At 38.0% G+C, this 205,267-nt stretch overlaps 1 protein-coding gene and 1 pseudogene across 2 annotated transcripts; both read left to right on the plus strand.

Annotated features, from left to right (window-relative positions):
- Positions 1–27,633: 27,633 nt before the first annotated feature.
- Positions 27,634–197,354, plus strand: NOX4 (NADPH oxidase 4). Its single transcript, XM_080640037.1, has 18 exons — positions 27,634–27,721; positions 28,357–28,452; positions 54,759–54,869; positions 57,030–57,114; positions 60,578–60,675; positions 64,249–64,276; positions 71,630–71,702; positions 76,320–76,400; positions 95,149–95,365; positions 98,003–98,167; positions 98,567–98,629; positions 109,731–109,791; positions 151,125–151,206; positions 173,328–173,447; positions 175,302–175,410; positions 181,973–182,041; positions 183,588–183,688; positions 193,864–197,354. The coding sequence occupies exons 1-18, from the start codon at positions 27,665–27,667 to the stop codon at positions 193,982–193,984; spliced, it is 1,737 nt and encodes a 578-aa protein (XP_080496163.1). The 5' UTR covers positions 27,634–27,664; the 3' UTR covers positions 193,985–197,354.
- Positions 183,783–192,914, plus strand: LOC308257742 (glutaredoxin-3-like; annotated as a pseudogene). Its single transcript has 3 exons — positions 183,783–183,867; positions 189,652–190,666; positions 192,894–192,914. The product of its transcript is annotated as a glutaredoxin-3-like (transcript).
- Positions 197,355–205,267: the final 7,913 nt, after the last annotated feature.

The following is a 205,267-nucleotide window of genomic DNA, read 5'->3' on the forward strand; positions in this document are numbered from 1 at the left end:
AATATTTATTTATTGAATGAATGAATGCAATATACTGTAATACTATGTAAGGACTATGAGATATTCTTTACAATCTGATCATTTTAAAAATTAATTCCAATGCTTATTTTTTTCAGTAAAGTTTTATTTTATTACTAGTGGCCCGGTGCACGAAATTCGTGCACTGGGAGCGGGATGTCCCTCAGGCTGGCCTACACCCTCTCCAATCTGGGACCCCTCAGGGGATGTCCGACTGCCTGTGGGATCGGGCCTAAACTGGCAGTCGGACATCCCTATCGCAATCCGGGACTGCTGGCTCCTAACCGCTCATCTGCCTGCCTTCCTGATCACCCCTAACCACTCTGCCTGTCGGCCTGCTCACCCCAATTGACCCCCTTGCCGGCCTGCTTGTCCCAACTGCCTCCCTGCCTGCCTGCTCACCCCCAACTGCCCCCCCCACCAGCCTGATCACCCCCAACTGTCCTCCCCTCCTAGCCTGATCGCCCCTAACAAACTGTGCCTCGGCCCCGCCACCATGGCTTTATCCAGAAGGATGTCCAGAGGGAAGGTATCCCAGTCTAATTAGCATATTACCCTTTTATTAGTATAGATTTTTAAAATAATTATTTATTGTTGAAAGTATTACATATGTCCCCCCTTCTCCCCATTGACCCCCCCACCCGCACCTCTGCCTTCAGCACCCTGTTGTCTGTGTCCATGGGTTATGCATATATGCATACAAGGTCTTGGGTTGATTACCTCCTACCCACCCACCCTCCCCTGCCTTCTTTCAGTAAAGTTTTAGATCATGAACACAGATGTATCTTTAAGTGGAAAATTATTTGAATAACAAATTAGGAAGTTATAAAAAGTAGAATATATCTTAGATGTCTTCTTGTTGAGTCTTCTTGTCTTCTTACTTAGTCAGTGAGAGCACTGAAGTCCTGCAGTTTAATGAAATACTTCATGTCACACAATTCATTAAGGACCGATCTTCTCATTTCCTTTTCCATTGCTCTCTCTATTATACCATACAACTTTTCACTTAGTATTGGATTATCCAATTTGGCAAAAATGCAGAGCAGATTTTAGATTTTTTTCTTAGTGGAGGGGGAGGTGCTACTCCAGTTTCAGAAGTTGGACAAATTCAATGTTATTTATTTACTAGAGGCCCGGTGCATGAAATTTGTGCACAGGGCGGGGGGTGTCCCTCAGCCCAGCCTGCACCCTCTCCAATCTGGGACCCCTCGAGGGATGTCCGACTGCCCGTTTAGTCCTCTCACAATCCACAACTGCTGGCTCCCAACTGCTCGCCTGCCTGCCTTCCTGATTGCCCCTAACTGCTTCTGCCTGCCAGCCTGATCACCCCCTAACCACTCCCCTGCCAGCCTGATTAATGCCTAACTGCTCCCCTGCCAGCCTGTTTGCCCCTAACTGCCCTCCCCTGCAGGCCTGGTCCCCCCCAACTGCTCTCCCCTGCAGGCCTGGGTCCCCCACAACTACCCTCCCCTGCAGGCCCAGTTGCCCCCAACTTCCCTCCTCTGCCAGCCTGGTCACCCCTAACTGCCCTCCCCTGCAGGCTTGATCGCCCCCAACTGCCCTCCCTTGCAGACCTGGTCCCTCCCCTGCTGGCCATCTTGTGGTGGTCATCTTGTGTCCACATGGGGGCAGGATCTTTGACCACATGGGGCAGCCATCTTGTGTGTTGGAGTGATAGTCAATTTGCATATTACTCTTTTATTAGATAGGTTAGAGGCCTGGTGCACGAGTGGGGACCAGCTGGTTTGCCCTGAAGGGTGTCCCAGATCAGGGTGGGGATTCCTTTGGGATGTTGGGTGGACTGGGCGAGGGGCCTGTGGTGGTTTGCAGGCTGGCCACGCCCCCCGGCAACCCAAGCAGAGGCCCTGGTATCTGGGATTTATTTATCTTCTATAATTGAAACTTTGTAGCCTTGAATGGTGGCTAGGGCAGGCCAGGGTGGGCAGAAAGCTTGGCTTCCTCCATTGCCAGGGAAACCCAAGCCTCCTGCTCACTCCGTGGCTGCTGCCATTTTTGTTGGGATTTATTTATCTTCTATAATTGAAACTTTGTAGCCTTGAGTGGAGTCCATTGCCAGCCAGGGTGTGCGGGAAGCTTGGCTTCCTCCATAGCCGGGGAAACCTAAGCCTCCTGCTCGCTCTGTGGCCGCAGCCATCTTGGTTGGGTTAATTTGCATACTCACTCCTGATTGGCTGGTGGGCATGGTTTGTGGATGTAGCAGAGGTATGATCAATTTGCATATTACTCTTTTATTAGATAGGATGCCCTTAGATACTAAAGAAAGTGGACTACAAACCCAAAGGGAGGCCATTGCTTTTTACTTTGTTTTAGGAATGAACAAAGTTTAAATCCTGGAGTAGAATTTTCACAAATTAAGCATTTTCTGGATCCAAGCCAGTGTTTTTCAAGTAATATGCATAAGAAGCATGTAAGCTAGGTGTATATTATTACTAAGATGTACAAACGACCCTTTTTCAGAAAAATAATGTATTGATATCAATACTTTGAGTTTTCAGAAAGTTCTTGTTTGTTTGTTTGTTTTTTCATTTTCTCTGACTTTTACATTGGTGCCTGATATTATGTATCAATACTATACTGAAGTAGTATAAAGTGGCATCTGATTCAGTACAAGTCATATGGTTTGCTAGTAAGTAAAATAAAATCTTTCATGTTGTTTTGCAAGAAGCACTGTGACTTTGGAGGACTCTCCCATGTGCCCAGTTTTGAGAACCATTGATCTGGAGCAGTAGTAGTTTCAGTCTATGACCCTCATTGTCAGGCAGAACAGGATTCCAGGGATATGGAAGAATATTTTGTAGACTTTATATTTTTGCCTAGGGTGAATCTGTCTATCTTTAGTGTAGACAACTAGAAGCTATATCCTGGCACATTTTTATACCTCTAAACAGCAAACATAAGTTTCTTTGCCCTGCATGACTTTTGAGGAACTTTATTTTCCTTCTTCCTAATAAGTAGCTCAAGTTGTCAGTCTTGTGTAAAATCTAGAGTCTAGAGAGTAGACCATGTGGGTGTCTCCTAGGGCAGTGGTCGGCTAACTGCGGCTCGTGAGCCACATGCGGCTCGCAAGCCGCGGTTTGCCGCTCTCTTGACTAATGAGTTTGCCGACCACTGTCCTAGGTTAAGTCCAAGGGCAAGGTTGGCCATCTCTTTCCTGGCTGAAGGCCCAACAGGTGCAGTGCACAGTGGCCTCTTCATGCCTTCTGATTAAATCAACATCTACTTTCTTCATTAGAGCCACAGGCTTTGGGGAAGAATGTAGGAAGACGTCTTTATTTACCCCTCTGTGGGTTCTAATTTTCTTAATTATTAAAGGTTGTGCACATTTCTACTACCAACCACCCCTAGGTTATGTCTTTGACTTTTGAGGCCTAGCAGTGTCTGGCATAAAGGAGATGGGAAGTTTGAGGCGACATTGTACATCTTTACACAGAGTGACATCAGAGATGTTTAGTTGGTTAAAATTGGGAGCCACGGACACACCCATGGTGTCGTTCTCTCTCCAACTTCTGAATGACTGAGTCTAAAACGGTTCACTTTTTGTCCCAGTGGTTTCTTTTGCTGTGCTTTGAAAGCTGACTCCTACTGCTACCTTGTTTATTTAGCTATGTTTTAAATCCAGTAACAAAGTTTTTGAGGCCATGATGGTTCCTTCAGGTAGTTTTGCACATTTTTTCCCCTGAATCATTATGTATTCGTTTTACAATTGTTCTTCATTTCTCTGATTTGTAACTTCTCCATGGCCTCCACTTTCATCTCCACTTAGTGCAAGTTGGGTTTCCTAGATAGGCAGACCAGCCCTAGACAGAAGGGTTTGACTGCTTTGTAATTCCAGAGAATTGCTGCCCCTAACAGCCGTGGGCAAACTACGGCCCGCGGGCCGGATCCGGCTGTTCTATCCGGTTCTCTTGCTCTCCCCTCCGCTCCTTTACTTTGAATTTATATTAGTTCACACAAACACTCCATCCATGCTTTTGTTCCGGCCCTCCGGTCCAGTTTAAGAACCCATTGTGGCCCTCGAGTCAAAAAGTTTGCCCACCCCTGCCCTAGAAGCACCATTACAAATGGCAGTAGGGGCTGGGCAAGGCAGGCAGCCCAAACAGGCCCCTGACAGTTTATGACATTGCCCTTTTGTTTCTATGAAATAAAATCTCATTCCAGGATGACACTGTTTTCAATTAATTGTGCTGGTTAATGTCTAAGAGACACAATCAGTTATATTAGTAATCAAGATATATTGTGTCTTTTGTGCTTCCATTATCTTTCGGGCATGTAATTCTGTTGGAAAAAAAATGTAATTAGGTTTGCTCAGAATGATTTATTCTTTACAAATATATTCTGCTTATTGTTTCTGATTCTATTATTTATTTTTCTGTGGAAAAGAATTATGGCATTCGTCATTTCAAAAAATAAAAGCAGTATAAGAGACATATTTTTATAAAGTCCTGAATGACGTCATGATCTGAATTTGTATCCGAATTACACTTTTTGAATAATAATTTAAAAAGACATTAATTTTGCTCTGTGTTGGTTCTTCCTGTCTGGGAGTCTGTGTATATAATGGAAACCTTATGCAGTCATACAACCATGGGTTTAAATAACTCTATTACTTTGTTGCTTTGACAAGTGGCTTAATGTTTTATAGGCTCAGTTTTTCATTCTGTAAAATGGGGTGAATAATAGATACCTTTAAGAATGGTGTGAGCATCATATAATACAGCATCTATAACAGGCCTTCCAGTGTGCCTGGTAAATTGTTGCTATTAGTTTTCTTCTCTCCTGCCCTTTTTTCTGTGACTTTAGCCTCATAAAGCTTCCCAAAGAAACGCCCTTATTTGGGCAATCTCTGATCAAGTCTGAGAATATGGGAATCTATGACATGTCATTTGTTACATGATTATGTTTTATTTCAGCAGCTAGAATCTGGCCCAGTCCTGGGCACGTTACAAACATTACAGTGGGTTTGTTTTGGTTTTTTTTTTTGTGTGTGTGTGTTTTGTAACTCTTGTTATTTTCTCAACATGAATAATTTTAGATAATCTAAAGAAAATATGGTTCAGAAAAAATGGTGCTAATGCTTAAAGTTACCACCAAGTGTATTGGCAAGCTCTGAGCAAAGAGTACACGTGTGCCCTGGCTGTCTGCCCACAGGCCAGCCAGAGAGCAGCACTCTTCAGAGAGCTGGCACTCACAGGACACATCACATCCTTAGTTCAACATACCAACTGTTGGCCTTGGGCAAGACACTTTGGAGCCTCAGTTTGTTCTTCTACATGATAAAGCTTTGGAGTTGAGTGGTTTATATAACTGCATCTTATTAAGGTTCTGTCCTAGCCGGTTTGGCTCGGTGGATAGAGTGTTGGCCTCTGGACTGAAGGGTCCCAGGTTCGGTTCTGGTCAAGGGCACATGTCCAGGTTGCAAGCTCGATCCCCAGTAGGGGGCATACAGGAGGCAGCCAAACAATGATTCCCTCTCATTATTGATGTTTCTATCTCTCTTTCCCTCTCCCTTCCTTTCTGAAATCAATAAAAACATATTTTTTAAAAAAGATTCTTTGATCTAAGGGTATCCTGGGTATCAGGGGAAGGTTAATTTGTATACCAACAGTTACTGCATTATACCATTCTTAAAAGCATGTTTATTTGATCTTCCTGATTGTATGTATTCTAAATGAATGAGTGCTTAGCAGAAAAATAAATCTTCCTCTATATAAACTGACAGACACAAGGTTTAAATTGGTTTAACTGAGAAAGAATGCTTAACTATTTGGATTTTATTTCCAATTTGTTTAGATTCTTTGACCTTTGAATTAAACTGACTTTTCTAAGAAATCCTTTTTGTTTTTAAAGTCCCATTACTGACATTTTGGGGGGAAAATAATTTCCTCTAGAAGTTTACTTCTCTTGAACTCAACTATGAATTAGGTAGTATTTACCGTGTGCAAAATACTAAGCTGGGCACTGCAGAAAATAGAGAAGGGTAAATGAAAGTAAATCCATTAAAGCAGAATATTACATAAGAGACATTTTAAAGTGAGATAATCCTAACTATTTAGGGTACTGATGGTAGCATGGGATAGTTTAAGGATGAATTTTAATGGAAGGTCATTTATATACCTTCATACACACACACACACACTTTTAATTTAAGACTTAAAAGATGAGTTACAGATAGCAAAGAGTTACTGAGGAAAGAAAGAAGGAATTTCTATTCTTAGCCTGGAGAAAAGAGATTTGCTTTGAAAGCAAGGTGGGGCTTGAAGGAAAGGTGATATGTGATATAGCTACTTTGATGTGTTTGAGCTGTTGCCACGTCAAAGAAGAATTAATCATAATCTCTATTGCTTTAGAGTTCAGAGGTAAGAAATGAAATTAAGATGGTAATTAAAGTCAGGACATTTTGACACAATATCAGGAAGATCTTTCTAATATCTGGAACTGTCCAAAAACCAATTGTCCTTAAAATGCAGCAAATTCTCTGAAATTGGAGGTGCTTAAATAAAGGTTGTATGACCAGTGCTTAAAGTAATAAGTCTGTTTCTGCATTAGTTCAAAATGTAGAATTCTTTTAACAAGTATCAGGAAACCTAATTTATGCTTGGACTTAGACTAGGGATTAAATATATTTTTTCACTTATTCAACAATTACGTAATGAATACCTAGTATACACCAAATTATTATTTAGATACTAAGTGAACAGAGGTGTTTAAATTAGTCCTGGTCCCTATCCTTAAGCTTAAATCTAGGAAGTATCAGTCTAGGTAGCAGCAAGACATCGTATTAAATACTAGAGGCCCGGTGCACAAAATTTGTGCATGGGTGCAGTCCCTAGTTCTGGCTGGCGATCAAAGTGCGAGCATCTGGCATGGAAGGGCAGGTCCCAGCTGACCTCTGGGCCCTGGGCAGCACCTGGGCCCTGGGGCCCCCGTGCACTCCCCTCCTCCTGAGTCATGGTACCCGAGTCCCCATGTGGAGATGAGGTGAGCGCAGCCAGACACGGCGGCCTGGGGTGCAGCGTTAGCCTCTGGGCCGCCCAGCAGCACCGCATGGAAGCCAGGCGGGCAGCACGCTCTCTCCCAGCCAGCCTTGCAGACCAGCTCCTCGGTGAACACATGGGGAGCCCAACCGGCCCCTGCAGTCCTGACAGCTGTAGCCTGGCTCACCTGGAAGAGGTTGCGTGGGTGCAGGGTGGGTTCCTTGTGGGCGCCCGGCATCTGAGTACAGGAGCTTCCCCAGCATGGGAGCCCTGGTGTCCCAGGGGAGGGTACCAGGGGGAGTTAGAGCAAGCTCAGCTGACACCTTGCACACCTCTGTCCCTGTCACCCCCACCCACAGGATGCCTGCCATGTTCCACGTTGCCCCCTGGTGGTCAGCACACGTCATAGCGAGCGGTTGAACTTCCGGTCTCCTGGTCAAAGTCCCAGTTGAACTATACCCAAGGGGACAATTTGCATATTAGGCTTTTATTATATAGGATTCCTCATTTGAGCCCAGCCGGCATGGCTCAGTGGTTGACCAGAGACTTATGAGCCAGGAGGTCACAGTTCGATTCCCAGTTGGGGCACATGCCTGGGTTGCAGGCTCGATCCCCAGTGTGGGTTGTGCAGGAGGCAGCCAATCAATGATTCTCATTGTTGATGTTTCTCTCTCTCTCTCTCTCTCTCTCTCTCTTCCTCTCTGAAATGAATAAAAATGTATTTGAGAAAATATTCCTCATTTGAAAACTGTTCTGAGACATCTTTGTGTTCCTTAAGGTGGCTTACAGTACTGAGCTTTCCTTGAATGAAAGAAATAATTTATGAATAAACACTAGATTTAAATACTTCTTACATGCTTGCTCTTTTGTTTAAAACTTGTCTTTATGCCTCCTCCTTTTACTTTGGTGACTAGTACTTACCCTATAAGACTCAGCTCAGGTGTCACCTCCTTTAGAAAGTATTCCCCTAGACAACTGATTTTTTTTTCTTTAATATATTTTTATTGATTTCAGAGAAGAAGGGAGAGGGAGAGAAATAGAAACATAACGATGAGAGAGAATCATTGATTGGCTGCTTCCTGCACTCCTACCTACTGGGGATCAAACCTGCAACTTGGGCATGTGCCCTGACCAGGAATCGAACCATGACCTCCTGGTTCATAGGTTGATGCTCAACCACTGAGCCATGCCAGCTAGGCCCCTGGACAACTGTTGATGCTCCTCATAGTTGCATGTTTCCTCCTTGGCCACTGCTGACCCAAGATGAATAGTTATTCTGTGCAGCATGCTTTGACATTTGTTCAAAATAAACTCTAAATTTTTGTTAGTCTTTTATTTGAGAATAGGAGAAGCTGAGGCAAGCGTAGAGACAGATTACCCTTCTCATATCCAGTGACATCCTTCTTGCTTTCATTTCCAGTAACCCCTACATTGGCCACAAATTAGGCATTTAAACTATTCAAAATTGCTCCAATTAAAAAAGCTCCAATTTTGTAATTCTAGGACCACAACCTCCACTGTTTTGGAGATCAGCTTTTGAATTATTTACATTAATAATAATTTTGCCATACAGAATTCTATAGCATCCAGTTACTATCTCAGCTATTTTCTCTTTATCCAGCAGCATCCTCTTCTTCCCCTCTTAGATATCTGCATACATTATGTAATCCACGGTTTCTAGCACCTTTTTCATCTCTATGCCCCCTTGCATCTGGGCCCAGCAAAGCATCACTCTTAAGTAAATACAACTCTCTCTCTGGGTTTCTGGCTGCATGATCCTAAAATTTACTTTAAAAAAAACCCTGCACAACAAAGCAGAGAGCTTGCTCTATGATTTATGACTGCCCGTTTTAAGTATCTCAGTAGGGCCTGGCAGTATTTCTATATTTCTCTAATTAGCTATCTTTTCTAATTTCTAAAACTACTATTTTAAGTTTTCTCCATTTTTTGTTAAACTTTTGATCTCTTGCCTCGCTTCCAGCAATTTCATCAGGTGAACCTTTTTCTATTTTGTGGAAAAAAGTGGAAGCCCTCATAATGGGACAGTTTCAACTTCCTGTTTCCAAATGTATAAATCTTCCTGCATCCCCAACATCTTTTTCTCCTTCCATTCTATTAGAGGATATGTCCTTCCTCCAATTTAACTCTTCCTATGTTATGGATCTCATTCTCTTCTACGTTTTTAGGCAAATTTCCCATCAGCTAGTCCATTTATATCTTACAATTTTTGGTATTATTTACCTTTCTATTGGATCCTTAATAGCAACATTTAAACACATTCTCCCATAATTACAAAAAATGTATCCCTGGATTTTCTCACTCTTGTCAGATACTATCCAATTATATTCACCCCTTTATAGTGAAACATCTTTAAAAAATACCCACTTTGATTTCTTATTTCTTATTAATTTCTCACTCCATTCACTTCTGATTTCTATCACTCAGTGAAAACTACTTCTGCTAAGCTCTCCAATAACCCCGGTGTCAGTTATACCAGCAGATCCTTGCAGGCCTCACTTTATTTGACTTTTCAGTTGCTTTCCATGTGCTCGATCATATACCCTCTTACCTTGGCTTCTTGACAATAAGTGCTTCTGTCCCATCTCTACTCCCACTGACCTCTGCTACTTCTCTGACTACTTCTCAGTTTCCTTGTTTTTCCTTCCTCTTTTGTGTGCCATATGCTGAATATCCCAGTGCTTTGTCCTGGGCCTTTTCCTCTTCCCTTTCCCTCCTTTCTCTTCTCTCTTTTCTTTTTATAGTTTCTACCTTGACAACTTAATCTGCTCCTGTCTTTTTAATTCAATATGCATGTTAACAACTCCTAACATTACAATATATATGAGATAATATATATTATAAATCCCAAATATCTCTATTAAAATTTAGACCTCTGTATCCAAATGCTAGTCAACATTTTCCTAAATTGAAATAATCACATTCCCGCCTTCTCCAAAGTGATCACTCCTCCAGTATAACCCAGCTTAGTATGTGTTATCTACATCTATGCCCCAGAATATGGAATGACCTTTGAAACCTCACACCTCTTCAACACCAGTATCCAATGAATCACAGTTTTGGTTGATCCTAGCTTCTAAATATATATATATATATATATATATATATATATATATATATATATATATATATATAAACTTATTTCTATTTTAACTAAAAGAACCCTATTAAAATCACTGTCATTTCTCACCTATCTGCTACAATACTCTGATCTGGGCTCCTTTATATCCACAATTGCTAACAACAATATTCCTCCATAATAGAGTAATGTTTTCAAAGCAAAACTGATGACATTGTATCCTTACTTAAAATGCTTATATCTCTTCCTGTATATCTTTGTACAGAGTCCAAATTCATACTACGTTTGTCTTTAAGGCTTCAGATGAACTGACCTTGCCTACCTCTCCAGTCTCATTTTGTGCCACTGACTCCCTCACTCTGTGTGCAACAGCAACGCTGGCTTGGTTTCAACAACTTCGTTGGGCCAAGGACCCCATTCCACCACAGGGAATTTGCTCATGCTCCCTCCTCTCTCTGGGACTTCCCCTCTGCTCCCACTCCTCTTTGCCTGGCTATTGTTATTCAGGTTTCAGCTTAAATATTTCTGAATCAGAGAAGATTCCCTAGCACTCTAGAGTAGAATAGGTTTGTTTATTTTAGATCTTAGTATCATTGTCTGCCTTTCTTGGTAGCACTTCCCATAAATGCAATTAAATTATTTAGTATTATAATTATTAATATAGTCTCTGTCTGTCCACTTGGCTGTAATCTCCAGAAGGATAGGGATTTTTGTCCATCTTGGTCCTTTATCATTAACTTTGATCTATCATGGTGCCTAACACAAAATATATTGCTCAATTAATATATGTTGGATGATTTTTTAGTGTTATAGAATGGATTGAAAAAAATTTATGGAGTCACAAAACTCTACAACCAGAAAACACCTTTGTAGTTATCGAACCCATCCTGCTAATGCTATAAATCAAGAATTTGAAGCTCAAAAAGGTTAAATTACTTGTCTAAAGTAAAAAATATATAAATTTAGTGCAGGGTCAGAATGCAGTGGTATCTTCTAACTCCATCTTCATTGCTCTGACCAATATATCACACTGCCTTCCTAACAGCATTTTCAGTTTTACCATCTGATTTTTCACTTATTGAGTAAAACAATAGCACATCCAATACTAATGAGCTCAAAGGAAGAAATGCATTGTGATAATAAACAGGAAAATGAGTGGCAGCTTTTCCTTCCATTGTGTTGAATATTGTGGCCCAATTATGCTATCCCCCTGTTCTTCCCACACATTCTTTATTTATATTCTGTTAGCAACCATATCAATGAATATTGCCACTCAATAATTATCAAAAGTAAAATTGCATATTTTCCTTGTTTAGATTAAGTTTGTGTGGAAGAGGTTGAGGATTTATTTCTGTGTGACCTCATAATATTTTGTAATACTGCACTGCAGTATGGAATTTGCCACTGAAAATTTGGCTGTGGGACAACCAGAAAACATAAAAAGAAAGTTTTAAATCTTTTATTAGAAAGCACATCTCCATTCTTACAGACACTTAATCTACTGTTGTTCTAAATTTTCTGTTAAAATAAACAATTAGAATTTTTTAGGACAAATAGGGATCAAGGGCATTTTTTCATTGAGATAGGATAGAAATGATGAGTAGTAATTCAATTCAAATCTTGATGAGAAAGCACAAGCCTAGACCCTAGGGAAACAAGTATAATTAACTAGGGGCCTGGTGCATGAAATTCGTGCACTGGGGAGGGGTTCCTCAGCCCAGCCTGCCCCCTCTCACATACTGGGAGCCCTCAGGGGATGTCCTATTGATGGCTTAGGCCTGCTCCCTGTTGGAGCAGTCTGGCCTCCCTTTTCAGGGGAAGGCGCCAGCCCTATCACCCCGCTGCTGCAGCCACTGCCAGTCACCACAGCCACCAAGGTATTTTCATCAACATGGACTCCAGTCCCTTCACCATGAAAAAATGACAACTTTCTTTAGGTATTTTCAAGAGGTGCCTTTCATAAGATATGACATTTTTTTATTTTTCTTTTTATCCTCACCTGAGGATATGTTTCCATTGATTTTTTTCCCCTTCCCTCCAACTCCAGGCTCGGCCTCTGCCCAAGCCTACAGCCTCCACCCCAGACTGTAGGCTTGGGAAGCAGGCACTCCCGCCCCCCCTCCCCCTACCCCTCCGATCCCAGGCTCTGCCTCTTCCCAAGCCTACAGCCTCCGCAACAGGCTGTAGACTTGGGAAGCGGGTATCCTCGTCCCCCAAGCCTAAATGGCCGGCTGGGAGTGACCTGGGTGCTGAGGAGGTTCCCGGGACCCAGGTATGTAGGCAAATTAACCACCATCTTTATTGGGTCAATTTGCATACTCACTCTGATTGTCTGTGGGCATAGCGGAGGTACAGTCAATTTACATGTTTCTCTATTATTAGGAAAGATAGGTAATTCAGGCAGAATTAATGTTCATTTAAAAAACTATTTGAATCATACAGCCATTCTTACTTTGCTATTATTATTATGTGAATTATTTGACTAATTTAGGAAATATGCATTGATTATCATGTCAGGCAATAGGATAAATATTCAGAATATGAAGATTAAGATATAGTCACCAACTTATCAATAACTTAAGATGTAATGAAAACTTTTTGGCGAATGTTAATATGGCTGTTTTTCTCAATATCAAAAATATTCCTCCATTATCAATTCACATTTTTGTAATCTAATTATAACTTAGGGTATAGCCTAAGATACTGAAACACAAAAACACTAAAAATATAGTGAATCCATCAAGGTGGTAGATATTTGTTCTCTCTCATGTAGAAATCCATCCTATCTTGGCTAGCAGGGGTTTGCTCCAGATTATTCAGGGACCCAGTTACTTCTATTATGCTCCACTATCCTAGAGTGTGGTCCTAATTCTCCTGCAAAAAGACAGTTCAATGGCCCATCTTTGTTCTAGTTCTGAGAAAGAGGAAAGGGAGAGAAAATGAAATGTAAGCATTTTTTTTCTATTTAATGGATGTAACTAAAAGATTGAACATACCACATCTACTAACAACTATTTGTCTAGAAATTTGTCACCTCTCTCCTACCTTAAATGTAGGCTAGGAAATGTAATATCTTTCTGAATAATTCTATGCTTAATTAAAATTCTGGGGCTTCTATTATTAAGTGAATGAGGAGAATGAATATACATGGACAATTAGCAGTCTCTATCACAGTTTTGCCTTCTAGCCACCTAGGTATCTGTTTACCCTTATCTTTTCTCACAAATATACTCAAACCTTCTATAAGAGAGCCCACCTAAAATCCTATTTAGTAATTCTCTCCTATGCAACTGAAAATGCAGGACCAGTTTGTAATATAGTCTTCTCTATCAGATCTGGAAGTGGCAACCCATCAATTAAACACAAGTTATAGGTCTTCCCCAACTCTAATATACAATGGTAGAGTAAGAAAAGGATCACTGAATATAAAACACCCCAGTTGTGATATCTTGAAAAAGACACAACATCACCTAAGAATAAATATGATGAAATATTATTCAGCCATAAAAAGGAAAAGGATGCTGACTTTATACTATATAAACCTTGAGGACATGCTAAATGAAATAAGCCAGATACAAGAGGATAAATATTATATAATTTTGCTTATATGAGATCTCTAGAATACTCAAACTCATAGAGAAAGAAAATAGAATGAGGGTTCCAGGGGCCGGGGAGAGGAGGAAATGGGGAATTATTGTTTAACTAGTGGCCTGGTGCATGAAATTTGTGCACAGGGGTGTGTGTCCCTCAGCCCAGCCTGCACCCTCTCCAATCTGGGACCCCTTGGGGGATGTCCGACTGCCGGTTTAGGCCTGATCCTGTTGGACATCCCTCTCACAATCTGGGACAGCTGGCTCCTAACCACTCATCTGCCTGCCTGCCTGATTGCCCCTAACAACTCTGCCTGCCAGCCTGCTTGCCCCCCAGCTGGCTACCCCTGCTGGCCTGCTTGCCCCCAACTGGCCCCCCCCGCCAGCCTAATCACCCCCAACTGCCCTCCCCTCCTGGCCTGATCACCCCTAACCACCTCTGCCTCAGCCCTGCCACCATGGCTTTGTCTGGAAGGACATCCGGAAGGTCTTCCGGAAGGTCTCCTGGTCTAATTAGCATATTACCCTTTTATTAGTTTAGATAGGTACAGAATATCAGTTTGGGAAGATGAAAAAGTTTTGGATAGATGTAGTAAGGTTGCAAAACAATGTTAATATACTTAATGCCACTGAACTGCACAATTAAAAAATGGTGAAAATGATAGATTTCAAGTTACGTATATTTGACCACAATGATTTTTAAATAAAAAAAGAAAGAAACATCCTTTCATGAATGTAAAGCTCAAAGTAGATTTGGGTTCATAGCACATGTTAAATTCTCCTGGGTGGGAGCTATGAAAGCTTCCTGCTGGTGGAGTAAGTTCCTTGGTTAATTCATCTGCCTAGCTCTCACTTACCTCCCTTGTTCATGTTTCCCTGTGGCTTTGGTTTTGTGTATTTGGAAGATTTCCCCTGTCTACCTTCCACATCAGAAGGGGCAAGAAAGAGTACATTATGCTTGGGGAACTTTAAGGAACTGAGTATTATGTTAGAAATTTAATAATCATAGGCTCTTGTACACCAGATTTGTGACTTCTTTGGTAATAAAATTCCTTCAAAACCTTAGCAGCCATTTTTTCTGTTAGCTTCTATTCAGGTCCATGTAGATAGCTACACTCAAAGACCTTTTTTGGACAAATTTCCTTAAAGCCTGTAGACCAGGGGTAGGGAACATCTGGCCTGAGGGCCATATAAGGCTGTAGAGATCATTTGTTCTAGCTGTGCCAAGGCATTAGGGGTGAGTTAATTAAATGTTTGAGCAAACATAGCAGGCTAGTTTTTAAGTTGATAATTTTGTATGGCCCTAGAATCTATACTAATAAAAGGGTAATATGCTAATTAGACCAGACATCTTCCAGACATCCTTCTGGAGAAAGCCACGGTGGGGGAGGGGGGGCAAGGTGGAGGCAGTTAGGGGCAATCAGGCCAGCAGGAGAGGGCAGTTAGGGGCCATCAGGCAGGCAGGGGAGGGCAGTTAGGGGCGATCAGCGCAGCAGGGGAGCAGTTAGGGGGTGATCAGGCTGGCAGGTAGAGGCGGTTAGGGGCAATCAGGCAGGCAGGGGAGCAATTAGGAGCAAAGGCTGGCAGGCAGAGGCAGTTAGGGGCAATCAGGCAGGCAGGCAGGTGAGCGGTTAAGAGCCAGCTGTCCCAAATTGTGAGAGGGATGTCCCAGATTGAAGAGGGTGCAGGCCAGGCTGAGGACCGCCCCCCTCTGTGCATGAATTTTGTGCACCGGGCCTCTAGTCTATAATAATCAAAGGGTAATATGTTAATTAGACTGGATGTCCTTCTGGGTGAAGCCAGCGCCAGAGGGAAGCCCTGGTCCTGGGTGCCAGAGGGAAGCCAGTGCCAGCAGCTGGGGGAAGGAAGGCCTACCCTTGCATGAATATTCGTGCATCGGGCCTCTAGTGATATTATGAATACCCAATTGGCCCTTGGCAGATAAAAGGTTCCCCACCTGCTAAAGACTGTCATATTTATTTTATTATCTTCTTACTCAGCTCATCTCTTTCCCTTACCTTAATATCAGCTAATTTAATACCATGTAAAACTAAAGTCTTGGGAACTTGGTTGAAAAAGCTAATACTCTTTTTTTTTTAATTTAAATTCTTTATTGTTCAAAGTATTATATATGTTTTCTTTTCCCCCCATTGACCTCTCCTCAGCTGCTCCCACCCCCCAAAACCCAATAATCTTATACTGATTTTTGCTTCTAGCCTGGCTCTGATGACAAACTTATGTCTCACTCTTTAGAAAATCTAAGAAGTCAACTTTCCAACCCTCTAATAGCATTTTAATCCATTAAATTTCATTTCAGAGGCAACAAAACTCTACATTAATAAAGCTATGTTCTCTTCCATCTCTTTTTGCAAGAGGGTCACTTCTTGTCTAACTTTATCTCATGTCTCTTATAGCACTTTGATAAAAATTCCAAGTGCAGTCAACATACAAAAAACTGACATGCTTTCTTTAGCCTATTCTCCTAGAGCTACCTCTTGGTAGTAATGTGGTCTGTTTCCAAGTTACCATATATTTTTTAGCCCCATGACAGGGGATATTGACCACTTTCTAGCCTGAGTTTGTCCTCTCTACCTGCTTCACAACTCACTATACTAAAGCCTCATAATTTGATCTTTATGATGACTGTATCCCACTCACAGGAGCCAATCCTATCTAATAAAGAGGGAATATGCTAATTGACCATCACACCCTCACAAAGATGGCAGCGCCCACAGCCAATAAAGAGGGAATATGCTAATTGACTGCCACGCCCTCAAAGATGGCAGCACCCACAGCCACAAGATGGCAGCACCCAGTCCCCTCAGCCCCGCCAAGGTGGCAGGTGCACAGCACAGCTGGGCCCACCCCAAGGCGGGTCCAGCTGCTCCATGTGCCTGCCTCCAGAATCCCCCAGTCCCCTCAGCCTCCTAGCCACCCAGGCACAGGCAAGCCTCCAATGGCAGCTGCCCAGCTGCCCAGGGCCACCCGAGGCTCAGGTAACCAGGGCCAGCTGAGGCTTGTGCTGCTGGCAGTGGCAGCAGCAGAGGTGTGATGGGGGTGTCACCTTCCCCTGATCGCCAGGTTGCCTCCTGCCCCTGAGGGCTCCCAGACTGTGAGAGGGGGCAGGCCGGGCTGAGGGACCCCCCACCTCCAGTGCATGAATTTTCATGCACCAGGCCTCTAGTTTCTATAATAATACAGTACAAGCGAAGCATCTGTAACCTGAATTATAGTGCCTCAAATAAAGCAGAATTTTTATTTCTTTCTTGCACAAGTCAAGAAGTGAGCCATAGAGGGGTAGCTATGATTTACCCACAAAATCATCCATTTTCTTAAGATCTTATTTCTTCCTTATCACTCAAAGTATTGCCCTTGCTTTCATGTTGGAAGCATATTTCTAAACTGTGGGAAAGGGAGGGGAAAAAAGAATGTGGAATGCAAGCAACTTCCTTTGTAATAGAATAGGGATGTACACATCCTTTCTGCTCACATCCTGTTTGTAGCAACATGGTCAATGCCTACTCCTGGCTGCAAGAGGAGCTAGGATGTGTAATCACTAGCAGGGCAGCTATGATCCAGCTGAAATTCAGGGTGATTTATTACTAAAATGAACAAGAGAATAGTAAGAGATTTGCACAGTCTGCCACTCCAAAGAAATTGCATTGATGTGGAGACATTTGTATAGCAAATAATTACATCATTGTGTAATAATTCAACATATGTAAATTTGAACTAAGGATTGTAAAAGATCAGAGGGAAAAAATCAGAGGAGACATAGTGCTGCCTTCTAATTCAAAAAATGCTCCATAAAAATTTTTAAAATATATTTTTCTTGATTTCAGAGAGGAAGAGAGAGGGAGAGAGAGAGATAGAAACATCAATGATGAGAGAGAATCATTGATGGGTTGCCTCCTGCATGCCCCACACTGGTGATCAAGCCTGCAACCCAAGCATGTGCCCTGACCAGGAATTGAACTGTGATCTCCTGGGAATCGAACTGTGACCTCCTGGTTCCTAGGTCGATGCTCAACCACTGAGCCATGCTGGCTGGGCCAGAAAAATAAATTTGATGGAACTTGGAGAAAAGGCAAAGAGTAATTAGGATGCAAATTTTTCTCTTAACCCAAAGATTCAATTGTAAAACACAAATATGTAACTCTAAGATATAAGATCATTCCATTTGTTAACATTTGATACCTTGCTACATTTTTCCAAAATATTGATTATTTCTCATCATAGGCTATATACATAACTGTAAATGTACATATAAATATTTTAGTTGCTGTGTCATATAAGAGTGAGTCAATATGGGAGAATGAGAATAAAACCAAAAAAATACTTTGAAATGTCCAGTCCCAAATTCTTGGAGACTAGGGAAAAAAGATTTTCTGAAGGTTAACTTGCACAGAAAATTGTTGAGGAGAAGGTAGACAAGACAATAGTCAACTTTGTTCCTTTCTTCTTATGTTCCTGAATTTGTTTTCCATCAAACTTAACTTAAAACCTTTGCTACACTCTGAACAATTAGAACAAGATTTGGTGAGTGCTGAGTTTTTCATTTTGAAAATAACCTGAGCTGTCATTTCATGCTAGACTTTTATTTATTCATTCATCCATTCATTCATTTGTTAATTAACTATATTTTGAGCACTAACTGTGTGCTAGGTCTTAGGTAATGAAGAAAGGTTTCCTGTCTTCAGTGTGCTCACAGCCTTGTTGGAGAAACAACTTAGAAAATACATCAAAAATGCAGCCTGGTAACTGCTCTGATAGAGGGCTGCACAGTGGACAGATGCTCACATGCGAGAGGTTCCTGACCCAGCTGGGAACAACTACGTGGGCCTCTACTGTAAAAGGAAATAATACTTGTCTTGAATTTGGGGACTAAGTGAGTATCACTAGGTAGGATGTGCCTGGAAGCGAGAATAGCATGCACACATGGATGAAGATGTGAGAAAACAGGATCTATTTGGGGAAGAAAAATAATTAGGGTACAGAATGCCATGTCAGTGTAGAAGAGGGAATATTAGTGTTTAAATATTATTGGAGCAGAAGTTGGGAAACCTATTTTCCTCCTGGCTTTCATTTAAAAAAAATATTTTTATTGATTTTAGTGGGGAAGGGAGAGGGATAGAGAGATAGAAACATCAATGATGAGAATCATTGATCAGCTGCCTCCTGCACGCTCCCTTCTAGGGATTGAACCCACAGCCCAGGCATGTGCCCTTGGCTGGAATTGAATCTTGGACCCTTCAGTCCGCAGGCCAATGCTCTATCCACTGAGCCAAACCGGCTGGGGCGGCTTTCATTTCTTTAATTCAAAATAATTACTGAGCTCTTACTCAGGTTCTAAGCCCTATACCTGTCTCTGAAGAAATAAAAATAAGCAAATTCAGACATGTACTTTACCTTGGGGTGTTCCCATTTTATAACAGAGATTGACAATCAAATAGGCTCATGAATGAATATATAAATACAAGCTACCAGGCTGTGCAAAGGCCTAGTGGTATAGTGAGGAGTTGGGGGAGGAGGGATGGGAGGAGAGAGGTTGATGAAAAAGGGCTGAGAAAAGGGCTCCAGCTTCCATTCTAATCAGTTAAGTGAAAATTGTAATGCTCTCCAAAGCCTGTTTTATTCCGATGTTTTTATGATTCTAAACTTTATATCATTTAACATGAATTTTAATAGTTAAAACAATATTTTTTATGCTCAGAAAGTGAAGTGAGATTAAAGAAGAAGTTCAATCTTATTTCCTCAATATTTTAAAGCTGTCTGAGGCCCTGACTGGTTTGGCTCAGTGGATAGAGCGTTGGCCTGTGGACTGAAGGGTCCCGGGTTCGATTCCAGTCAAGGGCATGTACCTTGGTTGTGGGCACATCCCCAGTAGGGGGTGTGCAGGAGGCAGCTGATAGATGTTTCTCTCTCATTGATGTTTCTAACTCTCTGTCCCTCTCCCTTCCTCTCTGTAAAAAATCAATAAAAATATATTTTAAAAAAAAAGCTATCTGAGGATGCAACTAGAAACATGGGTGCAGGTGTTAAGAACATACTATTTTTAAAAAATATATGTTTATTGATTTCAGAGAGGAAGGGAGAGGGAGATAGAAATATCAGTGATGAGAGAGAATCATTGATCGGCTGCCTCCTATACACCCCACACTGGGGATTGACCCTGCAACCTGGGCATGTGCCCTGACTGGGAATTGAAATGTGTGACCTCCTGGTTCATAGCTAGACACTCAACCACTGAGGCACACTGGCTGGGCAGGAACACACTTCCAGAATACTTCTAGTTCAAATTTTAAGAACAATACAATTACACAAACATCCTAGAATTATTCTGTTAATGAAAATGCCTTACAGTAAAAAGAACAAATAGTATCATGAACAATAGACAAGATAGTCTTTGAGGATGTGCGCTGCCTTGACAGTACAAAGGCCCGCTGGTACATCCCTACACACTTCAGATGACTGGAGAGAGTTGAAAATTACAGCTCCATGTGAGGTCTAAAGGATTACAGCTGCGAACACATGGCAGCCCTAGTTCAGAAATGACAACATGGGGAGAGGAGGGAGCAGGGGTACTGGCTTCTGGGCATTGCTGCTTAATGCCTTGGTGACTTGGCAAGTTAGTTATTCTCTCTGTCCCCAGTTTCCTCGTGTCTCGTGTGTAAAAGTTGGGTAAGGATAAGAATGACTCTTTTAGAAGGCCATAGAAGAGATTTGAGGATTGAATAATAAAAAGTTTATATTTTTATTGTATGTACGTTATATAATATAGAGAGAGAGAAAGAAAAAGGGGGGAGAGAGAGAGAGCGAGAAAGAGATGAATTCCTATGGAAGCCAAAGGTGGTCAGTGTTTATAATTTTTTTGTAAAAATGAATTTTCTTTAATAAACATGCCATGTATGGCATTTTTCGTTTTCATTTAAAAATTTTTCCTTACTTGCAGAAAAATTTGGGTAGGATAGTCTATGTTGGGTTTCATTTATTTTTTTTTTTTTTTGAAATTTTATTGGTCTATTAAATCCAGAAGTTTGGAAAAGTGTTCTATGCAAGACAATTCTAAACAAAAGTTCATCATAGTCAGTTTTATTCAAGAAACTTTTATCCAGAGTCTTTATTCTGGCATTCTTAAATTGTCTTCACTTTTGTAAGCATTATTTTCCAACAAAGTATCTGATACTTGAGGGCATAAGAGCCTTTCCAGCTGCTTCAGTATTTCTCAAGGAGCTGACCTAACTGTGTGAGTACATGGCAGACATTCCTGAATGATTTTGTATAGAACTGACAATGAGTCACTATCTGGAACTTGCCTTTGGGCCATTTCTCACTGTTCCCCTGGAGGACCAGCCCCCTTTCCAGTCAAAGGTCTCAGGGCCTTGCTGCAGTTTTCTTTTCTCTCACTCTCCCTTTTTAAAATCCTCACCAGAGGATATGTTCTTTATTAACTTTAGAGAAACAGGAAGAGAGAGAGACATGGATGTGAGAGAGAAACATCTGGTTGCCTCTTGTATGCACCCCGACCGGGAGGGAACTGCAGCCTTTTTGGTGGTGTACTGCATGATGCTGCAACCACTGAGCCACCTGGCCAGGCTTCCTTTTCGCTTTAATGCAGCTGCTAGTTCCTAGACCGCTAGGATTCTCGGTATACTCCACTGGTTTGCTGGATACTGGGACAAAGTCTTCCTATTTTCCTCCTTTCTGTTTGTAAGAAAAACATACAGATTCATTTTTTAGTTTAATACTAACCACTTCTGATAATCAGATGTCAGATAATGAAGATAATAAACTCCAGTCAAGTCACAAAGCTTAAGAAATCTTACTGAGTCTTAACAGGCATGGTTCTGTTACAGACAGTTAGACAGACATGAGCAGAGCAAGGACGATAGGCTAGGTTCAGAACTCAGGCTTTCTGCCCTGGATGCCTAGCAAGGGGCAAAACTGGGAAAACAAGAATTTTCCTGCCAGGGTAACCAACCCTTCCCTAGCAATAACACTGGTCATGCAGTTTGGACCCCCCTGACCTTTTCCTCCCTAAAGAAAACATCTAGACTTTAGTTGTATTTCAGCTCCAGGCCCAGAAAAGCAGCAAAACCAGACAAGTGACACCATAGCTGCCTCAGGACCAGATGCATTGACTAATGACCCCCTGCCCTGGTGCTGACCAATCAGTGGAGACCAGGACCCTGACAGAGCACACCTGGAAAGCTGATGAATATTCTATTAATACCCTTCCCTGAGACCTCCCCTAAGATTTCAACTTGCAAGAGAGAGAAATATGCTCAGAATGAAGGACCCAGTGTGTACTCTTTCCGGGGGAGCATGCCAATGCGTTCCCTTTCTCCCTTCTTTCCTCTAAGGGGCCCCATAAGACTTGAGACCAGCGGAGCAATGGGCAGTAGCAGCTCATCCCAGGCTAAACTCTAAACCTCTCTCCAAGGGCCCCTTTTCTTTGACTTCTCAGTGAGCCAGAGCAGCCCAGCCTAGGCTCTCCTCTTACTTCTTCTGGGCACCTTCCTTGTTTCACGGTCCTAAGTATTTTTTATTGTGGCCAATCAATTCTTACTTTGCCATACTTTGTCTCTTGATTGAAACCTCTCCTTCAAGAAGACAAGAACGGAGATCTCACTGTCTCACTGGTAACAGTCTATACTTTTTGACTTCTTAACAGAAACGCTAACTAGGAGTCCTAACTCTTACTTCTTTTCTTTTTATTGAAGTACAGCTGATGTACAATATCATATTAGTTTCAGGTGTACAACATAGTGATTCTACATACTTATACCTTACGATGCAATCACCATGATATGTCTAGTAACCATCTGTCATCAGACCAAGTTATTATGATGTTACTGACTCTATTCCCTTTGCTACATATTCCTTCCCCTGACTTGTTCATTTTATAACTGGAAGTTTGTATCTCTTGTTCCCCTTCATTTTTTCCACCCATCCTGCTACCTCCTCTGGCAACCATTAGTTTGTTCTCTGTATCTATGAGTCTGTTTCTGTTTCACTTTTTAAGATTCCACATGTGTGAAATCACACAATATTTGTCTCTCTCTGTCTGACTTGGCCTAATATCCTCAAGATCCATCTATGTTGTCGCAAATGGCAAGATTACATTATTTTTTATTTTCTAAAAACTCCTACTCTAAGGCTGGCATGTCTAATCATGGAAAGAAAGTTAACGTCAGTTAAGTCAATTTAGAGGCTGTAGTAGGCTGCATAAATGACCACTCAAATATATCAGTTCCTATTCCCAGGAACCTGTAAATGCTAGTTTATAAGGAAAAGTGTTTTTTGTAGGTGTGATTAAGATAAGGATCTTGACCTGGGGAGATTATCTTGGATCATCTGGGTGGACCCTAATGCAATCAATCACAAGTGTCCTTATAAGAAAGAGGCAGCTGGTGGTTTGATGTACATACAGACAGAAGAAAAGAAGGCAATTCGACCACTGAGGTGATGTAGCCACAAGCCAAGGTATGCCAGCAGCCCCAGGATCGGGAAGAGGCAAGGCACAGATTCTCCCTTAGACTCTCAGGAGGGAGTGTGGCCCTGTCCACCTTGATTTTGAGCCAGAGGTCTGATTTCAGGCTTCTGGCCTCCAGAACAGTGAGAGAATGCATTTTTGTTGTTTTAAGTCACTCGATGATAATTAGTTACAGCAGCTGCAGGAAACTAGTATAGGTTCCCACTTGTCTCAAATGCTTATCCTGTGACTTGTACTGTAGGTGACACCATATCAATGGGTCTTTTTCTGCTAGTTAAGAATTATCAAGCTAAGAAGAAACTTTTCTTACATTACTGGGAAGTTACACTTAAACTAGAGTGTGAGAGGCACAGAAAGAGGGCAATATACTTTACTATTCATTCATTTAATAAACATTCTGTAAATTCTTGCTATGTATCAATCATTGTCCTAGATCCTGGATTAAAACTGAATAAGGCAGGATCCTTGTCCTTGAGGAGATCAGTTGATGAGGGGAAGTAGACGCACGTGTATGTACAATTACATTATTATGTGAAAAATGCAGTAATGATGGTAAAAACGAGGGAGGGTCCTTATGACTTTAAACCTAAGGTCTAGAAATCATCTCTCTCTCTCTCTCTCTCTCTCTCTCATCCCTAAGAGGGAGTGTGCCCCCCAAAATGTATATACACTTTGAATAATTATAAAGACACTGTTAAAATACATTTCATTTTCAAAGAGTAATAGAATCTATAGACATTGTATGTATACATTTTTGGGGGACACCTATGCCCCTTAGAGACCTAGCCTTTCCCTGGATAATCAGCAATTAACCCCCCCCCCCCCCCACACACACACACACTCCATCCCCAGCAGAAGACAACAGCTGGTACCTAGACTAATGGTCATTTAGTCCAGATCACTGGCAGGCTAAAGATAACATCTTGGCCTAAGTTATGTTTCAACTACTGGGCCCTAATGTGGAATGATGGCCTGGCTACTTTCTCAGGAAGTGGGGCAGAGGGACCCAGAAAAGACCTCAGAATTGTCTCCAAGACCTGAAGAGATGATTATTACACTTTTATGTCACCTCTGACTCATCAGCTCCCATCACGACCCTGAAACCCTTGTGATTTTGCCCTATATAATCTGGGAGTTTGGGCTTTGGTGTGTTAGCCTCCTGCTCTCCTGAGTAGCACCATTCCTAATAAAATAGCCAATATTTCTCCACTGCATTTCTTCATGTTCGGTGTGTGGCTCTGCTGGCTCCAGGCAGAGGAACTCCTTCTGTTCTGTAGTAATCATGTGTGTAGTGTCTTTTGGACACACTGAAGAATGCAGAGAGCACAGGGAGGTTCTGTGTGAGATGGAGGAGAGGTGGGTTAGAAAAAGCTTCATGAGAAAGAGATGTTTCTGAGCTGACAAATGAAGCATAGTAATAAAAGCAGACAAATATTGATCATTTTTTTCCTCGTGGATTTCATGCGTTGAAGGACACTGTCTACCAAAAACAGAAAGCTTCTGTGTTTATTAAGCAATAAGCAATAGATTAAGAATATCTCTCACTGCCAGACAGAGTTGATCAGCAGCATAGGATGGTTACTATTCTCTTACCATTATTTCAACCAAGAGAAAGGTATTTGTCATTTGATTTTTTTTTTCCTACGAAGTCTTTTCTGGACAAAAGTGTGATATTTTTTATTGCATTTAGAATACTGGTATAGCTGCAGAACACTCTCCTCATTGTGTTCATGTACAGGCCTTCCCATCTTGGGAAAGACAGCATTAACTACTTGCACTATACCAGTGGTCGGCAAACTCATTAGTCAACAGAGCCAAATATCAACAGTACAACAATTGAAATTTCTTTTGAGAGCCAAATTTTTTAAACTTAAACTTCTTCTAACGCCACCTCTTCAAAATAGACTCGCCCAGGCCATGGTATTTTGTGGAAGAGCCACACTCAAGGGGCCAAAGAACCGCATGTGGCTCGCGAGCCGCAGTTTGCCGACCACGGCACTATACCATCTGGCCTACAGAACATTATATTGAAAAGAAACTCAATAATGAGAGTGCCTATATAACAAGGCAATAGCTCTGCCTCCTGGGGATACCTTCCAGTAATGTTTCCTTGTAAGGCAACAGAAACAGTCGGATCCTGCACCCCTCTTACAGACCTCCTATAAAATAATAGTGATACGTATAACAAATCAACATTGGTTTAGCATTCTGTCATTTGACAAAAGGGTTTCACAAAAGTGTCTGTTTGGGGTTGTTTGAGATATAAGCAAATACTGTTTTATCATTTCAGGCAAGTGTGTTTCTCTATTTTTTTCATCTTTATTGCAATATTATTATTCTAGTGAACATAATATTTTTCCAGCTTTATTGAGATTATTGACATGCAACATTGTGCTGACTCGATACACATATTTTGTGAAATGATTGCCATCCTAGCTTTAGTTAACACTTCCATCATCTCATATTGTTACCATTGCTTTTTTGTGATGAGAACATGTAGGATCTACTGTACTCTCTTCACAGTTTTCAAGTATATAATACAGTTAACTATAATCACCGTGCTCTACATTAGATTTCCTGAAATTCTTCATTTTATAACTGGAAGTTTATACCCTTTGACCAACATCTCCCCCTTTTCCCTACCTCCTCAAGAAAGTTCTTTAATCTCTTTTAGCTTCAGTTTCCTTATCTTTAAAGCTGTACCACTGACATCCACATGGCTATTGTGAGAATTAAGTGAGATTTTGTATATGAAGTAACAAGGACAGGGCCTGATACTTTGTATACAGTAAGAACTAGGTTCCTTTTATTTCCTTTATCCTGGAAGTAGGTGACATTTTAAAATTGTCTTTTATTCTATTCTTCAATTGCTTCACTCCTCTCAACTCATGACAAGAACCAACCCATTTTGTAGACCCTACCACCTTCTATCTATTGAAATTATGGCCCTGAATGGTTATTCAGGGGTATAATTTGAGGAGCACCAGTGTGTCCCAGAATTTCCTCCAGTGGTGATACCCCTTGGGTTCTCTGTGTGTTGTTTTTCTGGCCCTTGAGGTGTCACATGCTTAATAAGAGCAGAATGCTATTTACAAATAATATACTTTCTTACTTCAGGAAGATTTGAAGCAGTTTTCAGGATTTAATTATGTATGACAAAAGAAAGCCATATATCAAAAAGAGAGGACAGACTATTAGAAAGAGAACTTGGTAAAATGTAACTAGGATTTGATATGGATCATTCGAGTTTTGAATTAAATCAGTCATTAATTACTTCATGGAATTAAATGAGATAAGCACATTGCATTTGGCAAAGGAAGTAGGATTTTGTGAAATTTTAGTTTCAATTTTTTATTATGCATGTTATAAAATGTATTTTGTTTTAAAAAAGAAAAAAGCTTGAAAGCCATGGGATTAAGCTACGAATGGTTTACTCATTCCACCACTTGTTACTTGACCATGTTGGGAAGTTCCCGATATAACAAACATTTATTGAACACTTATTTTTCACCAGGTACTCTTCTATATGAATGCTTTTTTCCTCTTCCCTAACACTGATATTCCCTAACACTGATATGCAGTGTAAAACAGATACCCTGTGTCAATCCACACTCTTCTCACCCCTCACCTGGCGGCCATCTGATACAAGTTTGAGAGGATTCCTGTTACTAAAGTAACTAAATTCCTAAGTAGAGTAAATCTGAGCTTCCCTAAAGCCCCTGAGAATCACATCCGCTTTAACCATCCATCCTCTGATCTTTATTTTATTCAGAATTTTCTTAAAAGCTTTGCATCAGTGTGGGTTGGAGTAGGGATAGGGGACAGAGATGAGTGGAGAGAGGCTTTAGGTATGAGTTGTTGAGCGTGGGCGGGAGAAGGGGGACGCTAGTACACAAAAGACTTTTTCCGTCCTTAATGTCGTTACCAAGGCTCTTTGAGTTGAACTTTTTTGGAAAACGACCTGTCAAAAAGAAGTAGGTGTGTGTGTAGGAGAAGGCAGGCCAGGTCCCCACGTTAAGTAGGAGTATCTTTCTCCGCATCTTGTGTTTCAGAACTGGGCAGGCTGGGCTGCGGGCCGCCTCCCAGCTCCCAGCCTGGACATCCTGAGCAGCAGCAGCCACAACAACGGGCTCGCCCCAGACAAAGGGGCCGGGCGGCGGGCCGCCTCGCGCAGCTGGGGCCGCGCGCTCGGAGTGGGGCCGGGGCCGGGGCCGGGGCCGGGCCGTCGAGTGGCCCGCGCAGACCCGCTGCGTCTGGAGCCGGAGCCGAGGCGCCCGGAAGACCCGGCTCGGGGCGCAGACCCCGCCCGGGCTGGCTCCGCGCCGGCCTCGCGCTTCCACTCGGTCTTTGACCACCGCCCTCCGCCTCCAGCCCGGCCCGCCCCCGCCCGCGCTCCTGTACCCACCGCCCCGGCCGCCTCCGCTCCTTCCCGGGCCGGCGGGCAGCGAGCTCGGCGCAGCGGGGCGGCATGGCTGTGTCCTGGAGGAGCTGGCTGGACAACGAAGGGGTTAAACACCTCTGCCTGGTAGGATGGCGGGCAGGCTGTCCCCGCGTTTGGTCTCTCGTGGAGAGATTTTGATTCATTCTTCGAGCGTGCGCGGGTGGGAGGCTGGAAGTGGAAGTTTTGCCTCGAATTCGAACATTCTCAACTCAGAAAACTTTCCGCGGTTACTACCTGGAGATCATAAAGATGCCACCCTTTCTCCAAAAGCCAGAGACCTTTCCTATACCCGGAGGGGAGAGCGGCTGTGGAGGAAGGGAGAAGGGATCACTTTAATGAACTCAGCTTTTTGTTAACCCTTTAAACATCGTCCCTTCTTTGCTCTCTGCACAAAATGCTCTGCTCCATGGTGTATTTTAACAATACACATCGCTGGGGACCTGGTGATATCACTCATTTCTGAGTTCCGTTTTTGTACTGCAAGGGATGTCTGCAGATCATTCAGGAGACCTGTTGACAGCCCAAATGCTTCCTCTTAGGTACAGGGGCTGAGTGAGGTCAGATGTGTTTTTCTTGGAGAGGTTTTCAGATTGCTTTCCGCAGTTACTAATTGAGGTTCCATTGAAAGTATTGTGTCCAAGGAATGTCCTTAAGATTTCCATCCATCAGGTTATGTTTATGTTTACTTTTTGTTTTCTCTCTCCTTTTGTATGATGTAGCTGATCTGGCTGGCCCTGAACGTCCTGCTTTTCTGGAAAACCTTCCTGCAGTACAACCAAGGGCCAGAGTACCACTACCTCCACCAGATGTTGGGGGTAAGTGGGAGTTGGGTGGCCCAGTACAATGCATTCAATGGAGGCAGACATTGATGCAGTCCTTGAGCGGTTCTTCCATTCATTAAAGAAACATGGGTTGTTCACTGTGAAATATTTGTTAATCTCTCAAGTGGGTCAAGTTTTCTTGATTTATCATTTATACTTGTCTGGATTAAAATGACTGGCTCTTTTAAGTACCAAAGATAATATCTGCTAGAGGGAAGTGGATGAAACTGTCAGATGAGGCTAATAGTCCCTAAGAAAAGTTGCTTCTGCTTGTCAGCTAGCTGCAAAGTGCCCTGAAAGATATGGTTGGCCAGAAGGACCAACCGATGACAGGCTTTTACTTTTCACTAATCAAGACTTCAGCCTGCCCATAAGCTCATGCAGAGGATTTCTGTAGTGTTTCCATTCTAAGTCTCACAAAGTATGTGTCTGAGGCAGTATTCATTGACATTGAGAAGCGGGTAATTCTTAGTATTTGTTTGAAGTCTCTGCTTTCCATTGCAAAACTATTTATTCAGCAGTTTATTTAAACCGATGATAAACCAGGCACTTTATAAATATTTAGTTTAAGCCAGGAAACTATTCTCCCCATTTTACACATGGAGAAATATAGGCTAAGGAAACAGAATGGCTTGCTCAAGTCCCTCAGATTTCAATGCACTGCTGTCTGGCCTTTTGCTTCTTTCTCATACTACACAGATTTTCTAAACCACTTCACTGGCCCATCTCAGATACTTATGCCACTGGTTAGTATTATTATTCTTTATTAGGGCTGCCCAATAGAAATATAGCATGAGTCATAAGTAACTTAAAATTTCCTAGTAGGACATTTAAAAAGTAAGAAGTCAGTGGCATTAACTTTAAGAATATATTTTATTTTTAATAATATATCCAAAGTAGTATAATAAATTGAAGTACTCAACATGTGATCAATATTTAAAAAAAATTATTAATGAAATATTTTATATTATTTTTGTTTGTTAATTCTTTGAAATATAGCTTTACACATATGCCCATCACAGTTCAGTCACTAAATTTTCATCAGAAATAATGACCGATGTTTAGAAATCAGAAACTTTTACAGATGATATAGTGGATTCCCATATTCAAGTTGTTCCAAACATATTTAAAGCTTTTCCAATAATACAAATGATTATCAGCTTTTCAATTTTAATTTATGTTAATAACATTTATAATATTAAAAATTTAGTTCCTTGGTGGCTCTATACATATTTTACATACTCAACAGCCAACTATGGCTAGTGGCCACCATTTTGGACAGCACAGTATAGACTGTGGGGAAGATATTCCCACCCTCATGGCCATAGGCACTTATTCTGCTTGAAAGCAAGCACCAACCCACCAATCAGTTCAATAAAAAGACATCAGAATATAGGTAGTCCTCTTGCTCCCCCTCTTCAAAATAGGAGCTGATATTGGAGGGTAAGTTGTGGGCTTTAATTATTGGTATCCTAATATATAAAAACCCAGGGTAAATAATGTCCAAAATGACCAAAGGCTCAACTGACTGGGAGTCAGTCCTGCAGTCAGTGCTGGGTTGCTGTGGCGACCCAGCACTGACTGCTACAGCAGCAGGCACAGTGACCCAGCACTGACTGCCAAGGGGGCTGCGGAACAGGCCCGGAGAGAGGCCTGGAGAGAGAAGCAGGGTCTGATCCGTAGCCTCCATGGCAGCTGTTGATCAGCTCTTGCCTCTCTCTCTCTTTCTCCGGGCCTGGCCAGCAGCTGTGCCTGTCTTTCTCTCTGGGCCTCAGTGGGGGCTGCTGATCAGCCCTTCCTCTCTGATCAGGCCTGGAGATAGGCCTGGAGACGCTGACTGGCATAGAAACCGACCAGTCAGAACCAGATCTGGGTGAAGCATGAGGAGCCAATGGCTGCCAGGAGGCGGAGCTTTTGACGCTGACTGGCATAGAAACCGACCAATCAGAACCTAATCTGGGTGAACTGTGAAGGCAGAGCCTAAGGTGGAGGCTGAGGAGGAGTTTTAAGGGCAACAGCTGTTTGGTGTAAGGTGTAAGAAAGCGGTTCAATTTTTTAATTGCCCCCCCCCCCATTTAAGCAATCCTATCCTATATAATCTATCTATACTAATAAAAGGATAATATGCTAATTAGACCGGGTCGACCAGCCATCTTCCGGATGTCCAACTTCCTTCTGGACAAAGCCATGGTGGTGGGGGCTGAGGCAGAGAGGGCCATTGGGGGTGAGATCAGGCCAGCAGGCGAGGCCCTTAGGGGTGAGATCAGGCCAGCAGGAGAGGGCAGTTGTGGGGGAGATGAGGCTAGCAGGGGAGGGCAGTTAGAGGTGATCAGGCTGGCAGGGGAGAGCAGTTAGGGGCAAGATCAGGCCAGCAGGGGCGGGCAGTTGGGGGCAACCAGGGCGGCAGGGGAGGGCAGTTGGGGGTGAGATCAAGGCAGCAGAGGAGGGCAGTTGGGGGTGATCAGGCAGGCAGAGGCATTTGGGGCCAAGATCAGGCCAGCAGGAGAGGGCAGTTAGGGGTGATCAGGCAGGCAGGCAGGCAGAAGCAGTTAGGGGCAATCAGACAGGCAGGCAGAGAGGTTAGGGGAGATCAGGCAGGCAGGCAGGTGAGCGGTTAGGACCCAGTGGTCCCAGATTGCTAGAGGGATGTTCGACTGCCGGTTTAGGCCCGATCTCACAGGGAGAGATCGGGCCTAAACCGGCAGTCGGAAATCCCTCAAGAGGTCCTCGATTGGAGAGGGTGCAGGCTGGGCTGAGGGAACCACCCTGCCCCGTGCACAAATTTTGTGCACTGGACCACTAGTGTAACTATAAAAACATCTCTGACTTTTCCCTAATCTGGTGATGGGAACCTTTGAAGAATGAAGGTAAAGGTATTTAATTTTCAGAACTGAGTTATCCATTTTTATTACTAGTAGGCTAAGAGACTGTTCTCACCAAAATTAAAGAGTAAGAATTGACAAGGAGTCCAGCTGGTGTGGCTCAGTGTTTGATTGTCGACCTATGAACTGAGAGGTCACTCTTTGATTCCCGGTCAGGGCACATGCCCGGGTTGCAGGCTCAATCCCTAGTGAAGGGTGTGCAGGAGGCAGCTGATCAATGATTCTCTATCATCATTGATGTTTCTATCTCTCCCTCTCCCTTCATCCCTAAAATCAATACAAATATAGTTAAAAAAAAAAAAAAAAAAGAACTGACTGGGAAAAGAAGATCTTAAATGATGGAAGATAAAATGATATTGGAATTAATATGTCTTTGTAGAAGTTTTATCATGATTGTTTTCCCAGACTGATTTGACCCTGTCCTGGAGGCAACATGGTCACGGCTGGTTTATGCCTGAGTTAATGTGCTAATCAGACTGTGTACTTCCTAGAAGATGTTTAATTATGACATGCTGTGAATATTGGAATCTTAGAATTATCTAAGAGGGAAAAACAGTCCTTTGAGGAAAGCCAAAACAACATTCAAACAAATGAACAAACCAAACAGTAACTTCCTCCATCTTCCTGTAGCAACTATTTTAAAAATTCCATTTATTGGGGTAATATTACTTTTTAAATAAAGGACTCCATTGATAACCAAGATTAAATCTGTTTTTGAGATTTATTTATTTTCAAGTATTGGAAAATGTAGTTGCTCATACTTTAATGGAAGAACTAATGTGTTGTGACCAACTCTAAAAAATTAGTTTCTTAAATTTTTTGAACTATCAAAGCAATTTAACTGAGAATACTACCTATAGAAACCTTCACATTTATATTCACATATTTGAGTTGTATTTCTGACATTTTAACAATGAAAAGATATCATTTAATTGATATAAATATTTTAATTTGAGAAGAGAATGAGTTTTATGATACCAGATTCAATGTGTCTTGGTTTTATATATTTCCCCAAAAACTAACATATGTGTTTGGACTATTCACTTTTAATCTAGTTATTCTTATAATGCCATAATGAGAACGTAATTTTTTTTTTGCTTTGTCTTGAAATTATTATTTTAGATCTTCTACATGGTTATGAAGATATTTTTTTCTTTTTTAAAGCTCTAATTGAGATACCTATGTTAATTAGAAGAATGTCTTGAGCATTTAGTGTTTTGTTTTGTTTTTCTGATTTCACAATGATGATCTTTCTCTGGTCAATCATTATCCTTTAAGTGACTTAGAAACATTAACTAATTTACCCTCTCAAGAGACCTAGAAGTTATATCATAATTAACATATTTCAGAGACAGAAATCTGATGTCATGTAAGTTTCTTAAGGTCAGAGAATGGAGTCTATGGACCATTGGACCTAGTATTTTAAGTCAGTATTGTTTTCACTGCTGGCCTAGGCAGCTTTAATTCTGCTGAGAAAGAATATATGCCTTCTATCAATTTCAGAAAAGGCTTGATCATTAACTTTCCCCCCTTTATTGCACAGAATACTGTGGTTTTAATTTGGGATATTTTTAACTAATTGTATTTTTTATTTCCTTTTATTTTTCAATATTCTGTTGTTTGAAAACAATTTACTTCTTATTTATTGACAGGTGAAATAGTTTATATTACTTTGATACCATCATTATATTCTTAATCTGTTTAAAATAGAGACTCATAGTCTTTTAGTTTTAGAAGAGAGCTTTAATATCTTAGATTTCTTCCTCATTTTCCCAAATAGAAAAATGAGGTTGATGTGATTTACTCACTATCAGCCACTGAATTAGTGGGTTTGTTACCATTCTGATCTGTTCATCCTGTCAGTCCAATATTCAGTCTCTTACAATGAATAACTCTATAAACCTATGCAAGAACCTATTAAACTCTATACTTAATAGACCTCTAGCTTTTCATCTTATGTGAAATGATATTTAAAGATGTTTAGTAATTTAAGAAGTTAAGGAAAAGTACTGATTTATCCCTAACATAACATATTTTCAGTATTCCAGTTGTTTCAGACTCGTCTCAGACAAATTGTTAAGGAAATATGAGATATTTTTATTTAAATAATTCCTGAATCTACAGTATTTTAGCACTTAAAGTTTAACCTCTTTGTTTTATACAGCTAAGTGGCCACTATATATCCTCTTTTATCAACACCATCCAAAACAGCATAGAATTGGGTGTTGGAATTAAGTTCAGAGATTTTCAAATGTACCTTCTTCATTTCATTATTAATAATATCAATAATAGATTACATTCATTGAGAACTAAGCATCAGGCATTAATCTAAAAGTTTTGTGTTGATTAATTTATTTAATCTTTCACCCATCCTATGGAGTAGATATTTTAAATTTTGCAGCTAAGAAACTGAATTAGAAAAGTTCTGTGACTTGGTAGTCAGTCACAGAAGTAGGATTCTAGCCCAAACATCCTGGTGCTTAACCACTGTGCTCTCAGCTTCTTTGCAACAATAGCCTAAGCCATGTGGAATTACCATTTGATAGAACAAAAATAATCAAGTATCAGCCATTTCAAATGGTTCAACCTAATTACAAGTATTACAATTTATTAATCACATTCTATGTGCCACAATTCTTTGTTGTCTTTTTATCATCTAACATTTTAGTTTTTAAGGAATCTCTATGCTTTTTTCCATAGTGACTGCACCAATTTGTGTTGCCACCAACAATGCACAAGAGTTCTCTGTTTTTATTCTTAGGCTTGAGACAGACTTGCACAGTTAGTAGGTATCCTGATACCTATTGCATTAATTTGCTGGTGCTTCCATAACTACTAGAAGTACTACAGTCTGGGTGGCTCAAATAACAGAAATTTATTTCCTCACAGTTCTGGAGGCTGTATATTATATGTTTTCCCTTGGGGAACACCTAGTCTAAGGGAGAGGAGCCTGCTGACTTTCAGAATGTTATAGGGACCTTGGGGAAATGTAATAGGGACCTTGGGGATAGTTCTAGTTAATTTCTCATTTGACAGATCAACTTGGAATAGTTAAATGTCTTCTTTATTGACTCACTGGAAAGTTCAATGTGGTTGGTAGGTCTTCTATCTCTAGTCAGTGTTTCTAGTTCATCACACTAAGCATTTCATTGATCATAAAATTGATTTTTAAAGTGCCCAGGTAATTCTGGGGAAGAAAATCAAACAACTCTAATTCCTTTCTGACAAGATCATGGGCTTTGGAACTACATGGGAGTTTGAATCTTGGCTCAGGCATTTATCTTCCTTTATGATTGTGACAAATTATTTCTCTGAGCCTAAGTTTAAATCGTCTATAAAGAAAGTCAGGCTTAAACCTTCCTTTTACGTTAGTGCAGGTGAAATGTTTAGCACTTGGTGCATATGCACTTAGCAAAAGATAGCTATTATTGTAAATACTAAGTAATGTGATTTAGTTTTAATGCTAATAATACTATTAATAGTACTAAATCATAATATTATAAAGTATTTATGTTTATAAGTAAAATATTAAAAGAATTTATAGAAATGTAAAGATGGAAGGAACTTACTGAGCATTTAGCAGATGGTAGGATTGGGAAACATTCTTTCTTGGTTACCTCTGGCTGCCTCCCTGACCCTGATATTAGCTATCTGCTGAAATTTGTAACTGGCACACATTTTATGGCAACTTGCTTACGATTGCTGGATGGAATTTCAATTTGAGGTAGAATACATTTCATTCAAAGGAACATTTATTAATCTTCATAAAATCTTGGAGTCTTCAATATATAAACAAGTGAAATAATGCCTATTTCACAAGGTTATAGTGAAACCTAAAGAAAATTAAAATAAATAATAATAATAGTTAGAGTCGACATTCATTAAAATGTTCTCATGGGCCAGACATGGTGTGAAATTTTTTATACATTCAGTGTCAGCGCCTTATCTAATCTACAAGGTAGGTTCTATTACATAAGAGGAAGCTAAAACATGGAAATTATAAATAACTTTCTCATGGATTACAATTCCTAGCATAAAGCGCATTATTTAATAAGAGTCCCCTAAATGCTGCTTTTCTTTTTTCTTCTCTCGTCTCTCATCTTGTATAGCCGTATACAACAATTCACTTAACATGTCTATAGCCAGTGAAATGTGATGAAACTAACCCCCTTATCTCAGAGTGCTGTGCTGAGGGTTAGAGGACTTAATGGATATAGACCTACTTTGAAGAACTGAAAGCATCACAGATGTTTTTTTTAAAAAAATGGTTGTTATCACATACTTTTCTGTTTTCTGTTCATTCTGCCCAGATTTTAAGGCTCCAGCCATGGTACCATTACAGAGCTCATCTAGGAGTCATAAAAGACAGTTTGGACAAAGGAATGAGATTTCATATTCATGACAGAAAAGTGTTACATGACTCTTAACATCCAATATGCTTTACACTTACAGTGATTACTACTTATGTGGGATCCGGAAGGCCTGTGACGTATTGTAATGAATAATTTTGCAAAGGCATGAACTAAGAGTGAGGCCTTAGTAGAAAGGTAAATTACTTAGGTGGCAGTGAGCTTACTTCACCTCTTAGTTTCCATGTCTTAATGTAACTTTGTAATGTGATAAGGTCAAACCATGTAATGAAAAGTAGTTTCTGTTGCATTCTAATAATGGGACTAAAAAAAAGTAGATAGAGTAAGAAAAAGATGGACATTTCATGATCACTAGAATTTGTTCACATTTTTAGAAATGGGAAAGTTGAATTTGACAATGACTCTTATCTATGGATAAATAAATACATTTTCTACAGGGGGGAAAATGCATACTTTTAAGGGTTTCATGGATTTGGAAATTATTAAAGGTCTGTGGACACATCAAGAATATTAGCGGTCTGATGTAGCTTGAGACAAGAAGAGATGAGGAATGTACACAAAGTGAAAGCATTTTATATATCAGATTTTTTAAAGTGGGTGCATTAACACCGTTTAATTAATGAAATGATCTATGGTGAAAGCCTTTCTGACTATATTCCTTTTTCTTATGGTAGGATTTTCAAACAGTTGATTTAAAAAATTGTAAGTAGTTGTTGTGTTTAATGTAATCTGGAAAGCTCAGGTCCATTGGAGGATCTGAAGTGGCAGTGATCCAAACAAGCTTCTTTTCCCCCATGCTATAATTTTGATTTTCCTTTTTAACTTCCTGTCCCCCTAAATACACTCTCTTTTACATGCCTTCCAGTTAGCATCTTATGCTGAGTGAACCCCCATCCCCTATGGTTTTCAAGGTTCGTGAGGGTATCCTAAAAGGAGACTGTTGTGGAACAAGAGAATAAGAACCACCTATTGAGAATACCGATGAGATAGGATGATGAGTGCTTTTACCTCCCACTGATTTTCCTTGGCCAAGTTACTTTAGATAAGTTACTTTGGGTCTCTGAGTTGTTTTATTTTATTTTATTTTATTTTATTTTATTTTATTTTATTTTATTTTATTTTATTTTATTTTATTTTATTTTATTTTATTTTAATAAATCTTTATTGTTCAGATTATTACAGGTGTTCCTCCTTTTTTCACCCATAGCTCCCCTCCACCTGATTCCCCACCCCACCCCATGCCCTTACCCCCCGCCACTGTCTTCATCCATAGGTGTAAGCTTTTTGTCCAATCTCTTCCCGCACCCCTCACACCCCCTCCCCGCTGAGAATTGTCAGTCCACTCCCTTTCTATGTCCCTGATTCTATTATATTCACCAGTCCATTCTGTTCTTCAGATTTTTTATTCACTTGATTTTTAGATTCACTTGTTGGTAGGTATGTATTTGATGTCACTTTGTTGTTCATAATTTTTATTTTTACCTTTTTCTTCTTCTTCCTCTTCTTAAAGAACACCCTTCATCATTTTATGTAATCCTGGTTTGGTGGTGATGAACTCCTTTAGCTTTTTCTTGTCTGTGAAGCTCTTTATCTGACCTTCAACTCTGAATGATAGCTTTGCTGGGTAGAGTAATCTTGGTTGTAGGTTCTTGCTGTTCATCACTTTGAATATTTCTTGCCACTCCCTTCTGGCCTGCATAGTTTCTGCCGAGAAATCAGCTGACAGTCGTATGGGTGCTCCCTTGTAGGTAACTAACCATTTTTCTCTTGCTGCTTTCAAGATTCTCTCTTTGTCTTTTGCCCTTGGCATTTTAATTATGATGTGTCTTGGTGTGGTCCTCTTTGGATTCCTCTTGTATGGGGTTCTGTGTGCTTCCTGAACTTGTAAGTCTATTTCTTTCACCAGGTGGGGAAAGTTTTCTGTCATTATTTCTTCTAATAGGTTTTCAATATTTTGCTCTCTCTCTTCTTCTGGCACCCCAAAAATTCAGATGTTGGTACGCTTAAAGTTGTCCCAGAGGCTCCTTACACTGTCTTCATATTTTTGGATTTTTTTGTTTTTGTTTTTCTGGTTGGGTGTTTTTTGTTTCCTCATATTTCAGATCTTTGGTTTGATTCTTGGGGTACGTTGATCTGCAGTTGAGTTTCTGTATATTCTTTATTTCAGACAGTGTATGCTTAATTTCTGACTGGTCCTTTTCCATTTTTTTGGCATTCTCATTAAGATCCTTAAAGGTCTCACTAAGTTCCTCAGCTGTTTTTAGAAGATTCTTGAGTAACCTTATAAATGTGGTTCTGAACTCTATGTCGTCCATTAGTTTGCTTTCCTCCATTTCTCTCATTCGTGACATGTTTCTTTGTCTCCGCATTTTGCTGCTTCCTTGTGTTGATGGAGTGGCTTTGTGTGGTAGGTGACCTATAGGGGCCAGTAGCTCAGCCTCCCCAATCACCTGAGGTGGACGCCTTTGGTACACCCCTTTGTGGGCTAAGTGCAAAGTCTTGGTGTAGTTAAGCCTTGATTGCTGTTGGTACACTGGGAGGAATTGACCTCCAGGCCAATTGGCTGTGAGGACCCGCTGTGTCTATAATGGAAGAACTGCTGTGCTGGAGACACGCTTATGGTGCAGGACTTGTTTCAGTGGGGCTTTGGTGCTCACTGAGTCTGCCTCTTGAGTGTGTCACTTATGGATGTGAGGAGTTGAAATCTGGTGTCTCACACTGACCACTAGGTACACTGGCTTCTGGATCTCCAATGGGGTGCAGGTCAGCTACTCTCTGAGGCCACCCAGCAGGCGCTACAGCGAGAACTACAGTTTTCTCCTCTTTGCTTGGGGTTTGGAGGTTTTGGAGCTGTCTGACCCGGGCTGCAAGTTTGCTAGGTTAAGCTGCGATAGAGCAGACCATTCATATGCTAAAGCCGCTGCTTGGAGCTTGGGTGGGTTTGTAGGTTGTGCGGGGCGGGGTCTCAGGGCATCACTAGGCTAGGGCGTGGCAAACAGCGATGGCTGCCAGAAGTTGGCTCTGCATCCCGCTCCCCAGCACAGTAAACAATTATTCCTGTGCGCAGCCCTGCAAGCAAGCCACCCTCACTTTCCGACCCCACAGCAGACAGTCCAGCTTCTCCCCGTAGGAGTTTGGGTCCCCTGCATCTCCCCAGAAACTGGAGTTCAGAGTAATCGGGAGCTTATCTCCCTTCGGGTTGAAAACAGCAGCGCTCCCGATTCGCACGTCTCCGTACCTCAGCTTTTCCGTGCTTGTGCACCCCTCAATGCTATTTACTCTTTCCTTCTAATTGTAGAACTTCCACTCAGCCAGCTTTCCCGTGGTTCTGGGTGATAGACGTTCTGTCTTTTAGTTGTAGTTTTGAAATTGTTGTGTGAGGCAGCAGTTTAGGTGTTTACCCACGCCGCCATCTTGGATCCTCCTGGGTCTCTGAGTTTTGTTCATTCTCTTGGTTTGAAAAGCGTGGGCCCAAAGCACATTTATAAAACCAACAAAAGTGAAGACACATTTTTCTTTTTCCTTTTTTTTTTTCCATAGCTCAGAATATCTAAATGGAAAACCAAGCAAATATCATCAGTGATCTATATTAATGGATTTCAATTGGAACACAATAGCTCATATTAAACCACAGGAATGTAGAACTTCGGTATAAAAGTTTTACTTGACAAATGGCATTTGCTATTTGGCATTGTTGGAATGACATTTGTTACCTACATGGAATTTTTCTGGGGGTTGGGCTTTGGCTTGTTCTTTGTGGAACCCATCATTGAACTTTTCAACTATTTTGATCTTGTACATTTTAAAAATGTAAAACAGCGAGAGAATGACTCAAATGAAAATCTTGGAAGAGTTTAGTTTCCTGGATCATAATGGGTCTACAAGACTTCCTTAGTTTTGATTTGCCTGAAGAAAACATGTCTTAGATTGTACTGGTTTTAAAGCTTGAGTGTGTCATGCTTAAAGAAGAAAATGATTTTTTTAACCCACAGATTACAGATTTATAAAATTTAAATTGTTAAAAGTTTTGAATAACATTCATTCTATTTCTAGTTAAAACCCAGTGTCTACTATTGCTTTTTCCTAAGCATGAAGCAACTATTAGCTTAAATTTCAAATATAGTAATACCTGTGAAAATTCAATGGCAACATTATAATGTAGTGAAAAGAACATGGACTTTGTACACAAATTGACTTAAGTTGAAATATCGACCTTAACTCTTAGCAACTATGCCTTTAAGTAGCTATTGAAAACTTCAAAGCCTTAGTTTTCTCAATTTTAAATTAAGAATTATATTATTAAATTGAACTATGTGAAAATTCCAATATTGAAACATTTTGATTTACAAAAATGGCCATTATAGTTTCACCTAATTTCTCTCTGTAGGATTTTTTTTTTTTTAAAGGATGGGACTTACTTAGCATAATACAATCTCTAGGTCCATTCATGTTGTCACAAATGGTAATATTTCATTTTTATTTATGACCGAGTAATTTTCAATTGCATGTATGTAGCACCACTTTTTTTATCCACTTGTCAACTGATAGGCTTTTGGGTAACTTCTATATCTTGGCTATTGTGAATCTCTGCAATAAGCAAAGGGATGCATATATTCTTTTGAATTAGTTTTTGGATTTCTTGGGATATATACCCAAAGTGGAATCACTGGGTCATAAGGCAGTTCTATTTTTAACTTTTTGAATAACCTCTATACTGTTTTCCATAGTGGCTACACCAGCTATATATGAAGGTTTCCTATTCTCTACATCCTCCTCAACACTTGTTTGTGGATATATTGATGATAGTCATTTTCATAGGTGCTACAGGGTTAATATCCAAAATTAATAAATAACTCATACAGTTCAATAACAAATTAACAAACAGTCCAATTTAAAAATGGCCAAAGGGCCCTAGCTGGTTTGGCTCAGTGGATAGAACGTCGGCCTCCGGACTGAAGGGTCCCAGGTTCGATTCCCAAGGACACATGCCCAGGTTGCATGCTTGATCCCCAGTAGGCAGCATGCAAGAGGCAGCTGATCAGTGGTTCTCTCTCATCATTGATGTTTCTATCTCTCCTCCCTTCCTCTCTGAAATTAATAAAAAATATATTTAAAAAATAAAAATGGGCAAAGGACCTGAATAGACTCTTTTCCAAAGACATACAGATGACCAATGGACATATGAAGAGATGCTCATGGTCAATAATCACCAGAGAAATGAAAATTAAAGCAACAATGAGATATCACCTCACACCTGTAAGAATGGCTGTCATCAATAGTTTCCTTCTTTCTAATATAAAGTTGTAGTAAACAAATTTATGATGATGCAAGACTCATTTCTTTCAGGGAACATTGTTGAAGTTAAGACTGTTTTTATGTTGAAATCTATTTGTTAATGTTTGCTAATCACTAAAGGTTTCCAGTAACTAAGTTTATTTCTAATTTTGGAAAATTTCAAAAGATATTTTACCAATAACACTATGATTTTTTTCTAATTATAATTTCAAGAATATTTAAGCTCACAATTAATTGCTTTTCATTTTGCATTGGTTTTTAAATTTTAGCTCTGAATTTCTTGGCCTTTTAAAAAATTTCTGTCAAGCAAACCAACGATTTAGGTACACATGAGAAGACTAATTTCATAGGACACTAGAGGCCCGTTGTGCACTTTGGGAGAGGGGGGTGTCCCTCAGCTCAGCCTAAGCTCTTTCGCAGTCTGGGAGCTCTCAGGGTTAGGCCTAAGCTGCAGTCGGACATCCTTAGCGCTGCCATGGAGGCGGGCCACTGCACTTGCCAGCCATCAGCCTGGCTTGTGGCTGAATGGTGCTCCCCCTGTGGGAGCGTATTGACCACCAGGGGGCAGTTCCTGCGTTGAGTGTATGCCCCCCAGGTGGTTAGTGTGCATCATAGCGACCAGTCGTTCCGCCATTTGGTCGATTTGCGTATTACCCTTTTATTATATAGGATTAGCAGTGAATCCTCTGTAAAAACAAAAGATTTAAAAATACCTAGGTTTTTGATGTTAGGTACAGAGGATTTAAACATATAACCTCAATTCATAACACATTATCTTCATGGGTCTGTTCAAGGCTCCTGTTTACTTTTTTCTTCATTCATTCATTCATTCATTCATTATTTCATTATTTATCACACTCCAGGCTCCAATTCCTTTCGCCCTAAATTAGCAACCTTCCTAATAATGTGCTGACATGTATTCTTTTATTGGTGTTTTATGCACGTTTCTTTTAATCCAAAAAAAAGATATTGTGCGTAGAACTCATTTTGTTTCTTGCTTCTTTTCACCCAGTATTATGTTTTCAAAGTCTATAGATGTGTCTGTGTGTTTCTTTTGTCCTTTGCTTCTTATAGCCGCCTCATATTCTATGGTTTGTATCTGCTACAATTTCTTATCTATTCTTCAAGGAACTGAACATTTAAATGATCTCAAATTTCCTGCTACTTCAAATAGTGTCATGATAAGAAATATACTCATAGTGTAAGTATTATAAGGTAGTTCACTGGTTTTATAATGTATGGTTAATAAAATTATAGAGCTTTCAAGTATACAGGTCTATGATACATCATCTGTATATTGCATTATGTGTCAAACCTCCCAAAGTCAAACCTCCTTATGTTACCATATTTTGACAACTTTTATACTTTAACTTCCCCCACCTTCCCTTTTCCTCTGGTAACCACTATACTGTTCTGTGTCTATGAGTTTTTGTTTTCCTGTATTATTTGTTCATTTGTTGCTTTCAGTTTTATATTCCACATGAGTAAAATTATATGGTTCTTGACTTTTTCTGTCTGACTTATTTCACTTAGCATGATATTCTCAATATCCATCCAAGTTGTTGCAAATGGCAATATTTCATCCTTCTTTATGACTGAGTAGTATTCCATTGTATATATGTACCACATTTTCTTTATTCAATCAGCTATCGAAGGACACTCTGAGTGTTTCAATGTGTTGGCCACTGTGAATAATGCTGCAATAAACATAGTGATATATATATACACTGAGTGGCCAGATTATTACGATCTCTGAACGCATAATAATCTGGCCACTCAGTGTATATCCTATATAATAAAAGGCTAATATGCAAATTGTCCCCTCGAGCACGCATTCGACCAGCAGGCAGGCCTGCCAATCGCCCATGTCCCCTCCCACTGGCCAGGCTGGCTGACCCCACCCATGCATGAATTCATGCACTGGGCCTCTAATATATATATTAGAAATTCATGCATGGGAGGGGGTGTTCCTCAGCCCAGCCTGCACCCTCTCCAATCTGGGACCCCTGGCTCCCAACTGCTCACCTGCCTGCCTTCCTGATTGCCCCTAACCACTTCTGCCTACTAGCCTGATCACCCCCTAACCACTCCCCTGCCAGCCTGATTGATGCCTAACTGCTCCCCTGCCAGCCTGATTGCCCCTAACTGCCCTCCCCTGCGGGCCTGGTCACCCCTAACTGCCCTCCCCTGCGGGCCTGGTCCCTCCCAACTGCCCTCCCCTGATGGCCATCTTGTGGCACCCATCTTGTGTCCACATGGGGGCAGCCATCTTGTGTGTTGGAGAGATGGTCAATTTGCATATTACTCTTTTATTATATAGGATATTATATAGGATATATACACACACACTGGCCAGATTATTATGTGTTCAGAGATCATAATCTAGCCACTCAGTGTATATCCTTATGAATAAATGTTTTCAAATTTTTGGGTGAATAACCAGAAGAGGGGTTGCTGGGTCATATGGTAAATCTGTTCTTAATTTTTTGATGAACCTCTATCCTGTTTTCCATATTGGCTGTACCAGTTTACATTCCCACCAGCAGTGAAAAGGTTTCCTTTTTCTCCACAACCTCTCCAACATTTATTTGTCCTGTTGATAATAGCCATTCTAACAGGCATGAGGTATCTCATCGTAATTTTGATTGCATTTCCCTAACAGCTAGTGAAGTTTATCATCATTTCATATATCTTTTGGCTGTCTGTATGTCTTCTTGGGATAAGTATTTGTTCAGGTATTCTGCCCATTTTTTTTGTTGTTGGATTTTTTATATGTTTGATGTTCAGTTGTTTGAGTTCTTCATATATTTTGGATATTAACACCTTATCAGTGGTTTTGTTGGCACATTTATTCCATTTAGTTGGTTGCGTTTTTGTTTTGTTGATGATTTCTTTTGCTGTGCAGAAGCTTTTTAGCTTGATATGGTTCTATTCGTTTATTTTGCTTTTAATTCTCTTTATGGTCGAATTTATAAGATCCTCTCTCAGACCAAGATCCATAGTTTAGTACCTATGTTCTATTCTATGTAATTTATTGTTTCAGGTCTTATATTTAGGTCTTTGATTCATTTTGAGTTGATTTTTGTGTATGGTGATAAGTAGTCTAGTTTCATTCTTTTGCATGTGGCTTTCCACTGTTTCCCAGCACCATTTATTGAAGAACCTTTCTTTTCTCCATTGTATGTTTTTGGCTCCTGTGTCAAAAATTATTTGCCCATATACATGTGCATTTATTTCTGGGCTCTCAATTCTATTTCATTGGTCTGTGCGTCTGTTTTTCTGCCAATATCATGCATTTGGATTATTGTGTCTGTAGTAAAATTTGAAGTCAGGGAATGTGATATCTTTAGCTTTTTGTTTTTCCTCCCTTAGGGTTGCTTTGGCTATTCAGGGTCTTTTGTGGTTCTATACAAATCTTTAAAAAATACCATGAACATTTTTATAGGGATTGCATTAAACTTATATATTGCTTTGGGTAATATGGCCATTATTTTTATTATGATGATTTCAAAGTATACTAACCCATTGATTTTATTTATTGTGTATCTTTATTATTTGTCCAGTTAGTTCTTTTTTTTTTTTTTTAAATATATATTTTACTGATATTTTACAGAGAGGAAGGGAGGGGGATAGAGAGCTAGAAACATCGATGAGAGAGAAACATCGATCAGCTGCCTCCTGCACACCTCCCACTGGGGATGTGCCCGCAACCAAGGTACATGCCCTTGACCGGAATCGAACCCGGGACCCTTCAGTCCGCAGGCCGACGCTCTATCCACTGAGCCAAACCGGTTTCGGCTCCAGTTAGTTCTTTATGCTTAATTGACAAAATATATTATACTTTAAAAAACATGCTTTTGAATACTGAATATTGATGATACAGTAGAAAAAGTTAGAAAATTTCCTTTACTTCTAAGAAGTAACCATTTGTATCTATATAATCTATATCATTGTCTACATCTATATCTATGTCTGCATTTTTGGTACATACATATACATGCATATTGTTAATTCAGTAATATCTCACACATATTATTATTAATTTTTCTTATACAAGCTTAACTTATTTTTAATAGCTACATAGTAGCCCATAATACGTACCATAATTTGTTTCACATCTTTCTACTATTGGCCATTTTAGTCCTATTCTTTTTGGTTTTGTATTATAGATCATACTGTAGTGAGTATCCTTGTAGAAATTTACATGAACATTTTAATAAGTAGGTCTGTATGTTATTTTATTTTTAAAAGAAAGGCCATGGTGTGATACTTTGGCTTTATTCAATGTTAGTTATTTTTAAGAAAAAAATTAATTTGATTTACAATTCCTCTATTATACTAATACTAGATTCCCAGTGCACAAAATTTCATGCACTTGGGGTGGGAGTGGGGGTCCCTCAGCCTGGCCTGTGCCTCTTGCAGTCTGGGACCCCTTGGGGGATGTTCGCCTCCTGGCTTAAGCCAGCACTCAGATATCCCTCTTGCAGTCCCGGGGACCCCTTGCTCCTTATTGCCCACCTGCATCGGAGGCGGGTGAGGCTCCTGCCACTGCCGCTGTGCTCACCAGCTGTGAGCCAGGCTTCTGCCTGTGGGAGCGCACTGACCACCAGGGGATAGCTCCTGCATTGAGCCTCTGCCCCCTGGTGGTCAGTGCATGTCATAGCAACCGGTCATTCTGCTATTCAGTTGATTTGCATATTAGGGTTTTATTATATAAGATATCATCTTACACTTGATTTACTGTTTTGTTTTATCAGGAGTGGAACTAATGTGAACCACTGCATGCTGACCAAGTAAACTCTGAAGAGTTTGTCAGAAGAGTCTAATGCTTAAATTCAGTTCCCCTCCCCCTTCTTATCTGTAGTTTTGCTTTCCACAATTTCAGTTAACCATGGTCAACTGAGGTCTAAAACTATCAAATGGAGAATTCCAGAAGTAAACATTCATAAGGCTTAAATGGTGCATTCTCCTGAGAAGCATGATAAAATCTCTGTTCTCTGTCTTGCTTGGTATGTGAATCATCCCTTTGTCCAGAGAATGCACACAGTATACGCTCCCTGCCCGTCAGGCATTTAGTAGCTCTCTAGTCTAGGTTATCAGATCAACTGTTGTGTTATTGCAGTGCTTGTCGTCACACAACCCTATTTAACAGTGCTCCATTCTCATAATTTTTATTACAGTATATTGTTACAGTCATTCTGTTTTATTATTAGTTATTGTTGTTAAGCTCTTACCATACCTACTTTATAAGTTAAACTTTATCATAGGTATGTACATACAGTTGTCTTTTGGTATCTGCGGGGATTTAGTTCAGGACCACTGAGGATACCAAAATCTGCAGATGCTCAAGTTCCTTGGTTAACCCTTCATGTCTGTGGATGCAAAACTCACAGGTACAGAGGGCCAACTCTATGGAGAAAAACATGGTATACATAAGGTTTGGTACTGTCTGCAGACTTAGGCATACAAAGAGGGTCTTGGAATGTATCTCCTATAGATAACGGGGGACTACTGTATGTGTGCATCATGAAGTTTAGGTAAATTGTCTGTACCTAATGATCCATTCACTCATTTGGAATGAATTAAAGTTTATTATGTCATAAAGGGACATTCATGAACTTTTGGAAATACCCCAAGAGCTGAATTGGTAGTTTATTTGGGGATTTAAAAAAAAAAGAAATACTCCAGTTGTTATTAACTGCTTTCCGGTTGTTCATTACATGTTATTCATTACTGGTTTTATATGAAATCTTATCAAAATAGCTAGGTAATCCACTTTTGAAATAGGCATTCATTGAAATGTCATTTTTTAATTCTTAAGTGCAATCTTGTTCTCATGGAATGTCCATTATATTCTAAATTATTCAAATGGGCGTTGCTTAGTTTCATAGAGTAAATCCCATTCTCCAGAATGGTGGGAGGTAGGGAAGTGGAAGCAGAGTTGCTATCCTGGGCAATATGGTATGATGGGGAGAGCAGGTCTTGAGTTCTGATCCTAGATATGAGCTAGATAGGTCTCTAGATAGTCATCACTTTTTAGTGCTGATTCTTTTTTTCCCTTAGTTTTCATAGGCTCATTCATTCATTCATTCATTCGCCTATCATATGTTTTTGAATACCTACCAGCTACTAGAACTTACTTTGAATTCTTTAGATACATTTGAGTGGAATAAAACTCAGCTTTCATAGCTACAACTATAACATCACCCTCTAGAGCTGAGGATGGAAACAGTACTGGAAAGAGTGATGTGCAGGAAGCCATGCCAGAAGAGCAATTCAATTCTGGAACTAGGTTTGGTTTGTGGATGACCAGGGACTAGGGTGATGATAATAGCTTCAATTGATTTGTTACTATATGCCAGGCATGCACTAAGTACCATATAAGCTCATCCTATATAATAAAAGCCCAATATGCAAATCAGTCGAACTGTGGAATGACTGGTCACTATGATGTGCAGACGCTCAATGCAGGAGTTGCCCCTAGCCTGCAGGCCCCGGCCAGTGAGTGGGTGGCACCAGGCCAGCCAAGGTGGATGCCAGCGGGGCCCCCCAATCACCCTGCAGAGGGAGACAACCGGTGGCAGCAGTGGAGGTTGGGGCTAGCGAGTGGGTGGCATCAGGCCAGCCAAGGTGGGTGCCAGTAAGGGCCCCTGATCACCCGGCCAGTCACCCCACAGATCAGCCCTGATCGCTGGCCAGGTCTAGGGACCCTACTTGTGCATGAATTTCATGCACTGGGCTTCTAGTTTAATATAAAAACACTTTGGTGTGGATGCAGTGTCATTTTTTTTTTATAGATGAGGAAAAAAACGGGCAAGAAAATCACCTAAGGCCACATAGCTAGTAAAGGTGAGTCAAACTCAAATTTGTCTGATGTCTAAGTATAAACAGTGATTGCTAAGCCTGGTTGTACCTCTGAAGGGCTCTGCTCCAGATCTCAGGAATCAGAATTTCAGGAAGTACAGCAGAGGTATGTTTATCTTTACACAGTCCATCAAGTGATTTCATTGTACAGTCAGATTAGGGAAATCTTGGGTAAAGATTTGCCTAAAATGATAGGGAAAGGTGTTTGTTGGTTAAAAGTATAAGCAACTGAATGAATAAGAAAGTGTTGGGGTTTGGAAAGAACCCCAAACAAGGTGTCTGCATTCACATCTCTGCTCGAGGGAGTGAAGTGCATTAGGGAAATGATGGAGAGTATGCAGGGAGGCCTGGGTTCCAGCCCTTGCTTCTTTATAAACTAGGGATGTAAGAGGAGGCAAAAAGAAGGTTGAACTGATGACTTGTAAGTCCTCATGAAAGAGCCACAGTTCTGTGATTATAAAATAGGTAAGAATTAGGTATTGTGTAGGCTTCACTTGGATTGAATAAAGATATTTTATTGGGGAGAAAAGAGTCTAAAAAATTGACCTTAATGAGTACAAACTTACATAATTTTAGACAAACATGAAATACCAAATCAGAATATAAAAAATATTTTATAAACAAACCTCTATGGTACTTTTTATCCTTATTTTTTCCCTGGAAGTGATTAATTGTTGACTTACCAAGAGATAGCTAGAAAAATGACTAATTATTAAAGTTTACTATTAATACTCCTCTGGCCTTTCAAATCCCTTTAAATAATAGTTATATATAGGTATTTGCATGTAGAATGTAATATTATATTTTCCCCAATTGTTGAGAAAATGCCCAGTTGAAAGAAAAATGTTCACTTAAAAGTTAATTTACCAGAAAAGGTACTTTGCAACTTCTCTCTAGAGTAAACTATCTCAGTAGGATTTTGTTACATTTTAATAGTTTTGTCAAGAACTTGGATGAGAATGTAGAAAATGTGATTGTAAAATTTTCAGCTAAGGCAAATTAATAAGGAAATACATCAGAATATAGGATTCATAACAAATCCTCCTATATAATAAAAGGGTAATATGCAAATCAACCAAATGGCAGAATGACCAGTCACTATAATGTGCACTGACCGCCAGGGGGCAGACGCTCAATGCAGGAGCTACCCGCCCCCCCCCCCCCCGCCCCCCGGTGGTCAGTGCACTTCCACAGGGAGAGCGCTGCTCAGTCAGAAGCCAGGCTCACGACTGGCAAGTGCGGCGGTGGTGGCAGGAGCCTCTCCGGTCTCCGCAGCAGCACTATGATGTCCGACTACTGACTTAGGCCATCTCCCCATGGGCCTAAACTGGCAGTCGGACATCCCCTGAGGGCTTCCGGACTGCAAGAGGGCACAGGCCAGACTGAGGGACCTCCCCACCACAGTGCACAAATGTTGTGGACCGGACCTCTAGTCTATAACAATAAAAGGGTAATATGCTAATTAGACCACACATCCTTCTGGATGTCATTCCAGATGTCCTTCCTGGATAAAGCCAGGGCCAGAGTGCAACCTGGGTCCTGGGTGCCTGCCAGAGCCGGAGGGAAGCCGCCTGGGTCCCGGGTGCCTGCCGGTAGCTGGAGGAGGGAAGCCCGGGTCCTGGGTGCCGGAGGGAAGCCGGCGCTGGCAGCCTAGGGAGGGAAGGGGCTGGGGGGTTAGTGAGGGATGACCAAACGACTGAACAAGCTGGCTGCATGGGGTGACCAGGCCAGCAGGGGCATTAGTGAGGGACGACCAAACAACTGAACAGCAGGCTGTGTGGGGTGACCAGGCCGGCAGGGGGGCCGTGAGGGGTGGCCAGACCAGCAGGGGGAGCAGTTGGGGGTGACCAGGCCATCAGGGGGGACAGTAAGAGGCAACCAGGCTGGTGGGGGGGACTGTGAGGAGCTATCAGGCTGGCGGGGGGGGGGGCAGTTAGGGACAACAAGGCAGGCAGGCAGGTGAGCGATTAGGAGCCAGCGATCCAGGATTGTGAGAGGAATGTCCGACTGGATCCCCAGGATAGGGCCTCAACCAGCAGTCGGACATCCCCCAAGTGGTCCTGGATTGGAGAGGGTGCAGGCTGGGCTGAGGGGGACCCCCCACTCCCTGCATGAATTTCATGCACCAGGCCTCTATTATAATAAAATGGGTTAAAGCTAATAAGTTTTTGCATTTATGTGTGCTCTCTCACACCTCCATTTTTTTCCTATAGGATAGAGGGGGTTATTGCTTAGTAATATTTCATGCGAGAAAATCTATATGTTGCAAACTCAAGATGAGCCATTATGTGACATAGTTACCCCAGACTGAATAAGCAGACCATGTCCTTAGTGAGGGAAATCATTTTCAGTGCTGCTGTGTCCATTTAGTCTGTATAGAGCATGTGGTGATAAGGGAGTCTTAAAATTGTATCAAGAACTTTATAAGCACCCAATTTGTTTAGCATAAAGAAAACAAAATTGGGCTAGGAAATCATTCCACTTTTCTCTTCAATGTTTGAATGTTTGACTTGGGAATATCTAGAGCAGCTGTGGGCAAACTACGGCCCGCGGGCCGGATCCGGCCCGTTCAGCTGTTCTATCCGGCCCGCGGAGCCGAAAGAGCGGAGCGTTCTCTTGCTCTCCCCTCCACTCCTTTACTTTGAATTTATATTAGTTCACACAAACACTCCATCCATGCTTTTGTTCCGGCCCTCCGGTCCAGTTTAAGAACCCATTGTGGCCCTCGAGTCAAAAAGTTTGCCCACCCCTGATCTAGAGTAACCTAGTGAGTGGAAGTTACAGAGACAGATTTTGTCTAAGTGTAGGAAAACAGAATAGAAGATTTGATGGTGGGATAAGCTGCTGTCTCTGGGAAAATGCAACCTTCAGTCAGGGTTGTGGGTAGACACTGGGTGGATAGTGGGATGTGGGTTAGGCTGTTGTGTGTGTGTGTGTGTGTGTGTGTGTGTGTGTTTCTCCAACTTTATAAGTATATTTTAGTGAATTTGTTAGAAAAAATAAATTTAGTAAAATATTTAGTCAAAACTGAACACCCCCCCTTTTTTTAATATCAGACTTAGATATAATTGCCATAAAATGTAGTCCTTGTCTCAAACAAGGACTTGTGTGGTGATTACACAAGGTACTATAATTGCCAAAATTACCTACTTCCAGTTGGTTCTCCACACTTCATTCAGAGCAATCATTACCAAATACTAGTCTCTTCATACCACCTCCCTGCTTAAGGAACAGTCACTCTGCATTCATTTTAGGATAAAGCTGCCCATTCTTAACATGGCCCACAAATCCAGCAAGGTCTACCGCTGCCCGCTTCTCCAGTTTTATGTTGTATCACCCTCCCTTTCCAGTTCAACCATGTCGGCCTTCTAGTAATTTCTCAAGTGCACACTGTGCTCCCATTTGCCACATATCAATTGTCATGCTGTTGTTTTTTCTGCATGGATGGCCTTCTTATTCCTAGATGACGCCTGCTGTCACCCTCCAGGCCTCTCGGTTCATTTTTAACTTAAGCAATGAAGTGTTCCTAACCTTCCTACTGAGATCTCATGTCCCGTCACACATGCTCATACTCTGTATTTGTCATTCACAACATTGACCACTGTTACAATTTACATTTGATTATGTAACTATTTGATTCAATATCTGCTTTTCCTGCTAAAATGTAAGCATCCAAAGGCATTTTCTGTTCTTAGTTCACTGTTGAACCCCTGGTGCCTTGCAATATGTGCAAATCACACTAAATGTGTTGAGCGAGTAATGTAAGCGGAACACTTCCTATAAAGTACTGAAGAGAACATTTAGAGAAAGAATGGGATATGGTGACCATAAGGCGATAAATTCATTTTATATAGTGCTTGCATTTTTAAAGACTTTTTTCACAAAAGTCCTAAGAGCTAAGTATATTACATTATATTAACTTTACAGATAAAGACATTTTATCTTTGTCAACTTTACAGACTAGGGTAGTTAACCAGATCAAGACTCATAGTTTTTAAGTGGCAGATTTAAGATAAGAAACCATGAGTTTGAGATTTTTAGGAAAATAACCAGCCACTTGATATACCCAGGTATTATATTCATCACTTGCTTCAAATGGCATAGTGTCTTACAACGTTTTTTAATAGGACTGTCTTAGTTTGGGCTGCTATAACCAAATACATAGACTGAGTAGCTTACACAACAAACATTAATTTTTCACGGTCTGGAGGCTGGGGAGTTCAAGATCAAGGTACCAGCAGATTCACTGTCGGGTGAGGGATCTTTTCTTGGCTTACAGACAGCCATCTTCTTGCTGTGTCTTCCCATGGAGAAGAGTGGGGAGAGCTCTGGTCTCTTCCTCCTCTTTAAGAGCACTAATCATAACATGGGTTCTACCTTCATGATCTTATCTAACCCTAACTACTTCGCAAAGGGCTCTACCTCCAAATGCCATTGCATTAGGTTTCCACGTGTGAATTTTGGGACACAAACATTCCGTCTATAGCAAGAACTAAACTATGTTTTATTAATATCTATCTAAATTATAATTATAGTTTTAAAAATTACATACGGTATTCTTCATTATATTTTAGAGACCTTTACAGGTAGGATTTTAAATGTGAAAGTAACACTGCCATCTAGTGACAACTAACCTGAATGAAATTTGAAAACTAGACTAGCTGGTTAAGGTCCAAAGGAATGGTGAAGCAAGTTATTCCCACGGAGTGGGAAGGGCACATAACTTAGGCCAGTGGTCAGCAAACCGCGGCTCACGAGCCACATGCGGCTCTTTGGCCCCCTGAGTGTGGCTCTTCCACAAAATACCGTGGCCTTGGCGAGTCTATTTTGAAGAAGTGGCATTAGAAGAAGTTTAAGTTTAAAAAATTTGGCTCTCAAAAGAAACTATAATCGTTGTACTGTTGATATTTGGCTCTGTTGACTAATGAGTTTGCCGACCACTGACTTAGGCAGTCATTTCTTTTCAGAAACCATTTGAGGCAGCTTATTCTTAAGGAGGTCATGAATGAATAATAAACATAGCAGATGCCCTGGTTTGTAGAATGTTACCCAGGTAGTAAGCCGATGATTGTGCCACTTGACTTTGATCTGTCTCCATTTTCATCACTTTTGCCACAGCTTCTGAATGAGGGAATTTGTACTCTGATAACCTAACAAAATGTTTTCATCTTAGTTTAAAGAGCTAAGCACATTCAAGAACAAACATAGATGAGGAAATGAGTCCTTGGTAAAATTTCTGGTTAGATCTTGCAGCATCTAAAGGAAGAAGTGGAATGCCAAAATAAACTTCATCTATCCCAAGGGAACACTTAGAGCCACTTTGAATTAAATTGCTGAGTGATTTAATGTAAACAACATAATAAAACACTCCAGACACACAAAAATAGTTAGAAAATAAAGTATAAGAATTTTCTTTAATGCATTGAACCACAAAGGAAATTTGGATAACTTATTTGTATCTCTTAAGTCCTAAATTTAATATGGTAGATTTTCAGCTGATGTATTTTAAATGAATTATTGTCCCGATACATTAATATTGCCAGCAAAAATATTATCTAAAATCCCTTGAGTCAAAATTTTTTTATTTACAGAAGCCAGATCAAAAGATATAAAAATCATTCTATTTCTCTGGAGGCCTACATAACAAAAACCCATCACTTTCAAAAGATAATTATATTTCTGATTAAGGTGAGAAAATTATATTTAACATTTTTAAAGATAGTCTGTAGAGGATTATTCTATTTGTCCAGTTACTGGTACCTATAATGAACAGTCTCCCTAAGGTGTTCTGACTTATGGTGTAGAAATAGCCTAACTGGAAATATTAAATTTTTTATATAAGTCAATGAAAATTATTGGTTTTCTGACACTACTTATTACCTGGTTTCCCCTTCAGGAATAATATTTCATATACTGACAATAAAGAATGTATAATAGACTTGCTATTTTGCCAAGAGTTAAGTTGGAAATCTTAGGGCACAAACCATTTTAAGATAAGACAAGCATCTGAGTTGCACTTATTTCTTAGCCAATATCCTTAAAATAATAATTTTATGTTTATTTCTGGACAAGTGTACAGATATGACCTCGTCTCTTGTTTTCATGTGATAAACTATTCATATGAAGAATGTGGGTAGTACCAGACAATAGCAGATGACAGTCTAGCAAGAATTGGATTAAAATTAGTTGCCAAAAAGTATTGCATCAATACCGAAGCAGGGACAGATTTTTTTTTTTAGAAAAGTGTGTTGTGCAATGTGGTTTTGATTAGCTTTGCATGAGACACAGCTGATCTAGGACCTCTCCTAATTTGGGGTCAGGGTCAAACTCTAGAGTTGTGCTGACGATGAAACCTGAAAGATGGGTAGTTAGAAAGATGAAGAGCTTACAGGCAGGTGGTGGTGTAGAAGGGGGCTGTGTGGAGGCTCAGAGTATTCTAGAGAGAGAATGTCAACTGCAATTGGAAAAAAAACCTTAAATATATAGAGAAAACATAAACACAAAGCTTGGTTTGAAGTTCTTGATATCTAATCGACGAACAAAGGATTCAACACTGCAGCAGTGTGGAAGTGAAGAATATACGGAGGCTCTCTAGGGCTCTTGATATCAGAACAGCATGGTGAGGCAGAACAAGAAATTGACTTCGTGCTGGAAGAATGTACTCAGGCCAGAAAAACAATAGTAGAAATGAGAGGACTAGCTTTTATGGCAGTGCAGAGCAGAAGAAACCAGTTTTTCTTGGGGTTTTGGTGATGGGAAAGTGGGAGGTTATTCAACACTCTTGGTATTTACCACAATCCTTAAAGGTAGCAGGGTGAGGTCTGCAGCATGTTTGCAGTTTACCCGTGCCTTTTTTGGCTGTGTTTTGACCCTGGCTTTATTTGTTCAGCTAGGATTGTGTCTAAGCAGAGCCTCCGCATCTGTTCTTAACCTCAACTGCAGCCTCATCCTGTTGCCCATGTGCCGGACACTCCTGGCTTACCTTCGAGGATCCCAGAAGGTAAGAAACATAGAATTCTAGTCACAGATTGCAGCATAGAAATCCAGTGCAACAGCTGCAGGTTAGTCCTGCTTAGTTTTCCTGGTCTGATTTTCTGCTAGAGCCATTGCTTAAGACCATGTCACCTGCCAAGATGATTAGTGAACTATTCCAGAAAACAGCACTAAAGGCAGAGGGTCATCGAAAAAGTTATTAATAGTGGCATCAAGTGCTATGCTAAGCACTTCACATATATAACTGTGAAGTCTCACATTGATTCTGTAATCAGACATTGCAGATGCAGAAGCTGAGGAATAGAGGGTTTAAGTAACTTGAAGATCATGAGACTAATGATAGGCAGAGCTAAGATCAGTCCTCGTTCTGAGCTCTTTGCACAGTACTCTGCCTCACCGCGATCCTGTTTTTCATTTAGTTTAGTCCCCACGAGCACACTCAAGCCCTGTGGCTTTTGAGCAATGCATAGAGTGAGTATTATTGTTGGTGGCAATTTATCTCTTAAAATACATACCTGTCTTGAGCCACGTAATGGCTTAGAAATGTCTTGATTAAATAGTGGTGTCATGTGTGGATATTTAGTGCTGTAAAATGAAGGATTTAAGAGAACAGACAAGCACTTTGAAATTCTTTTTGTCAATTATCCGTGTGTGTGTGTGTGTGTGTGTGTGTGTGTGTGTGTGTGGTGTATGTTGTACTGTGGTTATTCCTTTTCTTCTCTAAGATGGTAAGACACTGCTGCATAGATACTGATATTTTAAAAGGAGTTGTTAATGTGAGGTCACTTTGCTGTCCTGTGAACTTTATATGACTGGATTTACTCCAGTAAAACTTCTCAACCTTTCCATGTGATTACATTTGGAAACTCTACTTTTAATGTGGCAATTTGTGGAAATAACTCTTGGTTGCCTACCATTGTAAAATGCTGGGTTGTGATCTCTGTGGCTGGCTTTTGGCTTGGCATGAAGAAAAAGGAGATAAATGGCAGGAGAAGACAAGTGCCCATCTAAGTCTCTCAGTATTTAATGTCTTAAAGAATTGTCCCTGAGTGTGAAACATAGTTATTCAAAAATGCTTGACATTTTATTTTTCTTAAGATCAAACATGCATTTAAAACCATAAATGAAACTGTTTTCTTTAAAAAATAACCTTTATTTATTTTTTTAAATACATTTTATTGATTTTTTACAGAGAGGAAGGGAGAGGGATAGAGAATTAGAAACATCAATGAGAGAGAAATATCGATTAGCTGCCTCCTGCACACTCCCTACTGGGTATGTGCCCGCAACCAAGGTACATGCCCTTGACTGGAATCGAACCTGGGATGCTTGAGTCCACAGGTCGACACTCTATCCACTGAGCTAAACCAGCTAGGGCTAATCTTTCTTTATTTTTACTACAAAAGTAAATCATATATATAGTGAAATTCAAAAATTCCAGAAATATCCGAAGTAATCAGTGAAGGTTTCCCCTAGCATTTCTCTGCCAGGACAACTGCTGATTACAATTTGGGGTAAATACCTACGGATAAGTTAACATAGAATGCTACTAATTTTAAACAATATAGGATTTTATGTTTTACTAGAGGCCCGTTGCAGGAAGATTCCTGCAATAGGGCTTCCTGCGGCAGTCTGCTTCCCTCCCTTCTCCCCTGCCCTGCCTGCTTCCCTCCCTTCTCCCCACCCCGCCTGCTTCCCTCTCTTCTCTGCAGCCCCACTTGCTTGCTTCTTCGCAGCTTCGCTCCCTTCTGCAATGCTTGGCTTCCTTCTACGCTGTCTTCAGTCTTCGCTCTACTCCTGGATATGCAAATCAACCACCATCTTGGTCTGGTTAATTTGCATACTCACTCATGATTGGCTGGTGGGCGTGGCTTGTGGGTGTGATGGTTACTTTGCATATTACTCTTTTATTAGATAGGATAACTCTTACCTAACAATAAATCTTGCACATTTCTTCATATCAATAATAAGTCTTCTCACATTCTGTTTAATGGTTAGAGTGTTCCCTTGATTAGATATATCATAATTTGTCTCACTGATTTTTAACTTGATAGGCTTCTGTCATGTTTCTAAAACATTGATATTATAAAAATGCTGTAGTGAAAAGCTTTGTACACATACATTATTTACTGCATCATTTTTACAATAGTAAATGGTTGTCATTTAGGTTCCAAGCAGGAGAACCAGAAGATTGTTGGATAAAAGCAGAACATTCCATATCATCTGTGGTGTTACTATCTGTATTTTCTCAGGTGAGGAAACCAAAAGCTGTTAAATATTATGTTATAATCATATTTTATAAATGGTATTTTTATTATTCTATAAATTATTTACTGTCACAAACTCATAATTTTCTTATACAGCTTAATTTTCTCTTCCATGTTTTTAAAGAGGGTTGTCTATTGGTGCTACAAAAAATATGTGTGTCTTATGCTAAGTTTGACCTCCAAGCTGGTAATGATTGTTTCCTAGAGGTAAATAATTTAATTTAAAAAAGATTGAAAGAAGCAAACTAAAAGTTTTTTAGCTCTAAAAGTAATGATATGATAGGAGTGTAACTGCATCACAATTGGATTGCAAAATGTAAATTCACTGAATATGATACCACCCAAAATTATATTTGATAAATATTTCTTTGAAAATGATACTTACTTAGAGGAGCATATTTCAAAAATTTGTGGAAATTCATCCTGCTCAATTCTAAGTTAAAATATAAAGTGAGAAACTTTTGTTTTTTAAGAATCATTTTAAAATAAATTTTTATCCTGAGTATTTATATAATACTTTAAAATACTTTGGAGCAGAAAGTAATAAATATATGATTAAGTGCATAGACTCTGGAGATGTATTATGTAGGGTTTATCCCCAGCTGCCCTTCTGCCTGGAGAACATGCATATGAAGTTCTTAGGGTAGAATTTGTAATGATAGTTTACAATCTGAGGGGTAATTATCTCAGTGGCATAGCCCCTGACATTTTCATCTGGTTATTATTTGTAGAATAGATCTATTTTGGTGCTAGGGACCTTTGGTCTGGATAGTTATGTAAGGCAATTTTGAACCAGGAGTGTTTGGATACAGCTATTACCAAGATATATTAGACGTTAAGCTTTTTAATAATTACCAAGCATTTCTTCACTTTCTCATTCCTGAACATCTATCTTCCCATTGGTAGTTGCCCCCTTTGGAGGTGAGACATGGAGAGAAGCTCCGGGATGGGATTAGAACTCCAATATAGCCAAGTCTAGGGATGGAGTACGCATCAGGAAGAGATGAGGACCAAGGGTGTGATAAGGATTAGGGATGGATTAGTGCTAGGGAGGGGGATCATGAAACACTGGCACATTCATAGCTTCATTTGTTCTCAACTGTACTTGCATTCAAATATTTTGGTTCAGTTGCAGAATAGCCACGACTGAGGTGGTGTAGAGTATTGCCATGAATGAGCATGTTTCCCAGGGGGTCTGCATTCTGCCCCTGGCTAGTGGTCTGATCTTAGCTAAATTACCTTTCTAATCTTAGTTTTCTTATTTGTAAAACAGGGATGATTCCACTTATCTCACTGTTTTATTGTTAAAACTAGAAGCCTGATGCACGAAGATTTGTGCTAGAATGGGCTTTCCTTTCCCTGGCTGCCAGCACCGCCTTTCCACTTCGACCCAGCCCCTTTCCGCTCAGGCCCTGGAGCCACCTCTTTCCTCTCTGGCCCCGCCTTCCCTCGCTGCCCAGAGGCCCTGAGAGACTGGAGGTGGGACAGAACGCCCCCGTCACTCGGCGCCTGTGTATGCAAATTAACTTCCATCTTTGTTGGGTTAATGTGCATATCACTCCTGATTGGCTGGTGGTGTAGTGGAGGTACAGTCAATTTACATGTTTGTCTATTATTAGGTAAGATACATGGAAAATCTATACAAAGTGCCTGGCATAGCTTTCTCCCTGCTGACTAAAATTAGAAGCTTTGAATTCTTTTGACCTAAAAGGCCTTATAAAGAAGGTGAATGTATCTCATACAACTACCACCTAGAACTTTTATTTAGGAGAATTCAGAAAGAATGGCTATTCCTCAAAGGAAGCCTTTATGCTTTTGACCATTAAATATGTAGTTAACATATAAATCTTTAATTTTAAATAAAGGGAATTTTTTTACTATTAATTTCTGAAGTACTGAAGCAATAGGAGATAGTTTTGCTTAAATAATGTTTTATACTTGTGCCAAAGTTGAGTCTCACTTAAATGTTCTTTGTTTTATTTATTTGAAACTTTGCCATTGCTTGTTAATTAATCCACTTTAGTTCCCTGGTCACCTTTTTGTTGCTGTTGTTAATCCTCACTCGAGGATATTTTTCCATTGATTTTCAGAGAGAGTGGGTCCCAGATTGTTGAGGGTGCAGGCTGGGCTGAGGGACACCCCCCACCCCCGTGCATGAATTTCGTGTACCAGACCTCTAGTATCCTATCTAATAAAAGAGTAATATGCAAATTAACCATCACTTCGTTACACCCACAAGCCACGCCCATCAGCCAACCAGGAGTGAGTATGCAAATTAACCCAACCAAGATGGCTGCAGCCATGGAGAGAGCAGGAGGGAGGCTTGGGTTTCCCCAGCAATGGAGGAAGCCAAGCTTTCCGCACACCCTGGCCGACCCAGGCCTCCGCTTAAGGCTACAAAGTTTCAATTATAGAAGATAAATAAATCCCAACAGAAATGGCTACTGCCATGGAGCAAGCAGAAGGCTTGGCTCCGCTCCAGGCTACAAAGTTTCAATTATAGAAGATAAATAAATCCCAGATACCAGGGCATCTGCTTGGGTTGCTGGGGGGCGTGGCTGGCCTACAAACCACCACAGGCCCCTCATCCAGGCCGCCCCACGCCCCAAGGGGACCCCCACCCTGATCCGGGACATTCTTCAGGGCAAACCAGCCCACCCATGTACCAGGCCTCTATCCTATGTAATAAAAGAGTAATATGCAAATTGATCATCACTCCAACACACAAGATGGCTGCACCCATGTGTTCAAAGATCCTGCCCCCATGTGGACACAAGATGACCATCACAAGATGGTCAGCAGGGGAGGGAAGTTGGGAGGGACCAGGCCTGCAAGGAAGGGCTGTTGGGGGTGATCAAGCCTGCAGGGGAGGGCAGTTAGGGGTGACCAGGCTGGAAGAGGAGGGAAGTTGGGGGCAAACAGGCTGGCAGGGGAGCAATTAGACATCAATCAGGCTGGAAGGGGAGTGGTTAGGGGGTGATCAGGCTGGCAGGCAGAAGCAGTTATGGGCAATCAGGAAGGCAGGCAGGCAAGCAGTTGGGAGCCAGCAGTCCTGGATTGTGAGAGGGATGTCCGACTGCCCGTTTAGGCCCGATCCCGGTGGGGGGGTCCCAGATTGGAGAGGGTACAGGCTGGGCTGAGGGACCCCCCTCCCCCGTGCACGAATTTCGTTCACTGGGCCTCTAGTATATATATAATCTTGACTTACAAACGTTCTTTTATTTTAGCCTTTGAAAATTCAGTTTCTTTACTTGATTTTTAATACTGAAACTGTCTGTAATTAAGATTGCTTGTGTCTTTAAAACTCCCCTTTTAAATTTAAAATTTTATTGCTCATGAAGCTGTCAAAGTTTGATCCTGTATTTACTTAGAGGGAAGAGCTGACTCCTCGTCATAGAACATACCTGAAAATTAACCCCACTGACGTGTGCCTGGTCCAATTCTATAGGTGTGCACGTGGCTGCCCACCTGGTGAATGTCCTCAGTTTCTCAGAGAACTACCGTGAGGATTTCCTTGAACTGAATGTAGCAAGATACCGAGACGAGGTGGGTGGTGTCTGTCTCCTCATTTTTCTTCCACTCGTCATGAGATGACTAATGAGGGTATGCCATTTTCACAGAAAATTTGTACCTTACTGCTTCTTTTGAGTGCTCTTAAATGCAGTTGTGCTCTTGAGTTTTATTCCTTTTCCATTGGAAATATAGGTAATTACTGTTTCACAGTCTCTTCTGCTGGAAATGGGAGTTGGGCGAGTGTCTGCTTTTTATGATGTGCAGTGTTCAAATGGTTGCCACTCAAGCCTGCCTTCTGCCTCCCAACAGCTTTTGTCTAATTCCTGTCAGGCAGTGGAGACTGTCCACAGTGCCATTCCAGGATAACAATCCTTAACTCAGAAACTATGCTTGGGGAAAACAGGGCAGAAAAACAGGTTGATCATTTGAAGGTCCTGGATAATCAGGACATTATTGAGTTTTAATGATTCATTCATTTGTTTTGTTTTTTAATCCTCGAAACAGGTGACCTTGAGCTGAATTCTGTAGCAGGCAATACCTGTCTTAGGGGTGCCTTTCTCCATGTGCAGCTGCCCATGAAATGAAATGATGTGTGGGAGGGGCCAGGCCAGAGCCTGATGAGCAGCATATGCACAGCCCTGGTTGGATCTCTGTTGCTCAGTACTTTCATCCTGTCCTCGGGCTGCCTTTGTTTCATGCCAAGACGGCATTAAAATCCCACTGCTCCGTTTTCCATTTGACAGAACTCTACCTGTTCTGCTAAGTCTGGTAGTGACTTAATGAGTTATTCTCCTCTCACTCTGTTTTCTCTTCCACATATCACCAGTTTTAGCTAGATTAATACGGCTCATATGTTTGTCCTCCCTCGCAAAACAAAACAAAAAAATAGCAAACATAGAAACAAATCTCAAAACCCAAATCGCAAGCAGCCTTTGATAAATCCTTTGACTATAATAGTGTTTTTGAAGCCACCAGTATAATTTAATTGATCTGGTTTGGGGTCAGGCATTGTTATTTTTTCAAAATATATTTTTTATTGATTTTCAGAGAGGAATAGAGAGGGAGAGAGAGAGAGATAGAAACATTGATTGGCTGCCTCCTGCACACCCCCTACTGGGGATTGAGCCTGGGCATGTACCTTGATCTCCTGGTTCATAGGTCGACACTCAACCACTAAGCCACACCGGCCAGACAGGCATTGTTATTTTTAAAGAGCTCACTGGGTGATTGTAATGTGCAAGAACCACTGAAAAGTCCAGCTTTATAGCAGGACAATGGAAGCTCTTCCATGTAATGATTTCAGTTCAGAGCCACCACTTCCCCATTTACCACTGCATCCATCCATCCCTCTATCCTCTGCAATTTCCTCTTTTAACTTTGCCTTCTTTGCTTCTCTCTTTTGTTTTATAATTCATATGTCTTTAATAACTATACTGCTTATATTATTTTTAAAATGTAATATAATTTTGTTTAATATTTCAATACCTATAGTCATTAAAATTATTTTTTATTTTAAAAGGGATATATGCTCAGTGTAAAATACTTTAAAACTCCCAAGCACATGAAAAGTAAAAGCTTTTCCTCCCAAAATAGCCACAATTAATAATTTTATGTTTTCTCTTAAGATATTTTAAATGGTATTTTATGATCCAGATTTCTCAGCAATTTACTTGTTTCCATAAATATATGTAATGTGGCTTGCTATATCAGAAATATATCTTATTCCATTCTTATTAACAGGCTATTATATCTTTTTAGCCTTTTCCTTATTCACAGTTGTTTAGGTTGATTTCTAGTTTTTCTTATGCCCCACTTGCCAATAAATTATTATTTTTTTTGGTACATTACTGCTAGGCATTTTCATAGAAGTAGCATTTGGTTTCAAAGGCATACTCATTTTTAATTTTTAATGGACATTGCCAAATTTCCTTTGAAAAAGGCTTCACCAGTTGACACACTTCTACCAAGTTTATCATAATGCTTATTTCTATACCTCACTTTTAAAAAAACATTTTGCCAAACTGATGGATGAAAAAAGGTAACTAATATTTTAAATTTATATTTCCCCTTTCTTTAGTTCCTTCCATTGTCCCTTTTTATCTCCCTTTCCTCTTTTTTTAAAATAAATATTTTTGAGTACCTTGTAGATAAAGGCAATGTGTGCTAGATAAAGATGAAAAATACACACACATACGTTGCATGAATATACAGATATATTCTTCTATGAATTGTCTTTGAAAAGGATGGGTTTGTGCCCTTCACCTATTGTTCTTGCTTTGTGCTTCCACTCTGCCTCCTCCAGGTCTTCAGTGACCCATACTTGAACTTGAGATGGTGGCAAATTCTTGGCCTAGTTGAATCTGCCTCATCTTGTCATCTGTGAAACCATCTCTTACTCTCACATTCCATCTATCTTCTGTGGCCATATTAATTATTCCATCTTCTGAGTTTCCATAGCTATTTATCCCACTTCATTCAGCTCATCTTCTATTTTTAGCAGTTGTTTAAACATTGGGTTGCTCTATGTTACCTTTTAGCCAGGTGACCTAAGCCGGATGAGGAGCTATTCCTAAGCCAGTGGTCTGTACTCAGTGCCCCTGAAATTGTATCATACAAAGCCTTCCTACTTTGTATATACATGGCCTGATCCCAGACTCAGTGGAAGCATAGGATGAAATTCACAAGTTGAGCAGTATCAAGCACCATTAGGCTGAAAAAAAATAAATCCACAAATTTATTGGGGATTAATCTAAGTTTCCCAGAAGATAGAAAAGCAGTTGACTAAGATTCATTACACCATGAGATAAGTAGTTTAAATAAAACACAATATTAATGTTTTATATTTCTGAGTAACGGGAACCTTTTTATCCTCACTACCTTTCACGATGTTTGAAACATAAATTCTCAATTAGTAGTCTTTGCACTGAATTTACAGTGTACAACCCTTCTTGGATGTTTTATCACTTTTGAGTCCCACTGTCTTGACACATTGTAGGGGTAGTTTGGTAATCGTGGTATTAATGTTTCCACATTAGAGCCCAAAATATTGAGTTTCAATTTGGTCAAAGAGTGGACTTCAGACCACAGCCCCTGGCTTTTTTTTTTAAATATATTTTATTGATTTTTTACAGAGAGGAAGGGAGAGGGATACTGAGTTAGAAACATTGATGAGAGAGAAACATCGATTCAGCTGCCTCCTGCACACTTCCCACTGGGGATGTGCCTGCAACCAAGGTACATGCTCTTGACCGGAATCAAACCTGGGACCCTTCAGTCCACAGGTCGACGCTCTATCCACTGAGCCAAACCAGCCAGGGCAGCCCCTGGCTTTTAATTAGCCATCAAGATGAAAGCTTAAGCCTTCTCATTCCTCATCCTCTCATTTCTCAACTCAGAGATGGATAGACTTCTCTGAGTTGAATTTGTACTTGTTATAATCTCCTTTAGCATCATGAAACAATTACAAAACTTGAGTCTTATTTCCATTGGAAGAATAGTATTTTAAATACTTAATACATGGATATTATACCCAGCCCAATTCCTTGTAGAATTTGATATTACCAATGTTTTACCTTTCAGTCAAATATTTTCCCCCCTTTTTCTCAGGATCCTAGAAAACTTCTCTTCACAAGTGGTAAGTTGTTATTCATTGCTCTTTCTTAAAATTCAGGAAAATTTTTGAAAATAAGCATCATCAAATTGTATGGCAGTTAGATATATGTTAAAATATAACATATAGACGTTTGCATATCAGAACAAATATTAGGAGGAGTTCAAGCATAAAGTTGCAATGACAACAGAGGGACAAGGCAAATAGTTGGGCTTAGAATGAAGAGTAAGAGTAAGCAAATGCATTTGCTTTTCATATGTTCTCCCAATGAAAGCAATATAATGCCATATGCTTATTGAGGACCTGCTTTGTGCACACTGCTGTGGCAAGTACTGTTGGAGATAATACATGTGGAATAGGTTCCTGGCCTCAAGTTGCTGGAAAGGAACACCAAGCACTCTGAGCATCATTGTAGTTCTGATAATTCAGTAATTTAGTAGGATATTTTATAATTTTAAAACCCAAAAAACAGAGGAGAAACAGTCATTAAAATCAGTTATTTTTCTTATAATGTGTCCCCTTTTTAATTTGTAATTTACTTTTTCTTCTCAAGCATATTGCCCATGAAATCTCCGTCTAGACTGTTAATTTGTTACTCAAATCACATATGAATATCCAAAAATTTTGCTGTGATGTTAGTAAAATTCATACCAAAATTCTTCTCTTTTCAACCTTACAGTTATACCAATGAAAAGAGAAAACTGTATTTTGGAGGATTTTTAGCACATATTTCAGGGATTAGGACTTGTGGGTAATTGAGATAGTGTATCGTAAAGGCTTGGCTATAACACCCTACTAAGGATCAGAGTTGTGTATGGAACTGAGGCATTGCCCTATCAAATGCATTGGTTTTCTTTTCAATAATTTTATGATGAAAAAGAACAAGTAATCAGGTGCTTCCCCATCCGTGTCACAATTATATGGATGGTTAGATTTATAAAATACTAGAGGCCTGGTGCAGGAGTTTGTGCATGGGTGGAGTCTGGCCCACCCTCCCCGATGGGAGCCCCTCAGGCTGCGGCGGGGGGGAGGGAGAGGGATCACAGGTGGTTGGTGGCTGGCCCTGCCCCTGATTGGGGTGTTGGGGCCGACCGGGGGCAAGGCCAGCTGGGGGCGGGGAGGGGGCGGCGATCAGGACCCAGATCAGGCTGGTTGGCTGCTGCAGTGTGAGTCATAGCCACCAGTCGTTCTGGTCATTCTGGTCGTTCCACCATTCTGGTCACTGGTCTTTTATATATATAGATATTTTGTCTCTGGCTTATGATATTTGCCCCTTGCAAAGTATTTCACCTTTTTCTTTTTAGGAATGCAATTTAGTTTTGTTTACAACTTTGCTCATTGAAACATGGTGGGTTTTTTTGTGTGTTTTGTTTTTAATTTCTTTATTGATTAAGGTATTACATATGTGTCCTTATTCCCCCATTACCCCCCACCTCCCCATTCATGCCCTTATCCCCCTTTTGTCTGTGTTCATTGATTAGGCTTACATGCATGCATATAAGTCCTTTGGTTGATCTCTCCTCCTTACCCCCACCGTCCCCTACCTTCCCTGAGGTTTGACGTTCTGATTGATGTTTCTCTGTCTCTGGATCTGTTTTTGTTTATTTAAGTCCAAAGAATTGGATGAGAAATGGAGGGGAGAAAAAGCAGAAAAATAAAACCTTACGTATGAATCAATGTATTTTGGGGTTCATATGGAATAATGTAAAAGAAATAAATAAAAACTTTGTTTTGATATTCTGTAGCACACAGCATACTTGAAGCCTTAGAACATTTGAAATGTTTTAAAAAGTTTAGTTTACAAAGATATAAAAAATGTTCTTATATGATAAAGATGTTACATTAAGACACTTAGTATAATTAATATGTCTATATAAACAGGTGATCTTTCTACCTATGCATGAAACCCCATCACCTCTGCTCTTTCCCAGAGATTTTCATGAGTGATTGGATTAAGTAGAGATGATACTTAAAAACACAAATTTCCTAGCTCCATCCTAGAGAGTCTGTTGGGCTGGGACCTGGCAATGTGCTTTATTAATCTTCCTGTTGACCTTGGGAGCTTCCTATTGACCTGATGGAGCATCTCGACAGAACTCTTGAGCATAACTTCTCACTGTTACCTATATTTGCCTACTCTCTTAGCTTACTGTCTTTTTATTACCTGGTCAACTCCTACTCAACCTTTAAGTCTCGCTGCCTTGCACAAATTCCTCCTGAATTCCACTAGGCAGAGCTGGCCTCTTCTTGGTCTGGGTTTCTAAAGATACATAGTAAAAATACTATGTAGTCAAATAATTTATTTCCTTACATATGACTGTCTTTTCTACTTGAACATGAGCTTTTCCAGGGTGGGACAGTGCTGTCCCAAGGGCATGCAAGGACCCAAGTGAATATTTTTGTGGAGTTTCTGTCAGTGCAAACCACATGCATCACCCAAAATCAGCATGTTAGCATCATTTGGTGTCTCAGTCCACATCATTTAATGAAAGCAAGCCATCCACTTCCCAGGGGTTCAGCTTGGAATGAGGGTGGGACCCCCCTAAGCATGAGTCTAGAGCTCCTTGGGCATCTGATTGACCCCACTGAATAGTAACAGGTGAGAGAACAAGGCAGAATCTAAGGATAGTAATGGGATGACATTGCTTTCTACAAATAGGCTTAATCTAGCTTTGTTTTACTAATATATCTCTGTCTAAAACTGTTTTATAGCTATCTTTGAATTTTGTCAGGCATAGCGCCTAGAAAAAAATTAATTCCTGATAAAGAACTGCATACATGCTTTCAGCTGTTCTAGTGATAAAGATTTTTTTATTGATTGACATGTTTCTTGGATTTTAATTTGTTTAATGTTACATAGTCTTTTCTCTCTCCGTCTTTAAAATTTTTCAATGTAACCTAGGTCTGAGAAATTAAGATTATCTTATAGAAAATAAAGCCAGTGCGAGTGACACAAAATATGGTATAGAGTCACTAAATTAAAAAAAATGTTTAAAATATTCTAATTAAGAATTTAAGAAATAAAATAAATTTAAAAGATTAGATTACTCAAACATTCACTTAAAAATACTTACTGCCTATCACCAAATTTGGTAAATGCACAATATCTAATTTCTATTAGAAAAACGCTCATAAACAAATACAATTATGGTTCCAGTTGGAAAGAACAGGATAATAAATACAAGATGGTATATTGCTGACCACATCTGGGTATGAATGAAAATGATCTCTTAGTTTCTTCTAGAAATGGCAGTATAGTGAAATAATTCATTTAAAGGCTACAAATTAATGGATCTAATATGCATAGATAAAAAGCATTAAGAATAAACATTCATGAATGTCTTTTACCAAGGAAACAGTATAGGTTTTGCTTCATAAGGTGAAGGACTCAAAGAGTTCACAGTGTACTTCCACTTTGGCAAGTAACTTTGCCCAGTGAAGTTAGACTAACCCAATAATTTCCAACCTGTGCTTCCTGACTGTTGGACTATGTGTAGGAATAGAGGCTAATATTCTCAGCTTTAGCTAAGCTGTCATTTCAGGCTAGGTTAGGGTAACCTTTGATGTACCTCTAAAACACATAATGCTTAGCTCTCTTTTAGCACATAATGCCCTAGTTGCAATTACCTGTGTGTCTCGTCTCCCAGACTAGAATGCGATCTCTTGTAGAGCAGGATTCATTTTTTCTCTGGTACACTATAGATGCCCAGAAAATATTCATTGAAAGAATAAAAGCCACTTGTTTAACTCTACTATTTGATGCATAGGCCTTCTCTACAATATCCTAGATAATTTTTTGGCCAAACTCTATTTGTTTAATTCCAGTGACCAAAAAAATCATAATTTCTTAAGATATCACCCCACCCCTTCTTTTGGATCACTCTAATTACAATATTTTTTCATTGCTAGCTATAAGTAAGTTTTTCTTCTTCATTGACCTGAAGTCTATTACTTTGTAAATTATAAACTCTAGTCTTTTTATACTTCCGGGAGATAGAAAAAAAGATGAATTTTTTGCATAAAAAAGGTAACTTCGTAAGTCTGAGAGAACATTAAAAAACATTGAATTGATTCTCCCTAGTTTACAGATGAGATTCAGTGAGATCACAGTTTGGCCTAAGGGACAGTAACAGGGTCGTGATGCCAGAATATACATACCATCGTTCAAGTTGTCTGGGGTTTCTAGTTCATCTTTAAATGACTGAGTTCAACTGTTTTACCCTCTCTAAGTCTTTTGAATATATTTTTCATCTTCTGTTGTAAAAGGAGTTCTCTAGTCAAATGTTTGAGGAAATATCTGTTCAAATTTAAACTGGTTTCTTGACTTGAGCACTTCTCAGAAACTTTAATACACTAATGTGCCCTGTGACTTCTCAAGGAATGGTTTTAAAATCCTAAGTAATATATATTAATATCCCAAAGAATTAATGTTCCAATAATACCCTTTGGAAATTATGCCTCTATTTTAAACACACTCAGTTTTTTTCAGGTGTCCTCTTCATGAAGGGGTTTGCAAACATTCCATAATTAATCTTGACATGTTTAGAACCACATAGGAAATCTTGTATGTAGACACAGCAGACATTAATGAATCTCTGGAATAATAAAAATAATAATATCACTGGAAAGGCCTTCAGCCACAAATTTCACATTATGGAGCCACCTGGGATTCTATCATTTATTTATTCATTTGATCAAATAAGGATCTATTTTAATTATTTGTAGCTAGAAAGAACCCCTCTTTTTTCTTAAAATTTATTGAGTTATAATAGAAGTACATTTAATTATACATATGTAAATTATGCTACTATATAGGTTTTGACATATGTTTACACTTGTAAAACCATGACCAAAATTAAGGGAACAAACATATATATTCTAAAAAGTTTTTGTACCCCTTTATAATGCATCCTACCCTCTATCCATCCTAACAACTAATCTGCTTTCTATCACTAAAGAATGGTTTGAATTTTCTCAAATTCTATCTAATAAAGAGGTGATATGCAAATTGACCATCACTCCAACACAGAAGATGGTCGCCCCCATGTGGTCAAAGATGGCCGCCCCCATGTGGACACAAGATAGCCGCCACAACATGGCCAGCAGGGCAGGGCAATTGTGGGCTATCAGGCCAGCAAGGGAAGGCAGTTGGGGGGGACCAGGCCTGCAGGGGAGGGCAGTTGGGGGGGACCAGGCCTGCAGGGGAGGGCAGTTGGGGGGGGGACCAGGCCTGCAGGGGAGGGCAGTTGAGGGCGACTGGGCTGGCAGGGGAGGGCAGTTGTGGACCATCAGGCCAGCAGGCGAGGGCAGTTGGGAGGGACCAGGCCTGCAGGGGAGGGCAGTTGGGGGGGAACCAGGCTGGCAGGGGAGGGCAGTTTGGGGCAATTGGGCTGGCAGGGGAGCAGTTAGGCATCAATCAGGCTGATAGGGGAGTTGTTAGGGGGTGATCAGGCTGGCAGGCAGAAGCGGTTAGGGGCAATCAGGCAGGCAGGCAGGCAAGCAGTTGGGAGCCAGCTGTCCTGGATTGTGAGAGGGATCCCAGATTGTAGAGGGTGCAGGCTGGGCTGAGGGATACACCCCTCCGTGCACAAATTTTGTGCACCGGGACTCTAGTGTCATATAAAAGGAATCACAGAGCTTATATTCTTTGGGTTTCCTTTTAGGTGGATCTGGCTTTTTTCACTCAGCATAATAGTTTCGTGATTCATCTGTGTTGTTGCATATATATCAACAATTCATGGTTGTTGTTTTTGTGTGTGTATTTTACTACTGATTACTTTTCCAGGTACAGCTAATAATACCAAAATTGTTTATCCATTCATCTGTTGATGAAGATTTGAGTTGTTTACAGACATTAACTATTCAAAATAAAATGCCTATGAACATTTTTAAACACGTCTTTTGTGGATATATGTTTGTTTCTCTTGGGTAAATATCTTCGGAGTGGGAAGACTGGGCCATTTTGTAAGCATGCTGTTCTTTTTAAGTAGTATTTTTCTGAACTATTAGGTTTTTAGTGTAAACTAGTGTGGTTATCTTACCCCTAAGAAGTAAGTCCTCACCTGGGGTGATGGGAAGGTTGATGGGAAAAGGAGTACCCTGGGAAAGAAGTGGAGAGAAGAGATGGTTTGGATTAGGCACATCATCAGGGAAAGGCAAGTATGGTTTGGCTTCCAACTTTGTATATTGGGAAGAGTGGAGGAAAGAGTACTAAAGTACTAAGTATCCAAAGACTAAATCCCTAATTCCTCTTGTGGCCCTTTACATACAGAAATTTATTTCTACTGAGATTTCTAAATTTTTCAAAGATTCTAACCCTCTGGAATCCTAATACAGTAATGTACTGTATTGCTTTTATTTTGTACCCAGCTTCTCTGCTTCTGCTACAGTCCATGATAGCCTTTCTGTTAGATAGGTGGTTCCTTGGCAAAACAGAGAAGTGGGGAGATGTCTATATTTTTGGAGACAGGATTGTTTCATTAGCTTTTCTATGAGGATTTAAGATGAAATCTCTCAGCTAGGACAGTTAGAAGTTACTGTTGCTTATATGATTTTAAGAGTAAATAAAGGTAATTTATAGACAGGATTATTTTATTTGGTAGTAAAAAGATAACATGGAATGAGAATATTTTGGTTTTAGCTCTTTTTGATATAGAATATTGAGCTATTCATTTTAGACATACTATATGAGCTAACACTGGATTTGTAGTAATCTATCATGTCAATATTAATTTTAAAAACTAACATCTTTGCACATTTAAAAAATGTTATGTCATGTCAGAAGGGCAGATTTCAGCATGTTTTCCTACTAGAAGAAATATTTCTGCATGTGTTCTGAGAACACCAGCACTGTCATTCTTTTTCTTGAATTCCAATATTTTTTGTTTTATACTTGAAGTTGTGGTTTATAGGAATCTTTAGGTTTTCTTTATTTTTTAAAATTCATTCTAGATAAGAAGCCTAAAAGAAATTATTTGAAACTGAAATGGAAGGAGCTCCTAGTTACATAAAAGAGGGGAGGAGACAGTAGGAGTTTAGTGCCATGGTAGGGATAACCAAACCAGTAAGGGTGTTGAATATCAATCATGTACCATGTATTAATTACTAATAGTTAATATAGTATGTACCTGTAGAATTTTTGAAAATACAAAAACAAACCCTCTATTAAAGGTACAAAGGATTATTTTGTCTTAAGTTCCTTGAAATTGTGCTAATTTTAAAAAGTGCTCTTTTAAGAGAAGACATACAAGAAGGTATCTGATTTGAATCAGGCTTCCCAGAGAGCAGCATAATACTTTGCATGTTAAGGCAATGATTTTTGTACTTTTTTTTCTCAGTATGACTTATGTTAATATGTACTTATGTACATTTTTATAGTTCCTGGCCTGACAGGCGTCTTTATGGTATTGGTGCTGTTCCTGATGATTACAGCTTCTACATATGCTATCCGGTGAGTGTCAGAGCCACGACCTCAATATTTATGGGTCAGATTATTTCATTTTCTTCAGATTATCTTAATTTTCATGTGTAGAAAAACTCTTGATTAACCAGAATGCTTAGCCAGTGTAGTATTCCGATGAATAGACTATTGTGGGTAACTAAGAGTGATGTAAAGACATTTCTATATACATCATTTCCTGTTTTGGAAAAAAGAATCTCTGTTTTGGTCAAATAGTCTAGGTTGGTAAGGAATTGTGTATGGAGACTTTTTTTAAACTGAGGAAATCTAAGTTCTTCAGGGGAGTTCTCCTGGAGAATCATGTGTCTATGAGACATGGAATTAAATTCAACATGTATGCACAGGAACATATAACTGAACATTGGTTTACAACTCATTTCCTGCTATGAGTTTGTTTTGCTGTAATTTAATGTAATATTCCAAACAAAGCTTTGGAGAAATAGTTAGTTGACATCTGCTAAAATAATCAGAAATATCTCTATTCACAGTATTTTTCTAGTTATGAGATTTTGAGCAATTGCAGACACACATTTTTATGAACACTTTCACATGTTCTTTCTGGTGGATACATCTGTTTTACACAATATTTTACAGTATCTTATGTTACTGGTGAAACTTCTTGCTTAAGAAAGCAAAAAGAAGAAACAATATATAATCTTCAAAAATAGTCATTCTAATTGTTTTTCTTAATATGCATTTTTTTAATTTTTTTACAGAGAGGAAGGGAGAGGGATAGAGAGTTAGAAACATCAATGAGAGAGAAACATTGATCAGCTGCCTCCTGCACACCTCCTACTGGGGATGTGCCACAACCAAGGTACATGCCCTTGACCAGAATCGAACCTGGGACCTTTCAGTCCTCAGGCCGACACTCTATCCACTGAGCCAAATTGGTTAGGGTTCATTCTAATCGTTGAGGTGTGAAATATAATGGAAACACACACACACACACACACACACACACACACACACACACACACACACTTTGAAAGTAATTGTCCCCCACACCATGCTCAAATGAGTCTGTCTTTGTACTTCTGAACACATCTATGCTCACAAAAAAACCCCTCAAAATCTCACAAGTGAACTCACCAATCAGATTAACACTATAAACTTCCTGGTGTTGTGTCTGTATACTTCATTCTTCCTGCTTTTGCTCACGCATGCCCCATGTCATACATCTACCAAAATCACTCTTTTTCTGTCCCTTTCACACTCCTGATCTCTGTCTTTTCAAGTCTGCATTTTGCCAAAATTGGACCATTTTATTATATGTGCTATTTTAAACCTGCTTTTTTCTTAAATCTTGTTATGAACATTTTTCTCTTTACCAATGGCACAGCATATTACCATGTAGATATACATTACTCTCCCAGCCCTCTATCATTGTATGTTTCAGGTTGATTCCATTTTTTTCAGTATTTCATTTGTGAGACAAACACACTCTCCATAGGTCTTTGCATACTTTTTAATTATGTCCTATGGAAAAATTCTTAGATGGAGAATGGCTGAGTCAAATGGTAAGCCCATTTCTATGACTTTTTATAAGAATTAAAAATCACCTTACAGAAAGGCAAATCTCTAACAATAGTGCAGCAGGGTGCCAATTTTGTGGGAAAGATTTAATTTTAGTTAGGTCAATAATTCAAAAACTTACTTTTTCAGGTTTAGGAGTTCTTGAAGAAAAATTAGGGTATCTAACATATTTACTTATAAGATTAAAGTATGCAAATGTTCTATATCTAGAAAAAGAATCCTCAATTGAGAGATAGTGTTTTGTAGAAAGGAATATAAAGATCAGCTTCTGTTCTCAACTAAACCTTTACATAAATAATTTGGTGACTGTGTCTTAATTGTTAATGTTTTCATTTGTTTAAAAGAGATTATAAAACTATGCTTTTCTTCAAGCTTCTTTGTGAGAATTAAGAAATTCTTAAATGGATCATGGAGATAATCTTTTACCTTTTCTCTTTACTTGTAAGGAAATAAAACATTAGAGAAATCAGGTGAATAAATATGACTTCACTATTTGACTTCTGGCATTGAATGTAGTCTAATAATTCACCAAATGGTTCAATATGGGTCAATTATTAATATAAGTAATATATTCTTCTAACGAAGAACAATAATACAAACATATTTTCTCATCTCAATAGACTTAGAAATGGCAGTTGTTAAATCTGAACTCTCATCAGAGTTAACTAAAAGTCAATTTCCTTTTTAGAATTAAAAATGATAAAGGCCAGAACTGAGTTCATACTTACAGTGAAATATGAGATACATTCCTATGAAAATTATGAAACAGCCAAAGTGATGTTTTTAATTTCTTTAAAGGATGGCATTATGATAAGAAGTCAAACATTTAGAATTATTAAATTAAACATTTAGAATTATTAAATTCTAAATTAAACATTTAGAATTATTAGAAAGAATGCAACAACAAATTATCATTACTTCCAGAAAGGTAGGTATAATTGCATAGCCAGAAAACTCAAGAGAATTATGGAAAATTTTATTTATATCAACTAAAAGAGTTGAAATGGGTAAATGATTACAAAAAAAAATATTTAAAAATAGCTCTTATATAATAGCTATTATCAGTTTGAAAATTTAGTAAAATAAAAAGATAGCACTGATAATTTTAACATAAACATAAAATATCTACAAATAAGTTTATGAAGAAACTAAGTGAAAGTTATATAGAAAAAACACAACCTCACTGAGAGAAATCAGTAGAGATTTGAATAGACTATATAATGCAAAGATGCAGTTCTTCCTCAATTATTATTTATAATTTTGTTCCAATTCCAGTCAAAATCCAAGATAGGTTATGCTGTTCGCTTATTGAATTTAACAAAGTGATCCTAAAGTTCATCTGAGGGAATATCTAAGCACATGTTCCAAAAGAGGAAGAAAAGGGGGTATGTAGCTTACTAAACATTAAAATGATAAAGCTTCCATAACTGAAAGCTTATAGAACTTGCAAAAATAACCAAGACATTGAACCAATGATAGAGATGATAGAAAGCCTTGTTAAGACACTTTGTTGTGTATAAGCACCTACTAAATAATAAAGGTGCCATCACAAACTTATGATGAAAATAAAGAGTAAGTGTGTAAGTGTGGGGGTAAGGGAGAGAGATCAACCAAAGGACTTATATGCATGCATATAAGCCTAATCAATGGACACAGACAACAGGGGGGTGGGGTCATGAATGGGAGGTGGGGGGTAATGGGGAATAAGGACACATATGTAATACCTTAATCAATAAAGAAATTAAAAAAAAGAGTAAGTGAATGAAATTCAACATAATTTAGTTAGCCATTAAAAAATCACAACATTAAAATTTTAGAAGAAACTTTAAGTCTCTATCGGATCTCATAATGGACAAGAATAATATTGAAAATATCTGACTTTCTAAAAATAGGTAAACTAAAACAACATACGTTATAAAAATTGAAATGTAAACATGTTATTTGACAAATTATTACAGTTACATGGAACTATTACAGTCTTAAATTTTGAATAGTGTACTCATAACAATTAAGGAAAATTCACTATAGAAATGGATAATTATTATGAATCAATAAGTAATAGAAGAATTAAAAGTGTGTAACACACAAATGAAATAATACCCAATTCCACTTACACAAAATAATGAAAACTTATAAAGTGGAACATGGGTTTGAGGAAAAAGGCACTCCGTAAGTTGGATTTGTAATGGATAAACATGTTTTCAGAGAGCAATGGGCAATGTGAGTCAAAAACATTGCATATGTGTACCCTTTGATCTAGCGATTCCACTCATAGGAGTTTAAATTATAAAAGATTTAGATATGTGCAAAAGGCATATGTGACAAGGTTGTTAGTGACCTTGTTTGTGATAGCAGAAACCGAGTTAAGTAAATGTGAATCAATGGGCCATTGCTTAAGTCAAGGGTTCTAAAAGGAGGATTGTATCAGAATCCTCTCAGAAGTTTTTACAAATATCTGCCCTCCACCTCTAAGATTCTAATATAGTAATATCTACCCGGACATATGAAATAAAATAACTGTTAGTTTTTTTTACTTGTCTCAAACATTCTATGGATTGTGTTTATCATACTCCTTTATTGTCAGGCTCCTTGTTTTCCTGCAGGACAGTAGCACCAAGGTTATACATTGTCCAGGAAAAGAATATAAAACTTTAATGAGCATTTACTTAATTTCTCTCAATTTGAATTTTCTTTAAACTACTCTCTAAATATTTATTGTAATAGGAACATTAGTTGTTTTAGAAGTCATTTGAAAATTGAGAATATTTATAGAAAGGACAGCAAATAGACATAGGAGCTGAGTATAACTGCTCCTTGGTCTTACATCATATCTTTAAAGTAAACCTTATTTAAAATTTTCATGTCTTTATTTCAAATACGAAAATATGATAGTGTTATGTACAATTTTTGCCAGTTGTCTTTGCATGGTATGTAAATCCTTTGACATAATAGATAAATCTCAGATGAACTCATATTTGAACTTTCAATTGTGACATGTTTGAAACGCACACTCTTTTCAGTGAGATGGAATATGAAGTGGCATTGAAACTAAGTTATTTGTTTTTTTTTCAGAGTTTCTAACTATGACATCTTCTGGTACACTCATAATCTCTTCTTTGTCTTCTACATGCTGCTGATGTTGCATGTGTCAGGGTAAGTTACAAAAATATTTTTTTAAAACCATGTGTGTCTAAAAATGGGGTAATGAAAGATACATTTGCAGGAATTTTCATTGGGAGTGGTAAATTATTTGGTTACTTAGAATTGAGGGTAGTGTCAAGAATGGAAGAAATACCTTTATTTTTAGCATAGCATGTTTAATGAAACTAGTATAAAACTATATTAAAATTGAGAAACAGAGTTACGTTTCACTTGATGTTATAATTTTTAAAGCCCCTATAGCTATATCCTGATAACTTTTTTAAGAAAATAAGAAGTAAAGAGTTTCCAGAAAATATTTTAGTATTAGGATTTCCATAAATTCCCTATGTCTCACTGCTGTGGAATTTGTAATGATGGAGTTACCAGTTTTTAGTTTTAAAAGGCCTAGAGGCAATAATAGTTGCAGTGAGCCAAAGATTTACAATGACCAAAGACAAGGATGTGTCAAAACACTAGAAAATCATGCAGGGAAAAAGGAAAGTATCCTAAGCTTGTGACAAAGAATATAACCCAACTATTCTGAAAAGTATGTGGACACAAGCAGTGTTCTCAAAAGTGTGGTGCTTGAAATAATCCACTAGGTCAGAGGAAGAAAATGATATGTTTTTACGTATGTATACATCTGCATGGTCACCAGAATGAACCTTGGTTTTGTCTCAACACTCACACCAATATGACACAGTAGGCCATTGTCTGGTGACAGATTCATTTCATGTAGCAGAAGAATGTGTGGCAGGAAACACAGAATGTCAACAGGATAATGCCAGGTGCCTTTTCAGTGGGAAGTCTCTGTTATTGTTCATAAACCATTTTCCATCTCCTCTCCCTTATCCCCAATGTAGTAACTCTGTTTTAAGATGACAAGACCATATGGATAGACATGGACTACTTTGCCTTAGATAAGGCTCACATTCCGCAGGAACCAGTATCTTGGTAACAGCCCAGGTCTCCTTAAGGGATGCCTTCAGTTGCTAGAACACACTGCACATACGAAGCTGAGGTTGTGAGTCCTAAAATGATTTTATAATTCACTCACAGTCCTTCTGGTCCAGATGCATCCCACCAATAATAAATAGTGTTGCCTGGTACACATCTGGCATTCCCCATTTATCTTAATCTCAGATGTTCCCAGGGGAAGTGTTGGAGAATGGTTCAGACCTGCTGTTAATTCTTTCTTCAGAATGTTTTATAGTGTACTTTGTCAATATAGGTCATATACATAAATTGTATATTATTTTCAGGGCACATGTTCAAATCCCCCCCACACTTCCTCCTCCCTGATTTTGCAGACCACTGGTTTAGAAAGCAGTATTATATGGATCTCTGCCTCATAGGTCCTGGTTTGATTTGTTCTGTACCATAGATCTAGACCATATAATTACAGAGCATCAGAAACATAGCCACACATTGTAATCCTGACTTCCAGATAGCCATTTCTGCCACACAGGAATGGCCAATGGGAGCTTTTTTTCTTTGTAGGGATAACATTCTGTGGAGAATTTGTATAAAAGGAAAGCTCAGGGTAGAGAAAATCTGCTTTATTTTCTGTTCTTTAAGTGGTCTGTTTGCCTGCCCAGAGCTATTATCATAAAATGGACTATGAGCAAGCAGATGCTACTAATGAATAATAATTGAAAACAATTACATAGTGCTTACTATATGCCAAGTATAAATTTAAAATGATTTAGATGCTTTATCTCATTAAAGGACCATGATTTTTTATGGGTAAATAATAATGCAAACCCCCCTTTACAGGTGGGAAAACTGAAGTTTAGAGAGAGTAACTTGTGGAAGTTTACTCAATGATGGATTCTGGTTTCAAATCCTGACATTCTGACCGAATAACTTATGTGTTTTTTTTTTTGTTTTTTTTTCTCTTCACTATTAGGAAAGCTCAATACTTCTGAGAATTTGGTCTTAGATTTTTTAAAAAAGGGTTAATATCTTGATTTATCTGAGATTGTGATCTCTCACACACACAGAGAGAGATCTATAACAGATTAAGAAAAATGCAATTATTTGTTATTATAATTTATGCATTCTTTGGCCTTTATGTTATACTAAGTTAAAACTCTGAAAAAAAAAAAAAACAACTGTTTCCTTGCAGTTCAAAACAGAGTCACTTTTTAAAGGTTCAGAAGTTCTAATAATAATAATAATAAAAGATAGATACAGAGGCAGTAAAGCACCCAACAGACTGTCAAATTACAGCAGGAAGGCTGGAGAGTGTTGGGGAGGGAGGGAAATAGATCAACCAAAGGACTTGTATGCATGCATATAAGCACACCAATGGACACAAGACACTGGGGGGGTGGGATGAGGGCATGCGACAGGGATAGGGGAGGCTGAGGGAAGGTCAATGGGGAAAAAAAAGGAGATATATGTACTAATATATGTAATACTTTAAACAATAAAAAATATTAAAAAAATAAAGGTTCAGAAGTTCAAACAGACTTAAGTTTAAATAGACTATATTGAGTGTTCTTTCTCCATTGTTTTGAAAATTAAAGAAGGCATAGTTAAATTTTGATTTTATTTTTTTGCAGAACAAGGGTCATGAACAGAAAGTGACTTTATACAAAGAAATAATGAAAGGACTCTATAGACTGAATTAAATGTAATCATACCAACTGAAGTAATAGTTTTTTACATATTATGGGTACAAATGAAAAAATTATCCTAATACTAAAATAAGTGCTATGCAATAAAAACACAATACTATGAGCATTCTAGAGTGAAGATTTTTAAATGAAGTTTAATTTTAAAGTATAATTGACTAATAAAATTATATTATTTACAGTATACAATCTTTAAAGATAAATAAATAAAATATACAGTTTTATGATATACATATGTGTTCTGAAATTATTACCACAAGCAAATGAATTAACACATTCATCACATTACATAGTTTTTTTTATCTTGTGTGTGTGTGTGGTTTTTTTTTTCCTGGTGAGAATGCTTAATATCTGCTCTATTAGAAAACTTCAAGTATACAATATAGTGTTATTAACTATAGTCACCATGCTGTACATTAGATCCTCAGAATTTGTTTTTATTACTAAGAGTTTATAGCCTATAGAGCTTAATTTGAATAAAATCTTCTAGTGCATGATAAACTATTGGTAAGTTGTGCAGCTTTCTCAAAATGGACATTTCTCAAAATGTTTTTTTCATTGCTAAAGGCTCTGTCTGTAAGTAAATATCTTGAAGTTATTAACCTCTGTGCCAATTTTGAGGATTTACACATATCTTTACCAATGAAATGCCGTGATAACTTCATTCTTTAGCTTTTGGTTACATAAGTAAAGTTCAGTTATTTAAAACAGGTTACTTGGATTTATATTGAGATTCCTGTTAAACAGTATAATTTAAATTTGAACAGGAAATCACTGTTTGCTGATCATTTACTCCTTTTTTTATCAATATACTCAGTACTATCCTATCTAATAAAGAGTAATATGCAAATTAACCATCACTCCGCTACACCCACAAGCCACACCCACCAGCCAATCAGGAGCAAATATGCAAATTAACCCAACCAAGATGGCTGCAGCCACGGAGAGAGCAGGAAGGTTGGGTTTCTCCAGCAATGGAGGAAGCCAAGCTTTCCGCACACGCTGGCAGGCCAAGGCCTCCACTCAAGGGTACAAAGTTTCAATTATAGAAGATAAATAAATCCCAACAAAGATGGAGACAGCCACGGAGCTGGAGAGAGCAGGAGGCTTGAGTTGCCCCTGGTGATGGAGGAAGCCAAGCTTCCCCAGCCCTGACCTGCCTTGGTCTCCGCTTAAGGCTACAAAGTTTCAATTATAGAAGATAAATAAATCCCAGATCCTAGGGCCTCCACTTGGGTGGCTGGGAGGCATGGCCGGCCTGCAAACCACCACAGGCCCCTCGCCTAGGCCACCCCATGCCCCAAGGGATCCCTCACCCTGATCTGGGACACCCTTCAGGGCAAACCAGCTGACCCCCACTCGTGCACCAGGCCTCTATCCTATCTAATAAAAGAGTAATATGCAAATTGACCATCACTCCAACATACAAGATGGCTGCCCCTATGTGGTCAAAGATCCTGCCCCCATGTGGACACAAGATGGCCTCCACAAGATGGCCAGCAGGGGAGGGCAGTTGGGAGGGACCAGGCCTATACGGAAGGGCAGTTGGGGGCAATCAAGCCTGCAAGGGAGGGCAGTTAGGAGTGACTAGGCTGGCAGAGGAGGGAAGTTGGGGGCGACCAGGCCTGCAGGGAAGGGCAGTTGGGGGTGACCAGGCCTGCAGGGGAGGGCAGTTAGGGGCAATCAGGCTGGCAGGGGAGTGGTTAGGGGGTGATCAGGCAGAAGTGGTTAGGGGTAATCAGGAAGGCAGGCAGGCGCACATTTGGAAGCCAGCAGTCCTGGATTGTGAGAGAGATGTCCGACTGCCCGTTAGGATCGGGCCTAAACGGGCAGTCGGACATCTATATTGGAGAGGGTACAGGCTGGGCTGAGGGACATATCCCCCCCCCCCCCCATGCTTGAATTTTGTTCACCAGGCCTCTGGTAATAATATAGAATAACAATTTAATGTGTGATCTTTAGCCTCCCAGCATGGTAATTAGTTTGAAATTTAAATCAATCAGTTGAAATAGCTAAAGATAACTTTACACTAAATATTTTACATCTGTAAACATTTTATTTTCAAGAATTCTATAATTTAGGGCAGTGGTCGGCAAACTCATTAGTCAACAGAGCCAAATATCAACAGTACAATGATTGAAATTGAAATTTCTTTTGAGAGCCAAATTTTTTAAACTTAAACTTCTAATGCCACTTCTTCAAAATAGACTCGCCCAGGCCGTGGTATTTTGTGGAAGAGCCACACTCAAGGGACCGCATGTGGCTCGTGAGCCGCAGTTTGCCAACCACGGATATAGGGCATTGAAGGATAAATGTGGGTTAGAAATTTTAGAAAATTTTACACTTTAAGGATGAAGCGATTAGAAATTGTTTGCTGATTTCCCTACCTAAGCAGCAATTGCTTCATATGATTTTCTAAGGTCACTTTTATTTTCAGAGAATCTCAAATTTTGAAGGAAGCTTGAAGGATATCTTGACCAAGACTCTATGAATCTCCCCTACAATATGTCTAAGCAAATATTCTGAAGAGCCCATTCTGTCTTTGGGAAGCTGTAATTTCCACAAAGTTCTTTATCTTTTGAACCATAATTTAATTTCTAGATAGATTAAAAAAAATAATCTATGACTCTAGAGGCTATGGAAACTGAATCACTCTCCTCTAAATTCTGTCCATTTGTTTCTTGCATGATGATATTTCAATCTCATTATTATTATAAAGGTGTTCCTTTGAATGTATTAATAGTAAAATTTATTAAGCCTTTATCATGTATCTTACTAATGTTTATCTCATTAAATCCTCCCAACAACCCTGGTAAAATCTGCTGCTGTTGCTGCTATTGTTATTCCTGTGAGAGACCAGGGACAGTGAGAGGTGAAGTAACTTGCTAAAACTCATGGCAATTAGGAAGAGCGTGGGTTTTACCCAGGTATCCGATTTCTAAGCCCACCTTTCTAAGCCACTACATTATTCTGGCTGCAGTTTGCCACGGCTTCCCTGTATTGCTTTTAAATATATATTTTATTGATTTCAGAGATAGGAAGGGGGAAGGAGAAAGAGATAGAAACATCAATGATAAGAGAGAATGATCATTCAGCTACCTACTGCATGTGCCCCACTCGGTATGGAGCCCACAACCCAGGCATGTGTCCTGACTGGGAATCTAAGCATGACCTCCTGGTTCATGGGTTTACACTCAAACACTGAGCCACACTAGCCAGGCCCCTGTATTACTTTTAAAGCTGGGAACAAAACTGAATGCAGGCTCTTTTGGTATGTCATCTGATGTTTGCAAAGTGGAAGTCTTACCTTCTTTGTTCCAAATATTGCAATCAGTAATATTTAAGATCCTTGTTCCATGATTATTTGCGCCCTCGAGTTCACCTAGTTTGCATTGCTGTTACTTATGTTTTAGATTTTTTCTTCATTATTTATAAACCAATCAATTGCATGGCACTCTAAAGAAAACACATTTTATATGCACTAAACTCAGATGTTACTTTTCAATGTTCAAATGGGTCTTTTAAAAATACACTAATTTTCCTTTTCAAAAGATTAGAATAGCATGGCCATTAAACAACACCGTACTGAATAGCTGCACAACCTTGACAGATAATGTTTTCTTTTTCTTATCTAATAGACAGGCTCAATAAAATCACCTACATCATAGGGTTATCTCAGATTTACATGAATGTAAATGAAGAAATGTAGGCAGAATACACACATACTCAATAAATACTAGTAGGAAAATAATTATACTTGTACCAATGCTAATAGCTGTATAAGGGAATAAACTCCACAGTTAACTGTTTGAAAAATTAGTTTATTTTAATTCTTGAAAAAGACATAGTAATTTTTTACATTTTTATTGAATTATTTTGGGTGACATTGGTTAATAAAACCATGCAGGTTTCAAGTGTACAATTCTATAACACATCATCTGCATACTGCATCATGCACTCATCCCCGAAGTCAAGTCTCTTTCCAACACCATTTATCACCCCTTTGCCCACTTTCACCTTTTACTACCCCCTTTCCCTCTGGCAATCACCATACTTTTGTCTGTGTCAGTTTTGTTTATTTTTTCTTAATCCCTTCCATCATTTTCATCCAACCTCCCAGCCCCCTCTCCTCTGACAACTGTCAGTCTGTTCACTGTATCTATGAGTCTGTTTTTATTTTGTTTGTTAATTTTGTTGAGTAGATTCCACATATAAGTGAAATGATATGGCATTGTCTTTCTGAGACTGGCTTATTTTACTTAGCATAATACTCTCCAGGTCCATCCATGCTGTATGTAGCAAAAGGTAATATTTCCTTCCTTTTTACACATGAGTAGTATTCCATTGTGTAAGTGCACTACAGCTTTTTTATCTGCTCATCTACCGATGGGCATTTGGGCTGCTTCCAAATCTTGGCTGTTGTTAAGTGAAATAAGCCAGTCAGAGAAAGACAAATACCTTATGATTTCACTTATAAGTGGAATCTAAAAATCAAAGTATACTAACAACTGAAATAGAAATAGACTCATAGATGCAGACAACAGCTTGACAGCTGTTAGAGGGGAGGGAGGTTGTGGTGCTGGCTGAGAAAAGGTGAAGCAATTAAGCAAAAACCAACAACTTATGGACACAGACAATGGTATGATAATTACCAGAAGGAAAGGAGGAGGCAGATGAGGGCGTGGGGGGATAAATGGTGATGGAAGGAGACTTGATTTGGGGTGGTGAACACACAATACAATAAACAGATGATGTATTATAGCATTGTATACCTGAAACCTACATAATTTTATCAACCAATGCCATCCCAATAAATTCAATAAAAAGAGAAAAAGAAGAATATTCTTGAAAGAAAAATAATTTGTATAATATTGTTAGGTCTCAAAATTCAGTTGATTTTAACAATAAATGTTTATCTTGGGATTTGCAAGACAGCTTCCTCCTGAGGAATTTTTTTCTTCTAATTTTTAATACATCTTTCTAAGAGGTTGCTATTTGTTTGCTATATTATAAAGACATTTCAATTCATAAGACATCTGGGGGGAGAGGAACCAAACTGTTTCCTCTTTCCAGACATGAATGTAATTGAATATTTCTTTCTTCATTTTCATTTGAAAAATCTCATCAGGAGGAGTTATATACTGCTATTCTCACATACTGATAAAGAGGATATTGGAGGGAAAAGCAGTTATGAATGTCACAGAGCCTCAGCCTAGAGAGCCTAACCCTATTCCTTTCAAAGTCATGTGAAGGGAATGCACTGTAAATGAGATTTGGCACTCTAACCTCGAAATCTTACTGTAATCAACATGCCCACTGGCTTTAGATCTCGAGTGTTTTGTGGGTAGTAACTGTATTTCATTTTTGTATTTACACAGGGAGAAATTATAATGTGATAATTCTGAAAAAGACAAAAGGAAGGCCCTTCTCAAATGTATGAATGGCAGTGAGAGCCAATTAATAGCGTAAATAATTTCTTGTGCCAGATCTGCTGGGCTTCTCATAAATGATTACCTGGACTATTCCTTTAAACAGAACTCTGCCGTTTGGGACTACTTGCTGGCAAGAGTTTGTTTTAGAGCATGATTTATATTCTACTTGAATCACTTTGTCTAGGGGAATTTTAAAGGAATGGTTTTCTATATGCATGTTTCTAAAAAACATGTTCCTTAAGCCAGGGGAACACAGTGGGCAGCCTTTGTCAACATTCATGAACCAGAGGCACTGTCAGCTTCATAGGAGTTGAGCCTCAGGAGTTAACCAGGGTTAGACAAATATTTATGACGATAGGTTCATTGTAGGCTCTGCATGGCTCCTAGGAGGAGGAAATTAAGAATATAGTATTGTAGGGCAGAGGTGTTCATCCAATGTAAGTAAGTGTTAACAGTTGCTGATTCCCAAGTATTTTCTCTTTTAGAAGCCATTTGCATTATGGGCTCTTTTCACCCACATGGACATGGCAGGAGAGGCTTGGGTGAGCTTTCTACTGGGAAGAGGCACTTGCTCTTCCTTATAGCATCAAATGGGAACTTGGTGAAGCCCAGGGTTGCATGTTAAGCAAATTCTATTCTAGTCCTGCGGGAGAAATTTTTCCCTATATTTTCTATTCAGTTTTCTTTTCCTTGCCTCCTGATTTGAAGTGACTACATGATTAGTGTTCAAAGCCAACACTTCTGAGAATGAAATGGGATACTGTTAATTAAGCTGTGGATGTGGATAAACCTGTACCTATGGTTATTCTAGCTATTCCTAGGCATAGAGGAAACTCTTAGGGAGGCTGGTGGGCTGCTTTTAAGGTAGGCCTAGAGCCAGAAACACAAAAGGAGACATTGCCCTGACTGGTTTGGCTCAGTGGATAGAGCGTTAGCCTGTGGACTGAAGGTCCAAGGTTCGATATCAGTCAAGGGCATGTACCTTGGTTGTGGGCACATCCCCAGTAGGGGGTGTGCAGGAGGCAGCTGATCGATGTTTCTCATCTCATCAATGTTTCTAACTCTCTATCCTTCTCCCTTCCTTTCTGTAAAAAAAATCAATAAAATATGTTAAAAAAATAAAATAAAATACTTAAAAAAAAAAAGAAAATAAAGGAGACATTACCTCAAATATTCTACATGAGTATTTGAGAATCCAGAGCCTTAAAATAATAGACACAGTAGATTTGCCTAGTTTTGTCCTGCTTTAGAGATTGTAATTGGAGGGCAGTTAGGGGTGACTAAGCCTGCAGGGGGGGGGGCAGTTGGGGGGGGGGCAGGCCAGCAGGGGAGGGCAGTTAGGGGTGACCAGGCTGGCAGAGGAGAGCAGTTGGGGGTGACCAGGCCTGTAGGGGAGGGCAAGTAGGGGCAAGCAGGCCTGCAGGAGAGGGCAATTGGGAGCGACCAGGCCTGCAAGTGAGGGCAGTTGGGGGGGACCAGGCCTGCAGGGGAGGGCTGTTGGGAGGGACAAGGCCTGTAGGGGAGGGCAGTTGGGGGGCACCAGGCCTGCTGTGGAGGGCAGTTAGGGGCAATCAGGCTGGCAAGCGAGGGCATTTAGGGGTGACCAGGCCAGCAGGGGAGGGCAGTTGGGGGCGACCAGGCCTTCAGGGGAGGACAGTTAGGGGCAATTGGGCTGGCAGGGAAGCAGTTAGGCATCAATCAGGCTGGCAGGGGAGTGGTGAGGGGGTGATCAGGCTGGCAGGCAGAAGCAGTTAGAGGCAATCAGGCAGGCAGGCAGGTGAGCGGTTGGGAGCCAGCAGTCCTGGATTGTGAGAGGGATGCCCAACTGCCCGTTTAGGCTCGATCCTCTTGGGTTCGGGCCTAAATGGGCAGTCGGGCACCCCTCAAAGGGTCCCAGATTGGAGACAATGTATGCTGGGCTGAGGGACACCCCCCCCCATGCACGAATTTCGTGCACTGGGCCTCTAGTATTATCTATAATAATAATAAAAGCACAATATGCTAATTAGACCGGACATCCTTCTGGACGACCTTCCAGACAAAGCCAGAGCTGCAAGGGAAGCCTGGGTCCCAGGTCCTAGAGGGAAGCCAGTGCTGGCAGCTGGGGGAAAGAAGGCCTACTCTTACAAGAATTTTGTGCATCAGGCCTCTAGTATGCTTTATAAAAGCTTAGGTAAAAGGGAGAAAGTCAGGTTATAGCTGATGCTGCAGTTGAGTAGTGGAAAATTCCAGTGTTCTCTTCTGCCTATCCTCATCATGTATCTATGAGTTCCAGTGTGGAAGAGAAAACACAACAGCGTGATGTATCCTAGATGAACTAAAGTGTTTTTGAGGGTAGGGATGATTTTGCCTGTCTTTATCAGTTGAATCCCTTTCACAAGTCATCACTCACTCAGTATTTGCTGACATGGAATTCTGTTAATTGGATCTTAGCTAGGAAAGTGTTGTCCTTTTATGCCCTTCCAATTTTCTCCAATTCTTATTGCAGATAGTCATAAAAAATAATCTGTGTGTTTTTTAAGTGTAACTTGGATTTCCATTTTGGGACTGTCACTTATATTTAGTGTTATCTAGGTAATAAGTAATTACGGCAACTAGTATATCAACTCCAATGCTAGAGGAATTAGCTATTAAGTCTTGACTATTTTGGTTGTATTCAGACTGGCACATTTTTGTTGGGGATTTTTCTGTACTTCTGTAGTTAAAAATTATTTGAATCACAGAAGGAAAAAATTAATTTCTCTTTGCTTTCTTTCACATTTTGGTTTTTGAAATTTTCACTTAAATATATAGATTGAATAAAATTCCTGAGGAATTGTCTTTCTTATATGAAATCCAAATCCCCTCCCATAATAGTACTTACGTATTTCCCATATGTTAATACATATAGTGTTCTAAAACTATGACCTTTTAGACAAGTGTGTATTTCCCACTTATAATTTCCCACTCATGGGATTAATTTTTATTTTTATGTTAAAAAGTGGTTTATTTTTGCTGATATTTTATTCTGAAAGCTAGGTGTGGGTGGAAATTAAGGTTACATGGTATTTTCTTCCTTACAAATACCATATGTATAGATAGATATACTATACAGAGTATTTCCATGTCCATAAATTCATTTATGCTATAAGCTACATATTTTAATGAATTTTAATCTTCTAAACCGTGAATTTACTTTATTCCCACTTTAGGATAGAAATAGTGAGCTTCAGACCAAATATTTTTTACATAAATTTGACCTCAGTTTTTCTCTTGGGACATTATTTTTAATAATAAGTGGTTCCAGCTGGAAGTACAGGATGAGGAAGTTGGGGAGGAAGGAGAAGGAACAAGGGCTACATTTATTTTAAGAAATGTTTTTAGCCGAAACCGGTTTGGCTCAGTGGATAGAGCGTCGGCCTGCGGACTGAAGGGTCCCGGGTTCGATTCCGGTCAAGGGCATGTACCTTGGTTGCGGGCACATCCCCAGTGGGAGGTGTGCAGGAGGCAGCTGATCGATGTTTCTCTCTCATCGATGTTTCTAGCTCTCTATCCCTCTCCCTTCCTCTCTGTAAAATATCAATAAAATATATTAAAAAAAAAAAAGAAATGTTTTTAGTACATTAGTTCTATCTCTCACTGCCATTTTAGTAAAGCCTGAAAGCAGAGGGAATGCTAAGAAATATTGGATCCTTACCTATTTTTTTCTTTCCAAGAGATCAAAATCTTTATTTTTCTATACTAATGAAGCAGAGAGTAACAAGTACCCTCTCTCTTTTTCAGCTGAGGAAACTTAGTAAAATGACCAATTTTAATTCAGACATTTCGGGAAAGTTCATGTTTTTGTCCTATGCTCTTATACTCCAAGGTTTAATTTTGCTAGCTGCCTATTATCTGTGGCAGACTACTTAATTTGCGGGGTTCAGTGCAAAATGAAAATGTGGGGCCTCTTGATAAAAAATTATTAAGCATTTCAACATAGTGACAACAGAGTATTGAACCAATCACGGGACCTTTCTAAGAGCTGGGTCTCCTGAGACTGCACAGGCCACACCCAGGATGCTGGCCCTGTCTTTGTTGCCCCGTCTTGTATCTTGGGTAGTGCCATCAGTAAGATCTAGATACAATGCATGTTCAACTCAGGCTGCAGGATGTAAACACACTCAGGTGTCAGTAGCAAGAGCCCAGGAAAGAAGGTAGCAGCAAGAGCCAGTGGGGATAGGAGTAAAAGCTTTGGTTTGAGGGGAACCCAAATGATTAGGGTTTCCTTGAGGCACTTTAGGTCCCCAGTTTAGGAAAGCTCTCTACTGCTGTAAAGGTTGCCAGTTGGTTCCCAGTCAGTACACATACCTAGAATTCTGATCGATCCCCAGTCCAGGCATCTGCTGATGTTAGAATTGGCCTAGGGTCAGGGCAGGGTTAAGATCTCAGATTGGACTTGGCAATATTGGAGGGTGAAGAGGAATGATGCATGTTGCAGACTGAATTTTTTAAAAAAAATACATGTATTTATTGATTTCAGAGAGGGAGAGAGAGAATCATTGCTTGGCTGCCTCCTGCAGGCCCCATACTGGGGATCGAGCCAGCAACCCCAGGCATGTGTCCTGACCGGAAACTCAACCATGACCTCCTGGTTCCTAGGTTGATGTTCAACCACTGAGCCACACCAATCGAGCTACAGACTGAATTAATGCTATATCCTACAAAGGTGAATGAACATACATGTTCCATTTTACTAAATACCATATGCAAAATCTAAACATGTTTAAAGTTAGAATATGAGTTCAAACTCACTTCTGTGTTTGATATAGCCAGATGACTTGCCAGGCAGAGTGACTCAGTTGGTTGAGTGTTGTCTTGTGCAGCAAAAGGTTGCCTGTTGATTCCCAGTCAGGGCACATACCTGGGTTGCTGGTTCAATCCCCAGACCAAGTACATACGAAGGCAACCTGTCTATGTTTCCCTCTCACATCGATGTATCAGTGTTTCTCTCTCTGCCTTTCTCTGTCTCTTTCTCTCTCTAAGTGTACTAATTAAAACAAACAACAACAACAAAAGCACACAAAAAAGATAACTCCTCAATCATGTGTTTCAACAACAACCATCACAAAATGTTGTCTATACATTCACTAATTCATTCAATGAATATTCATTGAACCATTTCTATAGATTACAGGCACAGTTATAGCACCAGAAAAATAGCAGGGTCACAGGACAAATTCTTGATCTGAAGTCGTGTACATTCCAGTGGAGTACAGAATCCAGTGAATTCCATTAGGTTTTGAAATAAGGAATATGAGTGCATTTTCTTAAGCTCTTTTTTTGTACTTGAAGCAAAGTTAAAAGAACTTTGAGAAACAAGTTATCTTTTTCTGTAAATACTAGAAACATTTTGACTAATAGAAACCAGGTTAAAAATTAGGTTCCTCATGGGACAAGTATTTTTTCTTCACTTTATAAAAGCACCACAAACAAAAGTAGCATGAATGACACTGCATTTATTAGAAATTTATACATGCAATTAAAGTAGGAATGATTTTGCGATTCTCCTTTCAGCAGGGTTGGTATTTTGTAATATTCAACTTTTGCCACAACATATTTTTTATGAGTTATATTCTGTAACCACTAGGGTTTATTCTGAGTACTACATTTTTTATTATTTTTATCACAGCCATGATAGTATAACTATAACATATCTTCAAAAAAGGGGAAAAAGAAGAAAAACCTATTTTTGAAACTTTGTTGAGTGTTGAAAGCATATCTTGAAACTCTTATGTGCAAAAACAATAGCATCCACAAACTTGTATTTGGTACACGACAAAATCTTTGATTTCTCCTAATAGAACACTACAAATTCCAAAGAGACTTCGAAGTCTCTCCTTTGGAACATAGTACACTATAACTAAAAATAAGTAATAAGCATTCCTGTTCTCACATGCTCTGTGAGCCTCCTTTTCCTGCCCCCAACTGTATCACTGCCTTTACTTGGCAAGATTTTCTGTTTACCATTCACTAACGTCCTTTTTCCTTCCTGTTTTCTGCTTTCAAATTATATATCATTTAATTATGACAGATACAATACACTATGCAAGAATGTTTCCTATATTTTAACTATTAGATATATTTGTTATATTTAAACAAATTACATGGTTATTTCTGTTCACTAGAAGCGCATTGAAGGTTTCTCATGTGCAAGAAACTTGCTGGAAGGCTCACAATGTTTGGCAGTGAGTATGGACATAGGGGGTTTATATAAATGAATAAGATGTGATGCCTTCTTCTAATTTGGGAATAAACCACCTGCTTTGTTCATCTTGCTCCCTCATATTGCAATGTGATTCTCCTGTTCTCTAAACATTGGAACCTCTACATCCTTCATTACGTCCTCCAATGAAGCCCTTTCCAGAATGTCATAATCAAAGTTTATTATCTCATTTACCCTTAAGAGGTCACTATATCTCTATATGGCATTACTCATTTTGCTTTTTTGTTATTGTTGCTGTCATGTCTGATTATACCCATTATTGCTGTGGCTATTCAATTTAAATTAATTAAAATGAAATAATATGAAACATTCAGTTTTTTGCCTGCAATAGCCACATTTCAGTTGCTCAATATCCACATGTAACTCATGGTTTCCATATTGGACAGCACAGATTTAGACTCTTTTCACCATCACAGAAAGTTCTGTTGGAAATCAGTATGTTAAATCGTAAGCTTCTTGAAGGTAGGGGCCATATCATTTAAATTAATAAGGTTCAAAACAATAAAATAATACATGTAAAATATGAATATCTCTGTGTTGATGTGGGGCAAGAAGAAAGATCAGGATTGTTTGGCATGTAGACACAGAGCTACATGATACTTAAAACTCTGTTGTATTTGGGAAGATAACATTAAACTCAAAAGGAAGACAAGTGTTATATCTGCTTGAATTATGTAGGTACCAGTGGTTCAAAACAATCATAAAAACCACACATATTCAATTTTAACAAATGTGGTTACAATGAAGTAAATGAATTAAAGAGATATTTTATTTTTATCTACCAATCCAAGTATCCAGAATATCTAGTTTATATTCCTATTCAAATTTCTTCAGAATAAAATTATTGAAATATAATTTTAAAGAAGTAGTATATTCTTTAAAATGTATCCTCTAAGAATTCTAAGAAATTCTGGATTATTACCAAAAAGAGAAATAAGCACTTCTATTTTTTACTAGTACCATGAAAAAGTAAGTTATTGTGTTTAATGAAACCTGAAAAATAACATAAAAATATTGGTTTGATGGTCATGTATTTCCATAAATTTTTGTTCAGTGCATACATTGCTCTTTAATGTCAGAATCTTACCTAATAAAAGAGAAACATGCAAATTAACCATCACTCCGCTAGGCCCACAGCCAGAGTGAATATGCAAATTAACCCAACAAAGATGGAGGTTAATTTGCATATGTAGGCGCAGAGCGGTGTGAAGCCTGCTATGAGGGGAAGGGGGGCGGTGGAGGGAGCTACTGGAGTGGTGCTCTGGGGCAGCTGGAAGTGAAGCCAGGGGCCTATTCTTGCACGAATATCATGCAAAGGGCCTCTAGTATTGTCCATAATCAGGATGGGAATTCTCCAGGAAGCAGGCCTGTTGCAGGCGCATGGCCTTGGGCTCTGACTTGGCCACTGACTGACAGTGTGGTCTTGGGCAGATCACTTAAGAGCTCCAAAAGTTTTCCCTCATTCAAAGATGGGGCCACTGATCTTTACCAAACACATTAGTTGTGAAATTTATGAAAATAGGCATTGAAGTATCAAGCACCTCTTTGACATGCCCAATGCCTGTCCTTTCAATACTGAGCTCAAAATTTGCCAGTGTCCTTCCTTGTGAACCCGTCTGTATCTCTTCCACCTAATTTAGCCAAATTACCTGCGATTCCATACTTGATTTTTTTTTTCATTACATTTTGTTTGTTGTCATTGTCTGTCTATAGACCTTTTCTCTTTTACATGTTAGTTTGTTGGCAACAATTACAAACTGAGACAAAGAAAAGAACACTTTAATGGGATTTTATGACAGAGGTAGCCTATGCCATTTACCTCAAGAGTAGCTTAAAATAGCATAAGTCCCTCAGAATTAAAAGGGATTCTAGAATATTATGGGCCACTTTGTACACCAAGAACAGCAACATTGCTTATTTGACTGAGCTGGCCTGAAGAGTTGTACTGCATAGTGACATTTATCATTCTAAGAACCATTAGCTCACGGGGTCATATTCACCTGAACAACACTGTTATGACTTTGGAGAAGGAATAAATAACATTCCTTTGCCTGGTGTTAATTAGCCCCTTTCCAACACACACACACACACACACACACACACACACACACACACACAAGGAATACCCCTTCCAACTCACACACACACACGCACACACACACACATACACATATGCACATACACATACCATACACACACACACACACACACACACACACACTCTATCTGACCTTATTTCCAGGGTTTTGTTCATTTGAACTCATTCCTTTGATTATTACTTCTTTAACCAATTTGCTTTGCATGATATAGACTTTTAGAGTTAGGGACATGAGGTTTCTGAATCCCATGTTTTGACTACTACTTACTTAATCTCTTACCTAAATCTCTCATCTGTGTAATAAGAAAAAAATATTTAACGTTATGATAATTTTGTTTTGAAATTTAAGTGAGAAATAGATGTTTAAAAAATTCCTGACATGCTTTCTTAATAAATATTAATATTTCCCTACGTTACCTTTTAAAGAGGGAAGTTGTTAGGATCTAATGAGAGAAGAACATAGAATTTGAGTGAGACCTGGGTTCAAATCTTGGTTTTGCCACTTATCAGTTGTGTGTCCCTGGGGTATATTTTTATCTATTAAAATAGTATCTTAATTTGTAAAGTGGGAATAATAATTCCTACTTCATGCAGTGGTTGTGAGGATAATGCAAACTGTATATAACTGCTCTGTATTAGTCCTGGTGTCTCCCATACATTAATAAGATATTACTAAAACACTCTATTCCAATTATTATCTGTGGTCTAACTTACGTTTAGCTACTTCCAACATATCTTCCATTAGATTATAAGTTCCTGGAGGATTAGGGGCCAGATTTGACTCTTTTTTGAACTTTATAGAACCACCTAGACTAGTACCAATGTTTGTTCAACTTCTGGCTCGTAGAATAAATGCCTGAGATTTTTGGCCTGCCCATTCGTCAGCCCCCACCCTCAGGATGGCCAATAGGAGCAACAGGTTTTAACAAATCATTACTTGTAATGGAAGCTGAGTCAAATTAATGGGCTTTCCAAGCATAATGACATAACAATTACATGATCTGACTAGAACTCTATGAAGGATTATGTGCTTGGCTCACATTTATGTATTATCCATTAATTTATTCTGTACCTAGACCCTGTCTACTGCCTTACTTTAAAAAATATGTGTGAGGCCTATTCATGTTTATTATGAAATACAGCCCACTACTTAGATGCTCCTGATATGTACCATGCTCTTTAATGGTGACTAGTTATAAGGAAGAACATAAACGAAAAAGAGGAGAGAAAGAGAATTAAACATAAGCAAAAGGGTAAAAAGGAGACTGATCAGATCAAATAGGTGGTGCCTTCCACTGTGACTGTCTCGGCTATTGCTTTTCTAGCTTTTATATGTGGAGCTACTTAGTATCATTATTCATGATATAGCTTTTGTGGTTTTACAATAGTATCTTCATAAAATCATTATAACTATAATGTACTAAAATATACGTTATTAATGTACTGAAATTAATTACTTAGGAGCATGAAGGGTAATTTTAAAACATACCCTTGCCAACTAGGAAACATAATTTTAGAAATACAAATTTCAATGTCTTTGAAATAAAATGGCAACACACTGAAAGATTTCCAATGCTTTTCAAAATTGTATTTTTGTGCAAAAAAATGATATTCTGTACAATCTATCATTTGATGCACTACCCCCATGACATAGATCTTACTTTATTCCTTATTGATAAGAAATGCAGAAAACAAAAAGTTGAATGTCATGTCTTAGAGTGTCACAAAATGTGGAGCAATCTGAATAGGATTTTAGGATTTTGGCCTCTCTGATTTCTTATTTTGAGCTTTTTATGTGATCTTGTTTATGGAGAAATAAAAAACAAACAATTTATGGTCTGATTACTATGTATTAATTGTTTTCAGACCATAAGAGATGCAAGCTTCCAGTTTTCTGTCATGTTTATTTAACATTTCTCTGTAAACCAGTAAGGCCTGTTTTATTCAATCTTAGCCAAACCAAATATGATTCCTGTGTTTTTTCATTTGTGTTTGAAGATATAGCAAAATACCCATCATTATAGTGTTTATTGAAGTGAAACTTGTGATTATATGAATGCCTAATGGATTTGGAAAAAAGGCTGGCAAATTAAAAAATGCTTAGAAAGATCAAATGTGTTTGTCCCTTCCATTTATTTGTGGCATTTTGGGTGTGGGAGGGGGAGTGGAGCTAAATTTTCTCTATTGCTCTTAAGTAAGATATATGAGAAACACTTTTTGGATAGATACTATGTAAAGTTAACAAGAAGAAGAGTTTATTTTCTTATACTGTGTTTCCTGATTTCAGTTGTTGTTGGTGGTTTTTTTTTATCTTTCTGTTTTAATTTTTTTCTTAATTTAATTTTAGAGGGTTGTTGAAGTATCAAACCAATATAGATACCCACCCTCCAGGCTGCATTGATCTCAATGGAACCCGCTACCGGAATACTCACTTACCTGAAAATCTCTCAGGACATTTTCATGAATCTTTTCCTGGAGGGTTTTCAAAACCAGATGAGGTTACCTGGAACACATCTGTGAAGATTTGTCAGGAAGAGCCCAGATTTCAAGCTAACTTTCCACAGGTCAGATTAATTTTATGTGTTTGATGGTCTTTGCAAAGCAGGTATTTCCATAGCAATTGGTCAAACATGTTTTTGAAGGTACATAAAGCAATTATTCTTACAGAACATTGTAGAAGGTTTCAATAGCAAGTTACTGCATTACATTATAGGCAGCTGACAGTTCAAGGAGAAAGACCTATGGCATTATGGAATATAACCGACCATATGATCTCTGCATACTATGGCACTGGTATTTGCCACAAGAAAGATAACAAAGATATGCTCCCCATCCACTGGGAAAAATAGGTTGAATATTAAAAACAATAGTGAAAGAACTAATACTAATAATATTTATCATAGTGTAGTAGACTGTTATGGTACAATATTATGTACAATATTATAAATAATAAATTAAAATAATTTATTGAATGCTTAATATTATCTGCTAGGCAGTGTGCTAAAATGCACAGAATATATAATATTTTTCAATAGTCACAATAACTATTACTATAATCCTCAACTACTATCGTCCTCAATTTTCTGATGAGGAAATTGCTGCTTGCATATATAAAATACCTTGAGCAAACTCTACAAACGAACCTGCGGCAGAAATAGAGTGCAAAACTAGGTCTTTGAGTAAAATGCTTGCTCTTGGAATACTTTCCCAAGGGCCATAATGTTCCCTCGAGGCTGTGGGAGCTGCCCAGGTGGGAATTATGCCCTGTAATCTTTGTCTGTACCAAGTGGAAGTAGGGGAAATAGTGATGTCGAGTGTCTGTTTTAAGAAGAAGAAAGTAAATTAGAAAATAAAGGCAGTCAAATACAATGTGACAGACCCTAGACTTCAGGTGGTAAGAGTATACAGATATTGTATTATAAAGTTGCACACCTGAAATTTATATAATGTTATAAACCAGTGTTACCCCCAATAAATTCAATTTAAAAAGAAAAAAGAAGAAAGAGGAGTCAAAAAGTAGAGTGATTTGTTGATGGCTTTGGAATGTGTGTTAGTCTTGTGTTTATTATTAATCCTCTCGATTTCTATTAAGCTTTACGATTTCCCAAACTTTTTTGCAGTATGTTAGGAAGGACAGGTATTGTGACTCTCATTTTACTTACGTGCAACTTGATGCTCAAAGGGTAACTGTCCCAAAGTTGTGAAACCGCTGCTGCATTGCAGAACTTGTCCTGTGATGCTTACACATGGTGCCAAACTAAATGTCAGGAAAAGGCATGATCTGTCTGCAGGGGGGAGGAAGGTCCAGGGTAACTGTGTAAGAAGGTTTTAAAAAGTGACCATTAAGGTAAGTTTGGGTTAGGAGTCTGCAAGTGCTGAGGGAAGTATAGTGTGCAGTTGTAGGAGAAAGCTTGGCTACACAGCCTTCTGGACTTCCCAGAGCATGCAGTTATCCTGGGACCAGGGCAATATCTCCAGCACACATGCAAAATTGTTACACTTCCCAGATTCTAAATATAATCTTAGATGTTCATGTTAGATTTATTACGTGAAAGTAAGTTGTAAACAACATGCCTCGTCTATACCATATTTAAAAATATGTTCACATATTTTAATTTTGTATATGTGTATTATGCATATACATCATGCATTAAAATATCTAGGGTTGTGTTTTTTTTAACAAACATTGAACTGGTACATACTTTTTTCTAAAATCATCTTCAAATTTATTTGAGCTTTAACTTCCTTCTTTAAAAATGTTTTTTACTGATTTTTAGAGAGAGAGAAAGGGAGAGGGATAGAGGGATAGAAACGCCCCTCACTGGGAATCAAGCCCACAACCAGGGCATGTGCCCTGACTGTTATTTGAACAGGTGTCCTCTTATCTCATGGGTCAACATTCAACCACTGAGCCACTCTGGCCAGGCTTAACTTCCCTTTCAGCTCTCCTTAGAGAAAAGTATTATCTAAATACATTATATATGAGTTGCGTATATAGAAGGATATATGAAACAATGTATGATTTACTGTTAATGGTAGTTAGACCCTGAGCCATGGTTTGAGGGTAGTCTTGATTTTACTATACCTTTTATTTTATACTTTACTCTAATTTGAATAACTTGCTATAAGAATCTGTTATTTGTTTATACTTTATTTAAAACTAGAGGCCTGGTGCACAAAATTTGTGCACGGGAGGGGGTGGTCCCTCGGTTGGCCTGCACCCTCTCGCAACCTGGGACCCCTTGGGGGATGTCCGACTGCCAGTTTAGGCCCAGTCCCACAGGGATCAGGATCAGGCCTAAACTGGCAGTCAGACATCCCTCTCACAATCCGGGACCGCTGGCTCCTAACCGCTCGCCTGCCTGCCTCCCTTATTGCCCCTAACTGCCTCTGCCTGCCTGCCTGATTGCCTCTAACCACTCTGCCTGCCTGCCTGATTGCCCCAACTGCTTGCTTGCCTGCCTGATCACCCCTAACCACCTCTGCCTCGGCCCCCACTGCTGAAGCTTCGTCCAGAAGGACATCCGGAATGACGTCTAGAAGGTCATTCAGCTGTCCGGTCTAATTAGCATGTTACGCTTTTATTACTATAGATGACAGATTACAGTATTTTTACTGTAGTGTGTGAAACAATTAGACAAGATATAAAGATTCTTACAATGCAAGTATTTTTTAAAGTGCATTTCAAAAATTCTCTGTAGACTTGGCTTTGGATTTCTGGACCTTTGTGCCTGTATTGTGCTGAAAGGCTTTACAGGTGCATCCGGAGTAATAAACCAGTCACCATCATCTCTGTCATCAGTCACCCCTCAGATGTCATGGAAATTCGAATGGTCAAAGAAAATTTTAAAGCAAGACCTGGCCAGGTGAGTCATTGTTCAGCAACTTTTAAAGTACCTTTTATTCTTTTTTATTGTTATTCTTAGGATATTTTTTCCATTGACTTTTTTAGAGAGAGTGGAAGGGTGGGGAATGAGATAAAGAGAGAGAAACATTGATTTGAGAGAGACACATAAATTGGTTGCCTCCCGCACGTGCCTTGACCAGGACTGGGGATCAAACCTGCAACCCAGGTATATGCACTTGACTGGGAATCAAACTCAAGACCCTTCAGTTTAAGGGCCAACACTCTAATCACTGAGTGAACCAGCCAGGGCATAAAATACCTTTTATTCTTATGTAATTTTTGAAAATTAGCATTCAAGTGCCATATTAGAAAATTAAAACTTCTCTCTTGGTCATTTAAAAATTTTGTTGCTTTTCAGTATATCACTCTACATTGCCCCAGTGTGTCTGCATTAGAAAACCATCCATTTACCCTCACAATGGTAAGAAACTTGTTTTTTAATTTTTTTAGAATGAAATGCATATCTTACATTTTTATACTCCACCTCATTCTAAAAGTCATTCAAGGCTGTCACAAGATCCTTGTTTAAGTAAGCCATCTTTTTGCAAAAAATATGATTATCTGTACAGAAACTTTGTAACTATTTATTAATTATTATTTTATGCTATTTTAAAATTCAGAGTAATATCTATAAAATTTATTAAATCTTTTTTATTCAAAATGCATATTTTTTTTATAATTGCACTTTTTCTTTTGTGGATTATGTACCAAAATATAATCTGTGCATGATTTTCTTTAAAGAGTCTGAATTTCTTTAAAGAGATTGAGTTGAGGTAGAAGCATAAGAAAACCCAGGCAGTGTTTAGACAAGAAAAAGTCCAGTGTAATTAATACCCATCCTGTATATGGGGGAGAAAAAGGAAAATAAGGTTTAAAAAAAGTAAAATGGAATAATAATGGAGGGGGCTAGCTAAATAATAGAATCACCAAATATTTTAGCACATTGTTTAACATTATTTTATGCATTCTAAAAATGTCATAAGCCATTATAATAAAGTAAATAATTCACAAGTAAATAAGATAAAATAGGAACTTTTCCTCATTTTTCCCTTTTCCAATTATTTTCTTTAGAGTTTAACATATATTCTTCTAGACATTTTACTCTATAATTTGGCATATATAGGTGTTTGGCATATATGATGAATCATTTGTTTTATAATTTTCACTCAACAATAAATTATGGGAAACTTTTCATGTTACTTTTTATATGCCTCACTCTTGTTAATGACTACATAATATTTTATAAGTTATTTAATATTCCCATTGATTATAGGGATTAAGATTTTATTCCATTTCTAACTAAGGTAACAGAACAGGGACCGCATGTTTAAGTGTGTGCTTAAGATACGCAAATAAAATTGAACAAATTATAGGGTGGGGAGACAGATAAATAACTGGTTTGACACCAGTGCTGAGATGTAAGGTTGGGTTTACTAGGATGGAAACTGCTATAAATTTGATATGCCTCTGAGAATAGTACTTGTGGAGAGAGCAAGGTCAGAAAAATCTATATTTAGAGGATAAAAGAAACAGAAAGGGAGTGTCAAATGGTTAGAGAAAAAAGAGAAGTTATTTGAGTAAATAATTGCAATTCTTTAAAGGAAAATATTTCGTCATTGCTTCAAATTTTGCATTCTATTTATATGTAATACATTTATTTATTAATGATTAAGGGAAAAGCATGGTGGTTACCAGAGGGAAGGGAGGTGGGGGGATAGTAAAGGGTAAAAGTGGTCAAATATATGGTGATATAAGAAGATTTGACTTTGGGCAGTGGGCACACAATACAATATACAGACGATGTATCATAGAAATGTACACTTGAAACCTATATAATTTTATTGACCAGTTTAATTTGAGAAAAAGAATATGTGGTTTGGCATCTAGTGAAATAACTAACAACATTCTATTATATCAAGAAATATTTAAGTTCAGGAGGGAGTTGGATGAAGGCAAAGAGATTGGATGCTTAGAATTCTATATTCATGAGTTTTTATCTGACCATATGTGCACCTCCTCTATATAGGTCTAGGAAATGGTTTGTAACCTTCCCAGATTTGGGGAAATTAATAGCTGGCTCACTTATACTATCCCCCAAGGAGTGAATCTTGCTGCTGTCTAGAAAGGAATTTGAGTAGAAAAAACATTTTTAAGCTAAATTTTACATTATGCTGTTTTGTTAATTTACTATTGGTGACTTTAAACAGATAGCAACCAGATATTTCTCCAGCAAATTGGATTTATTCAGGAACCACAAAGAACTGCAATTTGGGACATGTGGTCTAATGGTGAACCACATGCATGTTCAAAGAACAAAAGAGATAAACTTTCTTTTACAGAGGAAAAGGGAGTTCAGAAGGGTTGTAAACAAAAAGTCTATTGAAGGAGACTGGGAGTTTGAAGTGTAGTGGCTTTTCATTGGCTGAGTTGTAGCAGTCTTTCATTGGCTGAGTGGTTGCTGGGCAAGGAGAAGATCCTACTTCTTCCTGTTGGACATGGAAAGTATGTCTCTTCCTTTTTGGGGTAATTGGCTGTAAGTGGTGAGTGAGTGCTCCTCCTATGGGCCCTCATAACTCCAATTTAAGCGAGGTTTCTGTTTATTAATCACACTATGTTTTCCTGCCAATTCCCTTCCTTTTGTCCAATTAGTTCTATTTGGAACTTCCATGTAAAATGCTTCTTAAACATTTTCACTAGAAAGGGTTCCTTTGAAATAAACAAAGCAAAAAAGTAATTTCCTATGTGCTGATTCCCACTAAAAAGTGTGTACATACCCCATCTTTGTCAAAGATAATAGTCCCTACTAATTAAATGCTCAAGAAGTTCCTTCATAAACTTTGAAAATATTATATTGTTTAATTCTTGCTATATTTCTATGACATGTGTACTACAAACTATATTTTATGTAGAAAACAATGTGACTACAAGAGATTAAATAAAGTCACACTGCTAGTTGGTGGCACAGGTGAGATACACAGACCTGCCTGGCTGAAAGGCATGTTGTCAGCTATTCTACAGTCTCTCTTGCCTCACCACTCATTGATGTTCAGAGCATTCATATTTCTAAAACTCTTATTGGTTGGGGATACACTTGTTGTTGGTGTCAAACAACAAAAAATAATTACCATTTAGGAGAGAACTGTACTAAAACTACCAAGAGGCATTTTCAAGAGAGATATGCAATGGAAAGTTTTGGATTTTCTGTAGTACTAAGCTCTTCAAATACTGTGGAGAGTTAACAGTCAAATAAGTTTCCCTACTAGAAAACTGTGACAGTAGAAGGAAAAAATCAAATCTATAAAATATGAAATGATCACAAACTCTGTAGTTTGAACTTCAACTCATTTTTAAAATGGAGATTAAACCTTTAAAACTGGAAGTATGAGAAATAAGTACAAACGATAAGGCACAGAAGCACAAAAGTAATTTTCACAATTTCAGTCATGGTAAAGCTAAGTTTTGAGTACTGATTTAATTAGATACCCAAAGGTTGGAGTTTTAATTACTTAAGGTGCTTCAGCATTTTTACACTTGACATTTATTTTCCTACACAAAGACATGATAATTTGGTGGGTTTTCCTAGGACGTTGTGATTGTTTTCTGCTATTGCACCTACAAATCTCCTAGGGCAGAACCAGCAGGCACATGTTTGGTGACAAGACTGAGGGAGAGCGGAGGTAATCCTATACTATTAGAACATGGATTTTGGAATCCTAGACACTCTGGGTTGGAGGGATGGATCTCCCGCTTATTAGTACTATATCCTTGGAAGAGATAATTAACATATTTACCTTTGGTGTGCTTCTTTATAAAGTGTGGGTAATAATAGTGACTTCTCTATGGAGTTACTGTGGATTGGAATTTAAAAAGATATAATAAGTGCTAATCATGGAGCTTGGCATATAGTAAGTTCTCAGTAAGTTAGAAATTGTTATCCACTGTCTCGTCCACATTTTACCTTTCATAATTTGGTGACACCTCTCCATTTTTGTTACCACTCCCCATGTCACCTTTGCTATTATGCTTTTTATTTTTATTTATGGTTATGGTTGTTGTTTTAGATAATGAGCGTAGAACCAAGACAGGATTAAATTGAATTTTTTGCCTCATTCTGCAGCATGAACTAACTGACCAAGCTCTGGCCACAGTCTGGTTTAGAAGCAGTTATTTCAGGGACAGATGATTTATTTTCCTCCTGTGGTTTACTAGCAGTTAGGATGAAGGATGGACCTTTATTGGCTGAAAACCTGGGTAGAATTTTACGTGTTGTTCTTCAACTATGTATTGGATCTCTAAGTGTTTTTCAGCTCTGCTCTGTAATTGCCAAGTTTGGATTTTCTACCAAAACAAATATTCTATTAAAGTATGCTCTCATCTAATTTAGATGTAGGAATCAGATATGATTTTTAAAAGCTCAAACTTAAAACATGAAAACTACTGCTTACTACAAATTGTAGCTTCTCTTAGTATTTAACTGAGACAGACATTTATTATGCTTATTGATATTTTTCATAGATTCTCAAAGAAATAATGCACAATCTACTTTTTTATGGTGGTAATAGATTAAAGCTTATATAAATATATCTATATCCATTCCTTATTATTTTAATTCAGAAGTACACATGATTTTCCTGACAGCTGTATTCTAAATTGTGTGACTCATGACTCTTAAGCTTGGATAACCTAATTTCACATATTTTTCCATGAGTCAGAGGCAAGTTTAGCTGTTAGTTTGTTATTGTCTGTCCTCTAACATAGCATGCCTTCACTTGCAATCATTGTTCTGCTTTTTGTTTTTAATCCCTCAACCAGTCACTTTGGGAATAGTCTTTCCAGTTTTCAATGAAAACCAGACAAGAATGGCCATGCATGGCTTAAAGATTGAAAATATTTATTTCATTTCATGGATTTAAATATAAGCAGGAAAGCTGCTTTAGTGGTTTGGATCTTGTGTCTTGCTTTCATCTATCTAATTCTTAAAATTGCTTTCCTCTAGGGCTTTACAAATCTTTTGCTTAGACAGCTTAGAAACTCAACTAGGATAGATGACAGATTAGCAAGGCAATAAAGTGTCTTAACTATAGACCATGCACAGTGGTGGAAGTTGCCACAGAAGGTCACTAATGTTCATGAAATATAACGGGACATCTGAATTCTCTGAAAGTTAAACATCATCTAATTGCTCAAGTCTGGCTCTTTTCCAGGGAAAAAGAATATATTTCTTCACTGCATAATGAGAGCCTGCATGATAAATATGAACTTTAATCAGTCGGTGTATTCAGAGCAAACCTGCTGTTTAGTAAACTTGATTTATTCAATTGGTATTTTTGGATGTTTCCTTTAAACGAGGTATCAAAGAGAAAATGACAGATAAAAGCCCTTTCTTGACTCACATCTCCTTCCAGCCTCTCCCCCATTTTTCAGTTCTTCAGTTCCTTTTCTCTCATTCTCTCTTAAGTTCACCAATGGCTGCCCACTGCACTCTACTAAAACATTTCCAAGGTCAGCAAGACCATGTTATTGCTAAATCTAATGGTCATTTCCCAGTTCTCAATGGGTTTGACTTCTCAGGAGCACTTGGCACAGCTGATCACTTGCTTTGTTAACATGTGTTGTTCATTTTGCTTCCAGGACATCCATTCACCTGGTTTTTCTCCTAATTTTTCTGACTCTTTTTAAATTTTTTTTTTGCTGTTCCTTGTCATTCCCATGACCTCTAAATATTAGAATACTCCAGTGTCCATTCCCTGAAACTTTTTTCTCTCTAGATAAACTCACTTCTCTGGTGATCCTATTCAAACTTATTAATGCATCTGTGTGTTATCATCTCCCAAATTTATATTTCCAGCTCAGCTTCAACTCTAAAATTCAAGGTCATATATCCAATTGTCTACCCAAAACTTACACTTGGATTTCTAAGGAAAATCGTAAGTTAGCATGTCTAAAATTGAATTCTTAATCTAACCTTTCCAAATCCATCCCACCCATACTCTTCCAACCCTCTTCAGTTAGTGCCAAGTTGTTCAGGCTGAAAATCTGGACGTAAACTTAACTTGTATCCTTTTAAAAAACACACACACAAAAAAAAACTACAGTCAACAATCTGTCCACAAATTTTCTTGCCTCTACCTTTAAAATATGTCCATAATTTTCATACACCCAATCCACTGCCATCTGCATAGCCTCCTAGTGGGTCTCCCTCTTCCTGCCCTTACTAACCTATCAGGAAATCTTAAGAAACAGCCAGAATGATTATTTTAAGATGCAGATCAGATCATGTCATTTATCTGTTTAAAAACCTGGTAGTTTACACCCTGAGTTATACTTGATATATCTTGGGTTGCATCTGTGTGTGTGTGTGTGTGTGTGTGTGTGTGTGTGTGTGTGTGTGAATGGAGGAGGGGATGTCAGAGGTCAGTGTGGCTGGAAATACACTAAGAAAAAGGAAGGGTGGTAGGAAATCATGTCAGAGAATTCCTGAGGAGTCAGATTAGATGGGGTTTATAGGACATGGACAGGGTTTTGCTTTTACTTTGTGGAGGGAGCCATTGGAGGGTTTTGAGCAGAGGAATGACATGTCTAGCTTAATATTTCACAGGATCAGTCTGGCTGCTATGTTAATAATTAAATGAAGTGAAGCAGGAAGACCAGTTAGGAGACTGTTGCAGTCATCCAGTTGAGGTATGATGATGGCTTGGCCCAGAGTGGAGCTGGTGAGAAGTGTCAGATTCTTAACATATTATAAAGTTAGAGTTAATAGGATTTCTTGATAGACTGGGTATGGAATGTGAAGGAAATAGAAGACTCAAGCTTATGGTCAAGGTTTTTGGTCTTAGCAACTAGAGCTGTGTTAACTGAGATAGGGAAGGCTGTGCAGAGAGCAGATTATGAGGAGAATATCTAGAGCTCAGTTTTGGACAGGTAAATTTGAGATGGCACTTAGTGTGCCTTTAAAAAATATTTGCTGAGCTAATGAATGGCAGGCATTTTGGCTCTACTTTCCACTGTACTAGTTATTCCTGCATCTAGAGCCCTTTTTGTCTTACCTCTGATTATCTTTGGGTTTGTGGAGGGGTAATTGCCTGGCTTGTGCTTGCAGTGAGGTGAATCTGCGGGTTCAGTTATTCCATATACAGACATGAACAGTTCTTTTTTTAAATCATGAGCCCACACCCAGCCTCTCTCTGAGACGTAAGATCTCTCATTATCATGTGGGAAAGATGGGCTTGCTTCTCAAAGTAGATCTCCTTTTTGAAGGTAGACTAGTTAAGTGAGGAAATGAAGGGTCAGGGTCATGTTTTAATTGATCCATGTTGGTTTTGGTAGATTATTAGAGTGGATCAGGAGAAACATGGAATATAATGTTGGAAAGAAATTGGAACAGATGTGGTTGGCCATATAGGAAGGAAAATAATTGGGTGTTTATCCATAGGGGGAACACAAAAGGTTAACCAATAGGAGATTGCTATGATCAGACCCTTTCTTTGGTAAGATTATTTGAAAGGACTTGAAAATTGATTGAATGCTGGCAGGAAGAGAAATACCTGATATTACTCTGGGATTTGAGGCTCTGCTTTGATAAGGATTTATAGGTTCTATGGCCCGACAGAAGAGAAGGAGAAGGAGAATATAACTTGGGAAGTAAAACAACAGCAATTTGAGATATATTACATTTAGAGTGAATTTCTGGTGGAAATGTTTAGCAGGAATAGAAAATGTGAAACTAGATCTTTGGAAGAAAGAGCTAACAATAAAGTCCTCACAACAATGATTAAAGAACATTATGTTCTGTGATCATTTCCTCTGGTTTAATAAATTTAAAAACAAACACATTGTGGCTTTTAAATTTCTTTTCCATGTTGAGTAAATCCTTGTGCAGTGACATCATTTTTACATTCAGTTCCCAAATGTAAGATAATTACATAATATCTGTTTATATTTTTGTGGAACTGTTATAAAATCTTTTGAGCACATTAAAATCTCAACACCATATTGAGCAAATAATTTGAAGGAAAAGCTTTTTTCCCCCTCCAAGATAGCATAGTACACATTTTCTCAGATCTGTTGTTATAAATTTTGTCACTTTATTTTCTTATCCTTAACTAGATGCTGTGTATTCTGGTAGTTATAGTAAGGTCTACAAGAGCCAAACTCCATTCTCTTCACCTAGGTAACTTACGTGAGACTAAAGGAAGATTCAGCAGTGTTTTAATGTTTACTTTTAAATTTAACATTTAAAACATTTAAAATTATAAGCATTGTAAAAGCTAATAATAAATTTTTAAAAATAGATGTGTATGAAATGAGTTCTTACTTTGTATCTTTAATTTAATTTCCCAGAAGTTAATGTTGAATAATAGAATATTTTATATTCTCTTCAACAAATTTCTATGTATAGAGAAAAAACACTAATATCCATTTTTATTTTAGTGATGCGAACTTAACTACACATACTGTCTTGCAACTTTTTAAACTGAAAAAATTGGCATAAGCATATATTTCTTTATTAATGTTCTGGAAGAAACAAGATAGGCATGGATATTAATACTTTATTATTTCTTTCCTTTGAGAAATTTTCACAACACTCTTAAAAAGATAGTAAGGCCCTGCTGGCATTGCTCAGTGGTTGAGCATTGACCTATGAACCAAGAAGTCACAGTTCAAATCCTAGTCAGGACACATGCCTGGATTGTGGGCTGGATGCCCAGTGTGGGGCATGCAGGAGGCAACTGATCAATGATTTTTCTCTCATCATTGATGTTTCTATCTCTCTCTCCCTCTCTGAAATCAATAAAAATATATTTAAAAAAACACATCTTTATCATTTAAAAAAAGAAAATTCTAAGAAAACATTAAAGAATCACTATATTGTACCTTAAGCAATGTTAGTGTATATGAACATTATTTTGGCAAAGCTACTAAAATGTGATTCTGAGATCTTTAGTCACTTTCAAACCACACATACTGAAATCATTCTAAGTTACTCTGTGCAGGCCCCCTTCAAATTGGAAGCTATCTGATTGGCCAAAGTCTCTCTTAAAATCTGTCTTCTTAGTTCTTACAACTAGTCTGAGGAAATTTATAAAGGCATCATTCCCAAGAATTTGAGAGAAACAATATTGTGTTTTATCTTTTCAAAGCAGATCAGCCTTAAAAGCTATATTAATGCATTTGGCCAGCTCTTAGAAGAGGAAGCTTTATAGGATCCTACAAGACCTGAGGAGATGTTAAACATCATATGTGATTATCTTTTACAATGTCTGTGCTGAAAGAATAGAGCAGGGGTATGAATACGTGGCAAATGTATATGTTTTCCTTTAGAATAATACATTATGAGATTAAGTCAAGTTAGACATACACTTAGTCACATGAAGACAGACCTTTTTGCCCCCTATTCTATTTTCTTGGCTTAGATCTTTTCATAACCTAAGATAGTGAGTGAAACATCAAGTAACATGTGGACAATCATATTGGTAGCTTGGAACTCTGTTGGGATTCTTGCTTTCTGCAAACTACAACTTTTACTGCATAGAGGTTCTGGCCAGTCTTAGGCAGTATGAAGTAAAAATGGTGGGTGGTTTTTACATATCACATCATTTTATTTGTAGATTTACTAATGATAATACTGACTGAGCTCTGAATTATTAAAAACCAGAATGTAAATTAAATAAATATTAGACTCATAATTATAAATGAAATATTTTAGTAGTATATATTTGATTTATTTTAATATTTCATATTACTGCAAGCAGTAACAATCCTATTAGAAACACTAATTGCAGAGTTGTAGTTTGGAAATCTATGTTACATTAATTCCCAGCTCTGAACATATATTAGATCATGTGTTTTTTAGTTTGTTTGTGATTTGTCATGAGCACATGATTAATACCTACATTTTAATTTAGTTTTTTCACTGATATCCAAGCTCCCTTACTTCTGTGACAAGTCATTTACATATTTCCATGGTATCTTCATCTTCCTTTATTTCCTCTCCTCATAACAGCCTACCTGATCTCTGTTAATTGGTCACCACAATGAGCTTGAGGATCATAGACTTGTTTTATGCAACCCATTCTCTCTCACAGGGGCCTTCAGAACCACTGCCATTTACTTGCATCTTTGCTTTAACTTCAGCCCATATTCCCCCTAATATATTATTGTACCTTGGTTCAATTAATCTTCAACCAATATGTTTTCTCCTCCTACTCCATTTGATTTCTCAAACAACCCTTATCTTTTGCCACATCTTTTTTTTTAATGGAGATAGTGACCTTTATAGTTAAGAACTATTTAGTTAGATAAATCTGGATCTGAACTCTGCCTTATCTTTTTACTAGTTCTATGATCTTGAGCAAGGTAATATTTTTAATGTCAATGACTCTATTTCCTTAACTATAAAAGACAACTTTCCAGGGTTATTGTGAGATTTTGAACGAAAGCACTTAGCACTGTCCTTGGCACATGGTACTCAATGACCACTGGGTAGTCACAGACAGGTGATCCCTTATCTATAACCTTCAGGATAGATGTATTTTTAGAATTCAGAATTTTGTGTATTTTAAAGGGTATGCATATTCCTTATATAAGATCTCTAGTAGGATGTGAGGCAGCATTCTTAAACAAATTGATATTTCTGTAGGGAAATGCTTCTGTTTGAATTTTTATATAGAAGTATTAGCCTCTCATCATCACCCTTCCATCAATTCAAGTCAGATATTGCCCCCGAGCTATAAAAATACTCATTTTTCAGAACTGTTGAATTTTGGAATTGTGAATAAGGGATTGGGATTCTGGAAAATTAAAGGAGATTCTGCATTTTCTTATTGTGAACTATACTATTCTCTCATTTTTACTATGTGGGTCTTTTCTAGATTTTATAAACATGGGCCACAGATACTGTTTCTTATTTTTGTTACCATAACTCACTCTCCTCCCCAGGTGCCCCTGCCTGGGGATATCACTCCAGGTATCTTCTGAGAATAGCACTCCAGATAGCTTCTAAGAATTAAAGGAATGAAATAGAAGGGAATGGAATGCTTTCAGTATCAGTTTCCTCTTTGGATATGGAATATTTAAGTCACATTGAGAATTATATTTTTCTTTTCTCCAAACTTTGTTAGAATGTGAAGCATATGATAGTATCAGGAGAGAAAAATACATCAAAAATTTTAGTGTACATTCTGCCTTTGTAGTAAAAGCTGTGACCTCTTAAATATTTTAACTCAAAAGATATTTAAGCAAGATTTATAGTAAGATACAATATACTAGCAGTTTGAGACTATATTAAATTGTTTTATTTAAATGTTTACAGGTTTTTAGAGAAATTTATATTGTCATATTGACTAGTTGACATTGCTCTTTACTTCTACTAGTGACTATCTATATACATTTTTATTCCATTGCTTTCTGTTTTATATTGATTTGGGGAACTTGCTGTGAGACTAAAAGTTGCAATTCAATCGTACCTGGTAATACATAATTATTATTCATAATTGATTCTAGTATTTATTTATTTATTGTAGTGTCCTACTGAAACCAAAGCAACATTCGGGGTCCACCTTAAAATAGTAGGAGACTGGACAGGTATGTAGAACATATTGTTTTAAGATACATGCTTTGAAAATAATGAATCATATAATAATTTGTGTCTAAGTAGTAGAATTGCCAGCATGTATAGAAATGTATATATATTCTAAAGCTGTTGTTTGTTTTCTTTTCTTTTCTTTTTTAAATATATTTTATTGATTTTTTACAGAGAGGAAGGGAGAGGGATAGAGAGTTAGAAACATGGATGAGAGAGAAACATCCATCAGCTGCCTCCTGCACACTCCCCACTGGGGATGTGCCCGCAACCAAGGTACATGCCCTTGACTGGAATAGAACCTGGGACCCTTGAGTCTGCAGGCCAACGCTCTATCTACTGAGCCAAACCAGTTAGGGCTGTTGTTTGTTTACTTATACAGTTTTGATATTATGTTTTCTTCTTATAAGATGCATTTTAGAATTAGAATATTTCGGATATTAGTAATTTTTATTTTCAAATCTTCACAGCAGCTTTATTTGTAATAGCCAAAACCTGGAGACAACCCAAATATCTACTAACAGCTGAATGGATAAAAAAAAAACAATTGTGGTATACTCATATAATGGAATAATACCTAACAATACTAATAAAGAAACTATAGATACATGTAACAAGATGGATTAATCTGAAAATAATCATGTTTAATGAAAAAAGCCAGAGTCCCCACGCCTTAGAAAGTATATTGCATAAAATTCTAGAAGATGTAGTACATTTTAATAATGTATTATTCACTGTGTTTGCAAATCACAGGTTTCCGCCTACTTGTCAGATGTACTGGCAATGGTGGGAACACGGAACTATTTTTTCCTTTGTTTTATTTTTTATTTTTTGAAATTTTTTTATTAAGGTATTATACATATCTTACCATTGCCCCCCCACCCCACTCCCATACATGCCCTCACCCCCAGTGTTTTGCATCCATTGGTTATTCTTATATGCATGCATGTAAGTCCTTCAGTTGATCTCTTATTTCCCCCACCTCTCCCTAACCTTCCCGCTGTAATTTGACAGTCTGATGCTTTACTGCCTCTGTATCTATCTTTTTGTTCATCAGTTTATAATGTTTTTTATTATCCACAAATGAGTGAGATCATGTGATTTTTTTTTTCACTGACTGGCTTATTTCACTTAGCATAATGTTCTCCAATTCCATCCAGGTTGCTACAAATGGTAAGAATTCCTTCTTTTTTATGGCAGCATAGTATTCCATTGTGTAGATGTACCATAGTTTTCTGATCCAGTCATCTGCTGACGGATACCTAGACTGTTTCCAAATCTTAGCTATTGTAAATTGTGCTGCCATGAACATAGGGGTGCATATATCCTTTCTGATTGGTGTTTCTAGTTTCTTAGGATATATTCCTAGGAGTGGGATTACTGGGTCAAATGGGAGTTCCATTTTCAGTTTTTTGAGGAAACTCCATACTGTTCTCCACAGTGGCTGCAACAGTCTGCATTCCCACCAGAAGTGCACGAGGGTTCCTTTTTCTCCGCATCCTCACCAACACTTGTCGTTTGTTGATTTGTTGATGATAAACATTCTGACAGGTGTGAGATGGTATCACATGGTCGTTTTGATTTGCATCTCTCAGATAATTAGTGACTTTGAGCATGTTTCATGTGTCTCTTGGCCTTCCTTCTGTATTCTTTCGAAAAGATTCCATTTAGGTCCGTTGCCCATTTCTTTATTGGATTGTTTATCTTCCTTTTGTTGAGTTGTATGAGTTCCCTGTAAATGTTGGAGATTAAACCTTTATCAGTGATAACATTTGCAAATATGTTCTCCCATACCATGGGGTTTCTTGTTTTGTTGATGGTTTCTATTGCTGTGAAAAAGCTTTTTATTTTGATGTAGTCCCATTTGTTTATTTTCTCTTTGGCTTCCATTGCCCTAGGGGCAGTGTCAGTGAAGAAGTTCTTTCAGCATATGTCTGAGATTTTGCTGCCTGTGGATTCCTCTAGTATTTTTATGGTTTCCCGTCTTATGTTTAAGTCCAGTATGCAATTTGAGTTAATTTTTGTGTATGGTGTAAGTTGGTGATCTAGTTTCATTTTTTTGCATGTATCTGTCCAATTTTCCCAACACCATTTATTGAAGAGACTGTCTTGACTCCATTGTATGCTCATGCCTCCTTTGTCAAATATTAATTGAGCATAGTGGTTTGGGTCAATATCTGGATTCTCTATTCTATTCCATTGGTCTATATGTCTGTTCTTGTGCCAGTACCACGCTGTTTTGAGGACAGTGGCTTTGTAATACAGCTTGAAATCTGGTATTGAGATCCCTCCTACTTTATTCTTCTTTCTCAGGATTGCTGTGGCTATTCGGGGTCTTTTTTTATTCCAGATGAATTTTTGGAGAGTTCTTTCTAGGTCTGTGAAATATGCCATTGGTATTTTAATGGGGAGTGCATTGAATCTGTAGATTGCTTTGGGTAGTATGGACATTTTAATGATGTTGATTCTACCAATCCGTGAACATGGTATGTTCTTCCATCTGTTTACATCTTCCTCTATCTCTTTCTTCAGTGTCCTGTAGTTTTCCACGTATAGGTCTTTTACCTCCTTAGTTAAGTTTATTCCTAGGTATCTTAATTTTTTTGGTGCGATGGTAAATGGGATTGCTTTTTTAGTCTCTCTTTCTGTAAGTTCACTATTGTTGTATATAAATGTCATAGATTTCTTGGCATTAATTTTGTGTCCTGCTACATTGCCGAATTCATTTATTAAGTCTATTAGTTTTTGGATGGAGTCTTTTGAGTTTTCTATGTACAATATCATGTCATCTGCAAATAAGGACAGCTTTACTTCTTCTTTTCCAATTTGGATGCCTTCTATTTCTTCTTCTTGTCTGATCGCAATGGCTAATACTTCCAGTACTATGTTGAACAGGAGTGGTGAGAGTGGGCATCCCTGTCTTGTTCCTGTTCTTAGGGCAAATAGTTTTCGTTTTTGCCCATTGAGTATGATGTTAGTTGTGGGTTTATCATATATCGCTTTTATTGTGTTGAGGTATGATCCTTCTATTCACACCTTGTTGAGAGTTTTTATCAAGAAAGGGTGTTGGATTTTGTCAAATGCTTTTTCTGCATCAATTGATATGACTATGTTAATTTTATCTCTCAATTTGTTTATGTGATGTATCACGTTTATTGATTTGCGGATATTGTACCATCCTTGCATTCCTGGGATAAATCCTACTTGGTCATGGTGTATGATCTTTCTGATGTAGTGCTGGAGCCGATTTGCTGGAATTTTGTTGAGGATTTTGGCATCTATGTTCATGAGGGATATTGGCTTGTAATTCTCTTTCATTGTGTTGTCTTAATCTGGTTTTGGTATTAGGGTGATGCTGGCTTCATAGAAGGAGCTTGGAAGTGTTCCTTCCTCTTGAATTTTTTGGAATAGTCTGAGGAGGATAGGTTTTAGTTCTTCCTTGAATGTTTGGTAAAACTCTCCTGTGAAGCCATCTGGCCCCGGGCTTTTGTATGCCGGAAGCTTTTTGATGACTGCTTCAATTTCTTCCATAGTTACTGGCATATTGAGCTGTTTAGATTCTTCCTGATTGAGTTTTGGAAGGTTATATTTTTCTAGGAATATGTCCATTTCCTCCAGGTTGTCCAGTTTGTTGACATAGAGTTGTTCATAGTATTTTTTTTTAAATGTATTTTATTGATATTTCACAGAGAGGAAGGGAGAGGGATAGAGAGCTAGAAACATCAATGAGAGAGAAACATCGATCAGCTGCCTCCTGCACACCTCCCACTGAGGATGTGCCAGCAACCAAGGTACATGCCCTTGACCGGAATCAAATCTGGGACCTTTCAGTCACCAGGCTGATGCTCTATCCACTGAGCCAAACCGGTTTCGGCATAGTATTTTTTAACAATCCTTTGTATTTTGGTGGGATCTGTTGTTATTTCACCTCTTTCATTTCTGATTTTGTTTATTTGGGTCCTCTCTCTTTGCTTCTTGGTGAGCCTGGCTAAAGGTTCATCAATCTTGTTTATCCTTTCAAAGAACCAGCTCTTGTTTTTGTTGATCTTTTGTATTGTTTCTATGGTCTCTACGTCATTTATCTCCGCCCTGATCTTTATTATTTCCTTCCTTCTGCTTACATGGGGATTTTCTTGTTGCTCTTTTTCTAACTCTTTGAGTTGTAGGGTTAGGTAACTTATTACCATATTTTCTTGTTTTTTGCAGTATGCTTGTAGAGCTATGAACTTCCGTCTCAAGACTGCTTTCGCTGTGTCCCATAGATTTTGGATTGTTGTGTTTTCATTGTCATTTGTTGCCATGATGTTTTTTTATTTCTTCCTTAATCTCTCTGGTAACCCAGTCATTGTTTAATAGCATGCTGTTTAGTTTCCATGTGTTTGATTTTTTTGGATTGTTTTTATTGTAGTTGATTTCCAGTTTTATGCCATTGTGGTCTGTAAAGACGCTTGATATGATTTCTATCTTCTTGAATTTGAAGAGACTTTTCTTATGTCCCAACATATGGTCTATCTTTGAAAATGACCCATGTGCACTTGAGAAGAATGTATATTCTGTGGCTTTGGGGTGAAATGTTCTGAAGATGTCAATTAATTCCCTCTGGTCTGGTGAGTCATTTAGGATTGATGTTTCTTTGCTGATTTTTTGTTTAGAGGCTTTGTCCAATGGTGATAGTGGGGTATTAAAGTCTCTACTGTGATTGAATTGCTGTCAATCTCTCCCTTGATATCTTCCAAGAGGTTTTTAATGTATTTGGGTGCTCCTGTATTGGGTGCATATATGTTTACCAGAGTTATTTCTTCTTGTTGGATTGCTCCCTTTAGTATTATGAAGTGGCCTTCCTTATCTCTTGTTATGTCCTTCACTTTAAGATCTAATTTGTCAGATATAAGTATTGCTCCCCAGCTTTTTTTTCATTTCCATTCACCTGAAAAACCTTTTTCCATCCCTTCAACTTCAGTCTGTGTGCGTCTTTTTTTCTGAAGTGGGTTTCTTGTAGACAGAAGATATATGGGTCATGTTTTCTTATCCAATCCGTTACCCTGTGTCTTTTGATTGGGGCATTTAATCCATTTACATTTAACGTTATTATTGATAGGATCTTATTTGTTGCCATTTTTATTCTTTACCCCAGTGTTCCTTCTTCACTTTCTATTTCTTTCTTTTTTTTTTTTTATAACAGACCCTTTAGCATTTCTTGCATTGCTGGTTTGGTGGTAATAAATTACCTTAGTCCTTTTTTTTGTCTGTGAAGTTCCTGATTTCACCTTCAATTTTGATAGATAGCCTTGCTGGGTACAGTATTCTTGGATTCAGACCCTTCCTTTGCATGATTTTGTATATTTCATTCCATTCCCTTCTGGCCTGATTCGTTTCTGTTGCAAAATCAGTGGTTAGTCTGATGGGGGTTCCTTTGTATGTAATTTTCTTTCTCTCTCTTGCCGCTTTTAAGATACTTACTTTGTCGTTGGTATTTGCCAATTTAGTTATAATGTACCTTGGTGTCGGTCTTTTGGGGTTCATTTTGCTTGGGACTCTGTGAGCTTCTTGGATTTGTGTGGGTTTTTTCTTCCCTATATCAGGTAAGTTTTTTGTCATTATTTCTTCAAACAGGTTTTCTATCCCTTGCTCAATTTCCTTTCCTTCTGGGACCCCTATTACGCGGATGTTGTTTTGTTTCGTGGTGTCCCAAAGTTCCCTTAGGCTCTCCTCCTGCTTTTTAATTTTTTTTTCTAGAAGCTGCTCTACTTGGGTATATTTTTCCATCTTGTCTTCTAGCTCACTGATGCGGTCCTCTGCTTCTTCTTGTCTACTCTTGATGCTTTCTATTGAATTCTTTATAGCAGCGATGTCATTTTTCATTTCTTCTTTGTTCTTCTTCATTTCCTCTTGGTTCTTACTCATATTGTCGAATTTGTCTTCCATTCTTTTCAGTCACCTTATGACCATTTCTCTGAATTGTTTCTCTGGCAGGTTGCTTGCCTCCATTTCGTTTACTTCCTTTTCTGGTGATGCCTGCTTTTCTTTCATATGCGGGCTGTTTCTTTGTCTCCCCATGGTCTCTCTTCTCCAGGTATCTGGTTATGTAGTTCTTTCTCTCCTGTGTTGATTTAAAGGCACAAAATACAACACAATCAGGTACAACATACAAGGCACTGAACAGAAATGTATTCATGATATTAATAACCTGCAATAAAGGTGACCTCCAGAGAAAGGCAAATTAGGGGATAGGAGAGAAAGAGGAAGAGGAAAAAGGAAGAAAGGAAGAAAGGAAGGAAGGAAGGAAGGAAGGAAGGAAGGAAGGAAGAAAGAAAGAAAGAAAGAAAGAAAGAAAGAAAGAAAAAAAGAGGAGTGTCAAAATGAAATTGGGAAAAGGAAAAAAAAATAAGAGAGACAAGAAAGAGACTAAGAGAGAAAGGGGAACAAACTATATATATGGGGAGAAAACTCCAATAGAACAACCACTAATCCCAGCAAATGCCAGCAACAGGTACCTGGGGATTAATACAAACTACAACACCAACTAATATCAAGTGAGGCAAGGGAAAACAGAAGCAAAAAACAAACAAAAACAAAGCAAACAAAAAAACGAAACAAAAAAAAGAATAAGCAAAACAATCTCACAAAAAAGCATAAAAATTAGATATAATCAACATTCAAGCAAACAACAACAAAAGGACAGAGAAAAAACAATTTTTTGGATAGTTAAGATAGCGAAGAGAGAGGTGTGTTTGGACTTGGAGCTGGGGATTGGAGATTAGATATATAAGTAGGGTGAAATTTTAACAGGGGGTAAACAGAAAGAATTTGGAAAATCTAAAGCAGGAAAGGGGTACGATAAACAGGACACCAAAATGAGAAAGGTTAGGAAGAGAGTGATGGCATAAAGGTAGAGTTGAGATAGATTAAAATGATGCTAAAGGAAAGATGAAAATAGAATGTAGAACACTAATCCCAAAGTAAAATAAAGAGAAAATGAAATGATACTTAAAAAAAAGGTAAAATAGTAGTAGTAATAATACTGATTGAAAATAAAAATGTAATAATTAAAAAGGTAAAATCAAGTGAGGAAAAAAGAAAAAAAATAGTTTCTTGAGTAAAAGATGCAAAAAATGAAAATAAAAAATAAAATAAAATGTGCAGTAGTGAAGGTCATTCAGTTCCTCTATTGTTCTGTTTGGCACGTGTGTTTCTCAGTCCGGACAGTATTGCAGTTCCCTGCGTTCCACAGCTCCTCAGTGTTGTAAGCCAGTCCTGATTTTGAAGCAGGCGATATGTCTTAATTTCTTGTATTCCTTTATTTTTGATTACACAAGTGTCAATTTGTGATTCAGCCCCTGTGTGGCAGTGTTTCCGGATTGACTCCGGGTCTATATATGGCCTCTCTAGGCAGTGTTAGAGCCTTCTTTCCCTGTGGCACTCACTACCGGTTTGTGGGAGTGGGCTGCCTCAGAGCTGGCTCTCCGATGGTCACTCCCCGCTCCGATCCCCAGGTTCCAGAAAAACAACTTCCCCCTGCAGTCTCCAAGGGTGACCCCCAACTGGGTGATCCTATGTATTGGGCTTAGTAATCAGAAGCAAGGATTTGAAGAGGAAAAAGCCCAAGTGTGCGAACAATGGGTCTGCGCGCAAGTCTAAGCAGCCGACACACCTTTGAAATTCTTAGGCTGTCCCTGCACACAGATCAAAATGGGTTTCTTTTTAGAGATCCCCTCTGTTAGCAGCTCTGAGGATCCCCTTCCACATTCACGGATCACGCCAGCCCCAACAGCCACGGATAATTCTAGGCACGGACTTCCCTGGTCCTCCAGCTCCCGCAAAACACGCTTTCCTCTCTCCCGCCAGGAGCAGAGACCTCACCTTATCCCAGGCGAAATCTGACCTTTCCGTGGTGGAGTGTAGAGCTCCTCTGAATTCACTTGTTTGTGCCAATTGGGGACCATTGTTCTGGGGCTCACAGCTGTTCCGTGGGTGCCGCAGTTGTAGATTCTCAGGCTTCCGATAAGCTCCACTTTCCCTTTCAAGATGGTGCAGTTTCTGCATCTGAGCCCGTAGCTCCAGGAGGGGACCCAGCCGCAGTGGGGGCTGCCTGGTCAGGGGAACCCCGTCTAGCAGTACCCCACCTTCTCCTGGAGTTTAGCTGTCCCTTAACTTGCCAACAAACACTCCTCGTGCGACCCTCAGCTGTTCTTTCTTTCTGCTCCGGGACAAGGCTCAGAATACGTCTGTCTATTCCACCGCCATTTTTCTACCCCCTTTTTCCTTTGTTTTAGACAGCATTATTTTAAAATTGGTGGTTGGTTTTACTCTTAAAATAATTGACAGTTGGGATTGATATCACACAAATCTTCCAGTTCTTGCATGACCTTTCCTGTGGTATCCACCTACTACATCTCTGAAATAGTGGTCATTCTTAATAGCAGGTCTATTGGAAGTAGTATTTTACTCATTTGTTCAATAAATATATTTTTTTTTATTATTTGAGAGGTGATATTAAGAGTTCTATGTAATAAAAGAAATATTCATTCTTAATATTTTCTTGACTGTTTAGGTTGATTCCTCAAAGGAAAAGATGCAGGCATAAACATGAATGCAGTTGTAAATAAAGGTATTTATAATTGAGTGCTAAACTAGGAATTGGTTTGTGAAAACTTTAGGGAATCAGAACATGTAGTCTAGGGTTATAAGAGAAGCTTCACAGAGACGATAAAATTTGAGCTGAACCTGGAAAATCAGGGAAATGAGGGAAGAAGTAGGTCGTTTAAGTGAAATTCACAGCATTGTCAAAAGTCAGGGAAGATAATGATTAAACCATATTTAAGAAGGATAAGTCAATCAGCCTAGCAAAAGCAAAGATTTTGTTCTAGGGAATAGTATAGAAAATCCTCTTAGGGTCAGCTTGGTGAAGATCTTGAATGCCTAGACAAGATATTAGAATAACATAGAGATGCTAAGGAACCTTTAAAGAATTTAGAGCATCATAATGAAAATAGTATTAATAACTTGCTAGATGGATCAGTTAGAATCAAGGGAAGACTATGGTGCTGGGAGCTGGAGGAGAGTCAATGGAGGAGAGGGGATGGAAACTGGGGAGTAGAAGGAATGGATTTGTAAGCTTAGGTTGAGAAGTTAACATTGAAAAAAATGAAGTAGTTTTTTTAAAAATAGGAAAGGACAATATATGTATCCTATATAATAAAAGGCTAATACATAAATCGACCAAACGGCAGAACAACCGGTTGCTATGATGTGCACTGACCACCTGGGGACAGATGCTCAATGCAGGAGCTGCCCCCTAGTGGTCAGTGTGCTCCCACAGGGGGAGCGCCACTCAGCCAGAAGCTGGGCTCATGGCTGGCGAGCACAGGGGTGGTGGCAGGAGCGTCTCCCGCCTCTGCAGCAGTTGAACATCGCCCGAGGGCTCCCGTACTGCGAGAGGGCTCAGGCTGGGCTGAGGGACCGCCCCTGAGTACACAAATTTTGTGCACTGGGCCTCTAGTTGTATAATAAAAGAAATATTTTAGGAAGAAGAACAATTGAAAAGCTTATATCACACAGTTAAAAAAATGATAGTATAAAATTCTTTGTCTATAGAAAGGACAACTGGCTTGGTATTGGAAAGTTGAAGAAAATGGAGAAATATGTAACATTGGATCTCATGGGAAAACAATGAAATTAATCAAAAGATCTTTGAGCAGTATTGACCTACTTGGAATCATGAAAAACCAGGCTTTGTTCATGTGATAGCATTCAAAGAGCTCACGATAATACAGGGTTAGAAAAACACTGGTATAGTTTGGAAACAGTAATTCTTAGGACAACTACTTGATATAATCATAATTGTTTTGTACCCTTTGACCAAGAATGAGTGAAGTTCTTTTCTGGTTCAAATATCAATATGGTAAGGATTAACTTCAGTAATGAATGGTAATTGATAGAATTCTACATCTGAAGGGAAACAAACATAATGAAGGTATAATTTAATTCATCAGTGTAAGCAGAAACTTCATGATGGTTTATTACTAATTATTGCTACTGAGTTTCTTCATATTTTCTACTGTCAGTAGCTCAGTAAAATAAATTATCTCATCATTTATTTTAATCTCTATTAGGAATACTTCATAGTTTAAGTTTTATCCTCTTATTTCATGTAGTATGTCATTGAGGGATAAACAAGATCATTTTATTCAGAGTTCAGTTCCAGTCAGTTGCTTTTCAATTAATAAAGACCTTCTTGGTTGTTGACTTTAAATATTTGTTGATTTGGAAAAAATGTCAAGCATTCATGCAGAGAACCCCTAAATAATTGTGCCACTATCTGGCCTTAAAACAATGGAATTATAATTATGGAGGGAAAATGGGAACATTGCTCCTGAGATCAAGGATCACGGGTTTTTATTCTGAAAGGATTGATTAAAACACATTTTTAAGTGCAGTAGTTATAGGAAATACTAAGGAGAACTTAAGAATCCTATATAATAAAAGCCTAATATGCAAATTGTCCCCTTGACCGGGAGTTTGGCCAGTTTGACCAGGGGGTGGGGCCAGCTCACCAACTGCCCACTGCCCCCCCCCCAGCCAGCCTGGCCCCCGATCAGACCCCCCCAGCCCAATCGAGGCAGGCCAGCCGGACCCCACCCATGCACAAATTCGTGCACCAGGCCTCTAGTTTGAATATCAAAGTTTTTACTTTTTAAAAATCAGTTAGAGATATTCCACAGTGACTTTTTCTTCCCTGAAATATGTTCCGCCTGGGCAGGTCTAACAAACAGGTTTAAGACCACCACATGCATGATTTTTTCTAAGATTAATCAACTACACCCAGCTGTAGAGTGTCCATGAAGCAAATGAAGCAGCTGTGTAGCACAGTATCAAAGTTTTGTATTTGTTGTCTAGCCTTTTATTTTACCTAGGCCTGTAGTTGCATCTCCTAAGTGTGTGAAAGACTTATTGAAGTTTAGAAGTCTCTTCAAACCTCTGAAGTAGTTCAGGTTTTTCCCTGAAATGATCATGGTAGAGGGGGGTGTAGTGAATTATCCAAGTAGATTTTTCTTTGAATTGAATTAATATTTTGTTGGTCTTCTAGAATCAAAATCAGATGTATGGTGACAGATTGCCTGTTAGCTTGATCTAACTGTTCAAAATAGCTTATTACTTTCTTCATTAGATATTATTTTTGAATAATGTCTGAGATAATGTTACACTGTAATTATTTTAATCATTTAAATAGCAGCTTACTCTTGAGGGGTCTGAGTTGTACTATAAAAGCATTATATACCTAATATCCACATGTAATTAATTTAAAAATATTGCCATTGTTCCATTCAATAATTAGTGTATTGACAATAACTGGCAAAAATGCAACAAAGAGCTCATAACAGCTTTTTCTTAAATCTTGGGTATCAATTCCCATATTTTCTACTGGAAAATCTGGCTACAATCAGAAGATATGGTTAACTTTGAGAATTCAAAGTGGGAAAACAGGGCCATATGATATCATGGATTTGCCTTGATCACATAATACATTGATATTTACAGTGCAACTAGTCTTAGGTAGAGCTTTAGTTAAAGGGAGGGCCAAAAAGGAGGCGATAACTCTATCTCTACTTACTTCAGTATCACTCTCTTAGCCAGGCATGTCTCATACTTCATCTAGCTGATTGTTTATTAAAAGATTAAAACAGCCGAAACCGGTTTGGCTCAGTGGATAGAGCGTCGGCCTGCGGACTGAAGGGTCCTGGGTTCGATTCCGGTCAAGGGCATGTACCTTGGTTGCGGGCACATCCCCAGTGGGATGTGTGCAGAAGGCAGCTGATCGATGTTTCTCTCTCATCGATGTTTCTAGCTCTCTATCCTTCACCCTTCCTCTCTGTAAAAAATCAATAAAATATATTTTTTAAAAAAAGATTAAAACATATGTGTGACGTATTTAAAGTGGTTGTTTTTTTTCCATTTTGGGGAACTCCAAATGGAGTTAGTATGCCAGTTAATGACTTATTAATAATAATAATGTCTTTATTTTATAATGACAGCATATTTTGGAACAGTTATGGCATCCACCTTACATTATTTATGTCTGTGACTAGCTTTTGGTTGCTGCAAAAATGTAAAAACCAAAATACTCCTATTGAATACTGAGCTGCTTTTTAAGGACATGCCAAAAGGAGAGATACAAACTAAGTTTGAACATATTGACATATTTGAAGAACATGGATTATATTCAAATATATGAAACATCATGAGTTTTACATTATTCATATTCACACATTATAAACTTTAGTCCTCTAAACCCATAATCAATATGAATTATTTAATTGCAATATCTGCAAAGGAGTGACTAGAAATACTGTGTTTCTTGTTTGTTTGCTTTTTGGCTATGGCCAGCAAATTATAATGGTTAGACATTTGTGGAAGATAACATTTAAACTATTTGTTATTTTGCCAAATAATCAAATATTTATTAAACACATACTATGTTCCAGATTCAGCACTAGTCTCTGGAAATTGACTAAAACTAAAAAGGTCTCTGTTCTGATAGGGTCTGTATTCTAGTCAGTATAGATCTCCAATAAACAAAAAGAACAAATCAATATGTAACATGTTAGATGGTGATAAATACTATGAAGAAAAATAAAGAAAGGTAAGGAAGTAAGAATGATGAAAGGTGGTAGTGCTATTTAAATGGGGTGTTTAGTTACAGACTTTTTGAGCAGACATGTAAGTAGGTGAGGTGACAAATAAGGTGGATTTCGGAAAGAGGTGTGTTCAGGCTAAGGAAACAGTAAGTGCAAAGTCCCTATCACTTTTTCTTTTACTTTTTAATTTAAAATTTTTAATTAAGACATTTTTATTTTTTTCTTAGTTTTTATCATTACTTTGGATATTCCAGGAGCAGCAAGGAGGCCATTAGAGCTGGAATACAGACATTGAGGGAGATAGTAATAGAAAATGAGATCAGAGAGGGTATCTGACGCTATAGGAGGAGTTGGTTTTGAAAACTACATCTGAATGAATATTCATTTTGTTCTAATATATACTATCTGGGGGTTGGCAGACTGAGGTTATTTTTTTAATTTTTTGGCTTATTGCTTTTATTAAATTTATTGGGATGACTGGTTAAAAAGACTGAATTTAGGAGGAAGGTGGAAAAAAGTGAGAAATCTGAACATTGTAATAAATAGGTCAAACATTTTTAGTTGGGTGGATGGGAATGATATGTCATCATTTGGAATGGTGGTTCTATATATGGGTTCTGGTAACCTCACCTACCCCCTATGTCCAATTAGTCCCAATGGATGGTAGTAGCTTCCTTCTACTCTCTGGATTTCTTTACCATTTTTGACTTGGCTTCTCAGTACTTCCCTCACTAGTCACTAGTTCCCTGTTTAAATTCCTTCCATTTAAAATATGTAGAGTCATTCCAGGTTTGGCTGGATCCAGACTATTATAGGAGGTCAGCAGAGTGTCTCTGAACAGAGCACTGAATCCAGAGGAGTAATATATGGGGGGATAAGAGGACATGCAAAAAACCCTGAAGCAGTCTAATGTTTGTGTTCAAGGACTGGTAAGAAATGCAATAAGAACCGAGTAAGTGGAAATGTTACAGGGAATAAAGTCTGAGAAATACCCATGGATCACATAAGATAGATACTTGCAGATACCAGTTTTATTGCAAATATTATGGAAACACATTGGAGGATTTTGATTAGGGTCTGACTTACATTTTAAAGTGGTAACTCTGGCTACTATATAGAGAATATGGTGGGAGTGGGCCAGAGTAGAAATTAAGCAATGAGTTACAAGAGAAACTCTTGCTGATGTCTAGACAAGAGAAAATACTAGTTACACAAAGGATAGTGATTGTGTCATGAGAAATGAATGGATTTTAAAGATATATCTGACTGGTTTTTCTGACACATTAGAGGTGGGATATAAAAAAATTTGGGTATCAAAAGTAACTCCATTATAGCTAAGTAAGTGGACAGTGCTGCTGCTTATTGATATAAAGAACATTGTGGCATATTTTGTGGGCCGGGGGAGGGCAAGAGTGGACATTCTCAGTTCAGTCTTGCACATATTGAATATGAGATGCCTCTTAACTTCCAAGAAGAGAAGTTGAATAGCCATTCCCATATGTGAGCCCAGAGGTCAGGGAGAATTCTGTGTTAGAAATCTAAACCTGGAAATCATTAGTACATTCATGGACTTAACACCTTAAAGCTGGATAGGATCATGTAGGGCAGAAATTCTCAACCACGTAAGACCCAAAACCAGCCTTGGGCAAACTACGGCCTGCGGGCCGGATCTGGCTGTTCTATCCGGTTCTCTTGCTCTCCCCTCCACTCCTTTACTTTGAATTTATATTAGTTCACACAAATACTCTATCCATGCTTTTGTTCCGGCCCTCCGGTCCAATTTAAGAACTCATTGTGGCCCTCGAGTCAAAAAGTTTGCCCACCCCTGCCCAAAACCTTGCTTTATAACATCTTATATGCCCACTTTACATTCTTAATATACAATATACAGATATTATATCTACAAATATGTTATAAAAATAAATATATTGTGCTATCCTTATTATAAAGAAGCTATTATAATGAATAGTAAATGACAATAGGGTGGTGAAAGCCAGGGGTGGGTCAGGAATTGGGTGGTGGGGGGCAAGAAGGGGACAAGAGGGGGGAACATCTGTAATACTATCAACAATAAAGATGAAAAAATAAGATAAATAGTAAATGATTTACATTCAATATTTAAAATTTCAAGCATGACTGCACTAGAAGTCATAATGAAAAATAAGTAACTTGTACCCACATACAGAATTATCACAAATAAGACAGTTCTAAATACAGGCTCCCAATATAATTGAAACACTGCATTCTTTATGATGTGACTTTCCAAAATGGCGAACATCTTTTGGTTAAGTTCTAGACACAATAACATACAATATTACTGCAGTTTGCATGGTGGTTGTACTCCTAGAAATTTCAGTTCATATTTATTTATTTATTTTATTTTATTAATTTATTTTTAATTTTTTTATATATTTTATTGATTTTTTACAGAGAGGAAGGAAGAGGGATAGAGAGTTAGAAACATCAATGAGAGAGAAACATCGATCAGCTGCCTCCTGCACACCTCCCACTGGGGATGTGCCCGCAACCAAGTTACGTGCCCTTGACCGGAATCGAACCTGGGACCCTTCAGTCCGCAGGCCGACGCTCTATCCACTGAGCCAAACCGGTTTTGGCTATTTTTAATTCTTAACCAAGGATATTTTTCCATTTATTTTTAGAGAGAGTGGAAGAGAGAGGGAAAAACAGAGAGAAATATCGATATGAGAGAAACACATCAATTGGTTGCCTCCTGCATGCACCGCTACTAGGGCACAGGTCAGGGAGGACCTGTAACCAAGGTATATGCCCTTGACTGGAATCGAACCCAGGACCCTTCAGTTCATAGGCCGAAGCTCTATCCTCTGAGCCAATTTGGCTAGGGCTCATATTTAAATCATTTAAAAACTTTGCGTTTTCTATAATTATTCCCATTTGCATGGATGCCCAGCAAGTCATTTGAAAAGGATGTAGGAAATGAGACAAGTCCTTATCATATGGTATTCTCCACAACATTGTAGGATATAAAGTGTCTCTGACTCCTACTGTCAACTTTAGTAACTTCTGATCATCATTGTGAGAACCAAATCTGACCCTAAGAAGTGGCATTGTCTTAAAACATTTCCTAAATTGGTACAAGAATAACCATTTTAGGAAATGTGTATAGAGAGCAGAAATATAACAGAGGACTGGGCCCTTGGACTTTTTTTAAAATTTCTTTATTGATTAAGGTATTACATATGTGTCCTACCCTTGGACATTTTGACATGCAGAATTCAGCAAAGGTGACTAAGAAGGAGTGGCCACTGAGGTACAAGGAAAACCAGGAAAGTCTGAGTCCTGGACACCATATGACAGTGTTTCAGAAACTGAATTAATGGCTGAGTTAATGACCTTGATAATTGTGTTTTTAATGGAGTGTTGAGAACAAAACTTGACTGAAGTAGGTTTGAGAGATAGTAGTAGTAGAGAAGTGGATATGGTAAGTATAGACAAATCCAGTGGTATGTTGGAGCTAGTTCCTATGAGCTTTTTGGGTCATCGGGGGCTTCTCTTCCAATTCTATGTTCAGTGAAGTCAAGTTTGGGAGCTTTCAATCATTCATAGTGTGATTATTTATCCCACAGAAATAGATAAGTACCATAAAGTATGGTTTAAAAAAATGTAAGACCTGGCTATTAAATATTTGCTAAAGCACCAGTGGATAAATTCTAAGGAATTTGGATGTAAAATTACATTAAAAATAGAGCAGAAAATAGAAGGAAGAAGAGAAATCCTCTTTCTTATCACTGAGATTGAGGATGGGGGAGAAGAAGGGAGAAGGTGCCATGTACCATTCAAAATAGTGAATTGATACGTGAAGCATGGAGGCCCTTAGGGGTTGTGCCAAGAGGTCTACTGAGATACATGGTCCAAAATTTAAAGTGAGACGAGCCAAAATAATTATGAGGTGTCCCCCCACCCCCCACCTCAGGCATGATCCACTTCTTCAGATTAGCTATTAAGCAGGTGGGGAGTTGGATTTACTGGTAACCAGCATTGGTCTACTCCTGATTAAATTCACTGTATTTGTCAACTCCAATCCATTCTCTGCACTGTCGCCATAGGAAATTCAAAGCATGAATTAAATGAAATCACTTCTCTTGCTTCAAATACATTAATAGCTTCCCATTTCTCCTAGCATAAAGATAAAAAATCCTTCTGATAGCCTGGAAGGGCCTCCCTGCTCTGGCTCTGTCCAACTTCTCACCTTGACTCAATTTGTTTTCTTGTCTGCACAACAGCAACACTTTTGTTTCTCTTGTTTCCTCTCACCCTATTTTTATCCTTATCCATATGTTCTTACTGTCCACCACCCCTGCCCACCCTACCCACACATGTACCTATTATATTTAAATCACATCTCAGAAGTAACTTCGTCTGAGAAGCCTCAATTTTTGGTGTTGTTTCTTATATATGTTGCCACCACTGTATTTCTTTCCTTAAGAGCACTTATCTCCATTGGTAACTATACATTGAAAGTGTGAACATTGATGTAACACATTTTCTCCATAGGCTATAAGCATTATCATTGTAGGGACTTGTATCTCTTTTTGCATACCAGTGTACTCAAGGGCCTATTAAAAGGATTGTTCATAATAAATGTAAATATTTATGAAGGAAAGGGAGAAAGTGGGAGAGGAAGGGAGGACAGAGAAAGGGGGAAGAGAGAGAGAGAGAGAGAGAGAGAGAGAGAGAGAGAGAGAGAGAGGAGGGAGAGAGAGAGAGAGAGAGAGGAGGGAGAGAGAGAGAGAGAGAGAGAGAGAGAGAGAGAGAGAGAGAGAGAGAGAGAGAGAGGGAGAGAGAGAAAAGGTATATCCTCTCCTTCATGAAAACTCACAAGCTAGTGGAGCAGTGGTCAGATACATAAGCAAGTGTAATACTGTGCCCACCAAAATGGAGGATGCCATGCCTTCTGTGAGCAAGATTTGGGAGGCTTTTCAGGCTAATCTGAGTATTAGAGATAAATAGGACTTGTTCAGAGTGGGAGAGTATTCCAGGGAGAGAAATAGCTTGAATTAGTGGCTCAGAATGGTCTTGAAATGCCAAGAAAATGTCATGGTATTAGAAGACCAGGCTGGGATGTTATCCAGAGGTCAAGTCATGCAGGAGCTTGTGGGAATTGCTAAGAAGCTTGGTCTTTCCTCCTAAAGATATTGATGAAAAATGGAAGGCTTTTTAAACAGGAAATGAAATCAAATGTACACTTTATATGGGTTACCGTGATGGCTTTATGCAGATTGGAAAGGAGAAAGACCAGGTTAGAAGCAAAGATGCCAAATTAAAGATTTGTCATAGTGAAAAGGAAGCTGAGGAGAAAAAAGTTCTATGTAGGGAATGAACTAAGACACACAATAATTTTGCGAGTGGCATTACTGCTATTATAAAGACCATCTTACTGGGAAAATTCAAAGGAGAAGTTTGGGGATGGTATAGACTGCTTTGGATTACTGAACAAATTGGAGACCAGAAAGTAGAGAGTTGGTAATAAAAAGAAGCACATGGCAAATGGGCTATTTCTAAAGTCATCCTGTTTCTAAATTCCCCCAAAACTCTGAGAGTGATTGAATTTATACTGAATTTACTATTATACTAAGTCAGTCAATGAATATGAGCTGGTGTTAAATTCTTCATAACCTCAAAAATCAATGAAATTTTTCTATCAGGGAAATGAAAAATTTATATTATAATTTAAATGACCATCTGTTCTCATGATAGAAAATAAATTGTTTTCTCCTTGGTTTCTCAGTTTATGAATATGAAATCTATGCTATCATTTTTTAGTAGATGACAGCTCACTTATAATGCCATTGAAAATATAGAGACTGCTTAGTAAATGATTGGAATTCACTATTCATAAAGTTTTATTCTAGGTCAGTAATTTTACAACTCCCAAAATGGAGAAAACACAAAATTTTTATTTTCTGGCCAATAAAAAATGTTATTTTTTATTCTTGAAAATAAGCAGATTACATAATTTTGGACTTGGAAATAGAGTTATTACAGCAGAGTGGTTTGTTTTTGTAGATTGTTATGTTTTATTAAGATTTGTTCTGTTTCTAAGAGAAGTTTGAATTCTCTATTACCTACCATTTTCTGTTTTATTTTACCATATAATATGAAGAAAAATAAGAATAGTGAGGAATTTTCTTGGTAACGTAATTTCTCAAGCAGTGTCAAAAATATGACAGTAATGTAGTTGGTGGCCAGGAAGACATATGTCATTTTGCCAAGTCATTTTAGTGTTAATGGATTAAATAATTTCAAAGAAGGCAGGAAGGCAAGGGTTTTGTGCCATTATTATTATTTGGGGGAACATTTTTAAGTACTCATTTTTTTATGCCCTTGCTAACTAAGCACTTTATAAATGAAGTAAATGAATATAGTTCTTGTTCCCTAAACAAATTGTAATTTTTAAAGCAAAATGGTGACTTGGTGGATTATAATGAAGCAGATAGGGTTCTTTAGTGTCATCCAAATGAACACACCAAAAACATTACATATCTTAATACCAAACAAAGGTACTTGTCTTCTGTGGATTCAAAGGCAATTGAGAAAATGAACTTTGGGAATAGTGTGTAGCAAAAATACTAATGCTCTTATGATTTTTGAACTTTAACAGAGAAGGAGAGTAGGATTTCATAAACATATATAATTAGTATGGGGAAATGAAACTCTTCTATAAAATGAGATTTTTGAGAAAACTTGAAGGTGACAATTAAATAATGGATATGGAATGCTAGGGAACCTCAAGCAATGTACCTAGACTGAGTAGTACAGTAGTGAGTGGAGTTAGTAAAGAAGAGTTAAAATGGTCTGTTGCAGTGTGAGAAAGAACTTAAATGTTGAAGGTGATTTTATTTTTTGTTGTCATAGTATTGAGAAACTAGTAACATGTCGGGGTGCAGCTATCCACATCATTATGAGGGAAGAAAAAGAAGAGAAAATTCACACAGAAAACTTTGCATATCCCAATGTTTTCTATGATAATACCTAGCAGAAAGTTATGCCTCCAATTGGAGCAAATAAGAAAATGTGTTTTAAATGTGGGCTGTCCTTCAAGAATAGTCAAGTGATTTTCCTTCTTTCTTCCCCCTCTTGTCCTTTGTGACATAGTCCTCTGAGCTTCCACTGGCACAGTAACAGTGCAGATCTCTTGTTGGTGCTGGAATGGTGGACTGTTCAGCGGTGGTTTGGGGTATTGTGTCCTCTGGTTGAGATACAGCACTCAACCATAGGCTTTCAAAGTTGGCAGCGAGCATAGTGGAAAAGACAACCAGGGCCAACATCCAAACCCAATGGAAATGGGAACTTACCTTTTTTATCTTTTTTTGAGGTTTGTGAATGCATTTACACGAATAAATATTCCTATTCCCACTTTTCCCACAGGGCAGGAACAGACGGCAGTATTTTTCCAAACCATTTTTCAAAGGAGGTTTTTACTTGTATTTATTATCTGTTTATTATTTAACTAGACGAGTTGGTTTTTACAATCAAAACCTCTCATATTTCCTGAGCCTCTCCAATATATTCATTTGGTGATTATTATGTTTTCCATATTAAAAAGAAGTCACAGGAAAAAAATGATATAACTTTAATGAGTATTGAGAATCAAGTAATATGAAGAAAATGAAACATTTTTTTTTTAAATAGAATAGTTTAGAATGACATGCTGTGTTTCTAGATATAAAGCTGAATACGGTAAAACTGTTAATTCTTCCCAAAATAAATTATAGGCTTAATACAATTTCAATCAAAATAAAAACTCAAAATAAAAATGTAATATTAATACTTATTTGAAAAAAAAACATAAGAAAATAATTAAAAATAACAAGAAAATCTAGACTATCTTGAATAACAAGATAGGACTGGCCCTATTAAAATATGCTGTAAAATGAAATAAAATTTACAAACAAGCTAAGAATTTACAAGGCTAAATAATGTGCCAAGGAACATGAAGCTATTAAGTGAATGAACTGGGGTTTGAACTCAGGCTCATCTCATGCAAAAGCAGGTGCTAATTTACTATACTGCCTCCTATAAAGTGCAAATAGTATAAATACTATAATACTAGAGCAAGGAATATGTTAACAAAGGAAAATAGCCTAGAAATAGACCTTTAATATATGAAAATATATATCATATGATAAAAGAAGCTCCATAAATCAATATGAACTATCCTATATAAAAAAAGGCTAATATGCAAAGTGACCGAACAGCAGAGCAACCAGTTGCTATGACGTGCACTGACCACCAAGGGGCAGACGCTCAATGCAGGAGCTGTCCCCTAGTGGTCAGTGCGCTCCCACAGGTGGAGCGCCTCTCAGCCAGAAGCCCTGCTCACGGCTGGCAAGTGCAGCGGTGGTGGCGGAAGCCTCTCCTGCCTCCACGGCAGCACTAAGGATGTCCGACTGCCGGCTTAGTTTGACATCCCCTGAGGGCTCCTAGACTGTGAGAGGGCTCAGACCAGGCTGAGGGACCCTCTGGAATGCACAAATTTTGTGCACCAGGCCTCTAGTTAGTTTATAAATAAACAATTGGCCTTAACTATTAAAAAATTAAATCTTTAAATGACAAATTACTTCTAAATAGGTTAAGTATTTTAAGTTTAAAAGTTAATTTATAATAATAAAAGCATAATATGCTAATTAGACCAGACATCCTTCCAGATACCTTCCAGATGAAGCCGGGGCTGCCAGGGAAGCCCGGGTCCCAGGTGCCTGCCGGAGGCCGGAGGGAATCCCATGTCCCAGGTGCCAAAGGGAAGCTGGTGCTGGTAGCCGGGGGAAGGAAGGCCTAATCTTGCATGAATTTTGTGCATCGGGCCTCTAGTCTGTAAATAATCACCAATCTCTAGAAGTAAAAGACCATTCTGTCTTGGAAGAATTCTCAGAGAAAAGTAAGTACATTTAACTATGTAAATATTTAAAAATTATGTTAGAAATAAAAAACGAATTGAACAGAAACATATATAGAAATTACCCATTAATATCTTCAATATATAAAGAGTTACTTCAATTCAAAAATAAATAAGCTAAGAAATGTATACACTATTTGAACAGAGTAAATCATACTAGTATTAAAATAAATGTTAATTAGAATAACTGTATACTATAGTTCACCTTTCAATTAACAAAGATTTTCTTTGTTGGTAATATCCATTACTGGTGTGGATACAAAATGTTGACATTTTACTCTCAAGGATATATAATTAGGGTTCTTTAGGAGAAAACAACATATTCTGTCCTAGGAAATCTTAAAATTTATATAAGCATCGTAAGGTTCACTTGCTTGCGCTGGAAAACAGGTTAAAGTAGGAGCTTTCTAGGCAGGACAGGGGGCTGTAGGAGGAAAGAACAATGATTGCAATAAAAGGCATGATGTCATTAGGAAACAATCCAATGTTAATGCAACTGAGCTTAGAATTCACAGTGAAGTATTGGGAGATAGGCTACAGAAACATGGAGTCATTTTTTTAAAAGAATGTTGAGCATCAAACTGAATAAATTAGACTTTATTCTATATTCTATAGGAGATTAAGAATCTCTATTCCAGCCCTCGCTGGTTTGGCTCAGTGGATAGAGCGTTGGCCTGTGGACTGAAGGGTCCCAGGTTCGATTCCTGTCAAAGGCATATGCCTGGTTGTGGGCTCAATCCCCAGTGTGGGGCATGCAGGAGGCAGCCAATCAATGATTCTCTCTCATCATTGATCTTTCTATCTCTCTCTCTCCCTTCCTCTCTGAAGTCATTAAAAGTACATTTAAAAAAGAAAAAAAAAAGAATCTCTATTCCAGTACCTAACCTTACTATGCTGAAATTAAAAAATGAAACTGATTATTACTGGTAGGCATAGTCTGCGAAGGCCTTTTCTAGGAATGAGAATCTGAGCTGGCCCTTAAGTCTTGGACAGGTGTAGGTTAAAGGAAGGACAAGCAGTCCTGGCATTGGGGATGCCTATGTAAAAGAAAACCAGAGGGGTCCAAGAAAACCCAATTTTGTTCAATGAAACAACCTAACAAAGGAAGTGAATTCATATGTTTGCTTTTCCCTAATCCACCATTTTGTAGGTTTGGGCTTTGACCAGGAGGTCCTGCATTTAAGAACAGAGAAGACTGTCACTCATGGTTGGTTTTGCTAGGTTTCAAAGGACCATACATCATATGCTGTTGATTTTGTTTGCCCAGGGTTTTTGGTTAGAACTTTATAAAAACTGAAAAGAAAACCTCTAGTTTCTTTGGATCTTGGATAAAATTGCCTGTTTCTTTTTGAATATGTGCACGCAGCAGGTATTCAGGGTTTATGTAGAAAGCAGGAATTGAATTAGCATCAAGCTGAGCCTGGATCACTTTGAGGTGTTCCTTTTGTTAAAAATGTGCATTTGCTGTGACAAATGAAAATATAATATTTTCCTTAAAAGGTGGATTGTGGAAAGCTTAGTAGCAATAATGTGCCTATCCAAAAATACTTTGGTTCTTTGCTTTCACTTTTCTTGAAACTGTTCTTTTCTCCACCCGCCCCCCCATCAATTTTTGTTGTAGTTTAGCCTCAGTGGCAACAGAAGAGAATTTATATTTTATAAGAAAAGCCAGCAATAGACATTGATTCACTGATGTATTTAGAGGCCAAGAAGTCTACGGTTCTTTCAAAAGCTGCTTTTGATTTTTTAAAAATAGTATGTTTAACAAGTAGGAGTCAGAATAATGAGTATGAAAGAAATGGACTTTTATCGCTGTGCTTCCTCTGAAATTAAAAAGATCCATTAAATAATTTTCCTTTGTGTGTTACTGCATGCCTACCTTCAGACCTTACAATGTTAACAGTACCAATTGTGGAGGCATACAGATTGTATATGACCCTGCTGTGTTTTCCTGTTATTATGTAATCTTTAGGCAAAAAGAAATTAAGGGAGGGAGGAGGGATGAAAGGGAGTACAGAAGGAGGCAGTATGATGCAGTGAAAAGAACACTGGACTGTGAGGCTTTTGGGATTTGTTTTTGTTTTGTTTTTTTAATCTTTTTGCCTCTTTCATATGACCTTCAGCCAGTCAGCCAACTTGTCTGGCTTTTAGTTTCTTCATCTAAAATATATTGCATTGAGGGAGCTGTTTTCTCCTTTCTCAGCTCATTGCTGATGTGAAACTGTATAATGCTTTTCAGAGAAATAAATTCTAGAATATGGATCATTTAATTCCACATACAGTATGAATGATAATAGATTAATTTTGGTAAAATTGAGCAAACTTCACAGGGAATATGGTGGAGGATATGTGCCAAGTACAGGATTTTTATGTTTATGTTTCTATCTCCTATTAAGGTTCTCATTCATTAATTAGCTCTGGTTATGTCTTAATTGTGCTCATCAGGTTCTCATCTTGAGTTGCAAAGGGCAGCCTTGTTTGTTTTTTCTTTTTCTTGTGTAAGACATGTATGACATTCTGTATTTTATATTTCTTTAACATTAACCTCAATATTTATGGAGAAGGTAGTTTTCTATAACCAGAGCTGATGTTTTCCCTAGAATTGCAGTCCATTTTCATTTTAATTTTATCAATAGAAGGTTTATCTATGTCTTTAAGAGGAAATGTTCTTGTTTTGCAACTAGATTTTTTGATTTATCTAAAATAGTATTAATTTGAATACCTTTGAGGTTGCTTTGAAAGTATTTTAAATAGCAACTATTGTTATTCAATACTGAGTTACTATGGTGATAAAGAACATTCACTTGATTTAAACTTCTCAGAAAAGGAAAATGTATACTCTATATTTTTCTAGTTGGCTTAGATGTTCTTCACCAAGTCTGCCCTTTAATTCCTTTGCTTTTTATTTTTTGAAGTGATTTGGTTTTCTAAGATTAGTGTGCATATTTATTTTCCTAGGGAAAAGAATACATCACATTTTGACAAACCATTAATTTCTTTGAATCCCTAGAATAGCTTTTCGTTCCTTTTTAAGTAATTTTGTAATTACATTCTAAATTCTTTTACAAGTAGCTGTAATGGCACTGCTATTCTTTTGTTGTGCTGACATTTCCTTGTGGTAAACAGGGCTGCCCTTGAGAATAAGTGTGTGGCAAAGAATAGGTACTTAAAAGTTTGTTGAGAGTGGATAAATGAAGGATGGTTTAATCAATAACATTTCCTTCTGCTCAAAATTCTAGTCTTACTACTAATTTTAAATTCTCTGCCATAGACATTAATATATGGAAAGCAGCAAAAATGTTAGCAAAATCATTCACTTCGTCTAGCACCATGTATCAGAAGGACTTCTTTTTTAGTTCCTTTCCCTTTTTAAAAATAAAGCTTTGCTGATTCTTTTTAATTACTAGTGTATCCAGGCAAAGTTGGTTGTTCTGTTCTTTTGGGCTCTTGGAGTATGAACATAGCACTTATTTATTTTTAGTGTATGTGTCTTTTGATAACGCATATGTGTTCTTTCCTGGACTTTTAGCATATTAAGGACCTAACTTGGTATCTGATATTTAGTACATGATCAATAAATATTTGCTGAAAAAATAAATTTTAGATGTGCATATTTTATTGATATATTTAAATAGTATTTCCTAAATGTTATGAAGAAAATTAATTTGTACCTTCTCTTTTAATCTGTGTGTGTGTGTGTGTGTGTGTGTGTGTGTGTATGTGTATGTGTTTCTGCATGAGTGTTGTGTCCTTCTCAGCAGGTAGAGGAGCAGACAGCCATTATGTAGAGACTGTGAGTCACAAGTACCACTGAAGATATTTTTATGTTTGTGATAATATAATATACACATCTATCTTTTTTAAAAAAATATGTTTTATTGATTTCAGAGAGGAAGGGAGAAAGAAACATCAATGATGAGAGAGAACCATTGATCATCTGCCTCCTGCATGCCCCCTACTGGGGTTGGAGCCTGCAAACCGGGGCATGTGCCCTGACTGGGAATCAAACTGTGACCTCTTAGTTCACAGGTCTACATTCAGCCACTGAGCCACACCAGCCGGGCTATACACATCTATCTTTTAAAAATTTCTTACTCTTAGATAAGCGCTATACAAAATACAAACAAGTTATCAGTAAAACAAAAGTTAATGCCTTTTTTCTTTTTTGCTTTTTTTAAATTATATTTTTATTGATTTCAAAGAGGAAGGGAGAGAAAGAGATAGAAACATCAATGAGGAGAGCAAGACATATTCACTCTTGACTCTGGTGCATATGCTTATAGACTTCTTAGATAATTGTAGATGAAGTTATCTAACATCCTAGAGAGACTGGAATGCTGGAGAGAAATTTATGACAGCTTGTCAACCCCTTAGCTAAATTCTCATGAAGAATTCTTTCACTACAGCTTTGAGAAATATATTAATGACAGACATTCTGGAACTCTGGAAAAGCTCCGTGGTGGCTCATTGCGGGCTGAGAATGACAAATGAAAGAGGCCATCACTGAAGCGGGCTCCTTTAATGCAGTGGAGAAGATGAGGTTTCTGATAGGCAGGGGCTAAGAGGCAACACTTAATTGATCGAGTTGAGATGGGTGTGGTTACCATAATGGGCAGCATGGCTGAAACAGTGATCAGAATGGATTGATGTGTAGAGATCTTTGGTGTTGACTGACTGACCATGGTGTCCTTATAATTCAAATAGGTGGATGACCTTGTAAATTATAATTTAATTTGTACAAATGAAAAAAAAAAACAAAACACACAACTCTAGGGTTGGCAAATAGAGCCATGACCTGAATCATCTCAATAGAGAGGCACAACCCTTTATCCATTTCCCAGACTTGAGTCAGTTCATAGATCTGAACCCCTTTAATAAAGGGGTGGTCAAATCCCTTAGAGAAAGGACCCTTGTGCATGTCACTATAGTAGACCCAGTAAGGGCTTATGGAAAATTAATGGAGTTTTTGCTTCAGTTCATGTTACCTTTGGCCCAGTTGTTCCCTGAATCCACCTCAATTCCAGAATTCATAATTGGACTAAACATACGTTGCCACTCTCAGAATCCCCTTATCCATACACCTTTTTTCCCCTCTTTCATATTAATTTTTTTTCTTAATTTATTTTTGTTGTTTTGTACTTTCAGGTAGAAAGGAATATTTTCCATGTTTTATTGTTAGTCTTAAATTGACTTTTTCATCCACGTCATTGTTTCTTCTTAACTTTAATAGTTACACCCTATTTTGTATTTGTATAAAATGATTAATGTGTATGTGTTCAGAGACCTCACTCCCAGGCTTTACCAGCTTACTTTCTTCCCTAAAATTACCTTTCTTAAAGAAAATAATGTCTTTTGGAACTATTTTGGGATTTTGTGATACAATAAGGGATGGGTAGAAAATGACTAAAAGGAGAAGTGAGAAAGAGGAATTTTTATTTCTTTAAAATTAAATCCAGTTTCTTCTGGATTTATTTTTAAAGAAAGAAAGAACAGGGAATTGAGTTAGAGAGGAAAGAGAAAAAGAGAAATAAAACAGGTACCTGTCCTTACTAACTAGAGAATATAAGCTAGAGACCGTAGGAGAGTAAAAGCTGCATTTCAGTTGATAATGTTGAGATACACAGGGCATGGTGCAACTGGCTAGTATACCTCATGGACCTGCAGGGATACTAGCTTATTTTCCCACATTGGCCATTCTAGATGTTGTTACTTGTACAAAGGAATCTGTGTCTGAGAGCACTTCATTTTAACAATGAGCACCTGTTTTTTCAACAAAGGTATTAGTTACATTACCTCTGAAAATGGTTGGGATAGAAATGGTTTATTCTGACATAACTATGTGCACATGAATCGCACCTAATAGTAGCTGACAACATGATAGACACTCTACATACAGGTTGGGTTCCTCAAAAACTGACTTTGATAAGTAATTTACTGGTCAGTGAATGTAAAATGTGTATTAGTTATCAACAACTATGGAGGGAAGAGGAAGGAAGGGAGACTGGGTGGAGGAAGGAGTTGAACAGCCAGGCAGGCTCTACAAAACCTGGACCAAACTGGGAGGAAGCTCTGGAGCAAATGTTGCCCATCAGAGTTGTCAGCATGGAGCTAAAACCCCCTGCCTTGTTCAGTCACTGGATAGGAGCTTTTATTGGAAAGGTATTTCCCCAGCACCTGAGGCAGACCCTGATGTAGCTGACAGCCACAGCCCACCTGCTTATTGCACTCCCTGCAGCTGGTCAAATACTTAATTGAAGCAGAATTTTTTGGGGGGAGCGTTCTCCTCTATATCAACTATTGCACCCCCAGCATATTTTATTAATAATATTTAATTAAATTCTGAGATGAATACTAAATTAAGCAGATTGCTAAAAAGCATAAACCAGAAATGTCCCAGGCAAACCAAGACATAGGACCACCCACCCTCCGTATCGGTGACTTTGGCAAGATTCCCTTCCTGTCTTTAAACATATTGTTCTTCAAGGGATTCAAATTAAAATGATCACTGAACTCATCTGACACATTTGTCAATTGAAAAAAAAAGGAATTAAGAACAGAGATGAAAAGTTGGTAGAGGACTCACTTTCTGACATCCAATTTGGTATCTTCTATTGTAACCTGCTGCTTCTAAATACTACAGATTGTATGAGTAAAGAAAGATTGGTTCTTTGGTAGACCCTTTCTCATGTGTACTCACTTATCACACTGCCTGTATTATGAGATAACTCTGTGTTTCTTATAAAATCATATAAATATGGTGTAATCATTACTGATCTTGTTTTAGTTTTGAGTTTAAGTATGGAAATAGTGTCTATTGTTTTTGGCAATATTTATTCTGTAGCTCCCTATGTTACATTATGCTAGTCATTGTAAAACCTAAGGTTAAGTCTCTAATGGGTCTGCTTCAAGTCCCTCAAGGATTACATTTTGGTGCTTTTTGGGAAAAAATTAAAACTTGCAAATTTAGTACAATATGAGCAGTAAGAGGAAGAGAAGAAAGTTTGTATCTATTAATAAATATGCCAAGAACTTCTTTTTAGTTTTTTTAGAGCAATGTTGTCAATCTTTAGAGATGCTATCTGATTTTCTTTACTTGCCCATTATAATCTGGTATTCAAAATGAAAATACTCATTTTTATGTGGAGAGGCAAAGGTAAGGATTTACCTGGGAAGAAAAAAATGACGAGGAGTTGGTAAAAACTTGAGTTCCTCCAGCAAACAATTTCTTAGGTTCTTGTTAAAGGTATTAATTAGATGGCTGTGATCATGTATCTAGACATAAAGGACTTTTAGATTATAAAAGAATAGCATGATCAGCATCACCTTTATATATTTACTAGAGGCCTGATGCACGAAGATTCGTGCAAGAATGGGCCTTCCCCTGGCTGCTGACATTGCCTTTGCTCTGGCCAGAGCCGCCTTTCTACCTTCCCACGCTGCCCAGAGGCCTGGAGTGGCTGGGGCAGTACAGAACGCCTGTGTCCCAGCCCGGGCTGCTCAGTGCCTGTGTATGCAAATTAACCTTCCATCTTTGTTGGGTTAATTTGCATACTCACTCCCGATTGGCTGGTAGGCATTGCAAAGGTACGGTCAATTTGCATCTTTATCTTTTATTAGTGTAGATTCTGTATTTAACTTTTCTTTCTTCCTTTTTTTAATTGTTTTTTAATTGTTTAAAATATTAAGTATATTAGTACATATATCTCCTTTTTTTTCCCCATTGACCTTCTCCCAGCCTCCCCTACCCCCTGTTGCATGCCCTCATCCCCCCCCCCCCCACAGTGTCTTGTCCATTGGTGTGCTTATATGCATGCATACAAGTCCTTTGGTTGACCTATTTTCCTCCCTCCCCAACACTCCCCAGCCTTCCTGCTGTAATTTGACAGTCTGTTCGGTGCTTTACTGCCTCTGTATCTATCCTTTTATTCATCAGGTTATAATGTTCTTTATTTTCCATAAATGAGTGAGATCATGTGATATTTTTCTTTCTTTGCCTGGCTTATTTCACTTAACATAATGCTCTCCAGGTCCATCCATGCTGCTGCAAATGATAAGAATTCCTTCTTTTTTTAGCAGTGTAATATTCCATTGTGTAGATGTACCATATTTTTCTAATCCACTCATCTGCTGACGGGCATTTAGGCTGTTTCCAAAACTTAGCTATGGTGAATTGTGCTGCTATGAACATAGGGGTGCATATATCCTTTCTGATTGGTGTTTCTAGTTTCATAGGATATATTCCTAGAAGTGGGATCGCTGGGTCAAATGGGAGCTCCATTTTTAGTTTTTTGAGGAAACTCCATACTGTTCTCCACAGTGACTGCACCAGTCTGCATTCCCACCAGCAGTGCACGAGGGTTCCTTTTTCTCCACATCCTCGCCAGCACTTGTCATTTGTTGATTTGTTCATGATTGCCATTCTGACAGGTGTGAGATGGTACTGCATTGTTGTTTTGATTTGCATCTCTCGGATAATTAGTGACTTTGAGCATGTTTTCATATGTCTCTTGGGCTTCCTTCTGTCTTCTTTTGAAAAGATTCTATTTAGGTCCGTTGCCCATTTTTTTATTGGATCATTTATCTTCCTTTTATTAAGTTGTATAAGTTCCCTGTAGATGTTGGAGATTAAAACTTTATCAGTGGTAACATTTGCAAATATGTTCTCCCATACAGTGGGCTTTCTTGTTGTTTTGTTGATAGTCTTTTGCTGTGCAAAAGCTTTTTATTTTGATGTAGTCCCATTTGTTTATTTTCTCTTTAGCTTCCATTGCCCTAGGAGCAGTATCGGTGAAGAAATTGCATCGGCATATGTTTAAGATTTCTCTGCCTGTGTATTCCTCTAGTATTTTCATGGTTTCCCATCTTATGTTTAAGTCCTGCATCCATTTTGAGTTAATTTTTGTGTATGGTGTAAGTTGGTGGTCTGGTTTCATTTTTTTGCATGTATCTGTCCAATTTTCCCAACACCATTTATTGAAGAGACTGTCTTGACTTCATTGTATGTTCATGCCTCCTTTGTCAAATATTAATTGAGCATAGTGGTTTGGGTCGATATCTGGATTCACTATTCTATTCCATTGGTCTATATGTCTGTTCTTCTGTTAGTACCAGGATGTTTGAGAACAGTGGCTTTGTAGTACAGCTTGAAATCTGGTGTTGAGATCCCACCTACTTTGTTCTTCTGTCTCAGGATTGCTGTGGCTATTCAGGGTCTTTTTTTTTTATTCCAGATGAATTTTTGGAGAGTCCTTTCTAGGTCTGTCAAATATGCCATTGATATTTTAATGGGAAGTGCATTGAATCTGTAGATTGTATTGGGTAGTATGGACATTTTAATGATGTTGATTCTACCAATCCATGAACATGGTATGTTCTTCCATCTGTTTACATCTTCCTCTAACTCTTTTTTCGGTGGGCTGTAGTTTTCCACGTATAGGTCTTTTACCTCCTTAGTTAAGTTTATTCCTAGGTATCTTAATTTTTTTGGTGAGATGGTAAATGGATTGCTTTTTAGTCTATCTTTCTGTAAGTTCACTATTGGTGTACAGAAATGCCATAGATTTCTTGGCGTTAATTTTGTGTCCTGCTACATTGCCGAATTCATTTATTAAATCTATTAGTTTTCTGATGGAGTCTTTCGGGTTTTTATGTACAATATCATGTCATCTGCAAATAAGGACAGCTTTACTTCTTCTTTTCCAATTTGGATGCCTTTTATTTCTTCTTCTTGTCTAATTGCAATGGCTAATACTTTCAGTACTATGTAGAACAGGAGTGGTGAGAGTGGGCATCCCTGTCTTGTTCCTGTCCTAAGGGGAAATGGATTTAGTTTTTGCCCATTGAGTATGATATTAGCTGTGGGTTTATCAAATATGGCTTTTATTATGTTGAGGTATGATCCTTCTATTCCCACCGTGTTGAGAGTTTTTATCAAGAAAGGGTGTTGGATTTTGTCAAATGCTTTTTCTGCATCAATTGATATGACTATGTTAATTTTATCTCTCAATTTGTTTATGTGATGTATCATGTTTATTGATTTGCGGATATTGTACCATTCTTGCATTCCTGGTATAAATCCTACTTGGTCATGGTGTATGATCTTTCTGATGTACTGCTGGAGCCGATTTGCTGGAATTTTGTTGAGGATTTTGGCATCTATGTTCATGAGGGATATTGGCCTGTAATTCTCTTTCATTGTGTTGTCTTTATCTGGTTTTGGTATTAGGGTGATGCTGGCTTCATAGAAGGAGCTTGGAAGTGTTCCTTCCTCTTGAATTTTTTGGAATAGTCTGAGGAGGATAGGTTTTAGTTCTTCCTTGAATGTTTGGTAAAACTCTCCTGTGAAGCCGTCTGGCCCCGGGCTTTTGTTTGCTGGAAGCTTTTTGATGACTGCTTCAATTTCTTTAATAGTTATTGGCGTATAGAGATGTTTAGATTCTTCCTCATTGAGTTTTGGAAGGTTATATTTTTCTAGGAATATGTCCATTTTTTCCGGGTTGTCCAGTTTGTTGACATAGAGTTGTTCATAGTATTTATTAACCATCCTTTGTATTTGGTGGTGTGTGTTGTTATTTCTCCTCTTTAATTTCTGATTTTGTTTATTTGGGTCCTTTCTCATTGCTTCTTGGTGAGCCTGGCTAGAGGTTCATCAATATTATTTATCCTTTCAAGGAACCAGCTGTTGGTTTTGTTGATCTTTTGTATTGTTTTTTTTTTCGGTCTCAATGTCATTTATCTCCACACTGATCTTTATTATTTCCTTCCTTCTGCTTACACGGGGATTTTCTTGTTGCTCTTTTTCTAACTCTTTGAGTTGTAGGTTTAGGTAATTTATTATCATTGTTTCTTGTTTTTTGCAGTAGGCTTGTAGAGCTATGAACTTCCCTCTCAAGACTGCTTTTGCTGTGTCCCATAGATTTTGGATTGTTGTGTTTTCATTGTCATTTGTTGCCATGATGTTTTTTATTTCTTCTTTGATCTCTCTGGTAACCCAGTCATTGTTTAATAGCATACTGTTTGGTCTCCCTGTGTTTGATATTTTTGGATTGTTTTTATTATACTTGATTTCCAGTTTTATGCCACTGTGATCTGAGAAGATGCTTGATATGATTTCTTTCTTCTTGAATTTGAAGAGACTTTGCCTATGACCCAACATATGGTCTGTCTTTGAAAATGACCCACATGCACTTGAGAAGAGTGTATATTCTGTGCCTTTGGGGTGAAATTATCTGAAGATGTCAATTAATTCCCTCTGGTCTAATGAGTCACTTAGGATTGATGTTTCTTTGCTGATTTTTTATTTAGAGGATTTGTCCAATGGTGATAGTGGGGTATTAAAGTCTCCTACTATGATTGTATTGCGGTCAATCTCTCCCTTGATATCCTCCAGGAGTTTTTTTTTTTTATGTATTTGGGTGCTCCTGTATTCGGTGCGTATATGTTTACCAGAGTTATTTCTTCTTGTTGGATTGCTCCCTTTAGTATTATGAAGTGACCTTCCTTATCTCTTGTTATGTCCTTCACTTTGAGATCTAATTTGTCAGATATAAGTGTTGCTACCCCAGCTTTATTTCCATTTCCATTCACCTGAAAAACCTTTTTCTAACCCTTCACCCTCAGTCTGTGTGCGTCTTTTTTTCTGAAGTGGGTTTCTTGTAGACAGCAGATATATGGGTCGTGATTTCTTATCCACTCCGTTACCCTATGTCTTTTGATTGGGGCATTTAATCCATTTACATTTAAAGTTATTATTGATAGGATCTTATTTGTCACCATTTTTATTCTTTACCCCAGTGTTCCTTCTTCACTTCCTATTTCTTTTTTTTACAGCAGACCCTTTAGCACTTCTTGCATTGCTGGTTTGGTGGTAATAAATTCCCTTAGTCGTTTTTTGTCTGTGAAGCTCCTGATTTCACCTGCAATTTTGATAGATAGCCTTGCTGGGTACAGTATTCTTGGATTCAGACCCTTCCTTTGCATGACTTTGTATATTTCATTCCATTCTCTCTGGCCTGATGAGTTTCTGTTGCGAAATCAGTCGCTAGTCTGATGAGGGTTCCTTTGTAGGTAATTTTCTGTCTCTCTCTCTGGCCGCTTTTAAGATTCTTACTTTGTCATTGGTGTTTGCCAATTTAATTATAATGTGCCTTGGAGTCAGTCTTTTGGAATTCATTTTGCTTGGGACTCTGTGAGGTGCTTGGATTTGTGTGGGTTTTTTCTTCCCTATATCAGGGAAGTTTTCTGTCATTATTTCTTCAAACAGGTTTTCTATTCCTTGCTCAGTTTCCTCTCCTCTGGAACCCCTATTATGTGGATGTTGTTTTGTTTTGTGTTGTCCCAAAGTTCCCTTAGGCTCTCCTCCTGCTTTTTAATTTTTTATTCTAGAAGTTGCTCTACTTGGGTATTTTTTCCCATCTTGTCTTCTAGCTCACTGATGCGGTCCTCTGCTTCTTCTAGCCTACTCTTGATGCTTTCTATTGAATTCTTTACAGCAGCAATGTCATTTTCATTTCTTCTTGGTTCTTCTTCATTTCCTCTCGGTTCTTGCTCATATTGTCGAATTTGTCTTCCATTCTTTTCAGTCACCTTATGACCATTTCTCTGAATTCTTTCTCTGGCAGGTTGCTTGCCTCCATTTAGTTTACTTCCTTTTCTGGTGATGCTTGCTTTTCTTTCATATGCGGGCTGTTTCTTTGTCTCCCCATGGTCTCTCTTCTCCAGGTATCTGGTTATGTAGTTCTCTCTCTCCTGCACTGATTTAAAAACAGAAAATACAACACAACCAGGTACAACGCATAAGGCACTGAACAGAAATGTATTCATGATATTAATAACCCCAAATAAAGGTGACCACCAGAGAAAGGCAAATTAGAGGATAGGAGAGAAAGAAGAAGAGAAAAAAAAAAAAGAAAGAAAGGAGTGCCAAAATAAAATTGGGAAAAGGAAAAAAATAGTAAGAGAGAAAAGTAAGAGACTACGAAAGAAGAGGGGAACAAACTATATATATGGGGAGAAAACTCCAATAGAACAGCCACTAATTCCAACAAATGCCAGCAACAAGTACCTGGAGATGAATACAAACTACAAAGAACAACTCAATATCAAGCGAGGCGAGGGAAAACAGAAGTAAAAATCAAACAAAAACAAAACAAACAAACAAAAAAAGAATAAACAAAACAATCTCACAAACAAGCATAAAAAATTGATATAATCAACAATCAAGCAAACAACAACAAAGGACAGAGAGAAAAACAATTTTTTGGATAGTGAAGACAGAGAAGAGAGAGGTGTGTATGGACTTGGAGCAGGGGATTGGAGATTAGATATATAAGTAGGGTGAAATTTTAATGGGGTAATAAGAAAGAATAGGGAAAATCTAAAGCAGTAAAATGGTAAGGGAAACAGGATTACAAAAGGGGAAAAGTTAGGAAGAGAGTGATGGCGTAAAGGTAAAGTTGAGATAGAGTAAAATGATGCTAAAGGGAAGATGAAAATAGAATGTAGAACACTAATCTCAAAGTAAAATAAAGAGAAAATAAAATACTTAAAAAAAAGGTAAAATAGTAGTAGTAATAATACTGATTGAAAATAAAAATGTAATAATTAAAAAGGTAAAATCAAGTGAGGAAAAAAGAAGAAAATTAGTTTCTTAAGTAAAAGATGAAAAATAAAATAATAAAATAAAAAATAAAATGTGCAGTAGTGAAGGTCATTCACTTCCTCTACTGTTCTGTTTGGCACGCCTGTTTCCTAGTCAGGACAGCAGTTCCCTGCGTTCCACTGCTCCTCAGTGGTGTAAGCCAGTCCTGATTTTTAAGCAGGCAGTGTGTCTTAATTTCTTGTATTCCTTTATTTTTGATTACACAAGAGTCAATTTGTGATTCAGCCCCTGTGTGGCAGTGTTTCTGGATTTACTTCTGGATTTATTTGGCCTCTCTAGCCTGTATTTAGATCCTTCTTTCCCTGTGACACTCAATACCGGTTTGTGGAAGTGGGCTGCCTCAGAGCTGGCTCTCCGATGGTCACTCCCCGCTCCGATCCCCAGGTTCCAGAAAAACAACTTTCCCCTGCAGTCTCCCAGGGTGACCCCGACTGGGTGATCCTATGTAATGGGCTTAGTAATCAGAAGCAAGGATTTAAAGGCAAAAACAACAACAAACAAACAAAAAGAGCCAGCGTAAGTGTGTGAACTCCAGAGCTGCGCACAAGTCTGTGCAGTCATTTTTTCCCCCTTGGGTCTAAGCAGCCGGAAAACTTTTAAAATTTTTAGGCTGTCCTTTTGCGTCAGATCAAAATGGGTTGCTTTTTTAGAGATCCCTTCTTTTAGCAGCTCTGAGGACCCCCTTCCACATTCACAGATCACGCCAGCCCCAACAGCCATGGATTTTTCTAGGTGCAGACTTCCCATGGTCCTCCACCTCCCGCATTGCGCGCATTTCTCTCTCTTGCTGGGAGCAGAGACCTCACCTTATCCCAGGCGAAATCTGACCTTGCTGTGGTGGAGTGTAGAGCTCCTCTGAATCCGCGTGTTTGCGCCAATTTGGGACCAATGCTCTGGGGTTCACAGCTGTTTGGTGGGTGCCACAGTTGTAGATTTTCAGGCTTCCAATAACATCCACTTTCCCCTTCAAGATGGCGCAGTCTCCACGTCCAAGCTGGTCGCTCCGGAGGGAACCCAGCAGCAGTGGGGGCTGCCCGGTCAGGGGAGTCCCGTCCAGCAGTCCCCCACAGTCTCCTGGAGTATAGCTGTCCCTCAACTCACCAACAAACACTCCCCGTGCGACCCTCAGCTGTTCTTTCTATCTGCTCTGGGACAAGGCTCGGGACAGGTCTTTCTATTCTGCCACCATTTTTTCCTCCCACTTCCTTTTTTTTTTTTTTTTTTTTTTTTTTTTTATAGTGGTAGCAAGAAGATTTTATTTTATTCTCAGCCCAGGAATATATTTGCATACCTTTTTGTCATGTTATGCAAATCCTTATCTCATTTGCTACATTCTGAATATTGAGGAGGATTATAACTGGGCTATTTTCCACAAAGGGGAAAATAAAGAACTTTTCACAGTAAATGTGCAAAACAGTTGGTTTAAAATTGGAGAGTATTTTATTTTCCTTGCCTTTGTTTTTAAATAATTAAGTATAATGTCTCACAATTGATTGTTCAGGGAACCCAAATTCATGTAATTGTGTGCAATATGTTAACCAGTTCTGGTAGCCTCAGAATCATTTTGTTGATTGAATGGGAGAAAGAAAGAGTGGGTGAAAATCTACAAAAGCTTGTGTTCATTAAGATATATCTCCTACTGTTAGGAAATCCTGTTCAGACATTCATCACATCATTAATCGGCTCATCAGAATATCACTATGTAGAAAATCCTCTCCTTCATTCAGAGGCTTTAATGACATTGTTTTAAGAAGCCCTGTGAATGGACCTAGCCCTAGTATTTGGATAACTACCATTTTCTTAAGGAATAGACTTTGGACTTAACAAGAAAGCAAATTCTCTGGTTGACATTTTGCTTAAGAGAACAGTATTATTTAAAAAGTTTTGCTACTTAACAAATGAAACATCAATTTATTTGGCTCTTTTTCCTATGACCAAATAAAGAACAGGATACTAATTAAATAGATAATAGGCATAATCTGAGAAACTACAGAAGGACTAATGTAAGAATTATGAACATTTTTCATTTGGATTTTTCTAAGAAAAATTTTAATCATTTATTTTTATTCTCATGAACAAATAAAGCAATTATATCTTTATGAGATATGAGATAGAGTTAAGTCTCCACGTTTAAGAATTTATTAATATAATAAAAATAAAAATTTTTAAAAGAACATAATTTTAAGGTAGAAAACTTTGAAAACATTTATTCGCAAAAATATATGCATCCTTATGTTCATTGCAGCATCATTCACAGTGGCCAAGACATGGGGACAACAAAATGTTCTTCAGTAGAGTATTGGATAAAGAAGATGTGGTAAATATATACAATGGGATAATACTCAGTCATAAGAAAAGATGAAATACTGCCATTTGAGCCCTAGCCATTTTGGCTCAGTGGACAGAACTTCGGCCTGCAGACTGAAGGGTCCTGGGTTCCATCCTTGGTTGCAGGCTCCTCCCAGACCAGGGCCCTGGTCAGGGCACATGCAGGAAACAACCAGTCGATGTGTTTCTCTCACATCAACATTTCTCTCTGTCCTTCCCTCTCTCTTCCACTCTCTAAAAATCAATGGAAAAATATCCTCTGGTGAGGATTTAGAAAAAAAAAAAAAAAAAAAGAAAAGAAAAGAAATACTGCCATTTGAGCCCTAGCTGGTTTGGCTCAGTGGATAGAGTGTTGGCCTGCAGTCTGAAAGGTCCTGGGTTCGATTTCACTCAAGGGCACAGCGGGCTCAATCCCCAGTAGGGGACGTGTAAGAGGCAGCCGGTCAATGATTCTCTCTCGTCATTGATGTTTCTATCTCTCTCTCTCTCGCCCTCTCCCTTCCTCTCTGAAATCAATAAAAATATATTTAAAAAAGGAAATATTGCCATTTGAGACAACATGGATGGACCTTGAGAATATTATGCTAAGCAAAATAAATCAGTCAGAAAAAGCTAAGAAACATATGATTTCACTCATATGTGGGATATAAAACTGAAATTCATAGACACAGACAACAGTGTGGTGGTTACTAGGGGGTAGTAAAGAGTAAAGGGGGCCAAATATATAGTGATGGAAGATGATTTGACTTTGGGTGGTGGACATACAATGCAATGTATATAGTTCATGCATCATAGAAATATACACTTGAAACATATAATTTTATTAACCAATATCACCCCAATAAATTTAATTTAAAAAAATAAAGGACATCATTTTAAGATACTGTTTATATTTTCTGTTCATATATATAAATTTTTTTGACAGTCATGATAGCTACTCAAGGATCTTCATGTTCTCTTGGTATTCCTTTCATTTATGATATTCAGATTAAAGGATGTTCCAAATGTAGGAATACTAATTATAGATTTCATAATTTGGGTAGCTTTGTAAATGACCTCTTATATGCTACTTTTGCTCTCTGTGTATGTGGGGGGAGTTGTTTGTCTTATTTTGTTTTGTTTTAGTCCTATCACTGAAATGTTATCTTCAGAGATTTTCTTCCATATTTACAATCAAATGTACTTTGCTATTATATAAATAGGGAATAACCTATAGCTATATTATATTATAGTTGTTTTCATTAAGAATTCTGATTTTTCTTTGCATTAAAATCAGTTTGGGAATCACGCAGTAATATTTTAATTCATGTTTATTATTTATACCAAAGGATATATCATATCCATTATAGCTGTTTGATTGAGCAGTTCTTTATAAAGTTCATCATGTTTGGTGTTGGGTCATGGGCTTTATTTTACAAGACTCTTTTTAAAAAGGGGATAAATGGAAGGGAACAAGGAGAAGGAGAAACACTAAAAATAACTCATTTAATGAAAAGCTACATACATTGGAAAGTAGACTGAAAAGTAAGAGTAGTATCATCAGAAGAATTACTAGACATTTCATTGAAATGAATTTTAATTCTGATTAAAAATGACAATATATCAGTCAATAATGTAACTTAATTTTTTAAAAATATGAACTCAAATTAAAAAGTAAGTATACTTAAAAGAGAAAAAATAAATTGTATTTTCATGTGAACTGGGCAGTAAAACCACCTGTCTTAGATTGTTTTAGTTCTTTCCTAAGTGTTTTATAATAACTGTCGGAGTGGTGAAAACACAAAGAACAGTAGAAGTCAGCTAAATATCTGATTCAGCATGTTTTAATAAAAATCCATAGCCTGCTTCTCAGCCATACTTTGTAGCCATGATGCTCACAAATGTGTAACATCTAACTATTCAGTAACTGGGAAATGGCGAATGTCCTCAAGTGTAGATTTTCAGTATTTTGTGGAAATTGCTCCCCTTCAGTTAGGGACAGATTGACTGAAGCCTGGAGTTGAGCGTTACGCTCTGTCTCAGCCTGATGCTGTGATTGTCACAGCTGAAATACAGGTCCCCTTGCTTCTCATGGTTGATAGCATTTGGGCTCTTCTAAAGACACTGTGATTAACCGTGGCAAACAGTTTTCTGTATGCAGCAAAAAGTGGAAAATGTAAATATTCTTTCAGCTAACACTTATCTAGCACCTTAATGTGAATGCATCAGATAATGTTCCATATTCTAGTGACTCTGTACCATAGATATCATATAACAATAAATATGTAGTGTGATAAATTCTGTAAGAGTGTAAGCACAGAGTATAATAGGAGTAGAGTAGGAACATCTATTCCAGATATGGTAGGAGGACTAGAAGAAAGCTGGGATCAGGGAAGCATCCCATTAGGGATGCCTCTAGAGGTAATGAATAGCTCTAGTCCTAGATACATGGGATCCGTATTAGAGTGGTAGATTAGACAGTGCAGATAACTGTATAGTCTAACTAGATCTAAGGTAGGACTGGGGATTCTTCCTTTCTCCGCTTTGCCTTCTCTTTCTTTTTTATTTTCTTTTTCCTTCCCTTCCTCCTTATCTCCTCCCTTTTCCTCCCGCCCTCCCTGCCTTTTTCTCTTCCTCCCTCTCTTCACCTCCTTCCTCCTCCCTTCATTACCAACTTCATAAGGATAGAATTTTATTAATCAAATTCTTGGTTCATGGGCTAATATTATCATGGGACAGTTCCTGGCTTTCATTTGCTCATTCATTCACTCATTTATGATGCTGCGCTTAATACATGTGAAATATTAATAGCTATACCTTTGCTTTTTTATCTAATTCCCTTACTCCGCCTAAAAGGTAGCTATTATCCTGAGTTCTGTATATCATTCCTTTTATCATTGGTTTGTTTGTGTGTTTTTTCATATATAACATACCTAAACAATACATTGCTTAGTTGTTGTTTATTTAACTCAACAAGAGAATGATATTCTTCTATATATGTATTCTGCTGCTAGTTTCCACTTAACATCATACTAATATGATTCACTATGTTTTTATTTGTAACTGATTTCATTCAGTTTTATTTCAATTAATATTCCATTTTGTGAATATACCACAAATTGTCCGTTCTCGTGTCAATGGGCAGTTCAGTTGTTTATACTGTGCAGTTGTGAACAGTGCTGCTATGAACATTTTTTACTTGCTGCCTGAGACATATCTGAAGGTTTCTTCAGAGTACATATCTGGGAATGGAAATATTGGCTCATAGTGTATGCAAGGGTTAAACTTAAAAGATAATGCCACATCGTTTTCCCAAAGCTATTGGGCCAACTTGCATTCCCACCAGAAACATAGAAAGCTCACATTGATCCACATTTCTAACACTTGGTCTTGTGAGATTAATTTCTATCAATTGCATGCCATGGAACGTGAATGCTATCTAATGGTGTGTGATTTTGGTTTGCATTTCACAGGTTACTAATGAGATTGTGCATCTCTTGGTATATTTATTGGTCACATATATTTTGTCTAATCTTTCATTTATAAGGTTTTATTGGTCTATACTAGTAAATATTTGATATTTTTATATTCACAGTTGTGATATCTTAATCATAAAAAGACATGTGGTCATTAAAGTGAAATAGATATAATTTAGTAGTATAGAGAACAGTGAGTAAACTTCTAATGAAGGATGCACAGTCAAATAGTTAACAAATGTGAAAGAAGAGGAAATAACTCTATTTTGAAATTATTTTCATGACTTTTTTTACAGCTTGGTGTTCATTTTTCTTTTGACAGAACGATTTCGAGATTTACTACTTCCTTCATCAAGTCAAGACTCCGAGATTCTGCCCTTCATTCAGTCTAGAAAATATCCCAAGTAAGCAATAGGAGTGACTGGGTATTGAAAAGGGAGTGGGCAAGTAAGTACTGGGAGAGATTTGGGAGGACAAAGACAAAATGTGTGCTTTCTTAAGATTTCTGAAAAAGCCAGAATAACTTAGCCTAATTAATGTGGGCATCTTTTGCAATGTAATGTCCCAGGCTCTGCACAGCTGGGTCAGAGAAAAAAAGATTTGCTTGCTAGTGCAGCCAGCTGTGGCTGGGAACTGTTGAGAGTGCTAACCAAACTGTCTGCGTCAGTGTCTGGCCGTGTGTTTCTCTTTGCTTGATGCTGTATCAACAGACACAGACACTCTGAGTGTCCATCTGGTTTCCTGTTTCTATTCTTTAAATGCAAAGGATTTATTCATATTGTAATAAGTGGCTTTCAAATACCCATGTGCTAGATGTGATTTAAGCAATTTCCACAGATTCCTCTGTACTGTCTTTATAGTTATGAGAAGTGCTATCTCCTGGTCCTTTCTCAATGGGGGCAGACCTTGACTCTCTTAGATGCCACAGGTGTACTTATTGGTTGAAGTATTTATTGTAGTTCGTCTTTCCGGAGAATAAGGCGTTACCAGGGATTTTTGTTTTGTTTTTTTCAATTAGGCACCCTCTTCCTAAAGGCTGACAGATGCTGCTATCTTGATCCTTCCCGGGGAAGCTTCAAGCTCCCTCTCCTCTACGAATGTCTGACACTCTTTACGAGCTAGTATGCAAGAGGCTAAAGAATGAATAAACTAATACCATAAATAAAAAAGAAAGGTCACCAAGTTAAAGAGCTAAAGCTTGGTTCACACATTTTTCATCAAAACTAATCACTATGCTAAATAAGTGCTTTGATTGGTTGGGCAGTTTAAGTATTCACTGAATTTCTCTTTCTAGGATAACTTTTCCCCCTAATACTTAGCGTTAATATTTACTTACCTCTCAAAACAAAAATAAATATAGAACCCAAATTATTTGTTCATTGTTTTAGATATGAATCCTTATTTAATCTCTAGCAATAATCTTCCAATGCCCTTACAACACACAGGGACATACATGGGCCTGGATAGCCTGGTATTAATACATTCCTCTTCCATGTACATAGTGACTGGGAGGATGGAGGTGCCTCAAGTGATTGATTCATGTCTATCTGCATTTTTCCCCAAGGCTGCTATTTGCAGAGGCCAGTGATGCCTGCTTTTCTGCCTCCTAGGCTACTGTCTGCCTGATACTTTTGCTTAAAGAGGGGAATCACAGTGGTTTCTCAGCTGGTGACCTGTTTGCTGCTATTTCCTAGGCTTTTTTAGCTGCATGGCCTTACATGTTTGCTTCCTGTTCTTAGGTTACTTTTCGGATAGTGATGTGATCCATTATCATATTTAAGAGAGACACCATGTGACAATCTTTTGCCAATGTCTGCTCCTTGGGATAGATATATTCTTTTTGATATCTGTGGATTAAAACAATAAAAATCATCTATAGATGCCTCATACACCATATTACAGCAGTTGAGAGTGCGGACTCACCAGCTGATGTGACCTGAGACAGCTTAACTCTCTGTGCCTCAATTCCACTTGTGTGCAAAGGGGTGTTAACAAAACCTACACGTGGGGGGTGTTATGAAGATTAAATAAATTAAACAAAAAAATACTTAAAACCCAGCTTACACATAGGAGTACTCTATTCTAACTGCAGGTTTTATTATTATTCACTTAAAATTGCATACAGAATTAACTAGGTTTGCCCTTTTCCAGAATCTTAGGGAAATAGATTATTGATCCATCTTGGAGAATAGCTTTTATATCAGCATAACTTTTGTCAACCTGCCCTTATTAATACATAGGGGAGTTTATTTATTCACTATTTCTAAATTATCACTCAATGCTAGTGTGACACAATGCTTTGGTGACTATTTAACATTTTTATGAGGTTCAGTTCTCTAAAGCATCAAATGAAAGCATGCTAATGAAAGATTTCTGGGTCTGAGTAATATTTATATAAGAATCCTAAAGTAAAATAGAGTTTGTTTCTTTAAGTTAAATAATATTAAACTTCACATCTTCCCATTGCCCATTTAATGACTAGTTAGGCAGTAGAATTTTAGAAGGTGTTAGTGGGGGAGAGGGGGATAATAGAATCCTATTTGTGCTGTGCCCAGGGAGTGTTGCCTTGGTCCAGGGAAGGGTATGAGCATGGAAGAAATGCCCATGTGAAAATTGCTGGGGAAGGAGAAGAGAGAGCTATGGTAAGGGCCAATTAACAAATATAAGTGGGCAGGGATTTGTGTATGCCTCAATCTAATTTAAACAAAGTTTGGATTATTTATCCTTTTAAATACCCTCCTTTATTCTCTCATTTATATTCACTCTCAGGTATATTCTCATTTATTCATTATTGAAGATAACTAAAAACAAAGGAACTTCACATTTTGTGACACACAAAAATTTCTGGAAAGCTGAACATTTAATCAAACCGTTATTATTTGTTGCTTTTATCTCAGCACAGTATACCTATTTATTCTGAGATCTTTTCTATGAATATAGTCTTTCTTAGTGAGAGATATGTTTTAAGAGCTAAAACATGGGTGAAGAAGCAAGTTATTTGCCCTATGTTACGTAGTGTCACAGAGTGATATTCACAGAGCATATTGTAGCCAACCTTTCGGTGAGACTCAGACACTGGTTAATGTAGCTGATGAAGGGACTGTGGTAATCTGGATTGGGGTGGGTTCTCTAGTCAGCATAGTATTTATAACCTAAAGCATCTTGTTACCAAGAGACACCTAATAGATAAAGGCACACAGTAAAAGCTAAAAGGTATTCTTTATATAAAAGGGGGAAAGATAAAAAATAAAAAGGGAAAAATAATCATGAAGAACTAACTAGTCCTTGAAATGTGTGTGTATGTGTGCACGCACACATTTTAAGGGAAAGCCATTTTTAAAAATGTTACTTGCAATGTTTCTGGGAAACATTTTTCTAAAACATTGTTCATTAATCACATTATTACCTTCGTGAACTTGCACTTGACCCATTGCTAAAGCCAGGCACGTCCATTCTAATCAGCATGTAACTGAGGACAGCGTGACATGAAAATTCTCAGAGAGTGAATAGGGGTGGCTGTTCATGAGAGACAGAAAGAGGCAGGTGATCTAAAAGAAGAAAATGCTGATTTATTAATTAGAGGGAATAAATGGAGATAATGAAACTTAAGTTTTGTTGATCATTCCTTAGCTGGTGCCATTGTTAGTAACTTTGAAGGATTTAGGGTTAAAATGCATTTAGACTAGAAGGTAGCTGCAGATGCCCCTATCCTTGAAGATGTAAAATGGTTTAGGACATTTGGCATACTTTTACTCACAAGTGACTTGCAATCATTTTAGCAGTTAGGCCAACAAAACATGATCCATTCACTCTGGCAAGTTTAAATATCGTGTGTATAAAAATACTGTGAAAATACAGGAATAAAATGTTGCATATCTCTGTTTGGTTCTCATAAAGATCAAGTTGTCTTTATGCTTAGTGTCAGAACTGTTTAGAAAGAGGAATATCATTTAAGACAAATTCAGAGCTGTTCCTGTTTGGCTTGGTTTGACACCAAAGAACAACCTTTATTGCTTGAACAATAAAAGCAGTGTCTTAACCCAACGTCCTTTCCAATGGCTGCTTAAAATAGGCTTCAAACAGTGATGTTGGGCAATATGCTTAAACTGAAGAGCCTCAGATAACCTTCCTTGATTTCATCTATTCTCCAGTTTATCTTCCTTTTTTCCTCAAAGAAAGTTTTGAGTTCATCTTCTTCTAAACAACCATCCCTCTTCAGTAATTTTTGTTCAGTCTCATGTCTACAGTACTAGTATATTTGAACTAAGTTATTTCCATTCATAATAAAAATAATAGCACTTAATGAAAACTTTTACATGCCAGGAATTGTGTTAAGTGCTTTACATGCATTATTTCATTTAGTCCTTACTATTTCCCTGTGAGTTAGGGAGTACTATTTCCCCAATGTTCAAATTGTACATATTAAGAACAGGGATGTAAGTGGATTAAGTACCTTATCCAAAATCCCGTTGAAGAGCTGGATCTCACACCTAGGTCTCTTTGGCCCCCAAACTATACTTAATTGTTCTATACTACTTCTCATTTATTCATTTATTCATCTGTCCATTCTTCCATTCATCCATTCATCCATTCTTCAGGTATTTGTTGAATAATTAATGTGAACCAGAAGCAGTCACAATTACTGAGAATCTATAATAATAAAAGCGTAATATGCTAATTAGACTGGATGTCCTTCCGGATGACCTTCCAGACGAAGCCGGGGCTGTGAGGGCCAAGCCCCTTGCATGAATTGCATGCATCAAGCCTGTAGTATTAAAATGATTAGGACATACTTTGTGGTTTTGAGGGGCCTGAAGTCATGGGGGGGGGAGGGAAGCAGAATCAGAATTAAATGGAGAAATTATAGCAATGTGATAAGATGTGCTCATTTTAAGAAATACACTAAGTTTAATGAGAGAAGAGAGTAGAAAGTGCCTTTCTGTGTAGTTTATTCATATGAAGTTGAATTATCCCTTAAGTAAAATCTTGAAAAGTGCTATGTATGAAACAAGATGAAGAGGCTTTTTAGAATAAGCAAAGAACATAACAGCATGAGGAGCCATGGAAGTGCATGGTTCATTGAGACCTCCCCTTCCTATGGCTGAAAACTATGTGTCTGTACATGCACAAACATATATTCAAGGAGGGGTGTAGGAGAAATGAGGGCAGTGACTACTTTATGAATTCCTGGGTTGTCATTTAAAGGAGCTTAGACTTTATTGTGGAAATAATGGAGAGCAATGAAAAAATTTTAAGCAAATGAGCAAAATAATTAGATTTGCATTTTCATGATTTATCATGGAGCCAGAGAGGGTCATATGTAAACACATGGGGCCAGCACACTAGCTAGTTGACAATTTCATACTCAGGAGGGAAGTGATAAAGGGTTAATACTGTGGTAATAGTAAGAAGGAAGAGCTGATAGATGTCTGAGAATGTTAGGAGGCATAATAATGTGAAGGCTACTGAACAGGAGGGAGAGAGAGTGTGAATGGGATGAAAAGGAGAGGGGAGGGAAGGGAAATGGATGGCATGCAAGGAAAAAGTTCAAGGAAAGAATTCAAGGTTTTTCACCTAAGTTGCATCAGCTTACTGGACCCATGTCTGGGAACAAGTAGCAGGTCTCTCTCAGCATCACTTTTTCTATATTTCAAATGGAGATAAAAGTAGTAGAATGGGGAAAACTCCCTGTTTCTCCTTTATTCCTACATACTATACTTCTGACACCAGATTTGAGGGTGTTTTTTTTTTTTCCACACCAACCAATTATTTGATACCAGTTGGGTATCCTGCAATTTAATTTAATTCTGAAACTAACTGGAGTTAGCACAGACTCCACAGGTTAAGAGCTCAGTTCCCCAAGACTGCTCATCCCCACATCAATGCCAATTGCAAGTAATAGGTCCTCAGGTTACCAACAACTTCTGTCTGAATTGGCCAAGTTTCTACAACTCCCTCCTTGGATTCAATCATTTCCTGAGCAGAACTCAGGGAAAACGTTTAACTGATGTTTACCAATCTATATATATAAAAGGCTAAGTGACCAACCATCTGTCCGTCCGACCGACTGACCGACCAACTGGCCGGTACATATGACGTGCACTGGCAATTTAAAAATAAACGTTGACTTGCACATGCACGATACATATAAAGCTCTCACTGCCACCAATCACATGCATGTGTTTCGATCTGTCATTGTCAATCGTGAATTTGGATGACAGTTCTATTATAGAGAAAAGGCAAATAGTGATATTAAAATATTTCTTCTAATTAATTTCCTTTCAATGTACACGAATCCGTGCACCGGCCCACTAGTTTGTTATATAATAAAGGATACAGATGAACAGCCCGATAAGGATATAGATAGGGTGAAATTTGGAAGGGTCTTGAGTAAGGGAGCTTCTGTCCCTGTGGAGCTGGGGGTGCACATCCCCCTGGCACATAAATATGTCCACCAATCTGGGAACTCTCTGAACTCAATACTGTTGGGATTTTACATGAAGGCTTATTCGCATAGGCCTGATTGATTAATAGCTTTATTTCCGATCCCCCTCCCCTCCCAGAGAATAAGGGGTGGAACATTCCAAGTTTCTAAGCATGGCTTGGTCTTTCTGATGACCAGACCTTTGCAGGAGTTCCCTAAGAGTTGTCTAATTAAAACAAATGACATTCCCATTACCTAGGAAATTTAAAGGGATTTAGGAACTCTGTGTCAGATGCTTCAATCACTAAGGAAATACAAAGGTCTTAGGAGCTCTGTGTCACAAGCCAGGGACAAGATGTAATTACTGAAACAAAAGAGTCTCCTAGCACCCCTATTTATTTAAAAGGGTTCTGGGATCTCTGTGTAGGAACCAGGAGCAGAGACCAATACACCTATTTCTTATTATTTCACCAATACCTTTGCTCTAATGTTTGCTTTGAGGAATACACAGTACCTGGCATAATTCTACCTTATAAAGTATTGTGATCATTAAGTAAAGCATGGTAAAGTACTTGGCCTTTTGCAAATATGAACTCTTATCACTGTCCTCATTCTCAGCTCTGTTCTACCTCTTCTCAAAGCCCTGGCTTACCTCATGGCAGGGGGAGGAGTTCTGCCACATGGTCTGCTTCAGTGTCTTCACTCCAGTCTGGATCCTGTCAGAAGGATAAGTTGTTCTGCCCAACTGAGATGGCTCTGGGATCTATTTGGAGAGTAACTAATTAGGAAGGAGCTCTTTCTATGGTGTACCTGCTTGTGCATGGTACATGGCTATTCTAGTCCTATTTCCACAATCACCGCTACTCATAACATTCTTTATAATATACATACTATTTTAGTATTGTGCTTGATTAAAGGATCCCTGTCACTCATCTTCTCATCCTTAAACGTAGGTTTGCTTTTGTATAATAGGTGATATTCCAACACCTAGCTGGCAAGAGATATAAAGAGTTGATATTGTGACTAGAGTGTGAAATGCAGTAATTCCCAATTCTTTTGATATTCGCAAATCTGGGCAAGCAAGATGTCAGAATGAAGCTGGTGTATCCGTATCCTTTGATAGTAGGTCCTAGCCCCTGGGCTGGGATTCACAAGTACAATCCTACCATCAGAATTTCAAAAGCAAGGAAAACCACCAAAAGACAAACAAACAAAAACCTCAAAATTTGCCAAAACTGAGCACCGCTGCAATTATAAAGATTTTGACTCAGACGTTTGATAAGTGAAGAAACTCTCAGTGCAAGGGTAATGAGCATGCAATCAAGATGCCTTAGTATTGACAAAACTCATTCTGGACTCAGATGGGAACTGGTTCAAGGATAAAGCCAAGATGAGCTATAGTCAAGGTCAGTAAGCTGACATCTCAAAACAAGCTGAGGAAGTAAACACTTTTTAGGAAAGAAGCACGTGTGATGCTCCATCTAGTGCCTTTGAGAGCTATTTACCTTCCTTGTTCTGTCTGTCCTACAATCTCAGCTGTCATACATCAGATGGTTCTCATTTTTTGGTATTATTGTTTGTCTGCTTTGACTCAGAGATTGTCTATCAGTTGAGAGAGAAAGTGGCCCAACGTTCTCTGTTAAAAATCTTAAAATCCCATTTTAATGATCTTGGATAGAAACTCCTCCTTTTGGCATCAAGTGAGTTGTAGCTCCTCAACAATGTTCTTAGCTCTAGACAAGCGCAGTGTTACCAGAGTTAAACCATGATTTCATACATAGAAATAATGTATGAACTCTATAGCTTAAATGACTATTAAAGTAGCTGTTAAAAGCCTGTCTTATATTACATTTACCAATTTATAATGGTTAAGATAGTATAATTTTGATAATATGTCTGTTTTATAGGAATTCCTTGCCAAAGAGTTTTCTCCCTGCAGATCCTAAGTAATTCATGGCTTCTGTTTGTAAGACCTTGATTGAATGAGTCAGAACTCCAAGAAACAAACATCAATTAAAGTGGTTTTCCAAACAGTGTTGCTTTTATTTATGCATGAGATTGCATTAAGTAATGATCAAACATTAATTATAGAGATTTCTTAGCACTCTGCTGGTGAAGTTTCCTTTCTTAAGTTGTTCCTGAAATCCAAACAATGTGGACTGCTACCTCCCACCTCCCACCAAGTGAATTCAAAAAAAGTGAAGGGCTTATCCTAATCACCATATTTAAAGTCACCACCTCAGCCAGCTCACTCCCTGCCCTCCTTACTAGCTATACCACAACATCGGTGTCACGCGGAATATTTTTAAAAATACTCATTCTCAGACTAATGGACTCAGAAAACCTGGGGTTGGGGCCCAGCACTCTGTGTTTGAACAAGCCCTCCAGGAAATTCTGATGCATACTAGCATTTGAGGACGACCAGTGAAGGGTAGAAACATTTTGAAGACTCTAAGACTTTTGAACTCCACCCCTCCTTCTTGTTGTGTTTACTGATATGATTATCTTCTGGAAATGGAATGGTTTAAGACTGAAATGCCACCCTCTCTGGGGGAACAGTTAATTACATTCATCTTTCCCGGAGATGAAGAAAGACTTGTTGTGAAGGATGACCTTGAACTCTTCCAGCCTGCAAAGCAGGGTTTTCCAGGAGTTCTTGACACAATGTACCCTTTTCAGATTTTTTTGTTATTTTCCAAGGTGTGTTATTTCTAACCAAAATAAGGTATAATTGACTGCAATGTGATTTTTTTATGGATATGAGCTTTCGAGTTAGATGCACAGAAATTTAATAATGGTCTTTCCCCTTAATAGAAAGTGGCTTTGAGCAAATTACTTAACATATTTGAGTTTTAGTTCCCACTTCAGTAAAAAGGTGGTTAAACCTTTTTGTGAAAATTTTATGTGGATTAGAAGTGAAAATGTATATAGAACATTTAGTGTAGGCCCTGGATTAAATTAAATATTCAATAAAGAGTTTCTATTTTTCTTATATCTCATTTTAGGTTTTGAAGGTAAGAGTCTAAGATTTTGATTTTTTTTTAAATTAGAACGTTTTTAAAAGTCCAAGCTAATCAGATAAAGACAAATAATTTTTCCAAAAAAATGTGCATTTACATCAGCATTAAGTGGATGTAAATTATAAAGCTTTATTATTAATAATATCGAACATTTATTAAGTGCTTACTGTGTTTAGGTACTATGTTAAAAGCTTATCAAATGTATTAGCATTCAGTTACATAAAACAGAAACCTAGTAAAAATGATGGGAGCTTATTTTTCTCATGTAACTAAAAGTACTGAGATAAGTGGCATGGCATTGGTAGTGTCAATATGCTACATCTGAGATGTCTTTGGGTCTCTTCTTTCCCTTTAATTATCTCAAGATGGCCCCTTCACCGTCATGTCCTTATTCCAGGCAGAAGAAAGAAGAGCAAAGGGCATAAAAGGTCCATGCAAACTGAGCCAACCTCCCTTTAAAGAAACTCCTTATATCCCCAACACAAACATCTACTTAATCTAATTAGTAAACAGTGTCTTAATTTGAACATTTCTTGCTTGTCTTCCATTTCAACCACTGTTGTTTTTTTCTGTTGATATTTATTGATCATTTTTCTAGATTAGATATTCTTTGTCCTACTAATGCTGAAGGCATGGATTATGTGTGGTTTTATTTGCAGTTTTTATTTGGAAGAAGATTCATATTCAGGTAGCAGACATATTATCCCCCAGCATTTGAAATCACTAAATCATCACTTTTTATAAAGTCTCAATGAAGATAATATTCACAGAAAATAGAGCAAAAAATCCCATTTTCTTATTAAATTGGTGGAGTTACCTGAAAAGATTCCTGAGAGCACAGCTTCTCAGACTAATGTGCATACGACTAACCTGAGATCTTAATAAAACACAGATTCGGATTCAGTGAGTCTGAGGTAGGGCCTACAATTCTGACTTCCTAATAAGTTCTCAGATAAAATTAATAGTGTTGGCCCAAGAACCACACTTTTATAGGAACATACCCCATCATATTGGTCAAAGCCTAATGAAAGGCTTTTCATTCCCTTCAGGGATATTTGTCACCAGGGAAGAGAGAAGTACTCAGCGTCTTAAGCAGAAAACAAGAGAGTAAATAAAAGAAATCTCTCTCCTCATAGTTACCTATCTTTTTATATATATATATAATTGATTTCAGAGAGGAAGAGAGAGGGAGAGAGAGATAGAAACATCAATGATGAGAGAGGATCATTGTTCAGCTGCCTCCTGCACACCCCCTACTGGGGATCAAGCCTGCAACCCGGACATGTGCCCTTGACAGGAATCGAACCTGGGACTCTTCAGTCCACAGGCTGATGCTCTATCCACTGAGCCAAACAAGATAGGGCAACCTATCTTTGATTACAAAGGAAAACCTGAAAGCACACCTTTCCTTTGCACTGAAAATCTGAGTTTATTTGCCTTGAGTTACATTCTACATTATTTTGTAGTGTTTATTTGTTCCATTCCACTTCTTTTTCTCTTCCTCAACCTTCTCTGTCTCTTTTTCTTTTTTTATTTTGTCTGTGAAGATGTGTAATAATGATAGAGGCCATGGTCTATTTCTTAATTAAGTTGAGCTCTCTAAACGAATGGAAAAGAAATGGCAAAACAAAATATACTAGCATAAAGAAAGTTGGGGTTTGAAAGTTTGTGTAAGCTAAGACTAGCCAGCAATTAAGATAAAGACCTGCTATATAAGCACTTGTTTTCAGGAGGAGAAGTTGCCATGTAGAAAAAGGCGGGTGCCCAGCCGGCGTGGCTCAGTGGTTGAGCGTCAGCCTATGAACCAGGAGGTCACTGTTCGATTTCTGGTCAGGGCACATGCCCAAGTTGCTAGCTTGATCCCCAGTGTGGGTGTGCAGGAGGCAGCCGATCAATGATTCTCTCATCATTGATGTTTCTATCTCCCTCTCCCTTTCTCTCTGAATATATGAAGGGGAGCTGGGAAAAGAATGGAATGAGTGGTTTGAGAGGGGGAAAAGTAAAATATTTGAGCCTAAAGGCATATCACAGAAAATAAAAGGATTCATTACCATCTAAATAAACAACAATTCAAATTAAACTCAATTTATAAAATAGCATGTTTTGTTGGAAAGACTGGTTATAGTGCAAAAGTCTATAGATCTAAATTTAATCTTAGAGTGTTTATCTGAATATATGCCCTCTAGCAGCTTTCAGAGATAATATTATTTCAGGCAGGGTTACACCTGTGTTTAAATATATGTTGGAGAGGGGTGTGAAATTTGGCTACATGTTACACTTAAAAATTCACTAGCGGTTGTCAGTTTATAATTCATGTTTATAGCTAACTACCTAGTGAAACAGTTTGAAGAGTTGGGTAGCTTTTATTTTATTTGAAATAGTGCATATTAATATATGTTTCAGGTTTCGTGGTAGCAGATCAATCCTACATTAGCCAGCACAAAAAACAAAATCAAAAAACAAAAAAATTTTTCTTTTAATATTCTATAGGAACTAAGTCCAATGGTGAAGATCTATCTACAGTATGTGTGTTTAAAAGTAAATAATAAACATAATATACTACGTGCTCAATAATACTCTTGCTGTTGTATAAGCTCTAAAAGTCTTCTCTAACACACACGTTAATAATTTAATTTTTATTATTTAATTATAGTAGACATTCAATACTATACTAGTTTCAGGTGTACAGTGTAGTGGTTAAATATATATACAACTGACAAAATGATCTTTCCAATAAGTCGAGTACCCACCTGGCACCATACATAGTTATTACAATATTGTTGACTATATTCTTTATGCTATACTTTACATCCGGTGAATATTTTCTTACTGCCAATAGTTCTTAATACCTTCACCTTTTTCATCCAGCTCCCATTCCCCTCCCCTTTGGCAACCAACAAACAAAACTGAACCCACATTTATAATTGTTAATGCATGTTTTGAATGTTAGGTAGGACATGAAGGCAATTGCTTGGAATTATAAACCATAACTAATTTATCCCCCCAAATATAAGGCTGATTTTAATGGGGGATGTATGGAGGACAGAGCTAAGTCCTGGATTCTGGGACAGTTGGGGAGCAGAACAGAGACCCGTGCCAATTGCCTAAACTCCTTGAGTGAGACATCATCACCAAATAAGGTAGAGATTAAATAGTCTGCTCTGCAGGAGAGTTGGGATAATTGACTCATTTTGTCACTGGCTCTGAGAAAAATGAAAATAAAAATCTCCCCTGATATTTAATAACCACAAGCTCCATCTCACTTGAGTTGGAACAGTGAATTCATAATATGTATGTAGCCCAATAAACCCAGAGACTAAAGTTTAGTTTAAAGTGATTTCAGATTTATGGTGTTCTCCTGTTGCCCAGAAGAGGAAAATGAAAATGCTCCTGTAGGGGACACATTTTAACTCTCAAAGGATTCCTATACATAAGGCACCAAGGAATATGAGCTCTCATTTTTTAAAATGAGGGAACAAAACACCATGAGCACATGTTAGTAGAAATCATATATTCAAAAAGTATAAAACACGTGCTTACTATGTCTAAAGAAATAGCATTGAAATAATGATTAAGACACATGGGACATTTCTCAAGGCACTTTTGAAAAGAGCCAACAGAGCTTCTAGAAATAAAAGATACAATAGCACAAACTTAGCAGATTAACATAGCCATAGTGAGAATGAATGAATTTTCCAAAAGAACTGAAATAATTATCCAGGATGCAGCACAAAGAGATTAAGATATGGTAAATATGAACGAAAGGTTGAGAGAGATAGTGGAAGGAGTGAGAAGTTCCCATATTTCTTTACATTAGAGGTCTAAAAGGAAGGGAAAGAGAAAGTACGTGTAAGCGATGTACTGTTTGAAGAAATAATAACTCAAATTCAGGGTTACCAGTAAATCTCAAACAACATAATAAAAATAAATTCACCATGGGAAACATCATAATTTACTTATAGAAAACTAAAAGCAGAGACTAACGCAATGTAAAAGTAGTCAAGACAAGAAATGGGAAGGTAAGAAACATGAAAAAGTGAGACATATAGTATAATATTTTGGTAAGTAATTCAACATAATTGAACTAAATTCTACAGTTTAAAAAAATGCCATTGAATTCTAGGTGTTAATTTTGTATCCTGCTATATTGTCGAATTCATTTATTAAATCTAGTAATTTGTTGGTGGAGTCTTTAGGGTTTTCTAGGTACAGCATCATGTCATCTACAAATAACAAAGAGTTTTACTTCCTCCTTTCTAATTTGGATGCCTTTTATGTTTTCTTCTTGTCTGATCTCTGTGGCTAGCACTTCTAGTACTTTGTTGAATAAGAGTGGTGAAAGCAGGCATCCCTGTCTTGTTTTCATTCTTAGAGAAATTGATTTTAGTTTTTGCCCATTGAGTTTCATGTTAGCTGTAGGTTTGTCACACATGGCCTTTATTATGTTGAGGTATGATCCCTCTGCTTCCACTTTGCTAAGAGTTTTTAACAAAAATGGGTATTGGATTCATCAAATGCTTTTTCTGTGTCTATTGATATGATTATGTGATTTTTGTCTTTCAATTTGTTTATGTGATGCTTCATGTTTATTGATTTGTAAATATTGTACCATCCTTGCATCCCTGGAATAAATCACATTTGGTCATGAATGATCTTTTCAATATATTGCTGGATCTGATTTGTTATATTTCGTTGAGGATTTTAGCATCTATTTTCATCAGGGATATTGGCCTGTAATTCTCTTTCTTCGTAGTGTCTCTATCTGATTTGGGAATTAGGATAATGCTAGCCTCATAAAAAGAGTTTGGAAGTGTTCCTTCCTCTTGGATTTTTTGAGGAAATTGTTATTGGCTCTTCTTTGAATGTTTGATAAAACTCCCCTGTGAAGACGTCCGGATCAGGGCTTTTGTTAGCTGGAATTTTTTGATTACTGCTTCTATTTTCTCAGTTGTTACTGGCTTATTTAGGTTTTCTGATTCTTTCTGAATCAGTTTTGGGAGATTGTATTTTTTTAGGAATTTGTCCATTCCATCCACATTGTCCAGCTTGTTGGCATATAGTTGCTAATAGTATTTTCTTACAATCCTTTGTATTTCTGTGGTGTCAGTTGTTACTTCACAGCTTTTGTTTCTGATTTTCTTTGGTTCCTTTCTTTTTGTTGAGGAGTCTCTTTTTCTTAAAGGTTTATCCATCTTGTTTATCTTTTCAAAGAACCAGCTCTTGGTTTCATTGATCTTTTGTGTTGTTTCTTTTTAGTCTCTATGTTGTTTATTTCTACTAAGATCTTTATTATTTCCTCCCTTCTACTAACTCTGTGCTTTTCTTGTTGTTTCTTTAACATTTCTCACAGTGATAGTTTGGTGGTGACAAACTTCTTTAGCTTTTTTTTTTTTTTTTTGTCTGGGAAGCTTTTTATTTCACCATCTATTTTGAATGATAGCCTTGCTGGATATAGTAATCTTGGTTTCAGATCCTTGCTTTTCATTACCTTGAATAATTCATGCCATTCTCTTCTGATCTGTAGAGTTTCTGATGAAAAATCAGCTGACATCCTTATGGGAGCTCCTTTGTAGGTACCAAATTGCTTTTGTCTTGCAGCCTTTAAGATTCTCTCTTTGTCTTTAATTTTTGGTATTTTAATTAAGATGTGTCTGGGCATGGGCCTATTTGGGTTCTTTTTGCTTGGGACTCTCAGTGCCTCCTGAACTTCTATGATGTTTTTCTTCATCAGGTTAGGAAAGTTTTCTGCCATTATTTCTTCAAAAAGTTCTCTATCCCTTGCTCACTTTCTTTCCCTTCTGGACCTTTTTGATGCAAGTATTATTGCTTTTCATGTTGTCCTATAGCTTCCTTAAGCTGTCTTCCTGTTTTTTAATTGCTTTTTTTCTTTTTCTTTTTGGTTCTCTGATTGAATGATTCTTTTCTAACCTGCCTTCTAATTCACTGATCCAATCCTTGGCTTCCCCTAATCTGCTATGTATTCCTTCCAATGTGTTTCTTATTAGTGCTATGTCATTCTTTATTTCCAACTGGTCTTTTTCATAGTTACTATATCTTTTCTGATGCTGTTGAGCATCCTTACCATAATTATTCTGAACTCTACATCTGATAAATTTTTTACCTTCATTTCATTTAGCTCTTCTCTGGAGAATTCTCTCGTTCTTGCATTTGGGGCTTATGTTTTTTGTCTCCCCCTTTTGGCTGCCTGTTTGGGTTTATGTGTCTATGGATTAGGTAGATCTGCTAGGACTCTCAATCTCTAATGCAGTACAATTTCAAATGCTGTTTGTGTCTGGCCCTGAGTACCCTGCTTGGAGCTATCAGCAACCCACAGCTTGTGGCTCTCTCTGCTTGGCCTGGGTACCTTTGGAAAGGACCAAAATGTGCACTAAGGTCTTCTTTTCCTAGCCCCGGGCTCACAATTAGATCAGGTAAACTCTCAAAGCTTCCTGAGACCCACCTCTGCCTGTTGACTGATTTGTTGTCTTGAGTAGCCTCAGGCTATTGCCCACAGTTGGGCGGGGGGGGGGGGGGGGGGGGTTTCAATAGGGAAGGGGGTGGGTAATTTCTTCTGTCTACAGGCTGATTGTTATTTTCATTCTCTTTTTGGGCTTCAGAAACTTCACAGGGTGGGGCAAGAAGCGGTTTCCCAAGTGGGTAGGGTAATTGCTTTTTACCAGGCAAAAAGCTGCCTGGATGATAAATTCTGCCAGACAAAGATATCCTCTGTAGATGAGGGAATGACTCAGCAAAGGAAACCAGGGTGTCTGGCTTTCAAGTTCAGCCCCTGGCTTCTGCTCACACAGCTCCAATCGACTCTACCATCCCTCTGCCAGAACCCAAGATGAGTGGCTGCACACAGGATTTTGTGTGTTGGCCCTTTAAGAGGGTGCCTGCATTTCCAGCTGTTCTCCCTAGCAAATAGCAACCCTGCTGCTTTTCACAGCCAGATGTTATATGGGCACCTTTCTCAGTTATGATGCTCTGGTTTTGGGAGCCAGGCTTGGGGTTTAGACCCCAGAGTTCTCAGTGGGAACCCCCCTCAGCTGAAATATCTCTCTGGAACTTCAGTTGCTATCTTTGGGAGCCTGTCCAGCCCTTTTGTGCCTCCGCCCTTCCGACCAGTCTCTCTGTGCTCTCCACTTTCCATCCCTGGTCATCAGGGTTCTCTCCAGCTAGTCTTCAGTTGATTATTCAGGATGGTTTTTCTGTATTTTAGTTGTAATTCCAGTTTGGCCCTGGAAGTGTATCAGTTAGTTCCACTTACTCTGCCTCCATTTTGGAATCTCCAAATTACTGAAAGGTTATTGCCAGCATGACTAGGACAAGAAGGACCTTTGTAAATCTCTCCCATCACTCTTAATTTTCCTAGTTCATCCTGTGCTTGTAATTTATGTTTCTGACCCTTAGCAGTGCTTGTCTCAGTGATACTGTTCCAAAGCCAGTGTGTCCACAGCTTCGAAAGGCCAAACTTTCCAATATCTATTATTTTTAATTAAAATGTTTTTCTTAAAATACTTTTATGACTTCTGACCAGCTCTCTCCTCGGATTATCTAACAAGTTCAATTTTAATTTATTATATCAGTGTGTTTTGGGGGATGTGATAGGAAGTGTTGGGAAATAAGATTGCAAGAAGTGTTGGCTGTATTTTTAATATACAGGCAGTCCTTGGGTTACGTCGGACTCGACATATGTCATTTCGTGGTTATGTCGCCATCTCCCATTTATTTATATAAAAAAAATAAAGTTCCGTCATTTCGACATATGTTCATACGTGCTTTATGTTTTTTATTATTTATTTACCACAAGTAAAGGTCAGGAATTGTTACCTTTCTTTTAAATTTTTTTTACTGTTTCACTTCATTACTGCTGTGTATGTGCTCCATGTGAGTGATGTAGGTGGGTTCCAACTTATGGTGAAAATTGCGTTACGTCGTGCTCTGTAGGAACAGATCTCTGATGTAACCCGAGGACCTCTTGTAGTTGAATTAGTTTGTAGCTCATAGATTTCTCCACTGAGAAAAGATTTTATATTACTGGTGTATCAGCTTTATCAATGTTACTCATTAAAACAATTCAATTCATTAACATTTAATGGATTCTACCTTCAAGGGATTCTACTTTCAATATTTCAAAAAATGTTCATGTGTTTCTGAATGGGCCAGGGGAGAGGATTCCTCCTTTTCTTAGAATGCTTTTAGATTCACAATCTTCATAAAGAAACTTTCACTAGTCATCAACTAAACTTTAAAAATGCATCAGGTTGATCTCCCCTCCACTGTGTTGCTGCAAGATTTGAATAGTTGCCTTTACTTTCTGAAATCTTGTCACAGATATAATGAGAAGGCTAACCCCTATTTTGTAAAACTACTGTTTGGAATTCTCTGCTGTTTTTTTTTTTTTTTTTTTAAGACGGCCTCTTATTCTAAAAAAATAACTTTGCTTTCTAGCCTGCTTTAGCCTGCTTGAATAATGAGGAAGATAAACTTGGCTGTCTGACCTTATAGGCCAGAGACTAGATATGCCCATAATTTCAATGCCATGCCAGGTGCATTTTTTAATTGGATAGAACTGTGTTGTTTTCAAGGCCAGCAGCGAGATAACCACTAAGCGCACATAGGGCCAACTCTTTAATAAAAAGGGAAGTTCTGCTTGTAGCCTTGCTTAGAATTTGAATTCATTTTCTCTAAGCCCACTGGTGAATAAAGTGTGACTCCAAACTCTCCGAGCATTGCTTGATTTATTCCGGTTCTCTGTAACAATAATGATAGTAGTAACACAGCATTCTTTTAAAGACAAGGTAGAAAGGTAGAGAGAAAAAACACTGCTCATAAATTAAAGGCAATGGATTTTGCACATTAATCAGTTTAAATATGTAAAAAATGATTTAAGTAGTTCCTCTTTCTGCCTCCCTCAAAAACCCAGGTGTTCCCAAGTAACCAATTATTAGTAGCTTCATTTTCATCCCTCCTCTCAAAAAATCAAAATTTTATTTAATCTTGTGCAAAAACATTTCCAGTGGAAAAAACAGCTAATTCTCTAAGGTTCTTTTTTTTTTTTTTAATATATATATATTTTATTGATTTTTTACAGAGAGGAAGAGAGAGGGACAGAGAGCTAGAAACATCGATGAGAGAGAGACATTGATCAGCTGCCTCCTGCACGCCCCCTACTGGGGATGTGCCCGCAACCCAGGTACATGCCCTTGACCGGAATCGAACCTGGGACCCTTCAGTCCGCAGGCCGACGCTCTATCCACTGAGCCAAACCGGTTAGGGCTCTAAGGTTCTTTAATGCACATCCCCATTTACATTTCTCATCTCATACTGAACTTAGTCCATTTCTTGTATTTATGTTGGACTTTTCAGATGGCATAACAGTGCTCATTAATGCTTTAACAACAAAAAATTCTGATCATGTGGCTCTCTACACTTATTAGCAGGCTTTTTTGTGTTATCTAATTGCTCCTTTTAGAGATGTAGGAAATGAGATTTAGACAGGGCAATTAACATACTGATGATCCTAGCCTTCGTAAGTGACTAGAACACTCTGAGTTTTTGTCCTCTTGTCCAAAGTTATTCTGAAACACCAAAGAGTAGCTGTTTTGTTGTTGTTTTTTGTTGGGGGGGGGGGTATCAGGAGGATGTGTATGCGGGCATGTGGGCTGGAAAACAGACAAATAAGAAATATCTCTTAATCCTTTGCTGGTCAAATACAATGTCCTGTGTCAGATTTTTTGAAAGCAGGCATGCATAGAGAAATGGACAGCACCAAGATTGCTGAGGACAGGAGTTGCACTTCCTAGGTCCAGAATTTTGCATATAGAAGATACTTGATAAGTATTTGCCAATGGAGGATGTGTTAGACCAGTGGTCGGCAAATTGCGGCTCATGAGCCACATGCGGCTCGCGCGCTCTGTTGACTAATGAGTTTGCCAACCACTGTGTTAGATAATCACATCAAAGAGTAGCCCTCTACAATGAGAGGGATTTTTGTCTCTTGTTCACTGCTAAAATCTCCAGTATTTGAAGAGTGCCTTTTATTGGTTAAGTGCTAAAATATTAGTTAAAGAGCAGGAATGGCATGGAATGGCCCAAACAGAGCATCAGTCCTGACAAAGGAAATTCATAAACATAATTATCAGTAGCCTGAACAGACAAACTGAGTTGAAAGTTCCTAAGAAGGGCTTAGCTCATGTACATATATACTTAAGCCAAGAATGCTTTGTTTATTTGCAATTCCTTTTACTTTTCCCAGATGCTTTTTTATCTTGCTGGAAAGATTCTTCTCCAGGTGCTTTTATATCTAGCTCCTTAACTTCACTTAGGTCTCTGTTCAAATGGCACATGCACAGATAGATTTTCTCTGAGTATCCCTTTAAACGCTTATGCAAAATGTAAAGTCTATACAAAAGTAAACAGAATAGTATAATGAACTTTATGCAAGGAATGACCTAGCTTCAATAATTATTGTTTTACCTGTGTTAAAAAGCATATATCACTGTGTAGCATTATATCAGCCCCTTTCCCACTAGAGTCAAAGATCCATAAGGTCAGGGGCTTGTTCTACCTTTTTCACTTCTGTATCCCAGACACTTTGAACAGTATCAGGTACATTGCAAGTGGAAAAAAAAACACACACAAAAAAAACATTTGTTGAATGAAGTAATGAATGCTTAATTAAGAGAAGATTGCACTAAGTCTAGTGGATTCAAAATAGTTGTAGAGATTTACAATAATCTTATTTTTGCAATTAGAAGTACTTAGTTTTAATCCCAATTTTGTTGCTTAATGTTTTATGTTTTAAATTTGCTCACATGGTGGAAAAAGTGGTAGAATCAATTCACATATGTTGCTTTTGAGCTACTTCTATGTTGAGATTTCTATTAAGAATTTAATATGTTGTATCGTTAACTTTTAAATATATGTTTGTTTGTTGAGTAAATAAGCTTTAAAGTGAGAAACAGATATAATAAGAATTAAGCATATTGTGAGTATATGGTCTATCAGTATTTTGTGAATTTTTGCTATGTTGGGAACACTACTTTAAGCATTTAAACTTTGAGTAATTTTTTCTTGAGGTACAATAAGTAGTTTTTTAAATGGAGTATTTTTTTAAAGCACTACTCTTGCATGTTTGCAGGACTTAAGTATGCACTGAACATGTACTAGTAGTAGTCAAGAGGGTCTACATTCTGCTGCAGTAACTAGTTAACCTTGAAAAATCCCTGAAAATGTGGTGAAACACATTTATTTCTTGCTCATAAAGTGTCTCCTGAGAGTCAAGTCACCTTCTAGGACAGCTTCCTTCAAGCATTTAGTTGGCTTTGTCTTCTGGTCAACTCATTAGTTCCCATGAGAGGGACAGAGTTTTCCTTGCCTCATTTCAGGAATAACAGATATTGCTTCCACTTACAGCCCAGTGGTCAGAATTAAACATAAGATTCAATATAACTACAAAAAGCCCAGGAAGTATAGTCTACTGAGTACCCAGAAGGAAAGGAAATCAGATCGTGGCAATGACTAGTAGTATATAACATGGACTACATGTCATAGACTTCAGAGGTCACAAGACTATCCATTCATTAATTCATTTAGTAAACATTTACTAAACACTTCACTGGTAAGCCCATAGATGCCTAATCTTAAGTGATCTCTTGCAATCACTCCTAGCAATGAGAGACATGTATATCATAAGACTGACAACATATATGTACTTTTTAAGACTCTTATTATTTTTTAGCAAAGTTATTTTTTACAATAAGAAAAAAAAGCTTTAAAATGGCAGTGCCCTATATACGTGTTTATTTTTCTTTAACATAAAGGTATCTGGAACTAGGTAGCCATAGAGGATTTGATAATTCTGTAGTCATAAAAGATAAATATTTAGACCATCAAGTCAACATTTTAGACATCAGGAAAAAGGAAAGAAAGGGGGAGTGATAAAGAGATGTAACTTTCACCCCAGCAAGTTTGGACCCCATGGACTCCGGGGGTCTCGGGTTTGATTCTGGTTAAGGGCATGTAACTCCGTTGCAGGCTCGATCCCATTAATTATTCTCTCTGTCTCTACCCCTCCCTTCTAAAAAATCAATGGGAAAAATATTCTTGGGTGAAGATTAACAAACAAAAAGGAGAGAGAGAGAGAGATGCAACTTTCAACTGAGAGCTTCTTCCAAAGAGCCTTCCAGTTTTTCTAATTTCACTTACATTTACACCACGTTAACCAGAACGTAGTCACACAACCAAAATAGATAAGGGAGCCTGGGAAATGTAGTGCTTTTGTCTGGGTACTTTGCTTCCCTGAATGAAATGAATTTTTTGTTACTAGGAAAGACTGGGAGGATGAATATTGAGTTAACAATTGGAGGTGGCTGATCGATGTTTCTCTCTCATTGATGTTTCTAAGTCTCTATCCCTCTCCCTTCCTCTCTGTAAAAAATCAATACAAAATATTAAAAAAAAAAACTATTGGAAAGTATTTTTACAGTTAAGAAAGATTCACTCTCTCTCACACACACAATTAAATATTTAATGACAAGTAGAGTAATTCAAGATTCCTTTGAGACTGTTCTTCATGTGTTTCTATACTAATACAACCTAACTGGGGCAACAGGAGGAACTGGATTCGTTTCTTTTCTTTCTTCCTAGTACTTTTCTGTTCAAATAGTAAATGTTTTTGGTAACTACTTCTGCTACTGACTTTGCCATTAAAGAGAACATTATTTTTTGAATATAGACACCATAAAGCAGTTGGTATTTTAATTTAGTCAAATATAGTAATATAATAGTATCAGAGCTTTAACTTGTTAGCTATCTATCATGGTCCAATATATATTTTCTTATATGATTAATTAATATTTCCCTCAAAAGAGGCATGCTTAGAAACAGATGTACTGTTTTAATATCAACAGTTCATAAACAACATTTCTTGTTTTTAGGCTTGTCACTATGAGAAACAATAAAGTAAGACTTGAACCATCACAAAGCCTAGTAACTGGATTTAGCATGTTTACTACGTATAATAGAAAATTAATTTAACTTATTTTCACCTTTTCCACCTTTTTCTTCCTCTCCATAGGCTATATATTGATGGTCCGTTTGGAAGTCCATTTGAAGAATCATTGAACTATGAGGTTAGCCTCTGCGTGGCCGGAGGCATTGGAGTAACTCCATTTGCGTCAATACTCAACACCTTGCTGTATGTCATTTTGATCTATTTTATTCATCCAAATAAAGAACTGTCGATATTTTAGATATCTCTCTTTTAGTATCAAGTAACTACTTACAGAATCCTTGTACTTGCTATTGAAGGAACTTCATTTACTGATTGATGAAGGGAATAATTTAGTGATTCTCAGTATGTGGTCATTGGCTTTCAGCATGATGTCTTGTGAAATATGTCAGTACTACAGCTCTGCACTCCTCTGTCTTTATCTTTATTAAAATTACTCCACCAGCCTTCATTTCTCTACTGTCTCATCAGTGTTAAGTGCACTACATACCCATCTGTCAACAAATATTTTTGAGCACCTATGTGCCAATCTATCTTATAGGTAGGTACAGGTAATATATCAATGAATGAAACTGAGCCCCTTCCCTTAAAAGGCTTAGTTCAAATGGGGGAGATAAAAATAAAACAGTGAGAAATTCATAAATAACATTACTTAAGAAAATATTAGAACTATGATGAGAAGAGATATTCGTGAGATATAGAAATAAGGGCCAAAGCTATCGTATATATGGTCAGGGAGAGCTTTTCTGAGATGACAGAAAGAGCCCATCATTCCTTGGTCTATTACTCTGTAAATTTAAAACAAACAGAAGAACCCTAGCCAGTTTGGCTCAATGGATAGAGCATCGGCTCAAGGACTGAAGGGTCCTGGGTTTGATTCCAGTCAAGGACTCATACCTCGATTGCAGGCTTGATCCCTGGCCCCAGTTGGGGCATGTGAGGGAAGCAACCAATTGATATGTCTCTCTCAAGTCCATGTTTCTCTCTGTTTCTCCCCCTCCCTTCCACTCTCTCTAAAAAAAAATCAATGGAAAAAATATACTTGGGTGAAGATTAACAAAATTAAATAAACAAATAAAGTAGACAGAAGACTAGAAAATTTCAGAGGTAAGACTGCTTAACCAGGAAAGACTTTTACAGTTATTTTTGTCCTAGGATTATAAGAAAAAATTAATTGATTAATATTAATTCTCATGAAAACACAAACAAAATGACAGTAGGAAATTATTCTCAAATCTATTACATACATTCACTTACAAGACATAATTTGCATTAAAAATCTGTTTTATGGAGTACCAAAAAAGAACCAGTAAGTTGAAAGGATGTGTTCGAATGATGTTTTATTTCAATTTTAAATTCTTGATATAAATTTGGGCCTTTTTGGAAGTTCTTAGAAAAATAACCATATTGCATGCCAGAAATCATTTGTTTCTGAAAACATATTGCAAGTTACTTGGACACCTAAAGTTAAGAAAAGAAAAGAATATTTTCTTAACCTCAAGCCTACTTCCTAATTATAAATAGAAATCCAGACTTGGAATCATGAGTTACTGGAATGCATTACATAGTAGGTAGTTATGAAATCTCCTCCTTTAATGATATTAAGAAGGGGATAAACAACCGATTTCTGGAATGGTGTTGGCTCCCGTTGCCTGGAAGCCAGGGCAAGAATGATGAGGACTAGACTGGAGCCCTGCCCTTTGATAGAATTCACTGAAAACAGAGAACTTTTTTTCCCCTGAGATATAGGGCTAAGAGTATTCTGATCCAGGAGTTTAGTTTATTACCTTCAACTGGAAATGGGTGATATGCATATAATATTCACAAGTATGGACACTGAATTTATGGAGCATATCCTGTCTGACTCAGAATATTCATTTTATATTCCTTTGAGAGTTACAGTAAGTGCTATGTCTGATGCTTGAATGTAAATGGCTGTTTTTCTGTTGGTTAGTTACTAGTGAAAATAAAAATTTTAAAGATGCAGGGATTCTTAACTTTTTGCCATCCTAATCATTATCGTGTTATTTTATCTTAAAGGGATGACTGGAAACCTTACAAGCTTAGAAGACTGTATTTTATTTGGGTGTGCAGAGACATCCAGTCCTTCCGTTGGTTTGCAGACTTACTCTGTCTGTTGCATAATAAGGTAAAATTAGGTTTGTTTCCAATTTTGCAGTGTTTACATTTAAAAACATAGTTATTATGTTTCAAATTGCTAACGTACTAAATGATTGCTACAGAAAAAATTAAAATAAATATGCAAGTAAGTAGTAAGAAGGAAAAATCCTTTAAATTAAAAAAACAACACAGATAACATTTTTTATTTGGTATACATAATTTTAGATACTGATATCTATGATTATGTGTATGTATCTATGATATGTTTTAACCTAGAAATGATGATTGATAAGTTCTAACATGAAATATTTTAACATAGAAATGCATGCATGCACTATTAATGTGGGCATATATATGTGTGTGATGTATGCAAATGCATGCATATGGGGTGGTGAGGGAAGGCAAATAGAGGGAAACATCAGCAGGCCATTGCTAGTACATTTCCCATCTTATGTTCTAATAGCTCTTAACTTTTATCTTCACCTTCACTATTCTAAATGGACCAGACTTTTGGCACATTATGCAGAATTTCTAAAATCCCAAATTCTAAGTTTTAGTTCTTATAAGTATGAAAGCAGGCATTCTTCATCTCTCCTACATTTTACCTTTTATTTATCTATTAATATATCTATCATTATTTTTTCAAGTAATATACTTTCTTTTTTTTTTTGCATCTTTGGTGCAATTTTTCCAAATAATTCAGATAAAGCAAAATCTTTCCTTACTTGGTGCATTCCAGTGGTGAGCTAAAACTAAACCCCAGCTTAGGAAACAGGGTTATTCTTCATGTGGATGACTCTGTGCCGAAAGCATGGGAACAACGAGGAAAAAAAAAAAAAAGAAAAAAAAAAAGAAAAAAAAAAGAAGAAAAAAAAAAGAAAAAAAAAAAAAAGAAAAAAAAAAATCTTTCCTTACTACTTTCTCCACCCAATCTATGTAACAAAAGAGAAGTCCTGAGTGTTCTATAAATTCTAGCATACATTGTAATGCTCTGAAAATTGCTTTCTTAAACTTATGACTATCTCTTGGACATTTTTAATAATAGTACATATAGAGTTACATCATTCTTTTTACTGCTATAGAGTATTTCATAGTATGAATGTGTCTAATTTATCTAACCATTCCCTCAGGATGGGTATTTATAATTTTATTATAAAAAACATGGTGATGAATACTATACATGACATTTTGTGCAGATATTCACGCATTCAATCAGTCATTCTGTCATTCATCAAATACTTATTAACTGCCTACTATGAAGTAGAAACTGTTCTGGGACATGGAGCTACATCAGAGATCAAAATAAAAACAAGTTTCTGATCTCATGTGATTTACATTCTAAGTGGGGAAGAAAGACAATAAACCAATAAAGAAATGGGATGGCTGATTCTGATTAGGGCAAAGAAGAAAAAGAAAGTGGGGTAAAGCAACAAAGAGTAAATGATAGAGTGCATATTATTGTATATTGAATATTTGGAAATGCCCACCAACATTGGTATTTGAGCAGAGACCTAAGTAAAGTGAGTGAACAGGCAAATATCTTGGGTGAAAAATTTTAGGGCAGAGGGACCCAACCTCACAGGCAAGCACTCTGATGCAATAGTATTAGACTGGAGCAAGATGAAAATGAGCTTTGTGGGCAGAGCAGAGTAAACAAGCGGAAAATTAGTAGGAACAGCAATCAGAGAGGTCGTGTGTGTTTTCTGGGAAAAGGACAGATTACATAAGGCCTTTGGATTTTATGTAAAAAAAGAGATGCATTCTGGAAATATACCCATAATAATTGAAAGCAGTGACTTGAACAGATATTTGTATACCAATGGTCATAGTAGCATTTTTCACAATAGCCAAAGATGGAAACAACCCAAATGTCTATTGATGGATGAATGGATAAAGAAAACTCTGCATATACATAAAATGGAATAGTATTCAGCCTGAAAAAGAATAGAATTCTGAGGCATTTTACAATATGTATGAACCTTGAAAGCATTATGCTAATTTAATTAATCTAGACACAAAAGGACAAATATTATCTGATTCTACTTATATGAGGTACCTAGAGTAGTCAATTTCCTGGAATGCTGGTCACCAGGTCATGAGAGGGAGGGCAAATGGGGATTTATTGGTTAATGGATACAGAGTTTTAGTTTGAGAAGAGAAGTTCTGGAGATGGATAGTAATGATGGTTGCCCATCAATATGAATGTATTTAATGCCACTGAACTGCACACTTAAAAATGGTTACAATGATAAGTTTATACCACAACTTTAAAAAAAGGACACATTTCTGGGACACACCAGGGACCTGCTGAGTCAGGAGTGGGGAAGGGAGAGATGAGTAGCCATTGCAAGGTTATGAACGAGACTGATCTCACTGCTGATCATCTTGGGAATGTGTGTGCAAATAGCAAGCCCTGGGATACTGCAGTTACCAGAGAAGCGAAAGGTGTATAATGGCTAACAAAGGAGACTGGTCCCAGTGGCCAGTGAGGTGGTAGCAAGAGAAAAAGTGAGTTCTATCTTTGAGGCTAAGGAGAGAAAAATTGTCGAGAGGAGCAAACTCACCACTTTCCAATTTGTGAGTATTTTTTCTAGGTTGATGCCAGAGACAGGACTTTCTGGAGTTGGAGGCTGTGAATGAATTTAAATTTTTAAGTTATACTGGCAAAACTCCCCCAGAAGATAATAAAACAACATACATTTGGATGATGTTAAAAAGAAAAGGTTTTTATTTTCTGTTTACAACTGGTAATTTCATGCATGTGTGTATGTGCACATCTGAGAGAGAGAGAGAGAGAGAGAGAGAGAGAGCAATAGCAATAATGCATAGTGACTTTACATACAGTCTCAGTGAGAGTAGGTAAAAGTATTTTTGAAAACCAAATGAGACTATACAGTCTTCTGGCACCATATGTAGTTATTACAATATTATTGACTACATTCCCTATTCTGCACTTTACAACCCCATGACTATTTTGTAATTACCAATTTCTAATTCATTTAAAAAATGTTTTTCTTGATTTCAGAGAAGAAGGAAGAGGGAAAGAAAGATAGAAACATTAATGAGAGAAAATCAATGATTGGCTGCCTCTTGCACATCCCCTACTTGGAATCAAGCCCACAACCCAGGCATGTGCCCTAACTGGGAATCAAACCATGACCTCCTGGTTCATGGATCAATGCTCAACCACTAAGCAGCACTGGCCAGGCTAATTTGTACTTCTTCTTATTCTTTTATTTGTAATCTTCTTTTTCTTTTTTTAATGTATTTTATTGATTTTTTACAGAGAGGAAGGGAGAGGGATAGAGAGTTAGAAACATCAATGAGAGAGAAGCATAGATCAGCTGCCTCCTGCACACTCCCTACTGGGGATGTGCCCGCAACCAAGGTACATGCCCTTGATGGTAATCAAACCTGGGACCCTTCAGTCTGCAGGCCGACGCTCTATCCACTGAGCCAAACCAGTCAGGGCTAATTTGTACTTCTTAGTCCCTTCAATTTTTCCACCCAACTCCCTTCCCTCTGGCAACCATCAGTTTCTTCTCTGTACCTATGCATCTGTTTAGTTTTGTTTGTTCATTTTTGTTCTTTAGATTCTACATATAAGTGAAATTGAATGGTATTTGTCTTTCTCTGATTTATTTCACTTAGCATAATATCCTCTACATCTGTATATGTTGTCAGAAATGGTAAGCTTTCATTCTTTTTATGGCTGAGTAATATTCCATTGCCTATATATACACCACATTTTCTTTATCCAGTTCTCTAGTGATGGGCACTTAGGTTGTTTCTATATCTTGGCTATTGTAAATAATGCTGACATGAACATGGGGATGCATATATTATTTTTAAATTAGTATCTAACCACCTGAAACTAATATAAAGTAATATTGAATGCCAACTATAATTGAAAACTAAAAAATTCATATTTTATTCTAGCCCACACTTTCTGAGTTGAATTTTTAATCCAAATACTTTTAAGACATATTGGATGGTGTGCTGTATTTTGCTTATGCCATTAATTACTAAATATAATTGCAATATCAATTTTTAAAGTTTTTATTCTCACTTATTTGAAAGGGTATTTTTAAATACATTTTTATTGATTTCAGAGAGGAAAGGAGAGGGACAGGGAGATAGCAACATCAATAAAGAGAGAATCATTGATCGGCTACCTCTTGCACACCCCATACTGGGGATCAAGCCCACAACCCAAGCATATGCCCTGACCAGGAATCGAACCATGACCTCCTGGTTCATAGGTCGGTGCTCAACCACTGAGCAACACTGACTGGAGTGGAAGGGTATTTTTAACTTGAAAATTAAATTAGATATTTTAACCTAAAAATAAGAACATGTATAGTCTTTCAATCTTCCAACTGTGAGTTCTTTTGCATTATTCTAGAACGCCTAGAACATAACTATATAGCTGCCCTAGCCACTCAGTCTTAGTATCAGACTATCTGAAATGATTACAAAAGCTGCACCTTAGTTGGCTCTTGCTTGACTGGATTGTCTAACCTGGTGATTTTAGAAATGAGTGCAGGGCTAGATGTCAGGTGATCTGGTACCAACTCTGCCAATAACCACATGCCTCGCTTCAAATCACTTCACTTCTATACATCACATTGGGGAAATAAAAAAAGAGAAATCAGGGCTACATCAGGCATTTGGAGTCCCACTTAAAATGGAACCGTGACCCTAGCCTGTTTTGCTCAGTGGTTACAGAGTCAGCCTTGGAACTGAAGGATCTTGGGTTCCATTCTGGTCAAGGGCACATATGTATGTTGCAGGCTGAATCCCAGCCACCTGGTTGGGCATGTGCAGGAGGCAACCAGTCAATGTCCCATGGATTTTTTTTTTTTCTCTCTCTCTCCCTCTTCCTTCCATTCTCTCTCTTTAAAAAAATCAATGGGAAAAATATCCTCAGTTGAGGATTAACAACAAAAAAGATATAATAAAATGGAACACTGGCTCTACTTCATACTGATTCTGAGACCTTGGGTAAATCACTTAACTTTTATAAACCCTATTTATGCCTTCAATGTATAAATGAGGATAACAGCACTTAAAGTCTGATGTGAGATTTAGCTTATTCAAAGAATCTATTGGATTTATTTAATAAATGATTGCTATCATTCCTATTAGTGATCTATAAAATTCCTTTCAGGAGTTACATTCTGCTGTTTTTTTTTTATTTGTGAGGAAAATAAGGAAGAGTGACAGGTAGGAGAAGTAAAAATGAAAAGCATAATATTTGTGCATGATATTATAATCCTAAGTCATTTACAGGATTGTGTTGATCCATGTATTTGTTATTTTTACTGCTCTCTGGACTTGAAGAAAATTGTTGCTTTAGTATGTATTATTACTTATCTTCTGTGGGAGAGAAGTTAAAATGGAGACATTGAAATCATTAAAAACATTATTCAAATCTTCATAGTTTTTCTAGGGGCTGAGGGCAACAAACACCAGTTTTTGAGGTAGGAGTCTTTGAGCAGCATCCTGGTAGGCATTTAAGATAAGAATCAGCACAAAACATATATTTTGTGAGATGCTACAATTACTGGACTTGGAAAACCCTCAGTTTCTTCTCAGTTAAAATCCATGAATCCTGACTCAATTCAGAAAGGGCCTTAAAATGAATTTAGCATTTGGATATAATTTGAGTCATCTATTGGATGGGATATTACTAGTGATTATATTTTAAAAGTATTATGGTGCTCTAGTTTCATTTTTTTGCATGTATATGTCCAATTTTCCCAACACCATTTATTGAAGAGACTGTCTTGACTCCATTGTATGTTCTTGCCTCCTTTGTCAAATAGGAGGCAGCCGATCAATGATTCTCTATCATCATTGATGTTTCTATCTCTCTCTCCCTCTCCCTTCCTCTCTTAAATCAATAAAAATATATTTATAAATAAATAAATAAATGCAAAGAAAAAAAGTATTATGGGTGCTGATAAGCATCTCATCACTTTTAAGGTAAAATATGTTTTTATTAGGATTTTATCATTCAGTGTTGCCACCTGTGAAATAATGAATTTCAACCATATTATTGTCCTGATGACGACGCTGAAGCCTAGAAAAGTTGGGTAACTTGCTAGAAAGCTGTGGGCCAGGTAGTCATGGCAATAGAAGTCTCTCAGTTATTTCCTGTATGCCCTTAAGATTGTAAAGGGTACCAGAGGGGTGATGAAGCCCTACTTAACCATTCCCTATCAGCAAAATGACTTCTTTTGCATTTCTAAAACATCTTTTGAGTCCCAATATATAAGTTTGTTTTACTTTCACACCACACAAGGGGTGGGCAAAGTGGGTCTACAGTTGTGAGTATGTAAAGCACAAGTTAATAAAGCTATTGTAATAATCAAAACCTTCATTTCATTTTCCATAGGAACAACTATAAACCTACTTTTGCCCACTCCTGTATATGTATGCAGTTTTATATGTATTTGCTTGTAGACATTGACTGTGATTAGACAAGATACTTTTTAACAAATTCTAGAATCCCATGTGTTAGAATAGGAGGAAGTCTGAGTCTACAGAAATAATTTTAATGTCTACTTACTTTTATGTCCCCTCAGCTTTGGCAAGAGAACAGACCTGACTATGTCAACATCCAGCTGCACCTCAGTCAAACAGATGGGATGCAGGTATGTGACTGGATGTTACTGTAAATGAAAGGAGTCTCTTGATAATAGGAGGTTTACTGCAGGCCTATGCAGGGAGAACATTTCTGCAGGTGGTTTGAAGAGGTTTTCCACAGGAAGGCCTCTTGGAATGTGTTCAGAAAACTCATGGCTTGTTCTTAAAGTTAATCCTATAGGATGTCCCCCAAAATGTATGCACACACTTTGAATAATTATAAAGGCAGCATTTATTAAAATGCATTTCATTTTCAAAATTGAGCTACCAGCTGTTAAAGTGTGTATACTTTTTTTTGGGGGGGATACCCTATATTATGCTATTTTTGTTTTGTCTGTTTTTGGGGGTATATTTTTGTCCACCTCACAGGGAGATAGAGCAGACCTTTCGAGTATTTCACCTCTCTCCTCTTCACTATTGCCTCAACTTCTTTACCTATAGAGGCCAGACCATAACTGAACAGTCTTGCGACTGTATTCATCAAGAGGAGGTTTTGTGGGGGGAAAAATAAGGTCATACACAAAAAAGTTTTATTTCCCTTTAAGGGAAACGAAAAAGAATAGCAATAGCTATCACATTATTTATTCACTGTGTGAGGCACTGTGCTAAACAATCATATACACAATCATGGAATTCCAGCAGATTCAAGAGGTAGGAGATATTGCTATCCCATATTATAGATGAAGAAATTGATGTTTACAGACACCATGAAGAGCTGCACCATTGTGTAAATCTGGGCATGACTGCTTTCACACGCTTTATTTTAGTATTTTCTATCATACATTTTCTGTAGTATTTTGAATACAAATTATGAATGCTTGTCAGTTACTTCAAAACTAATCTAACCCTATTTTTTCTAGTCAGAGTTCTTCCCTACTTGGTATGTAAAAATATTTTATTTTACTACTCATGTGAAGCAAGTCGGTATCATTATCTTCATGGTGTTGCTCTAATGAAGGTATAGCGTATACATTGTATTTGGTTCTCAGTTTGTCTGTCTGGGACTCAGACACTTGTTCCTCTCTTCTCACTTGACTCTGATTCTTCAGATCTCATATTCTGTTCATTGCAAAAACCAGTTCATTTGAGTTATTTGTTAATAGACCTGAGATTTGGAGCTCTTCTGTCTTAGGTTGTCTTGTCTAAGATTATTTCCCCAAATTTATGATTACAGTTTGTAGTATTTTACCCATCTAATGTGCCAAATATGACAACTGTATTTGTAGTGCAAAAACAATTCAATAAAATTTATGTGCTGAGGCCCTTTTTGAAAGTAGGCAATTGGAATGCATTCTTCAACATTGCAGTTATTTAAAAATGAAGCAAATCAGCCATTTGTAATAATGGTATTCAAGAAGAGAATGGATTTTAAAGGAAAACAGGAAGGAAATTACGTTCTAACTTACTGTACTTAATAGGTTGCCATTTGCTACTTATATTCTTTATATCACAGCAATTTGGTAGGAAGCCACAACACCAGCAGAAATGAGGTTAGAGAAATGGGAAATTTGCCAACTCTGTGTCATATAAAATATAATGCTTTCTTTGTTGCAGAAAATAATTGGAGAAAAATATCAAGCACTGAATTCAAGACTTTATATTGGACGTCCTCAGTGGAAACTTCTGTTTGATGAAATAGCAAAATGTAACAGAGGGTAAGTGCAATTACTCAGCAAATTTGACATGTGGCTAATGATCAAATTAAAATATTCCCAAGTCATTACATGGAGTTTTTAAGATGACTTAGTAATGGGTTTACAAATTAGAAAGCTACTTAAACACTCAATTATCACTATCAAAAGAGGAAGCAAGGCAGGGAACACCTCCCGAAAGCGTAATGCCAAATAATTAAAATTTGGCTTAGAAATAGTGTATAAATTATTTATGAACTAGACTCTTCTACCTACTTTTAAATTTACATAGACCCATATTAAAATGAGTGTTCATTCCCACAGCATATATCAGGTGATCATGAGAAAGTTCTTCAAGATCATGTTGGCAAACAAGGGAGCGCTACAAATATTTTAACAATGCATATGCTTAAAAATCAGTTTTTTTTTTGTACCTTTTTACCAGAATGAATACATTATTTGAAGCTCATAGTTGTTATTTGCAGTCTCCAAGTCAGGAATATTTTTAAACAAAATTATTTTTCTTGGGAGCTATAATTGCAAAGAATCTTAACATTATGGACTATCTATGATCGGAAGAGATTGCTACTGAAGGAAAGAATTCACTTGAGGGCATATAGTAGACAACCCATTTGTTTTCTAATCTAAAAGCATTTTGAAAACTATATACCCATTCACACATTTTAAAGTTGGCATTGAAATAGTTTCATCATAAGGTTAAGTAGTTGCTAAGGCTGTAATTTCTAACATATTGCAGATGTTGGCATTTTAATATTAATGTAACTATTATAAACATATATCTACTGGAATCTAAATATCATAGTTTCTGGATACCAACCTCGTAAATACACAAATAAGCTTTCATTAGCAGTTGGAAATTATACACAACTCTTTTCTGCTTGAACTTGTATTTCAATTCTGATTAAGCTGCAAAATTTCATCAAAATTCAACATATTTTTATATTTGAACTAATTATTTTGTTTGTTGCTAACTAAACATATTTCTGCAACAAGAATGTGTGTAAATTGATTATTTAATTCTTAAAATTTCCTATGACCCTAAGGTTCTAGTGTTAATTATTTTATCATTATAATTATTAGATATAGTTGATTAATTCATAATTTTAAAAAATATTTTATAAATATAAAAAGGATATTTGATTGTAAATGAATGAGACAGCTTATGAGTGAAGATTTTTTTTTTGGTGGGGGGAGATTTTTTTTAGTGATTTCAGAGAGAGGAAGGGAGATGGAAAGAGAGAGAGAGAAACATCATTGATGAGAGTGAATCATTTGATCAGCTGCCTCCTGCATGACCCCCACTGGGGATCAATCCCACAATCCGTCTATGTGCCCAGACTGGGAATTGAACTGTGACCTCCTGTTTCTTAGGTCAACACTCAATCACTGAGCCACGCTGGCCAGGTGGAGAAACTTTCAATAAAATCCCAATTCATGAATTCATGATGTATTGAAAGAATCACTGATTCATCATGGTGTTTGGCTCCATCTTCAGAGATTTTGTTTTAGCAATTATGGTGGGGAGCCCCAGAAGCAAAATTTAAAAAGGAATATACACTGAGTGGCCAGATTATTATGATCTCTGAACACATAATAATCTGGCCACTCAGTGTATATCCTATATAATAAAAGGCTAATATGCAAGTTGTCCCCTCGACCAGGAGTTCAACCAGCAGGCAAGCCGGCCAACCATCTATGTCCCCTCCCCCTGGCCAGGCTGGCTGGACCCCACCCATGCACAAATCCATGCACCGGGCCTCTAATATATATGTATATACTGAGTGGCCAGATTATTATGCATTCAGAGATCATAATAATCTGGCCACTCAGTGTATACTCATGTACTTCAGATTTTATCCATGTTTGAAACCACTTCTGTATTCCCTTTCCTTGAAGTAGTTTGGGGTTAAAGAGGGAAGCATTATTTAGAAAGCAGAGATCCTTTGTAATATGGAAGGCCCCAGTTAAAGGTGACCTATAGAATAAAATAAAAGTCAACCCTGTTTTGGTTATATTCCTTTTCATCTTTCCCCAGTATCATCCACCATGTGTGATCATCTTGTCAGACTGACCTGGGTCTTGCTATGCACCCCAGACGACTCATTCCTCTTTGGTGACATTTAACTGAACTCTGAGAAACATTCTTTTATTAGTTCTCATAGTATACTGTTGAAAAACGTTGATTTTTTTGTTTGTTCGTTTGTTTGTTTTTGCTTCATTCTGAAACCAAACCCCAAAACAATAGAGGATCATTTACAGGAAATTAGTCTTGGATTATTGGTTTCTTTGGTTATTTCTTAAGAATTTGCATTTGTTATGCTGTTCATGATTTAGAGGGATTTTGTGTGTTTTTTCATTTTCTTTAAACAGCAAGCTGGTTCAGGTTGGTTTAAGATGAGCAAATGTGCACCACCTACTGTTCACATTCTGTACAACTTTCACTTTCTGTATTTGCTCTGGGCAGGCAATTGAAATGCATTAATTTTTTAAAAAATATTTTTATTGATTTTTATAGAGAGAAAGAAAGGGAGAGGATGGGAGAGAATGCAAGAAAACAGCATCAGCTGCCTCCAGCACGCCCCCCACAGGGGATCAAGCCTGTAACCTAGGCGTGTGTGCTGACTGGAATTGAACCAGCAACCTTCCAGTCCACAGGATGACACTAACTGAGCCACACCGGCCAGGACAACACATTATATTTGTAAGGGATTTTTATGTAGCATAGTTTGGAAAAGAATGAATCAATAGCTTAAGGGTTCATTAACTAGAAAAAGGTACTATTTAAATAGAAGGGTTCATTTTAGATGTGTAATTTTGATTAACCTTGTGTACATAAATTGCATAAAGAATATATAGAGATAGGAATAAAGAAGAAAGACATAAATTAAATAAGTTTAATACTATATGCTGGGCTACAATTTAATGTTCAGAGTATTAAACCAGTAGGTATTAATGCAGGGGTGGGCAAACTTTTTGACTCAAGGGCCACAATGGGTTCTTAAACTGGACCGGAGGGCCGGAACAAAAGCATGGATGGAGTGTTTGTGTGAACTAATATAAATTCAAAGTAAACATCATTACATAAGAGGGTACGGTCTTTTTTTTTATTTCAGTAGTTTTATTCATTACAAACATTTTAACAAGAAGAATGTAAACACTAATTATTATAATTTGAAACTTCAAAAAATGGAGGAATCATAGCACAATAACATACCTTATATTGAAGATGGCAAAGGCAAAATAAAATTGCCTAACAAAGGAAAGGTACAAAAGCCTTTCAAATTAAACTTAAATATAATAAAATAATTTAAAACTAAAACAAATAGAAAAGAACAAAATGTGTAAACAGTAAATTAAACATTTTCTTTAGTGCAACTTCCAAATTATGCCCGGGACGTAGATGTAGATGGCAATGTAGACTGGGTTGAAAGGTTTTTGGTCTTTAAAACATCAACTTCAGTGGGAACAGTGTTGTTGGTCTCCTTTTTAGCTAATGCTCTGATACTGTGCTCTCCAGGGGCGTGTCTCCTACATCACCACGATAACGTGTCTACGCATTCCCAGGGTGATGTCGGGGGATGTGTCTGCGGGCATTACAAGGAGCCTCTGGAAGATTGAGAGGTTGTTCCTTCTACTGAATGGGCGGATATAAATCCGCCCACTCAGAAGAAGGAGCTGCGGCCGTGTTTCCCGACGTTGCCATGTTAACACTGCTGCTGGTGAAGGAGCGGAGGGGAGAGCAAGAGAACCCTCCGCTCTTTCGGCTCCGCGGGCCGGATAGAACAGCCCAACGGGCCGGATCTGGCCCTTGGGCCGTAGATTGCCCACGGCTGTATTAATGTAATAAACTATATAGAATACAAATTTAAATTGATTAAGCAATTCTTGGTATATATATATATATACACACACACACACACACACCCCACATACACTTAGATATATACACACTTATAAAAGTATGTATTTACGCCCTAGCCGGTTTGGCTTAGAGCATAGAGCGTCAGCCTGTGGACTGAAGGGTTCCAGGTTCAATTCCAGTTAGCGCACATGCCTGGGTTGCGGGCTTGGTCCCCAGTAGGTGGCGTGCAGGAGGCAGCCAATCAATAGTTCCCTGTCATCATTGATGGGGCCTAAACCAGCAGTTGGACATCGCCCAAGGGGTCCCAGATTGGAGAGGGTGCAGGCTGGGCTGAGGGACCCCCCCCCCCCCAACCATGCATGAATTTCATGCACCGGCCCTCTAGTAATATATAATTCTTCAACTTAGTCTTTTTCAGATACACCGTATATTGTTCATAAAAATTTTATGGCATTATACCTCAACAGTATTCTAGAATATGGATGATATGAGCATTACTATCCTGTATGGATATTTAGGTTGCCTCCTGTCTTTTAATGTGACAGTAATTATCTTTGTGCATACGTTCTCGTGTCCATCAGAGAGTATTGCAATAGGTTAGGATCCTTAAAATGGAATTGCTGGATCAAAGGGTGTGCACATTTCAATACTGTCCTAGCAAAACGCAAAAGCCAACTCAATTTATACTTAATTTACTTTGCACTTGTGTATGAGAGTGGTTCCTTCCTTGCATGACATTTTAAATTTAGAAAATGAATATGACAGTATTATATGATTAAGGAAAGTGAAGGAGCTTTTGAAGTCATCATTATTTTACAAATGAAACTAGGATCCTAAAAGATAATGATTAGTTTAAAGCTATGGTTAATGAGTCAGAATTCAGACATGAACCCATCTCATAGGTCACCTTTTCATTGTGCTGATAATTTCTTCTGTTGTGTAGTTTTTTTAATTTGATGTAGTCCTACTTGTTTATTTTTGCTTCCGTTGTTTGTATTTTTGGTGTCACATCCATGAAATCATTGATTAGACCAATTTCAAGGACCTATTTTTGTAGGTTTTCTGTGATTTTGATGGTTTCATGTCTTACATTTAAGTCTTGAAATCTTTTTGAGTTAACTTTGTGAGTGTATAAGAGAGGGGTCCAGTTTCATTATTTTGCATGTAAATATTCAGTTTTCCCAGCACCATTTATTGAAGAGACCATCTTTTCCTCTTTGAGTATTTTGACTTTCATTGATTGGGTTTAAATCTAGCAATTTACTATTGCTTCCTTTTATTTGATTTGTTCTTTCTTTTATATTTTTTTTTCTTTCCATTGTGTACTTTCTTTTGGACTGAGTATTTTTTATGATTCTGTTTTTTTCTCCTCTAGTGGCATATCACCTATACCTGTCCGTTTGCTTTGAGTTATTTCTCTAAGACATTGTTTTCCAAACTGCATTCCTTGGATCCATATCACCTGGGAATTGTTAGAAAAGAAAATTCTTGAGCCCTATTCAAGATCTGCTGAATCTAAAGCTCTAAGGATGGGGCTCAGCTATCTGTGGTCTGTGAATTTGCTCAGGTGATTCTGATAAAGCTGAAATTGGAGAAACATTGTTTTAGGTTTACAGTATACATCATTAACTCATCACAGTACACTTCAGATAATGTTACACCACTGCATGTACTTCCAGTATCCCTGCATCTTTTTGGCTTTTGTTCTTATTCATGTTACTTCCAAATTTGCTTTAAACTTCAAAATGTATTGCTATTGCTTTTGTTTTAAACATCAATCATACTTTAAAGAGATAAAAATTAGACAAAATATACATTCTATTTATTCACTGATTCACCATTCACCATTTTGATCCTCTTAATTTGGCGGGTGGGGGGTGGATGCAGTAGATTCAAATTTCCCTTTGATTTTATTCTCCATTCTGAAGAATTCCCTTCAATATATTTTATAGTGCTGGTTGGATGGCAATAAATTATCTCACCTTTTGTTTGAAAGTTTGTATTCCATCTTCACTTTGAAAATTATTTTTGTTTGGTATCCAATTTGCTTGGTATAGAGCTGTCTGGCAGTAGCAGTGTGGTGGCTGGGTGGCTGATGCCACAGTGGCAGCAGTGGAGGTCATCTCAGCACAGCAGTTTGCGGAGCTGCTGTACCTCAGACGTCCCCCTGTGGTTCATTTTTGGGCCCCATGGGCTCCACAGTATGATCAGATGAATAGTGTGATGGCAGGCTTAGCCAAAGAATACCTCCAAGTTTCATTTGTGAAGTTGGAAACTCTACCTGAAATATCTAAAAAATATGAAATTATTTGTTTTTCAAGAATTCTGAAAAAAATTACTGATTAGATGGTGCACATGCACCAGAATTGACCAAAAATGTTTGGCAACATGCACCCGTGGGCACCTTCCCACCCATCATGAGCATCCAAAGAAGACCTTAACCTTCACCTAAAGAAATGAACTCATGCTGCTGCAGGAACCTCACTGTGGTTTCAGCAAGCAGATAGTGGAAGTTGTCAACCAACACAATATTCAGTTTAGGAGTGTTGGTATCTTCTCAGATGAAGAAGTTCATTAGGGCCTCCAAACCTACTTTAATTGTCCCCCTTCTCCCCAGCTCTATGTTTCTGGCAAGCTCATAAGAGGACTTAACATAGTTAAGAAGCTGGAAGCATCTGAAGAACTAGATACAATTTGCCCCAAAGCTCCCAAAGTAGAGGCAAGGCTCACAGTCCTGACAAATAAAGCTTCTGTGATGCTCCATGCAAGGAAACACACAGGAAGCTAAATGTGGATTCAGCAAACAAATTCAATAGGACTAATAGTGGAAACGGGTCATTTGATATACTGGAGGATGAAGAAGTTCCGCAAGGATTGAAAATTGCCCAACCTACCCTCAGCTGTATGTGAAAGGGGAGCTTGGAGGGCTGAACATGGTTAAAGACCTAAAAGAAAATGGTGAATTGATGCTGCCACTGAAAGGACAAAATAATTGTAAAATGTGGTACCCAACTAGTGCAGGGAATAGTTACAGTGGAACAGCTTATGAGTCAATCCTCAGACATGGACGAGGAGGAGAAAAGCCTTCTTCCCCAGTCTGGCTCTTTGTACCCCAGAAGGTTGTGCTAAATAAATGTATGTTATGTTTTGTTCCACCAAAAATAGAATGCATTAAACATCTTCAAATTCAATTTTTTTAAAAATAATTTGTCCCTAACCGGTTTGGCTCAGTGGATAGAGCGTCAGCCTGCGGACTGAAGGGTGCGGGTTTGATTCTGGTCAAGGGCATGTACCTTGGTTGTGGGCATATCCCCAGTAGGGGGTGTGCAGGAGGCAGCTGATTGATGTTTCTTTCTCATTGATGTTTCTAACTCTCTATCCTGCTCCCTTCCTCTCTGTAAAAAATCAATAAAATATATTTTTTTTAAAAAAGAATTTGCTTGATATCCAATAGGTGACATATTCTTTTGTCTTTCAGCACTTTGAAGATAGCACTTCATTGCCTTCTGACTTGCATAGTTTGTGAAAAGATGTTCATCTTTCATCTTTTGCTAATTATTTATAATGTGTCTTTTTTTTCCCCTCTCGCTGCTTTTATATTTTTCTCTTTGTCACTGGCTTTTATCGTTTTACTATAAGTTGCCTTATGTGGTTTTCTTTTTGTGTATTCTCCTTGGGGGTTCATTAAATTCTTATTCTTGAGTCAATGTGTTTGTTTTCATTCAATTTGGCAAAAGTTTTATCAGTTACTCCTTAAATGTTTGTTTGTGTTTTTTTTTCCTTTTCCCCTCTGTCATCTGTCATTGTTGGGACCACAGTTACATATAGTTTAGACTAGTTGATATTGTCCCATAGGTCACAGAAGCTTTGTTTTTTTGTTTGTTGTCATCATTTTTTTAATATTTCTTTCTCTGTATGTTTCCATGTTGATAGATTCTAGTGCCATCTTACATATGTTTTCTTCTTCAGTGCCTAGTCTTCTGTTAACCCAAAGTATATGTATCATTTTAAATACTGCCTTTAATCATTGCCATTTCCATGTAGGCCTTTAAAAAACCTTCTATTTCTCTTCTCATTGTGTTGATTTTTGTCTTTAAACATATAGAGCATGATTCCCACCATTGTTTCAATGACCATGTCTGATAATTCCATCGTTTCTATCATTCTGGACCTTTTTCTATGGACCTACCTTTCTCCTTGTATTAGTTTGCTAGGTCTTCCATAACAATATCCTGAAGACTAAATGGATTAAATAGTAGAAATTTATCTTCTCACAGTTCTGGGGGCTGGGAGTCTAAGATCGAAATGCCAGCAGGGTTGATTTCCTAGGAGACCTCTCTCCTTGGCTTACAGATGACCAACCTCTTATTGTCTCTTTACATAGACTTTTTTTCTATGCATGTGCCCCTCTTGTGTCTCTTTGTATACCCATATTTTCTCTTCTTATAAAGACACTTGTCAAGTTGGGTAGGGTCCACTCTAACAGCCTCGTTTTAACTTAATCACATGTATAAAGGTCCTATCTCCAAATATAGCTACATTCTGAGGCACTGTGGGCTAGAGATTCAACATATGAATTGGGGTGGGACACAATTCAGCCCCTAACACTTCTAGTTATAGTTGATAATTTCTTGCTTTATACATTCCTTATAATTTTTTATTGAATGCTGCACTCTATGAAGTTTAGATGTCAAATGCCAAATTTTGATTTATTCTTTTCTATATTGCTGGATTTGTGTTTGGCAGAATGTTTTGTTACTTGGGTTAAGTTTTTCAAGGACTGCTTTTGAGCTTTGTTAGTATAGGTCTAGAGCAGCCTGCAATCTAAGGCTGATTTTACCAATATCCACTCTACCTTTTTAACAAATAAAGTGGTACCTTTCTAGAACACTCACTACCCATTGCCCATGTATTATATATAGATCTTTCCATCTGGCTTGTGGGAATATGAATTATTCTCAAGCTTATGTAAACTCTGGATTGCACTTGACATACTTCTCCCTGATAGTTCCTTACTGAGATCCATGTGATTTTTTTTTCTCAGACATGAGCAAATCAGTATTGAACCCAACACTTAAAGATACTCCTCTATAGATCTCCAGAGCTTCTTTCTGTAGATATCTCGTCCCTTCCATATTCTGCTCTAAATTCTAGCTACTTTGGCCTGCACAAATGTTGTTTGTCTCCTGAACTCAGCGAGGCCACTAACCAGTGCTGCAGCCAGGCAATAAGCAGAGACAGTTTCTGGATCCCATTATTTTTTCCTCTTTCTCAGGGTTCACTGTTCTCTTGTGCCTATTGTCCAGTTTCTGCAAATACTTGTTTCATATATCTTTTTTTTTCTAGGTTTTTAATGCTGGAGGGTAAATCTAGTCCCCGTTACTCAATCATAACTGCAGGGAAAGTTTTATTTTCATAGTTCTTTGATTTATTTTTCAAGATGAAAAGTTATAATAAAATCATTTTTCTGTATTTGTTATAAATGTTTTGTACCCACTTAAATGAATTCACTGTCTTTTTTTCAGCACCAATTATTTTCAGACAGTGAGGACATACTGTATTTGTCTAAGATATATGAATTGTTAATCATGTCTTAGGAAGAATTCCGGCAAGTCAACAAATATGGAAGAAGATTATTGTGAAATATTTGTCATTTTCTGGGATTTATTTAGACTATTTGTTAGGGATATGTATAATTTATCTACTAAAATTTTATGTTAGCAAATAATAAAACCTGCTTGGCTTTTGTTATAATTATTGCAGTGCATAAATGAAAGAGAAAATGTATCTAGATTAATGTTTTTTTATTTCAATGTGGATATAAATCAGTCACTTAAAATTATCCTTTCAAATCAGTAATGCCTTTTCTTTCTCTTCTCAAATTCATCACTGCCCATGCAAATTCATGGAACCTTTAGGAAAAATATATATAAAACAACTATAAGAGAAAATTGACATGATCTAGTGTGGATGAACATTTATCAAGCGCTGCTGTTGGTGTAGTTTCTGTCTTCACCAGTGGCATGTAATGAAAAGGTTAAGGCAGACTGCTCACTCTCTGATAATAAGCAAATATGTGCTCAGAGTTACATTCTTTGAATTATCCTGAATTCTAGTATGGAAAGCATGAGGTAAATAAAATATCTTCCAGGTGATCATCTGCATCTGAAAATAACTAAAAAAAATTGTTTTTAGTAGGCCCAGCAGCAGGAAATTAACTTCGTTAATACTTTACACATGCTCATAAAGCGTACTTCTTGTTACGTTCTGCCAAATTTTCCACCTGATTTTCCATTTTCTCCCTCTTCCTTCCCAGGAAAATAGTTGGTGTGTTTTGCTGTGGACCCCGACCAATTTCTAAGACTCTTCGTAAACTGAGTAACCAAAACAACTCATATGGGACAAGATTTGAATACAATAAAGAATCTTTCAGCTGAAAACCTGGGATTTAAAGAAGGAATGAGTGCAATTGCTAATACTTTGAAATTCAAACAGCTATCCTCTGCCAAAGAATAGCAAGGCTTACTTATTTATGATTATTTAAAATGGAAATGCAGAGAATGAGGCAAGATGACAGGTCACAGTACACCAAAAAGGCCCTGAAGAGTATCTGATGGGATGATTCACTTTTCAAGGCTAGAATTAAAACTATTAGATGCCCACTGTTGATTTTTATGGTAGATTCAAGAACTCCCTAGTGAGGAGCTACACTTTCTCACTGTGAGGCTGATAGCCTTGGTCCTCTTTAAATTGTTTTTGGTTGAACAAATGGAAGATTGAACAAAATTAAAAAATTCATTGAAACTCAAATTACATTTTCACCTAAGAATAACAGAGTGGCTTTGATTTAGAAAAGCTCCAGGCAAATATATTAGATGTTTGAAGATATAGCATAAGACTCTCTATTGATACGGGTACTTTGTGTCAATATCTAATTTTCCTCACTACTGAGCTAATACCTCTACGTGATGTCTTTAGACTTTATGCTGAATGAATCTTTTACAGATGTTGTATCTATTTTTATATCCCCCCCCTTCTGTCTAGGGAAATTTTCCCTCCCTTGGCATGCATTAGGCATAATTATTTAATCAGTCATATTTACCCTCAATTTATTTAATCAATTACTGCTGCATAGTAATGAGGAAATATTATTACTATAAATTATAAAGGGATATAGATCTAATAAGTTTTTTTTCACTTTTCAGCATTGTGATCTCTGTTATTTTTCATTACTTTTCCCCCAGCATAGTTTGTCTTAGTTTTCAACCTCTTTTTAAAAATATATTTTTATTGATTTTTAGAGAGAGAGGGGTAGAAAGATAGAAACATTGATGAGAGAGGAACATCATCATCGATTGGCTGCCTCCTGCATGCCCCCTACTGGGGATTGAGCCTGCAACCTGGGTATGTGCCCTGACCAGGAATTGAACTGGCCACCTCTTGGTTCCTGGGTTGATGCTCAACCGCTGAGCCACACCTGCCAGGCTTCAGCCTCTTAAGGTACTTTGTTTATTTGCACTTTGAAACCGAAGGGTATCATGTCTGTCAGTGGTCACCGAGATAGATACAAGATCTCTCTTTTGTCACACATTGGTTATGTTGAAGATATTTAAAGTATAGTCACATCCCTAATATGAAATCTGTATTTTACTTCCTACACAAGATGAAATATTTCATTAGTTATTCAAGTTCAGAAACCAGCAATATTACTGCTGCACCACCTGGTATTCTGGGTCTCAAGAGGGAATTATTGAGTTTAAAGTCATTGTTAGGCTTACTCTGTGTGATCCAATCAGTTCATGTTCCCTGGCCAGTATATTGGCTCGCAGGAAGACTCACTTCACTATCTTAAGAATTAAGGCATTTTTACAGTTTAGTGATTTTGTTTTGTTGACATTTATCAGTTGCTATCAAATATAGTACATTGCTGAAATCAGCAGCATACCTTCTCTTGCCTTTGTTAAAATTTTGCATGATGTAATATAAGTTGATAGATGCTACTGTCATTTTTTTTTTTTTTGCTCTGATTTACCTATAACAATCAAGCATGTTAAACCAGTGGTCGGCAAACTGCGGCTCGTGAGCCACATGCGGCTCTTTGGCCCCTTGAGTGTGGCTCTTCCACAAAATACCACATGCGGGCGTGCACGTACAGTGCGATTAAAACTTCGTGGCCCATGTGCAGAAGTCAGTTTTCGGCTCTCAAAAGAAATTTCAATCCTTGTACTGTTGATATTTGGCTCTGTTGACTAATGAGTTTGCCGACCACTGTGTTAAACCATCCAGCATTGAATTCCCATAAACATATTACTTACAGATATTTCTTCCTCTCTTTGGAATTCTTCCTTCTCCCTTCTGTGGAAGGTGAGTCAGAAAAAGACATGGGAAATGTGCAATGTTCCTGCAGATTTAGCTCTGAAGACATAGTTAATAAATAGTGCATCTTGGCAACACTTTCTAAGTTAAAAATAATTTTCATAAAAACACATAACAGAAAGAACCAGTAAAAATAAATTTAGTACAGGCTTGATGTGCAATACTGATTCTTTACTGATCATAATTTATTGAAGTGATTATATTAATACACCTAATTTCACTAAAACATGTGGAAGATTTTTCAAAGAAGAAGTAACCTTTCGTAGTGAGTAGGTCTGCTATTTTAGATGAGCCTTTTGCCTATTTTAAATTCCTGGTGATGTTCAAACGTTGTGTTAACTTAGGTAATTTTTGCTTCTGTAGACAGGAATGCCTGTAGGAGAGAGTTATTTATGTTTTGTTTTGAGGGAGCTTTTCTCTCTATCTAATTATTGTCACACAGGTCTTAAAACAGTAATTTTAGTGGCAATAAATGTTAAAATTGAAATGGTATCCACAAAATCTCTATAAATTTACTTTATCTTCCCAACAAATAAAGGAGGCAGAGTTTCTTCACCAGATAATGCAAGTTTCAGAAACATCATCTATTTGAGTGTGAGTCAGCATGAACAGTCTTAGGGATTTGTGTTCTGGGGCTTGCAATGGTGTCACTGGCTAATGGTGTGACTATGGCAAACCGCTTCTCACTCTAGGACTTCTCCTTTGGACTAGATCAGTAGTCAATTAATCTTTTTTAGATAATGTATCTTTTTGAGGCCTTGTTTGAAAAGAAATATTCTGACATACATACAAAATACACAGACAATCTTGGGGGTCCACAGTCTCCAAAAGCCAGGACCCCTGTTTAAAAACCTCTGAACAAAATTATCATCATTATAGGTATTTTAAAATTCTACCTTTGTTTTCTTTGATTTTTTTTTTTTGGAAGTAACTATCAATTTTTATGGACTATACTAAGAAATTAACTCTGTGGACAGAGAATCCAATAGAATTTTTAAAAATATGTTTTATTGATTTCAGAGAAGAAGGGAGAGGGAGAGAGAGATAGAAATATCAATGCTGAGAGAGAATCATCGATTGGCTGCCTCCTGCATGCCCCCCTCCCCCACTGGGGATGGAGCTCCCAGCCCACCCTGACCATGGAATTGAACTGTGACTCCTGGTTCCTGGGTCTATGCTCAACCACTGAGTAACACCTTTGGGCTCTGCCATTGCTATTTCATCTTCTTGGGTCTCTTGCTTTATGCAAGGTAAGGCTTTGATTTTACATATGAATAATAATAATAAAATAAATCATACACACACACACCACGCACACATAAATTTGGGCCTTAGTTTTTAATTTTTTTAATTTCAGGTTAAATGTGAAATGATTGATAGTTTTTTCATGTTGTGAATTTAAATGCTAATTGGGTGACTGTGATTATACAGGCTCTTAAAACAAAAAAATAAAAGCAATGTAGACAAAGTATAGTCTGAATTGATTTACTCCATACATCCATGTTATTTATAACCCCCCCGCCCCGGAAAAAACAAAACAAAGCACTAGTGTTTACTTGGAGCATTCAAAGCAAGTAATTGATTTAAATTATAAGGCATTGTTAAAGAGGCTGGCTAGACACAAATGGGCCACCATTGTCATCAATAGATGATGCTGATGCTAAAGGATGTTCATTATATTGAAAAGAAAAAAATAGGTAAATTTTATTTTCGTTAAGGGTGGTTAACTCAGCTGAATAGTGATTTTTCTAACAAGCCAATAAGACACATTTCAATGGCTACTCATGGCAAACAGTTCCCTTTTCTTATGCTGTCTAGAACACTTGCATATCCAGTTATATTATAGAAACATAAATGCAGAAGTTAGGAGGACTGTTATTTTGTAGTTGATGAAACTAAGGCCCAAAGGAAGATGGTAACTTGCTTCAAGTCATCCACTGAGTTTGTAACAGAGCTGGAGCTCAGCTTTCCTAATCTCTGCTACTGAAAGGCTCTTTTCCCTGCCCCATGAAATATACATCTGGTAAGATACCTGTAGTACTGTTAGTTTAAATCTCCCTGTAAACTCTAGTGCTAGCTGGAAAATAAGGTAGTGAGTGTTAATTCCAGATTCATAACAGAAAATCACACTCTTCTTCCCAATATATCTTCTGATTCTAAATTCATTAGTCATATATTCTGTCCAATACCAGTAAAATCTATTTTCCTATATTAGTTTTAAAACATGACAATTGTGCTAAAAATTTTTTGTTCTTCAGGACTCTGTATTGGAAATTTGTAATAGTATATAGTTTCTAGCAAAAGTTAATATTGCCATTTTTAAATTCAGGTTCATAGGCAAAAGTCATAACTTCACCAGCTTTCTAAACCCCCCCCCCCCCCGCCCCAGGGAACTGTTGTTATTAAAACAGATGACTGTTGTTCTCTACTCACATGACCATACCATGCTTCTTATTCAGGAGAAAAAAACCATCTTTTTGTAAACTAGTGAGACAGGAAATAAATGATGCCAAGCATAATGAGATCTGCATTTACTTCAACCACTCAGACAGTGAGAATTCACTGATTCCTTCTGTCTAAATCTCCCCTCCATTACCCCAGCAGCTTTATTCCATTCTGTAGTATTCTCAGAAGACAGAGTTGCAAGGCTAGCTAGATAAAGTTTTCCAAAGAAAAGATGCAGTAGAATTTTGATGCTTAGCAAAGAGTCCATTAAGAACAGAAAAAAGGCCACGTGAATGAGTTGAAATTAGCAGAGTTAAATAATTTTGCTTTAGAATAGAGACCAGTAATTTTTTTAATGTGAACATACAGATTTTTATTTTTCCTTACACAAAACTTTAATTTTTGTTTATAGAATCTAAACATAGATTTCTACGTACATTTCACATTATAGCAAAATCACTCCTAATCTTAATGCAGAGAGTTAAAATACAACTTAAGAACTGGTAAAGATAAGAAATGCCTCAAAGGGGCAACAATAAGAGGGAAAAAGGGGAGTCAGAGACAGAAAAATTATTTTAATACATCAGAACATGATAATGCTTTTCTTTTCACAATTTAATAGGTGCTCAAATGTGTGACAAGACTGGCTATTCCCCTGGGTTGGGGAAATGTAGAACAACGTGGCGTTTGGTTTGTTTTTAGAGAGCCTTTCACGTTTTCTTTGCCACTAGAATTTCAGCAGAAGCTTTCATCAGAATTGTAATCTTCTTTGAGAAGTTGAGCTTTGATGAGCTGCTGGTTGACCTAGAGGCAACCCGACCTTCAGATGAGAAGCAGCACTACATAACCGCTCTAATATATGTGGCGATAAAGGAGTGAAGGCTGCCGTGCATCGATTCCACTGCACATGCCACCCATGAACACTGTCATGGCAAGGTCAGATTTTTTCAGCTCTTCTCCGTCCACCCGGGGGATGAAACCTTCTTAATAATGCAGACACTGAGAAACAGATATTCTCTCTGTTGCATCATAACAGGGTATCTGTTCATCTGTATCAGCACTTCATGTGAGCCTAGTTATCAATTTAGGATGACTGTATATTTTATTTTAGTGGTGAGAAATCTCCACAATGCATCAAATGAGAGCCTGGCTTGCCTGCTAAAAAAATATATGGCAGCTAACACATTGGCCAGGGAGACAGCAGTTAAATCTTCCAGGTTTTCGTCTCCAGCTAAGCCCTAAAGGGATGTAAAATACCTTGCTGCACATATATTGGAATGTGACCTGGGTTGCACTCCCTGCTCTGTGTTTTGACGTGTTGCATAGTTAATTCTCCAGAGTCCCAGGGACTCTCCGGTTCAGGAAAATACCAGCTCTTGGGTCAGTGTGGCATCTTTAACCACATAACTGGGTGCCCACCAGATGTAATTACGTTTATTAAAGGTGACAGTTATCTGCTTACCAGTGGCCAGAGCAGGAAACTGTCTTTATTTTCTTCTCTGTTCCATAAAATTTGGTTAAAACTCAGAGTTGGGAGAAGTAGAAATCATTTTGAAAAGTGGGAATGGTTGGTGGCAGGTTACCAGTGTCATTATTTTATCCCGCTGCCTCCAGTGTGTGGCGTGAACAGGATCCTGGGTTAGAGATCAGACTTGCAGCCGTTGCAAAGCATTCGACCACGTGCATAAAAAGGGGAATGCCATCAAGCTCTGCCTAACTTACGTGGAGGTGGTAGGGCAAGAATGTGGAGGAGAAGAGGAAAAGAGTGATGAAGAAAGGAAAGTTTCCTAGGTAAAATACAGTGTAAATCTTAAGTGGGTTTTTGAAAACACCGTAAAAGTAAAAAAGTTATGTAAAAGTAAAAACACAGGTGTTTATGAGTCACAGTCCATTGTAACTGATGGAGTTAGTATTTAATTATTTTCTGAGCAAGTAGAGAAGCGCCCACAAACAGATCAGCACCACTGATCTGTTCTGAGGTTCTGATAAACAAAGTTGCCTGTTCTGTCCAGTGTAACTGCCTCCTGAATTCCTCTTAAACTGGTTTTGGTCAGGCCCAATGTGGCTAGAGATAGCTGTATTGATCTGTGAGAACTGAGCTAGGAATTGCTGGAAGGCAATATAACTTACCCTGCTTATTTAAAGTTTGATGGAGTAAAAAGCAGCTATTTATGAGACATCCTACTGAGTTAAGACTAAGGCCTATATTGTAGAACTAGAAATAATTATAGAAAAGACAAAAGCACTGCATGGAAGCCATTTTTTTCCTAGATGGAAAAAAAAGGATTCGTATTTTTCTTACTGTTGCCAAAGATCCTTTCCATTATGTATTTTCATCCAAGCTCACATGATTTTGTAGATATTTATATTTAAGTTACGTGGGTGTGTAGGAAAACAAGAGAGGGAAACCGAGAGAGAGGAAGTGTGTTTACGGTGGATTGGAAGAAAAATTGCCTGAATGAAAAAGACATTCTGCAATAATGTGAAATGACCCTTTCCAATGTTCATAATAAGCATTCAACCATGGCAGGTTTGCAATTGGAAGACCTGTGGTCCTCCATCACAATGGGAGACGCTCGGCCACCCAGGTGTGCAGTTGATTTCTGTCTGGCTGAACGGAATTGTGAGTGCACACCGTGCGGAAGAGGAAGCGGGAGCTCAGATTCAGTGCTTGTGAAGAATTAGAAAAAGTACGTTTATTTTTATATGTAATTTTATTGTTGTAAGACACACTTTGTAGAAAACCTTCATTCTTTTTGGCTCACAGCACAGTGTTTAAAAGCTAAACAAATACAGGTTGGACAAATATACTTAAAATGTCCTTTATTGTAAACTAATGGTGCACCTTTGGCCATATTAATCAAGAATTTTCTCCAGGGTTTGGGGAATGAATGTGTTGTTGTTTTGCTTGTTTTTTGAATTACTGTTGTTTTGATCCTAATGAAAGACTAAATGATCACACTAGACTTTCATGTGAAGACATTAAACAAGTAATTTAAAAAAAATGTTATTTTGAAAAATTTTGAAAGTGGTCTAAATTCCAAGCATGTCAACACTCATAATTTGTAACTGTATTTATTATTGGGAATTAAATAATTCTAATCTTTAAATTTAATATACTGAATTTGGGATTTTGGTTTGCTTTTTGGAATTCTCAAAAATCATAATTGTGTCCACTAAAACATTAAAATATTTGTACAGTTTTATGATGTCAAATTATACATATTTTCTGCACAGAAAATTAATAAAATACAATATATTCATTATGAAGTCCAAATGTTGAGTTTTTATACTTGATCATTAAAGGTTTTACTTTTACCTAAACATTGAATTTATTATAAACTAGAGGCCCAGTGCATGAAATTCCTGCATGGGGGGAGGGGGTCCCCTCAGCCCAGCCTGCACCCTCTTTAATCCGGGACCCCTTGGGGGATGTCCGACTGCTGGTTTCGGCCCAGGATCGGGCCGAAACCAGCAGTGAGACATCCTTCTCACAATCCAAGACCGGTGGCTCCTAACTGCTCACTTGCCTGCCAGCCTGATCACCCCTAACTGCTCTCCCCCGCTGGCCTGGTCACCCCTTAGTGTCCCCCCATTGGCCTGGTTGCCCCATGCAGCCTGCTGGTCAGTCGTTTGGTCATCCCTCAGTAACCCCCCTGCTGGCCTGGTCGCCCCATGCAGCCTGCGGGTCAGTCGTTTGGTCATCCCTCGCTAACCCCCCGCCAGTGTGGTCACCCCCAACTGCGCCCCCCTGCTGGCCTGGTCACCCCTAACTGCCCCCCCCGCCAGCCTGGTCGCCCCTTAGTGCCCCCCCGTGCCAGCCTGGTTGCCCCATGCAGCCAAAAATAATAGTAGAGCAACTGTTTTGTCTGACATTTACATAGGTGGGATATGAGCAGTTTGCCATATGTTCTGTCCTAGAGACCTGTGTTTCAGTACCATCTGAAAACTATATTTTCTCATTAGAAAAATATAGACCAGCCCAGGTGGTGTGGCTCCATGGGGTGAACATCGTCCCATGGACCAAGAGGTCCTGGCTTCAATTCCCAGTCAGGACACATGCCCAGCTTGTGGGCTCTACCTCCAGTAGGGGGCGTGCAGGAGGCAGCCAATTCTCATTGATGTTTCTATCTCTCTCTCCCTTTCCCTTCCTCTCTGAAATAAATACAAATGTATTTTCCTTAAAAAGAAAAAAATATGGACGGGAATTTTCTCAAAGGTCATTCCATTTTGTGTTTCTGTGTTGGCTGTAAACCTATAATTTGATAGTGAACAGGATGAATACAAATGCTGCAGCATACATGATTGTGGTCACTTTTAGTTCCTAAGATAAACCTAATAAGGTATACAAAATTGAAAAGCCTTCTTGCTTCAGCAGGATTAAAAGGTATTTACTTTAGAGTAAAAGACATCGTGGCATTCTTTCTAAATCTATGTTCTTTATATTAACTTATTATTTATTGTTTTCTCTAATCTAAAAATCATTCATAGGTCAAATCAGGTGCCACAGTGCTTTAATTTATAGAGCTTTTAGAAGTGGTGACTTGCTTATAGGGTTTAAGCAGGTTACTTCACTATCTGGTTCTACATTGCTCTCAATCAGTTCCTACCACACTGCAGTCCTTCAAGTGATTTATTTTCAAAGAATCTGCTTTCCTGAGATGGTGTCTTGCCTCCTGTAGTTTGCAAAGCTGCCGTGCGTTCTCTAATGGACATTTCAACAGGTCAAGTTCAAACGCATTTGAAAGACAATATTAACAGTTATGAGCTTGCATTTATTTCCTCTGTGCATTATTTGCTTTGTGTCACAGTGGGGTCCTGAGTGCATGCTTTAATAGCATTAGGGTTGGAAAAATACTCTGCAGCAGCAGCCAGAGTGGGAAGAACACAGAAGATAATTGGGAAAAATGTTTTGGGGGTTGCACAAATCAAGGACAATATATCAATCTGAAGACTCAAAGTTCCTCTAATTCATATTGATTACCCTGCTGTCAGGAATGCTTTCCGCAGCTCAAAAATATGAAAATGTGTGACAGTAAAAGTTCCTCATCAGACATTTTATTGGGCAATGAAACCTGCAAAGAAATCTTTTTAAATGGCTTGTGTTGCAGAGGCCCTCTTCGCAGCTTGTGGTAAATGTGCCATCAACTGGGCGATGTAAACAAACATCCAAGCCCTAGACAGTTTGGCTCAGCGTATAGATCCTCGGCCTGCGGACTGAGGGTCCTGGGTTTGATCCCGGTCAAGGGCACATGCCTCAGTTGCAGGCTCCAGGGCGAGTGGAGGAGGCAACCAATCGATGTTTCCCATCGAAATTTCTCTCTGTCTTTCCCTTTCTCTTCCACTCTTTCTAAAAATCAATGGAAAAATAACCTCAGGTGAGGATTAAAAAAAAAAAAGATGTTGAAAAACAAACAGATAAATAATAAAATAATTAAAAAAAAAAAACAACAAAAAACACCCACAACTTGGTTTTGCATTTCAAATTCAGACCCAAGGTATTGTGACAAGTACTTTTTGACTTAAGCGACTGTTGATTATGACAGATTTTTCAAAGTCACCTTGCATGCATTTTGACAAGGTGATTTCTGAAATTAAATTTCAGGTTCGTTTTGACAAACAATTTTGTTGGGAGGTTTGGATTAATTAACATTCAGATTTCAAGTTTTTTTTTTAAAGACCTGTCTATTTGCCTTGAGTTTCTTTTGTGGTGGTGGTGAGAAATGGTTAATTTTTTATTTTAAATCTCTAATGAGATGCTTAGGAGGGGAAAACAACAAATTTTTGGTCTCCCAAAGCAGATGGAAACAATATAAGGTGCTCTGCTCCAAACTGAATCAGCAGCAGCAGGGCGCCACAGCCATCCTCTGAAGGCATACTGTGATTAGTAAACGGCTTTAACCTGGAACCTTTGTCAGGCCTCTCAGGCATGCTTTTGTTTGTTCTTCCTGTTTTTCAAGCCCAGCTATAGACCTGAGAACTCCCAGGTCCTATGCTACACTTAGCATGGCCTATTTATTTGGGTCTTTGGATTAACCCAGGCTTTGCTTCTGTCTGTTTCCATTTCAGCTCCCACTATCTTTGGTTTTGAGTTTTCCTTTGTCTCAGGGCTCAGGAAAGTCATCCAGGCACTGGCCCTGCCCAGCCACAGGTCACTGTATGTGTACAGTCATGGTCACTGTAGCTGTTCATCACAAGTGCATTCCATTTTGTGTTTCTGTGTTGGCTGTAAACCTAGAATTTGATAGTGAACAGGATGAACTGCAGAACCAAGTGTCTTTATGGTAGGCTTATAGGTAGATTTTATGAACATAAGAAGTCTCTCTCTCTCTCTCTCTCTCTCTCTCTCTCTCTCTCTCTCTCTCTCTCTCTCTCATAGTGCTATAAAGATGTCACACACTGAATTAGTAAATACTGAGCCATTGCTCTCAATTAGATTCTTATGTGCCTCAGATCACCTGTTATAGAACCTCTGCTAACACATGTATGCTCTTCATAAGGCAAATCACAGCCTTGTTGCACTTGGGGGCCATTTTAAACTGTGAAATCACCAGCAAAAAGCACAAACAAGCAAAAAATGTGGCACTATCTAGAGACCATGAAAAGGATACTTGATTACAGTGTCAGAATTGAAGCAAGAAGGCATAGTGGCTCCTTGTTTGACATCAACTGGGAACATAGGTATCCTATATAATAAAAGCCTAATATGCTAAGTGTCTGACCCTTCCTTTGCACACTGACCACCAGGAGGCAGACGCTCCGACCGGTAGGTTAGCTTGCTGCTGGGGTCCGGCCGATCGGGACTGGATGAGACAGGCCAGACATGCCCTGGAGCCCTCCCTCAGTCCCTCCCTGGCCCCAATCGTGCACCAGTGGGGTCCCTTAGCCTGGCCTGTGCC

Source organism: Plecotus auritus (genome assembly GCF_963455305.1).
Source record: "Plecotus auritus genome assembly, chromosome: 9".
NCBI classification, from domain to species: Eukaryota; Metazoa; Chordata; class Mammalia; order Chiroptera; family Vespertilionidae; genus Plecotus; species Plecotus auritus.

Bases quoted from the DNA above. Each gene is read 5' to 3' on its own strand.
- NOX4 (XM_080640037.1), top strand. From the start codon at position 27,665: ATGGCTGTGTCCTGGAGGAGCTGGCTGGACAACGAAGGGGTTAAACAC. The intron at 54,870-57,029 runs GTAAGAAACATA...GTTGTCATTTAG, and splicing joins ACCTTCGAGGATCCCAGAAG to GTTCCAAGCAGGAGAACCAG. The intron at 57,115-60,577 runs GTGAGGAAACCA...CCAATTCTATAG, and splicing joins TACTATCTGTATTTTCTCAG to GTGTGCACGTGGCTGCCCAC.